The following is a 288,358-nucleotide window of genomic DNA, read 5'->3' on the forward strand; positions in this document are numbered from 1 at the left end:
CTCTGTAACCATTGGCATTAAGGGTGGAATTCACTATAACCAATGGCACAGTAGAAACTGTAGGGCAAGTGTCAGAAAAGCTAATAATGAATTGAGGATTGCAAGAGAGGCCAAAAGCAATACAAAGAATTTGGGGGGGTATGTCAAAATAAAATGTCAAAGATGCTATAGCAAGTTTACAAGATGAAAATGGTGAATTGGTTTAAAATGATATTGAAAGGCTGAACTTTTAAAGGGGTTCTGACATCAAAAAAAAAAAATTGTACTCACCTTGCCTGGCCTGGCCCGATCGCCAGGCATGTCCCCTCCAGCCGGCATCTTCTTCTGTGCCTTTAAAGCAGAGCAGGAGCGGTCAAAAAGACCGCTTCCTGCTCTGGTCCGTCCGTCAGGCACTTCTGAGGTCAATGGACGGACCGCCACAGCAAGCACGTCACAAGCAGTGCTTGCTGTGGGTGGCCCGTCCGTCCGGCTGAACTCCGGAGTGCTGCGCATGCGCAGTGGAGACGCAGCCCATCCTGACTCCTGTCAGAGGGCACCTCTCCACTGCGCATGCGCGCGATCCCGGAGCGGCGCGGCTCGTGCAGACAGAAGAAGAGGAGCAGCGCCTGCCGGGAGATGACCCCCTGATGTCAACAACAACAGAAGACAAGGTAAGTATTATCTTTTTATGCTTTAGCAGCCATTAAACCGTGGGTTCCCTGGGTCCATTAGGGACACCAGGGAACAATGGCTGCTAAAGCATAAAAACATTATTCATGTCAGAACCCCTTTAAATTCCTACTTTGCATCTGTTTTCTCTCTGAAACATCTGTAAGCAGAGAGATGGTGAGGGAACACATAGCTAACCTAAATAAATTCAAGTCTCAAGGTCCAGATAAATTACATCCTAGGATACTAAAGGAAACAGTGGAGGTAATTGCTGAACCACTCGCCATAATCTTTGAAAATTCCTGGAGAACAGGAGAAGTCCCAGAAGATTGGAAAAGGGCAAATGTTGTCCCTAGCTTCAAAAAAGAGAAAAAGGTAGATCCAGGAAACTACAGGCCTGTGAGCCTGACTTCTATACCGGGAAAGATCTTTGAACAAATTATTAAACAGCCTGTATGCAAGTACTTGGATAAAAATGGAGTAATTAACCAGAGCCAGCATGGGTTTGTAACAAACAAGTCATTCCAGACGAATCTAATTTCCTTCTATGACAGAATCACTGACTGGGTTCATCCGGGAAATATGGTGGATATAGTATATCTTGACTTTAGTAAAGCATTTGACAAACTATCTCATACCATACTTATTGGGATAGCTAACACTAGAGAAGAAAGAGAGAGACAATTCAAAACAATCTAGACAAGCTTAAACTGTGGGCGGCGGCTAAAAGAATGGTATTTAACAAGGAGAAATGCAAAGTCCTACATCTGGGCAAGAAAAATGAAAAAAGCACATATAAAATGGGAGGAATTGGGCTAAGCAGCAGGACATGTGAAACAGACTTGGGTATACTAATAGATCATAGACTGAACATGAATCAACAATGTGATGCAGCAGCCAAAAAGGCAAACACAATTCTTGGATGTATTAAGAGAAGCATAGAGTCTAGATCACGTGAGGTCATTATCCCCCTCTACTCTTCCTTAGTCAGACCTCATCTGGAATACTGTGTCCAGTTCTGGGCACCCCACTTTAAAAAAGTCATAGACAAACTGGAGCAAGTTCAGAGAAGAGCTACCAGGATGGTGAACAGTCTGCAAATCATGTCCTATGAGGAACGGTTAAAAGATCTGGGGATGTTTAGCTTGCAAAAAAGAAAGGCTGAGAGGAGACTTGCCGGCCGCTCACCACCAGAGCCGGAGGCACTACTTCTCTTCCTCTCTACCTGTGCACACCCCGGTCTAATCCAGCCACAGATAGACATTGAAGGGGGTTACTTTCTTAATCCTCTTTCCGCTCTCAGGCATCCGCATTGTATGGGGCATTATCCCCTGATTTGAACAGACTGGCGCAATACCAGTCTGTACTGAGGTTGCTACTGTTAGACTGCGGGGAACACTGAGTTATGCCCTCAGGCATCGGCATTGTACAGGGCATCATCCCCTGATTTGAACAGACTGGCGCAACACCAATCTGTCCTGAGGTTGCTACTGTCAGACCGCGGGGAATACTGAGATATGCCATATACCTTATTGCCTTACTAGGCCCGTACTGGCATACCCCAGCGAGGTACCATTGAGCATCAACCAGGTCACCCGGGTGTTACACGGAGTGACCTGTGTCAGCGCAGCACCCTAAAACTTTCTCAGCCGACCGGGGGGGGGGGCTCCCGATACCACTCACTTGGGGTCCCACTGCATCGACCCACAAAATTGTTGAAGCCGATTGCGTTATTGCTCAGAACCAGTTAAGTTCCCCTGGAAAGTTGTGCACACACCTGAGTCTGATATTGGTAGATAACTCGGATACCACTTGGAAAAAATCAAATATCCAAGTGAAAACTCCGATTCATGTGAAGTAGAAGTAAAGTTGCGTCACCCATCATTGGGCCCCACCGCAAAATTAGTAGGCACTATCCAAGATTCTGTTAGTCACCTAACCCTGGTGACCGTCGTTTAGTAGTACGACTATAATATACTAGCTTGTGGTGACAATCACCTCCGCTCCTGAAGAACTGTCCCCAACCAGGACAGGGAAACGCGTCGAGCACTTTTCTGAGTACCCTTGACAAGCACTTTTTTGAGTACCTTTGACGATCAACAAGTACCCTGTTACGATCGGGTACTATCACATCATCCACTGTACCGCATAATTATTTAAAGACTAAATACCCATAATCCCAATATCGGGTCTGGGCGTATATCTTGACAATATTGGACCTTATCAAAGTCCAACTATTACTCAAGATCCTTTATCACCTACCTTTAATAGCGGTACCTCCAAGTCTCGTACTTATATAACTACTATGTTCCAAGAATATCTCTAAGTGAACAAACCTCATCGTAGCAGCTTCCCTGAATTTCACAGGGGACGAGCTACCTTATACGACCAATCTACCAGGGTCGACTTTTTTTTACTATTCTTTATATTTCTGTGGTAGTCCGATGTCTGTGAGTGTTATATGTTAGTCCACGTTTTTAATATTTATCTAATAAAAGTCATTAAGTTTTATATCTATATCTGTGAAGGGCTCTTGACCTAGTGTATATATGGATTTCAATACCACTGTGATTCCCCCTGAGAGGAGACTTAATAGCAGTCTACAACTATCTGAAGGGCTGTCACAGTGCAGAGGGATCAGCCCTATTCTCATCTGCAGAAGGAAAGACTAGAAGCAATGGGATGAAACTGAAAGGGAGGAGACACAGATTAGATATTAGACAGTGAGGGTGATCAATGAGTGGAACAGGTTACCACAGGAGGTGGTGAGTTCTCCTTCAATGGAAATGTTCAAACAAAGGCTGGACAGACACCTGTCTGGGATGATTTAGTGATCCTGCACTGACCAAGGGGGTTGGACTAGATGACCCTGGAGGTGCCTTCCAACTCTGCGATTCTATGATTCTAAACACCATCACATCATAACAGAACCTCCTCCAAACTTTACTGCAGTCATGTAGTTGTTTGCTGCTGTGATGTTGGGCTTATATGCAGCCGCTGGTCCAAGGTAACCCTTCTTGTGCAGTTCTCTACATATGGTTCTGTTGCTAATGGATATTTCAATGGCCTGTGAGATCTCCTGAGCGAGTGTTTCGGAAGATGTTGTGCATGATGCCCTCACAGCTCGTACCTTTTGTCCACATTTTGTCGGTTAACGAGGTTTCTCCGAACATGGCTACATTACACACATACTAGATGGTTTCCATTTCCGAATAGTAGACATTGGAAGATCCAAAGGCGTTGCAATGTCCCGTACAGATTGGTTGCTCAGGTGACATCCCACCACCACACCCCGTTGTCAGCTCTACACCTGGTGACATCCCACCGCCAAACCCTGTTGTCAGCTCTACACCTGGTGACATCCCACCACCACACCCCGTTGTCAGCTCTACACCTGGTGACATCCCACCACCACACCCTGTTGTCAGCTCTACACCTGGTGACATCCCACCACCAGACCCTGTTGTCAGCTCTACACCTGGTGACATCCCACCACCAGACCCTGTTGTCAGCTCTACACCTGGTGACATCCCACCGCCAAACCCTGTTGTCAGCTCTACACCTGGTGACATCCCAGCACCAGACCCCGTTGTCAGCTCTACACCTGGGGGCATTTTCATGGTTTCTGTACTGGGATCTCCTACATCACATGTGTCAAACACAAGGCCCGCGGGCCGAATCCGGCCCGCTGCCTCATGCTATGTGGCCCGCGGCATGCCGACGGCCGCTCACCACTGTAGTGATTACCAGCTGGGGTGCCGCAGCTCCCCACTTGTAATCACACTGACAGCGCTGATCCTAGAGCACACTCTGACATCAGAATCCTTCTCCCCAGTCCCCTGCTCTTCAGTTCCGCAGGAGAGGACTCAGGGAGGAAGCGTGCTGCACACTGCACCCGGGCGCATAGGAACTTTTTCCACAAGGCTTTTGCACTATTGAGCAATTCCAGCAACCTGATTGGTTGTCTGGGTTGGCTGATTCACAGTGATTGGTTGTTTGGGTTCGCTGATTCACCAAGCAACCAATCAGGTTGCTGGAATTGCTCAATAGTGCAGAAGTCTTGTGGAAAAAGATAATATGCCACCCGGGCTCAGCACGATCCGAGGAGGAGCAGCGCTGACAGCAAGGAGGAGGTAAGTATATGGCTGGGGAAGGGGGAAGTTAATATTGCTGCTGGGGGGTGGGGAGTTAATATTGTTGTTGCTGGGATGAGGTTAATATTGCTGCCGGGGGTGAGGGGGTTAATATTGCTGGTGTGTTGGGGGGGGTGAGGGGGTAAATATAGCTGATGTGTTTGGGGGGGGGGGGTGTTAATATTGCTGCTGGGAGGGGTTAATATTGCTGCTGGCAGGGGGTTAATACTGTTGCTAGGAGGGGGTTAATATTTCTGCGGGGGGGAGGGGTTAATATTGCTGGGAGGGTTAATATTGTTGCTGGGTGTGGGGGAATAATATTGTTGCTCGGTGGGGGGTTAATATTGCTGCTGGCAGGGGGTTAATATTGCTGCCAGGTTGGGAAGGGGATGGGGGGTTAATATTGCTGCTGGGAGAGGGTTAATATTGCTGCGGGGGTGGGGTGGTAATATTGCTGGTGGGGGTTAATATTGCTGGGAGGGGTTAATATTGCTGCTGGGTGGGTGGGGGTTAATACTGTTGCTGGGAGGGGGTTAATATTGGTGCGGGGGGAAGGTGTTAATATTGCTGCTGGGTGGGGGGGTTATATTGCTGCTGGGAGGAGGTTAATATTACTGTGGGGTACCCTGTTACTACTGGGGCCACTGTGGGGATCGCTATTACTAATTGGACCACTGTGGGGGGCAATATTTTTACTGGGGCCACTATAGGGGTCACTATGACTACTGCGACCACTATAGGGGTCACTATGACTACTGCGACCACTATAGGGGTCACTATGACTACTGCGACCACTATAGGGGTCACTATGACTACTGCGACCACTATAGGGGTCACTATGACTACTGCGACCACTATAGGGGTCACTATGACTACTGCGACCACTATAGGGGTCACTATGACTACTGCGACCACTATAAGGGTCACTATTAGGGCTCGTTCACACGGGTGTAATTGCATTTTGTTCGCACAAATATGCTATGTATTTGCGCAATCAAAAACCGCTTATGCCTGCGTATTTGGGCACGCAGAAAAGAACGCAGATGGCCCACTGAAATGGTGCGCAAATATGCAGTGAATACATCGGTTTCCTGTGCATTCGCCACGTATTCACTTCAATGGCCTATTGGGGTGCGTAGTAGGTCCTGCTGTGTGAAAATATGCATCATATGAATGAAATTACTGAGATCAATGGTTTCTATTCACTGCATATTATGTACGCAAATACGCTGGTGTGAACGAGCCCTTACTGTACTGTCTGACAATCGGCCCTTTGAAGGCCCCCATAAGCCTGATGTGGCCCTCGGTGAAAATGAGTTTGACACCCCTGTCCTACATGATCCTCTCCTTTATATCTAATGCTCACACATCCGATTTGCATATCCCCTTCCTGATAGGGGCCCAATACTTTTGTCAACAAAGTGTATTGATGACCTGTCATCAGGATAGGTCATCAATGTCTGCTCATCTGTTCACCTCATATATAGCAAGAGTTCTTGGGTAATATCTAGAGGTGTGTGATTTCGCATTTTACCACCTGTGATCTAAGTGGGAGGGTCAATGGTTTAATATTGGTTGGTCGTTCTTATCTGTTCTGACCACTCGATTACTTTAGTAACAACAGTGATCTGTTAGATCACACCAGGGATACCATCATCCTCTGGCCCACTGCCTTCTTTATGTGTGACCTTCTCAGGAGGGCTGCTATGTGATGTTCTCTGTCAGTTTATAGCCCAGTTTTTAATTATAATAAACATGAAATTTTAGAGTTCTTCTTCTGTGAACGTTGTATTTATAAGGTTGAGACCCCTCTGCCCCGGTGAAATTATGAATATCTGGTCAGTGAGATTCTGGTGCTCAGGATTCCCGCTGTTTGAAGAGGCCACGACGCTCAGGTGAACACTGTGGCCAATTCTCAAGCCAGTCATATCATGTTCATTCATCACATGACCTAGGAGCAGTAAAATAAAAAGAGCCGGCAGCAACCAGAGGTGATATTAAATAAAGTTTCAAACCTTTATTGTTCCATATTTAAAAAGATCTGGCAACGTTTCAACCTAGAGGGGTCTTTGTCAAGCTTCTCTAGGTTGAAACGTTGTCAGATCTTTTTAAATATGGAACAATAAAGGTTTGAAACTTTATTTAATATCACCTTTGGTTGCTGCCACCTCTTTTTATTTTATTGTTTGCCTATTGGGCTTTGGTTCATTAGCCCTTTTCCAGCTCTGCAACCTTTGCTCCACACTCCTTTTGGAGTTTTTTCCTTGTGTGTTGTGCTGTTGGATTTCTTCACCTACAAGTCGTGACCTAGGAGCAGCTCAGTCTCATTCAAGTGAATGAGATTGAGCTGCTGTCCCGGGCACAATTGACGGCACTGTGCCTGATATACGCTCGGGCACCATGACCAATTCAGACCGCCAATTGGTTATCAATATTTTAGTGCTCATCTACGTGCCATTTACAGGAGCCGATCCCCACTCTATCAGGGGACAAACAATTCTTCATACGATTGCTTGAGCCCATAGAGTATCATCATTGTCGGCAGCACATCTCCAAAATGCTGCAGACGACTTTTTTCTTTGTGCTTTATAGAGGATGCGATCATTTTTCATCTGCACATTTAGTTGGACCAATTGAATGTTTAGGCAAACATTCGTGCCAGCTAATTCGCCTGTGTAAAAGGCCCTTTAGTCAGTGCTAATACTACATGAGATCTACTCAGCACCTCTCGCTGAACAAAGGGTTGCCAATCCCTAAGGTAAAAGGAATCGGGATGCTGTAGACCCCATTGATTGGTTGATGTCACTAGGGGAAGCTGCAGACAGACATATCTGCAGCAATCACTGGAAGAATTAACCATTCAGATGAATAGATGTACATCTACCATGGGCTCTTGGTTCAGGCTAATAGAGGAGAGCCCAAGCATGCTCTTTCTATGATGTCTATATGTCCTACAGGGAGTGTCTAGTTTAGGCGTACCTTTAATTAACCCTTTCTGCAATTATATGTGGGACCCCTTCAGGCGGTGGGTTAAAAGATGGCACACATGTTGTGGTAAACAGAACAGTCTTTACTTGGCAGTCTTTCTAACTTTGCAACACAGTTTTGGAACTTGGCAACACTGTTACATCCTTTCAATCCTGGCAGGATGAAGTTACAGTCCCTTTAAATCCACATTAGACCTTGTGTTGCTCCGGGAACACACACGATTGTTCACAAAGGTATGCACTCACAGTATCTATAGTGTAAAGGCTGCCATTCTCTCAGCAATATAGTAGGTCAGCGACAAGAGCTCTCTCGGCTCCACAGTCTGGAGGCTCCAGGGCTTTCTCACAGCTCAGGGCTTTCAGTGGCACCCAACCTCTCAGCAGGCTCCAGGGCTCTATCAAAGCTGATGACTACAGGCCACACCACATCTCTTCTACAGAGTTCTTGTACCGGTTTGCACACTTCACCCAGTGGCAACAGCAATTGCGCATGTAAGGGACCGCAAGCCATGGCTTTGAAGCTTCCCCAGGCCTCAGGGTTGCTATCAGCTTGGCAGGCATAGAGCTGCCCTGTTTCCTGAGCAGGGAGCGCCAGACCAAGCTCCTCAAACAATGTCATGGTCCCCTGCTCTTCATATGTGGGCAATGGGGACATAAGTGACTCATTGCACGGTTCTGGCCACACCAATTCAGAGGAGGGCCAGGTCTTGAAATGGACCCAATTATTAGCTATGGCCCTGAGACTTTGGGGATAGTTGATATGGGCCTCAAGAGACATCATTGCTGTACCAAACAACAAACGTTAATAAAACTGTAACAGAGGCTATCAAACTTGGTTCCCTGAGTCGGGGTAACTCAGTTTCTTACACCACGTAACACAGGTTATCAGTAGGCAGAAACAATCCACGTTCCATGTAAATGGTAAAATAGCAACGTTCTGTGCCCGGTTACCTGGGTTTGTCTTACTCGTATTCTGTTCACATGGGTTCACGGTAAACAGGAGAGTGAGAACAGAGGAGCGGCTTGCCTGTTAGTTTCCCAACTTTGTAAACTTTCCCCAATCCATGTGTTATTCTCCCGGAGGAAGCCATTTTTTAGGATTGAGTCTGTAACACTTAAAGTGGTTGTCTCGCACCAAAACGTTTTTTGTGTTTTTTTCCATAGGCCCCCCTTTCGGCGCAGGACAACCCCAAAGGTTGTGGTAAAAAAAAATAATTTTTATTACTTACCCGAATCCCCGCTCTGCGACGTCTTCCTTCTTCCTTCTTCTTCCTTCACCATGATGGCCGCCGAGATCTTCACCCACGATGCACCGCGGGTCTTCTCCCATGGTGCACCGTGGGCTCTGTGCGGTCCATTGCCGATTCCAGCCTCCTGATTGGCTGGAATCGGCACACGTGACGGGGCGGAGCTACGAGGAACAGCTCTCCGGCACGAGCGGCCCCATTCACCAGGAAGAAGACCGCACAGCGCAAGCGCGTCTAAAAAAGCAAGAAGACATCAGAATTAGACGGATCCATGGCGACGGGGACGCTAGCAACGGAGCAGGTAAGTGAATAACTTCTGTATGGCTCATATTTAATGCACGATGTACATTACAAAGTGCATTAATATGGCCATACAGAAGTGTATAACCCCACTTGCTGCCGCGAGACAACCCCTTTAAGCAGAGCAGAGACTCCTTATTTAACCTCCGCCTAACACCAGAACTCTCTCTGCACCACTTCCTGTCTGTACTTCCCGCCCCTCTTCAAGATGTAGTACAGTAACATTTTAGTTCTATTCCAACAAAAAAACATCACTTGCTCTCTGCCCTAACACTCATATGACAGATCTCCCTGCGCTGCCCAACACAATGATCACCTGACTGTGGTTGAGACCCCAGACAATGTCCACAAAGGGGCCACAACAGTGTCTGTGTAGTGGCCCAGTACATCTATTCCTGGCCCCCTCCATAAATGTCATGTCTAGTGTTGGTGCGCTGTGCAAATCTGTCCAGTCATTCTGTTATATATATTGCAAAGCTACAGCAAGTGAGAGGTTAAGTGTTTGCAAAAGTGTGGGTGATGTTTGCAATGTATCATTTTGTCTTATCACGTGGTATGCGTGAGGATATAAACAGGAGTGTGTGAGAGCGGGATAGGGTCCATTGCTTCTGGGTTCAGCCACATGGGGGTACCTTCAACTCTCATGTGGTGAAGAATGAAGGAAGAAAAGAGGTTCCATGAGAGTGTATGTTCCAGAGATGAGAGAGGAGTGAGCCCTAAATGAATAGAGAGAGAGCGTAAACAAGAAGCAGGTGCCACTTCCAAGAACTAGTGCAGAGGTACTCTTTACTCATCTTTTCCTACGGGGCCGTCCTGAAGTCTTGGATTACCGCATAGAGGTACACCCATTTGCTTTTCACATCCGTCTGTCCTGAAGTCTGGGATCACCAGGTGGAGGTACTCTCAAATCTGTCTAATACCTGCACTGCGAATTATTGTCCTTCGTGCCTTGTATGCAAGAAGTTGTTCCAATAAAATTTTGCCAGGCCCTGACCATTCCCAGGGACCTGAGGTATGTTACATCTGTCTACAGCTTCATTTATTTACTGCAGAGGGTCATACCAGTGGGTAATGGAACGGTGGTGTCACCCGTGACATCTGGTATCCCTGTTCTCCAGTTTATTGGGCATCCCTATCCTAGGAGTGTCCAGAAAAGGCCCAGCAGTGCTCTGGCTGAGGCTACGTGAGTCCCTCCGGGAAGGAGCCAGGTAGGTGCCACCGTGAGAAGTGACCACTTTACCCTTCCAGCTACTCAACGTGTGCCTTGTGTCTGGGGTCACCCTACGGGACACTGCATCTGTTATAACAATCAGATTAACCCTTTCCAATCCAATTTGTATCCTGCTTTTCCCAGTAGGCTTACTCTTTTTCTTCCGTTATACAACTACGCTATCTGCTGGCTAAAGCAAGTATTGCATGAGGTGACACGTTGGATAGGCTCCGACAGCAGAGAGGCTGGCAATGTACAGTAAGAGAATCCCGACGGACGTCTTCCAACATCGGAGCTGTACAGCCTTAAATCATAATGTCTTCAGATGTCAGACAGTGGATTGGAAAGGGTTAAACAATAGCAGTTGTGCAAAATACACTAATTGTAAAAATAAATCCCTCCCCTAGAAGTTGTCGGAATGCAATGAAACTTTCCGCGTGATTGTAATGTTGATATAAGTAAGTGATTACAATATCAGAGCAAAAGGACCATTTATTGGGGAAAACTGACCCCTTGTAGGGAGGCTCTAGTACCCTGTTGTACCGCCTCTAGCTTCGATACAAGATGTGATATGGCAGGCATGGAGGCTCTAGTACCCTGTTGTACCGCCTCTAGCTTGGATACAAGATGTGATACGGGTGGGCATGGAGGCTCTAGTACCCTGTTCTACTGTCTCTAGCTTGGATACAAGATGTGATATGGTCAAGTATGGAGGCTCTAGTTCCCTGTTGTAGCCCCTCTAGCTTGGATACAATATGGGATACAGGCAGACATGGAGGCATACAGGTTATATAAGGTATCCTGGAGCATATCGCTCCACATTTGCTATAACTGAGCTTCTGGATCGTGCAAACCTGTAGGTTGTCTTAAGTGGGTGCCCTAGATGGTCCCATACATGTTCTATTGGTGATAAATCTTACGACCGTTTTGGCCACGGAAGCGTGACAATGTTGTGGGGGCTCCTGTGACCCCCTTGTGTATGCGGCTGAGCATTATCCTGCTGGTAGATGTCTCTTGGAAGCCGCCATGAGAGGAATACATGTGGCTGCAGGATGTCCTGAACATATCGCTGAGCTGTCATTGTCTCTCGTACCACCACTAGGAGGACCGACTGTTGTATGCGATGCCCCCCAGACCATCACACCAGCAGGGGACAGTGTGCCGCTCCACAGCAAAGGCAGGATTCAGGCGCTCACCCCGAGGTCTCCAGACACAAACATGGTCGTCGTCAGTGCCCAAACAAACCTGGATTCATCGATGAAGACAACCTGGTTCCGCTCCGTAGCATCCAGTTTCATAATTCCCGACACTGGAAACAAAGGCAATGGTGGGTGTCAAAGGCAATACTTGTAATGGGCACCATAAGACCAAATGTCCTGCAGCCAAGTGCCTAGAAATGGTTCCGACAGACACAAGGGACTGTAATGATGGCGCCCCCTGTCTCTAGATGGCATAAAATGAAACAGTTGGAGCTGCTCGTGGTTGTCGGACCATCAGACAATCCTCTCTAATGGTGGTTTGTCAGGGGTCCTGAGCCTGGTTGCCTTGCGTGTGCTCACACATCCACTGGTCCCAACAACCCTTAACAGTCTGGTCAGACGCTCCTCTCTACTAGTGGTCTGTAGGGGGCGTCCTGAGACCGGTCACCTTGTGTGCCCTCATACATCTACTGGTCCCAACACCCCCTAACAGTCTGGTCAGATGCTTCTTTCTACTGGTGGTCTGTCGGGGGTCCTGAGCCCGGTCACCTTGTGTGCCCTCATACATCCACTGGTCCTAACACCTCCTAACAGTCTGGTCAGACGCTCCTCTCTACTGGTGGTCTGTCGAGGGGTTTTGAGCCTGGTTGCCTTGCGTGTGCTCACACATCCACTGGTCCTAACACCTCCTAACCGTCTGGTCAGATGCTCCTTTCTACTGGTGGTCTGTCGGGGGTCCTGAGCCCGGTCACCTTGTGTGCCCTCACACATCCACTGGTCCCAACACCCCTTAACAGTCTGGTCAAACGCTCCTCTCTACTAGTGGTCTGTAGTGGGCGTCCTCAGCCCGGTCACCTTGTGTGCCCTCATACATCCACTGGTCCTAACACCTCCTAACAGTCTGGTCAGACGCTCCTCTCTACTGATGGTCTGTAGGGGGCGTCCTGAGCCTGTTCACCTTGTGTGCCCTCATACATCCACTGGTCCTAACAGTCTGGTCAGACGCTCCTCTCTACTGATGGTCTGTAGTGGGCGTCCTCAGCCCGGTCACCTTGTGTGCCCTCATACATCCACTGGTCCTAACACCTCCCAACAGTCTGGTCAGACGCTCCTCTCCACTGGTGGTCTGTAGGGGGAGTCCTGAGCCCGGTCACCTTGTGTGCCCTCATACATCCACTGGTCCTAACACCTCCTAACAGTCTGGTCAGACGCTCCTCTCTATTGGTGGTCTGTAGGGGGCGTCCTGAGCCCGGTCATCTTGTGTGCCCTCATACATCCACTGGTCCGAACACCTCCTAACAGTCTGGTCAGACGCTCCTCTCTACTGATGGTCTGTAGGGGGCGTCCTGAGCCTGGTCACCTTGTGTACCCTCATACATCCACTGGTTCTAACACCTCCTAACAGTCTGGTCAGAATGGCCCGGTGGGGACAATTCATCGATACGACCCTCCAGCTTTTCACATCCCAATAATGCGCCCCTCTCAGACTCTGGTAACGGGGTGAAATCTCTTCTCTGCATCATAGAGGCGTCTAGTGGTGAACAATCTCTACACAAGCAGAAGAAGAGGTCACTACACACAAGGGGCCTCCAAGAGCCTCTTATAGGCCAAGGGGGAACCACTTTTAGGGCCTCCGTTGACAAGACCGTTCATCTAATCACCACAACTCATCATTTACAGATCTGCCTGAGATGGAACTGCATGCCAGGTTTGCAGCGAAACAACAACTCCTAGGGAGTGGATTTATTTTTGACAGGGTGTAATATCAGTTTTAGGCCTCCTTCACACGGGCGACAAAGTCACGCGATTTTGGTAAATTGCCACAAATCACATGTATGTACCCATACTCTCCCATGGGTTAATTCACATGTGCGAGCTTTGTAGCATGCGACATCCCGAAACAAAAGCCTTGCGGGTCCAGCGATATGCCTGGACTCATAAGCTTTAGTAGCCCATGTTTCCCTATAGAGCCTTCCTCTCTGTTGAATCGCATTGCATGAAAACACGATTTTTGTGCGGTGCGATGCAACTTTGACACTAGGAAATCCTACTGTTAAAGTCATAACCAAAGCCCTAACTGCAGGCAAAAATAAAAAAAACAGTATACATCACCTTAGAAGCACTGTCAGCCCGGCCGCATCTTCTCCCCAGCACTATTCTTCTTTACCTCCTCTGGCCGGAGATTGCAAAACCCCGGCCTTCTGGAAGCGCTGCCTCAGATTGGCTGACGCTTAGCCAATCGCAGCCAGTGATCGATGAACTAATCACAGCCAGTCATTGAGCGCTGGCTCTGATTGGCTCAACATAAACCAATCACAGTCAGCACTTCCAGGAGGCAGGAATTTTTCAATCCCCGGGGATCGGGAGGAAGCTGCAGCAGCGCTTAAAGGGGTTGTCCCGCGCCGAAACGGGTTTTTTTTTTTTTTTAACCCCCCCCCCGTTCGGCGCGAGACAACCCCGATGCAGGGGTTAGAAAAACAACCCGCACAGCGCTTACCTGAATCCCGGCGGTCCGGCGTCTTCATACTTACCTGCTGAAGATGGCCGCCGGGATCCTCTGTCTCCGTGGACCGCAGGGCTTCTGTGCGGTCCATTGCCGATTCCAGCCTCCTGATTGGCTGGAATCGGCACGTGACGGGGCGGAGCTACACGGAGCCGGCATTCTACACGAGCGGCCCCATAGAAGACTGCAGAAGACTCGGACTGCGCAAGCGCGGCTAATTTGGCCATCGGAGGGCGAAAATTAGTCGGCTCCATGGGAACGAGGACGCCAGCAACGGAACAGGTAAGTATAAAACTTTTTATAACTTCTGTATGGCTCATAATTAATGCACAATGTACATTACAAAGTGCATTAATATGGCCATACAGAAGTGTATAGACCCACTTGCTGCCGCGGGACAACCCCTTTAACAGCGCTTCTAAGGTGATGTATACTTTTTTACTTTGGGGTAGGGCTTATACTATCAAGCTACAAAGTCGCGGTATCACCGCGAGAAACAGCGGTGATATCGCACTGACCAGTGATGCGATATTGCTGCGATTTTCTCGCGGCGATGCCATGCCACCTGTGTGAAGGAGGCCTTAGCATTTACCCAACTACACATTTTCATCCTCCTTACATATAAGTGAATACAATTTACTGGTTGAATCAATAAAAGGACTAATGGAATGCTATAACATCAGAATGCTCAGTCATTAGAATGCTCCTATTACGATGTGCTGCCCACAGGAACACCACACTTATCATTAGTTTGTACAGTACCGCCATCCGCTATGGTGTTGTGCAATGTAGAATAATGAAATAAATGGTCTGAAGAACATTCCATCATGAATGCACATTATATGCATTTTCTTCAACTTAAGCCCCTGCATAAACGATGAGTTTTACTATGACAGTGCAGTGTAAATAGCAGCCGTTCAGTATTGAACGTCCACTATGTTAACTGAATGGAGAGGGGTGGGGAAGAGCGAGAACTGAAATCTGTTCCTGTCGCCCCGCCCTGACCCAGGGATACAAGCTCCCATGCAGCAGCACGGGAGCGAGTATGTGCGGGGATGAGTGTCGGGCATTGCTTGCCCAACATTCGTCCCATCTAAAAGTGTTCACGCAGCATTATTGTGTGATATCTCGGGTTTCCGTGAGAGCTGCTGAAAACAGCGCTGTGACGGAATCCTTAGACGGAACCAAACAGGGCCATTCACTTCCGTTGCAAAATGGACACGTCTTTGGGGTGGGCTTTACAAGGGTCACTATTGTTTCCGCTATATCCGGAGTATAGAATAACAGTTGACTGCGCTATTCTATAGTCCATATATAATGGAAACAATCGAGGACCATGTAAATTGCACCCCGAAGACGTCTCCGCTTCACGATACAAATGAATGGCTCTGTTTGTTTCCATCCAGAGATTCCAACACAGCGCTGTTTTCAGCAGCTCTCATGGAAACCCCCGAGCGGATCACACAATGTGTACATTTTTTCAGGGGCCTCCTTACCAGAATACCAACCGGGGCCCCCTCGTCACAGCCTGCCCTCCTAGCCCTTCCCCTAGCTACCCACCTAAAAACTTTGTTACGGTACTCTGGGTGTTTTAGTCAAAGCGAAAAAAATCAAACAAGAAATAAGAAAGTTATTTTATTAGTGAAGTGTGCAGAGAATACAAACTGCGAAGTGAGCGACCCAGAAGTAGTCCAATCAGTACACAGCTTTTTGCGAGCTTTCATTTGAGCAAATTGGTTTATCATATCTGAAAAATCTACCGCTCTCACCAATACATTTTCTATTGCCAGCCATGCCAACTTGTTCCGCCTCTCTTACTATGTGGAGCTCCTCTGCCATGTTTTTAACGTATTCGCACGTCTACTGAAGGACCGTTCTGCAGAGGCCTCTGTGACTGATATGGTGCAGAAGTGCCGAACAGAAATGTACAAATGTCCTTTGAAAGTTAAAAGTGTAAATAGCGTGAAGTTGACACAATGGGCGCGTCTCTTCATTAAAACGATTTTATAAATCCTCATCCAAATCTTTCTCGTACCTCTGGACTGGACTGTTTATGTTTCATTTCTTCGTTTTCAATATCCATAAAGTTCGAGCCCGGGCCAAAGAAGTCGCAGATTTTATCAACTGCGGAAAATCTCATTTTTATGTCACTAATTATAAAATCTAATATAGAATAAGTCAAACCCTATAGAATAAATCCCAGCGCTTCAGAGAATACCCAGATGGCATGGAATTAGTGAAGAACAGAGATGAGCGAGTATACTCGCTAAGGCACTACTCGCTTGCCTTAGCCGAGTATCTCCCCGCTCGTCCCTAAAGATTCGGGGGCCGGCAGGGGGCGGGGAGCGGCGGGGGAGAGCGGGGAGGATCTCTCAGCCGCGCCGGCCCCCAAATCTTTAGGGACAAGTGGGGAGATACTCGGCTAAGGCACATTACTCGAGCGAGTAGTGCCTTAGCGAGTATACTCGCTCATCTCTAGTGAAGAACTTCCTTCACAGGGGTGCCTCAGATGAGTGCACCCTTAGTCCAGTACAGCCTTGTATTATCCACTCAAAATTGGGTAGAAATCAGTGATAAAGGACTCCATATGACCCAGTGACAGGTCCATATGATCCAGTGAAAGGTCCATATGATCCAGTGACAGGTCCATTTGATCCAGTGACAGGTCCATATGATCCAGTGAAAGGTCCATATGATCCAGTGAAAGGTCCATATGATCCAGTGACAGGTCCATTTGATCCAGTGACAGGTCCATATGATCCAGTGACAGGTCCATATGATCCAGTGACAGGTCCATATGACCCAGTGACAGGTCCATATGATCCAGTGACAGGTTCATATGATCCACTGACAGGTCCATATGATCCAGTGACAGGTCCATATAACCCAGTGACAGGTCCATATGACCCAGTGACAGGTCCATATGACCCAGTGACAGGTCCATATGATCCAGTGACAGGTCCATATGATCCAGTGACAGGTCTATATGACCCAGTGACAGGTCTATATGACCCAGTGACAGATCCATATGACCCAGTGACAGGTCCATATGACCCAGTGACAGGTCCATATGACCCAGTGACAGGTCCATATGACCCAGTGACAGGTCCATATGACCCAGTGACAGGTCCATATGACCCAGTGACAGGTCCATATGATCCAGTGACAGGTCCATATGATCCAGTGACAGGTCCATATGATCCAGTTATTTCAAGCTTGAAAAAGACTCAGTTGTAAGCCAAAGCTCGTTGCATTATCTATTGGAATAAAGGGCCTGTCACTGGGTCATATGGAGTCCTTCCTACATGACAGACAGTGAAGAGACTCTTTTGACCCACTCCATATCATCCACTCATGTGGAAATGTCTTACTTGTTTTTATATTTGTTGTTTTCAAGTAAAGGAAGGTTTTTTTTAATTTTTTTGCCCAGTATGGGAATTTATTAGAGAATTTTTGAATAGTGTCAAACCCAACACCAACAATATCTTATCTCAGATCATCAGATCTTTCTGCTGGCCATGCCCCTGGATCATTATATCTTATGTTACTAGAAGTCAGAACACTAGTAGATATTGCAGCAGAAGTTGATGCAGTGTCAATTAGATCATCAAGCTTAATGAGCTCCTCCCAAAACATCAAGACGATTTTCCTCATCAGGACTAAGGCCGCCCTCCCACAGGCGTTTGCAGAAATGCAGCGCTTTTTTCAACGTTGCGTTTACTGCAGATTCCGCTCAGTTTTAGCAGCGCCGGCGTGCGTTATGCCAGCGTATTGGCTGCTGATAAAAGAAAAAAATGAATACTCACCTAGCGCCGCTGTCGGGACCTTGTGAAGCAGGCCGATTGCTCTGATTGGCTCAGCAAGCTGTCACTCAGCCAATCAGAATAATCTCTCGTTGGAGGCGGGGATTTCAAATCCCTGTCACCAGAGAAAAAGTTCCCCTGCAGGCTGACACGTTCACTGAATTGCTGTGATTGGCTAATCGAGCGCCGGCTGTGATTGGCTCCTGAGATAGCAGACGGGGTGGACTCTGCAGTTTGTCGCAGCGTTGCCGGAGACCATCGGGATGCCGCTGGCCAGGTAACTATAAAGAACACCGCCCACCCCACCCCCAGAAAATAAGACTGTGCCTCTGTTGGGGCAATAATTAATATAAGACAGGGTCTTATTTTCGGGGAAACATTGCAGATCTCTGCTCTGCGACATTTGAAAAATGCTGTTATAAGCTGATGGCCAGTTAACTCTTTTTTCTAACGCAATCCTATGGCAGCTTCCATGGGCGGAAATTATGCGGGAAATTCTGCCGCGGAATTTCCACCCGTGTGCAGGGGGCTATACGTAGAGGTTCCAATAGGTTCGTTCTCAGTTCTTTTTTTTCACGCTTGTGAAATAAAACACCGCATGCTTTACTCTTGTGTGTATTTGCACACCAAAGGTCCCCATAGTAGTCTATGCGTGTGGGGAGGGTGTGTGTGTATGATGGTAGGCGCAAGAGAAGAAGAGCACATCTGAGACTGATTAGACTAAATAACCATTTAAATCGGGGCGTATTTGTCTGCCGCACGCAAATGAACACGCCCAGCGTGCGCAAAAAGTATAGTAAAGTGTGTTGATACACGGGTAGAAAACCCTCGCTCATAGCGCAAATACATTGCACTGATTCACGTGCAAGAACGCCTCCTCCCATGTGAAGCAGGCCTTGTGAATACACCGAGCGCTCCTCCACATGGCTGTAGGCGCTTTTGCACTATGGACGTCTATTTTGTGTGCTTATAGGCGTACTTTACAGTACTTTTTGCGCTCGCAGGGCACGTTAATTTGCGCAGCACACGAACACATCGTGATATAAATGGCTATTTAGTCTAGAAAGTTCCAGATGTGTTTTTTTTTTATTCTCACGGAATTGCGCAGCGTACTTCACATCCAATTGCGTCATGCGTGTGCCTCTACGCATTCCCCATAGACCAGATAGAAGTCTATGGGGACCTTTGGTGCGCAAATGCGAAAGAACGTAGAGCACAAAAAGGAAAGGAGAGCAAACCCCGTGAAATCAATGTGTTCTATTCTCCGCGTACGGCGCACACAAATACGCCCGAATCAAGGCGCCCTGCAGGAGTAACAGGGTAATGCAGTAAACGTGGCACTCATGGTAGGCCGCAGTGCAGCAGGCATACTTGTGGCCACCGGGCAGTGAAGTGGGCACACTTATGGTCTCTGGGCAGTGAAACAGGCACACTTGTGGACCCCAGGAAGTGAAGCAGGCACACTTGTGGCCACCAGTCAGTGAAGCGGGCACATTTCCGGCTTTCCCGGGTAGTGAAGCGGGCACACTTGTGGTCTACGGGCAGTGAAGCGGGCACACTTGTGGCCCCTGGGCAGTGAAGCAGGCACACTTGTGGCCCCCGGAGAGTGAAGCGGGCACATTTGTGGTCTCTGCGCAGTGAAACAGGCACACTTGTGGCCCCCGGGCAGTGAAGCAGGCACACTTGTGGCCCCCGGAGAGTGAAGCGGGCACATTTGTGGTCTCTGGGCAGTGAAGCAGGCACACTTGTGGCCCCGGGGCAGTGAAGCAGGCACACTTGTGGCCCCCGGAGAGTGAAGCGGGCACATTTGTTGTCTCTGGGCAGTGAAACAGGCACACTTGTGGCCCCCGGGGAGTGAAGCAGGCACACTTGTGGCCCCCGGAGAGTGAAGCGGGCACATTTGTGGTCTCTGGGCAGTGAAGCAGGCACACTTGTGGCCCCCGGGCAGTAAAGCGGGCACACTTGTGGTCTCCGGGCAGTGAAGCGGGTACACTTGTGGCCACCAGTCAGTGAAGCGGGCACATTTCCGGCTATCCCGGGTAGTGAAGCGGGCACACTTGTGGTCTACGGGCAGTGAAGCGGGCACACTTGTGGCCACCAGTCAGTGAAGTGGGCACATTTCCAGCTTTCCCGGGTAGTGAAGCAGGCACACTTGTGACCACCAGGCAGTGAAGCAGGCACAGTTGTGACCACCGGGCAGTGAAGCGGGCACACTTGTGACCACCGGGCAGTGAAGGGGGCACACTTGTGGTCTCCGGGCAGTGAAGGAGGCACACTTGTGATCACCGGGCAGTGAAGCGGGCACACTTGTGACCACCGGGAAGGGAAGTAGGTACACTTGTGACCACCGGGCCATGAAGCAGGCACACTTGTGGCCCCCGGAGAGTGAAGCGGGCACATGTGTGGTCTCTGGGCAGTGAAGCAGGCACACTTGTGGCCCCCGGGCAGTGAAGCGGGCACACTTGTGGTCTCTGGGCAGTGAAGCGGGCACACTTGTGGCCACCAGTCAGTGAAGCGGGCACATTTCCGGCTTTCCCGGTTAGTGAAGCGGGCACACTTGTGGTCTACGGGCAGTGAAGCGGGCACACTTGTGGCCACCAGTCAGTGAAGCGGGCACATTTCCGGCTTTCCCGGGTAGTGAAGCGGGCACACTTGTGGTCTGCGGGCAGTGAAGCGGGCACACTTGTGGCCCCCGGGCAGTGAAGCAGGCACACTTGTGGCCCCCGGAGAGTGAAGCGGGCACATTTGTGGTCTCCGGGCAGTGAAGCAGGCACACTTGTGGCCCCCGGGCAGTGAAGCGGGCACACTTGTGGCCACCGGGCAGTGAAGTGGGCACACTTGTGGCCCCCGGAGAGTGAAGCGGGCACATTTGTGGTCTCTGGGCAGTGAAGCAGGCACACTTGTGGCCCCGGGGCAGTGAAGCAGGCACACTTGTGGCACCCGGAGAGTGAAGCGGGCACATTTGTTGTCTCTGGGCAGTGAAGCAGGCACCCTTGCGGCCCCTGGGCAGTGAAGCGGGCACACTTGCGATCATTGGGCAGTGAAGCGGGCAAGCTTGTGGCCCCTCATGTAATCTATGAGGTGAAAAGGCCAGAAACCCCTAAATTGCCACCAGTTTGGCACATAACCCGCAGCCCGCCGCACATACAGACACCCGGCTGTCCCGGGCAGAGAACGCCGGCGCTCTCGGTCGGCCAGTGGGGCGGGCTCCCGCCTGGCTGCTCGGCCCTGGGAGGAGAGTCGGTGCGGGGCGGGAGGAGAGGCGGGACGGTAGCTGCAGGCCCGAGGAGGCCGAGGATCCGCCTGTAGACCCGGGGCCGCCGCCACCACCGCTGGGCAGATCGGTGCCATGGCGCTGCGCGAGCTGAAGGTCTGCCTGCTGGGGGTGAGTGCGGGCACGGAGGGGGATGCATGCCAGCAGCCCGGGCACAGTGCATGCCGGCTGCCCCCTCTGTACATCGCTGCATGGCATCCAGGGAGATGTGGCTTGTAGGAAGTGTCTACACATTGCTAGATAGCTGGCACTGCCCATCCTGCTGCACCTACTGCGATGCCCCCTACTGCCAGGGCTACCAGTATAAGTGACGTCAGGAGAGTCTGCCACCTTGTATAATGTGGTTCTGTGTGACCGGTGTGTTGTGACATCATGTGTGACGGCGGCGGTTGGCATACGACGCGTGAGACCGCGTTCACAGCTGCGTTCAGGGATTCCGTTTTTTTCTGTTCCGTTAGAGGCGATCCTTGGGGCGAACGGATGCCGTTTGGCATGGAAGTAAATGGGCGCCGTTGACTATAACCGCAAATATCGTCTGCAAGCCGATGTGCCCCCAGCCTGAGGCGGGTGTATGTGACCGGTCGGATGCGCATGCGGAGGCCTGCAGCAGATCCCAGCCGGCGACCCTGCGCGCGGCAATAAACTGTATTGCGTATGGCCGCGTTTTTTTTGTTTTGTTTGTATGTTTGTGTTTACAGCGCCGTTGCTTAGCGATGACGCGGGTGCCCAATGTTAATTCTGCATAGGATGCTGGTCGGACGCCTCGATTGACATCAATGGCGGCCGTCCACGGGAATTCCACGGTCAAATAAAGCATGCTGCGCTTTTTTTTCCGCTCCTAAAATACGCAATTCGTATTCGCAAGTGTGAAGTAAAATTCGAAAACAGATGCCAGTCAATGCCCGCTTTTTAATGTGAAAGGTTAGATCGGAATCCAATCGCGGATTCTGCAAATCAAATCCGGCCGTGTGCGCCCGGCGTGGGGCCGTCCATACAGGCACTTTCACGTATGAGAGAAACCTACATGAAAAAATGCGTAAAAACACGTGCATTCTGAGCGTACGCTTACGTTTTTAATGGTGTGCGTGCGGTTTACGTTTTGCTATACCTTAAATATAATGGAAACCATCAGGAACCTTGTAAAATGCGCGCCAAAGAGGGGTCTGCTTCACAATAGAAGTGATTGGCCCCCTTTCTGTCCGGGGATTCCGTCACAGCGCTGTTTTCAGCAGTTCCCATGGAAACCCCGTGAGCGGATCACACAGAGCGCGCAATAACGCTGTGTGAACGCTCCGTAAGGCCACTGTCACACTAGTGCGCGCCAGCACGTGCCACGGGCGTATCTCCCGCACGGCGAGCGTTCAGAAGCACACTGCGTACTGCTGCCTGCCGACACACCCACATGCGCTATCTCACAAAATGGAGCGTGTCGCCTTTTTTTTTTTTTTTGCTCCGCACGCATTTTGTGTGCCGTGTGAGAGGCGCCATAGCCGGTAATGTAAAGTTAGTTACCGCGTATTACCGGCGCAAAACCCGCTTGTGTGATATGCGGTAAAAAAATGTAGCGTGAGAGCGGCCTAAGGGGTTAAACAGATGAACACAACGCGCAAATCCTATGTTTTCTCACAGGTAAGAATTGCGCACGCAAAACACGCTCGTGAGAACGAAACCATTGAAATCAATGGCTTTACTTTGTCCCGTTTTGAGGGGGGTGATTTTTCACGTGCGCAAAACATTCTGCAAACACTCATCTATTGAAGCTCCAAGGGTGCGTTCACACGCAAAGCGTAACGCTGGTCCGAGAGACGTGCAGTGATACAGGGCTTGTAAAACCGCAGTTCTGGCTGCAGCACAACGCGATTTTGCTTTAAAAAATCATCGCTTGCGCATTTTACACATATGAAGAGATCACAAGGGCTTCCGACTCGCCGTATTGTATTAGTAATCATACTCCAGATTAATCAGTAGCGATTGATATCAGGAGGGTTCAACGTGTGTTTATAGATCGGTTTGTATTTTTTCATTTTGGGGTGGGATTAACATTTTTTGGGATTTATTATATTTCAGTATTTGGATCGGGTCTCTTCTTTCCTGACCGGGATATCTCATATCTGCCCCTTATGTTATCCCCTCCCTATTTAATCAGTGAAAGCTGGGGAGAGGCAGGTCAGGTTCCAGTGTGGGGTCGCCCTTGTCGGGGCGGTTACTCCACTTGTTCATCCAGATATTGTATTGGGGACATTATAGGGTGCAGTCAGGTTATCCTATATACTTTGATTACTAATAAGATTGACTTTGTAATCCGAGGATGCCGCCCGCTGCTCTGTGTTAAGGCCCATTTAGACACAACGATTATTGCTCAAACTTTCGCCTTAAAAGCCGTCTTTTGAGCGATAATCGTTGTATCTAACTGCACTGACATCGTGTGGTTTTCGTTAAGCCGTCGCTCATCGTCGTCTGTCAGCGTGCTGAAAGACAATGATGAGCCTTATCAGGGATTCACAGCTGGATACAGCTGATACTATTGTTTCAGCTGTATCCTGCTCCCTGATGACAGGCTGGTATGAAGAACAGAGCGGTGCAGCTGTGTTCGCCATACCCGGCACGGAGCGATCGGCTGTATAGCAGCTGGGCGCTCCGTGCAGAGAACATCGGGATGCAGAAGACAAACAAGGACACCCCGCTTGTCTTCTGCATCCTCCGCTCTGAGCGCTCAACTGTATAACAGCCGGGCGCTTGGAGCGGGGAACAGCTGGATGCAGAAGACAAGTGAGGACACCCCACTAGTCTTCTGCATCCTCCGCTCCGAGCGCTTAGGTGTATAACAGCCGGGCGCTCCGTGCAGAAAACAACTGGATGCAGAAGGCAAGCAGGGACACCCCACTTGTCTTCTGCATCCTCCGCACGGAGCGCTCGGATGTATAACAGCCGGGCGCTTGGAGCGGATGCAGAAGACAAGTGGGGACACCCTGCTTGTCTTCTGCATCCTCTGCTGGCAGCGCAAGGTGATCGCTCATCTTAAGCAATCATCTTGTGCTGTAAATGACCCAACAATGATCGCTCAAAGGTCGCTCAAAAGTCGCTCAAAAGACATCTTTTGAGCAATTATCGTTGCGTGTAAATGGGCCTTTACACGGTGTAGGAGACCGAGTTATCCGGATTCAGGAACCCAAGTTTGATCGCCCGTGTCGCGGTTTTATTAAAGCTCGTTGTTTAGTCCAGTAATGGCGTCTCTTGAGGTCCATGTCCGCTATCCCCGAAGTCTCCATTGTAGTTCAACACTTTTTTTCCCCTAGATCTTAAAAAAACGTACGCGTTAAGCGTGTGGAAACGTACCGCCATATTTTTCCATTTGCTTCCATCCTTTTTTTTGTGAGATGGAAAAGCGCAGCTGGCACCAGTCTCCAATAACACGAGAAATGCATGGAAACGTATGCCATGCCAAACGTAGGCCAACGTATGCATTGTGTGACTGCGTTTAACCCATTGTGGCCCGCCATCCATCTTTATCCCTCTCGTGGATGGACTCTTGCTTGTGCTTCTGGCCATGCGAGTTACACCATATATGGGATTTATTGCGCTGCCGGCTCTTTATCATATAAGGTCTTTACATATAATTATAACGTTCGTCATAGGAGGTTCCCGTAACCGTTTTTACATGTCGTGTAAATGGCGGCGGTCCAACGTCTGCGACCACATCAGTGACTATAGAATGTGGGTGCAGAGGATGCAGTCTATGGGACATATGGAAACAGTCAGTGGAGTGGGCTTGGCGGTCTCCGTATAATACATTAGGGCTCATTCACACGGGCGTATGCCGCTTTGGTTTGTGAAAAGCAGATTGTATCCAATGAGTGTGTGGCGGCAGCGTATTACGTGCGCGGGTTTTGTGCGTGTAATACGCTGTACCAATCTGCCATAGACTTAACATGTTGCCGCTCACATATATTGCGTGATGTGTGTGCTCAAGAAAGATCGCAGCATGTTGTATCTTGGTGTGTATTACATGCCAAGATAGTGCATGGCGATTGGCGTCACGCAACAGGAACGCAATATCATTACATTCTTGCTGTTTATTTCGGGTTTTCTGGTCCAAAATACTATTGGTGACCTATCATCAGGATAGGTCATCAATAGAGATGAGCGAGCACGCTCGTTTAAGGCTGATGCTCGAGCGAGCGCGCTCGTTTAAGGCTGATGCTCGAGCGAGCGCGCTCGTTTAAGGCTGATGCTCGAGCGAGCGCGCTCGTTTAAGGCTGATGCTCGAGCGAGCACGCTCGTTTAAGGCTGATGCTCGAGCGAGCGCGCTCGTTTAAGGCTGATGCTCGAGCGAGCTTCGTTTTTTCGAGTAACGGACTACTCGTCTGAGCACCATGCGGCGAGGAGGAGCGGCGGGGAGAGAGAGAGATCTCTCTCACTCTGCCCCCCCAGCCCCTCCACATGGTGCTCAGACGAGTCAGGTCATCAATAGTTGATCGGCTGCGATTCGCTGCTCGAGACCCCGACCGATCAGCTGTGCGTGTGCAAGCTGTGAGCGCCGCAGTAACAGAGGTCGAAGCGGAAGCCTCTGCGCCGACCTCCCATGTAGTGGCCGGTGCTGGTAACTGCAGGCACGGCTCTCATACATTTGATTATCGCTGTGGACATCGGCCGACTCTCTGACCTTGTGTTATATCTATCTAACCCATTTTTTACCAGCACTGGCTTTTCACCACCGATACAAATCCCCGCCGGTATTATCCCTTGGGCACTTCACGCCTTCAGATCACACCAGCAAGACTCCCTCCTGCCGCAACGCACACCCGCAGGGTGAGAGCCGTAGATAGAGCTGCTGGATCAGGGCGCAGCATTCTACAAAACTGATTGAAGGGCCGGTCAGGTAGAAGGAACTTCTTAATAAAAACATTATTAGCCAGCCAAAACCACGTTGCGAGGACAAAAGCCTCTTCCTCATTTTGGGTGAAGGCACTACAATAGGTGATGGGGAAAAAAAAGGAGCGTATAGAGTGTTAGATATAACAATCGGACAAAACAGTTTACAAATAGTCCTAATCAAATGTGGATGGATATAAAGCAAAATATATCACACGGGGTATAAGATGCCCCTCTGCCTCTTGGGATGTTATAAAGGGTGCGCCCTCTGCTGGAGGCCATTAGTAGCCAGAAGCTCTGGTGGTGCTAGATAAGATATTGGCTAGCTATGGCAATCTCCGGTGGTGTCATCCTGCAGCAGCAGGGTCTCTCCAGCAGGGGATGGGGCACTCTCAGCCGGGCAGAATTGACCTGCGGTGCAGATTTTGACCACGTAATTCACCTCTTTCATCGAGCGGGTAAATTCCCGGGCATATCTGCATATATCACACGCAGATCTTGTCTTGGTTTGTGAAGTTTCTGTGATTCCATCCCGAACGGCTGTAAACGCGGGCCGCCATTTACTGTACATGCCATGTGGACAAGATTTAAGGGGTTTTCCGTGGCATTAAAAAACATGTACAGGGTTTAAATAAATAGAAATTGAATATTTGCCCATCTTGGGCGCTCCCCGTTCAGCGTTGCAGCTCGGGTGCCCGCCGCACGGACCCCAGAAGAAGCGGCAGGCGGTCACATGCCGTGCATTGTGCATGAGACGCTCGGCTAGTACACGTTTCAGTGGTGAGTCTTCCATAGCCATCCGCCATTTCTTCCGGGTTCTGTGTGCATGCAGATTAGGCCTTCTTTAATCCATGCTCCTGCGCTCATTACCACCGTCGTAAGGACTTCATCCATCACTGACTCTTCATCCTCTGCTTCTTCTGCAGGATACGGGGGTTGGAAAATCAAGCATCGTCTGGCGGTTTGTAGAGGACAGCTTCGATCCCAACATCAATCCTACAATTGGGTAAGAGTCGGCTGAAACCGTAAAAGTACGGATGTTGTGGTTGACTCCATTATTAAAGTGCGTCACCCGTCGGACCTGCAAATGTATTCTCAGCCCTCCTGCTCCCTGTTTAGTCACTCACAGGGGTCTAGGAAGCAGAGATTCGGGCTGCTGTATGCAGGGTTGTCCTCATGCTGGAGAGAGGCAGGTAAGTGGTCACCAGTGATTGCCTTCCCTGCTGTAAGAGTCTCCTAGGGCCATTTCACACTGGTGCTTGTGCTTTCCATTGTGGCAGCGCCAAAACAGAAAGAAACCGTTTCCGTTCTCCTGCCCATAGACATGTATTGGGACGGATGACGTTGATTTTCAATTCATTTCCCAATTTTCTGTCTCCATTCTGTTTTTTTTTTACAATGCAACAAAAGCGATTTTAAAGTTTCCAGCTCAAAAAAACGTAACAAAAACGGAATCCATTTATTTTTACATTGTAATCAATGGGATCCTGAAAAGTAACGGAAAGCAGTGCATTGTCATGAGTTTCGCTTCTGTTTTGTACAGTTCCGATTTTTGTAAAACAGGAGCCGCAGGACAGAAATGCTAGTGTGCGGCCGTATAGATCCGTCGCGGTGCGGCCATTTTTGATGTCTGCGTTTCGTCCTGTCTGACTATGCGGACTCTGCATTTTGCGGCCCAGATTTCAGCTTCCTGCACCCCTGAGAGTTTGAATTGGGGTGAAATAGGCGATTGAGTCTCTGCTTTGTGGCCACATCAGCAAGAACCCCCTCCAGTAGATAAACCTCCAATATACCATCTATGGTAACGGCCTGTTCACCACCATAACTCCTTCCAGTTCGGTGCCCTGGCACATAACCGTGGCCTGCGGTCACACTGCGTGTAAGTTTACGTCCTGGCTGGGAAGGTGTTCCCGCAAATTGACATAAAGTCACATCCTATGGATGGCAAGGGCTCGGAAGCTGAGTCAGCGCTATCTACAGCGGCATCTGTGACTGACGGCCATCCTCCCGCTGCAACAGCACGTGAGAACACTAATCTCTGCTCTTAACCCCTTACATGCCAAGATCTGTAAAGGGTTCCCTCTGTGATGTCATTGGCCTACCATGATGTAATTGCCGTGCAGTGGTCGATGGTGCCATGGAAACCGGATGCGAGACAACGGTGTCTGGGTCTGGCATGACCTGTGATCACTAGCAGTGGCGATAATACAGTATATTGCAGTACAGCAGTACTGCAATGTATTATCATAGTGATCAGGATAGCAGGTTGAAGGTCCCCGGACAGGGATATAGAAAAATGTAAAAAAAAACAATAGAAATAAAAACTCAATTTTTGTAATTTAAAAAAAAAAAAAAAAAGAAAAACGTAACCTCCATGTTTGGTATCATCACAACCTGTACAATATAAGAACACACTATTTATCCTGCACAGCAAAAACACTAAAAAATGGAGCCAAAATCCTTATTTTGTTCATTTTGCAAAGCACAATAAAAGAGATGAAAAAAGCCACATTTACCCCAAAATAGTACAAATAAACACTACAACTGATCATGCAAAACCCAAGCCCTCACAGAGTTATGGGCCTTTGAATGCAGTGATGCACCAAAAAAAATCCAAAAGAAGTGTTTTTATTGAGCAAAAGTTGAAATTTTGGTATTGCTGAAATCGGCGGGGGTTTCAGCACCCGGGACCCCACAGATTTAAACTTCTAATGTTTCACTATGACATTTAATACGTTTGCTGAAACTTTACTTAAACTTTGAAGGAATCGACCAGCAATGTTTTTGGGACCGCCCTCAGAATATACGTGGGGGGGACGGTTGCGGTAGGAAGTATTGTATCTCAGGATACAGTACTTACCTCTTCCTGTCATATCCAGAACTGCCGCTAATTAAGGATGTCCTTTTCCCTCTGATTCCAGAGCCTCCTTTATGACCAAGACTGTGCAGTACCAGAATGAGTTGCATAAGTTCCTTATCTGGGACACGGCGGGGCAGGAGCGGGTAAGTCCTCAGTATATAGAGCACAGCTCCGTACTAACAGGTCAGTGTAAACCGTGGGGAGTTCACTCCTGTATAGACCTCTGTTAGAATAGTTATTAAACGTCACAATGAAATAGTGTATTTGTATATTAGTATAGACCAGAAGCAAAAACCTGTTCATATCTATATACAGTTAGGGGTTAAAAAATGAACTCTGAAACTACAGGCCAGTAAGTCTGACTTTAATTGTGGGTAAAATGTTGGAAGGGTTTCTAAGAGATGCTATACTGGAGGACCACAAGGAGAATGGCTATATAACTCCGTATCAGTATGGGTTTATGAGGGGTCACTCCTGTCAAACCAATCTGATCAGCTTCTACCAGGAGGTAAGTTCTAGACTGGACCGAGAAGAGTCATTGGATCTTGTGTATCTGGACTTTTCCAAAGCGTTGGATACTGAGCCGCATTAATGGTCGGTAAATAAAATGAGAATGCTTGGTCTGGAGGAGAATGTGTGTAAGTGGGTAAGTAACTGGACAGTGATAGAAAGCAGAGGGCGGTTACATATGGTACAGTCTCTGATTGGGTCACCGTTACTAATGGGGTACCACAGGGGTCAGTATTGGAGGGGTCACTACTACTAGTGGGGTACCACACGGGTCAGTATTGGAGGGGTCACTGTTACTAGTGGGGTACCACAGGGGTCAGTATTGGAGGGGTCACCGTTACTACTGGGGTACCATAGGGGTCAGTATTGGAGGGGTCACTACTACTAGTGGGGTACCACAGGAGTCAGTATTGGAGGCGTCACCGTTACTAGTGGGGTACCACAGGGGTCAGTATTGGAGGGGTCCCTGCTACTAGTGGGGTACCACAGGGGTCAGTATTGGAGGGGTCACCGTTACTAGTGGGGTACCACAGGGGGCAGCATTGGGCCTTATTCTTTTTAATATATTAGTGACCTGGTAGAAGGATTGTGCAGTAAAATATCAATATTTGCAGATAATTACTTAACATAGTTTTGTGTCAACACAAGAGAAGACAGAATGTGGTTGCATATAGATGTGTCTACAGTTACAAATGGATCTGCATAAGTTGGGGGTTTTGTGCAGAAAAGTGGCAAATGAGGTTTAACACTGATAAATGTGCGGTTCTGCACATGGGCAGGATAACACATGTCCTCATTACACACTAAATGGGAAACCACTGGGGACACTGACATGGGAAAGGACTTGGGGGTTTCTGTTAACTGTAAGCTTAATTGGAGCAACCAGTGTCAGGCAGCTGCTGCCAAGGCAAATAGGATCATGGGGGCATCAGAAGAGGTCTAGGGGCACATGATGAGAACATTGTCCTTCCTATTTACAAGTCACTGGTCAGACCACACAGGGAATATTGTGGACAGTTTTGGGCATCGGTGCTCAAGAAGGACATATCAGAGCTTGAACGGGTACAAAGGCGGGCAACTGAAGTAATAAATGGAATGGGGCGGACTACAGTTTAGGAACAAGACAGCTGAGGACCGACCTAATAAGTATGTATAATATATCAGGGGACAATACAGAGATCTCTGCCATCATTTATTTATACCCAGGAATGTGACAAGGGGGCGCTCTCTGCATCTAGAGTAAAGAAGGTTTCTACACCAACACAGAAGGGGGGGTGACAGTTCTATAACTATCTGCTCCTCGGACGAGCTGTTTGTGCAGAACAAGATGATCTGATGTGCAAGTGAAGCAATGGCTCCAAGCGATACAACTGCAGGCAGGATCAGGACTTTATATGATCTTTAATGGAGCAGACCTAGCAAGCCGCCCCCCATCTACCCTGAAGAAACGCGGGTCTGTGTGAACAAGGACAGCGGGCGACGCTTTTGCAATATATTCCTAAATTCTCACTAAGGGGCGCGTCGTCTGTCCTATCTTGCTGTGCTCCGCAGGGTCTATAGAATACCGGACTGGTTACAAAACACTGTCACAGGTGTAAGTGCATCCTGCGGGTCTTCTGCATACGCTGCGGGGACGCCCAAGTTGAGGCAATATTGGAAAGAGGTTTTGGACTTGCTAACTGTATACCAGGCCAGACTAGAGACCTCGCTATGTCATGGCTCTACCATTGGAAGAGAACAAGTTGCGGAGGCCCTGCTGTTCTATATAACTCATACATTGATGTGGGAGAATGTCAGGATAGAGTTAATTGGTTACCAGCAATAGAAAAAGGAATATATTGCAAAACAGTGCTGTTGGCAAATATGACAGACTTTGGCATAAATGGTTAGCTCTGCCGGGTCCGGCCCCTTAGATAGAATAGGTCATACCGTGCTCTACCATTGCTCTTCTCATCCATCTAGCACTGATTTTTGGAGGCCTCTCCTGCTCCTCCCTGTAAGACACGTCTATATTCGGTGTGCCATCTTTGGGAGGGGGATGGCGGCGCAGCTACATGAACGGATGACAAAATTTGGATGAAAATACAAATAGTTTATTTTATGTATCTACACCAGCTTTTCAACTGTTGTGTACTGTGGAAAAGGGGGGGGGGGAATAGAAGTGGTAGGTGCGGGAAGGGGTATTTTGGTTTGTTTTTTGTCTGGTAATTGAAAAACTGCTATAAAAAAAACATTTACTAGAAAAAAAAATCAAAGAAGGGGTTCTTTACTGTAAGAGCAGTGAGACTATAGATCTCTCTACCTCAGGACATGGTGATGGGGAACTTACTAAAAGAGTGTAAGGGGGGCCGGATGCCTTTCTTGAGTGTAATAATATTATGCCTAAGGGCTCATGTCCACGGGCGGGTCAGATTCAACATGTGGGAGCCCGCAGCGGAATCTGACCGTGCAGCAGGGAGGTACGTATAACACATCCCCTGACTCAGCGGGCCACCTACTGTCAGCCCGTAGGCTTAGCTCATAGGACTATAAAAGTAGACAGAGTATCTTTAAGGAACTTCTCCATGTTGCTTCTGAAAGGGAAGCATGTTACTTCATCCATGTGTGGCTCTGTAGAGTCCATGTTTGTGTCTTTACTTCTGTATGTCGTCTGTTTTTCACATCTGCTCAAAAAAATGTCATTCATTTTTTTTCCACGATCTCTTAGCTACAAATCCGTGAAACGCGGATGGCGCACATGCGCTGGATTGTTTGTGCCCCATTGACTTGAATAGGTGAGGCTCTTCTGCATATCGGACCACAATAGCGTATGCTGCAATATTTTCTTCATGTGGTCCGTGTAAAAAAAAAAAATACGGATAGGTTATTTGGCAAATTGACCCCGTGGGTCTGTGTGACGTCAAAGTCTTCATGAGAAGAATCACTGGATGCGCAATTGTGGTCCGATTTATGGACAAGCCTCGCCCATACAAGTCAATAAAGGAGGCAGAAAAAAAATCAGAAAGCGCATGAATGCAGTCGCCTACCGCCTCTGTCTCATAGATCCTTTGCTAAGAGATGCGGAAATAAAACCGGTTTCAGCTTTATATTTGCAGATGGGGAAAATGGGACCCAAAACGGACTTTATATGCAAATCCAAATGGAAGAAAAGGGTTGTGTCTTGCGGACACACCGCTGGCGGGTTTATTTATCCGCACACGTGAATTCGTCCGAAGTCATTATATTTGTCTGTATGTAGGATAAAGTTGTGACGCTGGCTTTGTTTTCTCTTTGGGTGCAGTTTCGGGCCTTAGCGCCAATGTACTACAGGGGATCGGCGGCCGCCATTATAGTGTATGACATCACTAAAGAGGTAAGAAATTATGCGGATTCCACATCGGGAAATCCATATGCAGATTCATTCACTGGAAAGGGCTAAACCCGTGAGCGGATCCACAGCCATAGATCTGCACAAATAAGGCTGGAAAGAAGAAAATGAATGCAAAATAATTGTATCCTTTACAGGAAACTTTCTCAACACTAAAGAACTGGGTGAAAGAGCTGCGTCAGCACGGACCCCCGAATATAGTGGTGGCCATAGCCGGGAACAAGTGTGATCTGAACGATGTCAGGTAAGTCACAGTGCTGCAGGTAGATGTGCCGCCAGGAGCGATTATTATTTAGTCTGCACGAACAATGGGATCAGCTGATGAATGAGTGTTTGCTTGTTAGTCAGCTGATTGCTGCTGTGTTTACAGGGGCCAGTGATCGGGTGAATGAGTGATCTAACGGATGCTCGTCACCATCAGTGACTCCTGTAAAAGGGCCTTTGGAAAACCGGTCATCAATGTGTGATCCGTGGGCCTCTCACTCCTAGTATGCCAGAAGAAGGGGTCCACTGTCCGTATGGTGTGGATGTGTCTCAAACTGAGCACTTACATCAAACGGCGATCTGACATGTAATCTATCAAGCCACGCCACTGGCATGGCTCGATAGGCAGTCTACAATGCCTGCTCTGGGGGCTTTCAGAAGGTCCCCAGCTGCCATTGAAATTGCACAGCAACACACGATCTTATTGCAAGGGCAGTGCGCAACCCCCAAACATCAATCAGGGCATTTAATTGCCACTGTCGGAATTGACTGCAGCATTTAAAGGGTTAACAGCTCCGAACAGCGGCGTGGCTTATCGGAGCTGTTGCGTGCGAGTGTTGGCTGTAAGAAACAGATGGCACTTGCATTGTATGGAGCAGGATCGACTTGAGTTCCCCTCTCCATACATATCCAGACCTGCAGGACGTAAATGTACATCCTGTAGCATTAAGGAGTTAACTCCTTAGCGACTGCTCTATAGTGTTTTTAAGTCCTGCCGTTGCAGGACGTGTATGGAGGGCGATCGCGCGGCTATCTCCCTCCATACAACGCGGGCACCGGCTGTCAATTCTGACAGCGGCATTAAAATCCAATGACTGGTGTTCGGGGGCCCCGTACGGCCTGCTGCAATGAGATTGCAGGGAGTCGTGGGGGGTGTCATGGCGGACCGGGGCCTTCTGAAAGGCTTCAGGGCTGTCATGGCAGAATGCCTATCAAGCCATCCCCATGCCTGCCCAATCGCAGTATGATGTAATGCTATGGCATTACATCATACTGAAGGAGCGATCAAAGCATTGCAAGTTGTGGTCCCCTAGGGGGACTAAAAAAAGTAAACTAGTAATAAAAGATTTAAAAAAACTTTTACCAGATTTATAATAAAATCTAATTAATAAAACAAAAATACATATTCATTATCACCGCGTCCGTAAAAGTCCGATCTATCAAAGTAACACATTATTTACCCCGCATGGTGAACGTTGTCTGAAAAAAAAAAAAGTATGCCAGAAATATAGTTTTTTTTGGTCAGCCTGTCTCCAAGAAAAAATGCAATAAAAAGCGATCAAAAAGCCGTATGTATTCCAAAATGGTACCATCGCAAACTACAGGACGTCCCGCAAAAAATGAGCCTCTGAACAACTGCGTCGACAGAAAAATAAAAATGTTATTGCGTGCAGAAGATGGCGGCAGAAAATAATTGAAAAAAAATGAAAAAAAATACAAGTAGTACAGCAAAAAAAATATATATACGTTTGCTATCGTAGTAATCATTACTGACCCGTAGAATAAAGTTATCAGGTCATTTTTGTTGCCGTTTGTGCGCCATAGAACAAGATGCAGCGAAAGATGGTGGAATTTTTTTCACATTTTTCACTATTTTTAGAATTTTTAAAATGTTTTTCAGTACATTATAAGGTACATTAAATAGCACTTTTTGAAAAATACTACTCTTCCCGCAAAAAACAACAAGCCCTCAGACATTTACGTCGATAATAAAGGAGTTACGATTTTTAAGAGGGGGGGAGGAAAACACGAAATTGGGGAAAAAAAACAAAAGAGCTTGGTCACTAAGGGGTTACGTTTTTTTCCTCGGGACATAGAAAAGTTAAATAGACTTAAAATGAAGAAAAATTGAATACTCACCTATCTCGGCAGCCCCAGTGCACAGAAGCTGCAGGTGGTCGTGCTGTTCATTAGGGTTATTCTGCTATGGCCGCTGAAGCCTGTGAGTTACTTGGCAGCCACATGCACAATATACACCCGCTGCTTCCTAACGGCTTCCGTGTGGTGGGCACTGTGGCTGCAGCGCCGGAGGGGAGGCCGCTGGGGTATGTGAGTATTCAGCTTTTCATCATTTTAAGCCCATATAACTCTTTTTTCTGTCTTGGAATCCCCCTTTAATGGTGCGGGTACTCGGGATCAGATCCCCACTATCACACATGCCTCCATCTACAGTAAACGCTGCCAGTAATCAAATGTATATTTCTTCTGTTAGAGAAGTGCTGGAAAAAGATGCCAAGGATTATGCTGACTCCATCAATGCTGTGTTTGTGGAGACGAGCGCCAAGAACGCCATCAACATCAACGAGCTCTTCTTAGAAATTAGTAAGTAGCTGAGTGAATGGGCGAGCTCTGCATACAGATGCCAGCACTGCTCTCCAGAACGGTGCTGGACCTTGTTCATCTCATCTGGGGGGGGGGGGGGTAGTCATCCAATCCTTCTGTCTGTCTGCATGAAGAATGCTACAACGCTTCCTTTGCAGTATGACAACTCTGTATACGTTGTATCTTAATGTGCCTTATTGATCTCTGATTAGTACATCACTCATATAGGTTCCCCACTGAGATTCAGTATCACCCTAATGAGGTCGGAAGACCGCAAGGAGGCGCTTTTGGGTTAGAAAGATTCCCCTCCCCTGATATATAAAATATAATAATCAGTAAATATGTCAGTAAACGACCTTTAACCCGGCCTGGTCTTCTGGCAATCCCTTTCATCCGCTATTTGGGCAGTGTAAAAGTGCAAACGATCAGCAAGTGAAGGAGTGAAGAGCCATTCGTTAGCTGATCGGCTCGTTTATGAGAATGTAAGAATGCTGGCTGGTCGGCTGCACATCTCCTGTTGTGAAAGATATGGGGAGATATGCAGCTGATCAGCCCAGTGTAGGGATGAGCGATCCTAGGAAATATCCTTCGTCTCCACGCTGCAGATATTGTCATAGGCAGAAGGAACAAATGCTGATGGACATGCCCAGTGTCAGCCAGCGCTCGTTAGCATGGGCCATTTACCTGCCCATGTAAAAGGAGGCTGAAGGTCCTTTTACACGTCCTAAATATTAGGCACGAACATTCCCCCGCATGTTCGCTCACCCGATAATTAGGCCATGTAAAAGGACCAACGATCAGCAATGAACAAGTGAGCGCTCGTTTTTCAAATGATTGCTAGCCGGCCCATGAGGACCAGCGATCAGTTTGCTAGCCGGCCCATGAGGACCAGCGATCGGTTTGCTAGCCGGTCCATGAGGACCAGCGATCAGTTTGCTAGCCGGCCCATGAGGACCAGCGATCGGTTTGCTAGCCGGTCCATGAGGACCAGCGATCGGTTTGCTAGTCGGTCCATGAGGACCAGCGATCGGTTTGCTAGTCGGTCCATGAGGACCAGCGATCGGTTTGCTAGCCGGTCCATGAGGACCAGCGATCGGTTTGCTAGCCGGTCCATGAGGACCAGCGATCAGTTTGCTAGCCGGCCCATGAGGACCAGCGATCGGTTTGCTAGCCGGTCCATGAGGACCAGCGATCAGTTTGCTAGCCGGTCCATGAGGACCAGCGATCAGTTTGCTAGCCGGCCCATGAGGACCAGCGATCGGTTTGCTAGCCGGCCCATGAGGACCAGCGATCGGTTTGCTAGCCGGTCCATGAGGACCAGCGATCGGTTTGCTAGCCGGCCCATGAGGACCAGCGATCGGTTTGCTAGCTAGGAAGGGTGCTTCCTCTGTGATGTCTTGAGCCCGCTACCAGGTAACCGCAGATGGGTTGCAATGGCAACCAGTCAACGACGATAATGCAGATTAGTGATAAGGCATTGCAGTACAGAAGTGCTGCAGTGTTTTATCAGAGTGATCATTGGATTGTAGGTTCAAGTCCCCTACAAGGACATAAAAAATAAATAAATAAAATGGTTAAAATGATATACATAAAAATAGTAAAAAGAAAAATACTTTTTTGCACATTTTCCCTTTTTATTAAAAAAAAAAAAAAATGTAAAAAAAACAACTTGTTTGGTATCGTCGTCACATTTGTGACAACCCTTACAGTAAATTGAACACACTTTTTTATCTTGCACGGCAAATGCTATTTAAGAAGAATAAAGTGGGCCAAAACTGCCACTTGGGGGACACAGCTAAGATCTCGGGTATAGCTCCACAAAGCAAGAGTTAACCCCTCCTCCTACCAGCTCTACCCCTGTCCATAGTAGGAAGACCTTCCTGCTGCAGGTCTTCAAGATCCTGGAGTTCCTTGAACTTTTTACCTCCCCTGCTGATTTGAAGGCTTGCACTATTCCGCTAGTTAAAATTCTGCCACATTTGCTATCTGTGTGAAGGCGGCCTTAGGGGGGCTTTACTGAGGACCCTGAAATGAAGAAATATCAGTAATGGAGCAGCCGTAATGACTCTCTTGCTTCCCCTTTCAGGTAGACGGATACCCTCCAGTAATGCCAGCGCCGCCACTGGGAAGGGATTCAAGCTTCGGAGACAGTCCTCGGAGGCCGATCACAGGTGTTGTTGACCAGACGCATATAGACAGGACTATCCGGCGGCCTCCACCAACCGATTACCACTATGCACAGTGTGTACGCTTCCTCCGCTACAAGCTTTGCACAGACTATATCTACTTTAAAGGGAAATGTTGTATATACGCCGTCCATCTTCCTTTTTATTCCGACTCCTAGTTGTCTACAGGATCTATGTTCTCGCCCACTATTGTACGTATTCTGTCTGGCGGTATAACCCACGGTTTCCATGTATGTCCTCTAGGAGGACATTGAGCTCCAACACCATAGAAGACAATGGGATTTATAATGAATCTCCTGGGCCTGTTTGTCTGCTGGATATCATCATACAGGTGATCGGTCTCTTGTTTGATTTTCCTCCTTGCTGTCAGTGAATGGAATCATTAATTGTTTACATCAAGTCCTTTCCTGATCGTGCCTAGTTGGCAGGGACATACGGCTTGTTGACATATGTTTAGACGTGGCTGAATTTTTCCATTGTGGATTTTGCTGCAAATCTGCATGTTTTCCAGGACTTTAGTATTGATGACCTATCTTCATGATAAGTCATTAATATCCACGCAGTGGAGGACTACAACCCTGCACCCCTGCAATCAGCTGTCTGAAGAGGCTGCAGTGCTGTCACTTCGTCGCATCCTACTGTCAAGTAAATGGGAATGTGCAGCTATACCAGGCACAACCACTATAAAATGTACGGCACTGTGCCTGATGGGCAGTAAAGCAGCAGTAGTACTCAACCGAGCACAGTGACCTCTTCAAGCAGCTGATCGGGGGGCGTCCAGAGCGATAGACCCCAACCAAACTGATATTGATGCCCTATCCTGAGGATAGATCATCAATATCCAAGCCCAGGAAACCTCTTTAAGGGTGAGTTCACATATAGCGGATTTGGTCAGAGGAAAAAATCCACACCATTTGTTACAGATTTTGCTGTGGATCTGCAGCAGATTTCACCCGTTCAATCGAAAGGATTAAATCTGCTGCGGATCTACACCAAAATCCACATCAGACATTGTGGATTTTGACACAGATTTTGGAAAGTCTCCAGTAAATCCGCTGCTCGTGAACGCACCCTAAATGCAGATCCTACCACGGATTTCACCCTTTCGGGTCCGTCCACATGGGCCGGGTTTGTTGTGGATTTTAAATGCGAACCTTCCACATGGAAAATCCATCGCACTGATATCAGCAGCGAAGTGGATGAAACTGTCAAAATCTTGTTTGCACGCAGAGGAGAAAAATCCACTCCGGACATTGACCTGCAGAGCGGATTTTAGATCCGCAGTTGTAGCACCGCATTTTCCGTGCAGATTCCACCTCTTCCTAACCAAAATCCTCACCAAATAGTGCAGGTTTTAACCCTTTCCAATCCACTTTCTGACGTCTAAAGACATTCTGATTTGAAGGCTGTACAGCTCCGATGTCAGAAGACGTCCGGCAGGGTATTCTTACTGTAGATTACTAGCTGCTCTGTTGTCGGGGGCCTCTCCAGCATGTCCCATACCGCAGTACTGGCTCTAGGCAGCAGATGGCGCCATTGTATAATGGCAGAAAGAGAGACCCCTAGGAAACCCTGAATCCAAAATTAGATTGCAAAGGGTTAACACTGATTTTGCGCTGCAGATCTGCAGCTGAATCACCGCTGTGGACATTCTACAGCAAATTCCGGCCCGTGTGGACATATATTTCAGGAGGTTTGCAGCATGCCCTGAATTCCGCTTCTGTAACACATCAGTTTTTAGCAGATTGATATGGAAACCATTAACAATAATCGGTGCTCGCCTTCTGCTTCTCCATTGCCTTCAATGGGGAAAATATTAGAATATCTGATTTCCTTTTAATATTACCAGGTAGAATAGTATAGCGGGCTACGCTAATTTACCTGCCACTAAAAAAACATGTATGGAGTCATCTGATGTCACATGTGCCAGAAAAATCCAGCTGAGATCAATGGGGCCTATAATGGACATGTCTCTCTGCAGTAGACTGACTATCCAGTGTGAACAGAGCCTGAGCTTTAGGGTTCTCCAAGGATTAGATATTCGTGACCTATCCCACTACCCACTGCTTGAAGAGACCGCAGCACTCTAGCAATCACTGCAGCTTCTTCATGTCTACCAGGCACAGCGCCATACATTGTGTAGTGGTGGGGCCTGATATTGCAGCATAATCCCATGCGTAGGAATAGGACTGAGCTGTACATGGACTGCACTGCTCATTGAGTGCCTCATCAAACAGCTGGTAGTCTTGGCCCACCAGGTTCGGACTGGTGTATCTCCCGGTGGGCTTCCCGCATGAGCAGTGCATGGTGCTGTACACCCTCGCCAATACATACTGAAGGGCAGAGTACCACATCTTAGACGGGTAATCTTTTCATTTGCGCTCCCAGAATAAATTCTACTGGTGGATTCTAGGCACCGCAGTCCGACATTACGGTCCACCACCGATCAGATATGAATAACCTACGCTAAGCACGCTCTCAGAGATGCACCTTAGTCCTCGTACTACGGTATATGGACAAAGCATAGCCGGTTGTATTTCAGTTGTTCCAGTAGTGTAATATGCACAGTAGATAACAGCAGCCATATGGTAGGGTCACACATGTAGTCATCTCATCTGATGCCTTCCAGTTCTGTGGTGAGGAGAGATAAGCGGCTCCTGAACGTCTCCACCACTGCTCACCCCAGGAAGGCTACAGAATTACGATTTCTGCTGTTTATCCCAAAACCTTCAATAAGCTTCAATAGGCACAGTTAGTCAAAGGGCAGGAGGGGGCAGGGCACGTCTGTATAAAGGGGCGGCTGAATCAGTAGTTTGCAGTACTCTGTGCTCCTGACATTTAGTTACCTCTTTAAGGGAAGTATCACTCTGATTTGGGACGCCGTTCCTCTTCTGTGCATATTTTAAGTGACTTCATTTTACCACTTTGGATACTTGTTTCTGCGTTACGCACATTTAGACGTGTCTTACTTTATAGCTTTCCTTTGATGAATAGTTAAAGGATTTGTTGGGTTTGGACAACCATTTTTTGTTGATAAGGCTCCCCTGATAATAAGCTGATCGCAGGGTGTCCAGTAACAGATCGCTTACAATCTGCGTGGAATGTTTCAGCAAGTATTTAGTTTTCCTACAGTGCCTCCGGAGGTGAAAGAAAACATTACATAGTTCCTATTAAAATCAATGAGCTGCCTATAGAATGCATATATGTGCCAGGTCCTCCAGAGAGCGAAATTCTCTGTATTGGGTTTTCTGGGACTGGTATTGATAACCTATCCTGAGGATGGGTCATGAATATCTTAGATTGGTAAGGGTCCACCATTTGGGAACCCTGTCGATCATCTGATTTTGCCAAATCCATTACATCACCGACTGATCCTGCCAACTTTTATCTTATATCTATGGCTGGCTTACAGGGGTGTACCAAGAACAACTTTTATCACCTATCTATAGGATAGCTGACAAATGTCTGAACAGTGGCAGCTTCGCCGCTGAGACCACACCAATCTCAAGAACAGGGGTCCCTATTCCCCCTGTCCTGTCACTGCAGGCTCATTGCACCCCTAATAATGACAAGGTTGAATGGAATAGCGGTCGTACAAACATGCACCGCCGCTGCATTCATTTCAATGGGGCTGACGGAAATGGCTAAGTACAAGCGCTCGACTATCTCCGGCGGTCCCACAGAAAATGAATAGGGAAGCTCCACTCATGCATGCCCGCTACTCCATTCATTCCTCGTTGTTGGGGGTGTAATGAGCCCGCTGTGACCAGCAAAGGGGGTCTCAGTGGTGAGACCAGTGCAGGTCCGGTAGAAAATAGCACAACATGTCGGGAAAATGCCAGGTGGCATGACGGAAACCTGGCAGACCCCGTTGCAGTCAATGGGGGTCCGCCAGGTGCTTTTCATGTCGGTGAAATGCTGGACCTGGCACTTTGCTATTCAGCTTCAAATGAAATCTGTACAGCAGATCTCGACGAAGCCTGAGCATGTTCGTGACGCCAATAACGTTCCACTGAAGCTATATGAGGGTAGAAACTCTGCGGCCAATTGCGCAGATACTTTGCACATTGCATTAAGGTAGTGTTTGTAGATGCTTAGCGCAGTTGGTGAGAAGCGGGTGGGTAACGGGCGGCCTCTTCTCTCCATGCAGGCAGCGCACAGGGAAATAACACTTGCTGTAGCGATATTTTGCATTATGTCAGATCTCCTTATCATTTCCATTCAGGCTGAGCCTTAACCGTGTCAATGCCAGGGACATCAATAATTGCCATTGTAACCTTATTAATCATCGTTTATTTACGTAGGGCACGTTGTAGTTATTAGAACAGTGGTAGACCGGACCGGAGCTGCGGTTACACAAATGGCTGTCACTACGAACCGCTGAGCCATTAGTACAGATTTAAGTCATTAGGTTAAAGGGATTGTCTTGTATAAACACTCAGCAAATTAGCTCTAATCTGGGGAGAAGCATTTAATTTTCCCGCATTACACAGTTCTCATTGACATCTATGGGATATATGGATGCGCTGGGGCCTCCGGGTAGAGAGACCCTCATTGGAGTAGCAATAGACGAAAGTCGTGAGCAAGAAAACTCCTCACCACCACCGTTGAATGCTTCCTTTATTAGTATTGATGATGTATCTTCAGGATAGGGAATCAGTAGTTGATCTGTCGATCAGCTGATCGCTGGGCTCGCTGTTAGTGTGGACAGCGCTGGAAGCAAGTAGTGCTGTCAGCATTGCAGTGGCCGAGGTTGGCACTACAAGCATTAAATCCAATGAGAGCTGTGCCTGCAGTACCAACCCGGCCACTGCAGTAAAGACAGCGCTGTCCAGGCGACGGGCGCCCATTGATCAACTAGGTCATCAATAGTAAAATTTCTAGACAACCACTGTAATATATGTTGTTTGTAACAAAAGGACATAAAGGGAAATAATTAGACAGCACCCATTGAAATCAATAGGCAATTCATGTGACGCACGGAGGAGATAACAGAACTGACGGTAAAGCCGGCTTCAGATGAGTGTAAGCGCATTAGCGCTGCGTTTTTGCGGAATGAACATTCCTTTTTTTGCGCGCAGGTCGGGATATATTTTGATGGTTTCTAAGCGTGCGAGGCATGCTCATGCAAGAAAACATGCACTGAGGCTCGCAGCCTTGGGGACGGCTAATTAGTCTAATGAGTTCAAGGTGTGTTCTTTTCCTGCGCGATTCTGCAGCGTATCGCGCATCTTCTAGCGTTCTGCATCTGCATTGACTTCTATGGGGACTTTGGTTGGGCAAATGCGCAGGAAAGTAGAGCATGCTGAGCCGCGCTCACCACGGTCATCACCATTGGGCAGTTCCAGGGACACGTTGAGCCCATCGCGGGACATTAGGCCCAATGTATAACGTAGCTGTGGATTGTGTTGCCCATGCCAACACATCAGACTCCAGTGCCAAAAACTGAAAGCCGCCATCTGATTGGCTGTTTTTGGCGTCACCCGCACTTTTTTCTCTGTAGTAATTGCTCCAAAATAAAGGGAAAATCCCACTTGGGATGCGGGCGCTCCGCTTACATCCACCTCCAGACGGCGCTCCGCTTCGTAAATGTTCTGTTTTACTGTTTATGGGCCGATTTTAGCAGTTTTTATGTTTTTGCTATTCACATGCCCGGCTGCGATCGAAATTCAACTGGTTGCCCTTGGAAACAGATGGCGGTTTATTGTCACTATGATGCCAGTCATGTGCCTGAACAGATCGTGTAATTATCCTCTAAGCTCCCACAATGCATTGCTGTCTGAGAACAAGAAACCAGCAGAATTTTGAATTTCGTTTTAGATATGAATGGAGTGACAAGCGCCGGGCATTAAATACCGCACCTTCATAAGACGCCAGTCTCATCTGCATCATAGCGCCCTTTATGGAATGCACGATGCAGCGCCCGTTCCGTCTACCACCGGAGCCCGGCTCGCCCCTTTGACATACCGTGGGGTCCGGCTGTTTTAGGTCAGGGTGTCTATTGGTTTGACAGGAAGGATATCGTTGCATACCGTCACTTTATGATCCGCTGGACTCTGAGAATGGGGGGGCTTCTCTGGCTTAAAGGGGTTGTACCAAAATAGAGTTATCACCTGGCAATTGGATGGGTGATAAAAACCTGATTGGGGTGGGATCCCTAACGATGTCAAGAATAGGAATCCTGAGTCCATCTCTCCTCCTCCTGCAGTGAAAAGGAGATTGATGGCTCGGCGGTCGACTATCCGCTACAACGGTCCATTCATCTTCAGCAGAACTTCCGGCGATGGTGAAGTGCTTGTATATACTCTACTATTTCCATCAGCCCCATTTGAAATAGATGGAATGGCATCGTGCATGTGCGACCACCACTTCATTCAATCTCTATGTCCCTACGGACAGAGGTGCAGTGACAAGAAGACTTAGGACCCCCATTTTTGGGATCGGTGGGGGTCTCAGTGGTATGACTCCCACTGATCAGACTTTATTACCTATGTAACATAGGATGCTAGGCTGAAAAAAGTCAACTGTCCATCCAGTTCAGCCTGTTTCCCCCCCCCTTCCTCCCCCACGTTGATCCAGAGGAAGACAAAAAAAAACGAGATAGAAGCAACCCACCCCGAGGGGAACAATTCCTTCCCGACTCCATAATGGCAGAATAATCCCTGAATCAACATTTGAAAGTTCCCAAAGAGACGTCTAGTTCCATCTTAAACTCCTCTAAGTCTTCCTTGCACATCGGCGCTCCCAGCTGGCCGGAGGCTGTAACTACCCCGTTCGGTTGAAGCTGCACAGCGGGTGATTGTTGTCACTGTGCAACCAACACTCCAGTCCCTTCATTCTCAGGATCGATCGGGGTTCCAGAGGTCGGACCCCCACGATCATAAACTGATGGCATATCCTAGAGCCGTACGGTGAGAATACCCCTTTAAGAATCGCGCGCCATTCTAAATCCTGTCCGCTTAATAGTTCCCAGCAGCCGTCCTACGTATCTGACAGACGCGACCTCCGTCTTTGTATTTTCTTCGACATCATGGCGGACGATGCACCGCTCCATTGTACAACACTAATATTCACCGCTGTGTAGGCGGCCGCTCGTGTAGAATGACGCATTTTCTATGGATTTTCGCTCTATTTTTTGATATATAGGAGATGAATTTGTATTTTAGGGTCATTCGCACGTGGCGGTTGTATCGCAGGTTTTTGCCAAAACTGCGCTATGTGAATAGGCCTTTCGATAGATAACGCATCCAGCAATCTTCACGTCCTTCTATTTAATTAACCTGTAATTACCCGCCCCTCCCCCACCAGCGGCTTAATATTTTTGTACTTTGGACTTGGGCTGGTACCAAGGAAAAACGTAACCGTTGTATTGTGTTTTGTGCTAATATTATTTTTCTTAATTTGTGTAATTAGCGTCTATTGGAAAGGGAAGAATTAAGCTTTTTGACCGCAAACTATTTTAATCGCCTTTGTTCATTGCTGAAAACAGTAAAATCGTTTCTAATAAAAAAAAAACCTCTTGTTTTTGTGAACCGTACCTGCGTCCTCATCCTTGTGTCACCCATGTAGCACCTACAAGCCTTCACATGCACACCGTACACTGCCAATCATCGGGCACCCTGTTGTGTGGAAAGTCTGGTAATCCGGCATGCATTAAGAATATTCCTATGCTGGATTAGAGGACATGACACTCCGAAGTCCGGCAGGGGGTCAAAGGTCAAGCAGAAGATTCCAGACAGCAGAGTGTCTTGGGAACTCTCAGGAGTGAAGCTGGCCTTACACAGAATGACTACTGTGTTTCCCTGAAAATAAGACAGTGTCTTATATTAATTTTTTGTTCAAAAAGGTTTAACTTTTTTACATGTATAGCTGCCTGGACACTATTTAAATTGACTTTTTAAATTAACTGTTAGCAGGGCTTAATTTTGGAGTAGGGCTTATAGTTCAAGCATCCTCAAAAAGCTGAAAAATCATTTTGCATCCTCAAAAACTTGCTATGTCTTATTTTCAGGGTCTGTCTTATTTTCAGGGAAACAGGGTACTAGCTGAATATGCATGCAGGCGTTATATCTATCTGCCTATAATAGCCATATTCAAACTTCCAGCAGTTCATCATTTCTGATAATCCGACACCCAGACATGCCTGATTATTGGAACCTTGCTGTATTCCTATGGTTGAGCGCTTCTACAAAGTGTTTTATACCAGAGCACACTATTCAAAGGGGTTTTACCCATGACTTAAAATTGCTCCACAACCTCTCTGTCCTGACCAGGCCATGTGACTGCTGCAACCAATCACTGGTCACAGCAGTGACGACCTATACGTAGTGATTGGTTGCAGCAGTCACATGTCAATCAGGAAGACAGAGAGGTTATGAAGCAATTTTAAGTCGGGGGGAAAACCCCTTTAATCCAGTCTCTTATCACACAAGCTTTGGCGCATATATCAGGAAACTCTCTGCCCGTGTGCCCTAGCCGCATCCATCACCCACTGGCCCTCAGTGTAAGAGGCTGAAGGTGTTTTCGAGAGATCCTCTTGTATGCATCATAGCTACAGTCATTAGTCTCACATTGGCCTCTTTATTAGAGACCCTTAATTAGTAGCGCGTTGGACATCCTTTGGCCTTTAAACCACGGCAATTCATCAATATGTCCATCCAAAGGTATTAGAGGACTCCGGGTGTGCCCAAAAATCCTCTACATCACTACTCCACCCACCTGACGGGTGATCGATTCATGCTACTTCTACCAAATCTCGACCTCCCATCAGCATGGTGCAATTTGTGCCCACCATCAAAAATGACAGAATCTGTGACAGAGGGTCTGAACAATATTATCCCACCAACCTGTGAACATACCTATACAGAGGTTAAGCTAAGACAATATAGCCACTTTGTCAGAGACCCCTATCTAGTAGAGCGTTGGACCTCCTCTGGCCTTCAGAACCGCAGCAATTCATTGTGGCGTCCATCCACAGATATCAGAGGACCCACGATGTGCCAAGACGGCCTTCACCACTCCATTGGTCTACGAGCCTGACAGGAAGGGGTCACAGATTCATGCTGCTTGTACCAAACTCTGACCTCCCATCAGCACGGGGCAACAGAAATCTGGATCCATCTTATCAAATGATGTTTTTCCGCTGCTCGGTGATACACGTTTTGCGCTCTTTTGCCCCATGGAGTCTCGCCTTCCTGTTTCTCTTCGACAGAATGGCGCTGGAGCTGGTCCTCTGCCGATCCGTGCTGAAGAACAACGAGTTGGTATATTAGCTGCAGCACCAGTTCTGCATTCAGCTGTAATTGCTTGCCTGGGCAGCGCCTGTTCGTTAGAGCGATTCCTGACATCCTCCTCGACGCCTTTTTAGGGATTTTACCCATGTGGTGGTTTTAATGACATATACACAATCCCCCATCATCATCCTCCGCCCTCAACACAATCCCCCATCGTCTACCTCAGCCGTCCCCAAAATCCCCCATCGTCCTCCAATTGGCTGGCCACGATGAGATCACCGTCACTCGTCGCCACCTTGATACCAATTAGGAGCAATCAGGACTCAAGAGGAAAACGATTCAACATCACTCGGTGGACCCCGAGAGACTGCGTGCGGGCTCCTGGACACTGGTGAAAGCTATATTGATATCGCCCCCGCCATCCTTCTGAAAACCCCTGGATGCCAGGTGTTTTCACATGGAAACAGCCTGGCATCCCTGCGGGGGTTCCCTTCATCCCCGCCGTGGCTGTCACAGCCATAGCAGGAGGTTGCGATGTTCTCCTACTGTTTTCAATGGGGCCGGCGCTATCGAAAACATGAGGAAACCCTTGGATGCGACAGCCTCATATCCATGCAGTGCTGAAGGGATCCCCTTCCGCAGCTGTCACAGCCGCAGCAGGGCATCATGATGTTCTCGAATTGTTTTCACTGGGCCAGCGCTGCCGCCAGCCCCGTTGCAGACAATGGGTGATGTCACAACAAAAAAAGGACATGCTGCGATTATTTTTCACGCAGAATCGCAGGAGTGAAAACATCGCAAATGAGTGAAACCATTGACAATCATTGGTTTCATAGGCATTCGCTTTCACTCACTCTCGCATTGCGAGAAAATCGCGCAATTTCCTTTCCAATGTGAAGGAGCCCAAAATCAGACAGTCACAGAGCTGCAAGTGCCGCCCGCTGACTCGTCATCTGCATGAGCCCGTCTTTGAGTGAAAGCCCATAGCCTACCGCTGCCAGGTACCACCTACAGAACCCTATGCGGGCCTTCCTCCACCTCTGAGTCCGGTCCGCATGCTGTGACCGCAATCGGTGCGCCCCTGTCCTTATTAATCAAATCAGAATGCTTACCTGCTCGCCAAGTCGCCACGAGCGCAAATTTACGATTTTGTGATGACCGCATTCCTAGTCATCCTGGGCCGCGGTTGGACACCCCTGCTAAAGAGCATAAATTATAATGATGGCCCTTATCTGATGGCGTATGTATCAATGGAAGAAGCCGCGTCCTTCCAGATGTGAGCAATTAAACAGCCACATTGGGTCTATTTTATATTTTTTCTTGTCAAAAATACCCACATGCGAGTAAAATAAGAAGATGGCATCATGTAATCTTATATGCCGCCCGAGTCATACATGGACTGACTGGGTCCACCAGAACAAGAGGTGCTCCTTGTTAGCGGCTCTCCGCTTTGCTTGTAGAAGGGGTCCAATTAGACGTCCATGACGTCCACATTTCCTAACAACATATGTAAAGGGGGTCTCTTGCCATGTGCGGTACAGGACTTTTTGCCATACTTGCCAACTCTACCTGATTATCTGAGAGTCTTCTCCCAAAAAAGAGAGGAGCTCCCAGGTCCAGGAAATGGTTGGCACGTCTCCTGCAGACACTGCCTGGCACTGTCAATAGGGGCGCTCTATGGCTGATGATTGTTAAAGGGGTTATCCCACCAAAGCAAGGTATCCCCTAACCTGCAGACGCCGGCGACACCCACTAATCCCAAGAACTGGGCACTGGCGGTCATACATGCTTGCTGCCCTCTATTTTCTTCAGTGGCACTGCAGCAGATGGCTGAGCGCTTGAACTCGGCTATCTCTGGCGGTCCCATTGAAATGAATGAGCAGCAGTGCGCATGTGTAAACGCCGTTGATCTCACTTTAGGATGCGCAGGGGCCCTGTTCTTGGGATGAATGAGCATCCCAGCTAGGGGTGCCACCATTGTCAAAAGAAATACTGGCCAATGTAAAAGGATAGGGGTGGGGGGTGGGAATGTGACTTATCAGGACGTATGTGGCCCGAATAGTAATAGTGCCCCTAGTAGTGGCTGTAATAGTGCCCCTACTAGTGGTCCAGTAGTTATAGGGCCCCTAGTTATGGCCCCAATAGTAATAGTGCCCCTAGTTATGGCCCCAATAGTAATAGTGCCCCTAGTTATGGCCCCAATAGTAATAGTGCCCCTAGTAGTGGCGGTAATAGTGCCCCTAGCAGTGGTCCAGTAGTAGTAGTGCCCCTAGTTATGGCCCCAATAGTAATAGTGCCCCTAGTAGTGGCCTCAATAGTAATAGTGCCCCAGTAGTGGTCCAGTGGTAATAGTGCCCCTAGTAGTGGCCCCAATAGTAATAGTGCCCCTAGTAGTGGCCTCAATGGTAATAGTGCCCCTAGTTATGGCCCCAATAGTAATAGTGACCCTAGTTATGGCCCCAATAGTAATAGTGCCCCTAGTAGTGGCCCCAATAGTAATAGTGCCCCCAGTAGTGGTCCAGTATAAATAGTGCCCCTAGTTATGGCCCAATGGTAATAGTGGCTTAGTAGTGGCCCCAATAGTAATAGTGCCCTCAGTAGTGGTCCAGTAGTAATAGTGCTCCTAGTAGTGGCCCCAAGAGTAACCGTGCTCCCAGTAGTAATAATGCCTTAGTAGTGGCCCCCAATAATAATAGTGCCCCTAGTAGTAATAGTGCCTTAGTAGTGGCCCCCAATAGTAATAGTGCCCCTAGTAGTAATAGTGCCTTAGTAGTGGCCCTAATAGTAATAGTGCCCCAATATAGCGATAGAGCTCACAATAGTGGCCCCAATAGTATTAGTGACTCGGTTAGTGGCCTCAATAGTAACAGTGCGGAATAAGTTGGCGTTATACTAATAACAAGATTTATTACCTTGGAGACGACACGTCACATGACTACGGTACCCAATCATGGCTTTGCCCTGTGGATGCATCCTTTATGGCGGCACTCTAGCACTAAACTGCTTTCATTATGGGGGTGTTGTCTTTATTTTGGGGTGGGGCTAATAGTAAAAAATAAAATTCTGAGACTTTTCACATCCTGCATCTAAAGCGTTTAAACGCAAAAAAAGGTTTGGTACCATCATAAAATTGTCACATTCCTGAGCTCAGTGAACTGATTAAGTATTTATCTCTCAGCTCAGTTTGTCTGTTTTACGTTTTGAGTGCAAAACAGTCTTAAATTGCTGTGTGTGAACATTTGTATTTCAATCAAGAGGGGTGTCCTCTCTGCATTTATATGTTATATATGTGCTCCAGGTACTGGTGCATCTTGTCTCCGCCGGAACTATGGGTAGAGACATGGCTTGTGTGGGTTGAGTTATAGGGAATGCCCACAGCTGGCGATTGGCTACCATGCTGCCAGATGAAGACAGCGCCTGAGACCCGCCGGGGGGACGGGAAGAGCGGGGCCGCCTTAAGCAGCACAGACTGCCGGCGGCAGCTGGTTGGCCTTCAGCGGCGACGTCTCTATTCATGCAGCCATGTGACAGCTGCCCGACTTCAGCGCCAGAGGAGGACGGGAGAAGAAGTCCGGGAACCGAGAGTGTTTGCCGTTGGGGACACTGTCATCGGCCGAGGCAGCAGGGAAGACGGTCCGGTGTGGATAGTGACACAAGGCTGGAGGGCAGATGATGGGCGACTTGCGGGGAAACTGAAAGTTGGTCCGGGAGCGGAGATGCAACGCCACTGGGGAGAGAGTGACAGCGGGGCCAGGAGGGGAGATGGGAGGTCGGCGGGTACAGTGCCAGTGGGGCCAGCAGTATTGCGGAGGAGTGTGTGCATCAGCCAATCGGCAGCTGTGGCTGTCACCTGGCCCTCCCATGTCTCCACCCATTCTTACTGGTGGAGACTAGCTGCACCAGTACCTGTGCCCCGTCCAAACCAGTTCCATGCTAGCCTGAGGAAGGATCGATAGACGACCCGAAAGCTCGCTGTGACATCATGTATTCTTGTTGGCCACTAACAGGTCTCCTATCTACAAGATTACTTGGTTCCCCTCACTGAGAACAGTCACACTAGGGCCACTAATACACGTTAACGGACGTCTTCCATGTCAGCCTGCATTGGGGAGGCCCAATCCTTGCAGTTGAAGCCCCTATAAGCACAAGATACTGGCGGGTTTCTCTGAGCTTCGAACTCCCCTCACGAGGAGGCAGCTACAATGTCTGCGACTGTGTCTACATCTTCCTACACTGGTTCTAGACCGCACATGCGCAGTACAGCCTCCCCGCTTGTCACTCACTCGGCTTTTGCCCTGCGTGTCCCCTGCAGTCTCTCCTCCTCCTTCGCTCCCCGCCCCGTCTCCTGCGCATGCGCGGCGGATGGAACGTTGCCCCGGGCCTTGCAGTGCGTGACGTCAGCAGCCTCCGCCCTCCGCCGCTTTGCTGCATCACCAGCTCCTGCACTGCTCACTGCACAGGCCCCGAGCACCCCCTGACCGCTGCATGCACTGCCCCTTCCCGGAGATCACCCCGGAGGAGACATGGCCAAATCCGAGCAGGTCCTTGTCCTGGAGCCTCAGCATGAGCTCAAATTTAAAGGTGAGGAACCCTGGGGCGGCGTCCGCCCGGGCACAGAGCTGGGGTGGGGGTACCCCTAGAGTGCAGGGGCTGGGAGAAGGACGGGCGACATGTGGCTTCCCCGCCCATGGGGGATTGCACAACATTTGGGGGGGACGTATGTGTCATGCATCATGTCTCTGCTGTATTAGATGCCTGGCTGATCTATAGATCTATATGTGCCCTTATTACAGAGCTGGCTCACCAGAGCTCCCATGATGGAGAGCGGAGCCTACATGCATGCATCTATATGTGCCCTGCCTGTACATGTATGTTTATACACGTGTCTGTTCAGAAAATGCCAGATCATAGTGAGATGGGCACAGCGCCCCGTATACATGCCGGGCTGTAAGGCCTCATTATATCCATAGCACCGTCACCTATAGGACTTCCCGGTGAGGTCTTACTGCCGTGTGTGCAGGTTACATAAGCTGCCGTGCAGAGCGGAACCGTGCCGTGCTCCAACATGCAAGCCTACACGTTACATATATATCTGTGTGTATGTATATATACATATTAGCGTTCCGGCTGCTGAGCTGGTTAGACCCCTCTCTGACAGCCGCCCCCTTGGCCCGCTCGCCTGCCATTAGCATAGTATTGGGTTTATTCCCAGTCCAACCAGAGCGGGAGCAGAAAATAAACCCACCGGCTTTGATACGGCTAAGAAAAGCAATGATTCATGCGTGATAGCCGAGGATCCGCTGCGCTATATATAGACGCCATCATGTCGCTGCAGCCGGTGGGGTCCATGGGGAGCCCCGAAGGGTCCCGTTTATAGGCACGGGGGTTAGAGCCCAAGGATGTGATGCCTGGCTCTCCAGCCCATGTGATGCTATATGCTGAGACTTGTAGTACCGCAGCGGTTCAGGAGTCGCCGTGATCCCTCCGCAGTACTTGTACGTAATCTTATATTAAAGGGGTTTTCTGGGACTTTTTGAAGTTGCCGCTGAGCAGGTAAGGATAATATAATATTGACAGTGCTCGCTCTTTAACGCTTATTCACGTGAAGGCGTTTGCTCTCCGTATTACACCTGCGCAATACGTGGTGAGTAGAACCCATTGATTTTGATGGGTTTGTTCATATGAGCATCTGCGCACGCAAAAAAAAAAATACACAGCATGATCTATTTATGCGTATTGCGCACAAAAATAGTACATATTAAACTTCATTGCCCGTTGAAATCAGTGGGAGGAGTGTGGTTTTTTTTTGTTTGTAGAATACGCTCACACGTGCGCAAAACCTATTGCGCAAATACGCTCATGACCATGTGAAGCTGGTCTAAAGGGGTGTTGCGGGGCTTTTACCAGTACTCAGGATAGGGCATCAATAGTTGATCGGCCAGGATCTGTCGCTGGGGATCTCTGCTGGCGGTGCAGCGGGGATCGGACGTCTGCATCGGTGCGCAGGGCCGGATGTGTAATAGCTGATTTCACTGCCGTTGATTTCATTGGGAGCGCTCCCTCCTATTACACTGCTGGCCCTGACCACTGATGATGCCATCCGGCCCCGCAGCACTGACGGTGGGCCAGAGGATTGGCCACTGATCAACTGTTCATTACCTGTCCTGAGGGTAAAAGCCCGGAATACCCCTCTAACTGTCCTTCCCCTCCAGCACCGCCATTGCATTCCCTGCTGCTCCACTGGCTTCATTGTTCTTGTCCCTACTGCAGCCGCGGTTAGTTTCTTCTTCCGAAACTGGTGGAGCGGAGGGGCATTTAAAGGGACAGTCCAAGACCGACTCCGGCATTCATTCAACTTTTTGTACACTGAGCGAAATTTCCCTTTAAGCATTTTTGCGAAAGTGTTTCCTTTTCCTGGGAATGCGATCACATGATGCCGCTACGCCACTTCTGCTGATGTCACATACACGGACCCCATGAGCCTTTGTGGCTCGGTATACCAATATGTCAGCAACTGTGTCAATCTCGACAACCAACATGGCCGCTCTGGCTGCCCGCTTGCCATGTGGTGATATAGGTGTGGCAGGTTTATCATACGGCATTCTGGGAAAGTAGGGCGACAGCAGCCATGGCTGCAGCACTAGTGGCCGTGCTAGTTGTCGGCCATCTTTTTCAGAGACGTATATAAGGACGTCTGAGTAGGTTTTAGTCTTGATAAAAGAGGACGTTTCAAGGACTTGTATTTTCTGCTAGGCGGTTTTTGTTTTTTCGTAATTTTTTTTTTTTATGCCGCGATTCACTAATCCCTCTTCTCGTGTCCATGTTGTTATTACACAGCGGTCGTAACAAAAGAAACAGCGCATTGTCGCTGCTGTAATATCCGCCTTTGTACCGTCCGGCTCGATCGTTTCTCCTTTCCTGGCTTTTATCATCCTGCGTCCCCGATGGGACATCAGATTCCATTACTGAGTTGGAGTCAAAGTGCTTCCCAGCTTGAGCCGGCGTCCCGCGGGGCGATGGTTACTGCTGTTCAGGAAGATGTGGCGAGGGATAATGCGCACGTGTATGTACCATATAATATATGCGCCTGATCTGGCTGCTCGCTGCGGCCATGATCTCTTTTACCTATGACTAGCTTTGATAAATTAGACCTTTTTCGCAGCAGCTCGCGGCGCGGACGCATATGGAGTCTCTGCAGATCCCCGTTACAAAAGCTATAGGCGCTCAGTTTGCCGCCATACGGTGCTGCGGTACAGGACTAGGGGAGAACGCCTTCAAAATATGGCATATCGCGCTCGCCAACGTGTGATGTCCCCGCGGATGCAGGGCGCTTTTGTGTTTAAAAACTCGCATCATGTTTTAAGGGAAGTAGCGATCCTAAAAGCCGCGGCGGAGGATCACAGCGTGTTTTCAATGGGAACCCTCACGTCATTGTTTGCCGGCCCCTTTGAAAACAATGGGCAATGCGAGGGCCGGACAAAGACAGGACATGCCACCATCTTTTTTTTTTAGTTTGTTTTTCTGCATCGCTATGCGGTAAAGAATTTGCTCATGTGTATGACCTCATTCGAAAGAACGGGGTTCATATTCGTGCATCTTGTGACGCACAAATCTTGCGCGATTATCTAGGCTGCGTGAAAGCGAACTTATTATTCAGTTTCCGTGACAGATTGGACCGTGTAAACAGGCAGTCATTCATCTATGAGCAACTGAGTAAAGTCGGGCGGGTGGCATGGCGCCATCCCCTGGACGCTCCGCCTCCATTCACTGATGTTCGTTCCTGTGTAAAAGTGCAAGAACGATTATCGCCGGGACGACCGCCGTTCCGTCGGGGCCTGCGTTTAGACTGAACGACAATTGCCAGATTCTCGTTGGATCGCAGAAATCTGGACGATTTATCTGCCCGTGTGAAAGGGCCCTAGGAGCGCCGGAGTGATCACCGGTGGGGTGGCCCGCCGGTGTCTGCAGCCTTGTAAATCGTCTTGCGTCAGCCCATAGGCCAGTGGTGAGCCTGTGCGATGGCCTGCATGGAATGGCTCTGCAGGCCGTGCGACCTTATCATATGGCGATATCTCGAATACCTCTTTTTTTTTTTTTTCTCTTCGTATTAAAGGGGCTGTCCACTTTTAAACTATTAATGACCCGCCGACTGAGAGCGACGGAGCGATTAGTGAACGATTATCGTTGGTCTTTGCTTCCTTGAACGTCCCGTGTAAAAAGGAGCTTTAGGATAAGCCATCAGTTAGTCACTTGGCGAGGGCCACCGCCTGGGACCCCCGTCGATCAGATGGGTCTTTGTGTTTCCGCACAGAGGCCCAATTTGCAGCTGATGGTCAGGGGTCTCAGGCGGCAGACCATCTCCAATCTACAATGATGGCCTAGCCTAAGACCGGGCTCACACGCCTGTATGGGAATCGCGTGTTGCGTGGGCTCCGTACACCTGTGTGATAGCGGGTAGTTCACAGGCACTCAATTACATTACCTCAAGCAGTTCTGCTCACGTTAGTGTGTCAGAATTGCGCAAAATAGAACGCAGCATGATCTATTTTGCCATGTATCTACGTGAGAGCCCATTGTTCTCTATTGTCGGGCATATATATCGTGTATGGGCTGCGAGTATACGAGTCCTCGCCAAATGACGGCGCAGGAAATATAAACAATGCACGGTGCAATTATGCAGCTCATGGCTGGATTTACAGCTGTAAAAAAAGGTGCGGGAACCTCACGGCGCGTTACGCTTACGGCTGTGTGAGTTTGGCCTATGGGTGCTCTCACATTTGAGAGACAATTGCGCATTTTTTTGAGTGAAGCAAAAGTGAGGGAAAACGTAGCATTATGAAACCAATGGTTTCATTCGCATCTTTCTCTGCGTTTTTTTTGTTATCTCCCATGTTTCCCATGGAGCCTCCTTTTTATCGCAATACATGAACTTGCGATTTTCATGCAATGCGTTTTTAACATAAGAAAATCGTGTTGTCTAGCGAGAGAAAACCGCAAGACGGCCGTGATTTCGGCGTGTATTACGCCCGCGTGACACTCGGTGAATGGAGTCAATGAAAGTAAATAGACTTTTTTTCATTGATCCATTCACATTAGCCTCCAAACATGTGCGAGGAAAAGATGGCAGCACGCTCTATTACTCCGCATACCTCTCAGCGTACCTCTCAGCGTGAGCCTTATGGTTTTCGACGCTGTCGATACGCAATATATTTCATACGGGCGACGATTTATATGCCACCCTCGCTATGAAATGGAACGGGGAGTTTAAAAGAAAAGTCTCTGCCATCCGCGGTCTCTGCTGCTCACACAGACCGGTTAAACGCTGCGTTTTACGCATACGCTCGTGGGAACGAGTCTTTAGTCAATGAGAACTGAATCGGTGTTTAAAACCAGACGATTAGCGAATGAGCCAACTAGGATCTTTTGGAAATGAATGATAATTCGTTCGCTTATCATTTGATCATTGGCTGCATTTCAAATTCAAACATTCCAACACATTTGTGTTATAGGAGAGGCCATTAATATTTCCAAACCACAACCCCTTTAATAAGGAAAGGAGGCAAACAGAAGTGCGGCCCATACCCGGGATACGTCCTGTCATTACCCCGTGGACGTGCCGTAAGTGGCGGATTACGCTCCGTCACAGCTTGTACTGTGCAGTAGGTTCGGCCTCCTCGCGGCCTTTTTATTTATTTTTTTGACTGTTTCCGAATGGCTTCCATCTTGTACTCGCTAGGATTGAAGAGTGAGACATTTCCTTATGTTTTTCCTATAGGTTTTTCATGAGACGGGGGGTGCTGGCTGCAGCGTCTGCGACGGGGGGTGCTGGCTGCAGCGTCTGCGACGGGGGGTGCTGGCTGCAGCGTCTGCGACGGGGGGTGCTGGCTGCAGCGTCTGCGACGGGGGGTGCTGGCTGCAGCGTCTGCGACGGGGGGTGCTGGCTGCAGCGTCTGCGACGGGGGGTGCTGCGTTCCCTGCCATAGTTTTGGGATCAAAGATCCCTTAAGCTTTAGGGCTCATCCACACGGGTCTGTTCTGTGTATTACACACATACAGTGCCAAAAGTCCTCTAACTTACATTGGGTTGTTCAGACGTGTGTGTTTCACGTATTTTATGCATGTTAAAAAAAAACAAAAAAAAAAAAAACACAGCGTGTCCTATTTTGGTGCATATAATAGGCTTTGGGTGCCTAAATTACAAAGTAAATGCACGTTACGTAAGTATGCGCTGTGTACCGTGTGTCACGCAAGTAAAACAATACGCGTGTAATACGCAGACGACGTTACGCCCATTTTAGTGAACCTCTAGAAGTTTAATTTTCTGTATAAACATCACTTTCACCTCTATAGTCTGTTTTCCCCCAGATACCAGGGTTACGGCGTCGGTAAAAATGTACAGACTCCAGCTTATGTAATATTAATATGCTATAATTCAATGTGGAATTTGTTGCATTTTGTATTTTTTTATTATAAGATGAACCCCGGGTTTAAGCAACTGAAAATAGGAAAAAAATATTTCATACTAATTTAAACATCTCTGGGGGTCTAACGAAGTGGAGGGGCTACAGTCAGTAACTTTGGTGTTCTTGTATAGAAAAGTGGGTTAACAGTGAACAGTCGGCTCCTATTAAACCTAGTGTCCATTCAAACAATGGCGCAAGCACTAAAGTTTACATTATACACAGCAATGCTGCACGCACATTGTACAGACTGTACACACAGCTCTGCTACATACACACATGGCTCTGCAACGTTCATGTGCACACATACAGCTCTGCTACATGCTGGAGGGGATTGATCGGGCAGGGAGAGGGAGGACTGTACAGCCGCGGTATGTACGGCTGCAGAGATCTGATGATCGATCTGTGAGCTACCGGATCATTAAGGTAGCGGTCAGGGCTCTCTGGATATAGCAGACCCCCCTGCCTCCTCTGGGCTGTAAGGCGCAGAAGCTTTTCAGAAACATTTTAATCTTGGAACATTAAAATCTACTGTATTTTTCTTACTATATCTCAGTAGCTTGATTGTTTATCACAGCGGTGATGAAAAGCCCGATGCTGGCATTGTAATACCGTAAATGTATCACTTTAAAAAACATGAGTCACGTAAAGGAATCGGAGGACGGACTTACTGACTGCGCAGCCCTGGTAGATGTATAATGGCTACTGAAAATATGGGGGGACAGGGGGATAATAAACATGCAGGTAGGGTTACAAAAAAAAAAGTCTACTATGAAAAAAAAAACCAAAGCTTTTCTAGGTGATTCTGCACAAATCTCAATAGCTATCCATGACCTAACGAGGCACCAAAATCTGCTGGATGCCGGTTTCATTGAGATGATCGGCGCAATGTAGAATGACGTGTTTTATGCATTTTGTTCGCATGCCTTTTTGGACGGTAACAATCATAATGTGGCGTGACACATCATCTAATTGTATCGCGGGTCGTTACAACACGGTTGCGTTGTGTGGACCTGTCCTATCTAATCTCGGGATGAGCCATTCTTCTGTGGGAGGTGAGCGGTGATCGCAGTCTCCCCTGAATTCACCATAAACATCTGGTGGGTATTTTCCTCCTCGAGGGATAAGCATGTTCGGTGCATGAATGATAGTGCTTATCTCTTGGGGGAACAAAGAATCAGACATAAGTGCTATCTTGTTTTTCTCTTTCTAATTAGTATATTGTAATAGATGATTATTCTATTCGGGGGTGGGGGGGGCGGGTTATAGAGTATTAGTGGAAGTTTTTTGGTGTTGAATGCCGTGATATGTCGCCGCAGCCTTCTGTTGGAGATGCACGTTGAGCAAACTTCCCAAATACACTATGTTAACAGAAGTATTGGGTTGTGATGAAATTAGATTTTATTCCCATTTTTTAGCACGTGTTGGGCCGCCTTTGGCCCCAATGACTGCAGTAACCCTCCTCCGCCGCCTTCCACCGAATGCCCATAGATGTGTGGAGGGATTCGCCTCCATTCCTCAAGGAGAGCTTCAGATAGTGATGCGGGGATGTAAAAATATGGCGTTCTAATTTATCCCAAAGATGCTCGATTGGATTGAGATCCGGACAGTGAAGTTTGCACATTCCCTATAGACAAGCCGGGAGAGAACTGTCTCTAGATGAGAGAGGCTGACGTGGTGCCAACCCCGTGACTTGGTGTGCCCTTCTGAATTAGACTTCAGCATAAAACCTACATGGAGGTCACTTACATGCCTGTCCTGGCTGCCTGCGATCCGAGCAGCAGGAACCTGGTGATGGGCTCCCTTTTATCTAATCATTAGGGGTCTGACCACTCGGACCCCAGCAGTCCCGACAATGAAGGTTCCTGATGGGGTGGCAGTTCACAGGCACCCCGCCTTTACATTCATTCTTATTTGACTGCCAAGGATGATAGAATTCAAGTGCTCGGCTCTCTCCAGTAGTCCCGTTGGAATGAATGAAGCAGCATCACACATGCCGGAATGCTGTTGCGTTCACTCGGATACTTTTAGGTTCAGAGCGGTCGGACCTCGCTGATTGGACAGTTATCTTCTATCCTGTCGATGGTGGATAACTTCATTTTGTGGAACTCAATACCCCTTTTAATGTGTTTTTTTTTTTTTTTTTGTAAGGTCATCCAGTTGATAACTTGGGTGCGGAATACGGGCAATATAAATAGAACGCACAGCAGCGTCCTACTGAAGAGCAGGATTATTATAGACTTGCGGGCAACTTCTGTCCACTTCACAGCAACATCCCCACTTCACGGGCACCTGTCATTGGCACAGCTGCTATCTAGAATGCGGCTGCCATCACCGGGGGAGTCTTTGTAGCCTCAGCACTTGCCTAACTGGTCACCGGACCATATTGGATGAGCCGGTTAGCAGACGTAGGGTAAGACTACCTGCACACGGGCGGATTTGCATTGTGAAATCCGGGGTGGGATTCTGCCTCGGGATTCTGTAGCAAATTTATTTTTTTTTTTAAGTCAATGGAAGCTGTCCGTTCCGCGGCCATTCTGCAATCATCATTGCAGAATGGTCGCGACGGTCCAGTGTCGTCTCAACCACGCATGTGCCGGCCGGCTCTCCGGCCAGCACAATCGCAGCAGAGGAGGTTGCATCATCGCCATAGTGACGGCGCGACGTCCTCTATACTGCGCATGTGCCGACGCAGCAGAGGAGAAGACGCCGGAAAGGTAAGCTGGAGTCACCGGCCGGGCACTGGGTCAAACTCCGCAGCGGAAATCCCGCTTGCGCAGTCCGACCCGCCGTGTGCAGGTGGTCCAAGTGGTGCGGAGTCCACTGCTTGGAAGATGGAATCCTATGCTTTATTAAAACTTTACCAAACTCTTGTAAATAACAGACACCAATATTGGATAAAAAGGCCGCGGTATTTATTTACCGGGGTCACCGACAAGGGGGAGAAATGTCAGCAATAACGCTTCCTGTAAACTCTTACAGACACTTGTTTACCACCACCAAACTCTCCCCACCTTTACCTGCCCATCCGCCTAATGCGGGCGACCATCTTCCATTAACTACACTGCAGCAACCTAAGGAGGGATGCTGCTTCCTCTCCAGATGATGATGGCCCCACATCCCCGCACCTCCATATATCACTGCTGCTCCTCTGGGCCGATCACCAGCCGCTGTCGGGCCACCGGATTTTGCCTGACAACCACAGGCATGTTCCCGTCATTTTCCTTAAGCCAATCTGCTGCTGCCGCCAGCCACTCCATCACTGGGCAGAACGCGCTCTCCTCCATCTTATCTGACCCTGTAATGGCCTCTAACATATCTGGTTAACCAGAAAACCCCTCCATAGAGGGTGACACATCATCCATCCATCCATCCATCTTGTACCTCATGCTCCCCGTTTCCATGAGGCTTCCTCCTCTGTCCCCCAAGCCTCACATTCGTATAAGACCCTACACGCTGCTTGGGTTGGCCATTACTGTCCACATGGGCATCATTGGCCTGTCGGAGCAGTATGCAGTGTCATAGACTACCGGCTTACCACCTATTTGTGATACCTGATCAGGAAATTTATAGTTTATCCTGGAAATGGTCCTCTCCTGGTTTGTTGTAATGATCCAGTTTGTAGATGTGTCATATTATTGAGTCACATCCAGTGTTATACTCCAGAGCTGCATTCACTATTCTGCTGGTGGAGTCACTGTGTACATACATTACTTATTCTGTACTGATCCTGTATTATACTCCAGAGCTGCACTCACTATTCTGCTGGTGGAGTCATTGTATACAGACATTACTTATCCTGTAGTGATCCTGTATTATACTCCAGAGCTGCACTCACTATTCTGCTGGAGTCACTGTGTACAGACATTACTTATTCTGTACTGATCCTGTATTATACTCCAGAGCTGCACTCACTATTCTGCTGGTGGAGTCACTGTGTACAGACATTACTTATCCTGTAGTGATCCTGTATTATACTCCAGAGCTGCACTCACTATTCTGCTGGTGGAGTCACTGTATACATACATTACTTATCCTGTAGTGATCCTGAGTTACATCCTGTATTATACTCCAGAGCTGCACTCACTATTCTGCTGGTGGAGTCACTGACCCTGAGCTACATCCTGTATTAAGGCCCATTTAGACAAGGATTATCGCTCAAAAGCTCATCATTGTCCTTCTGTAATGAGTCTTATCAGGGATTCACAGCGGGATACAGCTGATACTATTGTTTCAGCTGTATCCTGCTCCCTGATAACAGGCTGGTATGAAGAACAGAGCGCTCCAGCTGTGTTCTCCATACCCCGCACGGAGCGATCGGCTGTATAACAGCTGGGCACTCGGAGCGGGGAACAGCTGGATGCAGAAGACAGATTTGCCTCCATTTAAAAAGCAGGAAGTGTAAGTCTTTTGGGGGGGCTCGTTCCCACCAGCGGTGGCTCCTGTTAGTGATTTCTGTTTTCCTGGTACTATTTTTTTAAAGCAGAGAACAGAAATAAAAATCCTTAAAGTGCAGCGGCGCTGTTCGTTCCGTCGTCTTTCAAAAATAGAGATGCAATGGACCGCTAAAGGAAACGTTTCTATTTTTTTTAAAAACGCGTTGAATTCATGGAGAAAGAAAACTTTTTATTTCCGTTTCAGTGCTCCAAAAACGGAACGGAGAAACCAAAATCGCTAACAGGTTACCGCTGGTGTGAACGAGCCCAGAGGCTTTATTCACACGGCCGGTTTTCCCGTTCCAGTTCTGTCTGATTCCAGGATGGGCCGAACTCGCACCGCAAAGAACCCATTGAACTGACTGGATTACTTCACACGATCGGACCGCCACCTGCCGAAGATCGCGCGTGTACGGCAATCTGGAAAGAGTCGCATTACTGTGTGGCGCAGAACCTGAAATGAACCAGAATAGAGGCAAACTGAGCAGAAGCGCTTCAGTTCCGGTCAGTGAAATCAACGGGAACGTAAAAGGAACCGATCTTTTCTGTTTAGGCGGCTCCGCAAAGGCAAAAGCGCAAATGTGAGCGAGCCCTTAATAGGGAATGACCCTTTTTCTGCTTCAATTAGTTGTATATTATTTCGCCGCCAAGATATACGGCTGAGATTGCCTACTGTATATGAGGGTTGGGATGCGTCTGGTTCATACCCGACCTAATCTCTGCCCAGAAGAGCTGACAATCGATCTGCATTGCCCTGCAGTCTTCTCTCCCTGCCTGCGGTATACAGTGTACTCCCACGGCTCCCCCTCAGATATACTCCACCATAAGTGGAAGTCAAGGATTACGGCCGCGCACATCGCTATTAATAAATGTCTTTTCACGGAGGGCGCAATATTCTACTGTAAAACGCCTAATTTATGGTGACTATTAAGCGCTGCGGAATAAGTTGGCGCTATACAAATAAAGATTATTATTATTAAAGGGCCCGTCCTGCTAGTGGGATCTGTTCTCAAGACGTCTTACGTCCTGCAGAGGCAGCTAATGGTAAAACATTTAGCTTACAGCATGTAATCAGGTCTGCGCGTAGAACTTAAGACCGCGCCAATGTAGAGCATTGATTCCTGCCCGGGGTGCCACGACTCCCAGGCTGCAAATAACTGAAGCCATCGATATTTCTTCCCACCACCCTCCTTGGCCTGTAATCTAACTCGCAGCTGATGGCAGTCCAAGGCGGCAGGCAGAAGTTGCGTCCACGGTTAGCTGCAGTCCAGTGGAAGCAGGAGGTGCCTGGGGGAAGCAGCGTGTTCCTATTCCCAGACCAGCGCCAGTAAGGCCGCCCTCACACCACCGGTCTTTACAGCGTTTAGCGCGGCTCGCTTAAAACACTCTTAAGCGCCACCATTGATTTCAGTGGGGCCTCTCATCTGAGCGTTTGAGCGCTGTCTGTTTTTCAACAATTTTTAACGCCTCACATCACCCATGGCAGTGATGGGGTTTGTTACAAACCTGCTAACGCGTTCAAAAACTCTGTAAAACGCAGCATTCTTAGTAATGCCTGTGTGAGAGCAGTCTGAGTGGTCAAGCTGGATGTTGTGTCATGAGGTAATTAAGGCAAAATAAATCAATTATCTCCGGTTTGGAGAGTGGGGAAGGGGCAGAGTGAAGGCAGGGTCTTTCAAAGGATTGAAAGATTGACAGTTTTAGTGATCGTTTTGCATAAAGTGCTAATGGACACTATTGTCTTCATTTGCATGTAAATGAGCCTTCTAGGGCTGTCTGCGGAGCACAGCAGGTGGTCTGAGCTCTGCACACAGCTCCATTGTTCTGGCATGGCCTGCCTGCTGAATACAATGTAATCTCTGACTCCCCTGCAGAACACAGCATGATGTGGTCTGTTATCTACTCTCCAGCTGAATGATGGATTTTAAGCTCACCTTAAAATCATCGTTCAGCCGAAAAGTAAATGATGGAAGCATTTACACACCCAGCAATGATCTCTCATATGCCATCGTTTGAAAGAATTTTTAACAATAATCATTGCATGTAAATGGGGTTGAGGCTGCACAATGCTTTTTGGGAGGGGTAGTGAAATCACACATTATGGGGCGAGACTGGCACTATGGGGGAAAATGAGGTTGGAGCCATTTAGGGGCATCTAAAGCAGGCAGGCACTATGGGAGCATATGAAAGAAAATGTGTGTCTGTGGCAGGTGCTACGGGGCATCGGAGGCTTCGATACCAGGGTCTTTTAGGGGCATCTGTGACATGCCATTACTGCTGGGGCTGCTAAGGGGGTGGCGCTATAACTGCTGGGGCCGCTGGTAAAATCGTATGTCGTGATAAGCTATACTTTTAGCCACGCCTCCTGTCCACACCCACTTTTTTCCCCAAGTGCTGCCTCCAAGTTGGAAGATACCGGTGTGCCGTTTGGTACCGTGTAGGAGTGAGGCGTGAGCTGTCGTAGCGCTCTGTACGTGAATTCATAATCTCGCGCCATCTTTGAGGCATCTTAATTATTTATATTGGCAGGGCGCAGTTATGTGAACGGACGCCACGCGGGCAGCCATTTTGCTTGACGAAGCTGTACTCCTGACGGTGTAGGCGCTGCTAACCTGTGATGTTGCTGGCCTGCTGTCACTTTGTAATCTTAAGAAAGTGAGCAAACTTGAGATGGCCTTGGAGTGTTGGACATGATTGGTTCGGCAATCCCCTTGGAAACGAGGGACGGTAACAAGAGGTCTTTATTGCGAGCCGGGCGATTTATCTCCTGTGCAAAGTGCTAGGTTTACAGTCTTTCCCATGCTTCCCGGGGACTGTAGGCTCGCCCCCTCCTTTCCTGCTAGTGCCAGCCTTGCCAAGAGACTTTCCCTTATGACCAATGCTTAAAGGGCTTATGCAGGGAGAAGGAAAAAGAACCCAAAATATGACTGGCTGTTCCCAAAACAGCGCCGCAGCTGTCCGGGGGTTGTGTGTGGTATTGCAGCTCAACTGTGTTTAACCCGTAAATATATGGCGCTTGGTCCTAGCCTTTAATTCGGTCCGCTCCTGCTGCCTTTTGCAGGCTGCATAGCGCACAGTGAGCACCGTGTAGAGACTGACGTTTCCTGCAGGGGGCTCAGAAATCACGTGATCGCCGGCGATCCCAGGCAATGTGAGAGCTTGCAGGATCTTAGCAGACTACAGTCATGCTGGGGGGATGTTTTTCCCTATAACTGGGGCTCCTATTTATGCCGCTCCTGTGGACATTGGGCCTATGGAGCGTTTCTTTGTGACTGATATTGTGCCCCAAATGGTGTAGAAGGCCGAAAACTGGTGACTGGTCCCCTTTTCGTCAAAAAGACTGACATACAATATGGCTGACGTTTAATGGGGTTGTCCCATCTGAAGCAGAATGTGGCCCGGCAAACGGTCTGCGGCCAGCAGTGTCCACGGAGAAAAAATGGTGACCTTGCCTCCTTATTACGGCTTATTATTGGGGTCTTGTACACTCGCAACGCAAAGGGTCTCATTTATCACTAACACCAATCACAGTGCAGCTGTCACAGAGCAGAAATGAAAGCTGAGCTGTGATTGGTTGGGGCACTCAGGATGGTGATAAGTGAGACCCAAAGTGCGTCTATGAAGTCCTGGGTGCTTCATGCTCTTTGGTGTCCCTGCAGGGCACCCCATTGTCGTGCAGTACCTCTGAAGGAGCATATCTCCTTAACCCCTTAGTGACCACCAGTACGCCTTTTCACAACAGTCACTAATGGGCTTTAAACCTGCACATTCACCTTTTTAGGGTGGTGACGTGACTTGACCGACTGACAGCCAGGCTCCTGCTGTAACCGCCAGAAATGGAAGAGAAATCAGACCTTGTCAGCTTAACCCCCTACATGCCACAGTCAATGGCAACTGCTGCATGTAAGCAGATGACGGGGAGGGAGCTTGTTGTGTCACTTATCGACGCACCCCAATGCAATCACAAGGTACCAATGAGGCTCTATGGCAGGCGGAGACCTGACAAAGGCCTCGATGTCTGCCATGTAGCTCAGTCTATCAGACCCCGCCTCCAGCAGAGTCTGCTGTCAAGATTATAAAAATATGCATTTTTCCTCACAAAAAACTTTTTAAAAAGTGGATAAGACCTAAAACTTGCTTAAACAAGCCGCATATATTAGGTGGTATCGGGTTTGTAATGACCCAAACTGAAAATCTTTTATTTACCTTGCATGGTGAACGCCATAGAAATTAATTGAAAAAACGAATGGCAGAATTACTCTCTTCCTTTTGTTCGCCTCCCCAAAAACATATTATGTTTAGGCCGAATGCGCACGGCAGGTCCAGATTCCGCCTGTGGAATCCTGTATGGAATCCCGCCCTAACCGCGGTGGGTGACCCTACGTACCTGTCATCATCTCTGCTGACGTCCGTGTGGACCCGTCGTCTTCCAGCTTCTCTGAACTGCGGTTCGTCGTCACACATGCAGTACAGATTTTTTTTAAACTCCTGCTTTTCCAGCGGAATTTGCGGCACGTCTGCAATCCCAATTGTGGACGGACCGCGGGTCACACGGCTTCCATTGACTTCAGTGGAAGCCGTCTGTGCGGGAAGCAGAGTAAAATGTAGCATGCTGCACAATGGTGGAACGTCTTCTTTTTTTTTTTTTTTCCCTTTCTGTGCCCTATCCCTCAAAAAACAAAGTTAACACAACTTCTACACCATATTATATATACAATATGGACTCTGGTTGCTATGGATGACACGTATCTGATGGTGTTGCTATGAGGCCCTGGGAGGGCGAAATAATTCATCTACTGCTATGTGCCCATTGGCATTACAGGCCAGGCTGGAGAAATGGCGCAATGTGTTCCCACCGCCGCCGGCCTCTATCATTATATTCCTGGGTTTTGTTTCCCACAGACGGCTCGAGTTTCGCTCTTCTACCTCGCTAAGGTTGGATGAGTCTAGCTGACAGATAAAGGAGCGGTGGAGGGGGCGGCTGTGGCGGCGATATGAGCCGCTCTAGAGTAGCGTTCTTATAAATAAACTTGTGACGGTTGCCAACTCCTGTAATTGTAGCCAAGCCTCGTCTGTACTAATTACATTACTTAGTGTGTGTTTTATTTTATTTTTTTATCATACTGCAACATGTGCGAGATGAGAACGTGGGTATTTATGAAGTGCGAAAACCGCCGTGAGCCACATCCCCGTGCTGGAATCCGATAGATACTTAATGGGTATCTGCCTATAGCTCTATTTACAGCATAGAAAATGGAGAGAATTCCGATAATCCGGCACCTGCCTTTCGTAAATTTCTCTATAGCTAGAATAATGATATTGTGGGATAAATACTAAACGCCGCCCCTTTTGTGCGTTCTTGCCATGTGGTCGGTGGGGTTCTCGTTCTCCCCTTTTGCTGCGGCCGGCGCTTTTTCCCTCTCTGACATTATGAATGGCACGTTGATCGCAGATCTACCATTGGCGCTCCGTTGATTTAATTGGGGCTCACAGAAATACCCGAGCTTGGGAATCACCCATTATATGTGAATGGAGCGATGGATACGGGACACAGGACCCCGTTCTTAAGGTTGGTGATGGTCTCACCACCGATCAGCAAGTTATCCACATAACTTGAATTTCTGGCACAACCCCTTTAAGGGACCTTTTTACAGCGTTCCATTAGAAGCCTGGCACTTGCTCCAATCCCCGCTGTTTAACCCTTTACATGAAGCAGTCAACACGACCGCAGCATGTTAAGAATTGACAGAAGTAGGGGGTCTCGCACTTTCACCCATCGGACCCACGTCATGTGATTGTGGGGTCCTGATGGGTTGCTATGTAACCCGGAGTCTTGAGGATGGCCGCCTGTCTGCCAGCTACGGTGGCCTGTATGGCTACAAGAAGTGTACATTTGTTTGTGCGCTGCGTTTACCCCAAACAATTATCGGTCGTTTTTGCTCATTCGAAGGATTTTTTTTTTTTAAGCGATAAACATTCCGTGTAAAAGTGCCTTTAAGAACGATCAAGTGGGATCAAAAGTAGGGAGGGAAAAAGTCAACTCGCCCCTTTCCCCCTGAACATATGCTTAAAAAAAAAAGGCATTAAATTCGTATCGCCGCGATCGTAACAACCCGAGTAAAAAGGCAGTGCGTAATTAAACTTGCACAACGCAAGCCATGTAAAAAAAAAATCTTAAAACCTGGCGACAGTAGCTAATTTTTAACTTTTTTTTCAACTGAATAGAAAGTGATCAAAAAGTCGTAGGGATCAACAGATGGGACCATTTACAAAAGTACAATTTGTTCCACCAAGGAAAAACCTTACAGTGCTGTCGATGAAGAAAGAATGTTGGATGTCTTTAAATGCGTATATAGGAAAAAATGCATTTTTTTTCCCCCAGTCTCCCCCCCCCCCCCCCCGCCCCCCCCAAAAATATTTATATTATGCAATACATTGTACCCCAAAATCATGAAGTTAAATAAAAATTTACTGGGAAAAAAACCCAAACGTTTGTTATTAAGGCGCAAACCGTCTGCGGTACTAAGAGGTGAAACGGAATTCAGCAAAGTAACTGATGTGGATGAACCGTGCGCAGCGCCATATTTCTGGCTAATAATTAGTAGAGCTCCTTCATCTCCCGCAGAGCGACGGCGGCGTCAAAGTGACACGCAGGATAATTACCCTAATTACATGATTAAAACATTTTAAAGATGTCTGCAGCAAACAGGGAGGGGTGTTGGCAGCGAGCGCGGCGTCCGGCGCGGTTCCTTCTGTAGACGCATCCTCTGGTTATCCTGCTGGATCACATCTTGTATTGATTACTTTTGACCTTCCACAAGTCCTCGTCCGTCCTGCAGCTCACGTAGAAGGTGTTCTATCCACGTTCCGAGCTTTATAAATAGCGCTACATTGCTGAGGTGGGCAGAATCTGGTTCGGGGCGGTGACCAAGACTCCTCCATAACCCCTTGTGTATATACTGGGAGCACTCGGGTGGCATGGGGCAAGACGAAAGCTGCTTCTACTGATATATTGTTGGCGCTGCCCGATGTGCATGGCGCGCACAGGGCGGTGATAAAGTTGCTCATCGTAAACTTTGTCCTTTATGGAGGAGATGTTTTTATTCCGCTACTGATAGAGGTTTTTAAGTGGACCGTATATTGAATGGCCACTTTATTAGAGACCCCACCTAGTTGTGCGTTGAACCTAGTTTCCTTAGAAATGCAGCAATTCATCATGGTGAAGATTCCACTGGGTGATGAAATCGTTCTGCAGGAATATCGGCCCCTGCGGACAGGTAGTTGCTGACATGTTCTGATCAGCTGACAGGAAGGGGTCACCTATTCATGCTGCTTGTTCCAAATTGTGACTCCCATCAGCACAGGGCAACAGAAATCTGGATTCATCTGCCCAGGTGATGTTTTTTCCACTGTTCATTGATGCCATTTTTGCGCTCTTTTGCCCGCTGGAGTCTCGCCCTTTTTGTTTTTCTCTGGGCTCGTTCACACAGCCATATGTACGCTGCATATTATGCGTGTAATAGATCCATTGTGGCTGCATAGATACGTGTGGAAAAGACTTACAGAAGGGCAAAATTTGTTTTTTTTTGGTTGTGCAAATACGCTACGTATTACACATCCAGAACCTGCATACGCCCGTGTGAATAAGCCCTTATTAGACAGCAATGACGCTGGGACTGGTTATCTACTGTTATGGCCCGGCTGTGCTAAGGAGCGACGCGTCGTGTATTTAGACACATTAATTGGAGCACCAGTGTTGTATTTGGTTGCTCCTGACTATGCAGTGCCTGTTGGTCAGAGCGATTCCTGACATCCTCCTCTGACCCCTTCGATGCAGCAAGTTGTTTCTATACTATATAGAGGATGCCCTTTCGCTGGAAGTTTTTTCTTGATCAGACAATTCTCAGTAAACTCTCAGCACCGCTATATGAAAAAAAATCCAGAAGGTTGGCAGTGAAATCCTGGCCCTGTCGAGGTGCCGGCAGGGTGCGCTCTGGCGAGGAGGGTGATGAGCTCTGGGTTGTGGATCTAGTTTAACAGGTTTCTGTTTGTTTAGGGTTGAGGATCTGTATTCTACAAGTTGATCTGGCGGTATCGCCTTTGTAATCTCTACATCTTTTCTTATGCCCCTTTTGCGCGGGATGAGAATCTCACGATTCTTGTTTGCCCGAGCACATGATCTGGTGATGTCATCACGGGCCCCACCGCGCTCGGGCATCGCTGAGAATCATGCAGTTCTTGAGCGCTAGTCATTCAGTGTTTCACATTCCGGTGTTTAAAATACCTGAGAAGTGAATGAGCCGGCGCTGATCTTTATCCGTTTTTACGTCGCATGCATACAGGCGGGTCGGATACCACATGTGGGAGCCTACAGCCAAATCTAACCTTGTGCCCGGCTGACATCCGCCCGTACCAGCTTTTCTCTTACAGTCCAGGTTTTTGGGTTTTTTAAAACTGCACTGCATAACACGCCCGCTACTCCATTCAATCTTATGTTCACTGCAAGGGGTGCAATGAATCCATAGTGAGCGGGACATGGGACCCCATTCTCAGGATTAGTGGGGGTCTCAGCTGTGAGACCACAACTGATCAGACTTTTATCATCTATGCTGTGGATTGGAGATAGAAGTCTGATCTGGTAGAACCCCTTTAATCTCTAACAATAATCGTTTCCGTTTCCATATAGCTAAAGATGGATGATTTGGGGCCTTATTTGCTCTTGGGTTCCTCGTAATTTTTTTGCTGCCCCCGGTGTTCTATTATCTCTTGTGTATATCCATTCTGCTGTATTGCCATACTCTGTATATAAGCTAAATAGACCTCCAGCTGCCGTGACTCTCCATCTGCACCTGGTGATTAGTCATATGCTGATAGAGTAAGAAACTGCCTCCACCACATATTAAACTCCTTAGATGCCGCGGTCATTATTGTCTGCAGCATCTAAGGGGTTTCCTGGGACACATGTTGATCTATCCTAAAGGGTTGATCAGCGGTGGTCTGCCTTTCTGGATCTCTGACAATGAGCCAATATCGGGTCCGCTGTCATTGCAGGCAGAACCAGAACTGGACAGCCTTGTGGTGCAGCGGCCCGGGTTGGTATTGCAGGCATATCTCCCATTGAATTTCATCTAATACCAACGCGGGCCGCTGCACTACGGTCAGAGCCGTTGGCTTCCTTCTCTGTCTGCAGTGACAGCTGATCTAATATCAGTTCCTCGGTGGAGATCCTGAGTAGCGGACCCCCGCCAATCAAAATACTGATGACCTAATCTGAGGGTAGATCATCAGTGCCAAAGTCCTATACTACCCCTTTAAAAGGCCGGGTCAGAGTTATAGCAGTTGTATTTTGTGGATAATGCGGGCACGACTTTTGAGCCTGTGCCATGCCTGTAATTTAACCGTACGTGGCGGTGATTGCTGTATACGACTATGAGGGAGGTAGTGATCATCCAACATATAAGGCTGCCCTGGTTATGGCAGGACGCGTGATCCAACTCCTGTCACCGGATGATCAGCTGAGAAGTCTAGACTAAAGTGGAAGTCGTTCCTTCCCTTCAGCGATCCCCTCTGTTGTCGGCTCCCTGCCTGAAGCTGCAGTGGATGCATTATTGTAGCTCTCACTTGGCCGCCCCTCCACTCTCGTAGTCTGTTAAACTTTTTTTGTGACCCAGTTGGGACTGAGCCCAAAAGGAGACACCGTTCACTACACTGTTCCCACGGCTGCCGAATGTAAATAAAGCTTATTCTTTACATGAGTGACACATTCTACAACTTTCTAATGTACTTTTGTAATTCAGTTCATCACCATTTGCAATCCCCGATTCACGAAACTTCAGGCGTGCTCTAAAAACGCACCTCTTCAGGGAGGTGTACCACATCCCCTCAACCAAACCCTCTGTACTCAACCTGATAACATGCTCCCTGACCTACTGACTGCAACCCCTGCTAGCCGCAATCAACAGCCCCCTGCAGTCACACCGATTTAGCTACTATACGGCCTGACCATTGTCTATGTGTATGCCATCCCTCACTCTCCACCTTGCCATACCGTGCCCATCGCCCCTTTACCTTCTGTATCACCCCATTATCTGTAGTATGTAAGCTCGTTGGAGCAGGACCCTCACCCTTACTGTCTCCATCAACTGATTACTATGTAACCGTGGTTTTTGTACTTTTGGAAGCGCTGCGGAATGTGTTTGGCGCTATATAAAGATTATTTTTTTCATGATGTTTATTGTCAGTGAATGAAATTCGCGGTTGTGTGAGTTAAATGCATGAGAATCTGTTGGACAGTTCCTTTTGATAGTTTGCTATAACCGCAGTCTGGAGTTTCGTACCTGTTGGCTCACAGAGCGTTGTCTAGACTGGATCCAGTTGCATCCACTTCTCGGGTGAGAGCAGGACTGGATCGCCCCTTTATTAGAGACCCCCCATCTAGTGGCACGTTAGTCTTCTTTGGCCTCAGAATCGCAGCAGCTCATCATGGTGTAGATTCCAGTGGGTGATCAAATCATTCTGCAGTAATATTGGCCCCTGCGGACAGGAAGCTTCTTGTAGTTGTCACAGATTAGATAGCGGTACTAATATTATCTGACCAGCTGACAGGAAGGGGTCATCGATTCATGCTGCTTGTACCAGATTCTGGCCTCCCATCAGCACGGGGCAACAGAAATCTGGATGCATCAGACTGGGTGATGTTTTCCCGCTGCTCTGTGATCTAAGTTTTGTGCTTCTTTGCTCCCCTTTGTTCCTTTGGAAATAAATGGGTCTGGAAGCGGTCGTCTGTCATAACCCATCTGTGCAGAACGGGGAGATGTGCATTGACACTTTAGTTGGAGGACCAGTGTTGTATTCAGTTTTGAGGATGTCAAGAATTGTTTTGACCAACAGGCACTGCAGTTTTGAACAATTCTTGACATCCTCTTCTGACCCCTGTCGGTGATGAGTTGTATCCATCCACAGGATCCCCCTTTGCTGGATGTTTTTTCTCATTTATGCCATTCTCTGCATACTCGCATCGCGGTCGGCAGTGACATCCCGGCCCCGACTAGTCTAGTACTGATGAACAGACCTAGTTGAAAGTCGCTCAGATCGCTGGATTTTCCCATCTAATGTGGATTCACACTAAAACTGATCCACGGAAAACTTGTCACGTGACTTTATGCTGCACTCCGGGGTCACGGGGAGAATTTCCATACAGGGAAGCGCCAAACAAGAGTTATATATCTTAATGGCCCTACTCTGGGGCACATATAATGTGTTGTATAAACTTTACATTTTGGGGGGGGGGGGGGGGGGGGGGTTGGTTGGTACAGTTTTGAGGTACATACGGCTTTTTGCTTGCTTTTTATTAGTTTTTGGAAGGCGAACAAAAAAGATTCTGGCACTATTTTTGTATTTTTACGGCGTTCACAATGGCAGATATATATATTTTATCTTATTGTTTGCTGCATTACTAATTCAGTAATATAAGGGGTTAAACTGACAGGAGCTGCGGTTTCTCTGTTCCTAGCTGTTATAGCAGGAGCCTGGCTGTCAGTCAGTCAAGCCACCGTATTAGAAAGATGGATGTGATGTGCAGGCTTAAAGTCTGAGTGACTGCCGTTAAAAAAGGCATATTGGTGGTCACTAAGGGGTTAGTACTGTCTCCCTGTTCTCTCTAGCAGTTCTGAGATAAGCGCAGGCATGCCCACAGCACAGCGCCTTCTTTCTCTGCTCTGTGGAGGAGGAGCTTTGCTACTGAGCATGTGCAATAGTACAGATAAATCTCAAGTAAAAGCCTTGAAGCCGCATAGGAATACTTAGTCTAAGGCCGCGTCCACACGGGCGATTTTCTCATGCGATTTTTCTCACAATGTGACAGTGCTAGGAATCACATGTATGTAGAGCCCCTGCTTTCATTGGGTTCATCCACACCAGTGATGTCTTTGTAGCCTGCTATATTGCAAGACTACAAAATTGTGGCATGATAGAGAGATTAAAAAAATTATAATTTTTTTTAATGTTTCCCTATAAACCTCTCCTTTCTATCGCATTGCACAAAAATGCAGTTTTCGTGCGATGCAACTTCTACAGTAGGAAATCCTACTTTAGAAGCACTAAAATAAACCCTAGCTGCATAAAAAAACCCACATACATCGCCTAAGAAGCGCTGTTGGCTCCGGCGAGTCTTGTCCCTGGCCTTTGTCTTCAGGCATTTTCTCCTTGGTCAGGGATTTGTAAATCCCCGCCTCCAGAAAGTCCTGCCTCCGATTGGCTGAGCGTCACAGCCAATCAGAGGCAGCACTTCCTGGAGGACAACTGCCTTGGACAAGACATCATTTCTGACGGCGCAGCCTTTCAATGACACAAAATTGCGATCTTGTGAGAAAACAAAGCGATCTTCGCTGGGATTTTCTGGCGTTTCTATCGTCCGCCCGTGTGCAATCTGTCTAATGCAGAGGAAAGGCAAGAACAGATCTTCTATTGCAGTTTTTGATAAGTAGGGGCTCAGATGAATATAATATATTGATGGGAGACTTCAAAATTCTCCTGAATTCCTATGAAAAAGGGAATAATCCAACAGATTCTGCCATGAATGAATTAGAACATTTTTATAATACATATCATTTTTTATTAGCTGAAGTCGGTACATTTTTACCGACTGACTAAAATGTCTCGTTTGGCGCGAGACAACCCCGATGCAGGGGTTAAAAAAGAACACCGGACAGCGCTTACCTGAATCCCCGCGCTCCGGTGACTTCTTACTTACCTGCTGAAGATGGCCGCCGGGATCTTCTCCCTCGGTGGACCGCAGGGCTTCTGTGCGGTCCATTGCCGATTCCAGCCTCCTGATTGGCTGGAATCGGCACGTGACGGGGCGGAGCTACACGGAGCCCCATTGAGAAAAGAAGAAGACCCGGACTGCGCAAGCGCGTCTAATTTGGCCATTAGATGCCGAAAATTAGGCGGCTCCATGGAAACGAGGACGCTAGCAACGGAACAGGTAAGTGAAAAATTTCTTATAACTTCTGTATGGCTCATAATTAATGCACGATGTACATTACAAAGTGCATTAATATGGCCATACAGAAGTGTATAGACCCACTTGCTTTCGCGGGACAACCCCTTTAAGCTGCTGCACATACAGCTGGTGTGGTCAGCAGCGCCCCCTACAGCTGTATCTACATGGGTAATCAGCGGTCTGTATTTTGCCCCTCTTCCGTGCGGTGGCCGGTGGTCTTACCATGTCCCTTCTCTTGTTGCAGGTCCTTTCACAGATGTCGTTACAACAAATCTGAAACTCGCAAACCCCACAGAGAAAAATGTTTGCTTCAAAGTGAAGACCACGGCGCCTCGCCGGTACTGTGTGCGGCCTAACAGCGGGGTCATCGATGCCGGCTCCTCCATCAATGTATCTGGTGAGTCTGAGCTAAGAGGTCTGGGAATGCCTCCCCGACACATTGTCCCTCATCATGGCACAGGGAGTAACCTGCTGATCGGTGGGCTTCCAACCACTAGGACCCCCACCAATCCTGAGTTTAGGCCCAGCCTGTTCCGAGTGTGGGTAGTGAGCTTACACTCCACCTCAAAGGTGCCACCAGAGATAGAGTTCAAGTGCCCCATTGAGGTGAATGGAGTGGAGATGCGCCTTCGCTGCCTCCACTGCACACACTTTGGGACACCAAGTTTTAAGTAGTGGGATTGTTAGGGGTCCTAGCATTCGGACCGCCACCGATAAGCAAGTTAGGCGATAACTTGCTGTGATGGGGAACACCAATTGAAAGACCAGTTGAAAGTTTCCTCCATGTAGACTCCTTCTCACAGGCTTAACATTGGCAAGGGTTTACGGAGAAGTCGTATAATGGAATGTATTATAGGCTAACTTTGATTAAAGAGGTTATACCAAAATCTAAAGTTGTCCCCTAACAGCAACATAGGGAGGTAACTTTGATTGGTGCGGGTCTGATTGCTAGAGAAGGTTCCTGACCATGCATGAATGGCGTGGTGGTCCACATGGCGCTCCATTCCTTTCACCGACTGCCCTGGAGATTGCAAAGGGCTCTGCAGTTTCCGGTGCTGCTGTTGAAATGAATGCAGTGCATCTATGCCTACCACTTCAGGCGAGGGTAGCAGTCGGACCCCCACTAATCCTATACTTACCTACTATCCTGTGGATAGGCCGATAATTTCAGGTTTTGCTAGAACGTCTTTAAAGAGAACCTGTCAACTAAAAGCCACGTAAACGAAGTTCTGGTGCTTCTAGTTTAGGTGGCATGGAGTCCGGCGAGCCTCTCTTAATTTCCCGATCTCAGATTTTTGCGGTGTACCCTGGCAAATGATGTACGCAGCAGCATGACTCTTCAGAAGGTCGTATCCACACACTCCCATTAAGATGAATGGGAATACACGTGCACTCCCTTCTGCTGCGGTCACACCGGTGTCTGCGCGCGGACTTCGCTGGAAGATGGGGCGAGTATGAAACGGCTCTCAGGACTCCGTTGCCTAAACTACAATAGAAGCACCATAACTTTAGTTGTTTAAGGTGTCGACAGGATTCTTAAGGCCCTTCACCTCTCCCATTGGGTTCCCCAATTCAAAGCATTTCCCATTGAAGTCACTGGAGTAATGACCGTGCTTGCAGTTCTTTTATTGAAGTCTGTGGGAGTTACAGAAAGACTTAAAGGGGTTTTGTAATAAAAAAAACCACAAAAACCTATTCCTCCCAGGCAGTCTTCTTGCAGCATCTTCTGCCCGCTGAACTTCTCCAGTCCCCCGGGTCACCTCACTGCAAGCCGGACGGATGCTCTTCTTATGATCCGTCCATTCTCTGTATTCTCCTTCCTGCAGGTCAGTGTAGGTTATACCTCTAGTGATGTAACGTTCACAGCCTAGCCGGGAATGCCGAGCTATTACTGAGACTACGCATACACAGTCTTGGCAATAGCTCGGCACTCCCTGCTAGGCTGTGAACATTACGTCACTAGTGAGATGTAGGACACATTGTCCTGTAGGAAGGAGAATGCCAGCAATGGACGCCTCGTCACCGGAAGAAGAGGATCCAGCCGGCTGGAGGTGAGGTGACCCGGTAAGACAGGAGAAGATCAGGAAGAAGACTGATGGGGGAGGAATAGGGAAGTATAGAATTTTTGTTTTTCTAATGACAGAACCATTTTAATGCAAATGCAGAAGAGTGGAGATCCCCTTTAAATATGGTACAGTGTGTATGTACATAAGAATTAGTAAAGGCTTTCCTAGGTTTGTATATACTCGGGTTCCCTTGCTCAGTGTTCTGGGCTTTTCTGGTATATTGATGACTCTTCCGCAGGATCGGTCATCGGTATCTGGTTGGTGGGCTCGGGTCTCACACGGAATCAGATGTTTACTTGAGATTTGTTCATTCATCACATTACCCTTTTTAAGCAGCTCGGTACAATTTAAGTGAATGCGATTGAACTGTTATCCCAGACACCGCCACTATGAAATGTACGGCGCTGTGCCTGCTGTGAAGATGATGCAATGCACGAACAAATAGTTGATTGGCGGCCCCCCCTGACCCGATAGGTAGACCTATCCTAGTCCAGGAAAACCCCTTTGACTGCAGTAGCCATTTAAGCCCTGTGATGGCGATGACGTGTTCATCACCAGGATACCTGCGGACTGGTGCTGCGCAAATGAGTGAGAGTTACCATGTTAACCAGGCTAAAGATTGTGTTTTTTGTTATGCCATTACGGGATTTCAACCAACATGTAAAAACCCCAAATACGGCATTCCTGTGCGCTGACTGTCCGTGTCCTCATCTGTACTGGTGTCGCTGGGTGTGCTCTTTTAATTCATATGTGTATCAGTTCATCAATTATACGCTTCCTCCCTAAAATATACTCCACCCAGAGATCCCAGTATGTTTCATTGCCCTTCATTTAATGGAAACAGTCAGCAGACATCATGAATGTGTCATCACGAAGCCAGAAGAGCGCAAACAACACAAGGCGGAGCGACTGGAGAAACACCGTCCATATGGCGGCCGGGAGTCAGGACTGACTCGATAGTTTTGTTATGGTTTTCGTAATCGCTTAAAAAATGCGACTTTTTCCCAAATCTGTGTCATTTCTCTGCCAGTATTATGGGGAGGAGGGAGGGGGGAGCTTACAGTGCTGCCCTCTTGTGGTATATGAAGAGTATTGCATTGTATATATTAACTTACAGCATTGTTTGTGGGTGTTTTTAACCTTTTTCCTCTTATTTTCAGTTATGCTCCAACCTTTTGACTATGATCCTAATGAGAAAAGCAAGCATAAGTTCATGGTCCAGTCCATCTACGCACCGCCAGACATCTCCGACATGGAAGCCGTCGTAAGTATACAGAATGTATTTTTACTATGGCACCATTCTGGAAAACCCTCCATGGCAGGCTATGGAAAAATGATTCTTCATGCAGAAGAGTGGAAACCAACTGCGGTTTCTGCTTGCGCATGAAAAATTGGTGTTCCCACATGGACTGCATCCATTAAAGTCACCTACTCACGCCCCGTCCGCAACTGACACCGGACGGGCCACGGGTAAAGCAGGAGTTTGGAAAACAAAAATTTGTACTGTGCTTGTGCGCTGGCCGCACTTCCGCACACACCCGCGGTACAGAACTGCAAGACACGGACAGGTACACAGGCCATGGACGAATTCCGTGTGGGATGCCCTATGCGGAATCCGTGTGTGCCCGTGAACATGATGCCTACGTGTGCTGGCAGCGACCAAACGACAAATGGTAATGCATTCGCCCAGTTTCTGCAGACCTAAGGATCAATCGGCCTGTGTAAATAGGCAGTCGCTCATCTATAGAGGAGGTGGGCGGACGTAGAGCTTTTCGGCCCCAGACGGTTTACTTTACTACCAAAGACCTTGACCCCGTATCAACAGCATGGGGAATAAATGTCTGATTGCTGGGGGTCTGACCGCTAGGACGCTCAGTGATCCTGAGAACTATGCCCCTGTGAGTGTCACTCCATTCACTTCTATGGGATGGATAGAATCTCCACCTGTCCCATAGAAGGGAATGGAGCTGTGGTCACACATACGTCCCACCACTCCATTTGCAGGGACACTTGTGGTTGTGGCTCTTGGACTCGCTAGGGATCAGACCCCCAAGATATCAGACTTGTCCCCTATTCTGTGGGTAGGGGATAACTGTCTTCGGTGGTAAAACACCTTTGCACGTCATTTCGTTCTGTAGATTTGCTGCCAGTACAGATTTATTTTGCCCTTGCTGGTGGCACGGTTACTGTTACGTTACACTCTGCATTCTTGGCTGTAACGGAAATCCGCACTCCATGCACTGAAATCCTGGATTGTGATCGGTTTGTGTTTACAGCCAGTCTGAGGAGGCAGAGCTGCAGTGTAAAGCAATAGGGGTGAAAGAGGAATTTCTAGCTACCCTAGCCCATTGGACAATGCAGCTCATCTGTCCTCTTCAATCAGATGCAGATGTTATGTATCCTGCTATAAAACCTCTTCATGTTTTTCAGTGGAAAGAAGCTAAGCCGGAGGAATTGATGGACTCCAAACTCCGGTGCCTGTTTGAGCTTCCTTCTGAGAATGACAAGCCTGTAAGTATCTTACCTGGGAACATCTCAGAATTAGTTACACTGAAACGCCTGTCCTTCTGTGTATAATGCACATGCGGTGGCAGACCTATTTGTGACCATGGCGTGTGCCGCGGAGCCGTTGTCCTCATAGGGACCGGTCTGGTTGCGGCTTGTTGGAGGCCCTTTTATTGGAGGCCTGTAAGCAGCTGCTTTTACTGGCATTTATACACAAACTAGGACAGAGCTGTCCGTTTAGCCGGGCGGGGAAAAGGTGAAGAAGAGCCGCCCCGATGACTCCTCTGCATGTTCCCGTCTCCCTTTTATACGACCTTCTTCTCGTAAACCCTGCCTAATGATAGTCTGACCCTTCCTGTTCTGTAGAGAGAACTCTGCAGTCATCTAATCACAAAGCGGAATTGGAATGAGAGGCGACTCCTATATATAGACAATCCTGCCAAAAGTATTTAGACAATATATGGGTTATGCTTCTGCGCAATGTATGAGCTGGTGTACAATGGTGCAAGGAGCGCCGTCATTGGACAGCAATGAAAGAACGTTCTATGGAGTGACGAAGCGCACTACTCAATCTTAAAATCAGATAGACGTACCTGGATATGGAGGACGCCTGGGAACGCTTTTTGCATGAATGGGATGTGCCCACCTTTTTAAGTGATTGTCCAGTTGTAGGGTAGGCCATCAACAGTAGATTGGCAGCAGTCTGCTGCCCAGGACCTGCTAATAAGCTGTTTTCCAGACCGCTGCGCTTATGCACCATGCTGATTTCTGCAGACAGCTCCGTTCTCACTGCAGTGGCCAGACTTTGCCTTGCATCCATTCATTTTAATAGAAACTTAGTCTGCAATACCAAGCATGGCCACTGTAGTGACAACGGAGCTATCTGCTTCCTACAGAAATTCACTCAGTGCACAAGCATAGTGGCCCTGAGAACAGTTTATTGGCAGGAGTCCTAGGCAGCAAGATCCCCACCGATCTACTGTTGATGGCATTTCCTAAGGATAAGCCATCCATAGTTTGCAATTGCACAACTTCTTTATGTACAGTGGAGGTTTCGATATGGTCTGGGGATGTTACATGGCATGGTCTCGGTACATTAGTTGTCGGGACAAGAACCATGAACACGGAGGTGAACCCTGACATTCTAGACCATAATGTGCTGCTGACAATGCGATAATACTCTGGGAATGGTCGGCCATACTTACAACAAGACAACGTGCCTTGTCACTGATCCAATGCTGCTTAACATTGGTTTGAGGATATGGATGTTCCACGATCGGACCGGCTGCACAGAGTCCCGACCTGAACCTACTGAACATCTATGGGATGAACTGGAATGTCGGGTCAGGAAATATGAACAGCGTCCATCTTGTTTGAGATAACTCCCCAGATGTTTGCAGGATGAACTAAGGGAAATACCAGCTGAAGTTTATCAGATGTTAGTAGAAAGTATGCCATGTAGACTATCCAATGTCATTAGGGCCTAAGGTGCCGCACTAAGTATTAACAGATGGTAATGATACTAAAAACACTACTTTTTGATTCTTGCTCATGTGTCCAATTACTTTTGGTAAGATAGTGTGGGTAACACCATTCCTAATATGTGATGGTCACAGCTGACCTCCTCCCCCTGCACAGTACATGGCCACAACACTTCTTCCATCTGCAAACTAGCGGTGCCTATGGTCCATGAGGCTGCATATCGCTACGTACTGCTGCTGATGGCCGCCCCCACGCTCATGTCAGGCAATAGAAGAGTAAAAAAATCTACAATTGGAGAATAAAAACGGTTTAGAAAAATGGGGCTTCATTCCCTGTAAGTTCTTTGTTTTGTGTTCCAGCATGAAGGTGAAGCAAACAAGGTCCTCTCTAGCAGCGTAACAAAGACAGAATCCACCTCTATGTTCAAATCCATAAGTTCCAGTCTGGACGACCCGGAGCAGAAGAAGGTGTTAGAAGACAACAAGCGGCTGCAGACTGAGATCCAGAGACTACGGGAGGACTACAAACAGCTTAAGGTGAGGACCCCGCCCCGAATCACCGAGGTGCTCCTATGTGGAGGGGTCCTTGGACTTAAAAGTATTCTGTCACCTGGTTCAAGATGTTTGACTCAGAGCTGAGCTCTTTCGGCTTCTCCTCGACCACATCATGCCGACTGACAGCCTTGTCTCATTCTGTGTATAGTTAGAGCGCTGTCACTGCAGTGAGGCCGGCGCGGCCCGCCTCTGTGACTTGAAACTCAGCGGGCGGGGGGGGGGGAGGTGCGACCCACCTCTGACTCGGAGCTCATCTCAAAGTCAGACTTCATGAACCCGGTGACAGAATCCTCTGTAAAGTCTGCTTATTTTGCTACTTTCCCCATGACAACACTTCCGTCTTTAGCGATTTTAGCATTGTTGTAGGAGCAGGTGTAAAGCCAAATCGCCTTCTCCGCATCTACTCTGCCACTGTTCAGCCTAGTTACCGTAGGATCTGGACGTATGTTTGGATGGTGGATAATCTGGATCCGCACCATGCAGGAGATTAAAGGGAGCCCATCGTCAGAAGTCGTTCTAAAACCGCCGCCATAGTGGCGAAGCAGGCCACACAGTTGTACACTAATTGTCATTTAGACAGTTTCTGTACTTTTATGTGGCCCACCCTGTAGGTGTGGGTCCCACCTTTTTCTTGAGTTAGGGCAACCATGTTTCTCAGGCACCCTAATGCAGTGACTGTGGGTGGTTGGGAGGATGGAAATAGCCGAGCTCAGCTGTTTCAGTTTCCTGTCTACCTCTTAAGTGCCATTTAGACACAATGATTATCGTTCAAACACAGTCTTTTGAGTGATCGTTGTGTCTAAACGCGCGGCCATCGTGCAGTTTTCATTAGCGATTCGCTCGTCGTTGTCTTTCAGCTAGCTAAAAGAGAATGCTGAGTCTTATCAGGGCCGCGCGCTGAGTTCTCAGCGGGATACTGCTGATACTATTGTTTCAGCTGGTATCCCACTCGGAGAACACAGCAGGAGTATGCAGAAGTTAGCACTCCAGCTGTCTTCTGCATACCCCGCTCGGAGTGTTCAGCTGTATATTGGCCGAGCGCTCCGAGAACACAGCAGAAGTATGCAGATGATAGCGCTCCAGCTGGGGTTGTACCAAGGATTACCAGTTATACCCAATCCACAGGATAGAGGATAACCTGCTGATTAATGAAGGGGGGTCTCGCCTGGTAACTCCCACCGATCTCTAGAATGGGGTCCGTGTCCCTCTTTGCCTGTCACTGCAGGGTATCTTCTTTCTCTGCAGTGACGGCAAAATGAATGCAGCGCTGGCCAAGCATGCGCGGCTGCCGATCCATTGATTTAAGGCCTCATGTCCACGGGGAAAATCAGGCCCGCTCCGGATTCTCCATGGAGAATCTGCAGCGGGTCCTTCCTGCCCCGCGGACATGAGGGCTGAAAATAAGAATAAATTAGAATAAACTCACCTCCCATCCGCTCCGTTTCTTCTCTTCGCCGCGGCGTCATCTTCTCTGCGTCGCGGCCGGATCTTCTTTCTTCGGCACGGCGGATGCGCATGATGACGTGCCCCGCGCATGCGCCGTCCCGAAGAAAAAAGATCCGGCCGCGACGGAGAGAAGATGGCGCCGCGGCGAAGAGAAGAAACGGAGCGTGTGAGTAAATCCCGATTTTTGTGTCCCGCGGATCCGGACGGCTTCCATAGGCTTCAATAGAAGCCCGCGGGAGCCGTCCCCGCGGGAGACCCGCATGAAAATGGAGCATGGTCCAGATTTTTTCATGCTCCATTTTTTTTAAAATCCCTTTTATTGACCATCCGCGGGTATTTATCTACCCGCGGGTGGTCAATGCATCCCTATGGGGTGCGGATCCGCGGGCAGGAGAAGAGTTAAAATCCGCTGCGGATTTTAATTCTTATTTTGCCCGTGGACATGAGCCCTAAGAGTGGAAGGACAGAAATGCCCGAGCACTTGTACTCTGCGATCTCCGCAGTCCCATTGAAGTTGAAGGGCGCGGCTGCACACTTGCGCAACTTTTTCTCCATTAGATCTCCTTTTGTTTGTGTAGTAAGCCCACGGTGAGGTGAGACCCCCACCAACCAGGTTATCCCCTATCCTCTCAATAGGGCATAGCCTGTGATCAGGGTACAACCCCTTTAATAGGGGATAAATATCTTATTGGGTCCACCACTGGGACGCCAACTACTAAGGAGAATGAAAAACCCCAAGTGTCCCCTTATGAATAGAGCGGTGGTCAAGCATGTGCTGTGCTGCACCAGTCAACTCAATGGGACTGATGACCTATAGCCCAACACATACTCTGCATCTCTTCCAAAATGATGTAGAGATGACTGGAGCAGCAGCCTACATGCTCATTCGTCGCTCTATTTAAAAGGGTTGTCCAGTTGTAAACTATAGACTGCCTCTCCTCAGGACAGGTAATCGATAGTAGATCAGCGGGGGTCTGTCGCTCAGGACCACTGCCAAACAGCTGGGCCAGTGCATGGAACTGATTTTGACAAGCAGCCGATAGCTCCGTTCCTACTTCTTCGGCCAGGCTTGGCATTGCAGGCCAAATTCCTATTAAAATGAATGGGAACTTTGACTGAAATACCAAGCCTGGCCACTGCAGTAAGAATGGGAGCTGTCCGCTTCCTGCCAAAATCAGCTTGGAGCATGAGCGTGCTGGCTTTGCTAAACAGCTGTTTGTTGGGTTTCCTAGGTGACTGACCCCTGATATTGGATAACCTGTCCTTAGGATAAGGGTATACATAGTTTACAATTGGACAACCCCTTTAAATGGCAGACTGAGAGTCCCAGTTTTTGCACCACCACCAGTCAGAATCTTACCACCTATCTAAGAAGGACCAAGATATGTTAAGTTTGGTCTCAACCCTTAAGAACAAAAACACAGTGAAGATGTGGGCTAATGTGTTTGCTGCTTTTTTTTAGGCACTCAAAGTTTTTGTTTTTCATGTTTTTTTGTTTTAGTTTTTTTAAATGTTGTGCACATAAAAAAAACTCTGAGTGGGTCAGTGTCTTGTCCGTATTTAGTTGGTAATGTATATGCCTATGTGAAGTGCCTCACGTTGAAAATTTCTTCTCCGTATCAAGGTTTTCATGTGTTGCAATCCCCCATATCCACCACTAGGCTGCGCACTGACACAAGTCTTTCTTTCAACAGGAGGAAGATGGTTTGAGGATGCGAAAACTTCAAGCCACCAGTAACACCATCTCTTCATCCTCTAGCCTTGTAAAAGACGAAGGCTTAAACCCCCGGATACTCGCCCTGGCAGTCTTGGTTTTCATTATCGGTGTTATCATAGGGAAAGTGGCCTTGTAGACGACGCATGCTTTAACGAAAAAACGAGAGAGAGAAAAAAATTTACAAAATCATACTGTCGATGGTTTAGCCATATCAAAGAAATTTAAATTTATTCATAACGAGAGCGAGAAAAAAAAAGTACATTTCACAGGTCCTGCCTTTACGTTCCTCCCCACCCCTCCCCCGCTCCGTTCTAACTTTTTTTTTTTTTCCTTCTTTTTTCTTGCTTCTAGGATCAGATCAATTGTACAGAATGATTCATTAGCAACGATCATAATTGATTAAATAACCAGTCACCTAATTCTTTAACGTCGTACTGTAAAATGTCACTTCAAAGACGATAACGCAGTAAAAATAAACGAAAAAACCCCGAAGACGACACATTTTTAAACCTCTGGATGATAATAAGAGTTTCTGGTTTTAAGAGGAAAAAAAAAACGTGAAAAAAGTCAGCAAAGATGTCATCACCTTAGGTCCAGCGGCGCCACCCTGTGGTTAAGTAGGTTCGCAGGGAGGGGGAAGCGTTTTTCTTGTTTTTCTGCCCTCCCATCTATGTATACATATATATAAATATAATAGTCATACTTGCTGCTCATGAAGGATTACGTCCATTTTTTTTTTCCCTTGGCGTTCCCGACCGCCTGTGCTGTATTCTGTAATCGCAGCCGACTTGGATTCGCACAGTCAGTCGCCGGTTCAGGACGGGTCAGCCGATCGGGGCGAAGGGGGGAGGTGATTTGGCTAACCAGGTCGTCAGGGCCGTACAGTGCGGAGAGATTTATTTTTCACAATGGTTATGGGACGCAGACCTATATGTACAGAAGTCGCTTATTGTATCCGATATCGGCGGGTAATAACAGGGGCGGGTGCGTAGCAGTAAATATCGGGGGGTGCTTGGGAGTAGTTTTTTTGGAATAGGGACCAAACAGGAGACCACCGTATAGTATTTTCTCCAGGGTAGGGTGAAGAGTCGGCTCTACCCTGCCCCATAATAAAGCCATTTTTACAGTGTTCTTACCCCACATCACTCTCCATTATCTTCTCGCCATTGTTTCGGTGATGTGGATAACAGACACGTCTATGTCTCACGTACATCCTACCCACATACACATATATAGTTTGGCGTTCATTGTGTTTATGGGGGTCTTTTGTGTGTTACTTCTGTGTGGTTAAACAAACAAACAAAAAGTTTCCTATGAGCATCTTAATACATGGGGTCTTATTGAAAGACTTAGCGTCCCTCTCCCTTTTTTTTTTTTTTCCCCCCCCACCCGCCTCCCACTTACGGTTTAGGTAAAAAGAAAAAAAAAATGATAAAAATCTGGGAAACTATGAAAATTTAACTCCATTAGGTGTCCCTGCTGTAAATTAAATCTTTCAAAAATACCTTTTGTGTTTTTTTATTTATTTTGTGGAGTTATTTCGAGGATTTCCATACAAATTTGGTTAGAGATGGAAAATGGCGCCACCTGGGTTTATAGGCTGTGTCTGGGATTGCAACTCGGCCCCTTTCAGACCTCTTGTGGGACTGAGCTGTAATGACAAGAGTTGTACTTTTTTTTTTTTTTCTTTTTTTACGCCTCTGGTCTGATACACCCCCTTTAAAGTGACCCTCTGGGTCTGCAGGAGGAATTTATATTTTGGGCTGGGGGGCTTCTGTGCCAATGCTCCTCTGATCTGCCAGTTCTGGGTCCTGTTTTCAGCCCTCCAAGATGGCTGATGCAGTCTTCAGTCTGCCTAATCCCCATAATGCACTGGTAGTGTTTAAAGTAAAATGCGCTATAACTGCTCTCTGATTGGTCAACACTGTTCATGTGATTTAATATTGCCCAATCGAGGAGCAGCACATTAGCTAAAAAATTGCAACTGCCATCTTGGATGGCTGAAAACGGCATCACAAACCAATGGATCGGATGGTTATCGGCAGAGAACAGCAGCAGGTAATGTATACTCCACCCTCCGCTCCGGATATAGAAATATTGTCACTGAGTCGGAGGTCACTTCAACCCTTTCCAATCTAATTTTGGATTCAGGGTTTCCTAAAAGGCTTTCTCTTTTTGCTGTTATACAACGGTGCCATCTGCTGGCTAAAGCCAGTGTGTGTGCGCCAGAGGCTCAGACAGCAGAGTGGCTGGCAATAGACGGTAAGAATACCCTGTCGGACGTCTTCTGACATTGGAGCTGTACAAGCTTCAAGCAGAATGTAGGAAGATGTCAGGCAGTGGATTGGAAAGGTTTAAAGATGTCTGGGACTTGACTGTTGAGGACCTTATCCTTTGGATAGGCCCTCAATAGTTCATCAGTAGGGACTGCCGCTTCTGATCCCCGATGATCAACTGATATCAGGTCCGCTGCCATTGCTGACAGAGCCAGAAGCAGGTGGCACTGTCCGTAGTGCAGTGGTCCAGGTTGGCATTGCAGGTGCAGCTTCCATAAATTCAATGCAATTCCAACCTGGGCTGCTGTGCTATGGAGAGAACTGTCAGAGATCCTGATTGGTGGACGCCGCTGATAACTTATCATGATCTCTATCCTGATGATGGGTTGTCATAATAAAGTTCCAGATAACCCCTTCTTAATTTTTTTTCCTACCTTTCCCCTTCTCACTGGTTTGAGACCAGTTTGTTGCTCCGGGAGCTCTGAAGCAAGTTTGAGAGTTGCGAGCTCTGGACTACCTGTGGTCCTACTGAATGGAACGCTATGATGGGAGGCTCTGATCACCTAAGTCAGTCGGGATCTTTTTGCCAACTTAAAGGGGTTTGCCATACAAATACTATTTATGTAGTGTAGTGGCTGGTGCTGGTAACTGCAGGCGCAGTTTATCTTAATGAGCTGCGCCTGCACTTACCAGCATTGGCCACTACACGGGTCGTTGCCCACAGCTTCCTCCCTATACCCCCATATATTGTGGTGCTGACAGCGGCTGCCCAATGAACTGGTCGGCTGGGGTCCCAAGCCTATAGGTCATCAGTAGTATTTGCATGAAAAACCCCTTTAAACCAGTTCAACGGATACAGCTTTTAATGGGTGCCTAACGAGCGCCCAGCAATCCATCTGTCCTGACTTGCATGGCTTGCCAAAATATTAATCAGACTTTGGGTGGGGTGTGTTCCCATGGAAACTTGCGTTACAAAACACAGGCGTGCTTCACGGACAATACCTTTAAATGAGTCACATGAGCGATTTTAATGTTTACCGATAGTCCAAGATGAAGAAATCGCTGCGTGTCCCATTTCCTGGCGATTTAGCTAATAATTTACCCAGCATTTTCTATGGCAGTAAGAATGGGGGGAAAAAATCGCACTTGAACGTTGATGCGATTTTCTTTTTCCACTTCCGTGAAAACCGCACTTTGTAGAGAAGTGATGCATTTTCCTGCAAAACGCACCACACTCGCAGAGGAAGTCGCAGGATTGCAAGTGGTAATGTTGTTCTTAGCTATTCAGACTGATGACACAGTCGCCCGGAAGAATGCGCCATAATTAATTTAAAAAAAAAATTGCAGCGCCCTGGGTGGTATAATTAGTTTTACGCCTCTGCATTAGTGCCTCCTTTTTTAAGCCCCCCCCCACATAGTGCAGCCCTACAGAGGGACCATGTTTACATGCGGAATCCTTGAGTTTCTGCCACAGGTCTACATGTGGATTTAGCCCCATGGGGGAGTCTGCGGTGGCCAACTGCATTGAAATCAATGGGAGCGCCCGAAATCAATGGGAAGGGAGTGCAGCAGCGCCGCTCCCCAATGGGTTTCAATGAGAGTGAAGTCGGCACTTTCTCACCTGTCCGCTGGTGACAACATCTGCTACGCCGCACTGGACAGAAGCGATTACACTAACCGTCTGTATTAGGGGGCCATTACAGTATATGGATTGATATTTGGGGGCGGGGCTTATGTAGTAAAGTTTCCCACAAATTAACCCTATTTTTGAGCAATATTTTACAGTTAAAATGTATCATTTCCTTGTACGGTTTTTGACCTGTAAGTAGTTTTCTTCTCTATTTACATCCGAAGTGGAGATGCTTCAGGTTCCTTTTTCGAGTCCCTGAGGATCCCAGCTTTGTGTGTGACCAGAGAATAAAACCTCCCATAACTAAGAAACTGAACAAGAAAAGTGAAGCAAAGATATTCAGCATTTTATGTAGACCTAATCTGTGGGACGTTACAGATATGTTGGGTATCGTGGAGTTGCCCTTTAAGAAAACTGATTGTTCGTTAGATCTGCCTTACAGCACTGCTGCAAACTCCATGCATCCCATCCTACTACATGTGTGAATGTAACAAACTTCAGTCTTACATATCCCATCAAATTGTATTGAGTTTTTTGCACTCTTACTGGACCACTGCGCCTAAAAGGGCCAGATGGCTTGTATTACAGAGCGCCTCCCATGGGCCACTTGTCGACCATTCTGTCTTTTCTCCCCCCCCCCCCCCCCCCCCCCCCCCATCCTTTTCCCATCCTTCCCTAAGCCCAGAGAGAGGAAAGGTCTGTTGATGATCGAATGTCAGTAAGTTAGTCATACATGTGGCCATTGCTGGCTTGTGATTGGATGGCCCTTTAATGTTTGGACTGCGGCTGCAGAATGAGTTAAGAGTGGTAAGAGATTAGAGAAGGGGGCGCCTTTTTGTCTTTTTTTCCTTCTTTCAAGAACGGGTGTGTTTGGGCCGTGTCTGGCGGCTGCTCGCCTTTATAGGCTGATGGCTATTGCAGGCCAGTCCCATTCATTTGAATCGGGTTGAACTGCAACACCAGACACAGCCTCTGGGGGGCAGTAGTAGTGTTTTTGGAAAGGTGTGAAAAACAAATTCCCCGTAAATACAGGTATGTTCAGACGGCGGCATTTTACATGTGAATTCTGCCTCTAGAAGTAACAGCAAAATCTGCGCCTTCCTGCCGTGGTTTTTGCATGCAGAATGTGCGCTGTCAACGGGCAAAATCTGCGTGCAAAGTTCTGACGAGGAAAATCACGATTCCATCTGAAGAATACGTTGGAGTTCCACGTGTAGATTTTGCCCATCAACGGGTCACAATCTGCATGCAGATCAGCGGCCGTGGATTTCGCCTTGAGGCGGAATTCGCCGCAGAAAATTCCTTGTCAAATTCGACCGTGTAAATTGACCATAAGGGCGCGTTTACGAACAGCGCGGCGCCGGGTGGGTTTCGTTGCCCATCTACAGCAGACTTATAGGTGATTTGGCTTTTGACGTGGATTTTGCCCTGTGGATACTCCATACCGCTTACATTGTGTGAACGTACCTTTTACAATATGTTTGCACGGTTGGTCTTGGCGTAGAATCTGCGCCAAAATCCACTTAAGTATGTCTCGCATTCATTTGAAAATAACGCCGTATCGCTGTCTTCACGATGCAAAGGTTTCCCAACAGGAAATCTCAAGCCTTTGTTGCAGGAGACGAGCGATGTCTGTTTGCCTATAGTCAGTGACTGAAAACCGTATTCAGATCCGCGTCAAAACCTGTGGCAGTAATAAGCGGCTCAGCCGTGGATACCTGCCGTGGTTTTAGAGACTGAATCTGGGCTGGAAAAATCCAATGCGCGTTCTGTTGTGTGATCCAACCTTTAGGGCTCATTCATGCGGCCGTAATTATGCTCAGTCTTATACACATAATATGGCGCACTGAATCGCCATTGAGCCACATTCAGACTTTCGTTTTTGTGTGTGTACGGACAAACTCGGCGTGTCCTAGTTGGGTTCGTATTACAGACCAAAATGGGTTAGTGAAGTCAATTGGCCCGCGTGAATACAAATGATGCGCGTGTAATCCTACGTATTTCCCCTGGAACCCCGTGGGCCTTTTGCGTTTTTTTTTTTGTGTGCGTGAAAAACTCAGCACGTGTGCAAAACAAAGCAACACGCACAGAACAAGCGGTAATTTAAATCTTTTCTTCAGCCTTACATATTATGTCCATCTAGTTCAGCCTTTTACCTGCAATGTTGATCCAGAATAAGGAAAAAAAAAACCCTCCAATGAGGTAGAAGCTAATTTTTACTCCTCCTTAGGGGCAAGATTCCCTCCCAACTCCCATGATCAGACTAATCCCTGGATCAATATGCTGCATATTAACAGACTTCCATCTATATACACCCGTGTGAATGAGCCCTTAGGATACTTTTTACATATGTTACAATTGCTGCGGGCTTTCCACAGCGACTACTTGCTGGAAATCCACGGCGGGCAAAGCGCCGCCTAAATGGTGCGGATTTGGCTTTAGTTTTTGTTACAAATCTGCGGGTTTTAAGTTGGCGGCATAAATAGGAATGCTGCGTCATTTCTGTAGCATTTACGACCTGTGTGAAAACGGCCTTACATGTTTTTGCTCATCCGCCCTCCTGGCTCTGCCTGTGTTACTCCTCGCCGCCTCCCTCCGACTCTTGTGTAGTTTCCCCGTAGGAAGCTGATCCGTGTCTGTAGTCTCTGCTACCAGTGGTCTGCGTGTTTCTACACTTTTATCACAAGCCGGTTAGAATCGTCCATGTTCTGAGTTGAAATATTAAAAAAATAAGATATTAAATTTTCTGTTGTTGCAAATGTGTTTTAAAAAAAAAAAAAAAAAAAGTGACAATTCCTATAATCCGGTGTCCATGAAGGCTGCAGAGGTGTCGGATCATCAGATGTTCTAAACTGTAGGACTTCTCTTCTCTATAATCTTAATCTCCTGGTTTATTGGATGCCAGAATGGTTGCCGGCGTATTCTGCAGCAACGTACACAGCGTGAAACTTGCTAATTTTTGCATCTCTGACGCCGGGCTTCATATGATTTTTCTGTTCGCGCGCCTCTCCATGTAGTCGGCGCGTTCCCAGCCGGTCCATGCGCCTTCTGAAAACTACACCCGCTTCCGGCATGTACATTTGTGTCATAATTTACGCCAGTTTCTGGTGTAAATTATGCATATGTCGGTTTGGGGCACTACTGACAAAACCCGCCCACTTCTTGAAAGTGTGGCGGGGCCGGAGCGGATACAAAAAAAAATGGATTATACCTACCTGATCAGGTTTCCAGTAGTCTCCACGACAGCACCAATTGAGATTGCCTCCTCCTGATAGGACAGGAACACACAGAGGTTAAAAGCTCCCCCCCCCCCTTCCCCACTTTCCTCAGTGGATTCTAACGAATTGCCGGGGTAGGAGCTTAAATTTTTTCCCTTAACCGGGGTTTTTAAAAAAAAAAAAAAATTATATTATATATATGTTTTTTTATATTATATAGTTTCTTTTCTATCCATTTAGGGGGGGAGGTACGGGTGCTGTTGTGGAGTCTCCTGGAAACCTGATTATCAGGTGGGTATAATCCATTTTTTCCCCAGTCGTCTCCACGACGGCACCAATTGAGACGTACCAACTAAAGTTTCCCTAGGGTGGGATTGCTGCCGAGAGGACTTTGCGGCCGAAGGCCATGTCCTCGTCCTGCTGCACTTTTTACCCTATAGTGTTTAACAAACGTGTGGGGTTTCTTCCAGACTGCGGTTTTGCATATCTGCTCGACCAAAGCTGAGCTATGTTCGGCCCATGAGGATGCTACTGCCCTTGTAGAATGGGCTTTAAGACCTAAAGGGATTTCCTTCCCGAGGGCTTTATGGGACTCCATGATGGCCAGGCGGATCCACCTGGCTATGGAGGTTTTTGCTGCTTTGCTCCCTTTATTTGGGCCACTGAACTGGATGAACAAGTTGTCGTTCCGTCTCCAGTGGCTTGTCGCCTCTATGTAGCCTAGGACTGCTCTCCTAACGTCCAGGCAGCTTAGGGTTTTTTCTTCCTCGTTTTTAGGTTTACTAAAAAATGAGGGGATTATTATATCTTGGGACCTATGAAAATGTGATACTACTTTTGGCATAAAGGCCGGGTCCGTTTTAAATACTAATGTGGTGTCCGAGATTTTCAGGAACGGGTGGCGAATGGACAAGGCCTGCAGCTCGCTAACCCGTCTTGCGGAGGTGATGGCTACTAAGAAAATGGTCTTGAGAGTAAGCATTTTTATGGGTAGTGCTTCGATCGGCTCGAATGATACCGTTGTCATGGCCCTTAGGGCCCAATTAAGGTTCCAGTCTGGAAAAAGATTTATGGGCCTAGGCCGTAATCTAGTTGCTGCTGCTAGGAACCTGTTGACCCATCTGTTGTCTGCGAACTTTGTGTCACATATGGCGCTAAGGGCTGCGACCTGGACCTTCAGGGTGCTTGGAGAGAGGCCCGTGTCTAGGCCCTCCTGCAAGAACTCTAAGATTAGAGGGATGTCTGGGATAGAAACCCCGCGATCCCTTCCCTGTCTCCATGAGGAAAATCTCCAAACTTTCTGGTAGATAAGGTGGGTAGTCTTTTTTTTCTGCATTCTTGTCCCTAGAGAGGACTGCGTTTTGTCCCACGTGGATAGGACTGAGGCTTGCAGGGCTCTGGTGTGAGCCTGGGCCCATGCCACTCCTGGAATGCATGAAGTCAAGCTTCCCAGGAGAGACATGGCTTCCCGAATTGTGCATAATCGTCTCCGTAAAAAGGTTTTGACTAGCCGTCGGATTTTTTGTATTTTCTCCTCAGGTAGGCAGGAGCATTGCGATTCTGGGTCGAGCGTTATACCCAGAAACGTTTTCTGTTTGTCGGGATCTAGGCTGGATTTTTCCCAGTTTATGATCCATCCTAAGGATTGGAGAAGTTCTAGCACTATCCTCAGGTGTTTCGTTAGGAGTTCTCTGGACTCTGCTATTATTAAAATATCGTCCAGGTAGGGTACTATTAGGACCGACTTCTTCCTCAGGTAGGCGGCTACCTCTGCCATAATTTTGGTGAAGATTCTGGGTGCTGAGGAGATCCCGAAGGGCAGGCATCTGAACTGATGGTGCTCTATTCCTTTGCCCATATCCACTGCGAACCTTAGGTATTTCCGGGGACCCCTCGTGGATCGGTACGTGGAAATAAGCATCCTTTAAATCGATGGATGCCATGTAGGCTCCTTTGGGAATCAACTTTATCGTGGAGGAGATGGACTCCATCTTGAATTTTCTGTATCTGATGCAGGTGTTCAGAGGTTTCAGGTTCACTATCATCTGCTGTTTCCCACAGGGTTTCCTTACTAGGAAGAGCCTGGAATACTGGAATAATGGCCCTGGGTTTCCTCGTTTTGCGGTACGGGGGATATTGCATTTAGTTGTTACAGGTCCCCAACGCTTTGCCTTAGTAGGTGTAACTGTTTTTTGGAGCCTCCCGTGATAATGAATTTTCTTCTGGGGAGGGACACCAGCTCTATCCGGTATTCCTGCTGTAAGATCTTTGGGATCCATGGGCCTTCGGAAATCGCGGCCCCTTGATACACAAAGCCCCCCAGCCTTGCCCCTACGGGGATGGCGTCAGGGTCTCTGCTTTGGCTCCCCCTGGTGGGGGTTAAAGAGGATGTTCCTTCCTCTGCCCTCCTTGGGGTAACTCCAGCGGCCTGTCTTGCCCTTGCCTCGGTAGGCCTCTGGCTGTTGCCTTGGGGCCCGGAAGAAGGTCTTCCGTCTCTGTGGCTTTTCTTCTGGGAATCCCTTCTTTTTGTCGGCCGCCTTCTCTAGAATCTTGTCAAGGTCCAGTCCGAACAAAAACTGGCTGTAGAACGGGAGGGCGCATAGCTTATTTTTTGAGGCTTTGTCGCCTGACCACGATTTCAGCCATAACACTCTTCTGGCTGAGTTAGACCGGGCTGTAGCTGTCGCTGAGAGTTTGACAGTTTTGGCCGCGGCGTCCGCTAGGAAATTTGTTGCCATACGCAGGATCGGAAGGGAATTTAGGATCTGTTCCCTCGGCGTCTTATTGGTTAGGTGTAGCTGTAGCTGTTCTAGCCATACCCCCAGAGTTCGTGCCACACAAGTGGCTGCGATCCCTGGCCTAAGTATGTTTGCCGCTGCCTCCCATGATTTCTTTAGAAGGTCCTCAGCTTTGCGATCCATGGGATCTTTTAACTGTGCGGCGTCCTCAAAGGGCAGGGTCGTTTTCCTGGCTACTTTGGCCACTGGGACGTCTACCTTGGGTACCTCCTCCCAGCTTGCGCAAACTTCCTCCTCGAATGGGTACCTTCTTTTTACCCCTCTAGTGGAGAAGGAGCTTGCGTCTGATTTCCTCCACTCTTTTTGGATTATTTTGGTGATATTCTTGTGGACAGGGAAGGTATGCTTGCGCCTCTCCCCTAGTCCCCCAAATATCTCATCCTGCAGGGTGCGTGGTTCTCTGGGCTCTTCCATTTTTAGTGTAGCCCTGACTGACTTAATCAATTCCATTAAGTCGTCCTGATGGAATAAGTATTTTTTGTAGTCCTCCTAATCTGAGGACTCCTCGGCCGCCTGTTCCTCTTGCTCCGACCCGATAGAACTCTCGGAGTCGGAAGGCTCGTCGGGAACATACGCCCTTTTCTGGCGTTTCGCTGGCGGCGCCAGCTGTGACGTTAGGGCTGATCTAACCTCTTCTTTCACCAGCTTCCTAACGTCCTCCATGAATCCCCCCGATTCCTCTTTAACTAGCCTAGCTACGCATGCCTTGCATAGAGGCCTCTGGTACGTAGCTGGCAGTTTTATCCCGCATTCCACGCATTTTCTGAGTTTTGTTCTGGGGGGATGTCTTTTTTATCCCCCTGACAAATAAAGCATTTTTGCGGGTAAATATGCCGGGGGGGGGGGGGGATGGAGAGCTTTTAACCTCTCAGTGTGTTCCTGTCCTATCAGGAGGAGGCAATCTTAATTGCTGCTGTCGTGGAGACGACTGGGGAATCATATTTTTGTTGAAATCCTCATTTGCACAAAAGGTTGCAACTTTTTTACTCCAGCAGCTGGCATAAAGCGGTAAATGTGCCCCACAGTTTGACATCTGATGTGCAAGAAGGAGGACATGGTCAAATCATGGAAGGCTACGTTTACCCGTGTTAGGCTACATGCACACAGACTTAAAAAGTTGTGCCCAAGTTTCTTCAGTGTAACATGGACGGCGGGACCTGACACATGTCCATGTACCGTTTACATCCGAGAATCAGACCAGAATAGTGGAAAGGCCTCGCATCACTACGGGGCTGAAGGAATTCCCAGCAGCGCAGGGGATTGTGGAGTTCTTATGTCTTCGGTGGACCGGCCGTCTGCCCCATTGAAATTAGTGGGAAATATTGCAAAAAGACAGGAAATGCTGCGATGATTTTTTATTTTTTTTTTCCCAATGGCAACACTGCTTGAGTGAAAACATCCTGCAGCCACATGTGTTCCTCTCATGGCGGCTTCCAAGAGGGATTTCCCAGCAGGATACTGCTCAGCCGCACACACAAGGGGGTAACAGGAATGTCCCCACAACAATGCCACACATCTGTTGCTGCCTGGCCACCAGATTAGTCACCAATAGATCATTTAGGGCAGTGTTCCCCAACTCCAGTCCTCAGGGACCCCCAACAGGTCATGTGTTCAGGATTTCCTCAGTGTTGCACAGGTGATGTAATTATTGTCGGTGCCTCAGACATTGCACAGGTGTTCTTACCATAGGATATTCTAAAAACATGACCTGTTGGTGGTCCCTGAGGGCTGGAGTTGGGGTCCCCTTATTTAGGGGACCATCTGGGACACGACCTTCAACAACTTACGAGCCTCCATGCCCCCCCCTGTATCCAAGCTAGAGACAGTACCACAGGGTACTAGGACCTCCATGCCCACCCGTATTACATCTTGTATCCTAGCTATAGGTGGTACAACAGGGTACTAGAGCCTCCATGCCTTCCCCTATCACATCTTGTATCCAAGCTAGAGAAGGTACAGTGGGGTACTAGAGCCTCCATGCTTGCCTGTATCACATCATGTCTCCAAGCTAGAGGTGGTACAACAGGGTACTAGAGCCTCCCTGCCTGCCCGTATCACATCTTATATCCAAGCTATAGCCGGTACAGCAGGGTACTAGAGCCTCCATGCCTGCCTGTATCACATCTTGTATCCAAGCTAGAGGTGGTACAACAGGGTGCTAGGGCCTCCATGCCTGCCTGTATCACATCATGTATCCAAGCTAGAGGCAGTACAACAGGGTAATAGAGCCTCCATGCCCCCTGTATCACATCTTGTATCCAAGCTAGAGGCGGTACAAGAGGGTACTAGGGCCTCCATGCCCACCTAACACGGGGTGCGATGCTGCTGCTGGCGCTATTGAAACCAATGGGCAATAAGATGCAAGGGCCCGCACGAAGATAGTATGGACGGTGATTTTGTTCCCACGATGCCAGAAAAAAAATCGCTCAGGTGTATGACTCCGTTCGAGAGAATAGGGTTCACATTCATGCATCTCGCCATACGCAAAGCTTGCGTGAGAATTTCGACCATTTAAGACCGGTCTAGGATGCGGATTTTTCCACCACGTGTGAAAGCAGCCTTAAAGGGATTTTACAGGCAGCGCCGGCTGTAAAGGCTGGGCTACATCGGGGTCGGAGCGGAAGGCAGCGCTCGTGATGACAGACCAGCGCCAATGGAATCTTACGCTTTAGTTAAACCTTACCAAACTTTTATAAATAACAGGCACCAATATTGCATAAAAAGGTCGCGGTGTTTATTTACCGGGGTCACCAACAAGGGGGAGGAATGTAACCAATAATAACCATAACGCTTCCTGTAAACTCTCTTACAGACACGAGTTCACCAACACTAAATTCTCCCCACGTTTACCTGCCCACCCGTCTAATGTGGGCGACCATCCCCCATTGACTACGACAACCTAAGGGAGCGTAGGGATGCTGCTTCCTGGTGGCTGCCCGTAGCAACCAATTACAGAGCAGCTTTCATTTTACCTCAGCCCTACAAGGAATGGAAGCTGAGCTAAGGTGACCAAATTTTCCCAGGGTCAAAGGGGTGTGGCCAGCAGGCGGCGCTGATTACGGCGTATGATTTTACCACCGCCGTTATAAAAAAAGCAGGGAGCAAATACCGCAGCATTTACGAATCGAAAATACAGTCGAAATTCGTACCAGTGGTGCAGCTTTTACTGGCAATCAGCTGCGTACCCGTAGCTGATATGATTCTATGCGGCGCTCCTCCGAAGGCCTAGAGTGGCCTCACCTGACCAGGGCGCTGGGAATGGAAAGCCGTCTGCTCCATTGAAATGAATGGGAGCTGAGCTGCAATACCATACACAATCCTATGGACAAGGGTGGTGCTGTGTTTGGAAGACAGCAGCCATGTTTTTTAACACTGGGCAAGCCCTTCTAAATACAGGTACATTAGCCAGAGCACAGTAGAGCCCAGGACACCAACGCCACAGCATGGGGCATACAGGTACCTCACTGTTATGAAATGTGAGTACCTAAAAGGTCACGTAAATATAGACTTTTGTTATTTTATGTTTTTTGGTTTTTATTTGGTGCAAGTGTCCGCTGTTCTTGGAATACAGTATTTTACTGAAGATAGTACCTTCTTGCAGCCTGAAGGTGGCACTGTTGCTTTGAGAACTAGACAATATTGAGATCTAGGATCTGATGGTGCGGTCCGCTCTGAGCCAGCGGTCGTCCTGAAGATGGGACTTTTGAAGCCCTTATTGGATGTCAATGATAGCTGCCCTCTACGCCAGAGGGTATATGCTGCATGGCCACTGTATTTGAGCCCTCCGCCCTGTCATGATTGGCGCTTCCATGTTTGTAAATTATTCCCGTGACCCGGGAGATCAGGATAAAATCTCATGATGAGTTTTCCGTGGATCAGTTTCAGTGTGAATCCACATTAGATGAGAATAGAGAGTGATCTCAGCAACTTCCAACAAGGTGTTAGACTAGCCGGGGTCAGGATGTCACTGTCAACGGCGCGGGAGTTTCTCATATAATGGCATGTTCGAGGAAAAACATCCAGCAAAGGGGGATCCTGCAAATGTAAAGAACTCATCACAAAAAGGGGTCGGAGGAGGATGTCAAGAATTGTGCTGATGAACATACGGTGCACAGTTCAAGAAAATGCAGCTAAAAATAACACTGGTGCTCCGTTTAACATGTTGGACAGCACAACTCGTCATTCCTTAGCACAGATAACAGCGGACGACCAGTTCCAGCGCCATTGTGTCTAAGAAAAACAGAAAGGTGAGACTCCAGGGGGCAAAAGAGTGCAAAAATTGTATCACTGAGCAGCGGAAAAACATCTCCTGGTCAGATGGATCCAGATTTCTGTTGCCCCGTGCTGATGGAAGGTCAGAATTTGGCACAAGCAGCATGAATCGATGACCCCTTCCTGTCAGCTGGTGAGAACATGTCACCACCTACGTCTAATCTGCACTCACTACAAGAAGCTTCCTGTCCGCAGGGGCCGATATTCCTGCAGAATGATTTAATCACCCAGTTGAATCTACACCACAAGGAATTGCTGCATTTCTGAAGGAGAAAGGAGTCCAACGCCACTAGATGGGGTCTCTAATAGAGGCCATTCAGAGTATTCTAGCACAACAGGCACATCATAGCCATTCTAGGACCAATCCGCCATTACTAGGGCCTGACGCATGTCAGTTTATCACGCATTCTAGATTATCAGACAGCCAGAGAAAAGTATATAAAATATATTTCAGATTTATAGACAGCCCACAATAATAAGCCAATAATACAAAATATTCCACGTTACTTTGAGGAATCCCACAATTCTCTCTGTAAAATCTAAAATTCACAGAATTATGCAGTTTCATTGTAGTTGGTACCCCTATGTAACTCCTGTAGGTTCTAGCCCTGCCTAGGTAAGGCTGCAATCACACGCTGTTATTCACCACGCTGTGCTTGTCTGCCACAAGGTTCCCCAGCGGTGTTCTGTGTGATATCGCTGAGTTTTCTTGCAGTAATATCGCAATTTTGCAGCGCTCTTTTGCCAGACTTTTTTTTTGGGGGGGTGGGGGGTTGAAATATAAGCCATACCCTGAAAATCAGCCCTATCGGCATTAAAAAACCCCAATACATTACTTAATAAGCGCTGTCCGCTCTGTTGCACTTCTCCTCCACAGCTCCGGCACGTTTTGTAGTCTTCTGCCAGCGCTTCCTGGTCAGGAGTTTCAAAAAGCCCGCCTCCAGGAAACGCTGGCTCTGATTGGCCAATCACTGCAGAGCTCAATGAACCAATCACAGTCGTTCCATTGAAATATGTTATTGTTTGTTTCTCTCAGATTCATGCGTTTACTTAAATTGTTGGTATAGAGGACTGTTGGATCGGTGTTAGGGCTCAATCCACTGTAGACATTGTAAAGGGCCACTAAATGGTTATGTGAGTCTTACACCAGATGAGAAGAGCTACCAGAGGATCGGAGTGCTGCACCGTGCAGGACCAAGGAAGACTGGGCCACTGTTCAGGTTAAAGAGATTATCCCAAAATTACTCTTTATCACCTATCCTATGGATAGGTGATAAAAGTCTGATCGTGTGGGGGTTTCACCGCTGAGACCCCCCACCGATCCCAAGTATAGTGGGTCCATGTCCTCCTCCTCTTCTCAATGTAGGCTCACGGCACCCCCCACAGTGACCTGGAGATTTAATAGAGGGGTCTTGGCTGTAAGACTCCACCGATTGGAGTTTTATCACCTATCCATAGACAATATTTGGTATAACCCCTTAATACTGCATGACGTACATTTACATCATGGAGGTTTGGCGTTTGTATGGAGAAAGGCGGGGGGGGGGGGGGGGGGGGAAGTGTCGATCCCACTCCATGCCGGCTGTTTCTTACAGACGACACCCTCCCACAACAGCTCCTGCTGATTGCAGATGTTAACCCTTTAAATGCCCCGATTATAGAGCCGGGTCCTGAAGGGCCCCCTTCGATAAGATTGTGGGGTGCCGTACGGTTACCATGGCAGTCTGGTGGGGCCTTTGGAAAGTCCTCAGGGCTGACACTGCAGATCAAGACACTGCTGAGGCGTGGCTTCATAGATTGCCTGTCAGATGGCGGTATGATGCAATAGTACGGTATTACATTCTACTGTAGGCACGATCAAAGCATCACAAGTTTATGTCCCCTATGGGAACAAAAAAAACTAAAAAAAAATCAGTTTACAAAAGTTCTACTAATAAAATAAAAGGTAATAAGAAGTTTAAAAAAAACTTCGCATATTTATAATAATTAAAAAAATTATCTGCTAAAAAGTTATCATTCCCACAGAATCTAGTTATCGCATGCTTGCTGCAGTCTATACACCGTAAAAACAAACAAAAAAAGTAATAAAAGTTTAAATCACCCCCCCTTTTGCCATATTTGTAATAAAAAAATCTAAATGATAAAATAAAAATACATATTTGGTATCGCTGTGTCCGTAAAAGTCCGATCTATCAAAGTAGCGCAGTATTTACAACGCAAAGTGAACGTCGTCCGAAAAAAAAATAAAGAACGCCAGAAATGCACTTTTTCAGTCACCCTGTCTCCCAGAAAAAACGCATGAAAAAGCGATCAAAAAGTCGTATGTATTCCGGATTGGTACTGACGGAAAATAGAGCACATCCCGCAAAAAATGAGCCCTCGCTGAACTACGTCGACGGAAAAATAAAAGTTATTACGCGCAGAAAATGACCGCAGAAAAAAATTGAAAAAACATTTAATGGCTTTGGAAAAAAAAATGGTATAGTTAAAAAAAAAAAAAAAAACATACACGTTTGGTATGGTAGTAATCGTACTGACCCACAGAATAAAGTTATCATGTCGCTTTTGTTGCAGTTTGTGCGCCGTAGAAACAAGACGCACTGAAAGATGGCGAAATGTGGGTTTTTTTAAAAATTTTACTCCACTTGGAATTTTTTAAAACTTTTTCAGTACATTATACGGTACTTTAAATAGCACCATTAAAAACTACAACTCGTCCCGCAAAAAAGCCCTCATACAGCGACGTCAATGGATAAATAAAGAAGCTACGATTTTTTTAAAGGGGGGAGGAAAAAAACGAAAATGGGGGAAAAAAGGGCCACGTCAAGGAGTTAAATAGAATCCCTATCCCAAAAATAAACCCAAGCTGCATTAAAAAAAAAAAACATTACCTAACAGGAGCTGTGCACTCTGCCACACTTCTCCTGCGCAGCTTTGGCACTTTTTTTTATAGTCTTCACCCAACTCTTCCTGGTCAGGGGTTTCAAAATCTCAGCCTCCAGGAAGTTCTCGATCGCGGCGGCTTAGACAATCACTGCGATGGCTATAATTGGTTCGTCAAGCTCTGCAGTGATTGGTTGTTGAGCGCTGTGGCTCAGTCAATCAGTAATGTATTGTTGTTTTTGTTATTTTATCTAGCTAGGGTCTTTTTGAGGGGGAGGGGGGACAAAAAGTAGGATTTCCTACTGTAGAGGTTGCCTCACACCGCGCAAAAACCGCATTTTTGTACGATACAACATAAAGGTAGGCTCCATAGGGAAACATGGGCTACAAAACATGGCAAATCGCTGGAATATTCAGCATGCCGCATTTTTTTTTCTTGCAATGTAGCAGCCTGCAATTTGTAGCGTTGTCACATCGTGAGAAAATCATGCAATTCTGTCGCCCATGTGAAAGCGGCCTAATGGTATACAAGCTGCTACAACGCGTTCCATTCCTTATCCTAAACGGTAGACGAGTCTTTCCTGGTCCTGCATGGAGTAGCACTCCAATCCCCCTGTAGCAGATCTATTCTTCTCTTCCCCCATGGACGGAGCGATGACTTTGCAGAGTCTGCAGGGAATCCTCTATAGGACCTCCATTGTATAGCGCATATATTGTGTGAGACGAGACACAAACGGGTGAGCATACCAACAGATAGGATATAAGGGGTCTACACATAAGGCGCCTCTCTTGTCTTCATTGCAGGCTACATCAGCCGAGGCAGCTGCTTCCACCAGTCATGATGAAGTATGACTTATATGCAGTTGTTTATTGAAGTCGGCATATTGTATTCCTTACGGGACATTAAAAAAACCGCATATGCTCCATGTAATTACACCTGCAAGATGCTCTGCAAGTCCCTTCACAGGAAGCGCAGTGTCCTGAGGTTTAAGTAGCCCACAAGAAAATGCAAAAGTCTTCACCACAGCACACCGTCTGTCCATTCGGTTCAATGCGGCCCATTATCTCCATTAGAACTGAGACATCTGCAGACGTCTGCGGAGGGGGGGCGGGGGTGACCTTCTCCGGCACCAAGAGACGTACATCATCTTTTCAGCAAGTGCATTAGCTAGATAGAATACTATGTACAATATCTTTTAACATAACAAACAAAGCAGAACCTCAAGACATATTTTTTGTTATCTTTTTAGTCGAGTACAAGACTGTCCCGGCTCTGAGAACTGCACCTGAGAAAACAGCCGGCGTGGATCAGTTTGGCCTTAAAATATGTAACATAATAAACATTAACATCAGCAGAGCCCAAAACTGTGGCTGGGGTAAAGGGGCAGAGTCCAGGGCGAGATCCATAGATTGGTGTTGCTTGGAAGGTCGTGTTGGCTCAGAAGAGCATTGGGTCAACGGAGGCTGGTAGGAGGTTGGCCGCTTGTTGGGTGTTGATGGGCTGGAGCCATCTGTTGGTCTTTCACCTAGATACAAGAGAGGTCTCCCATGGTTGTCCTGTGCAATCTTAAATAGCTCGTATTCGGTATGAGGGAGCCTGATGCCCAGGACGTCGCAGCCCCCTGTCGCTGTAATGTCTTGTTCCTCCCCGATAGCCCATGACCCTGATGTGCCACAACTCCCAAGGCGGGACATGTTCAGCATCCGTAGGGTGGCCTGGTTCAACGGCGTAACCCATACTTGGTTGACCGTAAACGCCAGCTCCGTGCCACCCTTCACGTGTTTGGAGGGCACTCCTTTGGTGTAGTATCCTGCAGCTCTGAGCGTAAAGGTGTGCTGTTTGCAGAGCGGGTCAGCGTAGTGGTAGTAAAAGCCTTCCCAGGTACGGTTATCTCCATGGAACGTCAGGTAACGAGTCAGGAAGAGCACAGCTGGGCGAACCTCACATTGGCTGCTCACCCATTTGCCTCCAAGATGGGCCGGAGGTTCTGTAGTGTTGGGCAGGATCGGTGGCTGGTGTTCGTCTGAGTTGTATATTAAGTTGCAGACGTGACACGGGTGGGTATGGTGCTGCGAAGGAAGGAGATGTAAGAGTGAGTAGAAGAACATTGCAAAAACATTGTCATAGAGAAGATGGCACTGGAGAGGTCTGTAGATTCACAGGGGACACAATGGTGATTGGAGATTTCTCCAATGAAGGGGACCGATGGTTAACCAAACATTGTGGCTTCTATGTCGGGGGCTTTGAGGCGAGGCATGACATGGCAGAAGATAAAGGTGAAAGTCTAAACTAAAAAAAGTTATTTTAACCCCTTAAGGACCAGATGTTTTTAAGGAATTTTTCCCAATTGGTGATTTTACTGCCCTATTTTTTTTCCTTTCAGCTACCAAAATTATTTTTGCTGCGTTTTTTCCCATGACATATTGGGCTATTTTTATAGCTTTATTTTTTCACTGACTTTTTCCCCCTTTTTTTAAATTTTTTTTTTAGTTCACCCGAACACTGGGCCCTGTAAAAGTCTTTTAAAGGGGTTGTCTGAGACTTTTACTACTGATGACCTATCCTGAGGATAGGTTATCAATATTTGATTATCGGGGATCTGCCACTCAGGATCCCCTTCAAAGAGTTGATCGCTGAGCCCACCGTTAGTGCGGATAGGATAGCTGGAAGAAGATAGCGCTGTCAACTTCGGAACAGACCAGTTGGTACTATATAGGCACCACTCCCACTGAATTCAATGGGAGTTGTCCCTGCAGTACCAAAGTGGGCCACTGCAATACAGACAGTGCTATCTGCTCCAGCTATGTCCACACTGACAGCAGCCCAGGGATCAGCTGATCGGTGGGGATCCCAAGTGGTGGACCACTGTCGATCAACTATTGATGACCTATCCTGAAAATAGGTCATCAGTAGTAAAAGTCCTTTAAGTTTTCCACTGTGTTATCAGAGGCCAGTTAAACTGTAAGTGATGTGTTTGACAACAACCTTGACTGTTACAATAAAAACCAGCAGAACTATGAATGCAGCTTTGGAGTATAAGGCCCCCTGTCTCAGCGGGGAGCCTATCTGACAGGCTCACTGTGGAGAACCGCAGAAAATCGCGGCATGCCGCAATTTAGATCCCGCGAGCGGCGAATCGCTATGATTCTCCGCTCGTGGACACCGCGGCTGCACTTTCCATAGCAATGCTATGGGAAGCTTCACACCCATGGACACACAGCCTAAGGGCTTTTACCCACTAGCGTTTTTTTAAGGATTTTTGTGCGATGCGATTTTAAGATTAGAAAGTCCCATTGACATCTGCAGTAAAAAACGCAGCAATATCGCAGCGTTAAAAAAAAAAAACGCTAGTGGGTAAAAGCCCTAACAAAGGCTGTGCTAGAGGGGAATTGAAAAAGGGAGACTAGTAGGAGGACGTAAGCACAAGTGGGAGGTACCCATAGGCATCTTAACTTAATACCAGCTAGCTCTGTGTTATATAATAAGTTTAGATAAATGCAACCTGTATCTAAGTCTGTGGCTTACTACAGGTTTAGAGTCATATGTTACTATAATACTGGGTTGATGATACTCATTAGGAGAGCTTTAAACTAGAATATGGAAAGGGAAGTGAAAGGCCAGGTAAAAATATACAGCTAATTAATACATTTGAGAACCTTGTTATTAGAAGTGGAAAGAAAGAACAAAGACAAAAAAAATTCAGAAGGAAGAGACACCGATCACAAACTAAGCTTTTAACACAGGGAGAGGAATATGATGTCATAGGCATCACGGAAACTTGGTGGAATGATAGATATGATTGGAATACAAGGCTTGAAGGATACAACTTATTTATAAGAAACAGACCTAAGGGAGGAGGTATTGTGTTGTATGTTAGGAAAACATTAATCTCCACAGAGATTCAAGCTTCAGAGCTGGGAGTTTTGTAGAAACGGTTTGGGTAAGAATACACAGAGAGAACAGAAAGGACACCATTGTAGGCATTTACTATAGGCCGCCTGGACAAGCAGAAGACATGGAGGAACTCTTTCTACATCTAATGGCCAAGCCCTCCAAAAAGCCCAACATAGTGATCATGGGAGATTTTACTGATCCAGATATTTGTTGGGAATCTCTCTCAGGTAAAAGTAATGGATCCAAGAAATTCTTATCGGCTCTTGCTGACAACTTTATCTTCCAGAAGGTTGAAGAGAAAACAAGGGGATCTGCTATCATAGACCCAATTCTTACCAACAGGGAGAGAATGGTTGAGGAAGTAATGGTGGCTGGGACCTTAGGAGGCAGTGATCATGATATCCTTGAATTCTGGATAAAAAGGGGAGGAAGACCTAAGAAAACTCAGACCTCAAGGTTGGATTCCAGAAATGCAGATTTTAAAGAACTCAGAATGAGGATAGGAAGAATCCAATGGCCGGATGTTCTTAAGGACGGAAATGCCCAGGAAGGTTGGGAAATATTGCGAAATGAGATTCTCAAAGCACAATTGTTAATAATCGCTAAAAGAAGGAAGAATGGGAAGCATTTAAAGAGACCAGGATGGATGAACGCAGAACATACATACATGCTAAAAAGGAAGAAAAATATGTTTATCAAATGGAAAGAGGTGGAAATATCTAAAGAAGAATATAATGCGGTCTGTAGAAACTGTAGGACAAGTGTCATAAAAGCTAATAAGGAATTGAGGCTTGCAACAGAGACCAAAAGCAATAAAAGAGGATTTGGGGAGTATGTCAAAAGCAAAAGAAAAGTCAAAGATGCTATTGGATGCTTACAAGATGAAAATGGGGAATTGGTTAAGAATGATGCTGTGAAGGCAGAACTTTTAAATTCCTACTTTGTATCTGTTTTCTCTCAGAAAGTAGATGGAACATCAACTGATCTTCCCTGTGCTATTGGGGGAATAAAAGAATGCAGGTTATCTATAAGCAGAGAGATGGTGAGGGAACACATAGCTAACTTAAATGAATTCAAGTCTCAAGGTCCAGATAAACTACATCCTAGGATACTAAAGGAAGCAGCAGAGGTAATTGCTAAACCACTCATTATAATCTTTGAAAATTCCTGGAGAACAGGAGAAGTCCCAGAAGATTGGAAAAGGGCAAATGTTGTCCCCATTTTCAAAAAAGGGAAGAAGGTGGATCCAGGAAACTATAGGCCTGTGAGCCTGACTTCTATACCAGAAAAAAATCTTTGAACAAGTTATTAAACAGCATGAATGCAAGTACTTGGTTAAAAATGGAGTAATTAACCAGAGCCAGCATGTGTTTGTAACAAACAAGTCATGCCAGACAAATCCAATTTCCTTCTATGACAGAATCATCGACTGGGTTGATCAGGAAAATATGGTAGATATGGTTTTTCTTGACTTTAGTAAAGCATTTGACAAAATATCTCATACTATACTTATTAAAAAAATTACCAAATATGGGATTGACAAGGCAACTGTTAGGTGGATTCACAACTGGCTGAGTGATCGTACTCAGAGTGGTCATAAATGGCTGCATATCCAAGTGGAAGAATGTATCAAGTTGGGTATCACAAGGCTCTGTCCTAGGCCCAGTGTTGCCCAATATTTTTATAAATGATCTGGAGGAGGGAATTGATGTAAAACTGATCAAATTTGCCAACGACACAAAGTTAAGGGGGATAGCTAACACTAGGGAAGAGAGAAAGAGCATTCAAAAAGATATTGAAAAGCTTGAACAGTGGGCAGCGACTAACAGAATGGTATTTAACAAGGAGAAATGCAAAGTTCTACATCTGGGCAGGAAAAATGAAAAAAGGTATACACAATGGGAGGAATTGGGCTAAGCAGCCTCACATGTGAAAAAGACTTGGGTATACTAATAGATCATAGACTGAACATGAGTCAACAATGTGATGCAGCAGCTAAAAAGGCAAACACAATTCTGGGATGTATTAAGAGAAGCATAGAGTCTAGATCATGTGAGGTCATTATCCCCCTCTACTCTTCCTAAGTCAGATCTCATCTGGAATACTGTGTCCAGTTCTGGGCACCCCACTTTAAAAAAGACATAGACAAACTGGAGCAAGTTCAGAAAATAATTAACAAGATGGTGAGCGGTCTGCAAATCATGTCCTATTAGGAACGGTTAAAGGGTCTGGGAATGTTTAGCTTGCAAAAAAGAAGGCTGAGAGGAGACTTAATAGCGGTCTACAAATATCTGAAGGGCTGTCACAGTGCAGAGGGATCAGCCCTATTCTCATTTGTACAAGGAGAGACTAGAAGCAATGGGATGAAACTGAAAGGGAGGAGTCACAGATTAGATATTAGTGAGGGTGATTAATGAGTGGAACAGGTTACCACAGGAGGTGGTGAGTTCTTCTTCAATGGAAGTCTTTAAACAAAGGCTGAACAGATATCTGTCTAGGATGATTTAGTGAATCCTGCACTGAGCAGGGGGTCGGACCCGATGACCCTGGAGGTCCCATCCAACTCTACCAGTCTATGATTCTACTCACCAGGGCGCTCTGCAAGGGCTGCTGAAATCCGTTCGGTCGGTAGTGGATCCTCTCGGATATCTCTGTGTGGATATCTCCCAGATAGAGCTTCTCCAGCAGTCCTCCCTTCTCCTCGGAGATGTACTGCTTCTCCAGTCTCACCAGGCTCAGCTCATGCATGGTGAAGTTGAGCGCAGCGGTGCAGTCTCTGTCTGCCTTGGCACTAAGGAGCTCATATAGTCTTCCTGGAGCCCAGGTTCTACCAGTAGATACAAATCCCACACAGGTCCTGTTCATCTGGGCTCTGATATTGCTCATGGCATCCTGGGTGTAAAATACAATTCCAACTTTGTGCAAGCTGTAATCCGCCTCTGTAGCACCTCTAGTTATCCATGAGGCCTGGCGAAGGCGCATTTTTCCCTTGATCACAAGAGAATACAAGGGCCGTTGGCACTGAGGGTCTGAGTAGTAGAACTGAAGGGCCTTGAACAGCCGGTTGGGGTAAAAAGTATAGGATCTTGTAAGGAACTCTGGTCCAGGCCGAACTTCACATCTAATAGTGGAGATAAACGTGTAATTAGTTTTATGCCTAATTAGCCCTTTCAGTTTTTTCTAACCACAAGTTACATAATGTCATATATATGATACTTTAGAGCTGCACTCACTATTCTGCTGGTGGAGTTCCTGTGTTCATACATTACCTATCCTGTACTCATCCTGAGTTACGTCCTGTATTATACTTCAGAGCTGCACTCACTATTCTGCTGGTGGAGTCACTCTGTACATACATTACTTATCTTGTACTGATCCTGAGTTACATCCTGTATTATATATACTCCAGAGCTGCACTCACTATTCTGCTGGTGGAGTCACTGTGTACATACATTACTTATCCTGTATTGATCCTGAGTTACATCCTGTATTATACTCCAGAGCTGCACTCACTATTCTGCTGGTGGAGTCACTGTGTACATACATTACTTATCCTGTACTCATCCTGAGTTACATCCTGTATTATAGCCCAGAGCTGCACTCACTATTCTGCTGGTGGAGTCACTGTGTACATACATTACCTATCCTGTACTGATCCTGAGTTACGTCCTGTATTATACTTCAGAGCTGCACTCACTATTCTGCTGGTGGAATCACTCTGTACGTACATTACTTATGTACTGATCCTGAGTTACATCCTGTATTATACTCCAGAGCTGCACTCACTATTCTGCTGGTGGAGTCACTGTGTACATACATTACTTATCCTGTACTGATGCTGAGTTGCATCCTGTATTATACTCCAGAGCTGCACTCACTATTCTGCAATCTCCTTGCAGAGGGACACACAAATTGGGTCCTGCAGAGGGAGAGAGCACTTTATCTGCACTCCACTGTAATAGACGAGGGTCCTGAATGGTGGGACCCCTCTTATTGGTTCCATCATAGGATATATGAAAATGTGTTTTTGAACCAATCTGAGTAATTTAAAGGGACAGTCACTGCTTTAGTATTACACTATTCTCTTACCCTGTAGAAATCCAGTGACCTTCTATGTTAGGTGGTAAGACAGAAGAAATACGGGCCCCGTCCTGTAGGTGGCGCAGTTGGTACTGACATTCAGGCTCCCAGGTCAGTTTTCCAGGACCAGGGAACTGATCGGAGGGAACCGGCACATCCCACAGCTTATCCCCGTAGACCAGGGCTAAAAACAACACAGAATACTACTGGTCAGACATTGTATATCAGGTCATTGGAGAGAAAGGAGATACAGAGTGCAGCATGTGATATAGTAACGTGTTAGAAGTACTTTATGTACAGGTGTAGCAGAGCTGAATTTGCCATTAGCTGTTTGGGTGGGAATGTTTGTGTTGCAGGATAACATTTGGATGTAACATGAGGTCACAAATATATAGAATGCGCCGTTTGTCCAGGATTTCGTGTCGGATCCGTACTGACCGGAGGCTCCAGCGCAGATGAGAACCTAAGAGAGATTCTGTCAATTCTTAACATAGTTTTAGCAAATCCTGTAGTTGATCGCCCATAAGATAACATGTTTGGTGTATCCAGGGGTGCGACAAGCCTTTATGCTGCCCGAGGGGCGGTGTGAAATGTTGCCACCCTGCCTTAAAAAAACCCACTCATTTTACAGGCATTGAAAATGTCAATCCACAAAATGCCCCAAAACATATTTGAACCTTTGAGGCTTGTTTGAGGTGAGTAATAGCAACCCATTAGTGGCCCCAATGGTAACAGCAACCCATTAGTGGCCCCAATGGTAACAGCAACCCATTAGTGGCCCCAATGGTATTAGCAACCCATTAGTGGCCCCAATGGTAATAGCAACCCATTAGTGGCCCCAATGGTAACAGCAACCCATTAGTGGCCCCAATGGTAATAGCAACCCATTAGTGGCTCCAATGGTAATAGCAACCCATTAGTGGCCCCAATGGTAATAGCAACCCATTAGTGGCTCCAGTAGGAATATTGACTCCATTAGTGGTCTTAGTTGTAATAAAAAACCTTAGTGGCCCCAACAGTAGATGTCCCCCTTAGTGCCCCCAGTATTAATATTGACCCTGTTAGTAGTCCTTGTAGTGACAGTGATCCGGTTAGTGTCCCCTGTAGAAATAGTGACTCCATTAGTGGCCCCAGTGGTGATGGGGACTCAGTTCGTGGCCACAGTGGTGATGGGGACTCAGTTCGTGGCCACAGTGGTGATGGGGACTCAGTTCGTGGCCACAGTGGTGATGGTGGCTCAGTTCGTGGCCACAGTGGTGATGGCGGCTCAGTTCGTGGCCACAGTGGTGATAGTGACTTCGCTAGTGGCCACAGTGGTGATGGTGACTCTTAATGGGCCCAGCCGTAATGGTGACTCGGTTAGTGGCCCCAGTAGTAATGGGGACTCTGTTAATGGGCCCTGCAGTAATGGTGACTCTGTTAATGGGCCCAGCAGTAATGGTGACTCTGTTAATGGGCCCAGCAGTAATTGTGACTCTTAATGGGCCCAGCAGTAATGGTGACTGTTAGTAGCCCCAGCAGTAATAGTGACTGTTAGTGGCCCCAGCAGTAATGGTGACTGTTAGTGGCCCCAGTAGTAATGGTGAGTCTCTTAGTGGCCCCAGTAGTAATGGTGACTCTGTTAGTGGCCCCAGTAGTAATGGTGACTCTGTTAGTGGCCCCAGTAGTAATGGTGACTCTGTTAGTGGCCCCAGTAGTAATGGTGACTCTGTTAGTGGCCCCAGTAATAATGGTGATGCTGTTAGTGGCCCCAGTAGTAATGGTGATGCTGTTAGTGGCCCCAGTAGTAATGGTGACTCTGTTAGTGGCCCCAGTAGTAATGGTGACTCTGTTAGTGGCCCCACTAGTAATGGTGACTCTGTTAGTGGCCCGAGTAGTAATGGTGACTCTGTTAGTGGCCCCAGTAGTAATGGTGACTTCATTAGTGGCCCCAGTAGTAATGGTGACTTCATTAGTGGCCCCAGTAGTAATGGTGACTTCATTAGTGGCCCCAGTACTAATGGTGACTTCGCTAGTGGCCCCAGTACTAATGGTGACTTCGCTAGTGGCCCCAGTACTAATGGGGACTTTGCTAGTGGCCCCAGTACTAATCGTGACTCTGTTAATGGGCCCAGCAGTAATGGTGACTCTGTTAGTGGCCCCAGTAGTAATGGTGACTCTGTTAATGGGCCCAGCAGTAATGGTGACTCTGTTAATGGCCCCAGTAGTAATGGTGACTCTGTTAATGGCCCCAGTAGTAATGGTGACTCTGTTAATGGGCCCAGTAGTAATGGTGACTCTGTTAATGGCCCCAGTAGTAATGGTGACTCTGTTAATGGGCCCAGTAGTAATGGTGACTCTGTTAATGGGCCCAGTAGTAATGGTGACTCTGTTAATGGGCCCAGTAGTAATGGTGACTTTTAGTGGGCACAGTAGTAATAGTGAGTCTGTTAGTGGCCCCAGTAGTAATGGTGACTCTTAGTGGGCACAGTAGTAATGGTGAGTCTGTTAGTGGCTCTAGTAGTAATGTTGACTTCACAAGTGGCCCCAGTAGTGATAGTGACTCTTAGTGGGCACAGTAGTAATAGTGAGTCTGTTAGTGGCCCCAGTAGTAATGGTGACTCTTAGTGGCCCCAGTAGTAATGGTGACTCTGTTAGTGGCCCCAGTAGTAATGGTGACTCTTAGATGGTGACTCTGTTAGTGGCCCCAGTAGTAATGGTGACTGTTAGTGGCCCCAGTAGTAATGGTGACTCTTAGTGGGCACAGTAGTGATGGTGACTCCGTTAGTGGCCCCAGTAGTAATGGTGACGCTGTTAGTGGCCCTAGTAGTAATAGTGAGTCTGTCAGTGGCCCTAGTAGTAATAGTGAGTCTCTTAGTAGCCCCAGCAGTAATAGTGACTCTGTTAATGGGCCCAGTAGTAATAGTAAGTTCCATAGAAGGGGAGGCACTGGTGTGACAAACCTGCTGCTTTATTGTTTAAAATATGTCTTGTTCACAAGGCTCTTGATAGAGCTGAAACCGGTCCTTGTTTTTCTGTGAATATGCACATATTTTAAACAATAAAGCAGCAGGTTTGTCACACCAGTGCCTCCCCTTCTATGGAACTTACTTGTGACAGAAAGCCAAAGTGACCGCAGGGCTGTACAAGCACTTGGAGACGCACCTGCTGTATGGAGCCAGGAGCTAGAAGCCGTCTAAGGTGGGATAAAAATCCTTTTTTTCCTAAACATTGTTTCCAGTAGTAATAGTGACTGTTAGTGCCCTGTAGTGGCCCTCCAGCCAGGCAGCAACCCAACAATCATTTCACTTTCTCCATCTGTAGCTCCAGTCCCGTGGGCGCTGTTGCTGTCATTACTCTTTGACCCCTGACCTCTCCACCCCCCTCTGGGGTCTGTGCTGCATATAGGAAGGCAGCTGCGGGAGATGAACTGGAACGCTGTATCCCTGCACGCCTAACATCCCTCACATCACCATCTAAAGCTCCTCGAGGAATGGAGGCAAATCCCTCCACACCTCTATGGGAATTTGGTGTAAAGCGGCCGAGGAGGGTTACTGCGGTCATTGAAGCCAACACTGTATTGAAAAATGGGAATAAAATGGATTTTCATCGGCTTCTATGTGCGTCCCAATACTTCTGCCAGCACCGTGTACGAGGGCAGTGCTGCTCCTCTGCTGCGCTCCAAACCAAAGTTTTCCTTTGTCTCCATGAAAATAAATCCATGCGATAATCCATTGTCAGACGTCATCGGGGTTTTTTACAATTCCAAACCCCTGGGTTATTCCAGCTCATGGTCAGAGAGTGAATCGCGGATCTCTTCCCCGGACCGTCCTCACTGCCTTGTATCCTGTAGAGCATGTGGCAGCTACAGTTGTCTGGAGGCTGGGAGACAGGATGGCACCCTGTTAACCCGCATGGAGACATCCTAATCCCCGCTGAATCCCCAGGAGTTCAGTATGGCCATATCACACTATCACAGGCCCCACTACCAACCCAACGCATGGCTGTGTTATAAGGGTAGGACCCCAGCACCGCACGCTCAGAGTCCAGGTCAGGGAACAACTTCAATCCAGAACTTTTTGGTTCAAGAATATAATACCAAAGCTGTATAAAGTATTATGACACAAGGAAAGGGTGACATCATTAGTCAGCTAAGTATCGACAACCCATATTCTGCAGAGGAGAACAAAAGTTGCGGCCCAGTCTTATGTTAACCCCTTGAGGATCAGGCCATTTTTTGCTTTTACGTTTTTGTTTTTTCTTCCCTGCTTCAAAAAATAAAAAAGAATAAAAAAAAATTCATAACCTTTTTTTTACATTTTTCCATTGCCATACCGTATGAGGGCTTGTTTTCTTGCAGGATGAGTTGTATTTTTTAATGGTAACATTTAATGTACCTTATAATTAGAGATGAGCGAGCACGCTCGGATAAGGCAGTTACTCGAGCAAGCATCACTCTTCCCGAGTAACTGCATTCTCGTCCAAGCAGGCTCGGGGGGTGGCGGGGGGGGGGGGGGGGGGGGTGAGCAGGGGGTAGGAGAGAGAGAGAGAGAGATCTCTCTCACTCTCCCACCAGCCCCCCCCCCCCCCCCCCCGTCGCTGCCTCCCCCGAGCCTGCTCGGACGAGAATGCAGTTACTCGGGAAGAGCGATGCTTGCTCGAGTAACTGCCTTATCCGAGGGTGCTTGCTCATCTCTACTTATAATGTACTAAAAATAAAAAATAAAAAAAAAAAAAAATCGTAAAGTGGGGTGAAATGAAAAAAAACACACAATTGTGCTATTTTCAGAGGGTCTCTTTTTTTTTTTACAGCTTACACAGGGCAGCAAAAATATAATCTTTATTATTTGGGCCAGTAAGATTTTGACAGTACATCATTTATATAATTTTTTTGTTGTACTACTTAAAAAAAAATATGTATACATTTTTAAAATCACTCTGTTGCTATTTTCTGACAGCCATAACTTTTTTACTTTTACTTCAATGGACCAGTGTGGTGGGGAGGGCTGTCTTTTTGGACGTTGAGCTGTAGTTTCTATTGGTACCTCTTTAGAATCGGATGCAATATGATAGATGCAGGGATACAGAATATGTTTATTTACTTTAACTTTCACTTTTATATGTTAAAAAAAAAAATCAGGAAAAGTTTTTCTTTTTAACCTTTAATTTTTTAATTTTTTTTGTGATAATTAAATATCTTAGTTTTACTTTTTCTTTAGCCTCAAAGGGGACTCGAACTACCAATAGTTTGATTGCTTATACAATATGCTGCAATATTACAGTAAATCATTTTGACAGGCATTCTATTAATGGGGGATTCCAGGCTTTTACTATTGATGACCTAAACTCAGCAAAGATCTTCAGTAGTTGATTTGCGGGTATCCGACACTCAGGATCCCCACCGATCACCTGATCCTCTGGTCCACTCTTTAATCCTGCGTCGTACATCTGCTATCGGCGGGTTTAAAGCCCAGGACCAAGCACCGTCTATTTACAGCAATTGGTCCTTAAGGGGTTGAGATACAGTCTTACATTTACAATCGGCCTTTTGATGGCAACCATAATGCTGATGTGTCCCTCTGTGAAAATGAGTTTGATATCCCTGCTTTAAGAGGCTACAATATCAGACAGCTCTGAGTCTGCTGATTGCCATAGGTGCGAACCCTAAAACCACCATATAAATAAACAGTGAAGCTGCGGTCTCTGCCTGCAGCAGTCACTTGACTTTGCTGTAAGCACAGACTGAGAGAACAGCAGAAGTCGTTGCACTGCTTACCAGGTGGAGAGGTGAGTATTGCTGCTTTTATTGTTTTAGGTCAAGGTCAGCTATTTAAAAAAATTAATTAAGTGGGAGAACCCCTTTAAATGAGATTCAAATATCCCTTTTAAAAAAAGGACAGCTCTATCCCTTTAATTAGACAGTCAAAGCAATTTTTGTGTAGCCATATGTAAATTTATTACGGGTCCAAAAGTTTTATGTTTTCAGCCAACTCCCTACTCTGTCGAAAGAAAAGAAGAATGAATCCCTCCTCCTTGTCCGATAATCTGTTCTTGTCTATATTATTATTTCTTTAGCTTAAATCTTGGCTGTAAATGTTCTCTAGTGTTTAAGGCGATAGAGATCTCCACACAGGAGACAACTATTTGGCGGGGTTTCTGATGTGTTATGTATTAACATGATATCATTCACTTTTTTAATAGCTATCCAAAGAAAATCAAATAGAGTTTAGTTTTTTATTACTTCGTTGTGTCTCAACATTCCCAGCGTTGGACTACATTCATCAGGATATCTTTTAAGACTCTACCATGTTTTGATCAGATAGCTTTACAATATCACTCTTCAGTTGTAGGCTGGGGTAAACGTGGACCCCATCGCTGTTCCACTGCCTTTATAAATCCTTACAAATCAGTTTCATGTTTCCAGGAAGGGTTGGTAGATTAAAGCGGTGAACTGGTTGGCTGTTATGGGAAGCAAAGACACTTTTTGTTCGGACAGTTTTCTTGCATGAGGCCCGGTAGCTTGGGCTAAATGACAACTAGAGATGAGCGAGCGTACTCGCTAAGGCAAACTACTCGAGCGAGTAGTGCCTTATGCGAGTACCTGCCCGCTTGTCTCAAAAGAGTCGGGAGCCGGCGGGGAGAGCGGTGAGTTGCGGGAGTGAGCAGGGAGGAGCGGGGGAGAGAGTGAGAGAGATCTCCCCCCCCCCATTCCTCCCCGCCGCTCCCCGTCCCCCACTGGCACCCGAGTCTTTTGAGATGAGCGGGCAGGTACTCGCATAAGGCACTACTCACTCAAGTAGTTTGCCTTAGCGAGTACACTCACTCATCTCTAATGACAACTTTAATCATGCAAAAGATGCAGCCATAGTAAAGCACTGAGTCTCAATTTATCAGCAACTTAAAGGGGTTGTCCAAAGAGCACAACCCTTGTTCATATGCGCCATTAGGGCATATGAATGTCAAAGGAGCAAGGTCCCCCGCTTCAGGACCTCTGCTTAGGATTCAGCATGGAGAGACACTCAGAAAAAGCAGGTCCTGATCTGTCAGATCCTCATTCAACTTGGTATTACAGGAGGTGCAGTCATATGAGTAGCCATCCTGTAATACTACATTTCCCATGCAGCACTGCTAGAATCGGGATGAAAACACATGCATGCATCTGTGGAGCATAACATGCATGTATTATCGTGGAATTGGTAACAATAGATGTTAGATAAGCAATTGCTGTCACAGAGGGTGCAACCGCGACCAGGCCCAGAGGGAGAAGGGGTCCTGCTCAATGGCCACCCAGATCCAATCTAGCAGCAGGGAAAAGGAGGTACCTATATTGCATCTCATGGGTGGACAGTCATAGGTGTCAGTCAGACTCCCAGTGCAGCACCATGACTGTTCATACAAAGCAGCGGGATCCTCGTTTGACTCTGTTAAACCCAAACTGGCAGGCAGTGCACACTGGAGGTGAAGACACAGACGGAAAAAGAGATCTCCAGGGCAAATTTTATGCAGGCAGTTTGGCTTGGACTCTGAAAAGACTCTGCAAATGAGTGCAATGAGACAGCAATGGCCATTAGGGAGGGTTGAGACAGTTATGAGGCCTGGAGGATGAAGTGCCAGGGTCCTGCCAACAGATGGTGCTATCTATATTTTACCAATGCAGCAGTGGTGCACAGGGGGTGGAGTGAGGAATAGAAAGGTGTACTCTTCAATAAAGCATGTGATTTGACATGTTTGCTCTGGCGTGGGAGACACGGGCCTAAGTTTGCTCGGTACTGTTCTACCTTGTCACCACCAGAAGCTAGGGGTTTGACAGGGCTTGCATGGAGGGACACCCCTGTTACACCCCTAGCTGCCAATTGGCTGATTTTGTAAAGGTCCAAGCAGCGTCTGTAGTGATTTTTGGCTGTGTTGTAGGGTTAGTTTTCCAGTTAGGCTTACATTATTAGCTTTAAATGCGTCCATGTTACACCTATGACATGGAAGCATTTACAGCAAATAACGCAAGCCTAACTGGAAAGCTAACCCTAATACTACAGCACAGCCAAAAACACTGCAGACGCTGCTAGGTGCAGGTGTTCCCCGTTGCATCTCCGCTGACCGCCGCGCATGGTGAGTCACAGCGGTCCCCGCCGCAAGGGGACCATTACCGTAAGTGACACTACGGCGGGGAGAGCAGTGGGGACCCCAGTCACAGCACTCCCGGCTGCAAAATGGGCCGGGAGAACATGAGGCCACCTTACTGTGGTGTGGAAAGGAGGGTGGACAAAATTTGCAGTGGTCCCCGCTGGCAGCGCCTGACCGGGGAGACAGAAGTGGAGGTGCCAGTCAGCAGCGGGAGTAGTGAATGGACAGTATGGCGGCCAGAGCAGCGGGGAACCCGGCTGCGGCGTGTGCCAGTGGGACGGGAAGACACATGGCGTGGAGAAGAGGCTGCAGAATATTTTTTGCGGTCCCTAGAAGACTGTACGGTGGGGAATAATTGAGCCAATTGGGAGCTAGGGGGCGTGACAGGGGCGTTCCTCCATGCAAGTCCTGTCAAACCCCTAGCTTCCGGTGGTGACAAGGTACAATAGTACCAGTTTGCTCGGGGGCGGGAGACACCAGCCTAAATTTGATCTTTACCCAAAACTATAAAATCTGCTGGGAAACAGATGCAGATTATAAATAGGGCACATGGTCTCTAATAAGGGAGCCCCATGGAGCCGGGCTAAAGATAAGAGGTTGGAGTGGCAGCTTTGTCTGGAGTTGCCCTTCACATGTTTGCTATTACTTTATTTCTGGACTTATCATCTGAGTCAGTTCATGGCCCTCCGGATAATCACACATGCAGTTTCCTTGTCTTGGCTGGATAAAAAGCAGATTGTGCATGTGTTTTGTTTCTGCAGCCAACGTGAAGGAGCAGGGTCAGCGAGTGGGACGCGGGACCCTACACTGTGCAGCCACTGTCCGTCCTTGGCCGTGTGCCGCCACGGACCCCATACCTCTCACATGTTCCCAGTGCTGGCCATTAATAAGCGAGGGGGAAAGTGGACATGCCATGCCTAATGGCACAGTATATGGGAGCCCGACACCTTACAGCCGGCTTTGGGCATCAGTCACACTGGATATCCATCTTCAGAAGCAGAAACCACACTTGTGTACATGGTAATCAGAAAATGAAGTTTGCATGAAGTCCATTATACGGTAAAGACAAAGCACTACAACCCCCAGTATGACCGACCGCTGGACATGACATAATACACATCTATTATACTGTATACACAGAGCACTACAACCCCCAGCATGACCGACCGCTGGACATGACATAATACACATCTATTATACTGTATACACAGAGCACTACAACCCCCAGCATGACCGACCGCTGGACATGACATAATACACATCTATTATACTGTATACACAGAGCACTACAACCCCCAGCATGACCGACTGCTGGACATGACATAATACACATCTATTATACTGTATACACAGAGCACTACAACCCCCAGCATGACCGACTGCTGGACATGATATAATACACTATTATACTGTATACATAGAGCACTACAACTCCCAGCATGACCGACCACTGGACATGACGTAATACACTATTATACTGTATACATGGAGCACTACAACCCCCAGCATGACCGACCGCCGGACATGACATAATACACTATTATACTGTATACATAGAGCACTACAACCCCCAGCATGACTGACCGCCGGACATGACATAATACACTACTATACTGTATACATAGAGCACTACAACCCCCAGCATGACCGCCCGCTGGACATGACATAATACACTATTATACTGTATACACAGAGCACTATAACCCGCAGCATGACCGCCCGCCGGACATGACATAATACACTATTATACTGTATACATAGAGCACTACAACCCCCAGCATGACCGACCGCTGAACATGACATAATACACTATTATACTCTATATACATAGAGCACTACAACCCCCAGCATGACCGCCCGCTGGACATGACATAATACACTATTATACTGTATACACAGAGCACTATAACCCGCAGCATGACCGCCCGCCGGACATGACATAATACACTATTATACTGTATACATAGAGCACTACAACCCCCAGCATGACCGACCGCTGAACATGACATAATACACTATTATACTCTATATACATAGAGCACTACAACCCCCAGCATGACCGCCCGCTGGACATGACATAATACACTATTATACTGTATACACAGAGCACTATAACCCGCAGCATGACCGCCCGCCGGACATGACATAATACACTATTATACTGTATACATAGAGCACTACAACCCCCAGCATGACCGACCGCTGGACATGACATAATACACTATTATACTGTATACATAGAGCACTACAACCCCCAGCATGACCGACCGCTGGACATGACATAATACACTATTATACTGTATACATAAAGCACTACAACCCCCAGCATGACCGACCGCTGGACATGACATAATACACTATTATACTGTATACATAGAGCACTACAACCCCCAGCATGACCGACCGCTGGACAGGACATAATACACTATTATACTGTACACATGGAGCATTACAACCCCCAGCATGACCGACCGCCGGACATGACATAATACACTTCTACTATACTGTGTACATAGAGCACTACAACCCCCAGCATGACCGACCGCCGGACATGACATAATACACTTCTACTATACTGTGTACATAGAGCACTACAACCCCCAGCATGACCGACCGCTGGACATGACATAATACACTATTATACTGTATACATAGAGCACTACAACCCCCAGCATGACCGACCGCTGGACATGACATAATACACTATTATACTGTGTACATAGAGCACTACAACCCCCAGCATGACCGCTCCCTGGCTATTAGGGCACATATGACTGTGTATCAGCAGACTGCAGTCCCTGATATCACCTGCACGTTTTGGCTCTTTTCTAAATCCACTTTCTTCTCCTTAATCCCGGCAGCGTTTCCGTTGGGCGATGAGGTCACGGCGGCTGCTGATCTCTGTCCGCCACAATATGGGATCTGATGATGCAGAGCACGAGGCTGCACTCCAGCTGGACAGTGTAACAGGACGATCAGCGGGGTCTAGAAGGACCAGTCGTCGGTTCTGTGTTCATGGACACTGTGATAGTTTATCATTGGCAGCCGAACCGCAGCGCGCCGACCTTCTCGTGTATTACACATCTTCCAGCGACACCTCTGGAATTACTATTTATGTAATCATCAGAAACCAAATGATCATACAGAGATAAGCGACACCACCTCGCACCGCACATCTCTGCCAGCAGCAGCTGTCTGGCACTGTTCCCTCTCCCTTCTACTCCGCTTACCAGAGGTCTTCTGACAGGTACTGCTCCCAATGTAGTACTGGTAAGGGGTTCTGCAGCAGCTATAATGTACACTCCTGTCTTCCTGCTACTGTGAAACAGAAAACACCCCTCAGCTGCAGCAGAACATCATTGTTACATCCGCCTGGCACACTGAAGCGCCACTCCTCAGAATGGGCACAAATGTGTCCTATTTAAAACCGCAAACACCCAGATAGTGTTTGCAAGGACCAATTGCACCTCTCCAGGCTGAGATGGAAGGACCCCTGTCCCTTACTAATCAGGGAAAGTGGGGCACCCCTGCTTAAAAGCGGGGTCATCGTCCCGATAAGGTTGGCCCCACTGTCTTCTATGCCCTGGCTTTCCCTGATCAGAAGCCTGGCGAAGATGCCATCAACACATAGAACACGACTCTGTTCACACACACTGTACACAGAACAAGACTGCACATACAGCACATGTCTGGCCCCCTGCACAGACATAACATACGTCGCTGTTCACACCAACATACAGTATAACACATACCACATAGAACAGGACTGTTCACACAGCATGTCTGGCCACTTGCACAGACATACCACACATGTGTCACTGTTCACACCAACATACCAGGTAGTACAGATGCCATACAACACAGACCCCACCCAGAGCTCACATGCATAGAGATGGTAAACCATAGCTAGTCCAAGTGTCCTCACACCAGGGGATAGAGAGTCAGCCACCGTGCTGACATAGGGAACAGTGTCAGGCATCTCCCATCTGACACAACAAAGGACATCAGACATCTGGAGGCCGCACCTGCCCAGGGATAGGGAGAAACCTGCGGGCCGCCTGCACCTTTGTGGTCACAGTACCACACACACTACACAATGCATGCACCCCCGAACGCAAGGAGGGGAGGGACAGCAGGTGTCCAGACCGTCTTCAGGGAAGAAGAGAGACACACTTCAAACAAGCATGCAAACTCCAGCTCTGAGCGGGATAAACACTGAAGCACTAAAATGAGCAGCAATCTCTCTCAAGACTTTGCTGGTTTTTATCTGTTGCAGACAAGGAGGATTGGCTGCTGGACAATACCACACCCAGTCATCCCAATTAACCCCTACCTGTGGAGGTGTGCACAAGGAAGCCTGTAGAACCACAGGTCCCAGACGCACAACCTTAAGTCTGGTTTCACATAGGATGGATTTGCTGCAGAATTCTCGCGGATTGGCCACACCGAAAATCCGCGCTAATTCCGCTGGAAAACCACAGCTGAGGGTTTTGGAGCGGCCTGCATTTCCGCTGCGGCCGTCCCTCCCCATAAAGAGGAGAGTGGCCACTGCGCAAAAAAAAAAAATTGACATGCTGCGTCTTTAATTTCTGCAACACATGGCCATTTCCACACCGTTTAGCTGCAGCGTGCGGACGAGATTTTTGCTAAATCTTGTCCACTTTGCCGGCTAATCCCAGGATTAGGAGCCGCGTGCGGACAATCCGCGCGGAAATTCCGCAGCAAATTTGTCCTGTGTGACCCCAGCCTAACAATCATACTACATACTCCAGATGCCGCAGAACGTCATAATACAAACCTCAGCTGCTGCAGAACATGATACTACACACCTCAGCTGCTGCAGAACATGATACTACACACCTCAGCTGCTGCAGAACATCATAATACATACTTCAACTGCTGTAGAATCTTTTATTACAGCAGTTCAGTCCCACTCACTTCAATCCAGCTGGGCTGTAATACCAGACACAACCTACGGACTGGTGTGGCGCTGTTTCAGGAAGAAAGCAGCCATGTTTTTCTAATTAACGATTCACAAGCCAGATAGCCCAGTCTAAGTAATAGTTTGTATCTATGGGGTTAGAAGGCAGGGCACCGAGTTATTTGTAGCTACGAGACCTTCTGGGTCACGCCGCTAATAGGAATATAAAATCCCAAATCACGGAGCGCAGCGCTCGCTAATGAACACAAATATAAATCTCACTTGCAGTGAACTGGCAGAAAATGAGATCATATCCCGACGCTAAACGCTATCATCCACCGAGCGGGGTTAGAAGATCATTGCCAGACAAAGCTTAATGTCTTCCTTCCCAGGGAATTAATCGAAAACATAACAGCGCTGAGCTTACAAAAACAGCTCAGCCTGGCCCCACGGGGCCCCAACCAGCTCCGACTGTTTTTATTTTCCCCTTAATTTGAGCAAGTTCCGTAGACTGAACTTTCTGTAAAAGTCATTCAAGCAAATGAAAAGTTCGCACTTCTGAGGGGGTGTTTGCTGAATAAATGGGGGGCTGAAGGAGAAGGCTATGGGGAACCGGATGCGGCAATGTGCGAGGGGGTGCACTGGCCACAGATTGGGGAATCTGTCGTTTTCTTAAAGGGGTTTTCCAGGGAAATACTATTGATGACCTAGAGCACCGGCCACTACATGGGAGCTCGACGTGGAGACTTTCACTGTAAATACACAGAGGTCGGAGCGGAAGGCTCCGCATCAACCTCCTTATAGCGGCCAGCGCTTGTAACTGCAGGTATGGCTGCCATTGATTTCAATGAGAGCTGTGCCTGCAGTTACAAGTGCTAGCCACTACACGGAGGTTGGCGCGGAGGCTTCCGCTCTGACCTTTGTTATTGCGGCGCTGATCGGCCGGGATCCTGAGCGATGGACCCTGGCCGATCAACTATTGATGATCTATCCTGAGGATAGGTCATCAATAGTATTTTTGTACTTTCCCAACATATTTAGGGACTATCAGGACTTTGGTCATTGACAGTCCCATTGGGAGCAAACTTTGGAGCCAATCACTTACTTTGAGGGTCTATGGATGACTCACAAACAACCTATTACACCTCATAGGTGATTCATCCTGTGTGTACAATGATAACGATTACAACTAGAGATGAGCGAGCACGCTCGGATAAGCCAGTTACTCGAGCAAGCCTCGCTCTTCTTGAGTAACTGCTTACTGGTCCGCGCATGCTCGGGGTGGCGGCGGGGGATAGCAGGGGGTAGCGGGGGAGAGAGTGAGAGAGATCTCTCTCTACCCGCCACTATCCCCCGCCGCCCCCCGAGCACGCTCGGACCAGTAAGCAGTTACTCGAGAAGAGCGGGGCTCGCTTGAGTAACTGGCTTATCCGTGCATGCTCGCTCATCTCTAATTCCAATGTAACTAAGCCCCCCTGTCTGAAACCTTGCGTTCAAATTTTCAAATTCCCCCAATGATGTCAGCAGAAAGAAGGATCGGTGGACATTGAATTTCAGCACCCGAAACTTTTGTTCCTTGATAGATAAACCGCTGCTAGAGCTGGCTGGCTGCAGCTTACCTCCTTAACCCTTAATGAGACAGCCTATTTTAGTCCTAAGAACCCTAATTTTTGGGTGATTTTGGCTGAGTGCTGCCTCTGATTGGCTGAGAGCTCAGCCAATCAGACCCAACTTTTTCAGGAGGCGGAGATTTTTAAATCCAGAGCCAGAAGAAAGAGCTTCACAACAGTGCCTGGGAGTCAGTGAGAAGACATATCAGAGCTGCACAGCAGCGGAGAGGTGATGTATATATATTTTTTATTTTTTACAGCAGCTAAGGATGATTTTTAGGGAATGGCTTATATTTCAAGCCCTTCTCCGAAAATCAATGCAGGGGTTGCCTGCATCACATTACTTTCAATGGGGCGACTGCATTGCTGGCCCCATTAAAAGCAAAGGGAGAACATTGTGATCCTCTGCTACAGCTGTGACAGCTCTGGCAGGGGATTCTTTCGTCCCCGCGGGGAGTCTCATCATCACTGTGGCAGTTCTGTCACAGTGTTTAGTGATGAGGGGACTCCCCGCATGGACAAAAGAATCTTTATGCGCAGCACGGACCTTACCAGTGCACGCATGTCCTATATTTTGTAGGTGCAAAGATTTTGTGCCTGTAAAAAACAGACATGTGAACACTACATAGGAAACCGATAGTTCAAATAAACAAGCTTTTTCTTTTTGCGCACATAGCCGTGCGAACAAAATGCGTAATATGTCTCTATCTAGCAGGCCTGCTAATTATCTCATGCTGTTTATTTATGTACACAGGCAGCTCAGCCAGCGACAAACAGCATCCACAGTCGCTGAACTGTCTCTTGCCTCATGCGGCTGCACAATGTCCTTTGCTGCACGCCTGGCCCTTCTGAAGGCACTGAGCAACAGTTCTCTGCCAGTGGCTACCCTCTATCACTATGTTCCAGGCCTCAGTCATGCAGCTTTCCACGCTGGTTCACTCTCTGTGATGCTAAAATCATCCCTAGCTGGTTAAAAGAACAAAAAAAAAATTTACTCACCTCTCCGCCGCTCAGGCGTGTCCTCTGGCTGGCTCCCCTGCACTGCTGTCCAGCACTTTCAGCAGACGGGGATTTAAAAATCCCCACCTCCTCAAAGGGCTGTGCTGATTGGCTGAGCACTTAGAGAGGTGAGTAAAGATTTTTTTTTGTTTTTTTTTAACCAGCTAGGGATGATTTTCAGGGAAGGGCTTATATTTCAGCCCTTTCCAGAAAATCATGCTGCGGGGGTTGCCACAAAACCACTGCTTTCAATGGAGCCGGCAGCCCCATTGCAGGACAAGTTGTAATTTTTAATTGCACCACTTTGAGAACGCATATAATGTATTGCTTATCTTTTATTAAATCTGTCTTTGGTGAATGAGAAGAACTGAAATTCTGCCATTTTCTGCTATACTTATGGCCATACCAAATTTATAGTGTTTTTTTTCATGTCTTACTACTTTTCCAAAACAAAAACACTTTAAAAAACAATTTTATTTGCATTGCCACATTCACCAACTCAACACTTTATTTTTTTTTGCCAAATGAGCTGTTTGAGATCTTGTTTATTGCAAGGCAAATTGTAGTTTCCATCGGTATCAATGTGACTTTTGGATTGGTGTTTTCTGAGAGCGGTTAATGAAAAATTTCTTTACATTTATTTATTTATTCATTTATTTTTTTACACTGTTCACTGTCAATTGACATCATATTTTTATACTACTGGTTATTATTATGAATATTGTGATTAAATCAGATTTTTTTATATATATAAAAATTAGGGATGAGCGAGTATACTCGCTAAGGCACTACTCGTTTGAGTAATGTGCCTTAGCCGAGTATCTCCCCGCTCGTCCCTAAAGATTCGGGGGCCGCCGCAGCTGACAGGTGAGTTGCGGCGGGGAGCAGGGGAGAGCGGGCGGGAGAGAGGGAGAGAGAGATCTCCCCTCCGTTCCTGCCCGCTCTCCCCCGCAGCTCCCTGCCCCGCGGCGGCACCCGAATCTTTAGGGACGAGCGGGGAGATACTCGGCTAAGGCACATTACTCGAGCGAGTAGTGCCTTAGCGAGTATACTCGCTCATCCCTAATAAAAATGCTTTGTAGGGAAAACAATGTTTTCTTCTTACTGTTTTATATTTTATTAAACTTTAATATCTTTTTAAACACTTGTTTTTGTCCCTCAACAGGACTTGAAAATGAGACTGGCAATGCTGGCCCATCACAGTACAGCAAGAAAGCAGCTGATACAGTAGCCCCCTACCCTGCCCTTGATTGTTGATCGGGGCAAAATTGGGCAAAAATTGGGGCACAAGTCCCCCATAGACACTCGACTCTAAACTGCCAGGTTGTCAGAAAAAAAAATTATGTGGATTAGTAGAAACTGGTGAAAGGTTGCCAAAAATTCCCTGGGGAGAGCCTTTATTCAATGGGTTAAGCAGCAGTATAACACAATGTCCTCTCTGATCCTTGCAGCAGGCTCACAGGATATGGACAGGCAGGCTGGTACGTACTGTCCTCTGCAGGATATAGTGAGGATCAGCCGGGATGTACAAGCCATCTCAGAGTCTGAGCGCCGGCAATGTCGCATGAACGCGACATCGTAGTGTAGGACCAAGATGGCGGTCGCAATCCAAGCATCTCATGGCTGGCCGCAAACAAGTTCATAGTGCACCAGAGAGTCTTCTTGGCACAGTCAGAACCCTTCAATCTAGAAGAGGCTCTTCTGCATATGGACCTCACGGGCCATATAAAAGATGGGGTGAGCCGCAGGGCTTGAGTTTGACACATGTGACCTAGGGCTGGATAAATGTGCAGGGCGCCTGTGACATCAGTTAATATCTTACACTGACAGATGTGCTCAGTTATTGTAAGAAATGAACCTATATGACATCCCTAATTAAGAGAGCGCTGCCCGGCCGACAGAGACATTGATGGAGTGTGCGGTCAGGTGGCTGCGGTATCCGAGCCGTCCTTTCTGTACCCTGCTGAGCCGGCACCCCATACGTTTCTCCCCACCTGCATATTGCCAGTCCGCACCTCGGTTCCCCACTTGTGGAATTTGTTAAATAAGCTAGTCCTGCATTGGTCGTGGGGGCAGTGGTGAGATGGAAAGCAGAGCCACAGCGGTGGAGAATGGAGGTCTCCAGCTTTGCCTGGTCATGGGGGCGAACAGGAAGCAGAGGCACCAGGAAAAGTGAACAGGCACATATACCTCCCAAAATTTGCATCGCCATTTGTGGGACACTTTTAAGCCCTGCCACCTAGAAACGTTCACAAATTGACTAAGAAGGCCCACTTTTATTCAGCCGACAGCAGTTTCCTCTGGCTCCTCCATCGGCCAAGCGTTCTTGTGTCAAGGAGCAGTAAGCTGTAGCCAGATCACTCTGGCGCTGTCTTATCTCCCGGGGAACAAAACGATCGAGCATTGAAGTTCAACGTCCTCGACCCTTCTTCACCTGACATCATCTGTTGGAGAAACCTAAGCCACCCCCTCATATGAGAGTCATCCATTCTTGCAGAAATTGACAAATTTGAACAACTAAACATTAACGTGTATGGAGGTCTTAACTTCACCTCCGCCACTTCAAAAAGTGAAAATAACCTGTTCCATGCAGGAACATGGGTGCTATATATGCAGTTACGGGGATAAGCAAAACCGCAAATCATCTATTATGGTGATAAATGTCTGATTGCTGGGGGTCTGACTACTGGAACCCCCACATTCTTGAGACCACTGCAGCTGAATTCCTCATGTGAGTGGAGTATGCATGCGTGACTGTTGCCCCATTCAATGCTAAGGCACATAGATTAACAAGTGCATCAACTTCTGCCTGTCCCATAGAAGTGAGTGGAGTGGCAGTCAAGCATGCACAGCGCCCTTCCATTCCTATGGGGCATTCAGGTACGCCATCTTGGAATTGCCAAGTGTCCCAATCGTCTGACACCCAGCAATTAGATATTTATCCTTTATCCTGTGTATAGGGAATAAATGTCTTTAATGGAAAAAGTCCGTTAAAGGAATGATGGAGCAATCAGCTGATCCCACTGCTGGCAAACAATTGATTTCACTGGGGGAATCCGCGGTCATCTGTGTAATAAAAAGACAGAAGGAATATGCAAGAATAGGAGTCGCTGGTACGAAGCCAGCTCTCTATTCTCTCTCATAGAATGGGGATGTGGGGGTCCGGAGCCAGAGATCCCATCTATCTAGTCTATATTCTCTAAGGGGGCCATATGGACATGGGTTGTTTTTATAGCACCACCCCTTTAAATGATAGTAGCGGTCATAGATGTGTACACAGTGCTCACTTATATAAGAATGTGTACGGTACTGGAAGGAAGCCATTTCAATTGACGCCTAAGACTGTGGAATTATTAGGCCTATCCCCAGGATTTATAGAGAGAAGGAGCAACTTTTGATTTTCCAGCATGTTTTGCATGTAGAGTATTTTGCTTGGAGTAAATGTGTGAAGAACAATCCCAGATGACCATATATTTATTTTAAGATGGAAGTTTCAAGCCTCGGTCCCGAGATACAGATCGGCAGCTGTATTCAGTCTCGAGAAGAATGAAAACTATGTTCTGAACACCGCACTGTTTACCAGGGTCCACAATGCAGAATTTTCTTCGTTGGGCCACACGTATAAATATATATACAAGGAAAGATCCATTATAAATAAGGCTATGGCGCACATTTACAGACCTATAGCACCTATAGCACCTGCCTACATTTTTAATGAAGCTGTATAAATTGAGTTTTTCATAAATACATACATTTCACACACAGCTTATTGGTTTCAATGGCTACCGTGCAATGCTTCATTTCCCCTGCGGGGGAGCTGTAGCCGAATTGACCACTTGCTGGTATGTCAGATTATATGTAATTATGGAAACTTCTAGTAGTGGGGCAACCTATTATTTGTTTTATGAAGCCAGAACTTATATCTAGTGGCTTAGTTTTTGGAAGTATGAGGCCATAGTCATGATAAACCATAAATACAGAACCTGGAATCAATCCAGAGAAAGTAGGAAAAGGAGATGAGGATTAGCGTTAAAGTCAAATGGAAGATAGTAAGAGATAAGGAGTCAACGAAAGTCAAAGGCAGGAAATTAATATGGTCAGAGGCATTGCATGGAGCTCGAGTTCAAAAACAGCAGCAGCGTAGGCTTCAGTGATGTCACCACTGATGATGTCATCAGTTACTTAGGCTCTATTCACAGCAGTATTGTCATTTCCGTTTCCCTGCTTTGTTATGCTTTCAATTGTGGATGGACGCGGGTTCAATGGAAGCTGTCCATGCGGACACAGCAGGAAAATGGAGCATGCTGCAGTTTTTCATCCATGAGCAGAAACCGCAATTGATTTTCGCTCGTGTGCATGAAGAATCACTTTACCATAGCATGCTATGGATGGTATTTGCTGTGGAATCCGGAGGCGGTTGCCCGCTCCGGATTCCGCAATTCAAATCCGCCCCTGTGCATTCACCCTTACTGTGGAGTGTCCGCAGCAAACATTCTGCAGTAAATCCTTAGTAACGGCCAACTTCTTGGATAGCCAGGCAACCGAAGCTCGGCCCCCTCTGTCAAGGGTTCCATAGTAGCTTCATGGACTACCTCTACGCCCGTTCTGATTCATCTTTAGTATATTATTTTGCTTTTATGGCACATTAGTGTCCAATTTTCCCCCTTTAATATGGTAATTGTGCGGCGGTCTTTCCTATTTGTGTGAGTCACTTTTAATTTCTTAAGTCTGCTAAGCGATTCCTCGTGAAATAGTCCATGAAGTGATGAGCTGGTATTAATTCTGTAATTCTGTAAGTAAGGAAGCAGTAACAAAATAAGCAAGGTTAACATTTCCAGTGGTTTATTAAAACGCTTTCCCGGGAAAAAAGCCCGCAACACGAGCGATCACCGGCTACATTAACACCCATAATAGCTCAGCGCTACGATCCAACACCGAAGAAGGCTCGGTCAGGAGCTGCAAAACACTACCATGTGGAGAACATTATGTCAAAGATGATGATACAGACAGAAACGTATAGAATTTGACCATTTCATCTTCATTTAAACATAAATATGATTATCCCAAATGTTGATGACGGATTTTCACAAGACGCTATCTTATTACATGTCCTGGCAGTTCAAAAAACTGTGCGGTCCAGACCACATTGGCATCGGTCCGGGTACAAAAACAGGTCACAGTTATTTTCTGGATGAGATATGGGAGAGAAACTGGATTGTTTTAAAGGGGAAAATTGTACAACATCAAACTTAGAGGGAATTTGACTTCACAGCTGAAGAGTGCGTTCATGCGGGCGAGAGAACCGTGCCAGTCTGGGGCGTTGTGAGGCGCACAATACGGAAATACAACCCATTATTTGCAATGGATCTATTTACTTATATTTCTCTCTTGCAGTGATGCTGCGGGTGAGAAAGATTGCAGCGTGGTCTATTGCTGTGCGTCCTGCAAGAGAATAGAACGCACTGTGCAATGCGTGTTGTGCCCGAGAATGTCATGTGAATGCCCATAAAGGGGTTGCAGGGGTAAGGATAGATTGGCAATATTTGATCCATGGTGGTCTGACCTCTGGATCTCCGCCAATCAGCAGGATGAAGGGGGCGCATGTTCTTTATAGTTTACTCAGGGGTCTCACTAAAGGCTCAAGGGCCCGAGTGCTCAGCTGGGCCCCTCTATCTGTACCCGTACGGTCCAGAGACGTAACTTGAAGATTCGGGGGCCCCAATGCAAAATCTGTAACAGGGCCCCCCAACTATAATGCTTTATTCATACTACCGTACTAGGCTCCCTATATGGAGAAGATAGGCCTTATGAGCTCCCTAAGGGTCCTAGGCCTGGGAGCAACCGCATCACCTATAGTTACGCCCCTGAAGACATAGAGCCTTGTCTGCGTTAGGTTGTTGTGCCTGGTACTGAGGCTCAGCCCCATTGTGAATGGAGCTGAGTGGCATTACCAGACACCGTGGCTGGGATTACCTAGGTGTGATCCATGCAGTTACAGGTGCTGGCCACCAGCTTGTTGGGGAGAACACCATGCGAATGTAGGCTGGGGGCAATTGCATCCCCTTAGGTCTGCTCATGCAGATGATCTGCTTCCTCTGTGGGACAGCATTTTGTGCAGCTACATCAATCCTCCTCCTCCTGGCACTGTCTCCTCCCATCTGATCTTCTGAGGGACTGCTGGCACCCCCACAACAATCTCTTAGTTCTGGTACTGTATTTATGTTATTAGTTTGATTCTGGGATTGCATCTATGTAGTATGTTTGGTTCATGGTGTATTTATGTTATAAGCTTGGTTCTGGTGCTGTATCTATGTACTGAGGTTCGTTCATGCTGTGTTAATGTTATGAGTTTGGTTCTGGTGCTGTATTTATGTTTTGAGCTTGGTTTTGGTACTGCATTTATTTACTGAGCTCTTCTGGTGGGGGTAAGCTGCTATCTTGCTACTTTCTACACAAGCAGAATAGAGGCAGACTGCCTGCTGATGCAATATATAGAGTTTTTTTTATGATGGTGGGGGGGGGCAAAAAAAAAAATCAACACTTGTTGCCGTCCAATTTAAGACTGGTACCGTGAAGGCTGATAAACAAAGCATGCCGATTAGTGCTCATTTACTGTTGTTTTACCTAGACTGATAATCATCTATGGGAACAAATCATTACAGATGACCTGCCAGCATTTTTTAGGCTTGATGAGAAGCAATGATCAAGCAACAAATGAGAGTTCGCACATTGGCTGGCTGATCATCGTTTCTTCTACATGGAGCTATGATCAGGATAATGAACGTTCAGGCAAATATTTGTGCCCGATAATCAGTCACACAAGGCACCCAGGCTCAAGACCCCCCGACAGACCCCCAGTAGAGAGGAGCATCTGATCATCTGTCAAGCACGAGCAGCTCCAACTGTTTCATTGTCCGCCATCCAGAGACAGGGGGCGCCATCGTTACACCTCTATGTCGGATCCATTTCCCGTTGCTTGGCTGAAGGACATTTAGTCTCACGGTGCCCATTACATGTACGGCCTCTGACACCCACTGTCATCTCCATTTGCAGTGGTGTCAGGAAAGATGAAACTGGATACCTATAGAGTGAAACCGGGTTGTCTTCAGCGACGAATCCAGGTTTAGTTTGGGCGCTGACGACGGCCATTTGGAGACCTCGGGATGAGCACCTCAATCCTGCCTTTGCTGTAGAGCGGCACACTGCCCCCCTGCTGGTGTGATGGTCTGGGGGCCATCGCATATGACAGTCGGTCACCACTAGTAGTGGTATGAGGGACAATGATAGCTCAGCGATATGTTCAGGACATCCAGCAGCCACATGTGTTCCTCTCATGGTGGCTCCCAAGAGGCAGCAGGATAATGCTCAGCCGCACACAAGGGGGACACAGGAGCCCCCACAACATTGTCACACTTCCATGGCTGCCCGGTTGCCAGAGTTATTGCCAATAGAACAAGTATGGGACCATCTGAGACACCAACTTCACAGCGTATGAGTACGTACGGTCTACAGGATTAATTATAGCAAATGTAGACTGATATGGCGCAGTATACGATACGGAACCAGTATGCCTCCACGCCCGCACATATCACATATTGTATCCAAGCTAGAGGCGGTACGACAGGGTACTAGAGCCTCCATACCTGCCCGTATCACATCTTGTATCCAAGCTAGAGGCGGTACAACAGGGTACTAGAGCCTCCATACCTGCCTGTATCACATATTGTATCCAAGCTAGAGGTGGTACAACAGGGTACTAGAGCCTCCATACCCACCCATATCACATCTTGTATCCAAGCTAGAGGTGGTACAACAGGGTACTAGAGCCTCCATACCCACCCATATCACATCTTGTATCCAAGCTAGAGGCGGTACAACAGGGTACTAGAGCCTCCATACCCACCCATATCACATCTGGTATCCAAGCTAGAGGCGGTACAACAGGGTACTAGAGCCTCCATACCCACCTGTATCACATCCTGTATCCAAGCTAGAGGCGGTATAACAGGGTACTAGAGCGTCCATGCCCGCCCAGAATTAAATAAAACTTTCTATGTGTGATTGTAACGCTGACCCAGGTCGATCTACTCTTGATGACTTATACTGAGGAGAGGCCATCGGTAGTTTACAACCAGGCAACCCCTTTAATATAAAAAAGACCAGTCAGGTATAAAAATGACATTATAATTTGCCTCTTATCTTAGTAATGAACATCTGGAAATTATACTCTACAGTAATAGACATCCAGTACTTTATATATTGTACCAGACTACTATGGACGATAACGGAAGATGATTGGTGGAAGATTCTGGAACTACTTTGAAACTTTTCTTTATCATTTACACTACTGGAATCCTCTCTAATGGAAATGTGGTTAGAGAACGAAAAGAACTTAAATGATAAAACACGATTGATGAAGCCAAAAGGTAAGAAGACATGAAATAGCAAATGGAGCTCCATTTCTGTAGATTCTAGTGTATGCTGTTGTCAGCTGAGAGAAATTTAAAGTCACCCCTTCAGCCCTGGAATAAAATTTGTCCAGAGACCGGAGGGGAGTAATATGATGTGATAAACTCAGTTTGTGGCTTTCTGTCATAGATCTGTAGTGGCCCAGATTTAATGGGGTCCCCTCCATTTTGTTCTATGTCTGTCTTGTGTCCCTGTCTTGTCAGTGTCTTGTTTGTCGAGGGCATTAGATTTATGTGTATTGGATGTTTAAAGGACTGAAACTGGTAATGTCTGGTATGTTCTGTCCTGTCTGAAAAATGTATCGTTTCATGTGTATCATTTGTGAGCACGTGATGATGTTTCATATATGTGTTCGCAAGAAGGCAATGCATGATTCAGAGAGTCAGTCATTCAGAGAGTTAGACACAGACAGAGAGGCTGCCAGGTTGGTCAGTGTGTGTGGAGAATGGAGGAGGCCGAGCGATTTGCCTGCTGCTCAGTCTGGGCCTGTTCTTCCCAGGAGTTCTCTATACCGCTGCTGTCTGCTGAGAAAGAAACCACTTAACAGCGAAAAAAGAGAGAACATCAGTGTGAGTGTGCTGCTGTTGAAAAAAGTGATAACTTGGACTGTGGACTCTTCCAATACCCTCTGAGTTCCACCAAGATAGAAGTCTTTTTGTTGTGATTCCTGCAATTGTTATCGACTTTATTGAGAAGTTAAGTAAATGGAGAAGATGGACCATTCCCGGTCTTGTTCCAAAATATATTCTTCTGGTGTTAGACTATTTTATTTGTCTACAAGATCAGCTCCAGGGGGAGGAACGGTGGCGTCACAAGTGACAACTGGACTTAAGGTAACCCCCGGTTACTATCCCTGTGATCTTCCCCAGCAGTACCGGGGTCGGGTCCTGAGCTACCCTCAGGGGAGGAGTTGGTAGAGCTCAGTGACAAGGATAACATTGCTACCCCCTCATCCACTCCCGGCTTGACTACTGCAACTTGCTACTCATCGGCCTTCCCCACATCAGACTCGCTCCACTCCAATCCATAATAAATGCAGCAGCTAGGCTCATTTTTCTATCCAGTCGTTATTCAGACGCCTCTGCATTATGCCAGTCGCTGCATTGGCTGCCCATCCTCTGCAGAACTAAATTTAAACTCCTCTACCTCACTCACAAAGCTCTGCATGGCGCTGCGCCACCATACATCGCCTCCCTCCTGTCAGTACACCACCCAGCGCGCTCACTCCGATCGGCTAACACCCTCAGACTAAACACCCCTGTAATACGAACCTCACATGCTCGCCTACAGGACTTCACCAGAGCAGCACCCATCCTCTGGAACGCTCTACCCCAAGGCATCCGGACAATTCCCGATGCATGAAATCTCAGATGTGCCTTAAAAACGCACCTCTTCAGGGAAGCATACCAAATCTCCTGACCTAGTCCCCTGCCCCCCCCCCCCCCAAGGTGCCCCACCCCGTTTGCCTTCTAATAATTGATCTGCACATGAAATTCCCTAATGCCTGTGTTCCCCTTGCCTTGCACCTCAAGTATTGGAGGCGTAAAATGGTATAAAATAGACAATGTTCCCAAAAGCAGCGGAATTGGTCATGTCCATTAGATCATAAAGCGGGAGCAGGCTTCTCCCGGCCTTCATCTGTGTTTCCTCGTGGCATCGGTGTGATTGCTGCCCCGCGGATGGCAGGGTGATCACCGGTAGATATTTGGGTTCTCTCACAGTTTATCAGTTTCTACACACAATGAGATCAGTAAGTGGCCATTAACGATGGAAACCGCAGGGAGTAACAGGCACGGCTCACAGATAAAACCCATCTGGAAGAAATGGCTGTCTCCCCGACTGACCTAAGAGGAGAATTCCGAAGATTTCATTCACAAGCGTGAGGAGTAGCGAAACAGATCAATCTAGACGTTCTGTCAGGGGGTCTAGATAAAGCTTCAAAGAACCGTTGAGGGGCTCAGATTAAGGAGACCAGATCAGCCATGTGGACACACATGATAGGCACATCCTGTAGGGTTCACATACTTTAGATATCAAGGAGTGCAGGCATGTAAACATGTACTGTAGCTGGGCATAAGTGAATACAGCAGGGGAGTAGCAAGTAACTATGGGGCCTCATAGTAAAACCTGAAATGGGGCCCATCTTGACCAAGTAACACTTCATCAGCAAGATCAGGACATAATCATAATGTACAGAGTAATGTCACAGTACATGGATAATACACACAGTGATGTCACACTACAGGGATTATGTACAGAGTGATGTCACAGTATATAAAAATAATTCACACAGTGATGTCACAGTATATAAATAATTCACACAGTGATGTCAGTGCAGGGATAATGTACAGAGTGATGTCACACTATAGAAATATTGCGCTCAGTGATGTCACACTACAGGGATAATGTACAGAGTTATGTAACAGTATAGGAATAATGCACACAGTAATGTCACAGTACTGGGATAATGTACACAGTGATGTCACAGTATAGAAATAATTCACACAGTAATGTCACAATACTGGGATAATGCACACAGTGATGTCACAGTACTGGGATAATGTACACAGTGATGTCACAGTACTGGGATAATGCACACAGTGATGTCACAGTATGAAGATAATGTACAGTGATGTACAGTGCAAAAATAATGCGTACAGTGATGTCACAGTACAGGGATAATGTATACCATAGTTTCATAGCGCAGGATAAATGTCCACCATACACCTGTGACCTCACAGCATAAGATAGATATATAATGATGTCACATGCAGGTATAATAAGTACATAATGCCACAGTACAGGAATAATGCAGAAAGTAATGATGCTGAGATGGGCTACGGCTCACAGGGTAAATGTGGAGCTCCATAGTGGAAAGAAGGGCACTGCAGCATTCATTCTCAAGACTGGTGGGGATCCAGTAGGTCGGACCTCCACCGATCAAAAAGTGACAGCATAGCTTACTGATATGCTAACAACTTATATGTTGAGGAAACCCTTTTAAGCTGTTGTTTCTCTCATATATCCTGTTTATAAGAAAGCTGGGTGATGGTTCTGACTACCATTGCAGCACCCACAGGGGATCATTCAGCTTTCCTTCAATTCTGAATATTAATGGAGTTTACCAATCAGCCGATACTAAATGAGTTGCCCGATTTGGACAATCCTGTTTTCTTAGAAAGAACCCCTATGATAAACTGATCCCAGTTTGTCCAACTACTGAGACCCCCAGTGATGTGCTGTACTCTGTAGGGAAACCTGGCAGCAGTCAAGTGTTCAATCCTACTACAGCTCCCCTACAGGAGAAGTTAAGCATTACACAGCAGTTCCCATTGAAATCAATGAGCTGTCCATATAATACACCGACATGGTTGGGTCCTCCAGAGTGAGAAACTGATAGAGGAGGGTCTTGAAGGAGAGAGAGGGTTTACTATTAATGTGATATTCTGGGCATTTAACTCCTTGCAGTATTGATTACCTATCCTTAGGATAGGTCGTCAATAGTTGATTGACTGCTCGAGACCCCCGGCAATCAGCTGATCTCAGACTCCTGAGAATAAGTGTCCCCTACGGGCAGGTCATCAAAACTGCAAGCAGTTAAATGCCCGGAATACTCCTTTAACTCAGAATTACCTAAGGCCTTGTTCACATGATGTGTTTACGCACGCGCAAAACTGCGTGTCTACTAGAACTATTGGTTTCCTATTATGTCTTCACATGTCTGTGTTTTACAGGCATGCAAAACGCGCGCACCTGCAAGAGATAGAACATGCGTGCACCATAGGTCCGTGCTGCGCATCAATATTCCTCGCGGGGAGTCCCCTTATCACTGAACACTGTGACAGCACTGTCACAGTGTTCAGTGACAAGGGGACTCCCCGCGGGGAGTAAAGAACCCCCTGCCACAGCTGTGGCAGAGAATCGCGATATTCTCTCATTGCTTCCAATGGGGCCGCCGCTGCTGCCGGCGGCCCCTCATTGAAAGCAATGGGCTGCCGGCAGCCCCTGCAGTGATTTTCGGGGAAGGGCTTTAAATATAAGCCCTTCCCTGAAAATCACTGCATGGGGCGCCGTTATCCTATCGCTTTCAATGGGGCCTTTGGCAGCAGCGGCAGCCCCATTAACGTCAATAGGCACGCAGCTTCGTTTACGCTTGTTTTGGCACGTGTATGGACGCGCGGATTTGTGCGCACACACGCATGTACAAAAGAACGCTCGCGTGAACGAGGCCTAAGGGTCCATTCACATAGGCATATGCAGTTTCAGTGCGTGAAAATCGCACCATTTTCACTGCATGTATATGGTCATATTAGTGCAGATTTGCTGCTGTGTATTCACACGCACAAAAAAATACAAGAAAGACCTTTTTTCTACACTGTTACGTGTGAAAAACACGTTAGAATATGACAATGGAAACCAATGGTGCTCTATACTCTCCATACGGTATTACATCCGTAAAAAATACGGACATAATACAGGCGCAAAATACGCCCATTGAATGAGCCCTAATAGGGTATTTGAAAACGTCCTTTCTAAACCAGATAACCCCTGTAATGACTGGTACAAATTGTGGAGAGTGTGGAATAATTGACCAGTCTTCCCACGAGTCAACTCACTAAGCTCTATTGCTTGGCACCACTTGCACTGTATTTCGTCACATAATGAAAATGCATCCTGATGTGGCCCGCTATCTGCGCAGTGCATCTGTATGTTAATGGATCAGTGCAATGTGACTGATGTTGGCTGTGATTCCCATAGCCTCCAGCTTACAGGCATTGTCGATCCCTGTTGCATTTGGCAGCCTCCATTGCCTGTAGCAACTCAATGCCATATGTGAGAATCCTCCAAGTGATACTTGAGAAAGGGTGAATTACAGTATTATCCTGGTTGGCTGCACTAGTTGCTTTATTGTGGCTGTGGATATTAATGTGCAGTCATGAGAAAAACTAAGTACACCCTCTTTGAATTCTATGCTTTTTACGTATCAGGACACAATAAAAAAATACCGTATATACCGGCGTATAAGACGACTTTTGAACCCCGAAAGATCTGCTCTGCAGTCGGGGGTCGTCTTATGCGCCGGTAATACAAAAAAAAAAAAGTGTAAAAAAAAAAAATTTTATTACTCACCTCCCACGGCGTCCTGTCGTGCTCCGGCAGGATGTCGCTCGCTCCGGCAGGCTGTCGCTCGCTCCTCGTCCCCGCCGCAGCATAGCTTTCTGAATGCGGGGCTTGAAATCCCCGCTTCCAGAAAGCTAATACACACGCCGGCAGCCATGACAGCATTGAATGGCTGTGATTGGCTAAAGCACACGTGGCTTCAGCCAATCACACTATTCAATGACATCATTGAATGGCTGTGATTGGCTGAAGGCGCACGTGTTAGCAATCACACCCATTCAATGATGTCATTTAATAGTGTGATTGGCTGAAGCCACGTGTGCTTTAGCCAATCACAGCCATTCAATGATGTCATGGCTGCCGGCGTGTGTATTAGCTTTCTGGAAGCGGGGATTTCAAGCCCCACATTCAGAAAGCTATGCTGCGGCGGGGACGAGGAGCGAGCGACAGCCTGCCGGAGCGAGCGACATCCTGCCGGAGCGCGACAGGACGCCGGGGGAGGTGAGTAATAAAATTTTTTTTTTTTTCTCCACTGAATACCGGCGTATAAGGTGAAAGTTGGGGGGTCGTCTTATACGCCCCGTCGCCTTATACGCCGGTATATACGGTATATCTGGTCCTTAGAAGGTCTTAAAATTAGGTAAATACAACCAGAGATGAATGGCAACACGTGACAAATGTCATCTTGTTATTATTTGTTTAACAAAAAACTGGGTGAAAATGCAGAAGCAGTGTGTGAAAAATTAAATACACTCTTACTGCTTTCATAGGAATTAAGAGGGTAAGTAAGGAGCTAGGAAGGATGGCTGACACTAGGGAAGAGAGATAGAGGGTATTCAAAAAGATCTAGAAAAACGTGAACAGTGGGCAGCAACTAACAGAATGGTATTTAACAAGGAGTAATGCAAAGTCCTACATCTGGGCAAGAAAAATGAAAAAAGCACATACAGAATGGGAGGAATTAGGGTAAGCAGCAGCACATGTGAAAAAGACTTGGGTATACTAATCGATCATAGACTGAACATGAGTCAACAATGTGATGCAGCAGCCAAAAGGGCAAACACAATTCTGGGATGCATTAACAGAAGCATAGAGTCTAGATCACGTGAGGTCATTATCCCCCTCTACTCTTCCTTAGTCAGACCTCATCTGGAATACCGTGTCCAGTTCTGGGCACCCCACTATAAAAAAGACAGACAAACTGGAGCAAGTTCAGAGAAGAGTTACCAAGATGGTGAGCGGTCTACAAATCATGTTTTATAAGGAAGGTTGCCTGTCCACGGGCGGGTTTTCATTGCGTTCCCCGCGGCGATAACCCGGACGTGGGGAACGCAGTGAAAACTCTCCATAGCAATGCTATGGAGAACGCTTCCCCCCTGTCCCCGAGCAGAGAAGCACTGCAATTCTCCGCTCGCGGCTGGCAAATTGCCACGATTCTCCACAGTTAGCCTATCTGTTAGATAGGCCGACCGACGGAGATCCGTCTGCCGGCTCCTGCTTCCAGGCAGTGGCTTCCACGGTGGAGATCTGCCGCAGGATACCGCAACGCCCGTGGACAGGCACCCGAACGGTTAAAGGATCTGGGAATGTTTAGCTTGCAGAAGAGAAGGCTGAGAGGAGACTTAATAGCTGTCTACAAATATCTGAAGGGCTGTCACACTGCAGAGGGATCAGCCCTATTCTCATCTGCAGAAGGAAAGACTAGAAGCAATGGGATGAAACTGAAAGGGAGGAGACACAGATTAGATATTAGACAGTGAGGGGATCAATGAGTGGAACAGGTTACCATGGGAGGTGGTGAGTTCTCCTTCAAGGCTGGACAAATATCTGTCTGGGATGACTTAGTGATCCTGCACTGAGCAGGGGGTTGGACCCGATGACCTTGGAGGTCTCTTCCAACTCTATCATTCTATGATTCTATGAGTAGCAGCTAATCAAATGCCCTTGATTAACTGATCCTCAACAAGTGTAACCACCTCTACAAAAACAGTCATTTTGGCACTTTGCTGGTCTGGAGCATTCAGGCTAAGGAGGAAAGACATCAGCAGTGATCTTAGAAAGGCAATTGTTGCAGCCCATTAATATGTTCATTATTTCTGTACTGATACATAAAACTATAAAGTCGAAAGGGGATGTACGTACCGTAGTTTTTCTCATGAATGTAAATATAGCAAGCTGAGCACCATAACACATACTGGAGATGACAGTTAGCAAACAGAACATTGTCCTTCCAGTTTCTAAAACCATCAATTCATCCGAGAGAATACTATGCACCATTAATTAAGAAATATCCCCACTAAGCCCATTCCGTAGATTCATCACATTATATTTATTTCTCGTCGAAAACCTCAAAAACACAACATTGAGCCAAAATGAGCAAATGTTCCGGCCAGCTGCTACTTTTTACCGAGAGGCCTCTAATCTCCCTTAATGAATCTTCCATGTCGTCCCTGTGATTAATTATCCACAATACACAAAATAACAAACTGCTCTGTCAAGATGTATTGGATGCATGCAGAGTAAATTTACAGCATGTCTGTCGCCTACGCGCGGTGAAGGCGGCCATTTTAGAATTTCATCCAATATCCTTGAGGTTGCATCCTATCAATCCCCTCAGGGTGGGAATCACACGTGGCGTCATTTCCATATGGACTCCAACACATACATAAAAACTATTTCTGCAGTGGATTGTTTCTGCTGCCCCGCATGTGCTGCGGATATTGGATGCAGAATTTCAACATAAACTGTAATGCTATGTGCAATTTCGCACTAAAATTCGCAACACAGTTCCGCAGCAAATATGCAAGTTCCGCAGCACTGATGTCACTTCTTGATACGGAAACTTTTGATATGTTTTCTTTAGGCGGAATTCATACGGAACAACCTATCTTTTCTCGCTCGTTAATACTAAACCATCTAGTGAAAAAAAAACCTGTGAAATAATTATTTTCACAGCCGTAAATCGGGCTAAAGACACACCCCATGTGTTTAAGCCCTTAGGCCATTTTCACACCAGTGTATTACGAGTGTATTCATGTGCCCGTAATACGTATGTGTGTCGTGGCCTGACTGCAGGGTTTACTAGCCCGAACCCATATGGATCTATGATGTTCCAAGTTCAGGCCAGTAAACCAGACATTCAGGCTGGGACATTACACTACTCCATATTACGGCCTCATGTGAAACTGGGCCTAAATGTGATTAAGGGCTCATGCGCATGAGGGTTGCGGGGTACGCCCACGGAGTACCGTGACATTAAACAAAGAAGTGCCTGCGAATAATCGCGGAATCCCGCAGTCTCCATTAACCCTTTCCAATCCAATTTTGGATTCAGGGTTTCCTAAAAGGCTTTCTCTTTTTGCTGTTATACAACAGTGCCATCTGCTGGCACCCTTGTATAACAGCTCCGACAGTGGAGTGCCTGGCAATAGACGGTAAGAATACCCTGTCGGACGTCTTCTGACATTGGAGCTGTACAAGCTTCAATCAGAATGTAGGAAAATGTCAGACAGTGGATTGGAAAGGGTTAATGCTATATTAATGGAGACCTCCCGCGGCATAAATCCATAGCAAATAGAACATGCCGCGATTTATTTCCCGCTGCGGATATCCACAGTAGAATTCTGCATGTGAGCATTGGCAGACAGAAAGCTATTAGGTTCAATACGACCTAATAGCCACGGAATTCACGCGTGGATTTCCATGGAAGGAAACTTGGTAGGAATCAGTTCATGGGGATTCACCCTATGAGAAGTGTGATGTCTGCAGGCAGTGTATGAAAACCACATTTACAATGCGGGACAAATATATAAAGCAGGCATTTCCTTTACCTCTTGATATAATCCGCATTGGAGTAATGTATAAGGAGGCGCATCCGGCGCCGCTCAGATATATATATATTTACACTATACTTTATGCCAGATCCTAGTGTAACTTATAATACATATAAGGCTAATTTCAAATGGGAAAGCAGGATATCCGGCCGTGAAGCTCAGCGTGAAATCATGCTTGGGAACATGCGATTTTCTTGCGGATGTGAAGGATTTTGTGTTAAAAATGCCGCGCATCGCTTCTCTCCGCTGCTCCGTGAGGCTTCCCGGGCACTTGTCAGATCTGACAGAGCATCTTTTGCTGGTAACAGGGTTACCAGCAAGAGATTGCTCTGATTGGCTGAGCCCACGGGGTTAGCCAATCAGAGCCTGCACTGAATGCACCAATCACAGCCATTCTTTGAATGGCTGTGATTGGTTCATCAAGTGCTGGCTTTGATTGGCTGAGCCACTGAGCCAGCGCTCGAGGAACCAATCAGAGCAATCTCTTGCTGGGGGCAAGATCCTCATACCCCATTACCAGCAAGAGATATTCTGTCGGCGCTGCCAACTGCACGGAAGCTTGTCCTGAGCTCTGGAGAGCAGTAGGAGGGATCCAGACGGTGTCTGCTAGGTGAGTATTGCTTTTTTTAGATAGTAACTAGAGATGAGCGAGCATACTCGCTAAGGGCAATTACTCGATCGAGCATTGCCATTAGCGAGTACCTGCCCGCTCGAAAGAAAAGGTTCGGCTGCCGGCGGGATCTCTCTCCCCCCCCTCCCGCTCCCCACTGCTCACTGCCGCAACTCACCTGTCACCCGCGCCGGCAGCCGAACCTTTTCTTCCAAGCGGTGAGATACTCGCTAAGGACAATGCTCGATCGAGTAATTGCCCTTAGCGAGTATGCTCGCTCATCTCTAGTAGTAACGCTTGGGCTGCGTTTAGCGCTGTCAAAAACACGGTACCAAGTTGTGTGAAACCGCTGCCCATTCATTTCAAAGGGCAACGCGGGGCTGAAAACCAAAGATAGAACACGCATCGCTGTCAAAGTGCAGTGTTGAAGACGCCACGTTTTGGCGCTTGTGTGAGCAGCTCCATTGAAATGAATGGGGCAGTTGTACAGCGTTTAGCGCAGAGCTGAAAACACAGTACTAAACGCTCTACAAAAACGTCTATGTGAGGGAGGCCCGAGGCTTTGAGTAGCTGTGAGGGCAGTTACTGGCGCAGGTACAGATAAGCGTCACGATTTTGACCACCAGATATAATTTACTTGCGCTGCAAACGTCTATTGCTCAGGTATTATCACCATTTGTAACAATATAAGTGTGGGTGAGAGAGCCGGCAGCGTTGGTTACTATTGGTTAAAAACTGCTGACAGGTTCCCTTTAACCCTTTCCAATCCAATTTGTATCCTGGTTTTCCTAGGGGGCTCATTCTTTTTCTGTCATTATACAACGGCGCTATCTGCTGGCTAAAGCCAGTACTGCATGAGGTGACACGTTGGATAGGCTCCGAGAGCAGAGAGGCTGGCAATATACAGTAAGAGAACCCCTGACGGACGTCTTCCAACATCAGAGATGTACAGCCTTAAATCATAATGTCTTCAGACGTCAGACAGTGGATTGGAAAGGGTTAAATTATGTATCCTAAGAAACTCTTAGCAATGAGTGGAGAATGTAATGAATATTCATGAGCAACCCTTCTTATTAGGCCTCATTTCCACGGTTGGGTTGGATTTCGCATGCGGGAGCCGGCAGTGGATTCTGACCCTGCCCGCGGCCTTCGACCGCAAGTACCTGTCCAGATCTTTTTGTTTCTGTACTGCGGATGCGTGCCTGTGGAACTTGCGGCCCATCCACAATGCAATTGCGGATGGGCAGCGGATCACACGGCTTCCATTGACTTCATTGGAAGCCGTCCGTGTGGGAGCCGCACTGAAATGGAGCATGCTGCGATTTGTTTTCCGGACCAAAAAAAATCTACACGTTTCAATTCAGGTGTTTACGCCCCCGCTTACTTATGGGAAGCTTGAATTGCGGATCTTCCTCGCAGATTTCGCAAAACAAATCTGCCCGTGGACATTGCGCCTTATGAAGCATGAATGTATGACTGGTGTAAAAAGATAATATAAAGCAATACACAATATAATCATTCTAGAGACTAGCGTGCATTGTGAATGATGAGAGGGGAGTAAGCCGCACTCAGACACTTCTGGCAGCAGCTTATCACCCCTGAGAACAAGGGGGTGAAAGTCAACATTCAGCTTGTACTTTCCGAGCCCTTAAGCATTATCTACCACTAGCTAAAATGTAGGAAAAACAACACTCTGTGCGCAATACGTAATAACAGGAACACTTTGTGGACAATGTCAAAAACACCTGATACTTTACAAGACCGTATAAAAGAAATGGAGATAGCAGAATATAATGCACAACTTCACTTTTGTGATAACCACCCCAACGCAGGCTTATAGAAAAGATGGTTCTCACGAATGGGGGGGTGTTAATTTACGGGGTTATAGTTTCTTTAGAAGGGATCAAAGGAAAGGAAAGGAAAGGAAAGGGGGAGGAGTTTGTCTTTCCGTAAAATCCCATTTAAAGCCAAGATTACGGGAAGATATATATGAGGGAGATGCACTTGTGGAGTCTCTATGGGTAGAGATTAGAGATGAGTGAGGATACTCGCTAAGTGCAGTTACTCAAGCGAGCATTGTCCTTAGCGAGTACCTGCCCGCTCGGAAAAAAAGATTCGGGTGCCGGCGGGGGGCGGAGAGGGGAGGGGGAGAGCGGAGGGGAACGGACGAGAGATCTCTCTCTCCCTCTCTCCCCCCCGCTCCCTCCTGCTCACTCCCGCAACTTACCGCTCACCCGCGCCGGCAGCCAAATCTTTTCTTCCGAGCGGGCAGGTACTCGCTAAGGACAATGCTCGCTCGAGTGATTGCCCTTAGCGAGTATGCTCGCTCATCTCTAGTAGAGATACATGGAGGAAAATACAACAATGTAATCCTCATAGGGGGTTTCTATAGACCCCCAAATATAACAGAAGCCACCGAAAATCTATTACTCATTCAAATAGATGATTAAGCGAATCACAATGAGGTTAGTATTATGGGGGACTTTAACTATCCGGATATAAACTGTGAAAACGAAACATGTGGAAACGGAAACAAGAAATAAGAGTACAGACAATAAATGGGAAATTATTAGAGATGAGCGAATATACTCTTTTCGAGTAATTACTCGATCGAGCAACGCGATTTTCAAGTACTTCCGTACTCGGGTGAAAAGATTTGGGGGGCGCCGGGGGGCGGGGAGAGGCGTGGCGGAGCGGGGGGTAGCAGCGGGGAACAGGGGGGAGCCCTCTCTCTCTCCCTCTCCCCCCCCCCCACTCACCCACGGCGCCCCCCGAATCTTTTCGCCCGAGTACGGAAGTACTCGAAAATCACGGCGCTCGGGCGAAAAAGGGGCGTGGCCGAGTAGGTTCGCTCATCTCTAGAAATTATCAAAAGCATCCTGAATACTTACTGTGAGAGGTTCATACTTTACAGGAATAAAACGGTTAGAACGAGAGAAGAGCATTGTGGCTCAATAAAGATGAAAAAGGGGCAATAAACAACAAAGCATTTAGGCAGCGAAGAAGCACTAAAAACATACAAGAAAAACAATAAATTATGGAAAAAGCAAATAGTAGCAGCAAAGTTGGAGACAGAGCGACTCATTGCCAGAGAGAGAGTAAAACTAACCCTAAACTGTTCCTCAATTATGTAAAAAGTAAAAAGATTAATACTGAATGTGTTGGCCCTTAACCCCTTGAGTGGCGGGTTTCCTATCACCCTGTCGTGCCCACCAGGGCAGGTTTTTTAAAATGGTCTAATCATTGAATTTCAACTAATTTTGCAGTTGTGTCTCAAGAGCCATAACTTTTTCATTTTTCCATTGACATGGCCATATGAGGGCTTGTTTTTTGCGGGACAAGTTGTGATTTTTTAAACAGGGGGGAGGAAAAAAAGAAATGGGGAAAAAAGAAAAAAAGGGGCCATGTCATTAAGGGGTTAAATAATGTATTAACTTCCTTCTCTGGGTCAGTACGACGCATGGATACCACATGTGTGATTGTATTTTTGATTTTTTACAAAGTAAAGGGAGACAAGTGTTTTTATAATTTTTTTTATAATTTTTTTACTTTTTGTTTTTTTTTAAATTTTTTTTTTGTCCCTTTAGGGGACTTCCACAGGGACCCATCAGGACCCCTGATCACATTCCGGGGGTCCGATGGTGACAGCCGTTTACATGCTGCAGTCACATAGACTGCAGCATGTAAAGGGTTAACACAGCAGAGATCGGAGGTTTTCTCTGATCTCTGCTGTAAGAGCTAGTACCTAGCTGTCCTCTGACAGCTAACAACCAGCTCTCCCTGCCACAGAGACCATCGGCTTGCTTCTGACAAGCCGATGGTCTCTATGGCAACCTGTAAACAAAGCAAGAGATTGCAGGCGTATCTGCAATATCTTCTGCTGGTTTTTCAAAGCCCTTGCTTTGTTCTCTGTGGGTCTGTGCAGGCAGAGCACACTGCCACAGCTTGTGGCATTGTGCTCTGCAGCTCCCATAGTGATACATAGCCCGGAAATCTTCCGGGCTATGTTGCTATGAGCAGTGGAGCTCGTCCCGGAAATTTTCCGGGCGTGCCACTCAAGGGGTTAAACAGTAATGAGGGCAAAATTACAGAGGGTGATGATAAAGCAAATCTGTTAAATAGTTTTTTTTCCAGCGTATTGACAGGGGAAAATTAAATGTCAGATGAGATACATAGTGATAAAGTAAACTCTCCAATAAATATCTCCAGTCTAACCCAGGAAGAAGTGCAGAGTCACCCTATAAAGAATAAAATAGAGAAATCGCTGTGTCCTGATGGCATATACCCACCGGTTCTAAGGGAATTAAGTAATATGATAGACAGACCGCTATTTCTTATATTTCACTCTATAGGGACGGGGTCTGTTCCACTGGATTGGCACATAGCCAATGTGGTGCCAATATTCAAAAATGGGCCAAATTAAACCTGTGAACTACAGGCCAGTAAGTCTTACTTATACTGTGGGTAAAATGTTGGAAGGGTTTCTAAGAGATGCTATACTGGAGTACCACAAGGAAAATAGCTGTATAACTCCACATCAGCATGGGTTTATGAGGGGACACTCCTGTCAAACCAACCTGATGAGCTTCCACGAGGAGTTAAGTTCTAGACTGTATCTTGTATATCTTGATTTTTCCAAAGCGTTTCATACTGTGACACATAAAAGGTTGGTATATAAAATGTGAATGCTTGGTCTGGTTGAGAACGTGTGTAAGGGGGTAAGTAACTGGTCAGTAATAGAAAGCAGAGGGGGGTTATTAATGGTACAGATTCTGACTGGGTCACTGTTACTAGTGGGGTACCACAGGGGGCAGTATTGGAGGGGTCACTGTTACTAGTGGGGTACCACAGAAGGCAGTATTGGAGGGGTCACTGTTACTAGTGGGGTACCACAGGGGGCAGTATTGGAGGGGTCAATGTTACTAGTGGGGTACCACAGGGGGCAGTATTGGGCTCTATTTTTAAAATATATTTCTTATTGACCTGGTAGGAGGATTGTACAGTAAAATATTAATATTACAAAATTATGTAAATTAACATCAGAGCCCAGTATACGGTTACATATAGATCTGCATACGGTTACATGTAGATGTGTATACGGTTACATGTAGATCTGTATACGGTTACATATAGATCTGTATACGGTTACATGTAGATGTGTATATGGTTACATATAGATCTGTATACGGTTACATATAGATCTGTATACTGTTACATGTAGATGTGTATATGGTTACATATAGATCTGTATACGGTTACATATAGATCTGTATACGGTTACATATAGATCTGTATACTGTTACATGTAGATGTGTATATGGTTACATATAGATCTGTATACGGTTACATATAGATCTGTATATGGTTACATGTAGATGTGTATATGGTTACATATAGATCTGTATACTGTTACATGTAGATGTGTATACGGTTACATGTAGATGTGTATATGGTTACATGTAGATGTGTATACGGTTACATGTAGATGTGTATACGGTTACATGTAGATGTGTATATGGTTACATATAGATCTGTATACGGTTACATGTAGATGTGTATACGGTTACATATAGATCTGTATACTGTTACATGTAGATGTGTATATGGTTACATATAGATCTGTATACTGTTACATGTAGATGTGTATATGGTTACATATAGATCTGTATACGGTTACATATAGATCTGTATATGGTTACATATAGATCTGTATACGGTTACATGTAGATGTGTATATGGTTACATATAGATCTGTATACTGTTACATGTAGATGTGTATATGGTTACATATAGATCTGTATACGGTTACATATAGATCTGTATACGGTTACATGTAGATGTGTATATGGTTACATATAGATCTGTATACTGCTACATGTAGATGTGTATACGGTTACATATAGATCTGTATACGGTTACATGTAGATCTGTATACGGTTACATATAGATCTGTATACGGTTACATGTAGATGTGTATACGGTTACATATAGATCTGTATACGGTTACATGTAGATGTGTATATGGTTACATATAGATCTGTATACTGTTACATGTAGATGTGTATACGGTTACATATAGATCTGTATACGGTTACATGTAGATCTGTATACTATTACATGTAGATGTGTATACGGTTACATGTAGATCTGTATACGGTTACATGTAGATGTGTATATGGTTACATATAGATCTGTATACGGTTACATATAGATCTGTATACGGTTACATATAGATCTGTATACTATTACATGTAGATGTGTATACGGTTACATGTAGATCTGTATACGGTTACATGTAGATGTGTATATGGTTACATATAGATCTGTATACGGTTACATATAGATCTGTATACTATTACATGTAGATGTGTATATGGTTACATATAGATCTGTATACGGTTACATATAGATCTGTATACGGTTACATGTAGATGTGTATATGGTTACATATAGATCTGTATACTGTTACATGTAGATGTGTATATGGTTACATATAGATCTGTATACGGTTACATGTAGATCTGTATACGGTTACATATAGATCTGTATACTGTTACATGTAGATGTGTATACGGTTACATATAGATCTGTATACGGTTACATATAGATCTGTATACGGTTACATGTAGATGTGTATACTGTTACATGTAGATGTGTATATGGTTACATATAGATCTGCATACGGTTACATGTAGATGTGTATACGGTTACATGTAGATCTGTATACGGTTACATATAGATCTGTATACGGTTACATGTAGATGTGTATATGGTTACATATAGATCTGTATACGGTTACATATAGATCTGTATACTGTTACATGTAGATGTGTATATGGTTACATATAGATCTGTATACGGTTACATATAGATCTGTATACGGTTACATATAGATCTGTATACTGTTACATGTAGATGTGTATATGGTTACATGTAGATGTGTATATGGTTACATATAGATCTGTATACGGTTACATATAGATCTGTATACGGTTACATGTAGATGTGTATACGGTTACATATAGATCTGTATACGGTTACATGTAGATGTGTATATGGTTACATATAGATCTGTATACTGTTACATGTAGATGTGTATACGGTTACATATAGATCTGTATACGGTTACATGTAGATCTGTATACGGTTACATATAGATCTGTATACGGTTACATGTAGATGTGTATATGGTTACATATAGATCTGTATACTGTTACATGTAGATGTGTATATGGTTACATATAGATCTGTATACGGTTACATGTAGATCTGTATACGGTTACATATAGATCTGTATACTGTTACATGTAGATGTGTATACGGTTACATATAGATCTGTATACGGTTACATATAGATCTGTATACGGTTACATGTAGATGTGTATACTGTTACATGTAGATGTGTATATGGTTACATATAGATCTGCATACGGTTACATGTAGATGTGTATACGGTTACATGTAGATCTGTATACGGTTACATATAGATCTGTATACGGTTACATGTAGATGTGTATATGGTTACATATAGATCTGTATACGGTTACATATAGATCTGTATACTGTTACATGTAGATGTGTATATGGTTACATATAGATCTGTATACGGTTACATATAGATCTGTATACGGTTACATATAGATCTGTATACTGTTACATGTAGATGTGTATATGGTTACATATAGATCTGTATACGGTTACATATAGATCTGTATACTGTTACATGTAGATGTGTATACGGTTACATGTAGATGTGTATATGGTTACATGTAGATGTGTATACGGTTACATGTAGATGTGTATACGGTTACATGTAGATATGTATATGGTTACATATAGATCTGTATACGGTTACATGTAGATGTGTATACGGTTACATATAGATCTGTATACTGTTACATGTAGATGTGTATATGGTTACATATAGATCTGTATACTGTTACATGTAGATGTGTATATGGTTACATATAGATCTGTATACGGTTACATATAGATCTGTATATGGTTACATATAGATCTGTATACGGTTACATGTAGATGTGTATATGGTTACATATAGATCTGTATACTGTTACATGTAGATGTGTATATGGTTACATATAGATCTGTATACGGTTACATATAGATCTGTATACGGTTACATGTAGATGTGTATATGGTTACATATAGATCTGTATACTGTTACATGTAGATGTGTATACGGTTACATATAGATCTGTATACGGTTACATGTAGATCTGTATACGGTTACATATAGATCTGTATACGGTTACATGTAGATGTGTATACGGTTACATATAGATCTGTATACGGTTACATGTAGATGTGTATATGGTTACATATAGATCTGTATACTGTTACATGTAGATGTGTATACGGTTACATATAGATCTGTATACGGTTACATGTAGATCTGTATACGGTTACATATAGATCTGTATACGGTTACATGTAGATGTGTATATGGTTACATATAGATCTGTATACTGTTACATGTAGATGTGTATATGGTTACATATAGATCTGTATACGGTTACATGTAGATCTGTATACGGTTACATATAGATCTGTATACTGTTACATGTAGATGTGTATACGGTTACATATAGATCTGTATACGGTTACATATAGATCTGTATACGGTTACATGTAGATGTGTATATGGTTACATATAGATCTGTATACGGTTACATGTAGATGTGTATACGGTTACATATAGATCTGTATACTGTTACATGTAGATGTGTATACGGTTACATATAGATCTGTATACGGTTACATATAGATCTGTATACGGTTACATGTAGATGTGTATATGGTTACATATAGATCTGTATACTGTTACATGTAGATGTGTATACGGTTACATATAGATCTGTATACGGTTACATGTAGATCTGTATACGGTTACATATAGATCTGTATACGGTTACATGTAGATGTGTATATGGTTACATATAGATCTGTATACTGTTACATGTAGATGTGTATATGGTTACATATAGATCTGTATACAGTTACATGTAGATCTGTATACGGTTACATATAGATCTGTATACGGTTACATGTAGATGTGTATATGGTTACATATAGATCTGTATACGGTTACATATAGATCTGTATACGGTTACATGTAGATGTGTATATGGTTACATATAGATCTGTATACGGTTACATGTAGATGTGTATATGGTTACATATAGATCTGTATACTGTTACATGTAGATGTGTATACGGTTACATATAGATCTGTATACGGTTACATGTAGATGTGTATACGGTTACATGTAGATGTGTATACGGTTACATGTAGATGTGTATATGGTTACATATAGATCTGTATACGGTTACATGTAGATGTGTATATGGTTACATATAGATCTGTATACTGTTACATGTAGATGTGTATATGGTTACATATAGATCTGTATACGGTTACATATAGATCTGTATACGGTTACATATAGATGTGTATATGGTTACATATAGATCTGTATACGGTTACATGTAGATCTGTATACGGTTACATATAGATCTGTATACGGTTACATATAGATCTGTATACAGTTACATATAGATCTGTATACGGTTACATGTAGATGTGTATGCGGTTACATGTAGATGTGTATATGGTTACATATAGATCTGTATACTGTTACATGTAGATGTGTATACGGTTACATATAGATCTGTATACGGTTACATGTAGATGTGTATATGGTTACATATAGATCTGTATATGGTTGCAAATACATCTATATAAATTCTGGGCAGAAAAGTGACAAATGAGGTGTAACACTGCTAAATGTAAGGTTATACACATGGGCAGAGGGGGTACATGTCACCATTATACACTAAGGCTGGATTCACAGGAGCGTATATCGGCCAGGTTTACAATGCATCAGTTCACATAAGAGTATTTTCGTGGCGTAAAAGTGCCCGGCCAAGATATTGCATTTCGGCCAGGTGCTTTTATGCCGGCAGCGGCTGCATAGACTCCTATGGGAGCCATTGACAGCTGCCAGAGAAGGTAGGTGGGAGGAAGTTTAGCACCGTGTCCCTTCCCTCTTCCTCTCCACCCCTTGCTGGCTGTTTGCAATAGGAGGGGGTGGGATGGGGGCGGGGCTAGTTGCTACGCTTCCGCCCCACACCCTCCCATTGCTGGCTGCAACAAGGGGCAAATAGGGGGCAGGAGCTTAGCACACTAGCTCCCGCCCTGTTCCGCCTCTTTCCCTTGCTGAGAGATGGTGAGGGGGAGGGAAGGGGGAGACAGTTTAGCTGAGCCCAGTGGCATTGCGGGCTCAGCGTGTATGAACCGGGCCAGGTCCGTCTGAATAGGTGCACAAATGTTAGATTTGTGCACCCATTCACGCGTTTTTACGTAGCCGGCGGGCGAACGTAAAAACACTGACGCCTGTGTAAATAAGCCCTAAATGGGAAACTACTGGGTAACACTGACATGGAAAGGGACTTGGGGAAATCAGTTAACTGTAAGCTTAATTGGAGCAACCAGTGTCAGGCAGCTGCTGCCAAGGCAAATAAGATCATGGGCTGCATCACAAGAGGTGTAGGGGCGCATGATGAGAACATTGTTCTTTCTCTTTACAAGTCACTGGTCTGACCACACAGGGAATATTGTGGACAGTTTTGGGCCATCGGTACTCAAGAAGGACATATCAGAGCTTGAGTGGGTACAAAGGAGGCAACTACAGTAATAAATGGAATGGGCGGACTACAATACCCAGAGAGGTTATCAGGATTGGGGTTATTTAGTTTTGAAAAAGGGCGGCTGAGGGGCGACCTAATAATTATGTATAATATATCAGGGGACAATACAGAGATCTCTGCCATCATCTATTTGTACTGTAACAAGGGGCGCCCTCTACATGTTAGCCGCTTCACTCCCAGCCTTGGGTCCTTCTCTGTTGCTGCAGTTTCCCACTGTACAGGCAGATGCATCTCCCCTTCAGCTGTAGTCCTTGTACTCTGCAGCACCTATAGCTGAAGTCACTTTCACCTGGGCCCTTGCTGTGGTGTAGGAGAAATCGTCCCTCTTATTTGGGATCCTCAGCCACTCAGTGATTGTCCATCAACCTTACTGTGTTCTACTGCAACAGAATGTAGCACAAATTTTGGCGCTCACAACAATTTTGGTAAATTCTTGATTCACTGTTTGTCGCTTCGGTGATTTTGCACAAGAGAATCATCACTTAGTGAGTGGAGGTGGAATGGGCTAGGGATCGTTCTGGGCTGCCCGCCTCCATTCATAGTGAACAGGCCGGGCCGGCTTACAAGGAATGATGCAGTGGGAGCCCAACAATCATTTTATAGTCTGTATGAAAGATTAATCACTGATCGGTCTTTATTGCATGCGTTCACACGGCACAATTATCACGCTAACTACTTGATCTAATGAGTGATTTGTACGATAATTGTGTCGTGTAAAAGGGGCTTAACTCAAGGGTTCTCAGTGCAACATGACCATGTGGCCTGGATTGTATATACATTATTGTTATCTACATAGATAAACTGTGACAAGCCATCAGGCTGCCGCCCTCAGACCAGCGCTTGTTATACGCTCAACCAACGTAGCCTCTGAACATCACAACTTTTTACCAGCAAGGTAACTGCTAAAAAAGTTCTCCTACAACTATCTCCTAACTGTAAGGTAACAGTTCCTGGGAACTGGGAAACGCCGTTTAGTCAATGACGGATGCTACATAATGAAGTGGAACATAAACCTTCCCAATTAGGCTCCGATATCCAAGAAACGACTGTAACTGTGCTGTGAGGGCTTGAAATACATTTCTATCAATGAACATGCATAGACCCACAGACAAGAATTATACATTAATGGGTAAGGATCTTACAGTCTTCTGTGCAGTCTGCTTGATGACCCCACGCCAATGCAGAGGGACCTCTAAAGTGGCAATGGAGGGAAGATTTGTCCTTCATTTGACAAGTGTTCTCATACTTATCATTATCAAGGCACTAAAAGTGAACTGGACCGGGTAAAAAGGGGGCATTGCAACACACAGCCCATCAGATTGATGCCAGAAACTGGCGTACATTACAACTTGGAGCTGGCAGAGGTTTCAGTCTCGTGCATGGAGGTGCTACCAGATGTAACAAGTGTATTAACAGGGTTGCACCTCTTAATACGCTTCTCTTACTGATGCCGGCTCATAGTTCACAGTGTATGAAATACCGAGTAAGTAACTGTGCCACACTAGTGGGAGTGATAGCGATGATCCTACAGGGGGGAAATCATTCCCACTTCTGCAAGTGAATAGACAGATAGATAGATAGATAGATAGATAGATAGATAGATAGATAGATAGATAGATAGATAGATAGATAGATATGAGATAGATATATAGATAGATATGAGATAGATAGATAGATATGAGAGAGATAGATAGATAGATAGATATGAGATAGATAGATATGAGAGAGATAGATAGATATGAGATAGATAGATAGATATGAGATAGATAGATATGAGATAGATAGATAGATATGAGATAGATAGATAGATAGATAGGTAGATATGAGAGAGATAGATAGGAGATAGATAGATAGATAGATAGATAGGAGATAGATAGATAGTCATGAGATAAGATTGATTTGAGATAGATAATCCAACTAATGAAACCGATTTCCTTCATGTGGAAGCAGTTTTAGCAGCTTTGCAGTGGGTTTGCTAACCACTATTGTTACATCTATATCCAACTCACACTACATTAGAAAGAAATGATAACAGAGAGGAATAGCATGGCACGAATGCAAGTCAGTTGCAAACACAGGAGGAGTTTCATCAACACACATCAATATTTAGTGCCAAAAATGTTGTGCCTCGTTATTGAATCTGTTGCACTTTATGATGGCTCTGTGTTACACCCCTTCATTGAAAACACTTTTAGGAACTTTTTGCACCCACCCAAATAGTATGAAAACACACTGCCATAAGTCGTGACAATAAATAGTATCTAAACACACTGGGGTACATTAATAAAGGGTGCGCCATAATTCTGGCATATATTGTGCCGATTTTGGCAGTTAAGTTTAGACAAAGTTACTATTAATTTGTGCCGAAAAGAGCAGATGTTACGCTTCTTACTCCACTTTTCAAAACTGTCTAACAAAGTGGGAAGGGTTTGAGTAGAGCGCAGTTTTTAGACAGACTTAAGACCTGCGACTTTTTAGAAAGTTGTGAAATGTGTCACAATGTCATTTCAGTAGCTGGGTGGCGTACAGCGTGACTTCACATCTCAAGAGCGCTAGACATGTATAAAGAGTACCTGCGCTTTCACTTCGGAGCGCCCCTTCTCCGTCAACCGTTTTCAGCTCCTTCCGGCAGCTGAAGCCAGCCCCATATAGCGCTATATGGGGCCGTCTTCAGCTACCGGGAAGAGACGGAAACGTCCGACAGAGCAGGAGCGCTCCGTAATGAAAGCGCAGGTGCTCTTTAAAGTTGTAACAAATGTATCAGCGTTCTGTGACATTTGATAAACTTGTTGCATTTCATACTGGAGAAGGGAAGAAAAGCTGCCAGAAAAGTGGCGTCAAAAATTCCCCTTATGATAAATTCCTCCCAATGTTCTTGGAATTGCCTGTAGAGATGTGGAATAGTAGCGCTGAATTTGTCGTTTGGCAGCTTATCACACATTCTTGCTGTTTTTTACTCAGTTCGCTTCTGCTCCATCTGTATTTCTACACATTAGTATACAGTAAGAAAGTTTTTAAAGTTCTTTACAGAAAGTTCTCTTAGTTTTGGAAAAATAGAGATGTAGCAAATGTATAACTTAACTTGATATGTTATATACATAGTTGCATCAAACTTCAAATTGACACATAAAACAACATATGCCATTGAAAAAGTAAATATAGCACTTAATGTAGCAATGCTAACTTGACACATAATATATTGAATATGCAGAGGCAGCAAACATCAAATTAACACTTAAAACATAACATTTCATTCAAAAAAAATACATTTAAAGTTTGCTACAACCGTATACCCGACATATTAGATGTCAGGTTAATCATTTCTATGTAAAATACACAGTTATAGCCACCTGTTCAATGGCATTTATTATGGTAAGAGTCAATTAAAAGTTGGCTGCAACTATATATGCAACTCATTAAGTGTCAAGTTAAATTTTGCTACATCCGTACAGCTGGTCCTATATGTCACTAAAATCAGCTGACAACTCTCAGTAGCAGTCACTTCTTTTATCTAGCCAGTCTGGTGACATCTTTTTATCCTGACAACAAACTTTATCCTAATGTAAAACCATCAAACATTGATACAAAGTCATAATCATAAATCATGAAAGTCAAAATTGATACAAATGATAAAAAAAAGAAATAAAAAAGCTGCAACTTTGACATCCAGATTCCTAATCAACATGAAAACCTGCAGTTGTAGTAGGACTTAAAAACTCTGAACATTCACTACTGACCATTTACAGAGGTAGCAAAGTTTAACTTGACAATTAAAAAAAATGACCAATAAGCTGCAGCACAGAATGTTTGGTTGCCTTTTTCAATGGCTTTTGTTGCAGCACTTTATCAGTGTTGGTTATACTTTGCTACATCTGATGCTGAACCCCCAATGCAATCACAATAAAGAAGGAACCTGTGCTGGGCATTGTAGTCCTACAACATCAGGCACACTTGCTGCCTACCTAGAAAGCATCCCAGGGTGCAGTAACGCTGTGCCATCACTCCGATGGATGAATATCCCCTCCAGGAGGTTGGAGTCTTAGTAGCTCAAAGAAGTTTGGAGCCAAGAGAAGTGCAAAGTTTGTAGTGCTGATGAGCGTCTGCGCTCCCCTGAGCTGCCAGTGTCAGCACTTGGTGTGTAACACAGGGGCTTGTGGTGGGAGGAAGGCTGCTCTCCCTCTGATCACATCCTAATGCGCTCATGAAGCCAGTCACTCCACTGTGTGCTGTTAGATGTAATGGAGCTTGGCAGTTATAGGTTAAACTAAGAAGAGGTGGAGACTGGCCGCGAACTGCTGACTATTATTACAATGTGTCCCGGCTGTTCATTCATAGACTCTCCATATGCTCAGGATGCTCTCACATACAGGAGTCTATATACTCACATACAGGACTCTATATACTCACATACAGGACTCTATATACTCACATATATGTACACACTCATGGTACACTCACATACAGGACTCTATATACTCACATACAGGACTCTATATACTCACATACAGGACTCTATATACTCACATACAGGAGTCTATATACTCACATGTATGTGCACACTCATGGTGCTCTCACATACAGGAGTCTATATACTCACATGTATATGCACACTATATACTCACATGTATGTGCACACTCATGGTGCACTCACATACAGGACTCTATATACTCACCGTATGTGCACACTCATGGTGCTCTCACATACAGGACTCTATATACTCACCGTATGTGCACACTCATGGTGCTCTCACATACAGGACTCTATATACTCACACGTATGTGCACACTCATGGTGCTCTCACATACAGGACTCTATATACTCACATATATGTACACACTCATGGTGCTCTCACATACAGGACTCTATATACTCACATATATGTACACACTCATGGTGCTCTCACATACAAGACACTATATACTCACATACAGGACACTATATACTCACACGTATGTGCACACTCATGGTGCTCTCACATACAGGACTCTATATACTCACATATGTGCACACTCATGGTGCTCTCACATACAGGACTCTATATACTCACATATATGTACACACTCATGGTGCTCTCACATACAAGACACTATATACTCACATACAGGACACTATATACTCACACATATGTGCACACTCATGGTGCTCTCACATACAGGACTCTATATACTCACATACAGGACTCTATATACTCACATACAGGACTCTATATACTCACATACAGGACTCTATATACTCACATATATGTACACGCTCATGGTACACTCACATACAGGACTCTATATACTCACATATGTACACACTCATGGTGATCTCACATACATGACACTATATACTCACATGTATGTGCACACTCATGCTGCACTCACATACAGGACTCTATATACTCACATGTATGTGCACACTATATACTCACATGTATGTGCACACTCATGCTGCACTCACATACAGGACTCTATATACTCACATGTATGTGCACACTATATACTCACATGTATGTGCACACTCATGCTGCACTCACATACAGGACTCTATATACTCACATATGTGCACACTCATGGTGCTCTCACATACAGGACTCTATATACTCACACATATGTGCACACTCATGGTGCTCTCACATACAGGACTCTATATACTCACACGTATGTGCACACTCATGGTGCACTCACATACAGGAGACTATATACTCACATATATGTACACACTCATGGTGCTCTCACATACAGGAGACTATATACTCACATACAGGAGTCTATATACTCACATGTATGTACACACTCATGGTGCTCTCACATACAGGACTCTATATACTCACATGTATGTGCACACTCATGGTGCACTCACATACATGACACTATATACTCACATATGTGCACACTCATGGTGCTCTCACATACAGGACTATATACTCACACGTATGTGCACACTCATGGTGCTCTCACATACATGACACTATATACTCACATGTATGTGCACACTCATGGTGCCCTCACATACAGGACTCTATATACTCACACGTATGTGCACACTCATGGTGCTCTCACATACAGGACTATATACTCACACGTATGTGCACACTCATGGTGCTCTCACATACATGACACTATATACTCACATGTATGTGCACACTCATGGTGCTCTCACATACAGGACTCTATATACTCACACGTATGTGCACACTCATGGTGCTCTCACATACAGGACTATATACTCACACGTATGTGCACACTCATGGTGCTCTCACATACATGACACTATATACTCACATGTATGTGCACACTCATGGTGCTCTCACATACAGGACTCTATATACTCACACGTATGTGCACACTCATGGTGCTCTCACATACATGACTCACATGTATGTGCACACTCATGGTGCTCTCACATACAGGACTCTATATACTCACACGTATGTGCACACTCATGGTGCACTCACATACAGGAGTCTATATACTCACATGTATGTGCACACTCATGGTGCTCTTACATACAGGACTCTATATACTCACATGTATGTGCACACTCATGGTCCTCTCACATACAGGACTCTATATACTCCCACGTATGTACACACTCATGGTGCTCCCACATACAGGACTATATACTCACACGTATGTGCGCACTCATGGTACACTCACATACATGACACTATATACTCACATGTATGTGCACACTCATGGTGCACTCACATACAGGACTATATACTCACATATGTGCACACTCAAGGTGCACTCACATACAGGACTCTATATACTCATATGTATGTGCACACTCATGCTGCACTCACATACAGGACTCTATATACTCACATATGTGCACACTCATGGTGCACTCACATACAGGACACTATATACTCACATGTATGTGCACACTCACGGTACACTCACATACAGGACTCTATATACTCACATATGTGCACACTCATGGTGCATTCACATACAGGACACAATATACTCACATGTATGTGCACACTCATGGTGCATCTGACATATAGGACTCTGCATACTCACATGTATGTGCGCACTCATGGTGCAGCTGACATGCAGGACTCTATATACTCACACGTATGTACACACTCATGATGCTCTCACATGCAAGACACTATATACTCACATGTATGTGCACATTCATGGTGCACTGACATGCAGGACTCTCTCATTAGGGCTTCTTCACGCGGGTGTATTTTTTATCAGTATTTTGGGAGCCAAAACCGTAAGTGGAACATAGAGAGAGGAAGCATCATGGAAAGATTAGCATTAGAGATGAGCGAACATACTCATTTCGAGTAATTACTCGATCGAGCACTGCGATTTTCGAGTACTTCAGTACTCGGGTGAAAAGATTTGGATGGCGCCGGGGGGCGGGGGGCGGCGTGGCGGAGCGGGGAGTAGCAGCGGGGAACAGGGGGGAGCCCTCTCTCTCTCCCTCTCCCCCCCACTCCCCGCTGCAACCCCCCCACTCACCCACAGGGCCCCCCGAATCTTTTCGCCCGAGTATGGAAGTACTCGAAAATCGCGGTACTCGGGTGAAAAAGGGGCGTGGCCGAGAACGCTCGCTCATCTCTAATTAGCATTTCTTCCGTATTTTGGACCCGCTCCTGGTTTTGGCTTTACAAAATACTAATGAAAAAAATATGCCCGTGTGAATAAGCCCTTATAATCCCACATATGTGCAAACTGATGATGCAGCCACATGCAGGACTCTCTCCATATACTCACACATAACATACTCATGGTGCACTTACATACAAGACTCTAATTACTCACACGTATGTGTGCAAACTAATGATGCTCTCACATGCTGGATTATCTTCATACACTCACACTTATGTACACACTCATGATGAACTGACTTGCAGGATTCTATGTACTCACATGTATGTGCACAATCACGATGCACTCACATGCAGGACTCTCTCCATATACTCACACATATGTGCACACTCATGGCGCACTCACATACAGCACACTATATACTTACATGTATGTGCACACTCATGCTGCCCTCATACAGGACTCTATATACTCACACGTATGTGCACACTCCAGGTGCTCTTACATACAAGACACTATATACTCACACGTATGTGCACACCCATGGTGTTCTCACATACAAGACACTATATACTCACATGTATGTGCACACACATAGTGCTGTCACATACAAGACACTATATACTCACATGTATGTGCACACTCCTGGTGCTCTTACATGCAAGACACTATATACTCACACGTATGTGCACACACATGGTGCTCTCACATACAAGACACTATATGCTCACATGTATGTACACACACATGGTGCTCTCACATAGAAGACACTATATACTCACATGTATGTACACACACATGGTGCTCTCACATACAAGACACTATATACTTACACGTATGTACACACACATGGTGCTCTCACATACAAGACACTATATACTCACATGTATGTGCACACTCCTGGTGCTCTTACATACAAGACACTATATACTCACACATATGTACACACTCATGGTGCTCTCACATACAAGACACTATATACTCACACGTATGTGCACACTCATGGTGCTCTCACATACAAGACACTATATACTCACATGTATGTGCACACTCCTGGTGCTCTTACATACAAGACACTATATACTCACACGTATGTACACACACATGGTGCTCTCACATACAAGACACTATATACTCACATGTATGTACACACACATGGTGCTCTCACATACAAGACACTATATACTTACACGTATGTACACACACATGGTGCTCTCACATACAAGACACTATATACTCACACGTATGTGCACACACATGGTGCTCTCACATACAAGACACCATATACTCACATGTATGTACACACACAGGGTGCTCTCACATACAAGACACTATATACTCACATGTATGTGCACACTCATGGTGCTCTCACATACAAGACACTATATACTCACACGTATGTGCGCACTCCTGGTGCCCTCACATACAAGACACTATATACTCACACGTATGTACACACACATGGTGCTCTCACATACAAGACACTATATACTCACACGTATGTACACACACATGGTGCTCTCACATACAAGACACTATATACTCACATGTATGTGCACACTCATGGTGCTCTCACATACAAGACACTATATACTCACACGTATGTGCACACTCATGGTGCTCTCACATACAAGACACTATATACTCACACGTATGTACACACACATGGTGCTTTCACATACAAGACACTATATACTCACACGTATGTGCGCACTCCTGGTGCCCTCACATACAGGACTCTCTCATTAGGGCTTTTTCATCAGTATTTTGTGAGCCAAAACCCTAAGTGAAACATACAGAGAGGAAGTATCATGGAAAGATTTGCATTTCTTCCGTATTTTGGACCCGCTCCTGGTTTTGGCTTACAAAAAATACTGATCAAAAATACGCCCGTGTGGATGAGCCCTTATAATCACACATATGTGCAAACTGATGATGCAGTCACATGCAGGACTCGCTCCATATATTTACACATAACATACTGATGGTGCACTTACATACAGGACTCTGATTACTCACACATATGTGTGCCAATTGATGATGCTCTCACATGCTGGATTATCTTCATACACTCACATGTATGTACACACTCATGATAAATTGACTTGCAGGATTCTATGTATTCACATGTATGTGCACGATCACGATGCACCCACATGCAGGACTCTCTTCATATACGCACACATATGTGCATACTCATGGTGTACTTACATGCAGGACTCTCTCCATATACTCACATGTATGTGCACAATCATGATGCTCTCACATGCAGGACTCTCTCCATATACTCACATGTATGTGCACAGTCATGTTGCACTGACACATAACATACTCATGGTGCATTCACATACAGGACTGTAAGTACTCACACATATGTGAAAACTGATGATGCTCTCACAAGCTGGATTATCTTCATATACTCACATGTATGTACACACTCATGGTGCACTTACATGCAGGACTTTCTCTATGCGCTCACATGCAGGATACTCTCCATATACATGACATTTAACCCTTTGTATACCATTGAAATGAGTTGTGCAGTTGTTGTATGTTACATGTTAAATATCTAATCTTTGCTGCATCTGTACATTAGAAAGTGTCTAACGCTTTATCGTTACTTCGGCTAAGGAGTATCTGCACTTTTTACAATCTTTTGACACGTCAGACTGATATGTCAACAGTTTTGATCCGTGGAGGTCCAGCTGCAGAGACCCCAAACTGATCGCTGAAAATAGGGGGCTGCGGTGCTCATCTGAGTGACGTTCCTTGTCTTTTTTTTCTACACATTTTCAACTGCAATATTTCAAACATGTGCAAACATACTGTACAATTTATGACAAGATATATATTTCCATCTGTTTACGTTATTCTGGACGCACATTGGAAAAACTTCAGTTTTTCTTAACTATTTAGGGACGTACAAATGTAACATTGATTATTAAAATTTTGAGGAACACTTTGTTTTCCTGCACCGAGCCAAGATTGTAAAGGCTCATAGGTGTCAGAATGATAGATACCACCACAAATGACCCCATTAAAAAAAATACACCCCTTAATGTATTCACTGAGGGGGGCAGGAGTTTTTTGGCCCCACAGTTTCTTTTCAGGCATTAATGCAATTAGAGGAGAAAAAATACAATTTTAAGTACAGGTTTTTTGTTTCTATAGTGCACATGAAAGTGGGGATTTGCACCCCAGAATGGATACCCCTGTTTGTCCTGTGTTCAGAAACATACCCATTGTGGCCCTAATACCGTGTTTCCGTGAAAATAGGTCCTACCACGATAGTAAGACCTATCGAGTTTTCGGGGGAGGCTTGAGATATAACGCCTCCCCCGAAAATAGGACCTAGCTCAGGTGCCCCACAAAAAATACTCACCTGCTACGCGGCGGCGCTGCTGTAAGCTGTGTCCTCCTCATCTCACCGCGGAGCTTCTGCTGATGTTGGGGCTTTGAATACCCCGCCTCCAGCAAATGTGATTTGCTGGAATGGCTGTGATTGGCTCACCGAGCACCGAAGACCATTGGGACGCCGCGGACCAGGTGAGTATAAGCCAACCAACCTTCCAACCCCACTCAAAAATAAGACACTGTGCCCTTTTGGGGGCAAAAAATAATATAAGGCAGTGTCTTATTTTCGAGGAAACACGGTCTTATGTCCGTATGCACAACGGGGCTTGAACCGAAAGAAGCATTACACTTCAACTTTTACGTGATCGCCATAATCCAAAAGATAATGGCAATCACATGACCGGAGACTACGTACCGCGGCCCTTGGTCACTGCTCCAGGCTTTTGGATTATTGCGATCATGTGACTGTGAACCGCATACAGCGGTTCCCAGTGACATCTCTCTGCTATTGGCTGCTCACGCTAGCAGTACTCTCAGCTCCCCTCATGGATCCGATCCGTGTGAGGGGAGCTGAAACTTGAACTTTTTTTAACTTTCTATTTACTTTAATGCAATCGCTGTTATCCATTGAATAACGGCGATCGCATGATCGGGGGTCGCTCACCACGGCCCCCCATGACAGCTCCAGGTTGTCGGCTCCCTCCAGCAGCCGAGAGGATAGGGTGCTCTCATTGAAGTGAATGGAGCAGCAGAGCACCTGTGCAACCTCCATTCCATCTACCCGGGAACGGACTGGACCCTTATTCTTAGGATTCGTGGGGTGTTTCAGTGGTCGGACCCCCACTGACCATTAAGCTATCCTGTGGATAGGGGATAACTTAATAACACGGCACAACCTTGTTAAATTTAACCCATATATATATATACACAACGCTTGGTCCTGGGCTATAATCCTGGCCGATAGTAAATATACGGTGCCGGATTAAACCTCCTGCAATCTAACAGGAGCAGGTCGGGTTCTTGGCTGTCAGACACAGCCGAGGACCCGGGGGAGAAGACAGCAGTGGTGTTTAACTGCTTCTACCTTCTCCTTTACAGGCTGCAGGGCACTCAGGGAGCATTATGTAGAGATGCATAGGACCCGGCGATCACATGATCGCTAGCAACCCCTAGTATGTCGGAGCTGCAGGGTCTGAGCGGACCCCCAACCAGCTCTGACAGTGACTACTGTCACATTAGGGGGATGCTTTCCCCTGTAACCGGGGCTCCTATAGATGCCGCTCCTATGGATGTCCTGGTTGCTGTGGAACAGCGAGAAATAAAAAAATATAAAGTGTGAAGGTCCAGCAGGAGTCTTATATGAAGTCTGAAGGACATAGATGTTCAAAAAGAATTATAGAAGAAAATGAAAAAAATATATATAAAAAATGCCCCGCCGCCGACACCAACCTAAACCATCGCCATATCCACCCTGTGATTGGAGACTACACAAGTTATATATCACAATGTCCACAACAAGATGGCAGATCCATTCCTGCACTTTATTAGCAAACGCAATCCTAGGCAGACGGCCGTGATTTGTCTGCGCGAAATCTCGCGCGGCATGCTCTATTTCTATGCAGGGCTCGCAGAACCCCGCACAGAAATCTCACTCCCCGGCCGCCAGCACAAAAAACAGCCGGAGCCGCGGAAGCAGGTGAGTACGCCCTGGTCCCTGCAGGGCCGCGGGACGGGTCCCGCTGAGAGAATTCTCGCAGTCGGATCCAACCCGGCCGTCTGCTGGCGGCCTTAGGGCTCAGTCGGACGAGTGGAGATTCGCGTGTTTTTCCACGGGGGAAAAAAAATGCAATGCGTGCGGGAAAAAATCTGCATAATCACATCCATTGCCACCCATATGTTTTATCTTTTGTAGGTGCAGATTTTTTCCTGCACATGCATAGCTTTCTTTTTTCCGCACGGAAAAATGCGCAAGTCTCCGCTCGTCTGCCTGAGCCCTAAGGCCTCATGTCCACGGGGAAAATCAGGCCCGCTACAGATTCTCTATGGAGAATCCGTAGCAGGTTCCTCCTGCCCCGCGGACATGAGGGCTGAAAATAAGAATAAACTTACCCGCAGGGGTCCGTGCGTGTCTTCTCTTCTTCGTGGCTGGATCTTCTTTCTTCGGCTGGCGGATGTGCGCGGCACATCGGCGGCGTGCCACGCGCATGCGCCGGACACATCCGCCGGGCCGAAGAAAGAAGATCCGGCCGCGAAGAAGGGAAGATCTGCCCGGTCCGCTGCGGGTAAGTTTATTCTGATTTTGGTCTCCCGCGGATCCGGACGGCTTCCATAGGCTTCAATAGAAGCATGTCCATTTTTTTTCATGCTCCATATTTTTTTTAATTCACTTTTATTGACCATCCGCGGGTATTTATCTACCCGCGGGTGGTCAATGCATCCCTATGGGGTGCGGATCCACGTGCGGGTGAAGAGTTAAAATCAGCTGCGGATTTTAATTCTTCTTTTCCCCGTGGACATGAGGCCTTAGGGTTCCCTATAACAGACAATCTTGTATTTCTGAAAAACCCAGCAGTTTTTTAGTCACAGCCAGAAGTGGATTTAAAGAAAGGGAACTATAAAGGAAGGCCTCGTACTCTTCTTCCTGATGGATCCTCTTCTGGCTTTGGCTCAAGAAACTGCAGTGAAGTCGCTGTTTCTGAAACCATCCTAAATCAAGTGTACTAATCGAGTCTAAGGGCTCCTACCCACTGGCGTTTTTTTTCACTGTGAAATTCGCAGCGTTTTTTTTCCTGCAGGGGGTCTATGGGACTTGTAATGTTAAAATCGCGATCGCTCAAAATCGCGATTTACTGCGATATCGCGATTTTGCGCGATCACGATTTTAGCTTTGCATGTCCCATAGCCCAAAGACCCCTGCAGAAAAAAAAAAACGCTGCGAATTTCGCAGTAAAAAAAAACGCTAGTGGGTAGTCACCGTAAGGCCCCCTTTGCACGAGCGTATGCATAGTTGCACGCGCATGAGCGTAGTGTTTTTGTGGAATGAACCAGACTTTTTTGCTCGCGCATCGGCATTTGTTACTGTACTTTTTGCGTGCGGCAAACACAGACACTAATGGCTAATTAGTCTTAACAAGTTCCAGATGTGTTTTCATTCCAGCAGAATTCCGCAGCATTTCACGCATTTCTTTGCGCCTGCCGCCCATTGACTTCTATGGGGACCTCTGCTATGCAAATACGTAGGAAAATAAAGCATGCTCTATTTTTTGAGGCAAAATGCAGAAATGTGAATGAACCCATTGAAATAAAGGGCCTTTTAAACAGAACAAAAGCGTTGTGAGCACGCCGTCCTGCAGAGTATTCAGCTGCAAAATCCGCAGTGCTAATTACTGAATATTGATGCGGAATTGAAAATAGTAGAATCCTGCTGGTGATTCGACATCAACATCCACAATTCACAGTGTAGATTCCAGTGCAGCATTCAGGGGCGGCCTACTCCGTAACGCGGTTGTGGAATATTCCGTCCCGTGGAAAAGGTCCTCAATAGATGTAAGAGTGGTGTCACATCTGTATCACAACGACCGGCCAGAGGATCCGTCACAGATTAGGCTGAAAGTACCGGATGAAAGCTTTTTCTTCTATTCAAAAGCCGGCCAGCTGGGCGGAAAGTGGTTGGACCCCATTATAGTCAATGGGGCCGGCTCAGCGCTATATGGTTCTATTCACAGAACAGGAAAGTGGTTGGACCCCATTATAGTCAATGGGGTCGGCTCAGCGTTATATGGTTCTATTCACAGAACAGGAAAGCGAAACTTTTGGCGTAACTGTGAAACCACCCTAACTAAGACCCCATTTACATTGAAAGATGATCGCTCAAAAATCGCTCAGACAACAGTTTGAGTGACAGTTTTGAGCGATTATCTTTGCATAGTCTATAGTAGCTAATTAGCTACTAAAGAGCTATGCAGGCGTAGCAGGACACTGCCGCTATCCTTTGGCGAACAATAAAGCTGTTTTGCATAAGCAAACAGCTGCATTGTTCTCCGGGCTTACAGCTCACATCTGCTGTGAACTACCAGGGGGACACGAGCTGAAAGAATCTTATCAGCGCAGCCCACTATGATAACAGCCTGCACCGCTGATAAGAGTTCATCGCTCAATAATAGAAAACTAGATTTGAGCGAGGAACGACTCGCGCATGAAAACTGCACGATTAGACTTCAGTAGGGTATATCAGTCGCCACTGGCATCTGCAGCATGGCAGATGCACCCCAACTTTAGGCCTCTATAACACGGGCTACAGTGATATTGCCGCAAGAAAATCGCAGCTGCATTCTGTGCGTTTTCTCGCGATATCGCGATTTTGTGGTGCTACAAAGTTGCGCCACTTTGTAATGCTCTGTTGCTGGGATTTTTGGGAGGGTGGCAGATTTTCAATGCGATGGCTGTGATTGGTTCCCCGAAAGCTGCAGTGATTGGCTGAGGCGCGGTGCTCAAGTACCAACAAGAGCCAGCACTTCCTGGAGGCAGGAATTTTGAACCCCCTGACCAGGAAACACTGGCTGAAGACTGCCGGAGGAGTTTTCTGCGACTGGGATATTGACGACCTATCTTCAGAATCAGTGGGGAACCCCTGCCCAACAGCTGTCTGAAGTAGTCACAGCACTCGGATGCTTCACTGCATTCCAGGCACAACGCCGTATATTTCATAGTGGATGTGGCGGGTATTGCAGCTCAATCCCACTCACTTGAATGAGACTGCGCTGCTCTTAGATCATGTGACCCATGAATGAAACATCACTGGCCCAAGGGGAGGCTGATCAGCAGCGGATCCCCTCTGATCGGAGAATAGGTCCTCAATATCTTCGTCCAGCAAAATCCCTTTACCATTGGGGAGGATTGATCTCTGTGGATCATTTTAATGTTGTACTCAATGTGCACTCACCTACGACTGGGCTCACACGGGCGGATTTTAATTGCAGAATCTGCGATCGCTGCCTGCGCAGAAGATCCACAGTAAAACGCAACATTGAAAGACAGGCATTTTTAGATTTTTCATTCACACTGACGGATACGAATTGCATATTCTGCAAGCGGAATAAAAATCGCAGCATGCTCTATTTTGGTCGCAGATTCGACGCGGACTGCCTCTATTGAAGTCAAAGGATGTGAGTATTCGGTCACCCTTATGCAATTACCATTGCGTATGAGCGGCGGGAACGCTCGCAAATCCAAAGGTAAATAGATCAAAAAGTCAGAATGCCATCTGGAGGGGAGAGAGAGCTTTCTTCTGCGCGGACGATATGATGTGCATATATGTATATCCGCGCGTAAAAACGCTTACATACACAATTACTTGCCGCGACTGATCGCAGGTCTTCCGCTGTGGAAATCCACTCACGGAAACTGACCCATTCATGTGAGCCCGGCCTAAGGGTGTTGTTACACGGAACAGGCAGATACATAGTCGGCTCGTACATACTGACAGATATATCGCTGGCGTGTTCGCTCTCTAAATCATTCAGTTGTTCACATTCCCTTTACCAGTGACCGAGAACGATCGATATTTAAACCGAAGTATTAGTGAACAAGCCAACGATGATTTCATGCGGCTTCACACGAGCATATACGCTATTACGTACGCCTATGCGTTTGACTTTTTTTGCATGCATATCGGCGTATTTTACTGTACTTTTTGCGCACGCAGGGCATGTTCATTTGTGCGCGGAAGACGATCACGCCCATCCAGTTTAAATGACTTTTTAGCCTTTTGAATTCCAGATGTTTTTTTTTTCACGTAATTGCGCAGCAAATTGCGATTGCACCTTTGGTGCGCAAATGTGAACAAAAATAGAGCATTTCCTTTTTTTTTGTCCGTGCGAGAAATGAGTGATAGAAAAAGAAAATGTGAATGAACCCAATGAAATCAATGGGTTCTATTCTCTGTGTACGGCACACGCAAACCTTGCGTGCGCAAATACGCCCGGGTTAAGGAGCTCTAAGTCCGAAATAATCTATTTACCCCATGTGATAACTGCCTGGTCAGCAATTTATCATTAATCTGTGTAACCTGACATGGTTTGTGTAATGTGATCATGCCTGGAATTCTAGTTTTTGCTCCCCTGATAAGGTTTATCTACCGTAGCAGCAGTTCCCACTATCAGTGATTACAGAAGATACCGCCAAACAATGAAATGTGACACGCTATCATGAGCAAAACTGTCCTGCACCGATGATTGGAACAGACCTGTGTGCAAACTGGGAAAATAGTTTACCAAAACTCATGAACCAATCAAATTTAGTATCATCCCATCACTATTATCTCTGTGTGTCAGATAAAGGAGTGCCATCCATTCTTACATGAGGTCAATACTTAGTGACAGGTAAAAAGTTTTTGGAAAACACTATGACATATCAAAAGTTTTGATCACTTAGGGGTCTGGCTGCTGAGACCCCCACCGATCCCTTAAGCAAAGCAGCTGAAGCCCATTCTATAGATCAGTCAGAGGTTTCAGCATCGGGACCCCCATCAGTCCAAGCTTCTGACACGTCCTTATGACATTTCAAAAGTTTATAAAAAGTTTAGTTATACTTTAAAACTTAGCATCACGAGATGTTATATTGTTTACATGTTCTATTTAGCTCCCTCTAGTGGTCACTGAGCTGAAGTACAGGGTTGACCAAATCGCAGCGATGGGTCTAAACAGCCTGAGATGAACTCGCCATATTGTCATGATTAATTAGCGCATTGATCAATCAGCTGTCATAACTGTAAATAAAAGTGTCAGCCCCAGCGTCCAGGAATTTCTGGATATTTTCTTCCATCAAGGCCCACATACATAACTATTTCCCAGTTTGCAACTGTTGCTAATTACTAATGATAGTGCGTGTTGTTTATAATCCGTCCATCAGGCCTATATTTGTGTCTGTAAGTCTCATCTATGTGCTACGGCCTGATAAGTACAAGGCACGGATGATTGGGAATGTTGTCCATGTGTAGAGACCCAGTACATCTATTCCTGGCCCCTCCATAATGTCATACATGTCATGTCTTTTGTAGCTGCGCTGTGCAAACTGTCTAGTCATTTTGTTATGTGTATTAGCTGCAGCAAGTGAGAGGTAAAGTGTTCCATGAGCTCAGGGGATGCTTGCAATATATCAATTATGTCCTGTCATGTGGTATGTGAGAGATTATAAATAGGAGTGTGTGACAGCGGGGAGAGGCTCCATTCTTCTGGATTCCTGAGAAAGAGTGCCATACACATGGGGGTACCTTCAACTCCCATGTGGTAAAGAATGGAGGAAGAACAGCAGTTCCTGAGAGTGAGCCCCAAAAGAGAGAAAGTGTGAGCGTATTGGTGGTGAGTCAAGGTCAAAATCCCCATGCAGAGCAACTCCCCTACTACTGTACCTACGTGGCCGTCCTGTCCCTGGGATCACAGTGTAGAGGTACTTAAATTCTACTGTTTCCTAGATGGCCATCCCGTGTCAGGGATCACCGTGTAGAGGCACTATCATATTGTTTGGCTTCCTGCACCTCAACTTTGTGTAATTTGTGCTTTCCACTCAGTGTTTATTCTAAGTAAAGTTTTTCCTGGCCCTGACCATTCCCGGGGACCTGAGGTATGTGATACAAGTCTGCGGCTCATTTATTTACCGCCGAGGGTCTTTCCGGTGAGTAATAAAATGGTGGCGTCACCTGTGACAATCCCTATGCCTGTTCGCAAGTTTATTTGGCATCCATCACCTAGCCTGCCCTGGCCGAGGCTATGTGTGTCCCTCGGGGAGGGAGCGTGGTAAGTACCGTCGTGACAAGCAACCATCATACCCTCCCAGCTCCTCAACATACGCCCTGTGTCCGGGGTCACCCTACAGAACACTGCATATGTGTAAACTAACTCTTCTGGGGACGAGACTGTGGTGATTTGGTCTGATGCCCACGCCGGCATGACACCTACCAGTGCAAAATATACATAGAAAATATAAGATATGGGTAACTGCATGCTGTATGTATCTACACAGGGATGTAATAAGCACTGGGCAAAATTTCATATATTTATCAGATGGATAACTGGGACTTGGGTGACTCATACACCTTAAATAGCTGTCTGCCGAATGCTTGTCCAGCCGACAGCTGTCTTGCCGGATGCCCCATACACACTTGGCTTGGCTGATTGTGCGTATGCTCTGAATGTAGACAGAGAAGGCAGCCACTCTAAGGAACAGGATAGGGTAGTTGAAATCCACATTACACAAGTTGTTCTTCTCTTTCTGGTCCTGATCATGGACTAGTTCTAGTCTTAGGTTAGATGGCACCCTGTGCAGAAGATTTTTTGGTGACTCCAATCCATCATAAGAAATAAAAAACAATATATATTGCACATAGACAATCTGTCAGTAATCTGCAAGATAGCAGCTTAACCACACCAGAACAGCTTAGTGGATAAATACTGTATCAGAACCAAGCTCAGTACACACAGTACCAGAACCAAGCTCAGTGCATAGATACAGCACCAGAACCAAACTCAGTACATTAATACAGCATTAGAACCATGCTATGTGCATAAATAAAGCACAAGAGCCAACTTGAGTACATAGATACAGCACCAGAACCAAGCTCTTACAAATGATAGCAGCAGAACTATGTATACTTAGTACATAAATACAGTACTACAAACAAGCTCTGTACATAAATAAGGCACCAGAACAGCTCAATGAATAAATACGGTACAGGAACGAAGCTGCATACACACAGTACCAGAACCAAGCTCAGTGCATAAATAGGGCACCAGAACTAACCTCGGTACATAGATACAGCTCCAGAACCAAGCTCATACCATACACACATCACCAAAACCAAATTCAGTACATGAAAACAGCAATAGAACCATGATATGTACATAAATAAAGCACAAGAACCAACTTGAGTACATAGATACAGCACCAGAACCAAGCTCTTACAAATGATAACAGCAGCAGAACTATGTATACTTAGTACATAAATACAGGACTACAAACAAGCTCTGTACATAAATAAAGCACCAGAACAGTTCAATGTATAAATACTGTACCAGAACCAAGCTCAGTACACACAGTATCAGTACCAAGCTCAGTGCATAAATACAGCACCAGAACCAACCCCAGTACATAGATACAGCTCCACAACCAAGCTCATAACATACATACATCACCAGGACCAAATTCAGTACATGAAAACAGCAATAGAACCATGCTATGTACATAAATAAAGCACAAGAACCAACTTGAGTACATAGATACAGCACCAGAACCAAGATCTTACAAATGAATATAATAATAGAACTACATATACTTAGTACATAAATACAGCACTAGAAGAAACTCTGTACATAAATACAGCACCAGAACCAAGATTATAATATAACTACAGTAGCAGAATTGTGATTGTGATTGTGTTGCAGGGTGCCGATGGGCTGACATCAGTGGGGAGGAGCCAAAGCTGGAATAAGGATGAGTCGTGGAGCTCCACAAGACATTAGTGCAGAGGAAGATCATCTAGCTGGTGCGGACCTAAGAGGAGCAATTACCCCCAGCCTACATCCTTCTGGTGCCCCCCCATAAAAGCTGGTAGCTGTCGCCCTGTGCCATGCCATAAATAGGCCTACAAAAAAATTATTCTTGGCCGGCATGCTACAGGTTGGCTGGCAGTATATCTCTAGAAACTTGTCTGTGCTACATGACTCAAGTGCCCAGCCTTAGGGAGGATTGGCACTGTGTGGCAGCAGAGAACAGGAAACAGCAGCTGACAGCCGTTACTCCATGACGCCTGGAGGCCAGAATGTCCCTTTCTGCACCCATATCCCAATTCCCAAGAAAGACAAACACCTTTTATTTTGGATAATGTTGGCCACAGCAGCCTTTATTAACAAAACTCTACAATAATTACCAAAAATAACGAGGGGGGAGTCCTTGGAGTCACAAACTCTGGTGCTACCACAATCAAACTGATAAACACTGCCCCACAGCCGGAGACAAGCTCAGGGGCACTACAAGCCGCCCTTAGGTGGCTACCACAATTGGGACTTACAGCCGGAGAAGGGTCTACTGCCCCCCACCACCAGCCAAGCCCCCGCACCAGATACCATACAGATTACACAGGAGGGAGTCTTAACGGGTGTGATCGTGCCCACCTAACTCCCCCCCTACACAATTTCCACCGACTCCAAGGACCCCCAACCCGCCACAGCCAGCACGGCTTAAACCTCAGCCTGCGCCGCCCCCAACAAACTCAAGGCCCTTTCGATCCCCTCTTGTACCCCCACTGCCCAAATATCAATGCCCACATCATTCAAGTGTACTCCGTCATCTGCCCAATACTCTCCAACCCCCTTTTCTAACTCCATGTGTCTAACGCAGACCTCCCCTTCCGTGCTACAAAAGCTGAGATGTGCCTATTTAGTTTTACCCTGGCCCTGTTGATGCCTATCAATGATCTGGCAAACCGCCACTGCTTACGCGGGATAATTTCAGACCAAACGATAATCATGTTTGGGTACAATTTTCGAAGTCGCAGGAAATCATACTGAATATCCCGCCTTAATTCCCGAGCAGGGCGACTCCCCAGATCATTGCCCCCCACATGTAATGCCAGGATATCCGGACTCCTGTCAACGCGCCCAAACCTCTCCACCTCCTTCAACACCTGGCACCACTTCATGCCCCCAACGGATAACTGCTACCTCCCTCCTAAAGCCCAACTGCCTTCCGTTTGGTCGGACCTTGGCACGCTCCGCTGCCCAGTACACATATGAGTGTCCAAGCAGCCAAACCAGAGCCGGTAGCTCCTGACCTGTAAAGGATAGAAAAACCACGTATCATTCCCCATTGTAAACCCCCGCCCCCACATTGTCTTAATTATATAACAAAATTTTTTTTTTTTTTAAATATAAATTAATCACTCAACTAACTCTGGCCGAACGTAAAGCTCGAACCGTCTTGATTTCCATCTACCTATCTTTTTTACCATGTCAGACCCCAAACCCCTACTAGCCGCCTCCGTTGCAGCTCCAATCCTGAACGAATGGGAAGAATACCTGCCCTCTAAGCCCAATTGCAACATGACCTTCTTAAAAACGCCGTTAAACTGAAATTTTGACAAAAAGGACCCATCCGCATGAATAAACAACGGGCCAGGCTTATCCGTCCTCAACTTTCTATACACCTCGAAACACTGTACTGGACATAGCCTGGCCCCCGCCACTCGACCCACAAGGACTCTTTTTCTTCTCCCAAACTGATCCGACTTCCTGAGCACTATTTCTAGAGCCCCCTCACCCGAAGACACATCCCCAAACTCCAAACCCCCTCTTACCACCCTGCTGGGTGACACCATTTCCCCCACTCCATAAAAGGCTAGTGCAAAAACGCAACGAAACAAAGCCTCTTCGAAGCCATCTCTACAAATTTCCCTCAAAACTACCCCCATACTCTCCAAAATTGAAAATGTAACTGGACGCCTCGTATCTTTTACCGAATAACCCTTGCGAAAGGGCTTGCTGCACCAAAAAACTCTTGGTAATGTCTTTTAACCCCCGAAGCTTCAAGCCAAAAACCAAACCAGCGATAAAACGGTCCACCTTTGCCACAGACCAACCCATTTCCATTGCGTTCCCTAAAAAAGATAACAAAGCTTCCACGTTGACACTCTCCGAATCCCTCCCAGTCCGATTACCCACTGCCGCCATTGTCCCCAGGCCAACTCATACGCCTTCCACGTACCCTGTGCCAGCGACCTCTGAATCAGACGTTGCGCAGCACGTCTGCCACGTTCCATAATTCCGAAGGACAAATTAGGCCCTCCTCCTCTGCCTCCGGTGCCAACGCCCGAAACCGCTCCCACTGGAAACGAGAAAGTGCATCAGCTAAACCATTATCCGTCCCGGGGACGTGAACAGCCACAATCCACGCATTCAATGACAAGCATGACAACACCAGATAGCGCAGCAAATTCACCACCGGTGGTGATCGGGCTGTTACCCCATTAATCGCTTGTACAACTCCCATGTTGTCACAATGGAAGCGCACCTTCCTGTTCCTGAAACTTTCTCCCCATATGGAGACTGTGACCACAATAGGGAACAACTCTAACAAAACTAGATTTTTTACTGCTCCACTCTGCCGCCATTCATCGGGCCAAGGGGCAGCGCACCATTGTCCCTTAAAATAAGCTCCAAAACCTGTCGCCCCTGCTGCGTCTGTAAACAGTTCCCAATCGAAATTATCGACCTCCTGGTCAATAAACAAAGACCGACCGTTGTATCGATCCAAAAAGGAAATCCAAACTGCTAAGTCTGCCCGAATCTCCGCGGTAATACGTATAAAGTGATGACCTGCTTTTACCCCCGCAGTGGCTCCCGCCATTTTTCAACAAGAAAACCCGACCCATTGGCATGATCCTACAGGCAAAATTCAACTTTCCCAATAATGACTGTAAGTCGCGCAGGGTAATCTTTTTTGCCTGACTCGCCTTCCCCAAATCATGCCGCAACGCAAGCAACTTGTCCTCGGGCAACCGGCATTCCATTCTGACCGTATCTATAACAATTCCTAAGAAACTCAGACAGGTCACCGGACCTTCAGTCTTCTCCGATGCCAATGGCACCCCAAACTTGTTGGCGACCCATTGCACGTGGACAACAGTAACTTACAAACTCTGGAACCCGCCAGACCCACACACAAAAAATCGTCCAGATAATGCAAAATAGATTGCACTCCGGACATGTCCCTAACCACCCACTCCAAAAAGGAACTAAACGCTTCAAAATAAGCGCATGAAATTGAACAGCCCATAGGCAAACATTGGTCAACAAAATATTCACCTTCCCAAATACATCCCAACAGGTGAATGCTATCCGGGTGAACCGGTAATAATTGGAACGCCGATACCACGTCCGTCTTGGCCAACAACGCCCCCTGTCCACATCTCTGAACCCACCTGACAGCCGCGTCAAATGACATGTAAACTACTGAACACAACTCTGGCGCTATTCCATCATTAACCGACTCACCTTTCGGTTACGTAAGATGGTGAATCAACCTAAACTTACCCGGTTCCCTTTTTGGGACCACTCCCAGCGGGGAAACCACTAAATTAGGGACCGGCGGAGTAGCAAACGGCCCTGCCATGAGCCCCAAAGAAACCTCTTTCCACAACTTCTCCCTTACCACTGATGGGAATTCCCTAGTTGAACGCAGATTCCCAACGGAAGGGGGGACCCGATGCTCTGGCTCCGGTATCCGAAAACCTTCCGAAAACCCCAGAAATAACAAACGCCCCTTTTCCGTGTCTGGATATCTACTTAGAAAGGGGGCCATCTCAAGAACTTTCACCGGCGTCCTCCCTTTTTCCTTCAGCACCCCCAACCTTTCCCTTACCTCGTCGAAAACACTTAGTCTCAGTCCGCTTCCCCTTCTCCAAATTAAACTTCTCCAGAGGCAACAAGGAAAAAATCTCCACATATTCGTCTCTCCAAATTTTTTCCCTCACCTCTTTTTTCAGGTGCGCCCCCAAAGGACCTTCAAAACAAACATACACCTCTCCCCGAGCCTTATCGTCGAGCCGAATAGCCTCGCCATCCTTTTCAGTCTGAACCGCTACAGTCACCCCTGTATTCCGCACGCTACCTGAGCCCTCTCCAACCCCAGAGCTACCCCCAACCCCCACTTCATTTCTAACGACCTGCGGAACCCACGACGCAACCGGAGACGGGGCCCCAACCCCCGCCCCCATACCCCCTTCGCACCGCTGTAACAATTCCCGTACATTACCCATTAATTCCCTTAATTCACCCCCAAATACCCCCCTGAAAACACTATCTTCCCCCACATTAACACTTGCTCCCCTTAACCGACCCACAATTGCATTATTAGACAAACAAGACAATGAGCCATGCTCACCTGGCTGCATGGAGGCTGTGTCCCCACCAGCCGGCCCTGCGAGGTCCTGGACATCCGCGTCGCTACTGGTCCCATCCGAATCGTCCTGTTCCTGTTGTCTTTCATCCCGCTGCGGAACGACCACGACTGACCGCAGCCTGTCGGTCCCAGCGGATCCCTCCTGGATCTGTCGTCGGCCATCCGATGCACAAGGCTGCTGTCCGTTGTTAGACCCGGTCCGCCCCCTGGCCGGCACTTCACCAACAGGGGCCACCGTGCTGACTCTCCTCCTCTCCCTGCCGCTGCCTCCGGCTCTCACAGCCGTCCCTGCTCTCTCCGATCTGCTGCAAGATGCTCCCCCGGCCGGTACATCACCAGGGGAGACATCCGTCCTGGAACTCTGCTGCACGATGTCCGACGCCGCAGGCCCCGCCCCCCGGCGGGAACGAGTGGTCCTGCCCGCCGTGCTCACCGGCCGCTGTATCGGACTCCTCCGCAGCCGCGCCTCCCTGCCCCGAGGCTTGGGGAGGGAAACTGAACTGCGAGGGTCCCCTGAGGGACTCCGGAGCCGCCGGCGAGCCCTGGGAGCGCTGTCCTCCTCTATCAGTCTCTCAGGCGGTCTTGCCCGACGTGACCTCCGCTCCGGCTCACTTGGTCCCGGTGCCTCCACTGCTGCTGCGGCTGCTGCTGCCGCTGCTCCGCTCCCCAGCACTCCTGCCACCTGAGCCTACAACCAGTCAGGACCATACTGGCTTGCCGCTGTCCTGAGCTCCTCCAGCATCTTCTCCACGTTCTCCATTTCTTCACAGGTTCGTTCTACACTCTCTACTCTCTGCTAGCTCCTCTCAAAGGTGACCACCCACGAAGCCCCCCACTTTATATAACCCCCCTCCCACTAAACTTTCCACCTATCGTGACACTTTTCACCTACCTTCCAGCAATTTCTACCCACACCTCCTCATAATATTAACCCCTTCCTGACTACGGCTGTCTGCCCCCATGCGTCATGCCGGGCTTCCTCTTAAAGGGGCCAGGGCCCCCCCTCGCTCCAGCCCATACTTACTATCCCTAGATAAGACTGCAGCTATTGGGATTTTCAGCCATCATATTGGAGGGCCATTTTAAAGCAGTTGTATTGGATTGGAAAAACAGTGCTGCTTTTTACAGAAACAGCGCCACTGTTTTCTCTGGACAATGCCTGGTATTACAGCTCAAGTGAATGGGACTGAGGTGTAATATCACACCCCGCCGATGAACAAGAGAGGCGCTGCTTTCCTAATCCCATAAACCCCTTTAATCCAGTAAAATATTTTAAACCCCTTTATAACGGTAGCTTCACCAACAGTAAGCTGAGCCCGCCTGCTGAAACCACTGGTGGGCAGTAGTTATGGTTGGGGGGGCATTGCAGGCATTGCAGACTGCCTGCACACGTCAGAGACCCAGATTCCACATGCGGGAGCCCACAGCTAAATATGACCCTGGCAGCAGCGGCGTCTGCACGTACCTGTAGTTTCTCTTCTTTTTCCGTACTACGGATAGTCCACATGGCTCGCGGTTGAACATGCGCAGTACAGATTTTTTTTTCCTTTAAATCCTGCTTTTCCTATGCCATTGCCGAATGATAACGTGGAATCCGCGACCTTTCTGTAATGTCAAGGGAGGGCCGCGGGTCAGATGGCTTCCATTGACTTCAGTGGAAGCCGTCTCCGTGGAATCAGTGCAAAAATGGAGCTTGCTGCGATTTGTTCCCGTGAGCGCAGTTACAGACATGTGGATGCTCTATTCGTTTGAATTGGTGTGGAATGCAGCGGATCGTCCGTGTTAGAGTCAATCGCGAATTCCACAATTCAAATCGGCCCGTGTACAGGCGGCCTTACAAATTAAGCAGCTCAGCCGTTTGGAGTCTTTGGGCGATGGCCATGCGCTACAGGTGCCAGACAGTGACATTTTGTAGAAGCCTCCTAGAGGCTGTGTGTGTGAAGGATCTTTCATCATGCCCCCTCTATAGGGAATAATGCGGGGCTGAGCCAACCCACAGTGCCAAGTCCTCCAGTGTCACAAGTAGCTCTGTGGGGATGGTATAAAAAAGAGACAACTGCGTCACGGGAGCAGAAAGGTGCTGAAGAGAGGATATGAGAGCAGCATGTGCTCCGCAGCACACAGCAGTGGCCCAGCAGACATAAGAGAGGACATGAGAGCAGTGAGTGCTCCGCAGCACCCAGCAGAGGTCTAGCAGACATAAGAGAGGAAATGAGAGCAGAGTGCTCCGCATCACCCAGAAGAGGCCTAGCAGACGTAAGAGAGGAAATGAGAGCAGCATGTGCTCCACATCACCCAGCAGAGGCCTAGCAGACATAAGAGAGGACATGGGAGCAGTGTGTGCTCCGCAGCACCCAGCAGAGGCCTAGCAGACATAAGAGAGGACATGAGAGCAGTGTGTGCTCCACATCACCCAGCAGAGGCCTAGCAGACATAAGAGAGGACATGGGAGCAGTGTATGCTCCGCAGCACCCAGCAGAGGCCTAGCAGACGTAAGAGAGGAAATGAGAGCAGCATGTGCTCCACATCACCCAGCAGAGGCCTAGCAGACATAAGAGAGGACATGGGAGCAGTGTGTGCTCCGCAGCACCCAGCAGAGGCCTAGCAGACATAAGAGAGGACATGAGAGCAGTGTGTGCTCCACATCACCCAGCAGAGGCCTAGCAGACATAAGAGAGGACATGGGAGCAGTGTGTGCTCCGCAGCACCCAGCAGAGGCCTAGCAGACATAAGAGAGGCCATGAGAGTAGTGTGTGCTCCGCAGCACCCAGCAGAGGCCTAGCAGACATAAGAGAGGACATGGGAGCAGTGTGTGCTCCGCAGCACCCAGCAGAGGCCTAGCAGACATAAGAGAGGCCATGAGAGTAGTGTGTGCTCCGCAGCACCCAGCAGAGGCCTAGCAGACATAAGGGAGGACATTTTTTATAAGAAAAATCTGGCCTCCATTTGTCAGCTGCTGTGCCATCCTGAACCTGCTGTTGCACCACCACCCATGACAAATTAGAGAAGGTCCTTAAAGCTAGTCACGCTAACTAATAGCCTCTCAACCTCATAGTCATGTCACAGCCGAGTCACTGGTGGCCCGCGGACTGTATGTTGTGCAGGCCTGATCTACTCCATTCTAGATTCATACAGCACACGGACAGAAAATACAGTCATATGAAGTAGCCCTAAAGCTGCTGAAGTGGGGGACGCAAAGATCATTCATATGTAAATGGTTAATAGTCCCAGTCAGGAGACGAGCGTGACTAATTCTGGACTCCATCAATCTTCCAGCCCTCAGTCTTGTTTACTGTAATGCACATACTCGGGAGGCCGTTGTTTCATCTTAAAAGATGCTCAATGACAATAGATCAGTCATCGAATTGTAAATGGCCGGCTCCTGATGAGACCTCTTAGACAGCGCCGAATAGACGCCTTACGGTCGTCTTGACATATATCAATCACACTGTCGAAACCATTCAGTGATAAGAGTCCTATTTTGGATTCCTGCAGGACCTTTGCTAACCTGCAGGCACTTATCCAGCAGGGTCCTATTGTCTAATAGTTCTGGGATAGATTACAAACCCAGGCGACTGTTTAATCTTCATTCCTGACAGTTTTCGGTCAGTCAGATTAAGGCTCGGTAAGAAAATGGCACCTGCCGGCTGTCACCAAGTTCATCCCTATCTCCTAGGAAAGGAGAAAAAGTTCCTCGGTTGTTGTGTCCTTGCACGGAGCAGCGGCACTCTGGGTGGGGATCACCATGTAGACCACCTAGACACATGTGGCTCGGGTTAGACGCGTCTGCTCTCATTTCCTTTACAGTAAAATTGCTTTAAATTCTAATAACCCCATTGATGGCGCAAAACAACTGAAGTCTCACAAGACCAGAAACAGAAGACGGAGCAGAGAGAAGCAATTAGGAGCCTCCTGATCGTCTTGGAGCAGAGATGGTATATTACAGCAGCTCTTTTCTTAGACTTTTTTTTATCCTTCCTGATGTATTTTATATGTCTTTCCATGAAAGTGGAGAACATTGGATAATCCGGCACCTCGAGTCCCGCTAATACCACATTAGGGTTTATAAAGCCAAAACAAGGAAAAAGGGCTTCATGTGTAGACCCACTACAGTTATTAAAGGGGTTTTCTGGGACTATACCTATCCTCAAAATAGGTCATCAATAGTTAATCGCCAGGGATTCTGAGTGGCGGTTCACCGGCGATCAGCTATTGATGACCTATCCTGATCATCCGGCCCGCTATCAGCGCAGTAGGGATAGACATCGTCATTGGGGTCGGAGCAGGAAGTTTCAGAAGCTGCTTTCATGGGTGTGAAGCCGCCTCTGAGACTTCCAGCTTGGACAGCGACCCAGATGATCTGCTGATCACCAGGCATCCCAAGCGGCGAATCCTTGACAATCGACTAATGGCGACCTATCCTGAAGATAGGTGATGACCTATTTAATCAACGCTGGTAACAAAGTTGCTTACCTTATTCGGCTGTGTGATAAACAGCATGGTATATGCTTTTAACCCCTTGATGACGTGGCCATTGTTTTTGCCCATGTTTGGTTTCTCCTCCCCACTTTCAAAATATCATAACCCTCTTATTGTTCTGTTGACGTAGCTGTCTGAGGGCTTTTTTTGCGGTTGGTTTGTATTTAGTGGTACTATTCAATGTACCATGTTATGGACTGAAAAACGTTAAAAAAATTCTAAGTGGGGTGAAATAGAAAAAAATCCTGCCATCATTGGAGGGGAGGGGGATGTTTGTATACGACATACACACTGCAGCCGAAATGACATGCAGCTTTATTCTGTGGGTCAGCACGATTACGATGATACTAAAATCATTTAGTTTTTTTTTTGCTATGCTACTTTTAAAATTTTTTTTATAATTTTCTGCCATTTTCTGACCGCCCTAACTTTATCTTTCCGTCAATGGCGCTATGGTCTGTTTTTTGCAGGATAACTTGTGTTTTCTGTTGGTACCATTTTGGAGTGCAACTTTTTGATCGCTTTTTTTAATCATATTCTTTTTTAGAGATGGAGTGACAATAAAAAGCGCAATTTTGGCATCTCAAGGCTGAATGATGACTGAGACTAAGAACCAGGAGGAAAGATGATGAGAGATTATTGCTGCAGATCACTACTGCCAAATTACCAGTCCTAAAGCAGATTACTGAATCTTACATCCCAGATCTCCACCACCTTTACAAAAAGTTCCAAAAGAGTGAGATTCCTACAAACACCCGAGTCGGACCATATCGTCGGCCAAGTGAAAGCAAACCATTCTGAACAGAATGCGGCTCCAAAGCAACACGAGCCAGATGCGTTGGTAAGCAGGGGCAGTTCAGCGTTTCAGCGCTCACCCAACATACAACAGGTGGGACCATTGTGCTTACCCAAAAATTGTCTTCCGCCCAGCCAAATTGACCTTTAAAAGGGTTGTACCAGAATTCCAAGTTATTTCCTATCCACAGGATAGGGAATAACTTGTGATTGTTGGGGGTCTGACTGCTGAGACCACCGTTGAGCTCAATAATGAGTCTCATATTCCGTGTCCTCCTCACTGTGTGGTTACTGCATCCCTCGTAGTGAGGAGGTGACTAAATGAAGAACTGGTCATGCCAGCGCTCCATTCCATTTCAATGGGGCTGTGGAGATACCTGAGCGGCCCCGACTTGTAGGGGGAAAAAAGTCCCATTCTCGAGATCGGCAGGGTTCTCAGCAATGAGACCCCCACCCATCACATGTAACAAAACGGAATTCAAACATACTTTACCCATTTGGATTTATCCTCAGGAGCGGGACCAGAGAAGTTAGTAACGGTAGGATTACTTTACACCCGAAAGTCTGTTATCTAGTTCATCCGGTTACACGGAATAGTCTTTCTCCTCTGTTCTAGTTGTAAAACTATTCGTAGGACCAAGCACAAAATCGCTGCACTGATTTGCTCCAGGAAGAAACTCCAACCTGCTGCTCCCATCTCAAACACTTCCTGTTCCTCCGCGCCCCAAAATCTCCACTCCTCTGATTCCGCCCCCTCTTAAGGAACTCCTCCCCTTACAGCCTGGACCGCAAAAGCGGGAATGAACTGAGATGCAATGGCGCCTTCCCAGAAACAGATAGCAATATAACCTAACAAGATGATAGAACCCGGGGGGTTATATACTACTGGGGATTGTTGTATACGAGAGGGAAATGCTCTTCAAGATCCCGGGCATCTAATGCCAAGACGTTAGTGGTGCCCCCCTGCTTTGAGCACACAACCTTGCCCTTTACGTAGGGATTAATACTGATGTGCTAAGTACATTACCGCGGTGTAAGAAAAAACTTGTATTAGCCAAGTTAGCCAAACATCTGTCTGCGAATAACATGGGCGATGATTGTTTAACCCAAGCTGGCGTGTAATAACCACTTAATTCAGGGTAATTGTAGTAGGAAATGGTTGTCTCACCGAGGCATCTGTTACATAGCGTGATAATTTATCACAACGGAACCGGCACGCACGGCATCAAGAACAATTTATATTGTGTTAGCGTCTTGTAATTGTGTCCACATGTGCAACTTTGGGCCATCGATCTGGACCCCGCGCCCTCCCTTCTTCCCCAAACACAGCAACCCGGCAGCCCTTTCACCTGGTACCCACCCTGGATAGATAATCCTGTACGGAGTGAATGGTCCTTTCACGTCCTTGGCTTGCACTATGTGTTCCTATGATAAAGAGTATTATTTCCAGGCTGAAGTTTTTGGGTCTGTCCTATTTTCCATAAGTCTGGGCTGCTACCTGTTGAACTTGGCTTCTATCGATTTGAATAGGAATTTATAGCTGTCCGTGCAATGTCCCAGCAGAAAGTGAACCTCCCAAGACAAACAGAAGAAAAAAACAGGGCACACAAGAGGTTAAACTATTTGCTTCGTGTTCTGGCAGCTGTTTGTGTCAAGGATTATTTAATCCCTTTGCTGGCATGGAGAAGGGATGAGATGGCCGTGCCAGGATCTCACAGGGAGCGTAAGATGCCGAGTTGGGAAATGAACCCGTAACCCCGTATAATAGAGTCCTGCACCTTAACCGCACAACCACACCTCGAGAAACATCGGCGCAGACTCTGGGAGGTTTAAGAATCATACAGGCATCATTTTTAAGTGCAATGGTAGTTTTTGCCTACTCAGGATGCTGAAAAAGTACAGTTAAAGGGGTATTCCAGCCAAAGATATTTAGAACATGGATATACACTGAATGACTACTTTGTAAGGGAACCCCTTCTAGCAGCGCATTGATGAATGGCTTTGATTGGCTGAGCGCTCAGCCAATCAGCACAGCCCTTTCAGGAGGCGGGGATTTTTAAATCCCCACCTGTGGAAAGAGCTTCACAGCAGTGTCGGGAAGCCAGCTGGAGGGTGTGCCTGAGCGGCAGAGAGGTGAGTATATAATTTTTTTTCACCAGCTAGGGATGCTTTTCAGGGAAGGGCTTATATTTCAAGCCCTTCCCCAAAATTCACCCGCTCTCACAGCGCAAAAAAAAATATCGCTAGTGGTTAGGCACCCTTAGACACAATGGTGCTGGAACCGGTCATCTGCTGTTATAGCCCATCCGTGCTAAGGATAGGCATGTTAGTTGGAGCACCAGCATTGTATTTAGCTGAAGTTCCCTTGACTGTGCAGCGCCTCTTCATCAGAATGATTCCTGACATCCTCCTCTGACCCCTTTCAGTGAAAAGTTATTTACATCCACAGGATCCCCTTGCACTGGATTTTTCCTCGATCACGCCATTCTTGGTATAGTCGCCATACTGTTAAATGAGAGAACCATGGTCCTAGTCTAGCACCGATGACCCGGCCTCGCTGGGAGTTGCTCAGATCACTGGATTTTCCCATCTAATGTGGATTCACACTGAAACTGATCCACAGAAAACGTGTCACAGGATTTCAGGCTGCACTCCAGGGTCACGGTAAGAAAGCTCTAATTGTGAAAGGGTCAGGGTCTGTAATAAAGCAGCCATTGAGTGTACATATCTCTATGCATGCACACATGAGCAGTAAAGGATTTCTATGCTTTTCTAAAATACTCCCCCTATAGGAAGGAATCAGGACTTGTGTCTGGCTAACATGGCCTCTCTTCGAATTCTGTCTCTCTGTTCCAATCAGTAAACGTGCTTGGAGGGTGCATTGGTGGAGCTGCAGATAGCACGCATCTCCAAGAAGTGCTCTGGTTTGCCAAGAAGTACCACGTGAGAGGCAATCAATAGAACACCAGGGGGCGCCATAACCGTTATGTAACAGCAATATCTGCAGCATTTTTAAGTAAATCCAATTGAAAACTATTATTTAGACGTAGAGTGCAGTTTAATGAGACGACCCCTCTTCCCTTCTAAGTCCTTAGATTGATCCATTTAGGTATAATCAGGTAAAAGAAACCCATCTATTTTAGGAAAATCGCAACGTGGAATCTTTTAAAATACACTCATGGCCCCCCAAAAATTGGGCACCTTCAAGGAGTTATTGGAATTAAATGAAACTTTCTATGTTAATGTAGCAATGACATTTGTACAATATCGGAACAAAAGCACAATTTATTGCAGAAAACTGAACATTTGAAGGGAGGCTCTAGGACCCCATTGTACCGCCTCTAGCTTGGATACAAGATGTGATACATGCAGGCATGGAGGCTCTAGTACCCTGTTGTACCGCCTCTAGCTTGGATACAAGATGTGATACATGCAGGCATGGAGGCTCTAGTACCCTGTTGTACCGCCTCTAGCTTGGATACAAGATGTGATACGGGCAGGTATGGAGGCTCTAGAACTCTGTTGTACCGCCTCTAGCTTGGATACAAGATGTTATAAAGGTGGGCATGGACACTCTATTACCTTGTTGTACCGCCTATAGCTTAGATACAGGATGTGATACGGACAGTCATGGAGGCTCTAGTACTCTGTTGTACTGCCTCTAGCTTGGATACAAGATGTAATATGGATGGGCACGGAGGCTCTAGTAACCTGTTGTACTGCCTCTAGCTTGGATATAAGATGTGTTACAGGCGGGCATGCAGGCTCTCGAACCCTGTTGTACCACCTCTAGCTTGGATACAAGATAAGTATAAGAATGAGATTAGCGCTCCAATGTGAGGTGGAGAAAATGGCAGGGTAAAGAGAAATAAAAAGAGGAGGAAAGGGAAATCCAATTGGACTCACCCCAGACGTACCGGACCCTGTGTAAGGTCACGGTGCGTCTAATGATCCTGGAAGGCAATAATATCCACGGTAGAAGTTATGGTGTCATCAAGGGATCCTGATCACTGGTCAGAGTGGCATCCCAATGGGGGAGAGCATCGCAGGGTGACTCTAGGTAGAATGTATACCAGAGGCAGCAAAGGCAGTAAACAACAAATTAGAAAAAACCCCGTGCTCCAGTAATCGGATAGGTGAAATGAGAAGGCAGAAAGAACTTACTTAGCAGGGGTGTCAGTGCAAATGACACCCCTGAAAATCCAGGTCAGCTTGTAGAAATGAATCTTGTCCAAGTTATGACGTTATAAATGTTCTTTATTCACAGGGTGCAACGCGTTTCGGCTGAAACATCAGCCTTTATCAAGCCTTTATCAAGCTGACCTGGATTTTCAGGGGTGTCATTTCCACTGACACCCCTGCTAAGTAAGTTCTTTCTGCCTTCTCATTTCACCTATCCGATTACTGGAGCACGGGTTTTTTTCTAATTTGTTGTTTACTGCCTTGGATACAAGATGGGATACAGGTGGGCATGGAGGCTCTAGTACCCTGTTGTACCGCCTCTAGCTTGGATACAAGATGTGATACAGGCGGGCATGGAGGCTCTAGTACCCTGTTGTACCACCTCTAGCTTGGATATAAGATGTGGTACGGGCGGGCATGCAAGCTCTAATACCCTGTTTTACCACCTCTAGCTTTGATATAAGATGTGATACTGGCAGGCATGGAGGCTCTAGTACCCTGTTAGGCCAACTCTAGCTTTGATGCAAGATGTGATATGGGTGGGCATGGAGGCTCTAGTACCCTGCTGTACCACTTCTAGCTTGGATGCAAGATGTGACACGGGAAGTTGGGGGGGAGGCATGGTGGCTCTAGTACCCTGTTGTACCGCCTCTAGCTTGGATGCAAGATGTTATAGAGGTGGACATGGAGGCTCTATTGCCCTGTTGTACCACCTGTAGCTTGGATATAGGATGTGATAAGGACGAGCATGAAGACTCTAGTACAATTTTGTACCGCCTCTACCTTGGATACAATATGCAATACAGGTGGGCTCTAATACCCTGTTGGGCCGCCTCTAGCTTGGATACAAGATTTGATACATGCAGGCATGGAGGGTCTAGTACTCTGTTGTACCGCCTCTAGCTTGGATGCAAGATGTGATATGGGCAGCCATGGAGGGTCTAGTACCCTGGTGTACCATCTATAGCTTGGATACAAAATGTAATACGGGTGAGCACAGAGTCTCCAGTACCCTGTTGTACCGCCTTTAGGTTGGATATAAGATGTGGTACGGGGGGCATGGAGGGTCTAGAACCTTGTTGTACCGCCTCTAGCTTGGATACAAGATGTTATATGGACGGTCATGAAGGTATAGGATTCTGTGGAATATCACTGCACATTTGCTTTAACTGAGCCTCTAGATCGTACAAAATTGTAGGATGTCAAAGTTGGTGTCCCAGAGGGCTCCATACATGTTCTATTTGTAATAAATCTGGTGATTGGGCAGCCATGGACGTTTGGCAATGTTGTGGGGGCTCATGTGCCCCCTTCTGTGTGCGGCTGAGCATTACCCTGCTGGAAAATGCCTCTTGGAAGCCGCCATGAGAGGAACACAAGTGGCTGCTGGATGTCCTGAACATATCGCTGAGCTGTCATTGTCCCTCGTACCACTACTAGGGGTGACCGACTGTCATATGCAATGGGCCCCCAGACCATCACACCAGCAGGGGGCAGTGTGCCGCTCCACAGCAAAGCCAGGATTAAGGCGCTCACCCAGAGGTCTCCAGATTTGAACACAGCTGTTGTTAGCACCCAAACTAAACCTGGATGCTTCTCTGAAGACAACTCAGTTTCACTCCATAGGTATCCAGTTTCATCATTCATGACAGAGGTGATGGTGGATGGGTGTCAAAGGCAAAACATGTAATGGGTGCTGTGAGACCAAATGTCCTTCAACCAAGTGCCTGGAAAAGGTTCTAGAAGACACAGGATTTTATATCGATGATGCCATGATCAACCGATCCTCTTTACTGGTGGTCTTTGGCGCCATCCTGAGCCTGGTCACTGTTTGTGCATGCCCTCACGCATCCATTGATCCCAAAATCTCGCAACAGTCTGGACAAAGCGGTCAAGGTGGCGGCAATTCATCAATATGACAATCCAGCTTCTCACATCCCAATAATGCGCCCCTCTCAGACTCTGGTAACGGGGTGAAATCTCTTTGCTGCATCGTAGAGGCGTCTAGTGGCCAACAAGCTCTATACAAGAGGAAGAAGAGGTCACTACACACAAGGAGCCTCCGAGAGCCTCTTATAGGCCAAGGGGGGAACCACTTCTAGGGCCTCCAGTTGCAAGACCATTCATCCAATCACGCCACAACCGTAATCATTGGCATATGTGTCTGAGATGTAACTGCATGCCAAGTTTTTGCAGCAAAATGACAACTTCTAAGGGCTTGATTTTTTTAATAAAGAGTGTATCTTTAAGGGTTTAAACGGGTGACTACCAAATGACCCGTCTTCAGTATGGCTGAAGGGATTAAAATATTAAATTGAAACATACTTACCCCTCCATGGTCACCAGGATCCAGTGCTGCGGTCCTGCTATGGTCCCTGGTAGTTCTTATGATCGCTGACGTCGCAGGAACTCAGGTGACGCTGCAGCTAATGAGAGGCTGCAGCGTCATGTCCCTGAACTCCCGTCATCATAGCGCTCAGGATATGAGCTCCGATGCCTGTAAAACAAGCAGTAATGTTGCAGTCTCTCATTAGCTGCAGCAGCTACCCGAGTTCCCATAATGTCAGTGCTCACAACAGACATCAGAGCTGCAGCGTTGGATCCTGGTGGCCACGGAGGGGTAAGTATGTTTCAGTTGATTGTTAATTTATTCCCTTCAGAACTATTGAAGCGGGTTTTCTTGTAAACAGACAACCCCTTTGAAAAACTAATGCATATATATCTATGCATATTTTTAATGGACTTCGTTTATGTTCCTTCTTGAACCTTCAGAGAGGTTACATGATTGTTTTTTTTTACTTTAATTTTGCTGCTGTGAACTAATAGGACCTGATCTGCTCAATTACGAGCTGGGATTATGGGCTGGCTGATGGGCTGGGTATCAAAGGCAGGTCCTGTTTTTGAGCTCTGGTGTGACTCAGCAGTTTTTGCAGAGAGCCTTTTGAGGAGTGAGCTGCCCCAGTTCTGTTGAAGAGCCAGGGTTTTCCTGTTTCAGAATGAGAGAGAGTGAAACTCATATTCCTGAAATGGTACTACTCAGCTGTTGCAATGCAAGTGCCAGAGGAAGGTCTGCCAATCCTTCAAGGAAATAACTGTTGCAATTACCAACCACAAGTCCTGAGCTGTCACTGGAAGGGCAACCACCAGTAAGAGCACATAGACCGACAACCAGTATCCAGGTATTTGGATTTTGGTGGTATATAACCGCGAGTACCATCCCCCAAGCTCTTCACCAGTAAAACGGATTATTGTGATGTCATCACTGTACAGCCTCCCCAAAGGCACTGTGCCAATAATTTAGTCAGTGGGGACATTGACTGCAGATTTCAGGTAACCGATTTTGTCATTTGGTTAACCGAAGTTCCTGCAAGACTAAGTTACTTCAGAGAAGACTCCTATTTTCAACCAGCATCTGTGGAGGTAGTGACCCCTGGCCAGGGTAAACCATTTATTGGCTGTGATACTTCCGTATTGTGTGCACAATATTAAGGACACCTGATTTGTAGGGTACTGACCGAGTTATAGCCTATATCTGTTAGCATTATACCCAAATAATACTATTGTACGTTATTCCCATATTATTCTTTATCGTACATTCAGTAAAGCATTGTTTGTTCAAGCCTCTCCATCAGCGGCCTCATATTCTGCACCTACAACCCGTTACGTATATAAATGCCATATCTCATATCTGATTCTCTTATCTACAGCCAGATATTTAGGTCTTATTGCCTATATCAATACTGTATATGATCCCTGTAGGATGACAGCTGATAGCTCCCTTATATCTAATGTGCGGTGAGAGGTCAGAGGTGAAAAGAGTTAGAAGAAATACTGTCTAGCATGCAAATCCACCTCCCCATCCCCGTCCTAACATCAGCATTAAGGCTAAATAATGTCTAAAGTGATTTCTGGGACAGAAGGCAGCCCCAGCGCCCATTGTGCGCCACTCTCTGCTTTCTGTCCCCAGCCTGGTATTTGTGTTTGAAAAACCCATATCAGATAGCACTTCAAGAGTGTTACCATCACATATGCAAATATCTCCTCTCCCAGGAGGCCTTGCTGCACACCGGAGAGCCATTTGTGAGATCTGTCTAACTTAAACAATATGTTTACATACATGTACACAAAATAGGTCTGTTCCTACAGCGAATATCACCGGGCTCTGCAATAATATACAACGTGTCCTGCGAATGCTTACCGTTGATATTATTAGACACTCGAAAGATGGATATCCACAATGCACTTCATTTTCCAGTGTTTGTTTTTTCTACAGTTCATTAGCATATGCGGGCTTGTTTAAGTGGCAGTCGTTTACATCATAATAATTACCTTGCGTCAGTGAAGTCTTAGATAAAGTCTTAGAGAAAGTATTAAAGGGGCTGTTACAGACTTTTACTATTGATGATCTATCCTCAGGATAGGTCATCATGAGTTGATCCGCTGGGATCTACTGGAAGCAGATAGCGCCGTCTGTATTGCAGCTGCCCGGTATGGTACTGCAGGCCCAGCTCCTTTTTGAATTGCACTGTTGATGGTGCGATCAGCTTCCGTCACTGACAGTTGGCCTGGGAGTCAGCTGATTAGCAGGGATCCTATGTGGCTAATCCCTGCTGATCAACTATTAATGACCTATCCTGAGGGTAGATCATCAATAGTAAAAGCTCATAAAAGTCCTGGACAAACCCTTGTTGGAGGCCTTTAAAGGGATTGCTTTATGGAGACAGAGGGCCTCATGTGGCACAGAGTGTTAAGGCAGCAGAAATATAGTCCTAAACTCTGAAGGTTGTGGGTTCAATCTCTGTGTGGTTTAGGTAGCCTTCCATCCTTCCAAGGTCGGTAACATGAGTACCCAGCTTGCTGGGGGAAAACAGATGACTGGGGAAGGCAATGGCAAACTATCCCACAAAAGCAGTCTGCCAAGAAAACATCACGTTGTGACATCACACGAGGAGTCAGTCATGACTCGGTGCTTGCACCAGCGGACTTCACCTACCTTTATGAAAGGTGACAAGGAGGGCAACCCCTCTATCCCACCCTAATTTTAACAAGTATAGTGCATTGATGACCCAAGTTTAGTGGGCCCAAGCATCAACTCTGATTTGCCTGCTGCTGGCCTTGGTACTGGTGATCCTAGAATTCTAGGTATATAAATCAGTGCAGTGTCCACTTGTCAAGGTGGCTCTACCGTCCCCTCCCCAGGTAAAGGTAGTCCGGGACCCATCTACGTTGCTACAGGGGGAGTTGACAGGAAAATAAAAAGAAATGGTAACCGGCAAAGTTACCTGTAAGTCTAAGGTTGTCACAGGTGACGCTACCGTTCCTTTCTTCTGATGCAACTCCTTAGTAGAATAAATAGAGTCCACACAGAATAAGTACTTTTCTGAACACACCAAGAATGGTCGAAGATGTCCGTGTTACTGAATGTAGCAAATGAAATTAACAGTCTTACAGTAGATTTAGTGTAATAGTGGTGGAGGTTCACGGGGCATTCACACCAAGTCCACAGTCCCAGTTATCTGTGTCTTGTTTCTCTCCCAACATAAATTCTCTCAACACCAGCTAGCTCACACTTCCTCTATGAACACTTGCATAAGAGCGGCTCCTCTTCCTCTCAATACCCAACGTTTATCCTGCGAGCACTTGGAATGATCAGCATAGGCTGCACATCCAACCATCTCTCGGCCTCTTCCATTTTCACCACACACAGACCAATGGTGTCTGTGTGCAGGCAGACTCCCTCTCACCAGAACACTCACAGGCTGACCACACTACTCTTGACCACACTACACTCCTCTACACTTACACCTTGCAATCACATATATAAAGCACAGTCACGTGACCAACAAACGATACACACAAACTGATACAACTTCCAGACATACCCAGACAGTTAACCCTTGGGATGCTGCAAACATACAGTACATATAATGCTGATTCATGCTACAAGCAAAACAAGGGTATTACAAAGGCACAGAACAAACAGAGCATTCAAGCACATTCTGGAAACTTCAGGCCACTACACCAGAGCTACCAAAACTGTTGCAACCCCTGTGTAGGGGGCAGTATGCAAAATGATGTTTTCTTCCTTTGTTATCCCCAGGATAAACATCAGGATGAGTGTTCTGTAAGCGGCTTGACTTCCATTGAAATAACCATGCACCCTCAGCTAATCTGAGCATGTGCGTTTATGTTGGTGTTGAAGAAGATGGCTATCTTCCAAATGCCAATTATGTGCAACCAAGGTCAGACCAAAACTTTTAAGAGTTTTCTTGCAGATTAGAGGGCTTCTCTTGTGATTTGCATTTTAGTGTTGCAAGTTACTCTTGCGTTGCAGACTCTAGTGCATAGCCGGGGACTTAGCTACACGTGTCCTGTGTGGTCACACTGGATGCTGGCTGCCAGCTTGTTTCGGGGGGCATCAGGTGAGTGTAGACTGTAGGTGGTTGTGACCCTTAGATTTGCCTGGCCAGAGGTTCTTCTTCCTCCATGTAGCAGGGTCTTGTACAGCTACACGAATCATCTTCCTCCTGGCTCTGTCTCCTTCCCTCTGATGTTCCAAGGCAGCCCTGTTAGCCCTCATAACACAATCTCTTAGTTCTGATACTGCATTTATGTTATGAGCTTGGTTCTGGTACTGTATTTATGCACTGAGCTTGTTTCTGGGACTGTATTTATGTTATGAGCTTGGTTCTGAAGTTGTATGTATGTTGTGAGGTTGATTTGTGCTGTACTTATGTTTTTAGCTTGGTTCTGGTGCTGTATTTATGCCTTGAGCTTGGTGCTATATTTATGAGTTTGCCTATGGTGCTGTATTTATGTACTGAGCTTGATTTGGGGCTGTATTTAGGCACTGAGCTTTGTTATAGTATTGTATTTATGTAATGAGCCTGGTTCTGGTGCTGTGCTTATGTTCTCAACTTGTTTCTTGTACAGCATGTATGCTATAAGCTTGGTTCTGGTACAGTATTTATTCCCAGAGCTGTTCTGGTGTGGGTCTGCTGCTATCTTGTTGAATTCTACACAAGTAGAATACAGTCCGACTGCCTATCTGTGCAATATATATATATTTTTTTATTATGATGGGGTGCACCAAAACTAATTCCACACAGGACTCCATCTAGCCTAAGGCTGGCACTGACCTGGTGCATCCGTTGAAGTCGATGGATGGCGCATAGTCCTGCAGAACAATTCTGTAATCCTAGAAAGCAGAGCGCCTCCCTGCTGCATCTCTAATAGGGCTCCTGGACAGAGGTTGTTCATCAAGAGACAACCCCTTTAAATGTGCAGCCTGGTATGGTTTGCTAGAAATTGTAGTTGGTTGAAGAGTATATGAGGTCGCTGAATGCTTTACTGGCTGCGCGCACAGCGGGCACTGCGAAGCCCTGGCATTGTATAATCCCAGTTTGTATTATTTTGTGAATTAGTAGATTGGATTTCACAGTGGACCTTGTGAGTGTCTGACGGAGTCTTATGGCTTCCAAGACAAAGATGTTATTGGCAGGCCATGTGACCTCAGCCGCCGCACCACAGCTTATTCTATAATCCAAACAGCAAATTCAGAAATTCAGGAGGCAGTAACTCACCCCGAGACGTAAAAGCAGGCTACCCCCTGGGCTCTATAATGATATACATATATAAACATGCCCGCACTGTAGCCATATGTATTATAGGAGCTCCTAGGAATATACATTGTAAGGGTTATTATGTGCAACAAATATGTATCCTGCAATTAGGGGGGTTCCTAAAGGAAACCGGGTGCCGTAGCAAAATATAAAATGGGGTCCACCATCCGGTGCGGGCTTATGGTGGAACACCCGTTGTAAGAGATAAGGGTGGCATAGCCCCTCAATGAGCTCCTCTCCCTTTTTTCGCACCACATGGCAACTATATGATCTGTTCTTCACCAGGCTTGAACTGGAGAGTCAGTGATTCTCCCAGTGGGCCCCGGTGGTGGGCCCTAAGAGGCAAGCTACATTAACTATAAACTGCATGTTTTCTCGTAACACCATCTTACATGATTGGCAGACATGATAGCTATGAGCACCCGCTTCATCTCACCGCTCCGTATAGCCTCCATCTGTTGGGAAACTACAACTCCCAGCATGCCTTGAAGAATAAGTTATATTTTCCTAACAAATCCACAAACAAGCTTTTTGAAAACCGCCAGCACCATAAAAAGTCGTGTTGACGATCCCGCAGGACATGCTGTAGATCAGGGGTGGGCAATTAATTTTCCCATGGGGCCACATGAGAAATTGGAATGGTTTTAGAGGGCCAGACCAACAAATTCCCCGCTATGTCTTCGACCCGTCTCGTTATAGTTCGCCTGGAGAGGGGCACATTTGCGAATGCTTCTTTTTTCTCAGGACAAATTAGCGCTGCAGAGTCCACCAAACATTCTTTGACAAACTCCCCATCAGAGAATGGCTTACTGTTTCTTGCAATTTTGTAGGATACTACAAAGCAGGTCTTTACGGCTGCATCCCTGGATGAGTGAAGCTTTTTAAAAAATCCTTGCTGACTTTGCAGTTTTGCTAGCAAATCTTCAGATACCCGTGCCCGCTCTGCCTCCGTCAAGTTCTTGTATTTCTCTCCGTGTTTAGTCTCATAATGGCGATGCAAATTGTAATCTTTAAATACAGCTATCTGCTCTCCACAAACTAAACACACAGCTTTACCTTTGGTTTCAGTAAATAGATATTTAGAAGTCCATTCTTTGTTAAAAACTCGGCATTCTGCATCAATTTTTCTTTTTTTAATGTTAGCCGCCATATTTAAGGGTTAACAGCTATCCTCGGAAAATAGATTTTTTTAATACACAGTAGTATGCTCCTAGGAGAGGGCACAGAGAGCTGCCCCAAGAAGAGAGATTAAAAAGTGAATATTATTAGTATTATTATTCTAATTACAATGCAAAGGGAAAAGTCCTGACACTTACCAATGACGAGCGTGGAACGATTGTCCTGGCACTCCCCAAGGTCCGCAACGAGCATCCTGGCACTCAGAAGTTACAGTGGCATCACTTACTCAGCATCGGGAAGCAGTGAAACTACAAACTCCGAAGCCTTGTCCATTTTGTTAACTTATGTGCTGTTTAATAAAGTTATTCAAGCCTACGTCATTGGTAGAGGTGCTTGAATAAGTAAGGCCTGAATAACTATTAGCACAGCACAGAAGTGAACAAAATGGACAAGGCTTCGGAGTGCATAGTTTCGCTGCTTCCCGTTGCTGACACCGGACTCATTGGTGAGTCACCAGGACACTCTTTGCGGGCCGGTCCGAGCTATTCAGCGGGCCGGATGTGGCCCGCGGGCCGTGCTTTGCCCAGGTCTGCTGTAGATGGACTTCTGCTTGCCACTAGCAACCCATTAATGACCCAACCCTTTTTTTTTTTTCCTCCCCACTTTCAAAAAATCATAACTTTCCTATTTTTCCGGTGACGTAGCTGTCTGAGGGTTTATTTTTTGTGGGGCGAGATGTATTTTTAAATTGTACGGTATCGTGTATTGTACCTAAAAATGCTAAAAAAATTCCAAGTGGACTAAAATGGAAAAAAATGCACTTTTGCCATATTTTGAGTGCTCTTGTTTTTATGGCATACACACCACGGCAAAAAGCATGCGAACCTTATTCTGCAGGTCAGTATGATTACGGCGATACCAAATTTATATCGCTTTTCTTTTCCGTACTACTTTTTAAAAATATAGCACTGTATATCTGACCATGAGGAACTGACACGTCTAGTTCAACTGATGAAGACCCCTGCTTACCTCGAAACGTGTTACTGCTGGTTTCAAATAAACTCACCTCGAGGGCACATTCACACAAACAAGATTCTCCCGTGAGTTTTGTGCATTGCAGAATGCACAAAACTCGCACCAAAATGATTGTAAAAGGTTTATTTTCATGAGCGATTCTTTTCTCGCAATGCTGCGAGATAAAAAAAATCACAGCATGTTCTATTTTACTGCAAGTCCGCAGAAATCTTTCCCATTATTTTCAATGAGTGAGAAAAAAAATCACATCATCTTAGGGCTCTTCCATGCTTGCATTTTTCTTGCGCGTTTTTTTCATGCGATATCGCTGCGTTTTTTTTCCGTGATTGTCAATGGGACTTTCTGATGTTAAAATCGCATTACAAAAATCACACAGCACAAACTTGCGATGCCTTTTTAACATTAGAAAGTCCCATTGCCAATCGCGTTTAAAAAACGCAGCAATATTGCCTGAAGAAAAACGCGCAAGAAAAACACAAGTGTGCAGGAGCCCTTTAGGCTAGGTTCACACAGGGTTTTTCCGCAGTTTTTCCGTTGCGGTTTTGCCGCAGAAGAACTGCTTCTGCGGCAAAACCGCTTCAAAGGTTAATTTGAGCTTGCGGATTTTTCTGCTGATTTTCGTGCGAAAAAATCCGCAAACGTTTTTTTTCCACAGCGCTTTTTTACCTTTCGCCGCTTATTTTGGTGCGAATTTGGCTGCGTCCATAGAGGTCTATGGACAAAAAAGCGCTGCGGAAAAGACCGTAGAATGAACATGCTGCATCTTTGAAAACCGCCGCAGTTGCATTTCCGCACTGCGGCTGTGCGGAAAAATCCGCCCTGTGAGAACAGCTTTTTGGCAAATCTCATTTGTGCTGCATTGCACTGCAAACGCAGCGGTTTTGCCGCAGTGCAGATATGCAACGGCAATCAGTGGCAATCCGCGGCAAAACCACAGCAAATCCGCACTGTGTGAACCTAACCTAAATGTTCATGAGAGCTTCATGGGAGTCTGATGCAATTTTTATTTTTTTCCACTACAAATACATTGTTTTCATGCGTATGAAAATCGCGTGTTCGGCTATGTGATTTCCTTGAAAATCGCAACACTCTTGCAGTGAACATAGCAGTTTTATAAGCGCAAAATCAGTGCACATTTCTTGAACCGATATCGCGTTCGCCCGTGTGAGTGCACCCTCGGGCTATATTTACGAGGGCGAGTGCTATTTTGGTTAGTGAAAACCTGTCCAATTTCACTGTTCGCGCATGTGCGTTTTACATTCGTTTTTGTTTCGTTTTCTGCGTTTTTAATGCACGCGTGTCATCTGTGTTTCATCCGTTTTCCACTTGCATAAAAAACAGAAATGATCTAACTGATGTCATTTAAAACTCCCATCGAGTCAACGGGCTCGTGAAGAAGAAAAAAAAAAACAGAGCATACAGGCATGCCATGGGAGTGCATTCTGTTTTTTTTTAAACGTGTCTCAATTGCTCAAAAAATTTGCAACCTTTCAGCTTTTTCTGTCACCCACACCACTCTTGTAAAAAAGTGGGCAGGGTTTGGGCAGAAGGGGCATGGCTGGGGGTGGCATGTCAAATTAACTATACTTTACAACAGGAACTGGCATACATTATAGCACAACTATATGGCAGGTTTGATATGCCAAAAATTTCTGAAAGTAGCCCATGGATACGCCAAAATTAATAACCTACGGAAAAGTTTGGAGCATCTTACTTGGGCGACACTTACCTACAACCATTGTGTAAAATACCCGTCTTAGATAAATGTATCCCAGTGGATTTTATTGAGTCCGAATTCTGTTTCAAACTTGGACGGACCTTGGGTTTCATTCACTTGTGTGAATAAGCCCAAAGTCTACACCATCGGCTTCACTCTCATTGAAGTCACCACCAACCAACACGAAGTACCTCAGTCTTTTTACACCTCTCTTCACGTCAACGTTCAATGCTAATATAACCCTCGGTGGACCAGCGTACAAGACTAATTTGCGCTGAATTAACATCTTTCTCCACACGGCACATCTCAGTGACATCCCTGTTTCATGGTCTTTCTCTTAGATTGCCCAGACTTCTTTCCCTTTTGGTCCATTGCGACTACATAGAAGAACAATGAGGTTCTTCTATGTAGGAGGGGGGGGGGGGGCAAGACATCTTTAAAACCAACCTTGAAAGGGATTTGCCAAATTTTAAAGTTATCTCCTATTTACGGGATATGGCATAACTTTATGATTGTTAGGGCTCCAACTACTGGGACCCCCATCGAACCTGAGAACGAGGGTCTAGTGAATGAGGAAGGTCGCACAGATTACCGAGATCAAGTGCTTCAGCAATCTCTGACACTTACATGAACTATGCTGCATTCCACCAGGTCTGTTCTTGGGATCATTGAAGGTCCCGGTGATCAGACCTCCACCAATCATAAAGTTATTCCTTGTCCTGTGGATAAGGTATAACTTTATAACTTGCCACAACTCCTTTCACGGTTGAGTAATTAGACCCGTTTTCCTATTCTCAAACATGTCTGCCGGAGACATCGGGCCTCATCATTGGCCAGGCTCTTGGTAGGGGCACCGGAGCTGAGAATCTCTGCAAGGAGACAAATAGCCGAAAATAAGTCCTTTCATCGTTTAATTCAGTTTGTGTTGGAAGCAGCACCCCTATTTCAGGGCTCCGATGTTTGCAGTTTCCTACCATCTGGCCAATAATGGTATTAAAGCCCCAACGTACAGACGAAATGACTATCATTATTATTAAATTATGTGCTCAGCATTTCAGATCAGAAAATAACTTCCATACAAAGTGATGCTTTCACCACTAAATCAGTCTGAGAACGCTTCGGGCTCTGCTGCCTGAGAACAGTGACAGGACTTCATTCTCCTTTGAAACAAAGTTCAAGAAGCCACAATTGCCAAGCCATGGACAAACCGTGGTGCCGATGACGCCGTCACCCACTGAGACTGTGTGCTGCAGACTGCGCCGTTAGGGTCCGAGTGGTTTTCATTAAAGATCTATATATAAAGACCCGCCCAGCCCACAAAGGGAATTCCTGCGTCTTCTAACTTGTCTCTGAAGAACACAGGACAGGAATTGTGAGACTACAATGGTATTCGAAGGAACTGATCATGTTTTTGAAGATTTTTGTTTTCATTTGCACTCAGTTTGTAGTTTGCTACATTGGTTAAGGGCAGCCATTAAAGGGTTATTCCAAAATCTAAATCCATAGGAAAGAGGATAACTTTATGGTCTGTGAGGGTCCAAGCGCTGAGACCCCAACAGTTCCTCAGAACGAGGTCCAGTTTCCCTCTCTTCTCATTACTGCGGAGATGCTTCTTCCAACCCGCAGTGATGTCTCATTGACTGGAACTACAGCCGTGCATGTGCAGCAACCGCTCCTTTCACTTTAATGGGGCTGATGGAAATTGGTGCTTTGGCTATCTCATAGAATGGTAGAGTTGGAAGGGACCTCCAGGGTCATCAGCTCCAACCCCTTGTTCAGTGCAGGATCCACTAAATCATCCCAGACAGATGTCTGTCCAGCCTCTGTTTGAACACTTCCGTTGAAGGAGAACTCACAACCTCCTGTGGTAACCTGTTCCACTCATTAATCCCCCTCACTGTCTAATATCTAATCTGTGTCTCCTCCCTTTCAGTTTCACCCGATTGCTTTTGGTCTTTCCTTGTGCAAATGAGAATAGGGCTGATCCTTCTGCACTATAGCAGCCCATCAGATATTTGTAGACAGCTATTGGCAGCTATCTCTGGCAGTCCCATTGAAAGTGAATGTGACCCCCGCATTGACAGGAGAACGGGACATGGGAGTCCCATTCTTGGGATCGGCAGGGGTCCCAGCGTTGATCCATAAGTTATCCCCAACCTTGTGGATAGGGGATAACTTGCAAACATAAATTGGTACATGCAAAGAGGTTTGTTACTTGTAACCAAATGGTCCCCTCACACCAGACTCTGCACCCCAATGCAAAATCTGCCACTGGACCCCCACTTACCATCCTAAGGACCAAAATCTGCTAAATGTCATTTCTAATAAAATAAAAAGACTCTTTTATACGGGTCAATACAATGATCAACTTAACGAACATTCGTCTGAACTCTCATTTCCGCCCGCTGGTCAGTGACAATACGGCCCATTGATTTGAATGGGACTGAGCTGCTGAAAGGCCACATGATGAATGAATATGATGCCACTGGCGCCCGCAAGCACTTTAGCCTCTTCAAACAGCTGATCAGCAGTGGTCCCCAATTGATCAGATGTTGACTACCCATCCTGCGGATTGGTTATCTAAGTCCCGGGAAACCCCTTTAAGCCATAGAGCCTAAAAAGCAAAGAGGCACTGCCTTCTTCCTTGTGATCAGTGATGGTACTTGATTATCTGTTAAGCTGTAACGAAGAGTGGCTTTCAAAAGCGTCTCTTTACACTGGAGGACCTCGGACATCCATGTATTATACAAACAAGCTACAGGTTTCAATAGGAACCGTGTCATACTTCATTTCCCCTGTGGGGGTGCTGCAGGGAAATTGAGCAACACAGATTAGAGCTGATCGCTGGGGATCTCATCAGTAGGACACTCTATGATCAGTTTATGGTCGGACCGCTCAGGGGTTACCCAAATCAGGGAATTCCTTCGATGTAATCTACTTTAGTATATTACTCTGATATCCCCTTATATACCGCCCCATCTCGCTGAGTCCTCGGCGCAGACATTAGTGTTACTAATACACAATTAAGTTAGTGTCTGAGTTTGCACGAGTGTAGACTTGTCCAGATTTATGTTTATAGCATAGAGTAATATTGCCGGCTCCCCGTGACATGCCTGCGGGAGAGGACTGTGCGCTTTTTCTCCAGCCCGTGTTTGGAGACATACAAATTATGCTAATAGGTTATTTCACTGACATAAGACACGGAGTCCGCTTCTAGTTTTACTATTGATGTACTGCAGACTATATGAAAAGGCTCTATAAAAGCCAACCACACACTGACTGACTCAAGTAGGATCAATGGGCCACACACGACTCTAAGGCTCCTATGGAGGATGTGATGGGCGCAGTCCTATAGGAGCTGCTAGGGAGGGACATGCTATAGAGTAATGCAATGGAAGCTAACGGCAAGGGCCGATACTGGGTCACATGGCAAAGATATAACGTCCTGGGTCCATCCTTACAGAGCAAGTGCAGTCTGCATTTGCCATGCAGTTGAATACATTCTATTGTTTCCTGTTATCAGCCATTTCTGACTAGAGATTGTCTGACTAGTTTTCTTCAGTAGGATAAGGGCTCATTCACACGGGTTTCGATCGCGAAAATACACTGCGTATTTACGCAAAGGAAAATTGCACTCGCCTGCGTATTTCCGCCACATTTGTGGGTTCTTCGTGCACGTAAATACACTGTGTATTTGTACCCGAAAAATGTATGCAGAGCACCCACTGATTTAAGGCTCCTTCAGACAGCCGTGTTTCCGCATGTTTTAGCGCACGCAAAACCTGCATGGGCAAAACCCAGAGAATAGAACCCATGGATTTCATAAATGCATAACGCGTGTGCAGATTTTGCGGAAACAAAAAATAGGACCTGCTTTATTTTCCTGTGTTTTTTTGCGCAGCGAAACGGCCATCGAAGTCTACGGCAGGGGCGAATTTACGCAAGAGGAAGAGTGAGTGGGCCGCTGCGTTAAGCGCAAGAAAACGAGACAGATGGACCTGATTTACGCTTTAATAGCTAATTAATTCCACGGAAAAGGAGTGTCCCGTGCGAGTGTGATCTGTCCCTGGGCACGCAAAAGTACAGCAGTAAGTGCTGACACACGTGCAACACATTGATTACCCGGCTTTTCAATTATCGTTCATGCGCAAATACGCCGCACTGTGGTAAGTGTATTTGCGCTAACGCTCATCTGAAGCCACCCTTCGGCTGGGTCCACACGGGGCGGATTCCAGAAGGGAATCTCGCAGTTTGGCCGCAGCGAAACACCGTGAGATTTCCGCCGGGAGAACCACTGCTTCAAAACCCGCGGCAGTTTTGAAGCGGCCCGGCCGCTCGCTCTTCCGTTGCAGCCGGCGCTCCCATAGAGGAGAGCGCGGCCGCAGCGGAAACAAAAAAGAATGAACATGCGGTGGTCGGCAAATCTGCGTCGCAGCGCCAGCTTCTGTTGGCTTAGCCGAAGCGGATTTGCCGTTCCGTGTGGACGAGATTTCTGAGAAATCTCGTCCACATGGCTGGCTAATTCCGGGATTAGCGGCCGCATGCAGATTTGCCGCGGCGAAATTCCGTGGCAAATCCGCCCCCTGTGAACCCAGCCTTACCGTGCAAATACGCAGTGAGGGTTAAAGCAAGCAAAGGTGATTTTGTCATGCTTTGCCTCCACAAAACAAGACGAAACACAAGCATTTCAATGGTTTGAGATTTTTGCGCCTTATTACTACGCATAATAAAAGGTAGGACTTGCCCTATGTTTCTCACACGTAGAAAAACTACAACTATAGGGCAGGTCCGACCCCCCACAGAATTACTCCGTCCGTTTAAGCCCTGAATATGCAGGTTTGCTGTGTATTCACTTACGTATTTATGCTGCCCCATTCACTTCCATGGCCTATTGCTTGAAATCTGCGGGGAGAGTAGACATTGTGTCCTATTCTCAATTGCGATACAGCCGAGAATACAACATAGGGCTTAAACGTACAAACGTATTGGCGCACGTTTTTGTGCACATGAAACTCGCGCCCGCAAAATGGAATGAAGCAAACCCACTGATTTCAATGGACTCATTCTCATCAACGTTTTTCTCGCGTGCAGTTCCTGCATGAGAAAAGATACGTCTTGCCCTATGTTTCTGTGTGTTATGCATTAAGGTACCGTAGAAGTCTATGGCAGGTTAAAAAAATCATGGAGGGGTGTGACCGGGCGTACAACGCAGAAAAAGGAAGACAGCTGGCCCTTATTTGGCTTTTATTACTCATTCTATTCCATGGAAAGGAGTAACACGCGCGTGTCAACTGGCATTTCAAGCGCAAAAATAACATTGCTATGTTATTACTATGATATGCGCATATCAGCCTGATTATTGCCATCTCAATACCTTGTTCATACGCATATGCGTTCCGTTGCGGTAAGCATATTTGCGCATACGTTCCTTTGTTGAAGCCCATACAGCCATTTTTTTCACAGACCAAAGGTACATGTGAAAAAAGGCTTGTTTGTGTATAGTCTCATAGGCTATAGTGGGACCCCGTGCCATCCATGAAATACAGTACACAGACAGCACGAGGACAGGAAGTATGGCGTCTGAATGAGGCGAAATGTTTTCAGCCTTGATGTAATTATAAAAGATTCCATTTGCTGACAGTGAGAAGATATATTCAAATTGAGTAATCGAGAAATTGAAACACAAAGTCTATTAGAAAGTTAAGAAGTTTCATTATGTAATGGGCCCTTTTACACGGCGATCCGTATAAAAGGGCCCTTTACATAATGAAACTTCTTAATTCATTCAAAAAATCATTGTGTTGTGAGAACATGAACGGTTCATTCTGTGTTCTGGCTCCAAAATGCGGATATTGGGGAAAAAAAAGTTGTAGAAACTTTTGAAAAGTTTGTTATATTGTGCAGAGGTTTGGGGAAATCGATGAATTATGTTAAAGTTACAGGAAATGTTAAAGAATTTGCAAATATCAAGGTGTTTTAGAAAAGGATAGATAGGGTGACATTCTAGAAACTCCCAGAAGAAAGTTTTCTGAAGAGATATCAGAGAGTCTGGGAGACTTTATGGCTGGAATGGTTAAGTAAAGTTGACAGAACTCTGTTCATGATAAGGGCTCTAGAGTTTTCTTCTAATTACAACCACGAGGATATTTAAGGGGCTGCCTGGTTAGGAAAACTCATTTTCAAATATTATATTAAGGCTTTCTGACTTAAAGGGGTTGTTTCAAGTTTTAAAGGGAACCTTCAGCAGTTTTTTTCCATGTGAACTAATAGCATTATAAGGGCGAGCACCCACTGGCGTTTGCGTTCTCCGCGGGGAAAAAACGCAGCGTTTTCGCCGCGTTTCTCGCGGTTTTTCCGCGCGTTTTTCGCGGCGTTTTCGCGGCGTTTTGCGTTAATTTCCATTGACATTCATGGGTGCATTAGGAGAAAAATAGGGACACATATGCAACTGACTGTTCCTATGTTAAAAACGCAAACGCAACGCAAAAAAAACGCCAGTGGACAGGAACACATGTTATCTCTATGCCTGTGCAGGAAAAACGCAAAACGCAAAACGCAAAACGCAGGTAAAAAAACGCCAGTGGGTGCTCGCCCTAAGTATGAAGAATCCCTCTTTCCAACACCGTATGTGTTATGACCGCAGCCAAAAACATACCAAAGTTTTGGAACTTTGAAAATCTCGTGCATGGCATGTACATGATGTAGAAGTCGACCAAGATGGTGGTCGGGGTATGTCTCTGTCCACCAGCGGGGCTACCGGTGGAATGCCAGCCTGCAGAGGTGGAATGTATTCTGTCTGGCTAGAAATAAGCCTCATGGTGGCTTTGTCTGCTGTGGCCAGGAATATAGACAATAATGTCTCATGACCAGGGGTCCAGCCAACCCAGATCCACCGGAAGCTGATGGTGGCAATCTTTATACCAGCCCTCAACATTATGGGGACTTCATGGAAAAGTGATATAGTGATGTTCACTACTCATTACGGATACATAACAGGAAAACGGAATTCTTAGCGCAGTTGTGAATAGATCCTTAACATCAATGGACCCTTTTAATAAATAAATGATCTAAAGTGAAGAACACCTTCAGGTGTGAAGTTGCAGGCCACCTTTGAGAAGGACTTCTCTACCCGTGTGCCCATGACAACATTTCTTTTGTCTATGCTTCGGCACTAGAGCTCATAGTTACTAAGCATTCATCTTCTATTACGGTTTTATGGCTTGTTCCCATTAGCACTAGGAATTTCCATTTCCCTGCTCTGTTCGGGGAGCAGGAAAATGGCAGGCCTTGGCTGAACAGAACCTTCATATGAGGGAACCAAACGGCACTGAACAGACTTTATTGACTATCATGGGGTCCGTTTGTTTTCCATCTGGCCATCCAGCATTTAGCTGAATTTCACAGGACCAAATAATGCTGCAAGCTGTGCTATCTCGTCCATTTTTTTGTTGAAATCAGTAAAATTACTACTGCTGATGTCAACAAGACTGTATGTGTTTGCCCACAATGGCTCGTCATCATGTTGGTGGTCTTCAATGCCTAGCGTCAATAAAATATCACACCAGCCATTGTTAATAGCCAGTGAAGAACTCCTAATCGACAACTGGCTAGTATTGTGCTCTGAAAGTAATGGTGGCCATTGTGGGCAAATAGGAAATGGGGCTAAAACAAAAATAGTGGAAGAATCAGCAGGGAAGTGTCTGTAAAAGTATGCAGCCCGTTCCGGTTGTCAGAGGACATGATAGGTCCTCTTTAAAGCTGACTATCATTAGTGCTTATCTTTGTATTATAGAAAAGCCTACTGGAAAACACAGTACCAAGGCAAGGTAACTGAGTACGGCCTTTTTGACTTGAGGTACCGACCTTCATGGTATATCCAATAGGTGGCACTGTGGAGGTATTATTCCATCTCCCTTATTTGCATATTACCCAGAGGAGCATGAATGCCCTTTTTTAGTCTCCTCACTCACCGTCTAGGTGCTCTCCCTAAGGAGAAAAGATATCTGCTTCTTCATGACTCATCATGTTCTCAATGCCAGATGTCCTCTGTAAAGGCAAGGATGACCTAAGGTGCATGTACTTCCTGGCCTCTCACTGTAGTCCTTCCTTACCCAAGAGGGGTTAGTCAGGGTCCTAGCTGGTGAGGTACAATATATGCCTTGGGTGAGTGTCAGGGAGGGAAGGTGTGTGCACAAACAAGCCATTCTTTCCTAGCCATAGTATTTGGAAGTAGGGCAAAGACATGATTGCACCAGATAAAGGAGAGGCTAACTATAGTTAGTCAGTAGTTACCAAAATTAGCAGATATATTAAAGCGACCCTCCGTTTTTGGGACCGAATTCTTTACCGTCTGTTCTTCTTCTCTACCGTCCCTCCGATCTTCCGATTCTGGATCCTGTTTTTCAGCTGTCCAAAATCCCCACAGTGCATTGGTAGTGTTAGACTACCAATGCAGGATACCTGCTCTCAGATTGGCGAGACCTCATGTGATTAGCAGTGGCCAATCAGAGATCAGTGCCCAGTGTGCATTAGATAGTTAGAAGATTATTGTAGCCATCTTGGATGGCCCAAAACAGGGCCCGAAATAGGTAGATCAGAGGGGTGACAGTGAAGAACAACTGCAGGTAGTATAACGTCTCTGTCTTTTGTCACGGGACAGAATTGTGTCCCAAAACTGGAGGGTCGCTTTAAGTATTTTTGTGGCATTGCAAGAACGCGGAGTCATAGAAGTTGTTGGTAGGAGATAATAGGAGCAGTTAGATGGATAGGTTTTTATGAGCAATTGGGGAGTGTTTTAGTTGGCAGCGTGAGGAACAGTCTGGGAAAAGGTCATATATCAAAGCAGAAATTATAGTAGCAGTTCAGGGACATGCTAAGTTAGCGGTTTATCGGGCTTAAAAACAAGCATTAAAATAAGGAAACCAAACAAACTGTATTTCATTCTTGATGAGGTAAATTGGCCCAAATTAACATTTTTCTTCCAAACGATACAACATCGCGGCGGTACGCAGCCACAGCTCACAATGTGTTCCCGTCATTCACTTGTTAGATGACAAACGCTTGTATTTACGTAGCTTTGTCGATGAGCCCCCCATGTGTCTGGATGTAGATAAACTAAACAGTTTATTAACAACATGAAGGAACTTATTAAAACCATGTGTTTCCCCCAGGACTCGATGTGCGGGAATAGAAAGCGTCAGAACGTTGCATTCGTGGGATACTTCTCAAAGTCCATGTGATAGTAATTTACATTTATACACATTCGAAAAATGGCCCATCTCACTGCCTGACATCTAAATTGGTGGCAATGACATCTACATATCAGGGACAAGTGGCCAATTAACGTTGGGAGACAATATGGGGAAAGAGTATGTATTCTTGATAATTGGGCCATTGAGGAACATTATGTACCGACTACTCCTGACAGTTCTTCTACCGAGTCATCCTTCATTTCTATCCATTTGAACAGATGTTGTGAAAGGGCAATTAGGGAATTGCCATGGGCGCTACATCTGGTTGAGAGTATGGCTTTGATCTCTTCCTACTCTGAACCATTTTTACTGTGGATGAAAGATCACAGGGGCATAACTATATTGGTTGGAGAAGATGCAGTTGCACCCAAGACATGGAGCCTTAGGAGCTCATAAGGTCTCTCTTCTCCATGTAAGAAGACCAGTACTATGGATGAAGCATTATAATTGGGGGGTGCTCTTACAGATTTTGCATTGAGGCCCAGTAGCTTTGAATTATGCTTCTGCTATGATGGGCAGTGATTGGCTGGAATGCTAAGGTAACGTATAGGCAGTATAGGCAATATGTTGTCACGCACCCCTCCAAATAAGGAATGGTGTGAGAGACTGGCACTATGGATATGGTAGAGAATTAGTAAAGTACACTTGCACGTCCCAGTATAACCCCAAGCCACTTATACTTCATGGATATCAATCTGTCCAGTCAGGAAGCAAAAGCGATTGTAGATCAGTTTCACCTGCTTTGGTGCAAATGGAAGTGACAACAGGCGCCCCGGAGAGCCATCAACAAGAGATCCCCAAAAAAGGGACTGCAAACAATTCGTTCCTCCTTCCTGATTCTTCTCCAGTTCTGCATTTTTTGGCGTCCTTGTTACTTCTGGTAGACATGAGGCGCTACCTGCACCCAATCAGGTTGTTCAGGTAGTCCTGCTCCTCCAGGATGGCACAAGAAGGTTTGCCACGTCTCCCAGCAGTCTCAAGAGCCTGGAGCAGATACCAGGACACGGGTCATTACACGAGGAGAGCCAGACAGGAGAAGGGCAACAACCCGGCATCAGGACCAGAAGAACAGGAACAGCTGCCAGAGCCCTATATAAGGACCTCCAGTGGCTACTGACCAAACTGTCAGAATTCTTCTCTATGACTGTGGCATGAGGCCCAACGTCCTGTAGGGGGCCCTCTGCTCACAACCAGCACCGTGCAGCTCGATTGGCATTTACCAGAGAACACCAGAATGGGCAGGTTCACCATTGGCGCCATTCTCTTCACAGACAACAGCAGGTTCACACTGCTAAAAAACATCAAAGAGCACATGGACAGTATGCATGTTCATGGAGCCCTATACTTTACATGTGCTGTTCTTGTCCATTGGTCCATGTGATCGCGTGTGTGAAGCAGGTGGTCGGTGTTGTGTATTTTTTTAAACAAGCCTTACAGAACTCCAACTGAATAAACATATTTACTCTCCATGGGAAGGTTTGGGTGCTTAAATGTTCTGTAACAACTCGTCATAGATTCTCTTAAAGTGACAGTACTCTATAAATCTACTGCGACTCAAAATATACTTGTTCATCACTTGGCATCTCTCGCCAACATATACATCTCCCCTTGGCAGCAGCAAGGCATATATATTTTCATAAGACTATCAAGCTTCTTTTCGAACTTCTCTTGACTGCGTCACTACTGCTACATGCATCATCTTAAGTCATAGACGTCAAACATTCCATAGGAGCAGCGTTCTTCCACAAAGGATGCAATACATTGTAGATTCCATTTACAGAGGTCGTCACATATCTTTTCCATCCCATATTTCCTTATGTTCTTTACTGTACCAGTACATACGTTGTCATACACAGTTTACATTAATTACATCATACATATTTCATCATAACTACATCACACTTCAATATAACATACATTATCCTAGCCAACAGCTATCCAAGACCTTGCATTACCAAACTATGGTGCCATGTTAAGCTACACCTGCGTTATCATAGTCTATTGGTCCGGGACCTCCACTGTGGCCAGGAATTTAACAAAATGCAGTCCCTGGGAAGTTAGTGCCCTCATACAGATGCTGCTCTAAATCCATGATGCTGTCATCGCTTAAGCCACCAGGTCATCGGACTCGCTGATCAGGTGGCATCATCTTATTCTGCCCCTAGTCATTGGGGCTCGCTGCTGCTCTCTGGATCTAGGGGCTCTGTAGCTCAGCCTCTCACCTGGCAGCTCCACAGCATGGAAAAACTGCCTGTTGCAGTAGGCCTCCGCCACTTTAAGACTCCTTAAAGAGCCGCTGCTTGGACTTTGCTCCATAATGCTAGTCTCTGATGTTCCTCTGACTGCACACTCAGGAGCTGGGATACATCCCCTTCCCTTATATAATAAGAGCCTGAAAATGTTCCTGATGATTCTGGAAGGTGGGCGGGGCCTAGCCCTGCTCTCTGACACTGATGTCATCTGGGTAAGAGCAAAAGGTCCTCTTCACTGTATTAGAGCAGAGGTTAAGGTCCTTAAACACGCAACCATGCAAAGTCAGCATTCAACAATGTTGATCCATTACATGTGAATAGCCTCATTGGCTACTATGGGTCTGTGTAATTTATGCCCATGTGAATGAGGCCTAATTGAAATCAACAGATCCGGATTATCAGCTGGTCATAATAAAGATAGGTAATTATTCCTATGTCCGCCTTTGCAATTACTTTTCTTATTGGCTTGATAAAACTAAAAAAAAACAAAACCACAAATTTTCAATTGGTTTTAATAAAAAAACAAATAATTTGTCTATACAGCTCCAATGCAGACCTATGTGTCTCCATGGCTACAGACTACAAACGTGTAGGGAAGTAACACTACAATGTTCCCCCTTTCTTGAATAGAGCGGCATGCAGCTGCTGTTATAGCGGCCGGCGGTGGCCATCTTGGCTTTAAAAAAGGAATTACTGATGTGCCATCAATGCAGTGCAATGCTGCGGAGGCAGCTTAAAGGGGTTTTGTTATTAAAACAATAACCCGTTCCCTAGTTAAGCCCTGTCTAAAATAACAAACAATGGTAAACTCACCTGTTCAGGACGCAGTTGATAGCCGGCGCGGACATCAGTGATAACTTCACGGTAAATAGACTAGGGACAAGCATGTGACCACTGCGGCCAATCAGAGGCTACAGCGTCACATCACTAAACTCCTGGCATCATGGTGGCCAGGATCTGAGCACTGATGCCAGGGGTGCTGATGGTGATGCCTTTATTGGCTGCAGCGGTCACATGCTACTGTCCGACCCGTCTACCTGGAAGTTACCACCAATGCCAGCACCAGCTGTCAGCTGTGTCCCGTGGCCCTAGGAGAGGTGAGTATACCTTCATTTGTTGTTTTAGGCAGGGCCCAGCTGGGGGACGGGGTTTTGTTTTAATGACAAAACCGCTTTAACATGCCAGCCGCAATGTGTGCTGCTTGACACAGAGAAGGACCCTAGAACTGTAAGAAGGGGGCACAGTACAGAGAAATCAGGGATGTGGCACCTGCCGTGGATATGGAGGGTGGTGAGAGAAGGCCAAGTGACCATGCATCAAAAGGACCTGATGATCCAGGGGCTGAACATGATAACAGACCACGTAGAAGGAGAGGGAGTCTCATTTTCCACAGGTGACTCAGTCCCCGAAGTAGATGATGATGCCATGACCTGGGATCCGGATGAAAGGACAAGCTGCAGAATTGATGTAAGACCGATCCAACACCATTAGTGTGCGCATACTATTAGAGACTATGACAGACTGAGGCAGTATCTCTCCAAGGGGGCCCTAGTGATGGGGGGATTGTGTCACCCTGTGTATGGGCTAACGGTTTATAAAAAAGTTTGACATTAAATGTTAGTAAGTAATGTAAAATAGGGTTCAAGAGACAAACTGAGGCAATGCCATGTTAGCTTTGATGTACTGTAATAAGAGGACAGGGTACTTAGGAATAGCGGTGCTATGTACCAGTAATGATGATGTGAGACTAAAGTGTTCGTGAGATGATGTACACACCTATGGTGCCTGAGTCTATGGTGATGTGCAGCTCCTAAATTGGTAAGTACTCTGATACCTGCGGTGCATTATGCTGCAAGGTAGTCATGCTGCGGACCTTTGAGGATATAATATGGAGTACTATGTTGAGTATGGAGTATTATGATGAAGATGTGTAGTGCCAAGTATTGCGAAGTGCCATGTCCTGCTGAGCTTAACTGAGAGAAATGGGTTACTGTCACTTTAAGAGAATTAATGCTGAGTTCGTATGTAACATTAAATGTACCCACCATACCTTCCTATGGAGTGAAAGTATTATTACCAGTTCGTTAAGCAAAAGTTTATTTTTAAAAACTTTTTTAATAAAAAAGAAATGCTGTCTCTGCCTCAGTTTGTCACCACCCCGCCATAACATGACATGACACCACCACTTGCTAAAACAAATCCTATGTAGTCTCATTCTGTAGGCAGAATTCCATCTGTGCCCTACTTCCTACTAACCTTCTGAATGTGTCTTACAAGAAGTCAGACGGATGGGAGTGTGACTATAGGATTGGGCATTTGTAATTTGGTGGCACATTGGGCTACCTAGGAGTTGTATGCAGAAAATGACATAAGTTGTAAGATATAAGACTATTTGCAAAGTTGCTCTATTTTTTAATGTCTACATGTATTAGGTTAATTAAAATAATGGTCATAAAGGTGTCTCCCATTGTGTTTTTTACACATTCAAACTTTCAAGGAAGTGTTCTCCAACCTACGGCTCTACAACTGCTGTAAACCTACAACCTCTTATTCTGATCGTCAACTCCTGCCTTCTAAACTTTTGTTAGGATAGTTGCAATGGAAATGTTCCCATATCTGATTCAATGCAAAGTCATGACTCGGCTATACCATAGTGGTTACCAGCTTTAGCCTAATGACCTCATTCTTCCGATTGCCAAGCCCACACCCCATATGTCCCGAATAATGACAAATATGTATTAATTTTGCATAATTTGGCCACAGCAGCCATTTTATTTCAAACAATTTAGCATAAATTAACCCAATTTCACCATAAAACACATTAATTAATATTCACCATCCACCAAAAAAGGAGCTAGGCTACTCAGCACTGGGTGCTGACTGACATTACTCCTGCAGCTACCACACCCCTCAGCTCCCGGAGAAGCAAGGGCACACCCAAAACCTGGTCTGGCCTGCAATCAAGGTGCAGGCCTCAGAACGGCTGCAACAGTTACCTCACCATTTAAAGGTAAATATCCCAATTGCCTCCAGCCGCACTTCAACTGACTCGGAGACACCACTAGCCTTTACAAGGCTATAAACTCTACCATCTCTGCAAGGACTCCCCCCTGTCAGAGCCAAGAGGCGTCAGACACTAGTGGCCTGAAGCTGTGGTGTGGATCCATGTGAATGACTGTTGTGAGGGATTCTTGTGTGTATGCCCCTTTAACTGCGTGAGTGATGTGATTGAACATCTCCGGTAGTTAAGAGGCGTAGTTTAGGTAGGAGAGTTGAGAAAATGTAGTCAGTGGTGGTGGAAGTTCCTATGCTGTGCTAGGCGTAGAGTAATGGGTCTTCTGCCATGACAAAAAAAAAGAAAGCCGCTGAGAAGCCTTAGAACAAAATAGAAAGCTTGAGTGAATGGTGATTACTGAATCAGGAGTGCAGACTCCACAGACGGTCTATCAGATAACTGGGACTGAAGACGTCTAGAGTCCTGAGGGAAGAATGTCTTCTAGAAAGCGTGTAATATGAAAAGTGTGGAAGAGTATTGAGAACATGTAAGGAAGATTTGTTATTTCTGCACAGTATACTATTTGTAGAGGAATCAAAGCTGGGCAAGTTGGGAGTAAAGTGCAACCGTGCACCTCCGGTTGTTTCTCTGAAAATTCGCTATTGGACTGTGGACTCTTTATTTCGCTCCATGTGAAAAGCGGCCTAAGAGAGGTGCTGGTGTCACGTGACATTCAAATTCTTCAAGTCTACTTTTTTTTGTTTTACTACGGGCGACCGAGCTAGGCCAAGCTGGCAAGAGAGATCGCAGTGACACCCATCTTGTTTCCTCATGAAGGTAGGCCTCCTGCTTGGGTTGCTTCATTGCAAGACCCAACACCAACCATCCAATGAAAGAGGATGCCTCCCCTCCAACCAATTTTGTAACCAAATCCAAGGACCTCACCAACCGCTGCCATGATAATGTTAATAACTTCCCAACAACCATGACTCCCCCATCTCACATTCTTCAACATCTACCATCAACCATTTTATCCCCATTTAATGAAATATTCATAAGGCAGGAGGGTGGGACTTCCTTGTTCTCCTACTTTGGTCTTCTCCAACGTTTCCCGCACTTTTGTAACTCCTTCTATCCGCCTCCTAACTCCTCCTTCTTGGCTTACTGTTAGCTCTTTTCTTCCCATTTCCCTGTTAACCCTATCATGTGGGCCTCCACCCACTGTCCTGCAGGCCTATGTTATGGCCCTTACTTATTCGCCAACCTCCTTTAGGAAAGACTTCCTCATTGGCAAACCTCCCTTTCAAGGGAATCCTATTTCAATATGTTCAAAATCGAAAAACTATGCACTCACCCATAAGATGTTTATTTCCAAAATGCTCAGTTTTCAAGATATTGCCATCTAGTTGGGGATTTTGGAAAAAAACATCTTATGGGTGAGTGCATTGTTTTGTGATTTTGAACACACAAATAGGATTTCCGAGATGGGAATACTCCTTTAACTATCTTTAGCTTCTGCAGTGTGGTTGTGGGCGATAGCTGTAAGAATGTGCATTTATTTCAAGTATTCCTTGTTTAACTCTAATACTTTGTTTTAATTTTGTCTGTTCTTGTCAGTGTGGTTTTGTTCTTGTGGTTGTCTGCTCCAGTCTTGTTTCCTAACCTATGGTTTTGTCTGCTCATTTCCTGTTTGTATCTTCCAAGTCTTGGTTCATATTTCAGCAACGCTTGTTAGCGTCTTGTCTAAGTCCTAGTATCTTCTTCTTCTCAGGGACAGTATTTCATACAGGGCCCCCAGTAGGGATAACTTGGAGCTACTTAGGGACAGTGGTGCTTGCTGTTAGGGTCAGCGTCAGGGTGAAATTAGGGAGAGATATAAGAATAGTCAGTGTTAGAAATGGGGTTTCTCTGGTTGTTATTTCTGTTCCTGTCTCCACTACCAGCTTTATCATCTTCATCATCAAATTCATTCTAATCATCCGGTTACCATCACCTTCTGCCCCAGTCATTAAATGGAATTGTGTTGATACATGCTTTCTATCTATTTTTTTACAGCTTGGTTGTTACACCATTTGACTCTACAGTAAACCTTGTGGTATCTGAGTACTCGGCGACACAGTTAGTACCCAGGAAAGGCGACAGCTTTCGGTGAATTCAAGTTCTGCCATTTAGTGTCCAGCCAGTGTTGTTACAAGTGGTAGAGTCACAGGCTTGGGATCTTGTAGAGGGGTGTTAACCCCGGTTCATTTTATTGTCAATGTTGGCATGGTTTTTGTGTATATTTTTTAGGATCAGGTGACTCAATAGAACCAGAAGGCAGGACGGCTGGCGCCATTTTGTGGTGGTGCAGTAACAGTGTAGAGAGGACAGCAAGTAGACATGTCAAAGTGATCTCTACCCCTGCATGTAGATGGCAGCAGAAAAGCGCACACACTGCTGCCACAGGCTACAGATTGTGAATCGGAATATTGAAGGGAGATTAGGAAGCGCTTCAGTTCCAACTATCCAGGATTCCTTTGGGCCATCCATATGAGCCAAGATTTTCTGTGAGTTCTACCGAACCGTGTTTATGAATAAAGCCATTATATTGCACAGTGTGGTGCAGATCCGACAATTACTCTTCTCTGTTTGCTGTGGCATGCAACTGGGAAGTTTTCTGAGAATGAACAGAAGTGGGCACCTCCTTGCGGCTCGCCTGACCACTGTACCTAACAGACGGTATGTTGCCGAAGCCAAGCGGTGAGACTGATAAATTGAGATTCCCCTCTGACCCTGACAAGTTGATCCCTGCAGCCTTGCACCCTGTTAAAATCTGAACGTGTCCTAATTCATATCGGCAAGGCTCCTATGGAGATCGAGAACTGTCAGTCAGTATTACTATGTGCTACCTGCACTTATGCACCCACATTTCGAGAGAAGGGTATGCCGTCGGTCCACAGCCCTTCATTATAAATTCTGAAGTACGTGAAATCTACATAGATTATCCAGATTACTGATCCACATCGCTAAGGATCCCGCTTGTGCACCTTGGATATAGGTCAGCAATGTTCAGAATAGTTCATGCAGAAACGGTATAATAAATAAGTTGTAATTGACACCCATGAATGAAGGCATTCTACTTTATTATACCTATGCTGGTGTTGGCGCCATGCGATGGATGAAATATACATAGAAAGTAGTGTTAAATCAATATTTAAAAAAAAACGATGGGACATACATGTTCAGAGTCAGCGCCAGGACCGGCAACATAATTGTTGGGAAATTATGACTTGTATTATCCCGCCATAAATTAACCTGGCTGGGTTGGAGCCGCTCCAGTAAATGATGACATTCTGCCAGCAAAAGCTTACATGGAGGATTCTGCAATGTGCAAATCTTTGCTGCGATGCCCACATTACATGCCATGCACGATGTGGATGTTTCCCCGGATTACACATCTGAACATGTCAGGAACATAAATTAAGAACTGATTTGTTCTTTCTTCAATTTGGTTCTACTTAATTAGGCTGATTTGTCTAATAAAATACATTCTAGTAACGACAGGTTACAGTGACATCATGCACCCTACTGAGGTGTGTTCATCGAGTCGTTCTGTTCCACAGCAGCTTTGCCTTTAGGGATAGATAGTACCAGTTGTTCTGCCAATCAGGTCGAAAAGGTTAGCCAACAGTTCAGGCTGAAAAGAGTTCGAGGGGACTTTAGGTCACCTTTACTTTGGATTTTGATTTGTTCTTGGTGGAAGAGGCTGATTGAGAAGTTAGCTAAGTGGATAGTGGACAGTTAGGGTCTGTGGACAGTTTGTAAAGGGGTGAAACCATGATGCTATTTGTTATTGGTGTGACATTTGGGTAATTGTGTCTTTAAATGGGACCTGTCAGCATGGTTGGTGTTAGCTAGCGGTTTGACAGGGAAAACGCCCCTCTCACATCCCTAACTCATGATTGGCAGCATAGGTAAAGGTTCTGCAACCGATAGGAATGGCTGAAGCTGCGTCGCAGGTAAGTGAGGCGATGTCCCTCAGACTGTTAACCGCTGCACTCCTCTTACCCACCTCTGTGTGACTGTGCCGCTGCTGTAGGCTTCCGTCCCCCTGGGATCTGTGGTGCATTAGCCAATGGGCCGATGAAAGGGCTGCCTCTGATTGCCTGAGCACTGTAACCAATCAGAGGCAGACCTCAGCTATTGAATGACAGCTGAGAGCTGCCTCTGATTGGTCCCTGCGCTCAGCCAATCAGAGGCAGCCCTTTCAGCAGGCACATATTTTAAATCCCCGTCTGCTGAAAGCACTTCGGAGCAGTGCAGGGAGAAGACCCAGCTGGATGTGCCTGAATCCCGACAGCTGCGGAGAGGTGAGTATATAATTTTTTAAATTTTTTACACATTTTAGGGATGATTTTCAGGGAAGGGCTTATATTTAAAGCCCTTCCCCCAAAATTACTGCAGGGCTTGTTGGCAGACCATTGCTTTCAATGGAGCTGGCTCTAGCGCCGGCTCCATTGAATTCAATGTGAGAACATTGCGATCCTCTGCTACAGCTGTGACAGCTGTGCCAGTGGATTTCTTCATCCCCACGGGGAGTCCCCTTGTCACTGAACTCTGTGACAATGCAGTCACAGTGTTCAGTGATAAAGACTCCCCACGGAGATTAAGAAATCCTCAACCACAGCTGTCACAACTGTAGCAGAGGATCGCGATGTTCTCTGTATGTTAATGGGGCCGCCACTGCTGCCGCTAGCCGCTTTGACCAAAGGTGGAGCCCATGCATTTGACAGCATCCAGTGGTTTCACATCCAAGGAATCCCCTGCTGCAGCTGTCACAGCTGCAGCAGGGAATAGCAGGCAGTGCACTTTATGTGTGCAAAAACGCGGCCAAGTGTGTTTTTTTTCTGCATGGCGCCCGCTTCAGCCATGCAAATTTCTGTGCGTTTACGTTCTGCGCACAAAAAATTTGCACCTTAAAACGCCCGACTGACTGAGCCCTAATGGTGTGGAGAGCATACTAAGATTGTGGAAAAGCATCCAGTGAAAGAGGATCCTGTGGACGGAAACTTCTCGTCACCAAAAGGGGTCTGAGGAGGGCGTCAGGAATAGTTCTGTCGAACAGGCAGCACACAATCAAGGAAACTACAGCCAAGTAACACTGGTGCTCCAACTAACACATAACTTGTCTTTCCTTAGCATGTATGAGCTAAGGAACCAGATAACCAATTCCAGCACCATTGTGTCTAAGAAAGACAAAAAGCCAAGACTTCAGCGGGCAAAAGAGCGCAAAATCACCAAGCAAGGAAAAAACATTGCATGGTCAGTTGCACCGTGCTGATGGGAGGTCAGAATGTGACACAGGCAGCATGAATCGCTGACCCCTTCCTGTCAGCTGTACACAATATGTCAGTACTTCTAACTGACGAGGCTACTACAAGAAGATATGGACCAATATTCTACGCCATGAGGAACTGCTACAGTTCTGAAGGCCAGAGGAGTCCAACGCTCTACTAGATGATGGCCATTCAGTGGAAATGTTCTTGTCATCAACATCTATACACTACTAAAGGCCAAAAATGTGAAAAATAAGTCACGGCACCACACAGCCTGATGATTAATAGAGAAAATTAAGGTGGGTTGAATCTGCAAAATAAAGACTGAAAGAATTACTGGAAGAATGTTGGTGCTTTTGTGGTCAAGTCATTTCAGAATTAGCTTTTTATTAGCTTTTTAGTTGCGCGTAGGTAGAAAACCATGGAATCCAGTTATTACAGATTACATGTAATGTTAGTTGAAGGATGTATAAAAGGCATTCAAGGTCCCGTCACCATTTATTTCCAATTTAATAAATATACTCAAGCCTCTAAATCAGGGGTGTTCAACCCGCGGCCTGGGGGTTGCATGTGGCCCAGGATGGCTAAGAATTGCAGTTCAAAGGGGAGGAAGACCTGCATAGGCTGAACCTGGAGGATGTTTGCATGTAGAAAAAAAAATTATACATACAAGAGTCATCCTCCTCCTGGCTCCGCCTCCTCCCCTCGGAAATTCTGAAACATCGCTGTCAGTCCATCAGTGCCCCCACAAAACAATCACTTTGTTCTGCTACTGTATTTATGTTATGAACATGGTTCTGGTGCTGTATCTATGTACCAAGGTTGGTTCATGCTGTATTTATGTTATGAGCTTGGTTCTGAGGCTGTATTTATGCACTGGACTTGATTCTGGAATTGTATCTTTGTACTGAGGTTGCTTTTTGCTGTGTTAATGTTACCATATGAGCTTGGTTCTGGGGCTGTAGTTATGTTAGGAGTCTGGCTCTGGTTTGATATTTGTGTACTGAGCTTGTTTGGGGGGCTGTCTTTTTTATCCTGAGCTTGATTTTGGTACAGAATTTATCATGGCACACTATCACTGTGGCTCACCTGTCACTGGCGCTGTGATCTAGCGCCATCATTCCCTGCAACCTGCCTGCCGTGCTCAATTCGTTCCATGCTGTACTGCCTCTGCTACCTTTCAGGTCTCAGCCAATAGGACACGCCCTACTCTTAAAGGGCCATTGTACATGCTTCTATTACGGTAGATCACCCACCAACCACCAGCAACTTCTTGCTATTTCAGTCATCCTCCCTCTATGGAGTATGTCTAAGCAATTGGTCCTATCAAGCACAGTAACAAAGCCCCAATTCATGTGCATTCTGGTTCGGACTCCTGCTTGACTCTCGACTATCCTGACTTCTGTGCTTTCTAACCTCAGCTCTGATTTGTCATGTCGTGCTCCTGGGACCTGTAGTACTATGGGCTTCTGTAGCATCCGAGGAGCAGGCCCACAGCCGAGAAGATAGCAGGGTAGATTGAGGCCTTGTCATGTGGGCTGGGGCTCTACCATCTTCTTACCTGGGAGTAGCACAGGACCCGACCAAGTTACTGCTGGGGAGGTTTCACAGGGTAACCCAAGTAGCGGTTTACCTTAAAGGTCCTTTTGTCACTCGTGACGCCACCGTTTCATTCTCTGCTGTGAATCCAGACGTTGTTAATAAAGAGTTCACACACAGGAATAACATTTCAGAGCAGAACCAGGAACGTTCGGTTAAGCTTGTTTACTTGTTTCAACTCGTCTAAACAATTTATTCAAGCCATCAGGACAATGTGCAAACAAATTAGTGGTGTGACAAGGAAGAATCACAGAATGACAGATGAGTCCACAGTCCAAGTTATCTGTGGGCTTCTGTTCCCGGCCACTCTCCTTCTCTCTCTCTCCAGCTCTCTAGTGGTCAACACTCACACTTAGGGAAGGGTACTTAGCACTGAATGGCGGTTCCTCTCACTCTCTCGGTCCTCCAGGTCAACAGCAGGAAGGCCTGAGTGAATTGGGCCCAGGGCACACACAAGGCAATCTCTCAGCCACTTCCATCCTGGGGTTTACACAAGAGAAGGCACAATCTCTCCTACTCAACAGAAGTTCCTTGCTTCCACTCCTAGGCTCTCTCAGACTCCCTTGGACTCCAAGACCGACTTTCACTCTCAAACTCCAGCAAGAAGACTCGCTGTCCAACTATCTTGCACTAACCTTGCAATCACACACACACACACACACACACACACACACACACACACATATATATATATATATATATATATATATATATACACCATGGTCACATGGCACACAACAAGATACATTTTCCAGACATAACCCAGACAGTAACCCATTCAGTGCTGCAGTGGTGCAATGCACATCAAGTTCATGCACATAGAAGACACTGACAACACATAGGCAGAAGACAAATGCATTCATGCAGAAGACAAATGCATTCATACTTATAGAGGAGCCCTGTTAAATCTGGGCCACTACACTTCCAGGAGCACACTGTTTCACATTGGGTTGATTTGGCTGGCTGATTGTGTGGATTACTCCAGCCAGGCAATCACCATTTATTTTTTGTCTAATGTCCTATGTCTGAACTTTGTCCTATTTCTGATCCATCCAGTCTATGTTTGTTTGTTAGTGAACAGATGTCAAGCCATGTCCGGTTCATTCCTTTTGGCCCATTGATATGTGTTAGGGACTTGTTTTGTTTCCCTTGTAAGTGTGCAGATGTTTGTTGTGTGTTACATCTCTGTCTGGTGTTCCTACCTGTTTCCATCTAGGGCAAGCTGGGTTTGCCTAGGTTCCAGTGTCGGGCCGTCCCTGTCAGGACGATTGCCCTGCTTGTAGTCAGGGTTCCCTCTTTGTGGTTTTAGTTGTCTTGTAATATTGGATCATTTTGCTCAATAAATATATGACCAAGTCCAATATTTTTGACTGATTTGTTTGATTTGGTTCTCTTTATCTCCTTTTTGTGAAAATTGTATGCAGTGTGGGATCAAATATAAGCAGAAATATGAAAAATTCTGAAGGGTTCACAAAAACTTTGAAGCACCACTGTATATTGTTTTTTTCTTATGACAGGGAGTGTCAAGAAAACAATCTGCACAGGGTGCCATCTAACCTATGGGCAACACTGCCTATGCTCACATTGCAGTAAACTTGAAATTTAATTCCAGTTTCCAAACTTTTTGAACTATTTCAGACCAACTTCCTGAAAAAATGATTTACACATCTGTCTAATACAGGGTTTGAAATCCGAACATGTAAACCCAAGAGAGGCAATATGGAAAGAAGAGCTGTGTAGGAATTTGGTTCGAATGTCCCTCCACCTGATCATACCGGTCATGTCATGACAGACACCAATACGTGTGATGACATCAGTGGTGGTTGTCTGCACCAAGAACCACATACAAGGATAGAAGTTTATGAAGATATTATGTCATTGTCCCATGTGCATTAAAAGCGTTTTGTAGATTTGAATACCATATATGATTCATGTAGACATAGCGATAATATGAGCACAGTTATGACACACGTCTGCAGGTCCTACAAAGAGAAAGTCATGACTGAATGACTGTGTGGGCCAGCTGTACTGCTGCCATGTACACGGCTGTGATTCTCTCTCACTCACTTCCCGAATTTAATAAATGGATCTCTGACCTTGTATAATTGTATCCCGTACAAAATTTATCTTCTGCATGCTCCCGTCACATTTGGGTTCATTTAACACTGAAACCAGTAATGTGATCAGCAGCAGGTTGTACATAAGGGAGGACGGTATCCAAGTTTCGCTCCACGATCTTCTCTAAAGTACTGGCAGTCAGCACGGGGGTTTGGGGAATCACTTGAAGGCATCTGGTATATGTTATCAGTAACATCAAGTGTAGGACATAAGAAAGATTGGAGCTTACAGGGTTGGAAGATATCAGCCTCTTGGGGTACATCAGCGGACGGCTATATTTATTATACTAGCCATCTGGAGTTCAGGAGCTTTGTAGGTGCAATCCTTCTCGCTGTAGAGTCATTCATAAACCGTTTGTTGGAAAGGAAGGACTACTTAACCTAACAGAGTCTTGGAATCCAAAGGAGAAACATACATCCTCCTTGAGGTACCTAAATGCACTTACTGAATTTCTCCTCCTTGACATCACTACAATCAGTTCTCAGGTCTTGAAGCACATTCATACTTACCATACAGCAGGAATGTATTAGCTGACCCAAGTTGGTAGTGAGAAAGAATTTGACCCATGGAGAACCCTCAGCTGATGCTTTACAGCAAAAAGCTGATTGCTCATTTCTCTGTCATTTCATTTATCTGGCACAGTATGACGTTGAATCTCGGGTATAATTGATGCATTTAGGAAATACTTTTGTGGTTTGAAGGAGCACCTCAGGTAATCTATGGGGGTACGGTTCTTCCTATTGTGTTATCGAAGAGGGTGTAGGCCATCGTGGCTCCCTATCCACCAGGGGGGCCTCTGCAACTGCCGGCCGCTCGTGTGCCGGTATGTTCAGGTTAGTGTCCCTAAACTGTGCCCAGGACATTATAGGAGGCCGAGGGAATGTTCTCTGTGGAGGAATACACGTCAGACATCCTCGGTGTGCAAACTTTAACTTTCTGGCCGGTCCGGCCGTACAACGGTTTCTTAGTCTGTGCAATGATTATATGTCAGCAATAGTAACAACATGGCTGTTTTTGGCATCGATCTTCTAAACTAAAAGAACAGTCCTCTTGCTGAGCGAGTGTAACCAAAGTTTCAAGCCCTTTAGTGCAACAGTGCTCTTTACCGTATATTGCGATCTAGATACTCACAGTTCAAGTTCACTAGTGCCGTTTAGTAACTGACAGAATCAAGCTGAGCATTGGCCGTCACAAGCGGATATCCAAAGGACCTCCTGAGTGTGGCCGTTCGGAGAGAAAGTTGGGGCATTGCCTCTTCACCTATGGCCATAGGGCACTTCATTGCTGGTCACCCGTTGGACCCTATGGCCATAGGGCACTTCATTGCTGGTCACCCATTGGGCCCAGACCGAGTTCTGCAGTGGAGCTGTTGCGCTTCCTTTCTTCTTTCACTGAAGCCCGCTCAGTCTGCTCTCCGCCCAGAAACCGAACAGAGATTACAGGAGATTAGACCCCTGCCATATGCTTTAGTCCTTCAAGCTTTCTGATCAACATTAAAGGCACAATTATCCAAATTCACACTATGCTGAAATAACAAATGACATCATGGCTACAGCCCCTTACATTATTATTGTTTTATTATTCATATTATGTTGTGCTGAGTAAGGGTGTTATGTGTTTCTGTGACTTTGAGAGAATGGCGGGAGCGAGGAGTGACCCTCTGAGCAGGAAAACTTGAAACCAGAAGTTTGCCGTGTGCGACTACGCTGCTGCTAGTGGAACAGGTGTTGGTTGGAGTCTCTTCTGTTGCACTATGCGGTTTTGATGTTTTTAGCCCTGCCGGTATAGAGTCCTCAAACTTAAATTGTGGAAGAGCAACCTCAGAGTCTGTCGCTGCCTCGCTACCCCCCATCGACCCTTCCTCTACCCAACCATGGCCAATTGTTCGGATATGCTTCAGGATTGTAAACCCTGGTTACCGGGAATATATATTAAAAGACTTTTGAGAAACATGGGGAAAAGGACTAAAAAAAAGAACACTAGTATGGTGTAATCTTTGGAACTACCGATCTGTTAATAATCGAGAGAAAGAAACCTGGAAATGGGAATTGAACTGTTTCCTTGTTGTTCCAGTTGATGAAAGTTAACTGTTAAAAAGGAGAAATGTCGACTCCAGGATCATATCTAAGCATACACCTATCACCTTCATTTTTCTGGGCCTGAGCAGTAAGGTAGATTTTGGCATTGACCTGGTTTTCATAGTTCCCCATGTCTTCTCATCTGCTCTCCTTCCTGACGACCCTCTCCTATGTTTGCCACAAGCCTGGCTCAGTCTCTTGAAAGTCCATTAGTGCCAATAGCCTATGCCACTCTCCCATCACTTGCTGCTCTGGATTTTATAAGGGACCCTCCCCAATTTTCCGGGGCCTGAGCAATAAGGGCCATTTAGTCCTAGTTCTCTTTGAAGGTATTTATTATTCTGGAAACTTTTGGCATTGACCCGGCTTGTATATTGACCCCATCTTCTTATTTGTAGGTCATCCTGACCTCTTCCAGTCTACTGTTGTGATTGAACTCAGCCAGCCCTGAGCTCTGCCCTTCTGACAACGATTTCTGTCCACTGGTCTTCTCCATTCATCTGTGCACAGTGTCCCTGCTAGAGCCGCTGATGCTCTCCATAGTCACCCTTTTTCTCCGCTAGCCTCTCGCCTGGCTTGGCCTTTTGAAAAATGAGTACCACTAATAGCCTATGCCACTTTTCTATCACCTGCTGCCCTAGGTTTTATAGGTTTTATTAGGGAATCCCTCCTGCAGTTCTCTCGGCTTGAGCAATAATGTCCTTTTGTCCAGTACTATGCAAAGGTATTTATTATTCCTGCTACTTTTTTCATTGACTCGGCTTGTATATTGACCACGTCTTCTCATCTGCTGCCAATCCTGACTTCTGCCAGTCTACCGTTGTGTTTAAACTCCTCCAGCCCTGACATTTGCCATTCCAATTATGATTTCTGCCTACTGCCTTGTACCTTGAATTGGTGCTTCCAGTGCATTTACAAATAAACTGTTCCTAATACAGACTAATTGGGGGGTAGCAACTTGGGTAATCTCTATGGGAATGCCCAAACCACCATGTATGGGTTAGAGGTGAAAAACACACATTCCCTAAGACTCCACTACTTGGTTTAGCCATATGTCAAATCCGTTAGGAATAGTGATGAGCGAGCATACTCACTAAGGGCAATTGCTCAAGCGAGCATTGCCCTTACCGAGTACCTGCCCGCTCGAGAAAAAAGGTTTGGGTGCCAGCGGCGGGCAGGGAGCTGCGAGGGAGAGTGGGGAGGAACGGAGGGGAGATCTCTCTCTCCCTCTCCCCCACCCCCGCTTCCCCCTACTGACTGCCGCTACTCACCGCTCCCCTGCGCCGGCACCCGAACCTTTTGTCTCGAGTGGGCAGGTACTCGCTAAGGGCAATGCTTGCTCGAGCAATTGCCCTTAGCGAGTATGCTCGCTCATCTCTAGTTCTGAACCTTGTGGGCCCACATCACCTCCTTTTGGCCTCGCATCATGTACCTGCAATCCCCACTCACATCCCATGTATAAGAATGAGGAGTCTGATTAGGGGTAGGTGGAGTAGGTGATTGCCTACTGAGCCATTAGGGTGGGTGTGCAATTCATGAATTTTAGTTTTAATTTAGCTGTTTTCTTATATATAGTGTGTTGAATTGGCAGATGTGGACCCACCTTGCCAAACACCAGTATGAATTCTGGCTATCTGGAGAGGCAGCACTTGGGGAGCCCTGGTTTTCACCCTTGACCCCTCCAAGAAGGATTTGGTCTTCAATACAGGATCCCAAATAGTAACAATGGGATGAAAGTGAAAGGGAGGAAACATAGATTACATTTAAGAAATAAACTTTCTGACAGTGAGGGTGATCATGAGTGGAACTGGTTGCCACTGGAGGGGGTGAGTTCTCTTTCAATGGAAGTCTTCAAACAGAGGCTGGACAGACATCTGTCTGGGATGATTTGGTAAATCTTGCATTGAACAGGGAGTTGGACCCAATGATCCTAGAGGTCCCTTCCAACTCCACGATTCTATGATTCTAGCCCAGTAGGCTGGCTGCTGATGCTGCACTGGGCCGAGGCCTGGTACCTGATGATGTGAACAGATTTGTTTCCAGAGGACTGGCTATGGTCAAGGTTGGCAGCACAGGTGCAACAAAGAGGTCCAAACAAATGGTCAGAGCAGTGAGCGATAGCGAAGGCAGAATACAAAGACAAGGTCAGGGAGCATGAAAGACAGAAACACAGGCAAAGGTCAGAACAAGAATACACAAACTGGGACTTTGTCATGATGGCTTTAGGAGGCTGATTGCCTATGTATCCTCCATTATGGGAGGATTCCTAATAGAGCTGGCTATGACTGGTGATTGGAAGGGAGGTATGCGCAAGCCATTTAAGAAAGGGGGCTGGAGCGCATGCAAGGACAGAGGAGGAGGACAGAGTACAGCACGGGGCATGTGGACAGCAATGGCACCTCACCGTGGACCCAGCAACAAGTGAGTGGGGGAGCAGCGATGGCAGGCCGTGACCTTGTCCATCTCCTAACTATCATGCTCAGCTTTAGGGATTGAAGGTCATGGGGTGCATTCTAAAACCACTGCCTTGGGTACCAGTAGAGCTTCTCTCACTAGTAATACTTCTACTTAACATAACACATTGAGATCTCCACAAGTGTATGAAGATTAGAACATTTCACACCCTGCCTGCAGCTTGTATTACTAACCAACATCCCATCGAGGAATGGGCGACAAATGACTAAAACAGCAAAAACAAAGTGCATTCCCCTAAATGTGCGCCTTGGGAGCAATGCTAATAAACATAAAACGGTTCAATTAAGGAAAAAAAATCCAGCGCAGAAAGCTCTTCTGTGGCCTGTTAACAGCATGATGTGATGAAGGACACAAGGTCACACTTTATGTGGAAAGGAAATGCAATTTCTTCATTCATTTCAAGCTCCTACTAGGGTCAGCAATAAAGCTGGTTGTGCCCTTGATGGAAACTTTACTCTCAAAGTAAATGTTCGGTAGATGGTTTTCAAAGTGTAAGTTTAACCTTGATGAACTGACATTAATGCTTAAGTAGCAAATCCATAATATATACTTAAAGGGGTTGTCCCGCGGCAGAAATGTAAATTTTTTCTCTTCCCAGTCCCCCTTCTAAGGCAAACATACTACACTACCCATGGAAAGCGTTTTTAAAGAGCGTTTCTACTCACCATTAGCTCGTTTCGTGAACTTATAAAAATTCTTCTTTCAAGATGGCCGCCGGTCCTTTCCCAAGGTGCACCGCGGTTTTCTCCCATGGTGCACTACGGGTCTTCTCCCATGGTGCACTGTGGATGTTCTTCAGCTGTCTAAGCTCCATTGCTGATTCCAGCCACCTCATTGGCTGATCGGCACCATGTGATGGGGGCGGAGCTACGCAATGACGTTGAGAAAGGGGAGGAGCCAGGACGCAGCTCGTGAGAAAGGACCTTACAGAAGGGGATTCCTGTCTGCGCAAGCCCGACTGTTCGTGTGACCAGAGAAGCAGTTTGTTCGTCGCCATGGAGACGGGGACGCCAGCACCAGGAGGGGGTAAGTGTATAACTTCTGTATGGCCAATATTTAATGCACGATGTATATTACAAAGTGCATTAATATAGCCATACAGAAGTGCATAACCCCACTTGCTTCTGCGGGACAACCCCTTTAAGACTGAATGCACATGGGCGGAAATTCCGCTGCGGAATTTCCCGGAGATGACAGGGCCAAAGGTGAAGGTAACTGGATGATAATGATGATGATAAAACTGGCAGCGGAGACTGGAGCAGATGGTATGGAACAGAAATAACAAACGGATAACTCCTATCCCTAACACCAGCAATCACTATGTTTTTCCCTAATCCCTCCCTGACACTGACTCTAGCACCAGACACCACTCTCCCTAAGTATCCCTCAGTTATCTCTACTGGTGACCCTATCTGAAATACTGTCCCTGGGAACCAAAGAACACTAGGACCCAGACAAGAAGCGAAACAAGCAAACTGAATAATGAACCAAGACTAGACAGGTGCAAACAAAGAATGAAAAATCAACCAGAGGCTAGGAAACAAAGACTTGTGTAGACACAACCATAGGAACAAGACCACACTGACAAGAGCAAACTATACTAGAACAAGGTACTAGAGATAATAGAGCTAAACAAGGAATACTGGATATAAATGCACATTGTTACAGCTATCACCCCCACCGCACTGGAGAAGCCAGGGATGCTTAAAGGAAACCTGTTACCTGCCTAAAGCACCGGAAAGCAATAAAAAAGGATTTTGGGGGTATGTCAAAAGCAAAAGAAAAGTCAAAGATGCTGTTGGAAAAGTGGAGGGATTTCATGGAAAAATTTCTTAGTCACGGGGAAATTGTGGAATGTATGTCCCAGTTCACTAACACTACTTGGTATCTTATAATGATGATAATATGGACCGACTAGGAATATTAAAAGTAATGTGACTGACCAGGGAAGGGAGGAGGTCGCTAGAGGGATATGAAGCGGGATAGTTATAGTCGGTTGGATGTTATATGTTTATTAAAAAATGTTGATTAATAAAGGGATATGGAGGGAGGGGGGAAGAAGAGAATAAAATGTTTGAAGACATATAGACGACAGAGAGTTGATCATCTTTGCATAAACTATAAAGACGGTTCAGTATTGTTTTATAATCAAACATTGTAATTTACCTGTAAAAACAATATATGCTGTATGGTTTTCTTTTTCAGTTTTATTTATAACTAGCTGATATACCCGGCTTCGCTCGAGTTAATTTGGTACTGGTGTTTATCTGGTGTTCACACGGAAAATCTTATGAAGTCGTGGTTACTTTAGAGATACTGAGGAAAAACATATGTTCACCATTTTGCATAGTTCTCTGCGTTACCCAGGAAACACCACGTGGAGGTAACCATGCGACGTTTCCTTCATATAAAATGACATCAGGAAGTGAGAGAATTAGATTACGTACATAAAATTTGGACACTAATTATTTTGCGCTTAGAATTGAATAATCGAGTTGGGACCCATTAACTTTTCGTATTTATGACACAATCAATGCTTGTGCCAAATTTCCTGTTTCTATGACACCGGGAAGTGAGAGATTTAGATTATGTACATAAAATTTGGATGCTAATTCTTTTGCGCATAGAATTGAATAATGGAGTTGGGACCCATTAGCTTTTGCTATTTATGACATAATCAATGCTCGTGCCAAATTTCCCGTTTCTATGACACCGGAAAGTGAGAAAATTACATTCCGCACGTAAAATTTGGACGCTAATTCTTTTGCGCATAGAATTGAATAATGGAGTTGGGGCCCATTAGATTTTCCTATTTATGACATAATCAATGCTCTTGCCAAATTTCACGTTTTTATGACACCGGAAAGTAAGAAAATTACATTCCACATGTAAAATTTGGACGCTAATTCTTTTGCGCATAGAATTGAATAATGGAGTTGGGACCCATTAGCGTTTCCTATTTATGACATAATCAATGCTAATGCCAAATTTCCCGTTTCTATGACACCGGAAAGTGAAAAAATTACATTCCGCATGTAAAATTTTGACGCCAATTCTTTTGTGCTAGAATTGAATAATCGAGTTGGGACCCATTAGCTTTTCCTATTTATGACAATCAATGCTCGTGCCAAATTTCACGTTTCTATGACACAGGAAAGTGAGAAAATTAGATTCCGTATGTAAAATTTGGACGCTAATTCTTTTGCGCATAGAATTGAATAATCGAGTTGGGACTAGAGATGAGCGAGCACCAAAATGCTCGGGTGCTCGTTACTAGAGTCGAACTTTCAGTGATGTTGAGAGTGCGTTTCGAGTAACGTACCCCATTGAAGTCAATGGGCGACTCGAGCATTTTTGTATATGACTGGTGCTCCGCTAAGGTTTTCATTTGTGAAAATCTTAGCAAATCACCAAAGTCATGTAAAAAACACAGAAATGGATAGGGCAGGCGAGGAGCAACATGCAGGGCTGCATTTCGGGCTCCGAGGTCTCACTATTAAGCCACAATAGTGGAAGAGTGAGACCCCCCCCCCCCCCACTGTCAGCATAACGATCGTTCTCCTCTTCCACAGCTGTAACTGCTGTGGCAGAGAAGAACAATGTTATCCCATTGAATTCAATGGAGCCGGCAATACAGCCGGCTCCATTGAAAGCAATGGGCTGCCGGCGAGTGCGGGATGAATTTTCGGGAAGGGCTTAAAAATATAAGCCCTTACCTGAAAAAGAAAGATTTTAGTGTAAAAAAGAATAAAAATGCAGGCATTCTCTTCAATGGAGCCGCTGCTGCCGGCGACTCCATTGAAGACAATGGTCCGCTGGCACACCTGAATTCTTTTTCAGGGAAGGGCTTTACATATAAGCCATTCCCTGGAAATGAATTAAAAGTGATTTAAAAAACAAAAAACATAGATACTCACCTCCCTTCAGCTGCCGGGGCACAGCCGCGTCTTCTCCTGCTGTCCCCTGCACTGTGGTGCTGAACTGCTGTCATTCAGCTGAGAGCTGCGCTGAGCAAATCAGAGGCAGTACTCACTCACCCATTCATGAATTCATGAATGGGTGTGAGTGAGATCTGCCTCTGATTGGTCGGGCTGTGACCAATCAGAGGCAGCTCATTCAGCAGGTGGGGATTTTAAATCCCCGGCTGCTGAATACTACTCACAGCTGTTCAGAGCAGTTCAGGAGAACTGCCAGCTGGCCGCAGCTGAACTCCGTCTGCCGGGACCAGGTGAGTATATATATATTTTTTTATTTTTACACATTTCTGGATGAATTGCAGGGAAGGGCTTATATATTTAAGCCCTTCCCGACAATTCATCCCGCGCTCGCCGACAGCCCATTGCTTTCAATGGAGCCGGCTGTATTGCCAGCTCCATTGAATTCAATGGTCAGTGCTCGTTTAATCGAGACGAGTACCGCGTGGTGCTCGTCTCGAGTAACGAGCATCTCGAGCACCCTAATACTCGAACGAGCATCAAGCTCGGACGAGTATGCTCGCTCATCTCTAGTTGGGACCCATTAACTTTTCATATTTATGACACAATCAATGCTCGTGCCAAATTTCATGTTTCTATTACATTGGGAAGTGAGAGATATAGATTATGTACGTAAAATTTGGATGCTAATTCTTTTGCGCATAGAATTGAATAATGGAGTTGGGACCCATTAGCTTTTCCTATTTATGACATAATCAATGCTCGTGCCAAATTTCACGTTTCTATGACACCGGAAAGTGAGAAAATTAGATTCCGTACGTAAAATTTCGACGCTAATTCTTTGGCGCTAGAATTGAATAATCGAGTTGGGACCCATTAACTTTTCCTATTTTGGAGATAATCTATGCTCGTGCCAAAATTCATGTTTCTACAACATCAGGAAGTTGGAGAACTTTTGGCGAGTCAGTCAGTCAGTGAGGGCTTTCGTCTTTATATATATAGATATGCTCATGTTTGTATACCATGAAATTTTTAATAGAAACGAGTTATTAAAAAAAAAGATGCTATTGGATGCTTACAAGATGAAAATGGTGAATTGAATTAGAATGATGTTGAGAAAGCTGAACTTTTAAATTCCTTTTTATCTGATTTCTCTCAAAAAGTAGATGGAACATCAACTGATCTTCCCTGTGCTATTGGGGGGGAATAAAAAAATGCAGGCTTTCTGTAAGCAGAGAGATGGTGAGGGAACACTGAGCTAACTTAAATGAATTCAAGTCTCAAGGTATACATGAATTACATCCTAGGATACTAAAGGAAGCAGCGGAGGTAATTGCTGAACCACTTGCCATAATCTTTGAAAATTCCTGGAGAACAGGAGAAATCCCAGAAAATTGGAAAAGGGCAAATGTTGTTCCGATCTTCAAAAACTGGAAGAAGGTGGATCCAGGATACTACAGGCTTGCAAGCCTGACTTCTATACTGGGAAAGATCTTTGAACAAATTATTAAACAGCATGTATGCAAGTAGTTGGAAAATTGAGTAATTAAACAGAGCCAGCATGGGTTTGTAACAAACAAATCATGCCAGACAAATCTACTTTCCTTCTATGACAGAATCACAGACTGGGTTGATCAGGGAAATGCAGTAGATTTAGTATATCTTGACTTTAATAAAGCATTTGACAAAGTATCTCATACCATACTTATTGAAAAATTGACTAAATATGGGATTGACAAGGCAACTGTTAGATGGATTCACAACTGGCTGAGTGATTGTACTCAAAGAGTGGTCATAAATGGCTGCACATCCAAGTGGAAGAATGTATCACGTGGGGTACCACAAGGCTCTGTCCTAGGCCCAGTGTTCAACAATTTTATAAATGAGATGGAGGAGGGAATTGAGGGGAAACTGATCAAAAGAGAGAGAGAGAGTATTCAAAAAGATCTAGAAAAGCTTGAACAGTGTGCGATGACTAACAGAATGGTATTTAACAAGGAGAAACACAAAGTCCTATATCTGGGCAAGAAAAATGAAAAAAGCACATACAGAATGGGAGGAATTGGGCTAAGCAGCAGCACATGTGAAAAAGACTTGGGTATATTAATAGATCATAGACTGAACATGAGTGAACAATGTGATGCAGCAGCCAAAAAGGCAAACAGAATTCCGGGATGTATTAAGAGAAACATAGAGTCTAGATCACGTGTGGTCATTATCTCCCTCTACTCTTCCTTAGTCAGACCTCATCTGGAATACTGTGTCCAGTTCTGGGCACCCCACTTTAAAAAAGACATAGACAAACTGGAGCAAGTTCAGAGAAGAGTTACCAAGATGGTGAGCGGTCTGCAAATCATCTCCTATGAGGAACGGTTAAAGGATCTGGGAATGTTTAGCTTGCAAAAAAGAAGTCTGAGAGGAGACTTAATAGCTGCTACAAATATCTGAAGGGCTGTCACAGTGCAGAGGGATCAGCCCTATTCTCATTTGTACAAGGAAAGACTGGAAGCAATGGGCTGAAACTGAAAGGAAGGAGACACAAATTAGATATTAGAAAAAAACTTGCTGATACTGGGAGTGATCAATAAGCGGAACAGGTTGTCACGGGAGGTGGTGAGTTCTCCTTCAATGGAAGTGTTCAAACAAAGGCTGCACAGACATCTATCTGGGATGATTTAGTGAATCCTGCACTGAGCAGGGGGTTTGACCCAATGACCCTGGAGGTCCCTTCCAACTTTACCATTTTGTGATTCTGTGGTGCTGTTAGGGCAGGTGACAGAGATATGAGCGCTGTATTTTTCATACTCAGCAACTTCCTGGATCCCGTGGCGCCCGCCTGTGAAGTCCTTGCATTAACCAAGAATCTGACTCTTTTTAGAGTCCCGTGAGCACACTCTCCCAGAGACTTTTATAGGGTAGTGCGCACACGAGACTCTGAAAAGAGTCTCATTGCCACTGTGGCTCCTCACATTAGACAAACTTGCACTCGGTGGACCAGATTCTGCCAGCACCTCCTCCCTTTACATCATACACATCAGTCATTCCTCCAATTTCATTACAAGGTGGTGAGTCTGACTGCTTTTTGAGCATGAAGGAAAGCTGGGTCTCTTGATGATGCTTCCCCGGTAGCTTTGATGCACCTCTCAGCTCTCAACATTCCCAGATGATTAGGGACAAGATACTTAAGAACGAATATGTAGACATTTGGTGTTTTCTCTCCTTGGATTCCTGTGAAGCTGACAAAGAGCATTGCTTTGAGTAAGGTTTTGAAAGGCAACCCAAAGTCGCTAAAATATTTAACCCCATAATGCTACAGGATGTAAGTTTACATCCTGGGGGCATGGTACTTACTAAAACAGTACATAAACTTACATCCTGTAGATGGCACTGGATCAAAGGTGAGCCCGTGCCATCCCACAGCGGGAGTCGGCTGTGGCCGACAGCTGGCCTCCCTCTGCAACAGCTGTTGTAGCTGTTAACTCCGTATTATGTAATTTATGCTGCAAGGTTAATGCTGTATAAAAAAAATCCAAAAACATATGGCAGAATATGATTTTATTTTTGTCTCCGCCCTCCAAAAAAAATTATCAAATTTTTACAATACATTATATGTTTCCAAAAAATAGTACCAATAAAAAGTACAGCTCGCCACACAAAAAACAAGCCCCTATATAGCCATACTGATGAAAAAATAAAAAAGTTATACCTTTTGGAAAGTGGAGACTAAAATCCCCCAAAACTTGTCGTGTCCTTATGGCAAAAGTTGGCTGTGTCACTAAGGGGTTAATAATTGGGTTCAAGCCTTTGTGTTAGCAAACAATTCTCCAAAAAAACGTACCAACTTTTAATTTACTTTGACATTATCTTTAGCGTATATAAAGTTTACGGCAGTACTACCTGCTGGCGGCATGATGAGGATTTTCTGAAGCTTTTATCTTGGTGGCCTGAGCTGGATATATGGCGGTGTTTGATGATGTTCCAGTGGTTCTTTCAAGCTTCCTCTCCTGTACACAAATGCACCTCCTGTGGGGAAGCGGTCAGATACCTCCTGCCGTGGCCACCAACAGGGTCCTGGTGCACTAGGCGAGGAGTGGACCCACAGTCGAGGAGATGGTGGGGATAAAGATAGTCACTTGTCACAGTGGCTCTACCATCTCTTACTCCGTAAGGGAAGAGTGAGACCCGTCCAGGCCACCGCTAGGGGGAGACATCAAGGCTAGAACAAATCAAGGGGTGATGGAGAACTTACAGCCCGATGTCATGTGACGCCACCGTTCCTTCCTCTGCGGTGAAGCTGGATGATGAAATGAGAGTCCACACACGCAAAGCATAGTTGAAAACAAAGCCAGGAACAGTCGGCAATGTTGCTTTACTGGAAAAAATGCCAACTTTAAACAGTCCAACAATAGATAGGCCAGAGCATAGCACTGGTGCAGGCAAAGTGGATAGTGGGACAGGGAGCACAAGATGAATATCGGGCCCACAGTCCAAGTTATCTGTGCAGCTCCGTTCCTGGACAAATAACACACTCTTCTCTGGTACTCGTGCATCCACTAGAAGTATGGGTGGTGACATGGGTATATCCGGGTTGAGATGCAGGGGATGGGTAGGTGACGTCCACAGGTGCCAATTGGCTGGCGGGCAGCTGTCAGTGTGCTACTCCGCACCCATCTTCCCAGCCGACCACACTGTAACGTCATCTCCACTCTGTAGGGCCGGCTGCTGTCAGTGTCGGATTCCGCACCCATCTCCTCTGCTAAGTCCACTGTCTGTGTCACACGTGCCATGAGGACCCTACTGTCACAGTCCCCGCTAGGGCTGTAATATGTGTCGGCGATCCTGGACTGTCTGTGACTGTTCCCGGCCCCGGCCTCCCAGTTCCGCTGTCACTGCCATCCCTAGGCACCCTCCCAACTCTGCTGACAGTACTGCTGTCACAGTCCCCTGAGCCGCCGCTGCTACCTCCCTCCCCTCCTCTGTGCTGGCAATAGCTGGATGCATGGATGGATGTCTGGCTCACAGCTCCATCCCCCTGCTGGGTCTCAGCCGCTGTCTTCGGCTGCTGCCGCAATAACTGCTGTGTTCTGCTGTGGTGACAACATGGAGTCCCCCTACGCACCACTGTCTTCTGCTGCTGGGCCTAAAGGTAGCCAATTACCAGCTGTGGACGTTCCCTATAACTCCACCAGGACATACCCATGTCTCCACCCATAGTTACGATGGAGACAAGATGCATCAGTACCCTCTTCTCCTCTCCAGACTCCCAACCTATCAACACTCACTCTTTCCAGCCTTCTTTCAGTGCTGCTTGGCCATCTCCTCTCCTTGGCTTAGTGGGAAGCACTCCTGGGAGTTGTAGTCCCAGGGCAACTCTCAGGAAATTGCTCAGCCTCTTCCATTCTCCAACTCCTCTCTCAGACTCATTCTGACTGAATGACCAGACAGACTCTGACTGAATGACTGACCTGCAGACCCCTTGCAAAACAAATATAACAAGCGTGGTCAGGTGACCACCAACTCACAGCATAAAACGATACATTTTCAGACAGTCATCTCACATACCAGACAGTTAACCCTTTCAGTGCTGCAGCTATGCAATACACATCAATCATGCAACACAGAAGACACTGACAATACAGTTAGATAAATGCATGCTTACTTTTATGGAGGGACCCCATTACTCTCGACCACTACACTGGTAGGCCAGAGGACCCAGTGCGTGTCTTCAAGATGCTGCCTTGGCTCGACCAGTATCCCGAGAAGGGGAGGCCTGGTCTTTTTTAAAACTGGTTTGTCCTTGGGGCTTTTTTATTCACCAAATTTATAGTTATTTCCTAATTTTTTCCAAAAATATAACATCTGTTTGGGACACACGGGAGGCATTCAGAAAAAAACTCCAAAAGAAGGTTGAATTGGATTGCATGGTGGGCCCCTTTGAGTTTTTGCCATTTTTAAATTTGTGGGTTGCCACACTGGGTTTCATCCCTAAGAAAGAGCAATTAGATGTCATTCAGCATTTGTCCCACCGGCAAGGTGTGTCGGTTAACAACGGGATTCCAAAAAATCTGGTATTGGTGGATTTTAAGCTCAATTTGGAGCTGGTGGGTTGCCCGGTTGATGAGTTTGGCATGCATTCCTTTCAGATTGGTGTGGCTATGACAGCTAGTGAATTGGGCCTTTCGAACAATGGCATGAGAAGGATCACGCGCTGGTGCTTTGACATCTGGTCTGGTTTGTTGCTCTAATTATTTCTTTTTGCTTCCTAGATATGCAGCCTGCAGTCTGGATACTCGGGAGGTCCTACATCTTCTGGGCAGAACATAGACTGACATCAGCCCCAGGGAGCAATCCCCTGGTTTTCTAGACACTGATGTCTATTGGAGTGGTCTGTGGGGCCTTCGTTGGCTTCAACCTTGCCGGAAGTAGTGGATATAAGTCGATATCTTCCTTCGCTGATGGTGCTGGTGCTGCTTATTGGTGGGAATGACTTGTGTCATGTGTGTCTGGGCAAACTGATCTCCTTGACTTATTCCAATTTAGAGCACCTTTCCTCACTTTCCCCCAAATAGTTTTGGTCTGGTCTGAAACCATTCCCTAGGTGGTGCGGCATGAAATGAGAGATGTGAATGCAATTCAAGCGAGGCTGCAGGATTTTAAATACCAGGGTATCTTGGTTTGACCAGTCTTGCGGTGGGGTCGTGGTACGCCACAAACAGCTGGAGGGAGGCAATTGGGGATTATTATTGCCAGACGGAGTTAATCTGACAGACATCAGGATGGACATCCAGAATGGGGTGGAGAAAGCTTTGCTTCTGTTGGCTGGGAGTCGGAGAGTTGTTTTGGTGGTACAAGACCTTCTTGGTGGATGTTTTTGGTTGTTTGATGTTTCGACCCACTGCACAATTACGCTTGCTGTCATACGGGTCCATACTGTACATGTTAAAAGAAAAACAGCTTTGTTGAAAATATTTATTCATTCTGATAAAAAGAAAAGTTACAATCTAATCTTTTTTAATAAGCTGTGATCGACACCGAGCCAACCCACTTTATAGGAATAAATAGTTCAATGGTTTATATATCGTGTGTCCTGTCGTTTATTGGGCTAGCGCCCTTCTCCATCTGGTGGTATTAGTCTTTGCACAGTTACTCCATTTCCAGACCTTACTTTCTGTATTTGGTGATCAAGCTTAGACCCCCACTTTAAATGTTGCTATGGGCTAAAATGTCATAATTCACTTTTGTAAAAGCTGTTTAAGATTTTTTATGCTATTCTGACAATTTTAACAATAAATGCCTATAATTTTTAATTTGACATATGGATACAACATTGTCCCGTATGCAAACAGTCTCCTATATGCCTATTCCAAGAGTGTCACTCCAGTGGTTCTTAAAAAATTCCACATTATGACCGTAGAGCATACTAAGGGTGTAACTCCAGGCTTAGCATGAACTATGGAGCCAACCACAAGACTAGAAGATATTTTAAAAGCCATTTCAATTTTGTTGTATATTCAAGTTTCCTCAAAGGGGAAAAGATATCCCTTTCTGGTCAGAATAAACCCCATTCTATGATTGTAATAATGTGTTTTATTCTAGGATCTTGGAAGCTTGTCTTACTGAATAATAGAGCCTTGGGCGCTTTCAGAGCTCCTCGAAGGTTTGGTATGGAGCCCTATTATTTTTAGCATGTGACTAACAGATGTGAAGAGTTAAGAGTTATCACTGGTGGTACATACATATATTGGGCAAAGCCGGATATATTATATATATATACTAGCTGATATGCCCGGCTTTGCCCAAGTTATTTTGGTACAGGAGTTTACCTATTATTCGTACAGAAAATTTTATGAAGTAGTGGTTACTTCATAGGAACCGAGGAACAAAATATGTATATATTAGATTCTTCTCAGACTGCATGCACCAATGTCCCTCTGCAGAATGTGCTACCCCTCACACTCTCCTCACCTTTAAAGGTAATGCCCCTTTTTATTCAAATTTACCCCTAGACTGGTCGCAGCCCCTTTTTAGCCTCTAAAGGCATGCTCCATCCCTGCAGTCCATGGCCGCTTCCTTATTTATTTTACATCCTTTCAGTATATGCGCATAGAGATCAGATTGTTCTCAGTATATACACACAGAGGTCAATTAGATTCTCCTCAGTATATACACATACTGGTCAATTAGATTCTCCTCAGTATATACACATAGAGGTGAGGTAGAGTCTCTTCAGTATATACACATAGAGTTCAGTTTTATACTCCTCAGTATATAAACATAGAGATGCTGTTCTCCTCAGCATATACACATAGAGGTGAAGTAGAGTCTCCTCATTATATACACATAGAGGTCAGTTATATACTCCTCAGTATATACACATAGAGGTCAGTTATATACTCCTCAGTATATACACATAGAGAAGCTGTCAGGACTCAAACCTGGGACCTCCAGTGTTCTGGATGGTATCTCTCCCCAGTGAGCTATCCAGCCTGCAGGATAAGCTCCCCTGCTTAACCTAGCCTTGTTTCATGATCCTATTTATTCTCCGCAGTATATACACATAGAGCTGAGGTAGATTCTCCTCAGTATACAAATCATTTCCCTAAGGTTTATGGTTTCTGAGAAAAGAATTATGTAGTTTTTCCTGCTTAGAATTGAATATTGAAGTTGCGACCTCTTTACTTCTCCTATTTAGGATATAAAGAATGGTTGTGGCAAATTTCACATTTGTGCGGTATAGATGTGTGTTATTAGTAACGTTACATAGGGGGTCATTTATTTTCACACTTACAGTTGAATAATCAAGTTGTGACCTCTTTACTTTTCCTATTTAGGAAGTAAAGAATGCTCCTTACAAATTTCAAGTTTGTACGACACCGGGAAGTTAGAAAATTAGTGGTGAGTCAGTCAGTCAGTCAGTCAGTCAGTGAGGGCTTTCGCATTTATATATATACCGTAGATACAGTGGGGAAAAAAGTATTTACTCAGATACCAATTGTACAAGTTCTCCCACTTAAAAAGATGAGAGAGGCCTGTAATTGACATCATAGGTAGACCTCAACTATGAGAGACAACATGAGAAAACACATCCAGAAAATCACATTGTCTGATTTTTAACGAATTTATTTGCAAATTATGGTGGAAAATAAGTATTTGGTCACCTACAAACAAGCAAGATTTCTGGGTCTCACAGACCTGCAACTTCTTCTTTAAGAGGCTCCTCTGTCCTCCAATCATTACCTGTAGTAATGGCACTTGTTTGAACTTGTTATCAGTATAAAAGACACCTGTCCACAACCTCAAGCAGTCACACTCCAATCTCCACTATGGTGAAGACCAAAGAGCTGTCGAAGGACACCAGAAACAAAATTGTAGCCCTGCACCAGACTGGGAAGACTGAATCTGCAATAGGCAAGCAGTTTGGTGTGAAGAAATCAACTGTGGGAGCAATAATTAGAAAATGGAAGAGATACAAGACCACTGATAATCTCCCTCGATCTGGGGCTCCACACAAGATCTCACCCCGTGGGGTCAAAATGATCACGAGAATGGTGAGCAAAAATCCCAGAACCACGCGGGGGGAACCTAGGGAATGACCTGCTGAGAGCTGGGACCAATGTAACAAAGGCTACCATCAGTAACACACTACGCCGCCAGGGACTCAGATCCTGCAGTGCCAGACCTGTCCCCCTGCTTAAGCCAGTACATGTCCGGGGCCGACTGAAGTTTGCTAGAGAGCATTTGGATGATCCAGAAGAGCACTGGGAGAATGTCATATGGTCAGATGAAACCAAAGTAGAACTGTTTGGCAGAAACACAACTCGTCGTGTTTGGAGGAGAAAGAATGCTGAGTTGCATCCAAAAAACACCATACGTACTGTGAAGCATGGGGGTGGCAAAATCATGCTTTGGGTCTGTTTCTCTGCAAAGGGACCAGGTCGACTGATCCGTATACATGAAAGAATGATTGGGGCAATGTATCATGAGATTTTGAGTGCAAACCTCCTTCCATCAGCAAGGGCACTGAAGATGAAACATGGCTGGGTCTTTCAGCAGGACAATGATCCCGAGCACACTGCAAGGGCAATGAAGGAGTGGCTTCGTAAGAAGCATTTCAACGCCCTAGAGTGGCCTAGCCAGTCTCCAGATCTCAACCCTATAGAAAACCTTTGGAGGGAGTTGAAAGTCCGTGTTGCCCAGCGACAGCCCCAAAACATCACTGCTCTTGAGGAGATCTGCATGGAGGAATGGACCAACATACCAGCAACAGTGTGTGCCAACCTTGTGAGGACTTACAGGAAACGTTTGACCTCTGTCATTGCCAATAAAGGATGTATAACAAAGTATTGAGATGAACTTTTGTTATTGAACAAATACTTATTTTCCACCATAATTTGCAAATAAATTAGTTAAAAATCAGACAATGTGATTTTCTGGATGTGTTTTCTCATGTTATCTCTCATAGTTGAGGTTTACCCATGATGTCAATTACAGGCCTCTCTCTTTTTCAGTGGGAGAACTTGTACAATTGGTATCTGGATAAATACTTCTTCCCACTGTATGTTTATCGGCCCAGAGTTAGAGAACCTCTAGTTCTGTGCTTGCCCACCCCATATGGATTTGTCCTTGTGTGGTTTTTGCGTCATTGGAGGTGACCTTTCGAGGTCAATGTCTTATGTTAGTGCCACCAATCTTGGTGGGGTCCATGTGACTGTCTTCCTAACCTGCTCTGTGTAATGTGATTGGTAGAGCGATTGGGGCAGAGTTGGTTGCAGAGAAGTGAAGCAGGAGAATTGTAGTCGGAAAAGGAGGACGTGTGAGCAGGAGGCTGAGGCTCTGATGCTTCCGTTTGGGTTAGACCCGGACTTGTCTCATTTAGCCTTGAGATGTATTCCCTGAGGGTACCTAAAGTGAGCATCAGTTCTTGGAGTAAGACACTCTCCTGCTTAACTATGGAGTAGAGAAACAGTACCAACACCGCTACTACAAGTCGGGGAACAAGTTTATCATGAGTGTTTGGCCCCCTATTAATATCGCTAGGTCAGTGAGGAAAGGGCATGAAAAGTAAGAAAGAACTACTTGCGTTCGTCTCTCCATGTCGGGAGCGCTCTCTCAGATAACTAAGACTGATGATTCCGGTATCTCGGGAAAGCAGTATTTGTCTAATGCAAGTGTGTCAGGAGATGGTGAAGGGAAAAGGGCCAGTAGTATTGCACGCAAGACTGTTGCAGTAACGTACTTGGAAAAATCAAAGTTGGAAATATCCAGTAAAAACCGTGGCCTCCGGTTTTAAAACTACACTTTGACTGTGGACTCTTTATTTGGGTTCGTTGACTTGTTACTGGAAAGGGGCACTGGCGTCACGTAAACAGTCAAGCTATCATTTTTCTGCTGGCACAACTGCTAGCTTTTACCCTTGCATGCTGCTGGGACAGACTGTGTTTTGGGATGTGAAGAAAGGAGACTGTAGAGCCATCGTGACCCACCATTTTGTTCCCCGCTGTCTCCCTCACCCAAAGGTTTGACCCTGGCTGCTGCATATGTATTTACACCAAATAGCCACTTTATTAGAGACCCCCATCTAGTAGCATATTGGACTTCCTTTGGCCTTCAGAACCACAGCAGTTCATTGTCATGTAGATTCAACTTTGTAAAGAAATCATTCTGCAAGAAAATTGGCCCCTGCGGACAGAAAGCTTCTTTCAGTTGCTGCAATTTAGATGGAGGACATGCACTGAAAAGTCCGTTGTACCTCGTTCATCGATTCATGCTACTTGTGCTAAATTCTGTTTCTCTCATCAGCATGATATAACAGAAATCTGGACTGATCTGAACAGGCGATGTTACCACTGCTCACTGATTCGATCTTTAGACTCTGTTGTCCCCTGGAGTCTCGCTTTATCTCTTTTTCATAGACAATTTGTGAAGAAAAAATCCCCGCGCTCCGGAACACAGAGGGATCTGTTATAGACTTCTCAGTCCGTAAATTCTTGAAAATCACCTGGCAGGGTTCAATATCATTCCTGTCTCTGAAGGTCTGCCCAGTTTGGACTGCATCCCCAAAGATGACTCTCCAGGAGGCTGGATTGAGAACCTGAGGTGGTTGATAGGACATCGTGGATACTAGGTGCCAGTGGATTCTCTATCCAGAGAAATCCACTGAGCACCAGGTGAGTACACACCTATCCTTTTTCATTTCCATTTACCCGGTGTACTATGAGGCGCTGATAGACATACAGTTTCTACTCATAGACACAATGGTGATGGAACTGGTCATCTGCTGTTATAGCCCATCCGTGCTAAATTGTGTATTTGGGCACTTTAATTGGAGCACCAGCCTTGTATTCTGCTGCAATGTCCATGATTGTGCAGTGTCTGATCATCAGAACGATTTTTGACATCCTCCCCTGACCCCTTTCGAGTTGTTTCCGTCCACAGAATCCCATATTTCTGGATTTTTTTCTTCGATCACGCCATTCTCGTTATACTTTCCCCACCTCTGCATGAGAAAATCCCACGGCTAGTCTAGCACTGATGACCCGGCCTCGTTAGAAGTCACTCAGATCACTGGATTTTCCCATCTAATGTGGATTCAGACTGAAACTGATCCGTTGAAAACTTATCACGTGATTTTATTAAACTCCAACCTTGAAAGGATTGTGGTTTCTAATAACGGGTCCGTTCAGTGTAGGTCTGCATATGACCTATAAACACAAAACAAACACTTTTTTTTTTAAATTAGGCACTTTTGCAAGATTTCTTCAATTTTTATTTTACATGCAATGGAGCATTACAAATCTGATTGTGAAGGAGGAAGATCCTATTAGATTATACATTAAGGATCCTCGATAGTACAGTGGATCGCCCAAAAATACTGCCCTCCACATGCAGCTGCTGCATAAAGCAACGAGGAACCCCCTGTTGCTATATAAATGGAGAGTAATAATAATGTACTGATGAGATTTCATGGAAGATGATCTGTGAAGGTCATTAATAAAGGAAGTGGCTAAGAGATGTGACATCCTACACCTTTTCTTTTCTACACTGCTGACTACAACGTGATTGAAGATAACGTCAAGCGTGAAGTTGTTTTCTTCCTTATGATGACTGCAGAATAAAGAGATCAGGATTTTCCATGGAGGGGGAAGGTTTGCTGCCGTAATGTTATGGGTTCTGCACAATTCAGTTTCTGAACTGAGACAATTTGATTAGGGATGTGCGGGATTATGTGCTGTGGGATATATTCCAGTTGCTGTGATTGCCCAGAATGATTAGACTTTTGCAGAGTCTTATTGACACTAGTGAGCAGATTGAACACAGTATGGTAAATTGGTGGGCCTTTGCACCATTCTACATTTGTCATGATGGCTCATCTGGGGTTTCCCATACTGTGTTTTAGTTGACTGTGTTTCCATGCTGGATATACACTGAAAGATCACTGGATTAGGAGCATCTGGTGTAGTGACCCAGTCCATTATCCTGGTCTCCTCTATAAATGTCATACATGTTTGGCTTAAGTGGATGCACTGTGCAAGCCTGGCTTGTCATTTCCAGTGTGAGTCTTGCACAGCTGCAGCGCTTGAAAGGTTAACTTTTAATAAAATCCAAAGCCTGCATGTAAATGTATCAAGTTTGTCATGTCATGTGGTATGAGAGAAGGTATAAGGCCCTCTGCACATGGGCAGAAATTCCGCGACGGGATTACCCGCAGAATTTCCGCCCGTGCCTGCTGCCATAGGATTGCATGCATGCACACAATCATATGCACACAGCCACGATTTGTCCGCGTGAAAACACTCGCGGAAAAGAAATCGCGGCAAGTTCTATTTCTGTGCGGGTCTCGCAGAGGTCTCCACAAAAATGGCAGTAGTGACCCGCCGGCTCTGCTCTGTGCATGCGCCGGCTGGGCAGCAGCCGGCACATCACAGAGAAGAGGAGACGCCGGGAGCGGGTGAGCCACAGATCTCTGCAGGGCCACGATTCCGCATCCCGCTGCGAGAATTCTCGCAGCGGGATCCGACCCGGCCGTCTGCCTAAATAGGAGTGATTGAGAGCGGGAAAAGGGTTAGATGAGAGAGTTCCATCTTCTGGAGTAGCAGGTCTTACATCTTGCCTGCCACCTGAGGCCCAGCTAACACAGAGCCACATGGAGGCACCTTCAGCCTTCTTGTGGTGAAGATGGAAGAGGAAGAGAGGGTTCCCATGCCGTTTGTGAGCTGGATGTAAGTGGAGTGAGCTCGCTTAGTGTAGGAGTGCATTTGTAAGTAACTACTTCTTCTCAAGGCCAGTGCAGAGGTACTACCTCAGTGTCTAATTTTCCTACGCGGCCGTCTGGAGCTTGGATCACATTGTGGAGGTACACTCTTTAATTGTCCCACCCACGCGTCTCCAAGGCTGGGTGGAGGTACTACAAGATAATAATTTCTGTCAGAGTGTCTGTGGGGTGACCCCTACCCCTTTTCTCCTCCAGAGTGTTCCCCTTCCAGGAGTGGTTCCTGCCAGATAACGTGGACTGCAGGACTGGTGTCATCCTGAGTTTCCTCCCTGACCTCAAATCCTCTGTCTTGCCTGCACTGTAAAGACTTTAATTGAACTGCCTTGTATTACCTGTTTAAAGTTTTCAAGTAAAGTTTATACCGGCTCCAACCGTTCCTATAGACCCGTGCCGTGGTACTCAAGGAATGATTGTGGCTGCATTTATTCTCCGCCAAGGGTCATAATGGTGTGTATAGGAACGGTGGCATCACCCGTGACAACTACAACCCCTGTTATCCTGTTTAGTGAGCATTTACCTATCCCAGGGGTGTCCCAGATGGCCTGCAGTGATACTCTGGCCTTGGCTGCATGTGTCCCTCCAGGAAGGAGTCTGGTAAGTGCCACCGTGACACGTCAGCACTTTACCCTCCCAGCTCCCCACGTATGTCAGGTGTTCGGGGTCTCCCTATGGGACGCTGCACTGGCACCTGACATGTGATCAATAGCACGGTTCCATGTGATGCCACATCTCTGATAACGTGCTAACATCTCCGCTATGCAGCAGAAGGCAAAATATGGCAATCATGGGTAAACATGGTGACTTAAGTAATATTAACTGTGGGCAGATTGCTGGTGCCCGGAAGTGTGGTACTAGTATTTCTGAAATAGTTGACTCTTCGTGAACCACAGTATCTAGAGTGTACCAAGACTGGTGGAACATTGGACAGACATCCGACAGAAAATCACACAGCAGCAGGCCATGTCTGATTGATCCTGCGTCTTTACCAGCAATGCCTCGTAGGAATGGAGCTTGGACACATGGCAGAAGGTTGTCTGGACTGATGAGTCCCGTTTCCTGCTGAACCATACAGATAATGGGTCCACATCTGGCATGTATAGCATGAAGCCGTATCCCCTGGATGTACCGTTGGGATTTAAAAGGCCGGTGTTATGGTCTGAAGAGCATTTTCACAGCATGGCCTAGGACTGTTGGTCATGATACCACAATCCCATACCTTTGGAAAGTCTTCCCTGACCACAGTGCCATCTTTCAGCAGGACATCGCTCCGTGTCAACAAGCTTGGATCACTAGTAAGTGATTGGAGGAGCACGACAATGAATCTTCCACATTGCCTTGGCCCCCAAACTCACCACACTGTAACCCCATTGATCATGTTTGGGATATGCTGGAAAGGGCTGTGAGATCTGCTCCCACGTATCAGCAAAATGTGCACCAACTGATGGAGCTGCTGCTGCGGGCATGGGGGGAGTTGAGTATGGAGGATGTTCATAACCTTGTGGAATCTGTTTCACAATGGTTGAAAGCCATGATCCCTCAAAAAGATGGACCAACCCATTATTAAGTAGGTGTTCCTGATGCGGTGATCATTAAGTGTATATAGTAACAGAGTGCAGAATCACATAATCAATAAGCACCCCTAGTACTTCTATAGACCTCTTGGGTGACTAGCTCACATCAGCATGGTGGTCCAGAATAGACACTAGCTGACAGTAGAGTCTGTGGCTAGGCAACTGCTCAAGCATACAGTATTTGAGTCTGTTGGCAAACAGAAAACTTAGAGAAACCTAACCACAGACTGAAGGGCTTCAAAATTAATGGGGAATTCTCTTCTAATAAAGCGATGACATATTGTTAGAATAAGCCATTACCTTATGATCGGTGAGGGCCGAATTCTGGAACCTGCACTGATCCTGAGACTTCTGCTGCATAGCCCCTTCACAGTCTTTCCCTGCACAGTAGTTCCCTGACCACTAGTGTAATTGCAGCACCGCTAATAGTGTCTGTTGCAGTTTCCTGCAAATTCAGGCAGCCCAGAGGGCCGCTATGCAGGCAAAAACGGTGAAGCCGACTGTTTCATTCTTAGTACTGATGGGGGTCCCATAGGTCAGAATTCAACTTATCATAAAGTGGTGGCATATCCTAGAGATATGCTATCGCTTTATCAGATCAGAATAATTGTTTTTAGAAATTCCATTGGTGAACTTCTTTGTTTACCTGATGTCTCCCTTTCATTTGGCTAGGCGACTAGAGATGAGCGAGCGTACTCGGCCACGCCCCTTTTTCGCCCGAGTACCGTGATTTTCGAGTACTTCTGTACTCGGGCGAAAAGATTCGGGGGGCGCCGTGGGTGAGTGGGGGGGTTGCAGCGGGGAGTGGGGGGGAGAGGGAGAGAGAGAGGGATCCCCCCTGTTCCCCGCTGCTACCCCCCGCACTGCCACGCCTCCCCCCGCCCCCCGGCGCCCCCGAATCTTTTCACCCGAGTACTGATGTACTCGAAAATCGCGGTGCTCAATCGAGTAATTACTCGAAACGAGTACGTTCGCTCATCTCTATAGGCGACCCAAAAATATCTGAGAATGGTAAAAACATTTTTTTCATATATTATCAAATTTGTTACAGTTTCTGCACCACCAGTCCCTGAGGTCCACAACTCTTTTTTTTTTTTGTCCTTTCTGTTTGATGTGTTATTTAGCACCACGTGGCCACAGTGGCCAATCACTAAATGTAGCTGGATGTGATCTATAGTGACGTCACCATGACTGAGTGTGATCCATAGTGATATCATTATGGCTGGATGTGATCTATAGTGATATCATCATAGCTATATGTGATCTATAGTGACATCACCACAGCTGGGTGTAATCTATAGTGATGTCACTATAACTGGGTGTGATCCATAGTGACATCATCATAGCTGGATGTGATCTATAGTGACATCATCATAGTTTGATGGGATCAATAGTGACATCATCCTAGCTGGATGTGATCTATAGCGATGTCACCGTAACTGGGTGTCATCTATTTGACAGCACCACAGCTGGGTGTTATGTATAGTGACATCACCATAGCTATATGCAATCTATAGTGACATCATCCTAGCTGGATGTAATCTATAGTGATGTCACCATAACTGGGTGTGATCTATTTGACAGCACCACAGCTGGGTGTTATGTATAGTGACATCACCATAGCTATATGCAATCTATAGTGACATCAGCTTAGCTGGGCGTGATCTATAGTGACATCACCATAGTTGGGTGTTACCTATAGTGACATCACCATAGCTATATGCGATCTATAGTGACATCACCATAGCTGTGTGCGATCTATAGTGACATCATCTTAGCTGTATGTGATCTACAGTGACATTACCTAGCTGGGTATGATTTATAGTGATATTACTGTAGTGATCTATAGCGACATCAGCATACCTATATTTTATCTATAGTGATATCAGTATAGCTGTATGTCATCTATAGTGACATCATTTTAGCTGGGTGTGATCTATAGTGACATCACATAGTTGACATCACCATAGTTGGCTGTCGTCTATAGTAACTTCCCTGCTGCAGCCATTGACTACCATAGTCACATTGTTTGGGAAGTCACACTAAGATGACCATGTGAAGCAGAGGGGGACTTTGGTGGCTGTCAGTACAGAAACGTCACCGAATCTAATTGGCATGTCTATTAGACTTTAATTTCTCAGACATTTGAATCTTATTCGAAGGGTCTGAAAACCCCTTTTATTTTTCTCAGCGTTAGATTATGATGGACGTTGCTTAAATAAAGGACGGACACAGTAAGCTCCGTGTCAGTGCGCCAATGTAGGGTGTAAATTATAGCGCAGCTCTGGATCGAAAACAAACCAGCAGTCCCATGTGCAGTATCCTATTAATATGGCATACTGCTGTGGTGGGGAAGACGTCTTGTGCCCAATGTATGACATTCTGAGAATACAGTCGGAGAAATACCACTTTAAAGAAACACAAAATAATTCCTTTCCTTCAATGTACAAAATGTAATGACACCGCTGATCATATCTTAGGGTTAGGTTGGAGCAAATGGTCTCCTTCATCAGTTTACGCCTAAGCACAGTGACTTGCCGGCCCGCTTGGCAGAAAGTTAAAACCCCAATAATCCCGTCCGTGCCAAACCGTCTGCTGCGCACAAATAATTCCAGTCCCTTGTCGTTACATTGACGATCTTTCCTTCCTCAGGCCTACAGCTCCACAAACATCTAATGCATGGGCAAAGCCTCTCATAGTTCAGGGTTATGTTATTCTCCAATGGCCAGCACTTTGTCGGATGCCAAGCTGCTTTCTCGATTTATCCGGCCAGTCTCCGTCTGACCTCATTCTGGGTGTGCCGGCACTGTTATTTGTAACATATGAGGTGAAAGCCACAGGAAATGAGGATTATTGGTTTGTGTTAGAAATATTTAATGCAACTTATAGAAGTGAGTTGCTGATATGTTCTGAGGAGAACTTGTGTCGAGCTCTCAACTCTATGGATACGGTAAAAAAGAAGTAATATTCATGCATACAAAATATAAAACAAGGTCATAGAGAAAAATACATTGACCATACGGTCCATAAATGTATATATCATAAGTGCAAACTGAAGCCCTTAAGGCACCAATAGCACACAAGCCTGTATGCTGCCTGAGGGGAAGTGTGAAATGGCGCCCGCCCAATGCAAAAAACCACTCATTTTAAACCTAATATACAAGAAATCCAATACATGTTTGAACCATTGAGACTTGCCTGAAATGACAGAGTAATAGTACTAGCCCGAATAGTATAAATGCCCTCGTTTGTGACCGCAGTGTCCTTCATACTGGCCCCAGTAATAAAAGTGACCCCTTAATGACCCCATTAGTAACCATGTCCCCCATAGTGCCACCAGTATTAACAGTGTCCCCCGTTGTTTTACTCCAGCCCCGTAATAGCCCCAGTAGTAATAGTGACCCCCAAAGTTACCCCATTAGAAACAATGCCCCCCATAGTGGCCCCAGTAGTAATAGTGACTCCCATAGTGCCCATAGTGGCTCCAGTAGTAATAGTAATGCCCATAGAGACCCCAGTAGTAATAGTGTCCCTCATAGTGTCTCCAGTATTAATAGTGTCCCACATAGTTTAGCTCCAGCCGGGCAGCAATCCACAAGCATTCTACTCATGGGCGTAACTATAGAGGATGCAGGGGATGCAGTTGCACCCGGGCCCAGGAGCCTTAGGGGGCCCATAAGGCCTCTCTTCTCCATATAGCAAGCCTAGTACTATGAATAAAGCATTATAGTTGGGGGCCCTGTTACAGATTTTGCCATGGCGCCCAGAAGCTTCAAGTTATGCCTCTGATTCTACTTGCTTGTTCCATTTATCCCATCCAATGGCTGCTGCTGTGATCAGTGTGTGACCCCTGACCTCTCCTCCCGGTGTCTGCATGCAGGAACACAGATGCTGGAGGGAGAGGTCACACATTACACTCTGATCACAGCAGTAGCAGCCACCATCAGATGGGAGCAATGAAGTGAGCAAGTTGAATGGTTGTTGGGTTGCTGCCCGGTCGGCTCACAGGACTTCAAAGGGGCAGGGGGTGCCATCAGCCCCATTGAAATGAATGTAGCACCAGTACAGACCAGTGCTACATTCATAGTGACGTCATTTTGGCTGGAAAAGCGACCCCCGCAGTGACAAGAGAGTGGGACACAGGAGTGCTGTTTTCGGTGAGACCCCCAGCAATCAGCAAGCTATCCCATATCCACAGGAACTTGAAGTTCTGGTACAACCCCATTAAAGGTGTTGTCCCGCAGGATCGGTCATCAGTAGTAGATCAGTGGGGGTCTACTACCGGGGACCCCCACAGATCAGCTGCTTGCCAGGACAGTGTGCTTGTGCACTGAGCTGATTTTTGAGGGTAGTAGACAGCACTGTTATCACTGCAGTGGCCTGGCTTGGTATTATAGGCAAAGGTACCACTGAAGTGAATGGTAACTTTTGCATGTAATACCAAGCCGGGCCACTGCAGTAAAAATGGAGCTATCTATCTTCTGCAAAAATTAGCTCAGTTCATTAGCACACTTGCCTGGAGAACAGCAGTGATGCAGAATGGCAGAACCCCACTGAACTACTATTGATGGCCTATCATAACTTTACAACTGAGCAATCCCTTTAAGAATCTGATTATTTTTTTATCTCCACCTTTCAAAAGTCATATTTTTTTATTTTTCCATCTGCATAGTTGTATGAGGGCCTGTTTGTTGCGGGGAGAGCTGCAGTTTTTATTGGTACCATTTTTGAGTACATGTAATGAATCATTAACTTTTATTAATTTTTTTGGGTGGGGAGCAGGGTGAAAAACACATCAATTCCACCATTGTTTTTTGTGATTTTTTACATTGCTTATATGCAACATTACAACTTTTTTTTATTGATTTGATTCAATTAAGATGATACCAAAATGATCTTTTCTCTAAAGTTTTTTTTATTCTTGCATAATAAAAACCTTTTTGTGAAAAATAATTAGTTTTTGGCATCGGATTAATAGACCCAAAGCTTTCTTATTTTCCAGCTGCGTGAGGGTCTGTTTTTTGCATGATGAGCTGTAATTTTTATTGGAACTATTTTGCGGTACATACAACTTTTTTGATCACTTTTATTATAATTTGTGGTAGCCAGAATGCCCATAAGCAGCATTTTGCCTTTTTTTTCACAGTGTTAACTGTGTTCAATAAAAAAAATGCATTCCTTTTATTGTATTGGTCATTACAGATGTTAAAGACGTTTCACAAACAGCTTGGATATTTTTTTCTCTTTTTGTTCTATGCCCTTGTAGAAGGCTTGCACATGCAATCCTATGATCACACTACCAGCCATGGCAACCCATCAGCACAGGGTGATTGCATTGTGGAGGGACAATGACCTGACATAGGGAAGTCCCTCCCTCTGTCAACCGCTTACATGCTGCGGTCAGTATTGAGTGCGACATCTAAGGGGTTAATGGTGGACCACCTTATACTACAAATTCCCTATAGCTAATACCAGCTAATTCCTACAAAAAGAGCTGCTTGCTGGTGGTGCTTACAGTCAAACCTCTGGCAATATGTTATTCACAGCCTTGGCCAGATTCTGAAAGGGAGCTGAGCTACAATACGCAGCTTATCCAATGGATGAGAGTGGCACATTTTATACAAAAAGGCAGTCCTTTTTTTCTAACTCTGCATAACCCCCTTCAAAGTGAACCTCCAGTTATGGGACAAAACATTTATCCAGGGACCCAATGAAGGCAGTTATATTACCTGGGACCATCCATTTCCCGGTTCGGCGACTGTTACGCCTGTTCCTGGTGCCTCTTTTCATATGTCCATGATGGCTTCAGCAATTGTTAGATTACTCAGTGCACACTGAGTCCTGGTGGTGCATTGGTAGTCTAAGATATTACACGCAGCTCTGATTGGCCAGTCATGAAGCAGCATGCACTGTTTGGTTACTGATGCACGTGGATGCAGTGTTTTTAACGCACCCCATCATTGAGATGGGTGATGATGTGTGTTAAAAAGTGCGGACACGCGGCAAAATAGAGCACACAGCGCTCAAAATTGTGATGTTAGAAAACACCACGATCGAGCCCAGGTCTGCGAGGCCCCATTAAAATCAATGGGAGCGTTGTACAGTGATTACCGCTGAGAGATTTCTTTTAAGTCTATGGTTTGAGCTCCTTTTTTTAACTCCAGTTCTCCGGTATCCCCAACAGGTCATGATTGGAGGATGAAGAGAAAAGACCTGTGGCAATTTCTAATATATTTGCGAGAAATGAAGGAAATCCTGAACACATGGCCTATTGGGAAACTTCAGAACTGGAGCTGAAAACATCAATTATATAAAACAGGGGTGTCAAACTCATTTTCACAGAGGGAGACATCAGTATTATGGATGCCTTCAAAGGGCCGTTTTAAGACTATAATTTAAAGAATGTATTAAAAGGTGGGAGGGACAGATGGTTCAGAGCAAGGTTCCTGTTCAGAAAAATTGGGACACAAGTCCCCCAACAGAGACATGACTCTAAACTGCTAATTAGTTGGAGAAAAGGAAAAAATTAAGGAAGTTAGGCGAAAGGATTCCAAAATAACGGGGTTAAGCAGGAATATAAGACACCATCCTCTCTGATCTTTGCAGCAGGCTCACAAGATATGGACAGGCAGGCTGTAACAGTTTGTCCTCTTCAGATCTCCTACCCATGGATGAATAGTTGCTGGGGAATCTGCGGTGGGTGTCTGCACCTCGAATCTGCAGCAAATAGCCTTCATAGCATCCTATGGGAAATCAATTCTTCCTGCACACTTGTGAAAACGAATTACAGTTTCCGCAAGTGGAGGGAAAATTGCAGCATGCTCCATTTTCTCGCGGATTCCGCATGGACGGTCTCCATTGAAGTCAATGTAAGCCATCTGATCCGCGGCCCTTCTGCAATGACATTACAGAAAAGTCGTGGAATCTGCGTCATCGTTAGGCGATCACGCGGGAAAAGCATTAGTTAAAAAAAATCTCTACTGCGCATGTCCAACGGCAAGCCTTGCGGACCATCCACAGTACAGAAGAAAATGAAACTAACCAGGCACGCACGGACACCGCTGCATTCTGCTGTGGAATTCTGCATGCGGAATCTGGCTCTGCAGTGTGCATGGAGCCTCGGGATGGTAGCGAGGATCAGCCGAGATGTACAAGTCTCCTCAGGGTCTGAGCCAAGACAAGCAGTACTGTACTGCAGGATAGGCTAAGAGGCAGAAGGTGATAGGGGAGTGCACACATAAGGCTATGGGGGCTGCAGTAAGATCCACAGTGCTCAGTCCGGATGCACGCAATGTTGTAGAGTAAAACTGAAATCACAGAGAGGGCCCATATACTTACTGATAAACCAAAACAAAAGGGCAGGCATATACACCACTTAACCCCCTGCCTACTTGCCTCCTCTCCTGGCTAACCCCAGGCGGGCAACTGGGCGGCGGTCCCTACTCTGTCTAGGGACCGAGGAAGGGATGCTGGCGTACCTGAGTGGAATGGGTAGAATACCGACAGGAAAGGCAGATGATAATACCAACACGAAACAACACTGATAAACCTGAGGTAGATGGAAAAACCTGGCAGATAGTAGCAAGAAGGCAGAGAGGTTGACACCGAAGGGACAAAAGGTTTCAGTAATGACTTGTGAAAGACCCTATGAACCCTCCATGCAGCTGGCAAATCAAGGTCATAAGCGAGCGGATTTACTACCCGCGTGATGACAAAGGGACCCATGTAACGCGGCACCAGTTTCAACGACGGGACCTTCAATTTGAGATTTCTAGAAGATAAATATACCTTCTGTCCCACCCAATAAGGTTCAGATACTGACAGACTCCTCCCACTACGCAACTGCATACGAGCTTTCAGATTCTTCTGTACTTCTTTCCATACTCCCTGCAGCGTATCTGTGGCGACATCAGCTGCAGGACAGGCAGACGGCGCAGAAATAGCTGTAAGGAAGTGAGGATGCTGACCATATACGCAAAGGAATGGAGATACCCCAGTGGAAGAACAAGTACGGTTGTTTAGCGCAAACTCAGCCAACATCAGGAATTCTGCCCACTGATGAGCCTTTTCGCTAGCAAACAACCATAAATATTGCACTAAATCCTGGTTCTTCCGCTCAGTCTGACCATTAGTTTGCGGGTGGAATGCTGACGAGAAGGAAAGCAACGTTCCCAGGTTTCTACAGAAGGATCGCCAGAATTGCACAACAAACTGAACTCCGCGATCAGATACGATGTTCTCGGGAACCCCATGTAGACAAATGATTTCTTTTACAAAAATCTTGGAAAATTCTATCGCAGAAGGTAGCTTCTTTAACGCCACGAAATGTACAAGGTCTCTGGCACAAACCACCTGCCCTCCGGCACCCCCGAGGGAGCGTCCTGCTGACAACTCCGTAGACGAGGAACGAGATCAGATTCTGCAATATATGTAACGACGAAGTTAAACCTGGCGAAAAACAACGCCCACCTGGCTTGACGAGCTGTGAGTCTCTTGGCATTGGCGAGATATACCAAGTTTTTATGATCAGTATATACAGTAATGGGATGCTTTGCCCCCTCAAGATGGTGACGCCACTCTTCTAGAGCCCACTTAATCGCCAACAATTCACGTTCCGCCGAACTGAACTTCTGCGAGAACGCACATGGGCTATACCCAGATCTCCCGCTGATCTCTTGAGACAGTACAGCCCCCACCCCTACCTCAGACGCATCGACCTCAATGAAGAACGGTCGCCGCGTGTCAGGCTGAACTAGTACCGGGGCAGCAGTAAACGCCCTCTTGAGATGACTAAAAACCTCTAGGGCCTCTAGCGACCATCTTACCAAGTTGGCCCCCTTCTTGGTAAGATCGGTCAGGGGCTGCACAATAATAGAATAATTCTTAATGAATTTATGGTAAAAATCCGCGAAACCTAAAAACCGCTGGAGAGCTTTCAGGTTATCTGGTCTGACCCATTGGGAGATTGCTGCCACTTTATCAGACTCCACCTGAATCTCCGTGGGTGAAATCACATAACCCAGGAAAGACACTTGTTTAGTGCCAAAATTGCATTTCTCCAACTTGACAAAAAGTTGGTACTCACGCAAACGGGTCAGAACCAGCCTCAAGTGCCGCACATGAGAATCCCAGTCTGGGGAGTACACCAGAATGTCATCGAGATATATGTCCAAGAATACCCCCAGGAAGTCGTGGAAGACCGCATTCATAAATCCCTGAAACACAGCAGGGGCATTACAAAGTCCAAAGGGCATGACCAGACATTCAAAATGTCCTAACGGGGTGTTGAACACGGTCTTCCACTCATCTCCCTCTCGGATGCAAATTAAATTGTAAGCCCCTCTTAAGTCCAATTTGGAAAACCAGCGGGCCCCTACCACCTGATTCAATAAGTCAGGAATCAGGGGCAAGGAGCACTGGTTCTTCACAGTAATTTTATTCAAAGCCCGATAATCCACACAAGGCCTCAAAGTCCCATCCTTCTTCACTACGAAGAAGAGACCTGCCCCGGCAGGGGACCTGGACGACCGGATATGTTGTTTGGCCAGAGACTCTGAGATAAAGGGCTTAAGGGCTTCGTGCTCACGCTCCGACAAATTGAAAATGGCTCCCTTAGGGATGGGACTGTCGGGGATCAAATCAAGGCCACAGTCCCACCCCCTATGGGGAGGCAAAGTCTCAGACAGTTTCTTGGACAAATACTCTGGAATAAGTATGGCATCTGCTGAACACATAGGTATAGTAGCTAAGTGACTATGACAGGACAACCCCCAGTGTGTCAGTTCCCGAGTGGACCAATCAAACCAGGGATTGTGCAGTGCCAACCAGGGCATACCAAGCACTACATCAACAGACGTCCCGTCCATTACTAGGAACGACAGATTTTCTGAATGGAGAACACCCACAGTGAACTGTAAAATGGGAGTCCTCCATTGTACAACACCTGCAAACAGAGGGGTAGAATCAATACTAGTGAAGCGTATGCGAACCTTTAATGCTGACAATTCAGTTATAAGAGGTCTGACAAAATTTAAATTAATCAAATTGGCGGCAGCACCTGAATCAATAAAAGCTTGACCGGACCGAGTGAAATTCCAGAAGCCAATCTGACAAGGCACCAACAACTTAGGGAGTACCTGTGATCCTAGGCGACCCTCCCGACAGTCGCCTAGGATCTGAAGTTCTTCTGTTGGTTCAGGCTGATGTTGCATCCGCTTCTGAGGACAGGTCGCTACCCTATGTCTGGCTTTCCCACAATAGAGACAGAGATGCTGAGCCATCCGGAACCGTCGCCGTTCCTCGGGACTTAGCTGGTCCACTTGCATAGGCTCGACACCGGAAGTTGGCATGGAAGAAGTAGGAGCAGGTCTTCTGGATTCCCTAGCTTTGCGGGCCTGACGTTCATCTTTTCTAGATCTCAGCCTTCTGTCAGCTTTGACTGCCAATTCCATCGCATCATTAAGTGTCACGGGTGCGAGATGAGAAATGAGCAGATCCTTGACAGCGTCAGACAGCCCCAACAAAAACATGTCTCTAAGGGCGCCATCGTTCCAAGAGGTTTCACCTGCATACTGTCTAAATTTAAAGCAATAGTCCTCTACTTACTGCTGCCCCTGACGTAGAGACATGTGATGAAAAAAAAAATAAATCAACTGACTGCAGGCAAACCAAACTCACGGGTAAGGAGTAGGCCCATGTCTGGGGAGAACCCCAAAGTAGGGACATAATCAATCCCACTTTCTGGGACTCTGAGCCGTATTAGTGAGGCCGCATCCGAAAGTACAATCTACATGCATGCTGGAAAACAAAAAACTTCCTCCTCTCCCCTGAAAACACCTCAGAAAGAGGAAACTTGGGCTCAGGAATAAAAGGGGCAGCAGAAACATGCACTAACTCCCGCTGCTCCTGGGCCACCATACGACCGGACAGGTCTTGGATCACGCCCACTAAACCCTGCAACTGACTTGCGAGGGTACTCATGGCCTCCATTGGAGAGCAGAAAACAAAACCCGCTGGGCAATTTTAAGGGCCAGTTATTATGCTACGGTATACTACCCTGGATACGCCAGCCCGGGTTGCTCTGGATCTTATCCGCAACCCCTGCCTACTTGCCTCCCCTCCTGGCTAACCCCAGGCGGCGGTCCCTACTCTATCTAGGGACCGAGGAAGGGACGCTGGCGTACCTGGGTGGAATGGGTAGAATACCGACAGGAAAGGCAGATGATAATATCAACACGAAACAACACTGATAATACTGAGGCAGATGGAAAAACCTGGCAGATAGTAACAAGAAGGCAGACAAGCTGACAAAGGCAGGAGACCTACAGATGCAGACTAGCTCACTCTCTGAAGAAAACCAATAACTGGCAGTAATTGCAGTCACTGCCAGACTTTTAAACCAAAGCCCCCGCAAAGAGGCGGAAAGAGGGAGACAGCCAACTCCCAACAGCACATAAAAAGGGAGCTCATGTACGGCTGCTGCACTCACTGGTGCGCGTGCACATGGTGCCGCGAGCCACCAGCACACCGCCGGCCAGACACCTGCTCCCCCGGTAGCTGGACCAGAAGCCAGGGGGATGCGTCCCGACTGCGGGACCCAGCACCCCGCCACCCCGGGAGGAGCCGCAACTGCCGCATGCTAACAGTTAGTTCAGGGACCCACAATAAGCGAGGACCTGTGACGAGGGTTGTGGGCTCACATATTTTGGCCAAAATATTACCTAACACCTCACATTTATCAGTAACATGCAGTGCAGCTTTGAATGCTGCGGGAACCCAGGGTGCCAGTGTGTTTCACCGGTGGGGTGCAAGGCAACCCGCTGGATTCCAATATGGGGTCATCAATAGGTTGTAAGCCTGCATGGTGCACTACATGTACCACATGGCCTGACACCCTATATCTACTATTTTGTGTAAGAATAAGCACTAAGCAGCAACCTCCCTCAGTATATGGAGGGTTTGTGATTGGCTGACTCATCAGTATCCAGGACATGTGTAAGCTGCTCCTCCATTGAGCATTCTGGCTGTCTGCATGTTGGGGGTTAAGTGGTGGATATGCCTGCTCTCTTGCATTAGTGCATCAGTAAGTATATGGTTGCTCTCTGTGTTTTTATTTTTCAAAGGTTGTAGTGTAGGACCAAGATGGCAGCCGCGATCCTGGTACCAGCAGCAGGCCACAAGTAAGTCCGCAGTGCAGCAGAGGGTGTTCCTGGCACAGCTCAAGACCCTCCAATCTAGAAGAGGCTCTTTTGCATCTGGACCTCGCTTGCCACATAAAAGGATTTGGCCAGCGGACCTTGAGTTTGAATTATGTGCCATAGAAACAAGCTTGCCATTGCTGTGTGGCCTGTAGAAGGGTATTTGGCTCAGCTCTGGTGCCCATGTCCTGCTTCCTTATGGGTGGTGTGAACCTAAACAACATACCCTATCTACGGTGTAAAATTACCATTCCAGGGCAGAGTAAATAGTCCCAAGGGGCACATGGGATGGAGTGGGGCAGACAAACAAGCACTAGACCCTTCTGTACTGAGCGGTGGTGTGTAAGGGGCAGGAACCAGAATTAGGGGAGGAATAATTTTGACATTGGCGTTGGGCCATTTTCTCTTTCTTGTCTCCATGGGCTCAAATGGCTTGTCACTTCCCTTACCCAAAGCCCATATGAGGGTATGGGTAAAATATTGGGTCCAGCCAGGAGATATTTAAATGTAAATCTCTGAAAATAGGATCAATTTACAACATATCACTGTTGAATTTTGGCCCTTATGCTGTATGCAATTGATTCCATGCACCTTTTCCATACGCACCCCACCCCCTCACCACTTCAGGGTTTGTGAAACGCGTGTTTGCTGTAGAAATTGGAATGGTTAGAAAGCCTATTAATGTGGAAATGTGGTTTTACTTACTAACAGCGTTAAATATATTTTCAACGTTTTATTGCATAGTAAAGGCTTAGAAAAACCGTGAAAAATAGACAAACAATCCCGTCTAATTGGGTTCAACCGCCCACAGATGTCCAAGGACTCAAATACTCGGTCATCATCATACAGCAGATATTAGGTTTCCCTGGATTACACTGATGGGAGCCTTCTAAGGATTATTGGATCAGAACAAGAAGAATTTCTGGAACCACTGAGACCAAATAACTGAGACGCTTTACACCTTATATAATGTGTGCTCTCCCCAAATCCAAATGCTTATTTTAATATTACGTAGATGTTTTTCTGGAAGCCTTGAGAGTTTCGTTCGCACGTTCCAGCCAAAGTATGATTCAGATTGAGGTTGGCAAATCTGATCTTATATTTCCAGCACGGACGGTGCGTCAAACTGATTATAGGAAACTCCGAACCTAATTTACTAGCACATCCCCAAGAGGGAAGGCCTGTGTCTATAGTTCTGATTCTGCGGTAGTATCCTTCACATTCAATATAGTCTGATACATATGGACTTAGGAATAAATCTATTATCCCATAGGGCAGGCCAAAAAGTTTCCATGTCCTGTAGCAAACAACAGTAGTAGAAAACAGTATGGCAGGTTTGGTAGAAGGTGAATCGGTGCCCTAGGCAGATAAGGCAAATTGTGCCCCTTCCCTGACAATCCAAGATTCAATTAAAATCAGCTTAGTCTCTAATAAAAGAGATTTAAACACATCTTAAAAGAAACAGATGCAAGCAGAAGAAATATTTAACCCGGTGATTCACTTTACTTTTCTTCTCCGTTTGGCTCAAACCATCCTGGCGATTTCTCCTGGAGACTGCAAAGTTAGCTGCCAAGACATCATTGCCCTGGGGCAGAGCTATGTAATGGGTGCAGAAGTAATAGTTGCACCTGGGCCCTGGAACCTGATAGGGTCCAAAGGCCCCTCTGCCACAAAAGAATACAACAGTATTATAAATGACACATGGTAGCTTGGGTTCCCTGTTGCAGTTTTTGCACTGGCCACATATCAGACCCAAAAATTAATAGACCCTTTATCCCACCTAAAAAATAATACAGACCCCTTATCCGACTCCATAGTCAATACAGATCCCTAATCCAATCCCATAATTAAGAGACCTCTAATCCAACCCCATAATTAATTCAGACCCCTTATCTGACCTCCTAATTAATATTGGCCCCTAATCAGACTGACAAATTAATATAGACCCCTTATTTAATCCCAAAATTAATACAGACCCCAGATCAGATACCATCGTTGTACAGAAAGTTGAGTTGCAAAAAAAAACCCAAAAAACTTTTAACAATAAATTTGTAACCACCGCCATCCCCCGACCTATGGCAAAGCGGCATCCTACGGAGTTGCCTACTCTCGCCTAACCCTCGTCTCAGACATGACGTACAGTCTTTCCTGGAAGAGCTATTGTCTTGGATCTTATACTGTACATATAACTAATCCACTGGTTAAATCTTTTCAGTAAAATCCAATTAATCCAACATTAGGAATTATACAGTTGCAAGAAAACGTAAGTGAACCGTTGAATTCAATAACCTGTATATCCCACTTCAGCAGCAATTGTCTCCACCACAGATTTCCTGTGGCCACAAATAAGATTTGCGCAGTGTTGAGGAGGAATTTTAGATCATTCCTCCCTGCAAATGTGTTTCAGTTCATCAATATTTCTGGGATGCCTTGCATACACAGTCCTCATTAGGTCACGCCATAGCCTCTCCATAGCGTTAAATGGGTTTTTCATGAATTTATAAACATTTACTGCCTTATAATGGTGTTAAATAAAGAATATGTACTCCCCTACTGCAAAGGCTCACCATCCAGCACTGGATGTAAGTATTGTGTAACATGCACACGGTATGCTTGCCAAGGGAGGTCAGGATCAATTAAATGTAGGGCCGCTATGTCTCTTATGTTAAAGGGGTTGTCCCGAGGCAGCAAGTGGGTCTATACACTTCTGTATGGCCATAATAATGCACTTTGTAATGTACATTGTGCATTAATTATGAGCCATACAGAAGTTATAAAAAGTTTTATACTTACCTGCTCCGTTGCTGGCGTCCTCGTCTCCATGGTGCCGACTAATTTTCGCCCTCCGATGGCCAAATTAGCCGCGCTTGCGCAGTCCGGGTCTTCTCCTCTTCTCTATGGGGCTCCGTGTAGCTCCGTGTAGCTCCGCCCCGTCACGTGCCGATTCCAGCCAATCAGGAGGCTGGAATCGGCAATGGACCGCACAGAAGCCCTGCGGTCCATGAAGACAGAGGATCCCGGCGGCCATCTTCAGCAGGTGAGTATGAAGACGCCGGACCGCCGGGATTCAGGTAAGCGCTGTGCGGGTGGTTTTTTTAACCCCTGCATCGGGGTTGTCTCGCGCCGAACGGGGGGGGGGGGGTTTAAAAAGAAAAAAAAACCCGTTTCGGCGTGGGACATCTCCTTTAAGAGACTGGTGTAACCTCTTGTGCTGTACATTGGTGGGGTAGGATGTGACAGAAAGTAGCGTATTGGTTCGGTACAATAGCAAATGAGCTATCAGTTACCTTGGCACAGCCTGACTTGGTTGGAACTTCTGTGGTGGGCGAGATCCATGATCAAATAGATTGTGTATACAGTTCCTCTGCAGTCCTATGTGTCTCCATGGCTACACACTACAAACAAACTCGTTATGTAGTCTGATCCTGCAATCATGCATTACTCTCTTCCATCTTCCTTCCCTTCTTGATATTGTAACCTAAAGACAGAGGAACAGTGGAATATGGTTTACACCATGGAAGTAATGGACAATGTGGAAAATTTAGCAATATGTTGTAGAATGCATCAGTTTTCATCTGTGACTGTGGCTTGGATACAAGATGTGATACGGGCGGGCATAGAGGCTCTAGTACCCTGTTGTACCGCCTCTCGTTTGGATATAAGATGCGATACGGGCGGACATGGAGGCTCTAGTACCCTGTTGTACCGCCTCTCGTTTGGATATAAGATGCGATACGGGCGGACATGGAGGCTCTAGTACCCTGTTGTAACGCCTCTAGCTTGGATACAAGATGTGATACGGGCGGGCATGGAGGCTCTAGTACCCTGTTGTACCGCCTCTAATTTGGATACAAGATGCGATACGGGCAGACATGGAGGCTCTAGTACCCTGTTGTACCGCCTCTAGCTTGGATACAAGATGTGATTCAGGCGGGCATGAAGGCTCTATTACCCTGTTGTACCACCTCTAGTTTGAATACAAGATGTGATACAGGAGGGCATGGAGGCTCTAGTACCCTGTTGTACCACCTCTCGTTTGGATATAAGATGTGATACAGGAGGGCATGGAGGCTCTAGTACCCTGTTGTACCGCCTCTAGCTTGGATACAAGATGTGATATGGGTGGGCATAGAGGCTCTAGTACCCTGTTGTACCGCCTCTGGTTTGTATACAAGATGTGATATGGGGGGCATGGAGGCTCTAGTACCCTGTTGTACCGCCTCTAGCTTGAATACAAGATGTGATACAGGACGGCATGGAGACTCTAGTACCCTGTTGTACCACCTCTAGTTTGTATACAAGATGTGATATGGGGGGCATGGAGGCTCTAGTACCTTGTTGTACCGCCTCTAATTTGGATACAAGATGCGATACGAGCGGACATGGAGGCTCTAGTACCCTGTTGTACCACCTCTAGTTTGTATACAAGATGTGATACAGGGGGCATGGAGACTCTAGTACTCTGTTTTACCGCCTCTAGCTTGAATGGAAGATGTGATATGGGCGGACATTGAAGGCATACAGGTTCTGGATGGTATCCTGTGGCATATCTCTCCACATTTGTGGTAACTGAGCTTCTAGATCGTGCAGACTCATAGGCAGTTGAAGTTGGTGTCCCAGATGGTCCCATACATGTTCTATTGGTGGTAAATCTGGTGACCGGGCAGCCACGGAAGTGTGACAATATTGTGCTGACATTCCTGTGACATCCTTGTGTGCGGCTGAGCATTATCCTGCTAAAAAATGCCTCTTGGAAGCCGCCATGAGAGGAACACATGTGGCTGCAGGATGTCCTGAACCTATTACTGAGCTGTCATTGTCCCTCTTACCACTACTAGAAGTGACCGACTGTCGTATGTGATGGCCCCCAGACCATCGCACCAGCAGGGGGCAGTGTGCCGCTCTACAGCAAAGGCAGGATTGAGGAGCTCACCTCTAGGTCTCCAGGCACGAACACGGTTGTCATTAGTGACCAAACTAAGCCTGCTGAAGACAACCCAGTTCCACTATGTAGCAGTCCAGTTTCGTCGTTTAGAACACAACTACAAATGGAGGCAATGGCGAGTGTCAAAGGCAATACACATAATGGGCACCGTGAGACCAAATGTCCTTCATCTAAAGACCTGCAAATGGTTTCGTCAGACACAGAGGTGTAACGATGGTGCCACTTGTCTATGGTTGTTGGACAGCAAACAGTTGGAGCTGCTTTTGCATGGTGAATAATCAGACGATCCCCTCTACTGGTGGTCTGTTGAGGGTGTCCTGAGCCCAGGCGCCTTCTGTGTGTACCCTCATGCATCCACGGGACCATCCCAATATCGCATTCCGAAAATGTTCTCACTCTCAAACTCTAGTATATGGGTGAAATCTCTTGGATTGTGTTGTAGAGGTGTTTTTGACAATGAGTATATGACATCTTACCAATGGGTGATGTCAACATTCTCAGACTGCTTTTTAACACACCAGCCATCTTGTACTATTAGCCATCCATAAGTTTTTTTTTCACCGCCTTCAAAGTGGAATTTAATTAGCTCCACCGCCCCCCTACAAGACGTAGACGTAAATTACGCCCCAAACATAAATTATTCCTCCTCTCCATAAGTGAATAAAACAATTTTTAATGGAATGCTGTGTTAAATTGAGCAAAAGTTTTGGCTTTACGTCTGAAGCCAAAAAAAATTCGATGTGTTGAATGTTTTATAGTCATTGCAAAGCATACCTCAGTCATGAAGCATTTCATCTAGCCCATGAAATACAATAACACCTTAGAAAGTTGGCTGCTCTGTGGCGCCCCAGCGTTGGGTAAAAACATTTTGGAGTGTTAATATGTGGTCAGCGCAGGACATTTTCCTGACGTTTGTTCTGCTAACATCTTCAACATCTGCTTACACTGTCATATTTCGTCTTCCACCCCCACACTAGTGCAAACGGAATAACGCTCCTATGAAGGCTAGCCCGTCACTTCTGACTGATGGTGCTGCACTGTGTTAATATGTGCTCCACTTAATCGTTTCGTATTCAAACCATCTGCTTGTAATGTCATATTTTGACAGCGCAACGTGCTGGATCAAGGTAGTTGCCTTCGACCCAGCTGCTGAGTAGGTGCGATACGACAAGAGGAAATGCGGAAAGATTTATTTACAGTTAACATTGTTCTAACGTGGTTTCGCAAAACTGCTAAAGTTCCACTCCGAGGGGAAAGGAAGAGTGAGGAGTCAGCAAGCCATCACAGGGGTCGTATTCATAGACAGCCGCAGCTCAGTGCTCGTTTCATTGAAAGGCTTAAAGTGTGTTGGGTAAGCGGCTTTGGGAGTAATGATAGGAAATGTGTCTCCGGCACACGTCTTTCAGCAGAGGGAAATGGTCTTTTGGCCTTTCTCATGCGTACAGATTTGGTTATAGGAAAAGAACCAGTAACCTATTCATAGGAAGGTCTTTACATTGGTGGAATCTGCCAACAGATAATACACGGCGATGGCCAACATTGGGCCGTCCGGCTATATCTTGGCCAAATAGAGTTTAGAGTAATTACTTAAAGCTGGAATTCTTAGTCGGGCACATCTACTGACTTTTTGATTTCATCCTTTTTTGTTACCAGATTACAGATGTCTTCTTGTCCACATCTAGTTGACACTGAGTTCGGGGCATGATCCATTAATGGATGAAGATAGGGCAAGGGGCTTTTAAAGAAAAGGGGGGATCCAGTGAAAATGATCTATGGATTTAGTTTGTAAACTTGGGCCAAAACTGATTTCAAAGAACACTTCATTGATGGCTCTTTGCTTAGAAGAATAATCTCTGATCAGTTCCAAATGAGTTTGATTGCCCTTTAGAGAGTCTTTTGATTCTAGGAACCAAGTGGTGGTTTGATCACAAAGTTCACCAATGTGATCTTCTCATGTGTATGAACGACTGATCAAAAAAACATTTTTCTGGATTATGTTCTTCAAGGGGTTCTCCGGGACTTTTACTGTTTAAGACCTAGGTCATAGGTCATCAATAATTGGTCTGTGGGGGTCCATCGCTTGGGATCCCCATCGATCAGGTGATCTTTGGAACACAAAAATGATTGATAATAACTTGCACAAGCGGATTGGTCGTGGACTCCATCTGAAGAAATCCCGATAGACCATTTGGGTCCTGAGACCAGTGCTTAGGCTCTTAAAAAAAGTACAGCTTATACTCACCTCCCAGCTGTTGCAGTCTGCATCACCCCTGTCTCCACTGACTTCTGTATAGCACAATCATGTCACATGATCATTTTGACCAATACCCAGCCTCAGTGTTCGTAAGGTATGTTTTCTGCGGTGAGCTGCGCACACTGCATAGGCTTCTCAAACGTGGCTGTGACTAGCAGTATGCTGACCCCTGTCTACTTATGTTTGCCCCACTTTCTGCCAGTTTTGGCCCGCTTACAACATGAGACCACTTTGTAATTTTTTTTCAGGGCCACTTTGGGTTTGCCCCTGACAACTCCCCTCTTATCATAAATAAATCTCGGTATTTGTATAGCGCCAACTTATTCCGCAGCACTTTCAGGTAATTATTATTTACTACCCCCCACCAAGCTGGGTTCTCATTTTACCAACCTCAGAAGGATGGAAGGCTGAGCCAACCACCTGAATCACACGAGGATCGAACTTGCAACCTTCAGGTCGTAGGCGAGAGCTTACACTCTGCATGAGGCTCATTTCTAAGTTAAGGACACCTGCAGAAAATATCAAAAATCTTAAAAAATGAACAGTTTTCCAACCAAGATTATAAACTCAAGGCACTTTACATCTTTCACACAGTCATGCATCAACATACCCTGTTTCCCTGAAAATAAGACCTACCTCGAAAATAAGACCTAGCATGATTTTTCTGGATTTTTGAGGATGTAGAATGCCTTTTCAGGATTTTGGAGGATGCTTGAAGTATAAGCCCTACTCCAAAAAGGAGCTCTAGTTACAGTTAATAAAAAAGACAATATAAATAGAGTCCAGGCAGCTATACATGTAAAAAAGTAAACTCTATTGGAGCAAAAATTAATATAAGACACTGTCTTATTTTCGGGGAAACAGGGTATCTACAGTATTGGATCTCCTATAATAAACTCATCTGCAGAACCTCGCCCTACTGGCCGTGACTGACACTTTAGGGTCACACAGGCAGTTTATTACCGCTAAGAGGTTACAGCAGGCAACAACAGCCGAGAGTGATCCCCGGGACAACGAGGGCTCCGCCATTTACCATATCATTTCTGTACAGATGTAACTCAAGACCCGAGCATTGAGCGCTACTCACTATCGTCATTATTTCTAATTATATAATTGCAACTCGTTTTTCAGAGACGTGTCAAAGGATTAAAGTACTTTAGAGAGCGAGACACATGTTTTAGGTAAGGACTGGCGGATATCTGAGATGGTATTCCACCAATTCATATATTTATTTCCTGATCATATGATGACATGAAGGAGAGATAATCGAGATAATAGGATTGTCTGGAAGTATGTCACCAGCGATTTAGAATTCAGATCACAGAATGGAGGGTCTGGATTTTTCCGTCACTCTTTTGATATCAATTACACTGAAGGTTAGAAACGTATTTCAGGTCACTGCAGTAGTGAAGGGCTAATTAAGATAGACGGGTCTCATTTATATTACGCTGTATGTTTAGGGATCTACAGTCTCAGCAGACTTTCCTCGCAGTTCAGGGGGGTAACACACAATCCTATTTTTGCTGGAAATTTGCCTTCGCCAGGAATATTGCAGCATAGACAACAAAAACAGCATTAGAGGGGTTGTCCAGGACTTTTGGGATCTTTTTTTATTGATACCCTATCCTCAGCATAGGTCAATGATAGATGACCGGTGTGGGTCTGCTGCTCAGGTTTCTGTTGATCACCAAGCCATGCGGTCAGTACACATTTGCGCATTTCATGCTGCCATACTTCAGCAGTCCAATTCAATGGGAACTGTTCCTGCAGTACCATCCTGCGCCTCTACACTATGGACAGTGTCCATACTGACATCAGTGCTGGGAATAAGATGATCGACAAGGATCCCAAGCGGCAGACCCCTGCCGATAATCTATTGATGACCTATCCTGAGGAGAAGTGATCAATAGAAAAAAATCCCCAAGGTCCCAGACAACCCCTTTAAATCACTGTAAAACATAAGCCTAAAGCTGCCCATACACCTTTAACAACTTTTGTTTCCAACACACATGAACGTTTGTCTCAGCCAAGCATTCATGTGATTATAGAGGTAAGCTACAGTCAGACATCTCTGACACCGGCTTATCTCCTGAGGACATAAGGAAGCAGTCAGTGAAATTCAGTCGCCAATTTGCAGCTCTGTGATTGAAATGGATGAGGCTGTGGTACGCATTGGCGTCCTCCGTTTCTTTCATGCAGGGACCATTGGAACCCCCCTTCCCTCTGGATAGGGTATAACTTTAGATTTTGGTATAACCCCCTTTAAACTGGCCATGTACATAACATTAATGTTGGCTGAAACCATGAGGTGAGACCGGCTGACTATGTAATCTGTATAGAAGTTTCTCGACTCTCTCCACCAATAGATGTTGGGGAAAGAAGGATCAGGCAGTTGGCAGTCAATGTACCTGATCCTTTTGCTCACAGGTGAGATAAGCCGCCACCAGTGGTGTCTGGAAGTGGCTTAAAGGGATTGTGCCCAGTTATAAACTTATCCCCCATTCACAGGATAAGAGACCAGTGTTGTTTGTCTTGATCATCCTGATTTATGGCCAAAATCGTGGGAAAATTTAATTTTCCATGATGCCTGCTATAGAGATCAGTGTACAACCAATCAGCAGCCATAGCTCATTGATGATGTCACCAAATGTGTTTTCCATCTTGCATATGGGCAGCAGTTTTATTGGATGCATACACCACATGACCTAGCCATATATAACATAGGCACAGTGGAAGCAGCAACCAGTTTACAGTTGAGCACAGAACAGAGAAGCTGCATGGTGTTTATATGCTTGCACATTTGGGCAGGGTATATTTCTGCTGCTGCCAGCATATATAGCAGCGAATCCAACAGATGAATACAATTTGGCGTGGTGAATACTGCCGTTTTCTGTTTGTGGCCTCAGATGTCATTTAAAGTCACCGGTCCGGACACTATGAATTATTTGCAGACCGTACTCAGCTAGCAGTGAGCTTTGGGGAATGCACCAAACAGGGACAGCTCACAAAGATACACGCTATACTCTATGGTCTTCTGTTCTCACATATCAGGCCTCCCAGGGATTGTGGCTTATTCAGTTGGTGATGCTTTTTTTGTTAATATAAAACAAAAAGAAATTCAAACAAGAAACAACAAACACACACAGTGCGTGTCAGCAGCCCTGGCCATTACTAATTATTTGCAGGCATTACGCAGCTAGCAGTGGTTTTCTGCAAACCACAAAGTTATATAAATCTACACTAAGGCTGGGTTCCCACGGGGCGGATTCCCAACGGAAATCCCGCGGTTTGGCCGTAGCGAAAAACTGCGAGATTTCCGCCAGGAGAACTGCTGCTTCAAAACCAGCGGCGGTTTTGAAGCGGCCCGGCCGCTGGCTCTTCCACTGTGGCCGGCGCTCCCATAAAGGAGAGCGCGGCCGCAGCGGGCAAAGAAAAAAATGGACATGCTGCGGTCGGCAAATTTCTGAGAAATCTCGTCCACATGGCTGGCTAATCCTGGGATTAGCGGCCGCATTCGGATTTGCCGCGGCGAAATTCCGCACGGAACTTCCGTGGCAAATCCGGCCCGTGCGAACCCAGCCTAAAAAGTGGAGCAAAAAAAATAAACTAAATTAAAATAAGTAAATAAAAAGGTAAGATGAAGAAAGCAAGGACTTAGGGTGCTTTTACACTTGCACTGGGGATTCTGCTTTCCTGCTCCGTTCAGGGACACATCATTGCTTTTGAAATGAGCACCACACCTGCTGTCTCCCCTGGCGTAATTTTTGGTAACTCTACATCTGTTCCTTGGAGAAGGTCCGTGCTTGAGTGTTGTCGTCACCTGGCAGAATTTGCCCTTGTAAAATTGCTTTTAAAACATGCAGCACACCTGCCGTTTTTCTTGGCATAATTTTTAATCTAGGAGACCATATATGGGTCTTTTTTTGTTTTCATTAACACCCTAATTCTACGATTGACCCCAATGGCAATTTGGAGGGCTTTGGCTGCCTTTGGGACCTTGGGGGCAAATTAGTGAATCTGATTTTTACTCCCATTGGCTTTAATGGAAGTTGGAATAAGCCATCTCGATTCACAAAGTGATTATTCCACTAAAAGAGGATAACTTTATGATTGGCAGTAGTTTAACCGCTAGTACTCCCACTGATCCCAAGAACAGGGGTCTGGTTGTTCCCCCAAGTGAATAGAGCACAGGTGCACCACTGCTCCACTCACTTCAGTAACAGCGCTGAAGATTGCCAAAGCGCTTGAATTCGGCAATCTCTGGTGCCATCATTGAAGTGAATAGAGCAGCAGCGTACCAGCATGACCTCCACTCCATTCACTCGGACTGACTAACTGGACCCCAGTCTTGGGATCAGTGGGGAACCCAGCGTTCCTGTAGATAGGAAATAACTTTAGAACTTGGCTCTACTCTTTTAATCATCTTTCCTCATTCTGAACTCATGCACGCTTGGCATGTCAGTGGGGACGGGGTGAAATAGCTGTAGGAGGAAAGAGCATTAAACTGGTGGCTATCTGATAACTATGGCTAGCCTTAGACACTACAACCATGGACAGACTTGTAATTTGTTTCCCTGATTGTACGTTATTTTCTCCTGTTATGAACCACTCTGACCCATCCATAACTATATTATACAGTCTCTGTAACTTTGTGTAATATATCCTCCCTTATATTGCTGCATTATAATTACATGACATATATTCCACATTTGCAAGACTCCTATGTCCGGGCGTGTATACCTCGGCTAATAGAGTATCAAGTGGATACGCTTTATATAAGATGAGCTGTGACTTGGCTTAGAAAAGTAGAGTATATTGTCCTAAAAATGACAAGACGATTACATAATATGATTATCACTATAAATAATTCTCCACCCGGCAATAAAACCTCAGACGAGCCTTGTGTGCGTATACAGTCAACCTGAGCCTGCCTGAGACTTCCTCCCACCCAACAAGCGGAAGCCACACCAGCCTTGGACAGGGCCTGTGAGGCCAGTTTGGCAGCAAGTGGTGACTTTCTAAGCTTTGCTGTAGGTGAAGACTGTGTACAGTGGATACCAAGCCAAGCAACATTCACTGCTATCCTGAGGCTGGAAACTGACAGAGGAGTAGACATTTCCTATCCAAGTACCCCAGGTTATGTACCGAGAATGTCTACATCTGCGAATTTATCTCCCTCACAACCAGACAGGCCAAGGCTTAACCAGATGCTTACATACTTTGTAGTTTTTAGACTCATAGAATCATAGAGTTAAAATGGACCTCCCGGGTTATTGGGTCCGACCTCCTTGCTCAATGCTTTTGCTCAGTTCTAACATATAACTTTGATTCCTGACAGTTACCAGAGCATACGATGTACGGTAAATGAACTTATGTGGATGTTTACTATGATTACTTCCTCACCACTAACTGTTTGGGTGGGATAGTGCCAGTTATAGACTCAAATGTCTCTATATACCTCTGTTTTCCAAAAATTCATATCTTGGGTTTGACATATAAAGGGTGCTGCTCAATTTACAACCCAATGGAGGGCAGGAGAGCTCTCTATATGCCCCGCCCATGAGGATCCTTTGCAGGAAGTAGTGTGACATACGAACCAACCCTCTCTTCTTTCTTTGTTAAAGCTGCAAACCTGAAGTATAGAGAAGCCCTGCATAAATATACACCAACCATGAGCTAATTAACTTAAGGCAACCTATCCGTAGACAACAGAGTGTCCACAAGGATTACAACTATGGTACGCACTTTGTTGGTTTAAGTGACGTAAAATTCCCAATCACAAATTAATGTTTGGTTTATATTCCATCAGAGTTAATGAACATGACAATTATGCTGATAAATAAAAAGACTACAAGACTGGTGAGTGACTCCTCAAACATTTGCACCAGCGCTATGGTCAATTGCCACCATAAATAGGTTTAGCTATGCTTCTGAACCATTCTTGCATCTCACTTATCAAAGAAGGCCATTATAAATTGGATTTAAAGAAATTGGCGTAGATCGCGCGGGGGGGGGGGGGTTCTCAAAGAGGTGATCTTTTGGAGAGGTATACTCTATACACACTGATTGGCCACTTAAGGCCCCATCTAGTAGCACATTGAACCTTACTTGGTCTTCATAAACAGAACAATTCATCATGGCATAGGTTTCACTAGCTAAGGAAATTGTTCTGCAGAAATATTGGCCCATGCGGACAGGAAGCTTCTTGTAGTCGCCACAAATTAGATGGAGATGCTGACATGTTCTGACCAGCTGATGGGTTTATTGATCCATGTTGCTTGCACCAAATACTGACCCTCCCATCAACACGGTGCAACAGAAATTAGTAGTATATTGGAATCCCTTTCACCTACAGAACAGCAGCAATTTGTTGTGGCGTCCATCCACGGGTATCAGAGGACTCAGAATATGCCAAGAAAACACTCCCCACATCATTACTCCACCTCCACCAGCCTGACAACAAGGGTTATGCTAAATTCATCAGCACGTTGTAACAGAAAACTAGATTCATCTGACCAGGTGATATTTTTCTGCTGGCCAGTGATTCATATTTTGCGCTTTTTTACCCCCTGAAGTCTTGCCTTTCTATTTTCCTTGGATAGCAATGGGGCTGGAACTGGTTGTCTGCTGTTATAACCCATCCGTGCTAAGGAATAGCGAGTTGTGTGTTCGGACATGTGAGTTGGAGCTCCAGCGTTGTGTTTGACTGCAGTTTCCTTGGCTGTGCAGTGCCTGTTCATCAGAAAGATTCTTGACAGTCTCTTCTGCCCATTTCATCTGTAAGTTTTTCTGTCCAGAGGATCCATTTTCGCTGAATGTTTACCTTAATCACGCTGTTCTCTGTATACTCTCCACACTGTTACACATATCCTAGTCATAAAACCTCTTTAAAGGCTATGGAAAACTTTGTGCATGAAAAATTAATACACACATTCAGTATCTTACTAAGTCCCTACAGAAAAGAATAATTAGCTTTTTTTACATTGAATTTTGCTTCCCATACATTTAAAAAGTCTCATACTTGATTTGCAGATTCCTCTACATTCACATTTCTGGCTGGGGTGGGGGTGGGGGAGTGTCTTTCCCAGTGCTGATCAGTTGGTCTGTCTAATGAATGCACACAAACTCAGCTACCCCTTCCTGCTTTCAGAGGCTGTGTAGCATAAGCACTCCCACTCAATACTGCACAGCTATCTCTCTATCCCATCTTCTCTATGAGTAGCTACTGGCTATCACCTCTCATTGTTGATAAGAACAGAAAATTAATCCGGAAGGAATTACAGCCCTCTGTAATAGTAGCTGTCTCTACTCTATGTCCTCCTGATCTCCTCCATCAACCCCCTACAGCGTCATACAACCCTCTGTAATAGCTCAGTGGAAAGGCATTGAATGCATGTCAACAGAAGGGGGAGCAGCCATGGGGAAGTCCTGTCAGTTTACTCCAACTTCTAGAATTTGCTAAGATTTCAGTCCTCCAGTCTGCATTGCCTTGGAAAACAATACAAACACAGAAACCAAACAATCACAAATATTTAATGAAAACAAATTACAAAAAGTCTTAATTTCCAAAAACACATTGATTAAAAAAAAGAGTGCAAAGGTGTACATAGCCTTTCATATCCTGACACCCCATTGGCTGCAGTGGCAATCCTATATACTGTATATTGGCTATTGCCACTCTATATGATATGTACGGGCCATGCATGTAAAGGACCCTATAGCGGATACATTTCAATAAGTAAAAGTTCCTTTGGCTGTAGGACTTTCCTCTAATGGCCCAGGCTGCGGTAGATGTTCTGTGCGAGCTAATTCTTGTCCCCCCTTTTTCTTTCCTTTCTCCTGAGAACGTCTGTGGATTCCGCTCCTCAACAACGCGTTATTTAGAAACCTATCCCTACAGAAAGGGTTAAATGCATTAGCAATATATTTTACTTTACTGTTAAATTCAGGAGCAATAAAAATGCCTTTGAAGTGACTCCAAGATAAACAGGGGCTGCCACTGGGGGCCTCTACCTCTTTATAGTAACAAGGTCAGACAGTGCTGATATCATAAAACCAGCAGTAATAGCCAAAGAATGTAAAAAACCAGTAGCTGCACAATGCCGTATTGTGACCAGGTGATCGCTATCTGTAAAGATTGCATGAAAAGGCGCGTTGCATTAAGCCAGGTCACAGCGGCCATTTCACTGGCGAATGCGAGGGGCTTCAGTTTGTAGGAAACAAGACTTTGATAAAAGATGGGTGCAATGTAGGTCACCACAATAATATTCCCCTGCTAGTAAGCCATTAATGAGGTTTTCTGAGACCCCTAAAGGGCTTAAAATTAACAAAAAGGGAATACTCACCTATGCCCACAGCTCCCCGTCTGGCGCTGCAGCCGCGATGCCCGCCGCACTGAACCAGCGGGCGGTCACGTGCCATACATTTTGTACATGACCACTCAGCCACTCTTCAGTGGCCATAGAAGAATTACTGCTGAAGCCTACAAGTGGCTGAGTGGTCATGTGCACAATGAATGGCACATGACCGCCCACCGCATCTTCCGAGTTCAGTGCAATGGTCACTGGGGCTGAAGCTCTGGATGGTCAGCAATGGTGATAGGTGAGTATTCATTTTTTGTTCATTTTAAGCCCTTTTAACTTTTTTTTTACAACGGTACTGTTTCCTCAGACTGACCCTCAAGAGGGTCCTCAGATGGGCAGAGGTTCTAAAACAGTAGTGCCACAATCACCCCTTACAAGGTCCAGTTGAAGACAACCTCTTATGAAGTTGGTTTTGGAGCAGGTCACTGTGTTAAAAGGTTGGTCTTTTGAAGCGTTGTATCACAAATACCCTATTAGACCTTACCAATGATGAATCCTGTGTCCACAACAATGACAGCAAAGTTTACGATGCAACTAAAAGTAGATGTATACGTGTTCTGAGGGTGGACCGTTTATAATTATTTCCCATGGTGGCCCAGTCTGACACTGCCAAACTTCATTGCCAACTTCTGTAACTCTTATGTAGTGCCAACTTTATAAAAAAAAAAGTGAACCACTTTTGGAACTATATGTAGGTTGGGTGAAGTGAAATATGACCAATTGGAGCACAGTTAGGCTCATCGCCAGAAGCATTACTAGCCAAGTGCCAAAGGGAAGATCCAACTTTCCTTTGGGAAAGGCTTCCCATCCTCGGCTCTCAATTTACAGCTCATGCCCTGTTCTCGTCCCCGTTGTTGGATGCCCTCAGCGTGCCTAAAATACTTATTAAATGTTTAATGAGTAATTAAGAAATTAAAATAAAAATATTATTATTTCATTTTCCACTTGGATCAACATCGAAAGAACCTCCAAAGATGAACGTACTTAGGAAAAGTTGTTGAAGGCCAATGAACAAACCTATAAAGTTACAGTTCAATCCTCCTGGTAAAGGACTATAACATATAATGATCTCAGCAAACTCTGGGGAATTCAAAGGCAAATTGTTCCAGTAAGTGGTGCCAGATAATTGGCCCCCAAACAAGCTGATGGTGGAACACATTCCCAGGTGTGCAGGCAATTTACATGGCAGAGCGATATGACTCCATGATTCCTCTCTTATTAACGTGTCATCAGTGCTGTGATTAAACCCAGAGGTAGCAAATTACCAAGTGTGCATTCCACAATTATGTATGTCATGGGAGTTATCAATATTAACACATTTTTTTCCTATTGCTGACTTTTATAATTTAACCCTTTAAGCCTTTATCCCAACAGTTGAAAAGGTCATAGTAACATAGTATGTTAGGCTGAAAAAAGACATCCGTCCATTTAGTTCAGCCTATTACCTCTCCTAATGTTGATCCGGAGGGAGGCAAAAAACCCCAATGAGGTAGAAGCCAATTTTCCTCATTTAAGGGAAAAAAAATCATTCCCAACTCCAAGTCTGGTAATAGATCAACAACCCCTCTAAAGTTTTTAGGAACATATAGTTTTTCATCTGAATGCCAGTCATGCTGTTATGGCCATCGGTGCCTCTCCTCACCACCCTGCCTACCTGTCAGGGCAATCGGCATCCTCTGTGCCTTCTTTGCAGCAGACGCCATACTATATTCCAGACAGTCTCCTCTACCTATATGGCCAACACATGCTTAGAATAGACCATCAATAGTAGATTGATGGGGGTCTGATGGCCAGAACCATTGCCAATAAGCTGTTCTCTGAGCTGATTTCTGCAGGAAGCAAACAGTTCTATTGTCACTGCAATGACCAGGCTTGGTATAGCAGGCAAAGTTTCCATTCAAATTTATGGGTGTAATACCAAGCCTGGCCACTGCAGAAAGAACGGAGCTGTCTGTTTCCTGCAAAAATCACCTTAGTGCATGAATGATTCAGCCCAGCAAACTGCTGATCAGCAGGGGTCCCAGGCAGCAGACTGCAGCTGATCTACTATTGATGGCCTACCGTAAGAATAGGCCATCAATAGTTTACAACCGGACAACCCCTGTAAGGCACCCTCCCTCCACTGGAGGGTGCCTGAGCAATAAGGTTCCTAGTCATCCAAGGTGGTTCAACTGAAGTTGTACCAGTATCTGCTTGATTCTTGGGATTGAGCTTTGCCTTTTTACCCAGATTTCCGAACCCCGCTTTTCCTGACCTTGGCCTGATTCCTGACTATGATTTATTTGATTGCTGCTTGCCCTAACATTTTGCCTGCTTATAGTACTGTATGAACTCCACTTGTGCTGACCTTGGCCTGTTATACTAACTATGTCCTTGCTTGTCCCATTGGTACTATGCTCTGGTGTCTTTTTACCCACCTGGGTCAGCTGTGACTGTACTGTGACTACTCCTGGGTAAACAACCTGGGGGTTCCCTGCAGCAAGGACCATGTCCCTTAAAAGAGGTTTAAAGGGTGAAAACCAGGCGACCCTCAGAAGTAGCCCCAAACAGCCACCAGGAGGAGTAAGTTGGTGGCCGTGGCCACCAACTTTAACAGTGGCTATTCAGTCCCTTGCAACCCCCATTGGTATAGAACTGGATCAAATTATAGGGAGGACCAGTTTTAGGGAGGGCACACACACCTTGGGGAGTTAGGGGGCATCCACCCATCCCTGACGACCAATCAATGATCGTGTCCAGCTGAAAGGAGGTGGAGAGTTGGCTATATATGGACTTATATTTTAAAGGAGTTGCTAGCTCAAATTTTTTCACTGAGAGTGAACGTCCAACCATAATCCAGCCATGAATACATGAATACCCTGTAAAAGAACCAGGTCTTCCATTGCCTTCAGATGTCATGCAAGTAAAAAAGGCACCAACGGGTTTTGAGTAGTACTGAGTGAACCGCAACAGTTCAACCTTGTGTTTGGGTTGAATTTTGCTAAAAGTTCAGTTTGGCGTGAACTCTTACCTCGTCTCCTCTGAATCCGCTAAAATAGAAGAAGCAAACAGAAGGAGAAGAAGGAAGAAGAATAAAAAAGGAGGAAAATGAAAGAAGGAGAAGGAAAATTAGAAAAAGAGGAAGAAGGTAAAATAATCCTTTTTCTTCTACTTCTTCATTAATTTTGTCTTTAAAAAATTCAATACTTACCTATTCCTTCCCAGGCAGACTTCTTATGCGATCTTCTCCTGGCTCCTGCAGTCCCCCAGGTCACCTAACCTCCAGCTGACTGATTCTTCTTTTTCCTGTGACGTTACGTGCATTCTCGGCAGTCTCCTACCTACAGGTCAATGTACGCTACGCTACTAGTGATGTGGTGTTCACTGCCTGGCAGGGAATGCCGAATCTTATGCCAGGCTATTGCCAAAACTGAGCATGCGTGCTGTCTCACGTCAATAGTATATGAACACTCACGGCGACATAGTGTGCATGCGCAGTCTCGGCAATAGCCCGGCATTTCCTGCTAGGCAGTAAACGCTATGTTACTAGTGGCTGGGTACACCAACCTGCTGGAAGCATTGGGTAATTATTGATTTTCTTTTGACAGAACCCGTTTAAAGCGACCCACCAGGCCTGGAGAAACAAATATGGCCGAACCGCTTCTCTGACTACCTGATGTAGATTGTGCATAGCATGCACTGGTAGACTAGGACACCTCATGCCGCTGACTAGCCAGTGCTGCTCACATGGACAACACTGGTCAATCAAAGCAGGTGCAGTGTCTTAGACTAATGAGAAGTCTAATGATGGGTGGGGTGGCCATCATTGTTTCTCCAAGCCCCGACAGTTGCTTTAAAAACAGCTCAAAAGTGCTTAGATACACTTCTTGGTGACCCGAGAGTGTTATATAGGCTTTTATGGCTCTTAGTCCGAGTTATACACCAGTTTTAGGGATATTGGTGAAGTTCCAGTTTAGTTCAAACTAATTCGGACTAAACCAAACTTTTTTCCCGAAATTCAGCAAACCGGCCAAACCAAACTTTTTTAAAAGTTCGCTCATCAGTAATTTTGAGAGGCACAATCAGTAACATCTTTCACAAATGGATATCTTTACTACCATCCTAAAAGTATATCTAAATGTAGAAAATCGACTTATGATCTCTATATTATCTAACGTGATCATAAACCATGACGGCAAGTTCTTTTCTTTCATACGGTAAAGCAAAATATTCCTAACCCCACTGCAGACAGCACTGCTCAAGTACAAAATAAACATCAGTCTCGAGTGGCTCTATACCACCACTTCCTTTTGGCCTTTTGGACCTGAGATGTGGGTAAGAGACAGGAGGAATGCGAGCTGGTAAGTGACTGCCTCCTTTTGACAGGCTTCTCGAGATTTATGGTGTTTTGCTCTGAATTTTATGACACACCAAGGAGTCTAAACTTTCTCCAGGTTTGGCCAAGCCCTAGGCAAACAGAATGGATTTGTAAGCACTCTGGTAGATGACACATCCATCATCAACTATGGTGGCACTCTAACCCGCAGAGTGGGCAGGAAAAGTAAAGAGCCTGGCTTTTCTACCCACTTAACAACCCAACCCAACGGGGCCTCCCGGCCTCAGATCCTTTTTTTTAATAGGTGTGAAAACTCCAACATACATTTTTATGGGGTGTGAATGTCCTTCTTAAATAGTGCGGCACAGGGAGAGTGCAGGAAGCCCGACGTTACAATCTCCAGCGCAGGAGAAAATCTTTTAGCTAAGCTGTAAATAAGATAGGCGATCTGGCGCACACGAGGGGGGGGAGTAGTTCTTGCGTTCACATAATCCCTCTGAAGTCATTTAATGGAGGATGGCTGCAGCTGAGAGATTTTATAGGCAGGATAGCACAATTAGACATTTACATTTCTGTAAAGTACCCTGTAGATAGGCAAACATTTTACTACCAGAGATGTAACTTGAAGCTACTGGGCCCCAATGCAAAATCCGTAACAGTGCCCCCGAACTATAATGCTTCATTCATAGTTCTCGTCTATTTATATGAGGAACAGAGACCTTATGGGCCCCCTAAGGCTCCGGGGCCCGGTTGCAACAGCATCCTCTATAACCATTATAGTTGCACCCTGCATCGCGCGGAAGACAGGGTTGGTATTGCATTGAATTTAATGGGAGCTGTGCTGCAGTACCAACCCAGACCACTGCACTGTGGGCAGCGCTTTCTGCTTCCAGATCCCAGTGACAGTGCCCGAGACCATTTGGATTCCTGCCGATCATCTATTGATAAACTGTTGGTCATCAATAGAAACATTTTAAAAGTTCCGGAATAGCCCGTTAAGGGCTCATTCACATGGGCATATTCAATTTTAGTCATTAAAAACTGCACAGTTTTCACTGCGTGTATTTACGTATTTATGTGTCATCCATTTTTAGCCTGTGCAAAAAAAAATGCAAGAAAGCCCAAGTGATGGCAACATTTATGGCCATGAATATGGACCAAAATACGACATGCTGCAATTTTTTATGTTCAACATCAGTCTGCATAAAAAACGCATGTTTGGCTATTTAATTAAGTAAGTCCATGCAGACTGAATACGGACAAAGAATATGCCCGTGTGAATAGGCCCTTACTTCCACGGCGGTTCTCCACCTCTGGTCTTGTGTGTTCCCCACTGGTCTGGCTGACCATTCTCGTGATGGACAGTCAATCACTGTGGACACCAACAGCTAATCACAGGCTGCACCAGTAACATTGTGGGAAACTTACCTGCCATTCTATGGGTCAGATCATGGCGGCCGCTACTCCACTACCTTTCATAGATCTTGACCTACCTCAGCCGTGAATATGCAACATGCCAGTCAAATAAACTCTTACACCTATGAAGTGAACAGCCTAGGAGGGCATTGAAGTTGTAGTCCATGTTTAAAGGGGTTGTACCAGAATTACCTATATCACCTAAACATAGGTGATAATGGCGCATGCGTGTGATGTCACGCCGGCCTGAGAAGGAATCATTGCACATGTCCCCGAATGCCCAGTGTCATTCACTGAAAAAGCCAAAAAATGCAATACCTGATAGGCTGCAAATCAGGCACAATCACCGCAGAGCAGGCACAGTCACCACCGGCACAATCACAGTAGGGCACTGTGCCTACTCTGCGACGATTGTGCCTGCTTTGCAGCCTATTAGGTATTGCATTTTTGGCTTTTTCAGTGAATGACTTTTTTTTTTGTTCTTTTCTCTCACCTCTGTGATTCTAATGACCAGTGTAGTGCGGGTGCATTGAAGGTGGAATGCATGACGTCTCCGTCAGGAAGAGCTTAGGTGTCATTCGGCAAGAAAGGGGACGGGTTTTAGCAGAATGGGCTGAAAGAGAGCCTAGACCATTGGCTGAGGTGGACCGACCATCAGACAGTCCGGGGCTCATTAGCATATGACGCTGAAGAAACTTGTCGGTCGATTTCTTTACAAAGGAGACACTTTGGCAAAAGAAAAAATAATGTTGGATTCCTTATGACAGCGCATACATAGCAGTATATTCGGCTACTAGCGCTCTAAGAATCTGAAGGTCCGGATGGCAGGTGCTGTATGGGGAGGATACACTTACTCCGCCCCCTTGTCTCCTATTCTGAAGTGCAGTAGATGGAGGAGGAGCCAGATGATCGTCTGCATAGAACACATGGTGCATATGGACCTTATGATAGAGCTTCGTGTCAAGGCAGCAAAAATGCAGTCCTAAGCTCTCGCTCACGACCTGAAGGTTGCGAGTTTAATCCCCACATGGTTCAGGTAAGATGAGCACCCAGCTTGGTGGGGATAAATAAATAAATTACCTAAAAGCGCTGCGGAATTAGTTGGCATGATACAAATTACAAGATTTTTATTTTTTATTTATGATACTATGTGAGAGGTTTCTGCTGCTTGTTGACACCTTGCTGCCTAGTTGGGGTTGATCAATGCTAAGCAGACAAAGCAACATAGGGAGCACATTACTAAGTAGAGTCATAGAAGGGGGCATTATTACTAAATAGAGCCACAGAAGGAGCACTATTATTATTTAGGGCAACAGAGGGGACATTTTAACTAAATAGGGGCACAATACAATTTTTGGGCGGTCATAAGTAGCCTCTGAAACATCTATGCATTTTTATGAAGGCATCAATGACTGCTGCCCCAATATGGAGGGCATCTGTTGCAGGTGGCACTATCGTGAGCTGGCGAAACAACACAAGAAACTGTAGCAGCTAGTACATTATTACAAGGGGCCCTAGAGCATAGCGCCACAATGAGAACAGCCGGTTGTCAGTTTCTTCATACATTTCCAGGAGGAACAACAGAGGTAGAAATCAAATGTGTTAAGCCACCCCCCAAACCACACCCATTTTTCTTTGCTGAAAATCCCACACAATGGGAGGCGACATACAAGCATAGGTCCTAAAACGATTATTTTACAGTGAAATTAGCTATTTAGTTCCCTATCCTGACTCCATCTTCTTATTAAATGAATTCCAGCATCACTACCCTTTGCTAAATGAATTGTAGTTAGGACAGTTGCTCTTGACTTGTGAATAATTACTTTTATACTGTAGTGTCATACTCCAGGTCACTACATATGGACTTTCATTCTACCATTCACACCGGCGTGTGCACACTACGTATTGATATGCAGGAGAAATTAATTGCAGCACGCTCTATTTATCCACGAACAAAAGCAGCTCTTGAATGGGCTACGTATGAAACGCTGTCCATAAGCAGGCATTGCAAAGGGATGGCGCTTCAATACGTATTCCCTCTCAAAACAGAGTGGGGAATTTGAAATAAAAGAAAACACTGCGCATATCTGTGACGTCAGATTCTTGGGCATGTGCAGTGCCAATCACCGGCCTTTCCACTTAATTGTCAGCCGGGCCGGTGGATTACCAGCTGGCAACCGTAGCCACGGAAAAGCAGCTTGACACCACACTCTTATGAAAGCTAACAGAAAATCTTTTTTTGTTGCCCATAGCAACCAATCACAGCGCAGCTTACATTTTACCTCTGCAGTATAAGAGTAAAAGCTACCTTGTGATTGGTTACTATGGGCAACAAAGACAGACTTTCTGTTAGACAGCTCTGATAAGAGTGAAGTGGCTCATGTCCTACTTCTGTGCTTGGCTCCAAAAACTGCCCAATAATCCAGAGCATCTGATAATCCAGCACCTGTGCGATCCCATTGATTCTGGATTAAAGGAATTCCAATGTACTGTTTTTCGCCATCCATGAAAGAGAGAGATGCAGCCAACCTGAGCACAACTACTTCTGTATTCGACCCGGAGCCTTTATGAAACAAGAGCTGCTTCTCACTTCCTCCGACACCATCATAACGGCTGCCGTATAATGTCCTGTTTTATGAAGATGTAATCTGTTGGTTTCTGTTATGATTACACGTGTTATACGCGGCGCTAAAGTTTTATTAGTAATGAATTTTTTATTAGTACATCCCATCATTTGCCTTACGGCTGTATAATTAACTGGAACTAGATGGCGGGTTTTTTTTAATGCTGTGTATTTTACTGCGGTATTACTAATGCATGGAGGGCTTTCCTATTACAAGAGTTCATTATTTCCTGGTTGGACGTTTCTACCGCATTCATATAAGCGATACATAATATTTTCCGAAGGTATACGGACGGCACTTTTGGAACAAATGACTTATCCTAGACTTTTAATTCCCCTTTGCTCAGCACTGAGAACACATTAGTGCTACAAAGCGAAATATATTCTGATTTACAGAGCATTTTTCACAGAAAATGAAGTAAATGACTGATAAATATACGTTTTTCTATTCTCTGACGCTGTTTATTAGCTCTAGTCGTGAGGGTGCATTCACACGGGCGATAGAATGGTGCGAGTTTTGTGCATTGTGAGATGCACAGAACTCGCACGAAAGCGCAACCCATTATTTGTCCTCCCGGAGCCTTAGTACACCGGGTTTTTGACAGCATTGAAAATGTTCCCCATTGATCTCAAAGGACAATGCATCGCGTTAAAAACGCAAAATTGCCATAAATAGAAAAGACTGCGATAAAAAAACACGGTGTTAAAAATACTCAAATATTCGAACACTAATCCGAGAAGCCCAATTGAAATCAATAGAGGTGTTTTACAGCGTTTAATGCGGTGTTTGTTACGCCGTGCGAAACGCTGTAAAAAGCGGTCTGTGTCAGAGCAGCCTTAGGGCTCCGCCACACCGGTGTATTTGCGCGTGTTTTAGCAGACACAAAATTTGCATGGGTTCATACACAGTCCCTTTTGCTTTTCCAAGTGCATTTCGCGTGCGAGGAAAAAAAAACGGACTTGTCCACAGTTTCATCCGACATAAGCTGACCAGATTTTCCTAGGTTCAAAGTGGGACAAAGGGGTGTGGTCAGGGGCGGGGCTTATTTTAAAAAAAACAGGGAGCAAATTCTGCAGCATTTCCCCATCTAAAAAATAGTCAAAATACCAATATTGACGGGAAATCAACCGCGTAAACACAGCTGATGTCATACTATGCTGCGCCTCACCTCCCCTGTAGACTTCCTGCTGTCAGTGCTCCCCGGCTTCAATTTCCAGAACAAAAGTGGGACAAATGGGTGTCCCACTGCAAGTCCCGATGGAAAGCGGGACACAAAGTCCCAAAGTGGGATTGTCCCGCCTAAATCGGGACGTCTGGTCACCTTATCATATATGAAGTCCTGGTGACTGAGATAGTCAATTCTGGAGAGAACAGGGAGACAAGTAATTCCCAACTGTTCACAATGAGATCACATAGAATAACTAACCAAGGTAATACTAGTGGACTTCTACCTCGTGTACTGCGGGACTAGTTAAATAATGAATGAACAAAAAAAAAACAACTAGACTAGCCCTTTAATTTTAGAAGAAAGTAGGAAGGTGAAGCAGGAAGTGTACGTCATATGCTTTTATTATACATGCTCGGTGACCAGGTGACCACATATAGATGCCCATAGCCTCCAAAATGGTTACCCATGAATGCACTGCTTTATCCAGTAAAGACAGGAGGCACAAACTGCTGCTCCAACAGGTAAAATTCCATATTGACCAATAAGACAGGATCATTTATGGACTTTGTTTTGGAGGGAAAGGGACAGAAAATATGTTATTCTTTAGAGAGTATAGTAGAGCCAGACTGAGGACTGAAGGCATTAAGAGGAGGCGTTTATGACAGGGGGAACAAAGCCAACAAGACAGGAGGGGAAAGTGATGTCAAGTAGGTGAGGTTGTACTGGGGAGGGGGCCTTATATAAGGGCCGGCCATCAGAGTGAAGCCAGCGAGTTTAGACACACAAAGTATAATCTCACACGCACCCTCCCTTATATATAGATGTATATGATTGGCACGGGAGACAGAAGAGGGGTCGTAATATTCCATGACACTCTTAGTGAAGTAAGGGTCTTGAGAATGCGGTGATAGGGTTGGATTGGCGCAGTAAAGTTTTTTATCTGTCACGGCAGCACAGGGGGGTTTGTTGAGGGTGATAGTCGGGGGCGGTCTCAAAGTTGGTGTTTTGGGATTTTTTCTGGAGTTGGGTGGAGTGAACCACATTGATTCTAGACTTCATAGGTGGCTATAATATTTATGTTTGACAATGGGGGACCCCAAGATGATGGTCTATTAACCTAGAGGGTGTGGTGTAAAAAGAGGTGGTAAGTTAGTGGTGATCGGCTGGCGGTAAGACGACTGAGTACGGTAGAGAATGTGGTGAGGCCAGATTGTAGAGTCTTTGCGGACCGTCCCTTCGTCTAGACAGGTCTTGGGTTAACATGCTTTTTTATGTTTGGTATATGATTTTTGCTGCTATGGCATATTTAATCCAACTGATGGTGTTGTGTGTCTTATATCGGGGAAGGGGAGGGAGGAATTACAAATTGTTGGGTGTGGGTGAGGGGAAGTCAAAGTGGAGTGAATCGCCAATACCCGTCACGCACATTTCACTAGCATTCATGGGAAGGTCAGGTCCGCTCCTCCTGTTGGATGAAACCTCTTGAATAGAAGTATTTTATGACCTGTGACCGAGCTGGTGAGACAGGAGTGATAACAGGGAGTCACGTAAGTCTGCGATCATTACATGATTTCACCATGAAAGGACTAGTGACAGGACCGTAAGTCACAACAATGTCGCCTCATCGACTGCAGACTCAATGACAAGTTTATGTGGAGAATGAATGCTGATGAGAATTAAATCTGGGATCCCGGCAGAGGCCGAAACAGCCATCTTAGATCTGCGCTCTCTCGGTCGCATTTTATGGCTTAAATGAAATTCTAGAGCAAGCAGGGCCTGCTATAGATCCAGAAACAGTCATGTGTACTGCAGCACATCTGCTTTATGGGATATAGGATGAAAAAGCACAACATACCACGACAAGCGTGAAAGCAATGCACGGTTCAATGGGCCGGGCTGATCCCATAGACAGATAGGAGTATTAATTATTAGCTTTATGGTATTTTTATTGTTTTTAGTTAATCATTTAGTTATTATTTTTCCCTTCGTATTGTTGCACGCAACATATCCCGCAGCACCGATCACTAGTTTTAGAGTTGTGGTGTGATTAGGTGAACAATCGTATCACCTGAGGCCCTAAAAGCGGTTGTTATGACTAGTGGGTGTGGACCAACTAACTGGTTTGACTTTGGGCTAGACCTAAGGGAGTTATCCCGACGGTTCCCCAGTATTCACCCTTTAACCCCTGTACAGGGATCTGGCCTTCGCAGTGGGAAACCAAACTGGACGCTACCTCCTGGAATAGTCCCGATCTAGTTGGCAACTGATCAATGGGAGTCGGCAACACTGGTGCAATGTACCATGAGACAGGCCAAAGCACACAGTCAGGATACGGTCCACTGGCGGCATAAAAGTGAGGGCTGAGTCACAAGTCCGAGAGTCAGGGCAGGCAGACTTCAAGCAAAATCCAAATAACAGGTCTGAGGGTTGATACAAGGGAATCAGAAACAGAATGGTTTTGCTGGGAGCGGGAACAAACAAATACCAACACTCAGGCAAAGGAAGTTTAATCCCTAGCTCAGCTAAATAGGGAATCAATACCGTGTTTCCCTGAAAATAAGACCCTGTCTTATATTAACTTTTTCCCCATAAGAGGCACAGGGTCTTATTTTCAGGGAGTGTCTTATACTCATCTAGCAGGTGCCATCTGGTTCCCTCCCGCTGGGCTGCAGCGCTTTGGCAGGCTTCCATGCAGTCTTCAATGTCGAAGCAGCATCTCTTTCTGGTGACGGTGCTTAAATACCCCGCCTCCAGCAAGCGATTGCTCTGATTGGGTCAGGATCGCCCTCTAAGCCAATCAGAGCCGGCGCTCGATGGATCAATCACAGCCATTCAATGATGTCCTCTTGGATATCTCGAATGTTCTAAAGAATCGAGGGGCTAGTTTGTAAGAAGGCACTTTTAATCTGGTGTGTTTAGAAGAAAGCCATACCTTATCACCTAGAACAAATTGCAGAGGAGATCGACGCTTGTGACAGATTTTTAAAAAATTCTCCACAGATTAACTGCTGCCAGATCTTCAGACGTGGAGGAAATAGGCAGACGGATCCTGAGCTGATAACCATACAGAATGAGCAAAGGAGACTTATTAGTGGACATGATGGTTGTGAAAACTCCGCCCAAGGGAGCAACTTGGACCAATCGTCTTGATGTGCGTTGGTAAAGTGACGGAGGTAATTGGTCAGAATCTAGTTGGTACATTCAAGTTTGCCATTAGACTGTGGGTGGTAGACAGAAGAGAAGTCCACGGATACATTCATAAGTTTACAAAGTTTTGAAGTAAACTGGATACCCCTTTTGGAGGCTATGTTCAGAGGGAATCCATAGAGTCGGAAGATGTGGTCAATGAACTTCTCTGCTAGCAGACTGTGGATAGTA

The 288,358-nt window shown here is 46.0% G+C and overlaps 3 protein-coding genes across 3 annotated transcripts; 2 read left to right on the forward strand and 1 right to left on the reverse strand.

Annotated features, from left to right (window-relative positions):
• The first annotated feature begins 21,279 nt into the window (after positions 1-21,279).
• On the forward strand, positions 21,280-45,222 carry RAB22A (RAB22A, member RAS oncogene family). The gene is made up of 7 exons (XM_066587165.1): positions 21,280-21,415; positions 27,103-27,182; positions 29,098-29,179; positions 32,827-32,898; positions 33,051-33,157; positions 35,390-35,499; positions 37,586-45,222. The coding sequence occupies exons 1-7, from the start codon at positions 21,380-21,382 to the stop codon at positions 37,678-37,680; spliced, it is 582 nt and encodes a 193-aa protein (XP_066443262.1). The 5' UTR covers positions 21,280-21,379; the 3' UTR covers positions 37,681-45,222.
• Positions 45,223-51,306: 6,084 nt separating this feature from the next.
• On the forward strand, positions 51,307-86,091 carry VAPB (VAMP associated protein B and C). Its single transcript, XM_066587985.1, has 6 exons — positions 51,307-51,499; positions 75,062-75,214; positions 78,044-78,147; positions 79,314-79,394; positions 81,230-81,406; positions 84,565-86,091. Exons 1-6 carry the CDS (start codon positions 51,442-51,444, stop codon positions 84,721-84,723), a joined length of 732 nt encoding a protein of 243 aa, XP_066444082.1. The 5' UTR covers positions 51,307-51,441; the 3' UTR covers positions 84,724-86,091.
• A 13,119-nt stretch (positions 86,092-99,210) lies between these two features.
• On the reverse strand, positions 99,211-158,241 carry APCDD1L (APC down-regulated 1 like). The gene is made up of 4 exons (XM_066585846.1): positions 157,993-158,241; positions 109,649-109,823; positions 108,149-108,680; positions 99,211-103,734 (listed from the first exon to the last, which is right to left on the reverse strand). Exons 1-4 carry the CDS (start codon positions 158,027-158,029, stop codon positions 102,973-102,975), a joined length of 1,506 nt encoding a protein of 501 aa, XP_066441943.1. The 5' UTR covers positions 158,030-158,241; the 3' UTR covers positions 99,211-102,972.
• Between the last annotated feature and the right edge of the window lie 130,117 nt (positions 158,242-288,358).

The sequence above is a fragment of the Eleutherodactylus coqui genome, chromosome 13, assembly GCF_035609145.1.
Source record: "Eleutherodactylus coqui strain aEleCoq1 chromosome 13, aEleCoq1.hap1, whole genome shotgun sequence".
Lineage (NCBI taxonomy): Eukaryota > Metazoa > Chordata > Amphibia > Anura > Eleutherodactylidae > Eleutherodactylus > Eleutherodactylus coqui.

What these genes read in the sequence shown, in the direction of transcription:
- RAB22A (XM_066587165.1), top strand. Translation starts at nt 21,380, where the DNA reads ATGGCGCTGCGCGAGCTGAAGGTCTGCCTGCTGGGG. An exon ending in AACATCAATCCTACAATTGG is followed by an intron (nt 27,183 to 29,097) that starts GTAAGAGTCGGC and finishes CTCTGATTCCAG; the next exon opens with AGCCTCCTTTATGACCAAGA. An exon ending in TGTATGACATCACTAAAGAG is followed by an intron (nt 32,899 to 33,050) that starts GTAAGAAATTAT and finishes TATCCTTTACAG; the next exon opens with GAAACTTTCTCAACACTAAA.
- VAPB (XM_066587985.1), top strand. Translation starts at nt 51,442, where the DNA reads ATGGCCAAATCCGAGCAGGTCCTTGTCCTGGAGCCTCAGCATGAGCTC. An exon ending in CTCCTCCATCAATGTATCTG is followed by an intron (nt 75,215 to 78,043) that starts GTGAGTCTGAGC and finishes TCTTATTTTCAG; the next exon opens with TTATGCTCCAACCTTTTGAC. An exon ending in AGGACTACAAACAGCTTAAG is followed by an intron (nt 81,407 to 84,564) that starts GTGAGGACCCCG and finishes TTCTTTCAACAG; the next exon opens with GAGGAAGATGGTTTGAGGAT.
- APCDD1L (XM_066585846.1), bottom strand. Translation starts at nt 158,029, where the DNA reads ATGGCACAGCGTTACTGCACCCTGGGATGCTTTCTAG. An exon ending in GGTCACTGGATTTCTACAGG is followed by an intron (nt 108,681 to 109,648) that starts GTAAGAGAATAG and finishes CTCCACTATTAG; the next exon opens with ATGTGAAGTTCGGCCTGGAC. An exon ending in AGCCCTTGCAGAGCGCCCTG is followed by an intron (nt 103,735 to 108,148) that starts GTGAGTAGAATC and finishes CTTCCTTCGCAG; the next exon opens with CACCATACCCACCCGTGTCA.